This window comes from Rhinichthys klamathensis, unplaced genomic scaffold (genome assembly GCF_029890125.1).
Source record: "Rhinichthys klamathensis goyatoka isolate OS25496 unplaced genomic scaffold, OSU_Roscu_1.1 h1tg000186l_1, whole genome shotgun sequence".
NCBI classification, from domain to species: Eukaryota; Metazoa; Chordata; class Actinopteri; order Cypriniformes; family Leuciscidae; genus Rhinichthys; species Rhinichthys klamathensis.
In genome coordinates, this window is record NW_026606714.1 from 772,271 (window position 1) to 1,022,796 (window position 250,526).

At 39.1% G+C, this 250,526-nt stretch overlaps 3 protein-coding genes across 10 annotated transcripts; all 3 read left to right on the plus strand.

The window, feature by feature from the left end:
• Positions 1–21,691: 21,691 nt before the first annotated feature.
• Positions 21,692–24,520, plus strand: il12ba (interleukin 12Ba). The gene is made up of 8 exons (XM_056261885.1): positions 21,692–21,726; positions 22,056–22,152; positions 22,331–22,600; positions 23,017–23,119; positions 23,206–23,384; positions 23,482–23,651; positions 23,983–24,092; positions 24,237–24,520. The coding sequence occupies exons 2-8, from the start codon at positions 22,056–22,058 to the stop codon at positions 24,295–24,297; spliced, it is 990 nt and encodes a 329-aa protein (XP_056117860.1). The 5' UTR covers positions 21,692–21,726; the 3' UTR covers positions 24,298–24,520.
• Positions 24,521–27,958: 3,438 nt separating this feature from the next.
• rnf145a (ring finger protein 145a) lies at positions 27,959–52,396 on the plus strand. Of its 2 annotated transcripts, none has more exons than XM_056261809.1 (11): positions 27,959–28,212; positions 30,965–31,208; positions 38,294–38,402; positions 42,750–42,841; positions 46,639–46,874; positions 46,980–47,155; positions 47,345–47,485; positions 48,152–48,334; positions 48,426–48,573; positions 49,896–50,252; positions 50,969–52,396. In XM_056261809.1, exons 2-11 carry the CDS (start codon positions 31,025–31,027, stop codon positions 51,278–51,280), a joined length of 1,938 nt encoding a protein of 645 aa, XP_056117784.1. In that variant the 5' UTR covers positions 27,959–28,212; positions 30,965–31,024; the 3' UTR covers positions 51,281–52,396. The 2 variants fall into 2 exon arrangements, with proteins under 2 accessions (XP_056117784.1, XP_056117785.1); XM_056261810.1 differs by having other exon boundaries at positions 30,970–31,208.
• A 5,949-nt stretch (positions 52,397–58,345) lies between these two features.
• ebf1a (EBF transcription factor 1a) lies at positions 58,346–226,726 on the plus strand. Of its 7 annotated transcripts, none has more exons than XM_056261814.1 (17): positions 58,352–59,085; positions 59,870–60,026; positions 60,754–60,817; positions 61,742–61,797; positions 72,475–72,548; positions 76,140–76,208; positions 150,918–150,999; positions 151,938–152,094; positions 161,276–161,406; positions 163,671–163,797; positions 178,168–178,256; positions 189,587–189,652; positions 190,920–191,097; positions 192,009–192,188; positions 193,380–193,574; positions 194,598–194,666; positions 197,955–201,099. In XM_056261814.1, exons 1-16 carry the CDS (start codon positions 58,952–58,954, stop codon positions 194,663–194,665), a joined length of 1,827 nt encoding a protein of 608 aa, XP_056117789.1. In that variant the 5' UTR covers positions 58,352–58,951; the 3' UTR covers position 194,666; positions 197,955–201,099. The 7 variants fall into 7 exon arrangements, with proteins under 7 accessions (XP_056117786.1, XP_056117789.1, XP_056117788.1 ...); XM_056261813.1 differs by having other exon boundaries at positions 58,356–59,085; positions 194,595–194,666; XM_056261815.1 differs by having other exon boundaries at positions 58,366–59,085; positions 151,938–152,079.
• Positions 226,727–250,526: the final 23,800 nt, after the last annotated feature.

The following is a 250,526-nucleotide window of genomic DNA, read 5'->3' on the forward strand; positions in this document are numbered from 1 at the left end:
AATTGTTCTAAAGTGACATTACTAAAAAAATTATAAATTAAGAAACATGACGTGAATTGCATAAAGCTTATGTAGGCTATCCATTGGCATGACATCAGGCGGCCAGGAAAGCACGTAACAGTAAGTTAATAATGAGACTTTACCGACCCCTGGTGTAGACACGACGCATGCGTTTTGTTTTTCCTCTGTTCTTGAAAAGTATATAATGTAAAAAATAATTTGACACGAAAGCCGTTGGGTGTATTAACATATAAAAAATAGCGACAATATTTTAAATGCCTAAAAAACAGAGGTGGGATGCACCAAATTAACGAGTGACTTAAACTCCCATTTCATGTAGCCTAGTCTGCACCATTTTGCACAAGACACGTGACCTATCCATAGGCGGAGCGTGTGTAAGGCTGGGGAAGCTAGACTTAAGGCTTGTTCGACTTCATGCAGCTCTGCGCAGACCGATCGGCGGCAGACTTGAAGCAGTGCATGCCGGTTAGAAATTTTGTCCGCCTTGATACAGCGCCGACGCCACGTGACTGTGACGTATGCCATCAAAGTACCGCGAGAGCGATTCGAGAGTAGCCGGAGAACTCAGCCAGCGCAGCTTCTGAAGAGCGGCTGCTCTGGGCTAAACGAGCTCTGATGACGACACAGCTGTTCCACGATTGGCCGGATTCACCGCATGACAACGATCACGTGCGTTTCGTGTTTATTCGGTTTATTCTCACACCTTTAGTTCCACTAAAGCTCACAAATCAGTTTTTTTTATAACAGTAAACACTCTTTTCATGTAGTCGCGATGTATTGTGTTATGTTTATCAAAATAAAACTGATTAAAAAACGTTGATTCCACTTCATTGATAGTAGCTGTAGGCTTATGTTGAACTTTATTCTTGTTCAAACAAACGCTGTATGAAGCAGTACATAAAGTATTGAATGAAAATGTCTCTGAAACATCTGTGTATTTGGCAAATATTGCATTTATTTCACTTCAGCTGTGCTGTGGTGTACAAACACCACGTGAGCGATCACTATGGGAACCAGAAAGTGTCCGACTTCACGTCTCCGTTTGCAGCTCCTCCCCGCCTGCACGCGGCTACTCTCGCCGATCAGTTACATCCAGCCGCAGCCGATGTCGAAGTGTGTTCGACATCGGCTGCGGCTGGATGTAACTGATCGGCGAGAGTAGCCGCGTGCAGGCGGGGAGGAGCTGCAAACGGAGACGTGAAGTCGGACACTTTCTGGTTCCTGTAGTGACCGCTCACGTGGTGTTTGTATACTTTAGCACAGCTGAAGTGAAATAAATGCAATATTTGCCAAATACACAGATGTTTCAGAGACATTTTCATTCAATACTTTATGATGTACTGCTTCATACAGCGTTTGTTTGAACAAGAATAAAGTTCAACATAAGCCTACAGCTACTATCAATGAAGTGGAATCAACGTTTTTTAATCAGTTTTATTTTGATAAACATAACACAATACATCGCGACTACATGAAAAGAGTGTTTACTGTTATAAAAAAAAACTGATTTGTGAGCTTTAGTGGAACTAAAGGTGTGAGAATAAACCGAATAAACACGAAACGTACGTGATCGTTGTCATGCGGTGAATCCGGCCAATCGTGGAACAGCTGTGTCGTCATCAGAGCTCGTGCAGCCCAGAGCAGCCGCTCTTCAGAAGCTGCGCTCATAGACATAATAAATTGTGATCACTTTAAATATAAATTCATTCATTTGCACGTTGCGTCCGAGCTCGGCCGATTCATTAACTGTATGAGCCCAAGCCCGATTTAAACCCGACCATTTTTTAATACGTGGGTCGTTATAACTGACGTTTCTCAACTACTTTCTATGTTACTTTCTCTCTCCCTCCCGCAACATTTATGTTTTGTCCCGCTTCCGCCCGCAAAAGCCTGCAATAGACTTTTTTCCTGTAGGCTACCTCCAAATACTTTCAAGTTAGCCTACGTGTCGCCACCATACACATCAGCATGCTCCTGATAAATTATTTGTTGTTAAAGCATTAACACACAAACCACTGTTATAACATAAAAGCAAGCAGGCTACTCACTGCGTGCATGGTTTAGCATGACTGATGCGCGCAAAGTGCGCTCCCTTAATAATTCCTAAAAAGCTGACAGTTCATCGCGATCTCACACAACTCTGTTATTATCAATGAAGCTGACCGCACAATGAATCTTTCATAATATAGGCTACACTTAGTTTGTTAATTTTTAGAGGATTTGCCAGCATACAGAATTCAGCACTGAACAAAAAGTCCGTTTTGAACGGTGAGTGGAGTCTATCTTAAATGCTTCTGATTGGCCATTGCGTTCAAGAAATCAACACATATGTCTGTGATTGGCTACATCGCTCAACGCTGCGAACATGTTAGCTAAATAGAATCTCTGGACTGTAGCCTAAATCGTTTCTATTTTGTTTTAGTTGTTCTTGTTGCTTTTCTGCAACAGATGAATAAAAATGTATTAGTTTTTATATGTTTTATTCATAGATATTTCTAGTTTGAATCGTAGCCTATCGTTTATTCTCCCGCGCAACCCGAACACACAGAGTGATTGCATATCGCCCGCGCCCGCGCTCGCACTCTATTGCGTTGGGAGTGCACGTCTCTAGATCAAGGGCCCGGCCCGCCCCGAGAATAGTGATGGGAAATATCGTCGGGTCGGGTCAAGTTCGGGCTCGGGCACAGAATCTAAGCTCTAATTGAGAGGACATCATCAACGCATATGATGCCAGGCAGGTCTAAACGCAGGATTTTGCTGCATAAGGTAAAGCAATGTTTATTTATATTGGCTGCCAGGCATACAGTAGCCTAGGCCTCTGCTTGTTTTTTTTGCTCAAATTAACAGTTTGTAAACGTTTGCGTTAATAAATTAGTTAACGGGAGCGTTTACTGGGACGCTTAAGTTGTTGCTAGGCGACACGTTGGTTAAAACTATATGGTTAGGTGGTAGGAAATCTATTTAAATGCTTCAAGGGGAAGCGCACATAATAGCCTTACCCTGGAGTTGGTTCACCCTCCGCCTATGGACCTATCCATATGTTCTACCAAGAGACAGATGATTTTGACAGGTGAAGTCAACGAACAAAATATGTGGTTAGCGATGAGCCTATTTATGTTGCTAATATCCTAAAGGCAATTAATTTTTTGATGGGTTTTTATTATTGGCATTTAGAGGTTTTTTGTGTGTGTGTTTTTTCCTGCTACGACCCTTTTTAATTCACAAGTTCACAACCCATCAGTTGAACCACTTTTCTAGAACATAAGGAACATAATGGATAGACAGATCTTCTCTCTGATGTTCTCTTTAATGCTCTTATTTGATTCACTCACTCTCAGAAAAAAAGCCTACAAAATAGCTACTGTCACTGGGACCTCGGTGGCAGCTTTGTACCTTCTTTTTTAGAGTGCACGCAGGAAAAACGAATCAGAAAAGCTGAACAGCCGACAACGTTCTACAGGGCCCTTTTTATGAAAAAAAAAAAAAGTGATTAAGTGTAGACTACACAAATTCGTGTTCGCTTCAGTCTTGTTATAATGAAATTCAGCGCGTTCTTCATCTTCAATCGGCAGCGGCGCCGAGCACGTCAAAACAGAGGACAGTGTGTGTGTGTGTGTGTGTGTGTGTGTCCCCATATCTGAGCCTCGTTGGTCTGTCACTGCTCGTCAATGTCAGAATATTTGAGATGACCAATCAAATCAAAGTAGGCGGGCTTTATGTTCACAGACGCTGCTGAGCGCGAATTTTAGCAGAGCGACTCGACGCTTCAGTTTATTACGGGCAAGTGCGAGATGTAAGTAGCTGAACTAAACATTTCATATTTGACCGTTTTTTAGGTCATAAATGTTAAACGAAGACAAAAATAATCAAGCAAACTAATAAACTGTTGTCTAATTTTGCCATTTTGAACTGAAAATGTTGTGAGCGGACGACACATTAACAAAGCCGTTTTCATCATGCTATGCACAAGACTAATAATGAATGTCTACATATTGAGAATTAATAAAATACAATTTTGTAGCCTTCAGTAGCCTAAATTAAAAAAGTTCAGCTTTAGGAGGGAAGAGACAGGGCAAGATGAGGAGACTGAGAGAAAAAGAAAGAGATAGAAATGAGAGAGCAGGTATTGACAAATAATCTACTGCCCGCTGGTTTTAAAGCTGTTTCTTATCCCTTTTTTGGGGGCCTTCCAACATCTTGAAATGCACATATAAGAGAAATAAAAATTTGAACCCCCTAACAACCTCAGATTTAGGACCTCTTTGATTATAAAGCCATGTCTACGTCCCATTAGGCATAAGATCAATAATGAATGTTTAACCTACATATTGTGAATTAATTTAATAAAGTTAGTTACCTAACTTTCCTAGTAGCTTTCAGTAAATTAACGTGTCTAAGAAAATTATTCATCATCATGTTTACTTTCTCCACTGACAGACTGCTCATTGACATGGTTTTAAAGCTGTTGTTATCAATTATTTTTTTTGGCCTTCAAAACATCCTAAAATGCACATATGTAGATCAGAGAAATCAAAGAAGGAAATGAAGACACAGACACATGTCTAGCGCCACCACAAATGAAATGCGACATCATGATCTAAGTATGATTTCTGTTTCTTTTGGCAGTCACAATGTTTGGCAGGTGACTTTGCTGATACACAATTAACATCTTGTGTCATCTGAGCCTCAGCGAAACATAATTTGCCATAGGACATGTGCCATTCACTAACACAAACACACATTTGGTTTTAGACTTGCGTTCTTGTGTTATTTTTATACTACGCTTATGATATTTTTTAGTTATTCAAACATTAATCCATTTTCCTCATTTTATCCCACAATGTAGTTCATTTCGGGTTTTCTATCATTTGGTCACCACAATGTAGACATAACTCAACCCCCCCACCCACACCCACACCCAGACCCACACCCACACACACACACACACACACACACCCACACCCAGACCCACACACACACACACACACACACACACACACACACACACACACACACACACACACACACACACACACACACACACACACACACACACACACAAAACCTCATTGTGTCAACGAACCTCAGATTGGTTGAGACTGTTTGTTAGATTCGTACATCCACAAAGGCAATGGAGAAAGTCCAAATGGGTGGTTTTGCTTTTCGTTTTTATGAAGTATGATGTACTCATGATCTAATAACCTTTCATTATGCAAAATATCTCATTTGAAATAGCCTGCAAGGGATCCCTATCCTAAAATTTAAAAGGCAGCTATGTATTTTCACGTATAAAGACCCAATATGAAAAATTTTTTATTATAAATATGTGTAAAAATGTATTTAAAAATGTATGTTATAAAAAACTATATTGAAACATTTAATTATAAATCTGTATATAAAAAAAAAGTTGTATAGGCCTAGTGTTATGTTGAAATTTGTTTTTATAAATTGTGAAAAATTGATATTATAATTATTTGTAAATTATTTAATTTCTGTTATGTTACATTTTTTTTCTACTCACTATAGTACTTTACTGTAATTACATTTCTTTCTTTCTTTAAATTTATTTAACTTAAGAATTTATTTTATTTTAATCTTTTTTTTTTTTTTTAGTTTTAATTGAAAATTTTCCACATATTATTTAGATTTTTTTTTTAGAAAAAGTTAGAAAACTTTTTTTCTACTTTCTATAGAACTATTTACATTATTTTATAATAGTAATTTATGTACTTAGTATAATGTTATTATATTTTTTTATATATAGTTTTACTCTAAATTTTTCCAAGGCCTCCTTACAATTCCCCAACTGCCACCTGGGGGTCCCCTGTCTCAAGTTTGAAAAACCCTGAGATAGCCTATTATTTGCTCTAGCTTATATCATCTCGATGGTCAAATAAGGAGACATTGATGTTTGTGTCCTGCCCTCTTTTCTGTCCAGTGGCTGTTGGGACAAACCCAAATGGAAGAGTGTCAACCCAGTGACGAATGGCCAGCTATGCAGCAAGAGCAAGCAGCAAACTTTAGCATCACATTGTCTCATGGTATAATACCTTTTACACAATCTGGGGTACTTTGCAGTATATTCTGCTTTTACTGTTGGTTTTGTTCTCACACCTCAAAATGTCTCACATCCTCACATTAATCAAACATTCAGATTCTCTCTTCTACTGAACTGCTTAAGCCAGGGGTTTACAACCATGTTATCAGCGAGAGCTGCTTGAAGGGATAAAATAATCTGAAGGGATACTTGTTGCAAATACCTGAAGAATATCTTGAGGTCTAGACCACATGAGATGGATTTTACTACATTAGCTCTGCTATATTCTTGTGTGATGGGTTCATAGTTTGATCCGTGTCTTGATGAGCCTCAAACACCTCCACATTAAATATGCATGATGTGGATTTTTCTGACCTGACCAATACTGTCAAGTCAAGTACCACTTCATTCTCATGTGAGTGTTCCTTGGGATTTATCTGCTGTCATCACTCTTGAAGGCTTTTGAAAGGTCTTTGCATAAGTTAGTGAGGGGATGAATATAGTAGCCTATGTATATATAGTAGTATGAGAGAAACATAACAGTCACACCATGAGTATTTTTTAAATGAGCATATTCAAAATTACAGTCTAATGTATTCAGTTATAAAGACGAATACCTCACATCTGCCGGTGGTGACATTTCTGTGACACTTTCAAATCACGTTCAGTTTTATGTCCAAACCCGATGAATCAGAATCTGAAAACATTTCCAAGTTGGTTTTTGTATCACTAAAAGTTGAATGCTCTATCACGTTTGAATATACTACTACACTTAATCCTACACTAAACCTAGGCGATAGTGTTAATAAAAGCAAACATGAGATAACACATTTGCTGAAACAGCCATGCCATTTTAACTTGCTTCTACAAGTCTTTGAGCCCTAATGTCATTACATGTGTTTCATGAGACTTGTACCTGATTGCTAGAGTAATGCAGTACCTGGTTATGTGATGCAAACATCAAAATGTATTAGTTTACAAATCATGCACTATAGTAAAAGTGTTTTGAGATCATAACAAAGTAGTATTAATAGACAATATGTCCCTGTAATAATAATTTGTGTGAAAATGAATGACATTTTTTGGTGTTTTACTACGACTAGTGATTTCAACTGGAAACTGCAGTAAATTCAATTTGTAGCTAGATAAACATTTCATCAATGAGCCTGATGGTTAAAAAACATCCACCCACAAACAGTGTCATGTATTGTATATGGTGTTGTAATTCCAGTACATTTTAACCATGAGTAACAACCATCCTGGTACCCATAGATCTTACACTTAAAGGTATAGCGGAGGATTTTCTTTTTCCGGGTGGGTAGTCTATACTATTGGTCCACCTAAGTGTCAATCATTCTGGTGATATGTTTACGTAAGGCCGTCGTACGTGCTCGTCCATGTAGTTTTCGCTTTCTGCGCATGCGCACTTTCAGGTGTATTATGTGTGATGAGTTACGGTTTCAGCCATTCCTTTGAAAATGGCTGAGGGTCGAAAGAGAAAAAATGTATACGAAGTGTATGATAAGAAGAGAAAGGCCGCAGAATATAGAAACAAGACCAGAGTGATTTTGGGTGAATATTTCACACGCTGGCGTGCGCTAAAAGCACAGGTTGGGCTTCCCACTGATGCCGCAGTCGCGAAGATTCTACTAGACAGGTAAAGTTTGTCATGCTATTTGGAGAAATCCATTTAAAATCACTGCTAGTAAAAGTTTAATAGGCGTTCCCTCTCGGGAGCAAATAGAGTGTTGCGCATGTGCATTTTAAAAAAAATTGGAGCGGGCGGGTCTTCTCTAAAATTCGGAAAGATCCTCCGCTGTACCTTTAAGAAGAGCCAGCTGGCTCACAGTGTCATGCCACTTTGTATTTTTCTTATTTCAGAACTTTCCCATGGGACAGCAAAGGGCCAATTGTTTGCATACTTTATACATTTTAGCAGATGTAGTAAGCAAATCAGGTATTGTTCATAACTTTATCAATAAACTTGACACATTTGACTTTTTGATAGTCAGTTTCTCTGGTTTTAATGGCATCTATTGTACCGCTTCTGAGAATAAAGCACTGACGGCTTTTATTATAGCTTTGATACACTTGTGATCAGTATCTGGGTGAGGGCTTGCTTCATTAGGATCTTTTCTGAGTCACCCTGATTTACCGCCTTTGACTCTGCCATGATAAGCTTACATTTATTGATCCATCTGTCAGCCATGGCACCAGACAGATGGTAAAGCACCACCTTTCCCAGAGCCTTTACCCTCCTCTTATTGAAGAGAGAGCTCCCTTGCATGGTAATGATGTTTCTGACTAGAAATCCTTGTGGATTTATTTTTACCCTTTGCTGTATGTTTAGATCCATCTTATGCTCTGCACAGTTAATGTCCTAAACCATCTCTTTAAATGTTAAATCATCTATTTAGTTCTCTTTAATTCAAAACATTGAACTCTGTTCAAGTCATTTAAATAAATAAAAAATCAGGATTTAAATTGCAACATAAAAAGGCTGCAAATTACTTTTGTTAAATGTCCCATCTGGATTTAACTTGTAAATAAATGTGCTGTTAGGTCTTTCTGTGATTGTGCCCAGAACTGTTAAAGCCGTAGTAGTGAAGTTGTGAAGTAGACTGAAGTAGTGACAGGTCTTTTCTTCCCTATTGTAACATATACATCCGAGTCGAGTAAAATGGATTACTGAAAAGAAAAAAGAAAAAGAATGTAAGGCAGAGACTTGGTTCTATCCACTGGTTCTTGGTTGGATGGAGGCAGATCTGAATGTGAGCTTGTAGTCAATTGTAAGAAAGGTCTGTGTTTAAGCGGACTGAATGATTGGAGTAGTCTGGCATACAGGTATGTCACTAGAGAAAAGTCTGTTATTTCAATGGAAGGTCAAGTTGTAATTAAAAATGATTCAAAATTACAAGGTCAAGACAAATAAAAAATGAAACATCAATGAATCGCTCACAATCAAAAATAACATGCCTTTACAAAATAGGTAGGGTGAATTTCCATTTCATGCTAACTTTAAAACCTATTTCTTCTTATTAAGCTAGCATAGGGAATACAGCACTTTTTGTATTTGTGTACAAATGTTAAGTCAGCACTTCGGCTGTTATACTTCCAGGCTGACATTTGACATCTTTTACGTAACTCTTTGTGTGTAGAGCAAGCGGGTGAGTGATAAAATGTTTTTTTTTGTTTTTTGTTTTTTTACATGCTTCCTGTTTCAGTTTGCTGTCTGGTTGTGGCTGCGGTTATCGTGTCGTGTCCCTGATGGATGAAGTATTGTGATAGCAGGACCTTTAAGGTTAGAAAGATTTCAAAAGCAGGTTCTGTGCTTTTCCCCGATCTTTCTCTTCCCCTGTTTCTCCCTACTGAATAAAAATTGATACTGATATATCGCTTGAGACATACCGATATACTTTATTTGAATGACTTTATTGCACAATCCACATTTCTTAATATTAAGCCTAACATGTGTTTTAATATCACTAGATGTAAATGCAAGATATTTAAAGTGTACCTAAAGTATCCTTGCAATAGTTTAGCATAAACAAATATACTTAAAGGAATAGTTCACTTAAAAATTAAAATTCTGTTAACATTTACTTACCCTTGAGTTTTTTCAAACCTGTATGAATTTCTTTCTTCTGCTGAACACAAAAGAAGATATTTTGAAGAATGTCAGTTACCAAACAGTTGACGGACCCCATTGACTTCCATAGTATTTGTTTTCCTACTATGGAAGCCAATGTTGGTCCATCAACTGTCTGGTAACCGACATTCTTCAAAATATCTTCATTTGTGTTCAGCAGAAGAAAGAAATTCATACAGGTTTGAAAAAACTCAAGGGTAAGTAAATTATTTTTAAGTGAACTATTCCTTTAAGTATATCTTTAGTTATACCTCAGCACTACGTGCAGATAACTAAATTGCATTCAGTACAAAATCCAGAACTCAGAAAGAAGCACTTGCTGAGTTCATAACCACATACTGCCATATTACCCTATCTATTTCTGCCATTTACATTACCGTTCAGAAGTTTTGGGTTGGTAAGATTTTCTAATCTTTTGGAAGTCTCATATACTCGCCAGGGCTGCGTTTATTTGATCAAAAAATATAGTAAAAACATAAATATTGTGAAATGTTATTATGATTTAAATAACTGTTTTTTTTTAAATATATTTTTAAATGTAATTTATTCCTGTGATGGTAAAGCAGAATTTTCAGCATCATTACTCCAATTTTCAGTGTCACATGATCCTTTAGAAATGCTGATTTGGTGATCAAAAACATTTCTTATTATTGTTGATAAAAGTTGTGCTGCTTAATATTTTTGTGGAAACAGTGATACTTTTCTTTTTTCTGGGTTTATTGATGAATAGAACGTTCAAAGACAACATTTATTTAAAATAGAAATCTTTTGTAGCATTATGATTTTTTGATACTGCCATTCAATCCATTTTATGAATCCTTGCTGAATAAAAGTATACATTTCTTTCAAAAACAAAATGTTACTGACCCCAAACTTTGCCATGGTAGTGTAAAGATACGGTAATAGAAGTACACTAGAATGCAGATCTGAATTCAGCTACTGACTACAGAAATAAGAAGGCCAGGTCTTCTTCTACACAGAACTGGTACACTACTACCCTCTTCTGGCTGTAATGTAGAACATCTACAAGGGAGACCTTTATGCTTTTAGTTAAAACATTCATGAGAGATGATTGTACAATAATTTTGAAAAAAATGCCTATCAAACCTATTAACTAAGTAATGCCAAATGTGTCAAATGTAAAGGAGATTCATAAAGGACAGTGTCACAGGACACTGTTGTCATCTGGTGAAGGTGACCGGAGAACTTCCCTTTCAGTGGTAAATGTGGGAAGTGAACTCACTCTCCCTTGTCTCTTCTCACTGCTTTGTATATGTGTGAAAGCTCAGTTTCACTAAATAAACTATTGTGGCAGAAACTTACAAAGGTTTAAAGGGTTTCAGGGTCAAGGGAAGTTATGTCAGCAACTCATAAAATAATGTATGGAACTATATATATAGTAGGCCATAAATATCAGGAGACAAGGGTAGTTGTCACACGGGGAAGGTGTATTACAATTGTTTCATAATTGTATAATTGTATTGACTGATGTTACATTGTGACAACTTACCCCATATAGGGCCCTGCTAATGAACTAAATCTTTTTCTTGGGCAGAGATGTTGGAAATGTAGAAATAGCTTTTGTGTAGCCAAAACTATCTTTTAAATTAACTTTCAAAAATAATTTTTTCACTGGAGTAAACAGTGTGACATCTAGCTGGGCTCGATACAGTACACGTATATTATTAAACAAACTGCTACAATATCATTCTCAACAAATACTTCATTATTTCTTCTATTTTACTATTGATACTTACTACTACTATTGTTATTCACCTTTATTACATCAGACAATAGTCAGAATAAACAGAAGACACTTTTTTATATCCCAAGTACAATATACTCAGTGCAGTAACTGTGATTCTGAGGTTCATCTGGTGGCATTTTCCACAAATTGTGTGTCATTGTCTTGTTCAAAGTGTTGTTGTTTTTCCTTAAACTTATTTTGGGCATCCATGCACAACCTGGTGAACTTCTGAAACTCCCTTAAATACAGGTGCTGTTGATGATTTGATTTGATTTGATTTAATGCTCTATTATTAAATCACAACTAAGTTACTATTTGATTAAACAACAATCCACATACTCTTATCTGAATCTTATATATTAACTCTCTCTGCAGACACATTGGACATAGTTGTCATTGGCCTAGTACATTTTTATTTCGCCTGCCAGACTTTTGATATAATGTTTACTAAATAATATTAACTTACAACTGATTTGTTGAAATCAAAACAAAATTAAGTCCTAGCCAATGGGATTGCTACTTACAAATACTCGGGAGGATTCTTGTATGAATGGATTTTATTTTGTAAAATGATTTTACAGACAAAATAAATAAGTAAACCCTTGACAAGCTCCTTCTCAAAGTGCTTTGGCTTAGGCCCCGTCCTTCATCCAGGTCTTGAAGTTAACTGGTAGGTCCTGACTGATGATGGAGGCAGGGGCGGAGCCTACCCCCAAAAATAAGGAAGATGAGATGTATTCTGTGCGTAACTGAGGATTCTGGAATGCATGCAGGAAAATTAGTCAAATAGGGAAGACAATCTATACAACTTCTTGTGTTAAAAAATTTACAAATTATGGATTAAAAGTAGGGTTATGCATCTAAGGTGCAGTATGTGAGAGACTAAAACAACGAGACAGCTTGAGTTAAGACCGTAAAAGACATATTTAGCGTGCTTCGAAATTTACGTAGAACGTGAGACAACCTAAGGGCTTAATCTGAGGTTGTTGCTGTGATAAAAGTATATTTGGTTAGAAGCTTTGAATCAAGATCGAGAATTTTAATGAAGATACTATGTGAATGTCGCTATAGACTATGTGAACTGAGCTAAGCTATGTTATCATCTTCTAAAGATGAACAGAAGGCCACGAAAGTTAAGGTGTAGATTTTGAACGAAGCCGCAATAGGCTGGAATGTTATTAAGCTGATATCCATGGTATGAAGATACGTGTAAAAAAAAAGAAGCAAAATTAAATGGCCGAAAAGGCGATTTGCACGAGCGCATGTCTGTCTTTGTAAAATAGGTCCGTGATTGACCTTACATTTTTAAATGATATGGGCTGTCACCAGGGCGACTTTCTGAGGAGGCCGAGATCAAGGTATTGGGATGGTGACGAGCAAGAAAGCTACCATAGGCGTTGATGAACGAAGGCCGCGATTGGCCATGAAATATTTGGCCTTTAGTGTGCAATCATGAAAGCTACTTTCAATAGTTTATGTATTGAAGATGATGTTAAGTCGAAAGCTACGATAGCATCAATGAACTAGGCCACGATTAGCCGTGAAACAATGACATTGTATGTGATCATGAAAGCTATATTTCAAAAGCCACGATAGGCTTGAAATTAATGAAGTGGAAGAGAAAGCCGCTATAGATAGGTTTCTGATGACGTCACATTTCTCCCGTAACTCCTTACGGCGCCATCTTGTGTCAAGTGGCTCAAGCGTTTGTGTTACGGAGCATGATAAGGTAACACTTTACAATAAGGTTCATTAGTTAACATTAGTTACATTAACTAACCATGAGCAATACATTTGTTACTGTATTTGTTCATCTTTGTTAACGTTAGACAAAGTCTATCCGATCATTTTATCTCAGGTAAATTGATAAACAGCTGAGTTCCTTTAATTCTACATTGTTTTATTTTCATGATTATCATGCACATTACGATGATTGTGTTAGCCTAGCCATTGATCACATGGCTCCTTGTCAGTGCAAAAACACACTAGCGACTACAGTACGCCTAGAGAAGAGTACACACAAATACATTAAATGCATGCAAGCCATACGCACATGTTGTCGATTTAAAACGTCTATATAGTTCTATATTTTATTACAGTGATAAATTGGCTTATTAATGAATGACTGCGTTTCTGTACATTATAATAAAATATGAAAAAAATGTGTATTGTATGTTAGTTATAGATGTGGCACAGACGTATTGTGAAGTTTTGTACATTTGGATTAAAAATATATCAAATTGGTACAGTGTATGCTCTAAAAAAACATTTCATACAATACATTTGATTCAAGTTTAAATATTAAGTTTAAGCCTAACTTTTCCACGAGGGAGTGAGAGCAAGACAGCGCTTAGTTTGGAGACGGTGAAGTCTTGTTTACACTTTCGCCTGGCTCCGAGGAGAGAGGGAGTGCGCGCGCGCTACCGGCTCTCTCTCTTTCTGCTCGTTCTTTCAGTTAAACATGCGTCCTGTCACAAGCGCAGCAGTTCATCTACATTACTCACCGATCAAATAAGACTTTGGCGGGACAAAATTTTTATTGAACGAATAACACACGGATTTAAAACATACAAAAAAATTACATGACCAGTCCTCTTCCGACATTGTGTAAGGATCCTTTCCATCGATATAACTCAATTTCTCATCATATCTTGCCTTGCAAACATCGTCTAATGTGTCCCTGTAAATAACCTTCACCTTGTCGCCAGGTTTGGAGGAATTTGTCATCGTTATCTCAACACAAAAGAGTCACAAATACTTGGGTAAATGAATAGGCGGTAAACATGAGCATGACAGCTTTGACACACAACATGGCGGCGCGCCGCAGAGGATAATGGGTAATTAGAGAAACGGAAACCCATATAATCGGGGGCTACGATTAACCTTGGAGCGTTGTAATTATGGTATACTCATCGAAGCTACTCTTCATGAATTCGCTATGGGCTGAGTTAACGGTAACGGAACAAAATTAAGAAGGAAAGCCACAATTGGCTGCGTGTAGAGCTAAATCAGGTAACGTTAAGCTGCGAAAAGCAGACGTATGGATCGTATTTAACCACCACCAGTAACGTTAGCTAGCGAAGAGATTTGCCTTGATTGTGGGTTGAGAGGACTTGTTGAGCATTTAGTAGAACATGCGTGTCGGATCTGATGTAGGTCTTGTATGCCGTGGACGACCATCTGCCGAGCATTTGGATAGTAGAGTCGGGAACGCCGCATTCAGTTGCTGTCGTTGCGGCTCCGATATCAAAAGGAATGCCCAGTGTATAGATGTGGAGAAAGGCCGCGGAGCATTAAGACAGAAGCTAGATGAGTTTTAAACCAGTAATTTGTCATTGGAAGTCCGTTCGGTAGTATGAATAAAGGGGAGTTTCTTGAAGTGCGAGGTCGTGCTTTGAGATATCTAACCATAGATGTAGCCTATAAGGGCAATAGGAATTATTGATTTTGGATATACACTCACCTAAAGGATTATTAGGAACACCTGTTCAATTTCTCATTAATGCAATTATCTAATCAGTTCAGTTCAATTTTATTTATATAGCACATTTAAAAACAATCGTAATTGACCAAAGTGCTTCACAAGATCCAACAAAGAAACAAAACAAATTATTAAACAGACAATTACACACAAAGTACAAACAGAAATAACCCACAGGTCAAGATATCAGAGCTCAGCTAGAATAATCAACAATAATTATGTGCATGGATAAATAATTTATAATAAATACTGCAACATGCCATAAAAAATAAGAATGGCCAATTTTGAGCATGGTGACTTTAAAGGCTTCATTTTATGTGAAGGGATACAATATTAAGGAATTTCAAAAGATCTGTAATTTTTACATAACAAGAAAACACCATTTATATATATCAGATAAAATATATCTGTGATAAACTTCTTCTTAGCGTCAACCTCGATCATTAGCGAGTCAAATGTGAAAATTTTAAGTCAGCAGCTAATGGCAGACATTTTTAGTCACCTAGTGCAAAATTTGGTCGCATATGAGTGGTTCCCTTGCATTAGAGGGTCCTAGAATGATGTTAAGCATTGTTAACAGTTAACCCTCATGTGGTGTTCAAAACCCTATAACACCTGTGGTGTTCCCGGTCAAAAATGACCGGGCCATAAAAAAAACCTTATAAATCACTCATTATACCATATTTTCACCCAATCTTGGATTCAATCTTTTTGTCAACATGTTCTCTTTCAATTAGGACTGGTTTTATATTTTGATTTGCATCTGAATAATCATAGGCCTCATTTATTTGAGAGTAGGCATTTCATTTTTTGAGTAATTAAAAAAAAAAAATTGAATAATTTTGGAAATATTAAATAAAATCTGAAGAAAATTGGTACTGTTGATCACACTAGTCAACTTAACATTTTCACCAGGAATTTTGTTTTGATACTTTTGTTTTGTAAAAAATATGGCACATAGTCACACTTGTGGTGTTCCCGGTCAAAAATGACCGGCCTATAAAAAATAGCTTATAAGTCACTCATTATACCATATTTTCACCCAATCTTGGATTCAATCTTTTTGTCAACTTGTTCTCTTTCAATTAGGACTGGTTTTATATTTCTGTTTGCATCTGATTAATCGGGGGCCTCATTTGTCTGAGAGTAGGCATCTCATTTTTTGAGTAAAAAACAAATAATTTATGAGTAAATTTGGAAATATGAAAAAAAAAATGAAAAAAATGGCTACTGTTGACCACACTAGTCTACTCTAATGTTTCACCAGGAATTTTGTTTTGAAACTTTTGTTTTGTAAAAAATATGGCTCATAGTCACACTTGTGGTGTTCCCGGTCAAAAATGACCGGCCTATAAAAAAAACCTTATAAGTCACTCATTATACCATATTTTCACCCAATCTTGGATTCAATCTTTTTGTCAACTTGTTCTCTTTCAATTAGGACTGGTTTTATATTTCTGTTTGCATCTGATTAATCGGGGGCCTCATTTGTCTGAGAGTAGGCATCTCATTTTTTGAGTAAAAAACAAATAATTTATGAGTAAATTTGGAAATATGAAAAAAAAAAATGGTTACTGTTGATCACACTAGTCTACTCTAATGTTTCACCAGGAATTTTGTTTTGAAACTTTTGTTTTGTAAAAAATATGGCTCATAGTCACACTTGTGGTGTTCCCAGTCAAAAATGACCGGCCTATAAAAAATAGCTTATAAGTCACTCATTATACCTTATTTTCACCCAATCTTGGATTCAATCTTTTTGTCAACTTGTTCTCTTTCAATTAGGACTGGTTTTATATTTCTGTTTGCATCTGATTAATCGTGGGCCTCATTTATCTGAGAGTAGGCATGGTCAAAAATGGTCACAATGGCCGACCATTGAAAGTGAATGGGAGAGACTGAAAATAACAGAACAATTTAGTTTTCAGGAGCATGTTCATTATTTTCATGTACACATATGAGCATGTGTGCTTGCAAACATCGAGCCCTTGGACCTGTGCATGTATCGATACATTTATACACACGCTATCCAGACACACACACGTTAAAACACACAAACTTTTTTAAATATTACACACATTCTTTTCCACAGAGAGAAATTTGATCCTACCCTAACCTGCATCTAATATACATTTATCCATCTGACATTACCACACACACACACACACAGGCCGTGATCAGATTTTTGACTCAGAAACTAGTGAGGAGGAGGAAATTCAGGATGCATCTTGCAGTGAAGATGTTTCTGAAGAGGAAGGCACCACTGAATCGGCTACGGAGCTTGAAACAACTGATGAGGAGCAGTCTTCCAGTGATGAGGGCCCAGCTGAGGTTACCGTTTCATTCTGGTCAAAAGATGGAACTTTGTCCTGGCCTTCATCCCCACCTATGAGGCAAGGCAGGTTTTCTTCTGAAGGCCTTCCTCTTCAGAAACATCTTCACTGCAAGATGCATCCTGCATTTCCTCCTCCTCACTAGTTTCTGAGTAAAAAATCTGATGAATAACATCATGTGCAGAGCTGTTTTGCCATTGTGCTGCCACAAATGAATGACAAGCAAGGTGCTGTGAGGCATTTTATATATGCCTGTGCTATCACATGATGTATATTTGTAAATATTGTCTAGTTCTGTGTGAGAACCTCACAGTTCCAAAACAAAATGTCATAATATTTTGTCTGGAAGCTGTGATGAAACAAGACCATGAAAGAAAGATTCTTTTGAAGCCGGGTCACTGCAGTCACGGCCAGTTTGTGTGTGTGTGTGTGTGTGTGTGCGTGTGTGTGCGTGTGTGTGTGTGTGTGTGTGTGTGTGTGTGGTAATGTCAGATGGATAAATGTATATTAGATGCAGGTTAGGGTAGAATCAAATTTCTCTCTGTGGAAAAGAATGTGTGTAATACTCAAAAAAGTTTGTGTGTTTTAACGTGTGTGTCTGGGTAGCGTGTGTATAAATGTATCGATACATGCACAGGTCCAAGGGCTCGATGTTTGCAAGCACACATGCTCATATGTGTACATGAAAATAATGAACATGCTCCTGAAAACTAAATTGTTCTGTTATTTTCAGTCTCTCCCATTCACTTTCAATGGTCGGCCATTGTGACCATTTTTGACCATGCCTACTCTCAGATAAATGAGGCCCACGATTAATCAGATGCAAACAGAAATATAAAACCAGTCCTAATTGAAAGAGAACAAGTTGACAAAAAGATTGAATCCAAGATTGGGTGAAAATATGGTATTATAAGTGATTTATAAGCTATTTTTTATAGGCCGGTCATTTTTGACCGGGAACATCTCAAGTGTGACTATGTGCCATATTTTTTACAAAACAAAAGTTTCAAAACAAAATTCCCGGTGAAACATTAGAGTAGACTAGTGTGATTAACAGTAGCCATTTTTTTCATATTTTTTTTTAATATTTCCAAATTTACTCATAAATTATTTGTTTTTTACTAAAAAAATTAGATGCTCACTCTCAGATAAATGAGGCCCACGATTAATCAGATGCAAACAGAAATATAAAACCAGTCCTAATTGAAAGAGAACAAGTTGACAAAAAGATTGAATCCAAGATTGGGTGAAAATATGGTATAATGAGTGATTTATAAGCTATTTTTTATAGGCCGGTCATTTTTGACCGGGAACACCACAAGTGTGACTATGTGCCATATTTTTTACAAAACAAAAGTTTCAAAACAAAATTCCTGGTGAAACATTAGAGTAGACTAGTGTGATCAACAGTAGCCATTTTTTTTCATTTTTTTTTTTCATATTTCCAAATTTACTCATAAATTATTTGTTGTTTACTCAAAAAATGAGATGCCTACTTTCAGATAAATGAGGCCCCCGATTAATCAGATGCAAACAGAAATATAAAACCAGTCCTAATTGAAAGAGAACAAGTTCACAAAAAGATTGAATCCAAGATTGGGTGAAAATATGGTATAATGAGTGACTTATAAGCTATTTTCTATAGGCCGGTCATTTTTGACCGGGAACACCACAAGTGTAACAATGTAACAAAACTCCCACAAAAAAATAAGAAAATTTTCAAAAAAAACCTGAGATTTAGTTAAACCGTTTGGGAACAAAGTCACTAAGTTTCAGTCCAAAGCGATAACATTAACTAGTATTTTCGGGAAAAAGAAAATCTTCTCCGGGTCAAATTGACCCGAACACCACATGAGGGTTAAATATTTAAGGAGCACTTGTAGCTGTAAAATCTACCTCATCCTTATTGATGTCAAACTGGTGAAAAGTTTTTTGAGCTCTGAACTCTTGAGGTTAAAAAGGAATTCGAAGTGGAATCCGAAAGCCTGAATTTTTTTGAGGTGATGGTTTTGCTACACTGTAAAAAGTGATTAGTTGACTAAATTAAAAAAAATTTAGGAAACCTGTTGCCTTAAAATGATTAAGTAAATAAACTTGCTAAATGGAAAAAAATGAAGTATGTGGAATTATCAAATGTGACATTGATCACAGCATAGCTTTTCTTGATCTCATAAACCAATATCAATGATAAAGACAGAGGGAATTTGGCCGTAAATGGGGGTTTTCCTGCTGGGGAAGTGGCTTTTTGCTCAGATATTGTAGGTCTTGTTGTTGTGGTAAGTGTGGAGGGGCTGTTTTTGATGTGCTCATGTTTTGTAAGAGAATGTCTTACTTCACTACTGAGCATAATGCAGACCATCAGATAAAACTCTCCAAAATCAATTTCTCTATCTGCATCCCAATCCAGCATGTTGAAGGTCAGCATTATGTGTTTCTTCCCCATTGTAGTCATATGCTTCATGAAAAGGTAGAACTGAATGTCTGAGGAAAGGAAAAGAAAAGCACAACAGTTATTCAAAACATTGAAATTCCACCATATAGCCACTTATTAGAGATTCATAAAAATTACATAAAACGATTCATAAAAATTACATAAAACGATTCATAAAAATTACAGATTCATGACTTCCCTAGTGAAAAATAAATATACTAAATAATTTTTTAATACATTTATTTATGCTAAGTATACTACAAAGACATTTACATATTACGTCTTAATATATAAATACTCTGCAATTTTACTTTTGATATACTAAATTGATATGATTCTCATGACTTATTATGTGAGGTTTATTGTATTTGGTCTGTCTATAGTCTGTGGAGTAGCATTCAAGTAAGATTTACATTGTACTTGGTAACTTGCGCACATGACAATAATAAATGACTTGATTTGACTTGTCTGCTAAATTGGAACAACTAATTGTGAACTTTATCTACTATATTTATCCAGAAATAGTACTGAGATCCAACTAAAGATAGGTACACTTTAAATGTCTTGCATTTAAAGACTGATGTCATACAGTGATATTAAACACATATATATATATATATATACATATATATATAAACACATTTTAGGCTTAATATAAAAAAAATTGTATTTTGCAATAAAGTAGTACTCCAAATAAAGTCTAATTATAATTTATATATCAGACAAGTCTCAAGCGATATGTCAGTAAATATGCTAATGGGTTTGTTGTATACTTAGTATGAAATAAATGTATTTTAAATACATTTTGGAATAAGTTTTTTTCACTAGGGTTGTCCTCTTGTTAAAGATGAAATATCCATTAACAAGTAATTATTCTTACCGTTCAGTGTTTTTTTTCTCTCTCCTGACTATCCAGAAGGCAGAAATAATCATAAATTTTTTAGTGTTTCTCAGTTAGGGAATGCAATAAAATTTGTTTAAATTCAAATAATGGATAAAAAGACCTGCTTCTTTTAACTTAATTTTTCTCTTTGGGTTGAAATAACGTCACCCTTCAATTAATACTTTTACCATGGTAATTATGTTTCTACAAACGATTCATCTACAACAAAATAGACCTTATATTTATTTACTACAATAATTTCTCACTAATAATGACATTAAAAGTGGAAAAATTTGGTTAAAACGTACATTTACACACAAACTGACCACCAACTGCAACTTTCAAACACCATATTTATTTTTTAACGCAACTGACACAGAATGGAACGCGCAGAATTATGGGGCAGCATTTTTCAGCTTTCGGGCACGACCACTGAGCTGAGAGTTCTTTATTTTCTTTTCTTTTTTAAACGTTATCTATATACTAGGCATCTTATAGAACACTTTTCCTGTGTCATGCTGAATAGTGTCATCAGTGTTTCATGTGTAATTTCTAATCAGAACCCTTAATGCACAAATCACTAAATGACATAATCTGAGTGAAAAGGGGAATTTTTGAATTGGAAAAAACAGCAGAGCAGGGTATAGGGACAAGCAAATCAAACACAGTAACGCAACCAGGTAAATCATCCTCTGGCTTTCAGATGAGAACTTGTGGCAGAAATTCCCAAGGTTTTGGAAAACAAATATTTGACTAAATTTCTTTCCCACCCTTTAGGCTCAGTAGTCCACACTGGAAACCAATTAGCAATTTCATGTCCTATCTTTTCCTTCCAAATGTAATACAGTCCAATAAAAGCGCCATACTTTCCTGAACGGGCTTCGTTATTGTATATAAATAGACCATTATTAGAGAAGAGATAGGACTCAGTGACAGTAAGAAGGTTCAGTGGAAGTGAGAGGAAGTCAGAGGAAAGCTCAGGTTCTGGAGTTGCTCATTCTGTGTTTGGTTCCTCTATAACCTGCACTGGACTTTTCCTGGCCAGGGAAATTCTGCCCTCCTGACATGTTACTTATAAGCTTGCACACTAAAACACAACAAAGCAAAGCGAGGTCAATCTGGTTGGATTTTTGAGTGATCAAAGGTAAGTCTCTTTTATAATCTCATTAAAAGTACCACTTAATTATTTTACTGAAATACTGTAAATTCTAAATATTATTTAATTATAAAATGTATCAAATATTTGTTCAGTTGTTATTATTATTATTTATGGTAGCCTAAGAGTTCACCACGAGCAATAGTTTTGCTTAAGGAGAAAGATTTTATATTTAAACTGACAATTTTAGAAATGTATAACAATAGCAGAAGTAGGATTAACAATTTAACACGCATAGCAAACAATAGGCCAAATATTCTATTACAAAATGACAGGCAAATGACCATAGAGTAAACCTTTTCTTTTTCTACCAACAGATGTTTTTCCTCTTGCTAGGTACATTGATGTTTCTCCAGTCCTCTACTGCAGGATCCATCAAAACAACTGAGAGTCACTGGACACTTAAACCGAATGGTTTGTATCTCTGAATCATGTCTGAAGAATTTTTATTGTGTTAGTTTCTCCTAGATATTTACTTGACCCTGAAATACTCCTACTTGAGCTCTGCTTATTAACTGGATTTTATTTGTATTTGGGCTTGTTTTTATGCAGTCGCACCTCTAATTTTTATTTTCCAATTGTCTGTCATCAGTGCTTGTAGTGAATGTAGATGCTGGTAAAGATGTGAACACGGTACAAGTGCCACTTATCTGTGGAGAAGCCTACGAAGGGCAAAATGTTAAATGGACCAAAAACAAAGATGAAAATCTGGAGGCTCAAGAAAACAGGATCATGGTCACAGTGGAGGGGTGGAAGGGGGCCAATTACTCCTGTTTCAACAAGGAGGGCTCCTACCTAAACCACACACTGGTGCTGGCTCAGTGGACCTTCAAGAAGATTATCAAGAACACTCCTGAGAAAGGTAGACCCATCATTTACATTGTGTACTGTAGCATTTTCATAATATTGAAATGATTTCAAACCTTCCAGAAAATCCAGTTTTCAGTGTCACATGATCCTTCAGAAATCATTCCAATATGCTGATTTGGTGTTTAAGAAACATTTCTGATTATTATCAATGTTGAAAATAGTTGTGCTGCTTAATATTTTTGTTGAAACCGTGATAAAAACAATTCAGGATTCTTTGATGAATAGTCCAAAAGAATAGCATTTATTTGAAATGGAAATCTTTTAACATTATAAATGGCTTTACTGTTACTTTTGATCAATTTAATGAGTCTTTGCTCTACATATAAGGATTAATTTAAAACACTTGATTGCAAACGATTTTTATGTTTATAATGTGTATTTATTTGATTTATTTAATTACCAAACAAGGTTACATCCATTGTTCAACAAATAACTATGGAGGTTCCTTCCAATGTTCCTGGACATGGGATAAGAACAGGCATGGCCATGTTGCTCATATCAAAGCCACACGGTAAGTTTCCCAAACTTGCTCTGCCATCTGCAATGATGTGAGAAATGTGGAGAGAAAAAATGTTTGACTGTGTGATTCTGATCCAGGCCTCACGGTGGAAGCAACATCAGCTGCAGTCTGGATTCCGAAGGACAGAGTATCACATGCTTAGATCAAGACTACTGTGCTTATTCAGAGGAGGTGGACCGCATCAACCTGACCATATACTTCAGAAGTAGCTTTGTTGTAGAAACCTACAACAAAAAGTTCTACATCATGGATATTGGTGAGTGCTTAAAAATTGATAAGATGGGGCTTATAGAATTTTGTCACTTATCTGAATATGAAACAGTGTTGCTGACATCTTTTTCTCCACTTTTAAGTGAGGCCTGATGTGGTGGCTATTAGCAGGATCAATAAAACATCTGTAGAAGTTGGCTATCCACTCTCCTGGAACACACCATCTTCCTACTTCCCTCTCATCTTCCAAGTGAAAGAGATTCGCTGTCGGAAAGGCGAAAAATGTGACTGCTCCAAACCAAACTTGCCAAAGGTATTGTTAACTGATTTTACATATAATAATTACCGGTTAAAAGTTTGGAATAATTACGATTTCTAATGTCTCTTATGCTCACCATTCATTTGATCAAAAATAAGAGTAAAAACAGAAATATTGAAATATTATTACAATTTAAAAAAATGCCTGTTTTAATATATTTTAAAATGGAATTTATTCCTATATGTGGGAATATTTGTTCTCACTATATATATATATATATATATATATATATATATATATATATATATATATATATATATATATATATATAAATAATTAAAACTATTATTATTATATGTATTTATATTGTTCTCATTGTGCTCAGACTTACCTCACACAAAGCCACCAGGTGCCGGTGAAAAAAGGGATGGCGGTGTGTGTGAGAGCGAGGGATGAATTCTGTAATTCTTCTTGGAGTGAATGGAGCATGTACAAGTACGTGTATTTAAGATTTGTTCTATTTTTTAGCTGGAGATTAATTTGCTTTATCCCTAAAATAATATCCTTATTGCTTTATTAATTCATGTTTTTGTTTTTCTGCACACACTGTAATACAAACTTTCTCTGTTTATTTTTTAGATTCAGAAACAAAAAAAACAAGAAGCACTGGAACCAAGAACCAAAGTTAATGATGCTATAATTTATTATGTATAATTAAATAAAACTTTATATATTTTTAAATGTTTTTAACCATTATGAACAAAGATTGACTCCTATTAGACCTACTTTGGTCATATACTGTATAATTAAATACAAACACATTGTATGTGTTCTTTTAATAGTTTATCTATTTTATAATAGAATGAATAACACTATCATGCCCTTAAATGAATTATTTATAACTGTAATACATTTCAATTGCGTTACATGTATTTATTATGATTGCAATGTTTCTGATGTCTTTACATGATTATATCAGACATAAAACATCAATATGCATCGATATGTTTGTGTTGCATGTTTAAATTAAAAAAAACATTTCATGTCATGTCTCACCAGTTGTGAACTATTATGTAGTGTGTAGGTTGCTAAAAATGACACACATTTGAAAGGTATGGACTTTGTTAGGGTCCTAATTATGTGCAAATGTCTTTCTTTTTCTGTAGATCACACACAAGACAGCTCAAGACAGAAATTACTGTCACAGCTCAATGTGGAGCAAAACAAAGTGCCATTCCCCCCAGTTCAACAGAGTTACAACATCAAAGCAGAAGCACTGCTTAAATCACTGATTGTTCAAATGTTGTGTAAAAAACAAACCCTCTATCGAAGCCTGGAAAAAACACGTGTGAGTGATACTTAACCACCATGAATTGTCTCTTGCGCTGGGTTTTTGGAAATGGTACAATTTGTGATTCATTTTGAGGAACTTACCCAAACAATTTTGCCATTCATTCTCAGAGCAGATCAGCCGTGACTGAAACTCTGCTAATTACCAAAATTAGCAATCGGTTTTAAAGGAGGTGAATGAAAATAAACGAATCATTAAAATTATTACAGACAATATTTGAAAAAGATACATTATACATTTTAAAAAGAGACGAAACCTTGTCTGTATTTATTCTTGATTTATACAGGTTGGTTTCTTAACATCTTGAGAAAGCCACAGTCCCTCCTTATCAGAGGCCCGTATAAAAACCATTTCCTCAACTGAGACATTATGAGAGTGAAGAGGGTACAGATTGCTGACCTACTTATGAAGTATAGAGACTAAAAGAGAATATTGGCTCACTTCCTCTGGGACATGTGCTCTTGCTAATAGGCTGATAGAAACATTCACATGCTCACAATGAAATGATTTACAGTTGATATGCAGCAGACTCACTGTCTGTGGCTATAATAAAAGGTAATAAAATGTTTTCTTATTTTGTCTTATAATGGATAGACTGTCCACTAAAAATAGTGTATGTTAACAGGTCTGAAATATCTATAGTCATCTCTCTCTTTCTCTGAATCTTAGTCAGCAGTCATTTTGCAAATGAGCTTTCACTAAACATAAAAATAGAAGTAATTATGGGACTGTGTTTTTGATGTGGTTCAGGACCTGTACAGTTTTTGAGACTCTTGTCAGTTGAAACTATTGTTTTTGGTTATCTTAACACAAGGCTGCTTTAGGGACTGCTGTTGTGGGTGAACATGTGATTGTATTTCATAATTGAATGGACATTTACTGTATATTCCATGTGTGCTACATCATACTCTGTAGATGATGCTTAATCATATGTTTATACAGAAGGGAAGTACATGTCAACATGAGTAAATAGCTGAGCCAGATGTGGTTTCACCACAAGAGGAGAAATTACTAGGGGTTTGGAGATGATAATTCCCCATTAAGCGTGATTAAGGTCATCAGTTTTTAACCACATTCTTTTTTTGTGTCTGAGTGTGAAAGCAGAGGCTGTCACACACTGGATAGACGTGATAATCCACAAAGAATACTTGATGCAGAGGAACGATGAAAACACATTTATTACACACATGGAAAATACAGGTAAACACCAGAATGAAACATTAACACGAGACAATGATCAGGCGATGACAGAGGGTTTAATTACATAAAGGTAACATGAGACTAAGTGAATGAAAGGTGTATGTGATCAGTTGGTAACGAAAAAGGGTTTCTATGGAAACTAACAAGATTACAATGGAGATAGTGTAACAGGAACTGAACAAAGGCACAACAAGGAAATATAAAAAAAGGAATAAAAAAAAAGTCATTAACACAGAGACACGGAGCGGATTTCAGATGCCCCTGAAACTGACAAAAAATCCAGGAGGGTGGTGGAGCAAAGGTGGAACAGGGGAAAGGATGGAGGGCCAGGGAGCCAAAGCGGAGCTGGCAGTGACCAGGCTGGAACCGGTAAAGTAGGAGACCCGGCTGTGACAGAGCTCATATTCGGCCTCCTTGGATGTAACACGGCAGACAGAGAGTTAATATTTGGCCGCCTCTGCCTCAGTTGGAGCTGTAGCGGTAGCCGCTGTCTCTGGAGGACCTGTAGGGGTGTATGCGAGCCAAACATACAAGATAGCGGTAGCCAGCACAGACGACAGTGGCAGTAACTCTGCAACCATCTGACCTGGATATGCTGAGAGTGAGACCACCAGATTTGAGGGCACTGAGACCACTGGACTTGAGGGTGCTGAGACCAGGATTTGAGGGCCCTGAAACCAACGGACTTTAGACCCCTGAAACCACCGGACTTGAGGGTGCTGAGACCACTGGGCTTGCTACAATGACCTCAGTTGTGAATCCATCACACTACCGGTCAGTTTCCTTCATCCCTGGACTGATCCAGTGATCAAGAAGATCCACGACAAACCAAGCTCCATGGCGACCAAGTTGGAGAAACTTGAGGTGTGTTGATCATGAGTCATGACATGCGGAGACTCTGGCGTGGCGGCCCTGACTTGACGAGACTCTGGCCTGGCGGCCATGACGTTACGAGACTCTGGTGTGGCGGCCATGACATGATGAGACTCTGACGTGGTGGCCATGACTAAATAAATACTAAATAAACAGGAACTGAACAAAGGCACAGCAAGACAAAAAGATAAAAGTCCTTGAAACAGAGATACAGGGAATCGTGACAGAGACAATACGAGACAATACTACACTTTTTTAAATCTTATTGTAATTATCCATAAATTGGGGACACTTTATTTCCATACTTCACAACCCACCACAAAGACATTTGAAATTAAACATACTCATGTAATTGTTTTAATTATTTTATTATAAATAAATAATATCTAGTAAAGTAAGTAAACTTAATTTATAAAGCACATTTACACACAGCATAAAACTGACCAAAGTGCTGTACAGTGAATAACTAAAAAGACAATATACAAAAAAAAACACATATGGGATCAATTGTGGTAATTATACAAAACAAGAATAAAAAGGAAACCTTCAAGGCACACAACACAGAAATATAAAGAAATTATCAGGAGTACAGGGTTATGGAAGGAAGCCCAGGGAAAGTGGGTTTTTAGCCTGGATTTAAGGCAGTTGGAGGGGGCAGATCTAAGGTTCCACAGACGTGAAAGTATAAAATAAATGAAAATATTATTTTTAACTACATGAAAATTATTATAATTAATCTAATCAAGTGAGAGATATTAATGTGAAGAGGCAGCGATAAAGTCCAATATTTTTTTATTATTCACAGCCCGTGATCTGGTTAGCGCTCAATCTTTATCACAGTTGGCATTGTGAATGCTGAGTCGCCTGGCCTGACTCCTTATCATTTCACCTATCCACCCCCTCTCTTTTGTTTTTTATTTCGGTCTTCAACGTGTGCCCTCATGATGCCACGGCGCTCGCTAATCCGCTCTCCACAGCGCACATGCTCAGTACCGATCACTGTGGCAATCTGTAATGGCTGCGGGATGATGTGATACGAGTCTCGGTACCGCGCCGCGTCTCTTCGGTAGGAATGCTATTCTCTGAGACCGCCAACCACTCCATTCATTCCTCCGTCAACATGGTTGACATCCGACAGAAGAATAAAGGTCGGACATCGTAGGCGCGAGCACTTGCGAGATTCATATTCGTGTGAGTTAAATGTTTATTTTGTCTCTGTAAATTGTGGTTCAATGAGCTGGGGTCTGTCAGTGTTTGTTATCTGAGGTCACAACAGTTCAGCAGCATCTCTAGAGAGAAGGCACATAAATAGCCGCGTGCTGCATAGCTGCATTCAAATATTATACATAACGTGTGATTAAGGCATCGATAGAGGTAGGCTATGTCTAACTTATATCCTTTTATTAAAAAACGTTTAACACCGGTTATCACAACGTGCTAAAGCAGCAGCATTGAGCCTTTGTACAAATAACATCAACACATAAGATCCTCACGGTAGTTGTTCTTATTTAGGACTATTTCGATAAGTAATTTTTGCAGAGGAGTTTATTTAATCCTGCAACAGGCTCGTTGTGCATCAGCCAGTTGCATACAATGAATTTTCAATGAGCTCGGGGTTACTATAGTTCATTTCGAGTTAACACTGGTTCTAACACTAGAATAGCCTATACATTAGCAGGGTTTGGGGTCTTCTAAAATCAGAGTCTTATAAAAAGTTACTTTTGATTGACCCCACCCAAAGGAAATCCAAACAACAAGTTCTTCCAAGTATATTATTTTTACAGACAAGTAACGTTAGGCCTATACATTTGACATGTCTCAGTAATCACAAAGGTCATAGATATGACAAAAGTTAGACTACTGAATGTAACACTTGTTAACAGACATGCATTCAGCTACAAGGTAACCATAATAACAGTAGGCTGCCAGTGATTCATTAATTTTCCGTCTACACAAAACAAACATATAGCCTATTTATCACTTTATATATATTTACATAGGCTATATTGCATATGTGTATCTCAAAAAGACGTTTTATTTGTGACCATTTTTAGCGCAAAAACACAACAGATTGCGAAACGATGTCCTACAGAAGTTACTTTACTAAAGAAGTTACAAAAATTTACTCCTCCCCCAAAAGTCTGCATACTGGTACTTAGCACACTGAGTGCAAAACAGATGCATTGCATTTGCCATTATGCAACTATTTCCCTATATGGACAAGTTTACTGCATAGTGTTATGGGAACTTTGACAATCAAGTTATTTGCAAACACATTATTTGCTTGGTTATGGTATACAACAGGGGCGGTTTCTTCATTAGGGCGATTGGGCGACGCACCACCAAAGTGCGAAAGTGACTTTTTCAATCACATTCACAATCTCATTCAACCACAGAGTTACGCTAGCCGTCACTATAGTGCTATCCTCCAATCAGCGTCATGTCGCGTTCTGTGGAGTACCGCCTCTTTTTGGGCGATTTCACTCTGGCTGAGAATCGCCCCGAGTGTTCCCATAGACTTTCATTCAAAGATGTTTTTTTTTCGAACTGGAGGCACTGCAATGCATTCTCTATGGGTTCCGGGAGGGCTCGCACTAACGTGCTTACGTCATCATACGTACCCTTAACTTGTGCAGCGATTGGTGGGAGCCTACACTATTAAATATCTTTAAGATTAAGTGACAAATAATATTTAAAAACAATTTTGAATTTGAATAACAAGAAAAAATGAAACACTACTATATAATATATTTATCAAATGTGATTAAAAAAATAAAAATAAAAATGAGCGAGAGCGAGAGCGAGAGAGACTGTTGGGACATCTCGCGAGTCGCGACTCGCGAGTTGAGGCCAGCTGAACTTGAACAACGTCATGGCGAACGCAGTCATAATCGTGTCATTAAAATAAATACCAGCCAGCCCGTCGTAGTAATCAGCATACATTGAGCAGGAGCAAGTAGCAACAGGAACAGGAACAACAAGATCTAGGAGGGCCTTGGGAGAAGAAGACAAGCAGAGGCTGTCTAAAGAGGTATTGCTGAACATTTTAATACTCGAGTGTTGGAAAATCTCACTTTGTTTTTACAATCAGTTTAGGAAAGGATGGTAGCAGTCTTTTTTACTCCTAGCATTGTACTTTGAAATTTGTACATTTCCATTCGAACACCCACACAATCGTGTATGTCCAAAACTGTTACTTTTCAGGAAATAATAAAATAACTTTTCCCAAAATAATTTCCAAGATCTTTTAATGCTTTCCGTTGGTAAAATATTTGTAAAACACATTGACAGATGTAAAGGGTGACCAATAGCATTAATTTTTTTTTTTTTTTAAATGGGAGATAATACAATATGGATTCTGCCTGATACATTGTTGCTGTCGGGATGGAAACCTTGTATCTCTATATTTATATTATAATAAATAAATTATTTTATAACTAAAATAAATGTATTTATTTTGTCAGGTCTGCGACACAATCTTAAAGTAGTGAAGTTGCCTTTACATGCTTAAGCTGTTAATTTATCCATTGCATGGGTGGACCTTATCCTTATCAATCATCCAAACATTTGCCCCCCCCTGAGAGATTTTGCAGGAGCCGCCACTGGTATACAATGCAGCATATTAGATTGTTTAAGGCTCCTGCTTGTAATGTGTTTGTGTGAATTGTAATAGCAGGCAGCCCAAAGGAAACAAACAGGTTATGTAATAACCTGTGTTTGACTCTGTCCATTTTATATTTAGTCTGTCTAATTATAGCCTGCATACAATCTTTTTGTATTTTTGCTGTATTTGGTTGATACACGGAAGAAATAATTTTGGTCTTGTTTTCAGAGCTTCTCTTGTGCTAGAGCTTGTCTTGAGACAGAAAACACCTTTTGTTACTGACTGACACTCATGAACGTTTCTTTCTCTGTCTGTTTCTGTCTACCTCTCTTGTATCAGTGCAGTGCTGGTGTGTGATAGTGCCAGTGAATTGCGTGTGGTTGGCGGTAGTCAGGAGTGATGGCTGTGAAGGAGCGGGTGGAGGCGGTGCTGAATGTGGGCCTGCGGGTCCCCAGTATCATGTTGCTAGAGGTGCTGTACCGCTGGGATGTCAGCTCCTTCTTCCAGAAGATCCAGAGAAGCAGCCTCAACAACAACCCCCTCTTCCAGTACAAATACCTGGCCCTCTACCTTCACTATGTGGGTTAGTAACAAGCCTATTTTTATGTGATTATATTTGGGTTATACCATGGTATATTAATAAGGAGTATTCAGTGTCGTGATGATATAGTAACATATGGTATACTATTACCATCTCTGCACCATGGTTCTTTTTCTGTGAGGGAATAAATGGCTTTCATCAATAGATCAATTTTCTTGTTTCTCTGTACCCTTCCTACTACCTGACAAAGCTAAATCCAACACACTTTCATGGCAATTCATAATTTTACGTTTTGGCGAGTTAGTGGCTAATTTGTATGAATGTGTGCGATAACATTTAGGCCTCGTTCAGACTGTCAGTCCAAATCGGATTATTTGTGTATCTGATTGGAACTGATCTATGGCAATGACGTTGCATTGGTAGGCATATGCCAAAAACAACAATAGCAACAACTGCAACATTATGTTGTCTTATTTAAATTTTACTATGCCGTCGCGCTGGACTACTGCGTCTTCTGAGGCAGCGTCAGAACGCAGAAGCTTTTTTCCACGCTGTCGTCTCCGGTTTCAAAATATGTCTCCGTTAATGTCATTTTCTGCTCGTCCGGCACTTTGCAACAACAGCATTGTTTCAGCAGCGACTTTCAACATGTTTCCCATTACAACGTCTGACATTTACGTTTTACGTGCCGTGAGAAAGTCACATAAACCACGTGAAATCCGATCAGATCGTTCAGACTGAGAAGGATTTACAGAAATACGATTTAAATAGGATTTCAAAGCACATATGGATGTAGCTTGAAACGGATTTGTAAAGATTGGATTTCATGTGATTTTTAACCGTTCACACTATCTAAATCTGATCGGATTAAAAATCTGATTTGGACTGACTTTAGATGTTTTTGTTCGATCTGCTTACGGCCCACCAGGGTTAGGTTAATTTTTTTGTCCCAAAATCGTACGTTTCACTACAAATTCATATAAAATTAAATTACCACCTTGTAAAATAGTTTTTTTTTCTCATGAGTTTGGGTTGGCTAAAGCATAACTATGCTGTGATGGAAGATAAAGTGTGGTTTGTTATAGTTAAGGACAGTCAAGCAGTCTATGAAGATTCTTTGCAATTGGAAAAGGAGAGAAACAAATTGTTCTAGAGGTCAGACAGGTGGTCTGTTCATCGCATTGAGAGATTTTGCTCCAGATTTCCACTTATTTGAATAATGGTGGCACAAGCAGCAAGATGCTTGAGTGGAGAGGGGGAAAGACTGAAATGTACTGTCCAAAAGCCTCGCATGCAAAAGAAAAATCACCAGAAAATAAATAAATTCAATCTATTCAAACCTATTTCTCAATGTTAATGTAAATGTTATTTACCCTGTGGTCCTAGTGCTGACAATGGTGGAGTCAAAGGTGACTGGTTCAGGCCACAGGTCTCTCAGACAGCCCTCTGTACTGAGCTTTAAAAAGACTCAGTGGAGCGTGGCATCATCTGCTGCACATCCCAACAGACACAGATCATGAGTTATTCACAGGGCTTGTGCTGTGTTGATGTGTGTGATTTAAAACCGTGTTTGTTGTGAATGACTTCATTTTCCCCTCTTTCTCAATTGTTTGTTTGTTTTTCTATCTGAATCAATGGGTTTCTGACTTCTGGAGCATGTTTTTATTTTATTTTATTTTTAGGTTTCAGCTCATTTGGTCTTGTTGTAAGAGACTTTAGTACAACTTCACCCAAGTAACCCCATGTTTAAATGGTTTATAAACTTTAATTAAAGCTGCAGACTCCAGGAAAGCTGGCTTTTGGAGCAGATGTTTGTATAGTACCCAAAGGAACAAACCCTAATGATCCTGATTTCTCTCGTATGTGTGGTCATGCGCTTTGTCCATGTGGCTGTTATTTACCCTGGAGAGGAGGCTTTTGAGGTTACATGTGGATATGTTCGTACAATAAGCTTCTGGTAATAGCTTTAGAACACAGACCACCACCCAGCAAATTGCAAAGCACAAAACAATGCGCCATACTGTACATCCAGTTTACAGAATGAAAAGTAATTGTTTGAATGAATGCACAGTGAAATTTGGGTATATACTATATATACTGACATACTGATATAAAATATATATATATTTTTTTAAACATAATTCTACATATAATATTTGTTTTACATATGACATTTTATCAAAACTGCATTTTGCTTATTGATGTTAGAAATATTTTGTCCTTCATATCAGTCATTTGGTCCAAAACAACATTATTAATATGTATAAATTACATATTACTTAACAATTAGTTAAAAAGTCATGTGCCTCAACAAGTAAAGTCATAACATAATGATACCTTTGCAAATCATTAGCTAATGATTAATTAAAGCAGACAACTGGAACTTGATGTGCATAGCTTTGACTAATTGTGGTAATTAACACATTCATTTACACTTAGTTAATAAATATGTTATTAAGGAATTAATACACAATGACGCATTGAATTAATAGCAATTTATGTATTACTTAATCTAGTATTAATCATATAGACTCTTTATTAGTTGCTGATGCATTGATCATTTTAGTTCTTCATGAGTCATAGATTAACTCATGACTATCTGTGCATTAGTTAAGTATGAATTAATGCATATTAGTGTCCCATATCCAAAAAAATTCATTATGTCTGCAAAAACATAATATTTATTAATTATTCATGATATCTGTAAAAAATATATATACTTTTTAATTTGTTAAAAGAAAATGTATATTTAAAATTGAAACCTTTCTTAAAAACAGTATACCATTTTTGGTAGCCCTTTACAATAAGGTCTCATTTGTTAACATTAGTTAATGCATTAACTAATATATTAACAAACAATGAGCAATATATTCTTACATTGTTAGTTAATAAAAATGTTTGGGTTCTTGTTAGATAACAGTGCATTAAAGGTGCAGTGTGTAACATTTTTGAGTATTTATTAACAGAAATGCAATATGACATCCATAACTATGTGTTCAGTGGTGTATAAAAAACTTACTTAATAAACCGTAATGTTTTTATTACCTTAGAATGAGGCATTTATATCTACATAGGCGCGGGAATCCCCTTCTATGAAGGTCGCCATATTGTGACGTCATGTTTCTACAGTAGCCGAACGCGAACAAACAACGTTACAGACCGCGTTTCGTCACTATCTTGAGAGAGAAGCCGCAGGAAGCTAGAAGGAGCTAGTCATAAACACCGTGAGTAGTGACTTTTCCCTTGTCAGTGGTGTAAATATGTAGTTGGATTGTTTCATGTAACTTAATTCTTCTCCCTCGCTGTGTTATGGCTTTGCTATGTGGGGATAAATGTGCTGGTTAAGTTCGTGAGACAGCTGATTAGTAGCAGCTAGGCTACTCTTGTCATTGACCGTAAAACAGTTACAGGAATCACCAACCCGTCGATCTTGGAAGCATTTTAAGTCGATCGAGTTTCCAAAATCAGAGTTAAAAGCCTATTGTGTGTAGTAAGTGTGTCTAGGGGATGCGGAGGCGCGCGCGCTGTTACAATCACGTCATTTTTGCCGCACGCACCTTTGGGCTCATGCGGACGCGTCGAGTTTAAACAAGGCTTTACGCTTTAACCAGCTCAGCCACAGTAACAGCTCATATTAGCCAGCTAAACTTTTACTACCCTGTTAGAAAAAATATATAGTTGCATAGTTTCATGTGGTTCTTCTCCCTTGCTGTATTATGGGTTTGCTATGTGGGGAGAATGTGCTGGTTACGTTCGTGAGACAATCAGCTGATTACTATTATTATATTATGTATTAAGACCCTTGATCCTCTCCTGAAACTTTATCCATGATGTGGTTTATAATGGACTGTGGTACAGAAACTTGGTTTACGCTGGCTATTCTCTGCTGTCTCAGACGACGATGTTTGTCCCGTTTTAGCCACCGTAGCTTCTTCGAAAGGGAGGGGTGAGCGGTGGGCTGAGCCCTTAGTGTAAACTCGCAACCGAACCGCTAGATGTCGCTAAAAATCACACACTGGACCTTTAACTAACGTTAATAGATTTTGTATGTAAATGTATTAGTAATTGTTGAAATGAACTAAGATTGTTAAATTGTGTTAGTTCATATTAACAAATTAAACCTTACTGTAAAGTGTTACCACATGTTTTTAAACATTTTATAACATATGAAGCCAAAATAAATACAGAGTACATTTCTAAAAATGTTGCACATTTTAATCTTGATTTGCAAAAATGTTTTCGTTCAAACAATTTTCCCTTTTTTCCTCTTATAAATGTCATTCACTCTTTTATTAAACACAACAAGTCAGTGTGATGCTCTTTCCACAATAACTGACTGAGAATACCCACGTATAAAGTAGGTTGAATGTATTCTCAACAATAAATGTATAATTTAAAACGAACAGACATTATTCGTTTTTCTGTTATAATGCTCACAAAGTGGCAGAAAACAAATGACTTCATTTTGCACATTTCTGCAGTGCGCTATATTAGCGTATTGATGCTCTGACATTAGCCATTGTTTAGAAGCAATGATGACATCCTGGCTGAAAAATCCAGCATAAACCAGCATGAATTCCAGCTGGTATAGTACTGGTGGACTAGTCATGCTCTTCTCAATCAAAATTGAGCTGGTGCTGATCCACCAGTACTCCTGCTTCCCATGCTGGGGACGAGCAAACCAGCAACCAGCATCCCATGCTGGTCCCTGCATGCGAAACATAACTTATGCTGGTGACCAGCAATGCTGGATTTTTCAGCAGGGATTTCAAAGCTACCACTAGCAGAGCCCTCACTGGTGTTCTGTTTAATAGAAATTCAGCAGCTTTTGTTCTTGGCTGCAGCTTTGTTCTGCAGGTGCAACTTGTCCAATATCGATGGTGCTATGTTACCCTCAGGACCCCCTGCTGAATGTCGGACAGAGTCCAAGTACAGAAGCTCCCACAGGTGAAAAGTACTGTTGTTCGGGAGAAACTTTGGACTTCTTTAATCTCAGGCTTGCTGGTTTTGTATTAGTGTTGAGAAAAACCACCTGGCCCTGAGAAGCTCCTGTAAATTTTACACTATAATGAAGCAGAAAAAATTGTCCTGTCTGTTGGAACACTTCAATTTTAAAATATGACACTGCAGGCACATTAAAACTAATAGAGATGGCCTTGCCTAACACCAGGAGCTGACATTTCTGCAGAACAGCTCTATTCTTTCTTCAAACCGTTAATATCTATACATTCTATCATTATATTGAGGAAATATAATGTACTTGTGGCCTCCCTGCTTTTGTTTTATTTTAGCTATACACACACACAGGTTTGGTCTGGCTGAAGGCACTATAGCAAAGAGGTTAAATTAAGACATGGAGAACATCTACTGTCAGCAAGATCACAGGCACTTTCCATCTTTACTACCTATGGATAATATGAGCTGTCTTTCAACATTTTATCCAGCCACAAAGCTGGCCAATTCCTCTGCTCGCTGACCTGGAGATAGCTTCCTCATATTTCAGCGTTACATTTTTTTTCCCCAGGTAATTGCATTGGTCCAAGCTAGTGTGCCAGCATACTCCACATTAATACTGAGATAAACTTTGTGCCTTCCTGCCAGTGAGTAGAATGTTTCCACTGTTTTGTATTTCTCCTGTGTTCTAGACAGTGGGGTATGGCAAATGTTTTCATATTTGTGAATGGCAGAAGTAAACTGGAGGAGCGGTTGAGAGGATGAGTGAATGTCAGATAAACGGTTACGCAACAGGAGGGATCAAGAGGGTTTGGCAGTGGAGTAATGAAGGCCTAATCTGTGCATGGCAAAAGCCTTAATCTCCTGCCTCATCCTGTCTACACACACTCGTTTGAACACACACACTGACGTCAGCGTAAGCCAGTTAATGTCAGATTGGAGGTTGAATCATGTACTACAGTACTCGTGTTCATTATGACATGATACTAAATGTATTTACATTTAAAGCACCTTTTTTTTTTTTTTTTTCATATTGCATCGTCAGAGGCGTTTTATAAGTTAAATGTCTAATGGAAACATTCCAATAACCTAAATTTGATGTTGAATTTGTATTAGCCAATTATTATTCTCACTGATGGCCATAACATACTGTAGGCTGATATAGCTAAACAAACTAGATTTTTAAGATAAAGCCTTAGGATTGTTGATTTTATTTATTTATTTATTTATTTATTTTTCTCCATTCTTCTAGTTTGCTGGTTGGCTGCTTTTTGTGATAAACTACCTAATTAAAGTTTGAATAACATTGCCATTTCATTTGTTTAACACTCATAACTCATAAGTATAATTTCTGTTCACATCCATAGTGAATGAATTTGTAACTCAACCGATTAATTTGAAAACAAAACAATTAATTCATTTAGGAATTAAACATGTAACTGTCTGTGTTAGTGTGTCCTCTAATCATTCACTCAAATTATTTGTTCCAACACACTGATTCATACATGAATGGTAATAATGTTGCTTGGAAACAGCTATTTTTGTTGGCGGTCCAAAAATAGACAACGGAGTTGTCAATATTGTGATTACAATGTAAGTTACTAAGTATTAACTTTTTATTTATTGAACTATTGTATAAAAGCTAAATCACTCTCGAAATGGTGTTGGTCAGAATGGCAGCATTAATGATTGCCTATATATTAATATGGGCGGCTACATATGCTAGACTCATCATGTCCATCAGACTGCGAAAAAATCCGACTTGAATTATTAAAATTCAGCATAACTGTGTTTATTTTTGAAACTGCTAACTGAATGCCATTTGCTAAAAAACTTTTTATATTTTAATATTGCATGCTATTTCACATGCCATTTAAAAAATAGCAGGTAGTATATACAGTAGTGTATTCTGCTCACGAACCAGTATGCTAGTATTCTGAACATAGCCAGAGACTCTTTATGCAGGTGTGACTATCAATGAGCTGGATATCCAGATTCGGTCAGTGTGCTCTAGTTGTGCGAGTTCCTTTGACAGTCTGAATGAATGGACTCTCTCTCTGCTGGTCTGAGGGATATTGAGAGAGATGTGCCCTCAAATGCCCTTCTGTGTGTTTGACAGCATCCTCATATAGCGGTCTAACAGCACTCTCATTCTTTATCCCTCTCTCTTTCAGGTTACATTCTGAGTCTGGTTCTGCTCACGCTGCCCCGACAGCACCTGGTGCAGCTCTACCTGTATGTGCTCACTGCTCTGCTGCTGTTCGCAGGTCATCAGATCTCAAGGTGAGAGTTTAGGACTTCAATATAGACAGATAGACAGAAAAAGCTGCCTTCTACCAAAACAACCCCGCTTTCCAGAAAGATTCTGTTTTGTATGGTCAATAATGGTCATACTGGGATCAATGAAAATGAATATTTTAATTTTGGTGTTACCATTGCCAATTGCATTGGGGACCAGGACCAAGTCCAAGCCTATTCAAGTCTACCCCCCAAGACCATACCAAATGAACCTTCAAAGGTTTTGGGAGTTGGTAAGATTTTTTTATGTCTTTTATGCTGGCCATTACTGTATTTATTTGATCAAATACAGTGAAAACAGTAATATTGTGTAATATGTTTTCTGTCACTTTTGATTAATTATATGCGTTTAATGTGTCCCTGGTAAATAAAAGTATTATAAAATCTTACTGACCCCAAACTTTTGAACAGTTTTACACTTATTTACTCCCCTCTGTCAAACCCTGTTTCCCCATGGAACACAAATGTAGATTAGTAGTATTCACACAGAGAAAAAAGGTGTAAAAATGGTACCTTTCGGGGTACAATAGCTTGTCACTCACTGGGGCAGTACTCTTAAAAGGACACATTTGTATGTTTTTTTACTCCTAAAAGTTGCATATTAGTGCCTTAGAGTACAAATACGTACCTTAAGGTAGTACTATTAACCTTTTTGTGGTAAAAAAAGGTTTAAAGATGTCCTTTTAAGGGTACTGCCCCTGTGACAAGCTGTTGTACCCCGAAAGGTACCATTTTTACACCTTTTTTCTCAGCGTTCCTTTAAAACAATTTTAACGATACTTGGATTAAATAATGAACAAACAGGATTTTTTTTTATTTTAATTGTACTTAGAGTTTGTATTTGGATATTTAAATAATGTTGCACAAAGAGATTTGTATTTAGGCTTGTATTTAGGCTCCTCTGCCATACTCATGTGTCTGCGATTATAGTGTTGTGCTTTGCTCTTGACAGGTGGCTGTTTAGTGTCAGATTAAGAGAGAGCTTTTAGCACATTTCTCAGCATAATGTGTGTCTATGGAAAAAGCAGTGGCTGCTCAAATTAAGATCACCCAAGTGTGGCAAAGCCATTACTGCCAGCTCATAACTTACCTGGCTCACTCCATTTCCTCTCTGCCTCATTCTGAGCAAAGCCAAGCTCAGTAAAGGATTGAAACAGGCTTTGTAAATGTTTATTCAGGTACGTGTGTCTCGTGTGTGATATCCATTCTGTCCACATCTCCCCAAATAACATGTCTGGGTCCTATTTCACTCCCAGAAAGAAATTTGTTTTGATGTTATATGGAAAGCCATTTTGATAATCAAATTTCTAACCGAAAGCTATTGTCTTCTGAAGACTTGAGGTGCGTCCTATTCTACTGTGTTTTGTAGTATAAATAGTGCGAGTACACTGATGAGTTCAAAAAGAGAGTACACTTTAAATACCCAGATGATGCACGTAATTAACCGAAAAACAGTGTTGTTGAATGTAAGGGCCCTTTCACACCTACCTTGTTTGGTCCGGACTTTCGGACTTTTCAGTTTGGTCCGAATCAAAATTACAGGCGTGAAACCTCCCCCGGACCACGGTCCGGACCAAACAGATGAAATTTGGTCCGACGAAAAGAGGTAGTCTCGGTCCGGATCAAACTGAACAAAGGTTTGGTTCGTTTCTAGAGTGAAAGCATTTCTGTATGGTTCGGACTTTCAGACCTTTTACAGGAAGTTCCGGTGGTTCCCGCATAGGCGAAAAAACAGAAGGTGGCAGGAAAAATGAGCCGTGGTGGTAGCACATGGGGAGAGGAGGAGACGAGGTTTTTAATTGAAGTATGGTCTGATGACATAAGAAGTCAACTCGATAAAATGTTCGCACGAAGAGGACGTTCATTTGGTGAATTTGAACTAGCCTTGTGTATAGTTGGTGCTGCAGGTAATTATTTCATAAAAATAACAATATAGTTCCTACAATATGCATCTGTTCATTCATGTTGTCAAAGTTACCCGCCGAATTGACAACACGCTGACGTCATACGCACGTCCATTTACAAAACCAATCAATGTCAAGATGCAGCCCACATAGATGATGACGACAGGACGCAAGTATGTCACGTAAAGTTCTTTAGTGCGCTCGCATAATTGCAGTGTGAAACCAAACCAAAACTTTCTGAAAGTATAAAATGTATCAAAACGTGATCTTTGGTTCGAACCTTGGTGCGGACTTTCAGGTGTGAAAACGCCCTTAGACACTTCATGCACTAAACTGTCACAGCTTTATTTACGTAGCAGAGGGGGAGGGGCTATCAAACTCTAGTGTTAAAATGGATGCAAAATAACCAAATAAAATTCATACACTACACGGTTGAGTACATGGTGTATAAGTGATTAGATTATAGTGCATCATTTGGGACACAACTTTGGAATATAGCTTATAGACCACTTTTATGCTTTTTATGATTAGAATATTTTAAGCTTGAAAACTCCAGTTTCATTATAATTGTTTAAATAAGAGCAACCATTATATTATTCAGAAACTCTCCCTATGTATTCCATGAAAGAAAGAAGGTTATACGGTATACCTATATACTTATATATTTTTTCCTATAGACTAAATTAATTCATTCATTTATTTACCAGTAAGATAAAAAAATGCAGAAGCCCCTGCAGTAGCGCTGCAGAGCCCCTAGGGTTTGCGGACTAGGGATGAGTCACGATTTTCGAATATTCGATTAGTGGATTTTATTATAGAATATCGAATAGGTTGTGAGATTATTGTCTTTTAAAAAATCGCCATGTTTTTCGGTTCTGATGCGGTGGTGACACGTTCATGTAACCAGAGGTGGCGCTGCCAATAACGCATCCAAAAGCTGTCAATCAACTCTTAGACAACAGAAGAAGAAACATTCTCACACCAGAGCATGTGAGCGGAGTGGTAATATGAGCGTCTTTATGAAGATTTCGCTCCGCTCGCTCAGTCCACTCAGCGCCGCTCGCTCAACCCAGAATAATGCCCTTTGTGACATGCTTGTTCAAAATATGTAAAAAAAAAACAAGTAGGGCTGCCCGTACACGATTAAAGTTTTTTTTTCTAGTCGACTAGTAGTTGTTCATTTAAGCCATTAGTCTAATCGCATATTTATATTAATTTAATTACTTAAATATATATGGGAGAAAATAAACCATAATGAGCGTTTTCGTAATATATTGCCTATTCCGCATCTCAAGCGCACGCATAAATGTTGCCACAAAGAACCGGCAAAAGTATTTTAAAAAGTATTTTTAATTTATTAATAAACTAGTGTTTTCTGTCTCAGTGTTGGCTGCAAAGAAAAAGTTGATGATGCTGACTCGCCATCTTCGCAGCAGTGAATGCGCCTTTAGAGAGAAATGCACATTTCATACGAATTAGCCTACTTAATCAAAGAGCAGCCCATTTCTTTTCGTTTTGAATTGTTTTGTTTAAAAGTAGACATTTCAAGCTTTCTCATATTGTTTTGTTTAAAAGTAGACATTTCAAGCTTTCTCATATATGTCTCAGGTCTGTGAGGCAAGTAGCCTATATGAGTTTCAGTTAATTTATGAGACGAGCTCCAGTTCACGAGCAACACAAGTGATCGCGCCAGCGCCTCCGTGTCCTGATTATATTGTCTGCTATATTTGCTTCTTATTTATTAAATCCAGGCAATTGGTTGATGAAACATTTATTAAAATTAAGATACAATTTATACAAAACAAAACTTAATTAAGTGGTCAAAATCATGTCTGACCCACTCCGAATGTCTCCCGATATATTGGGCATCTTATGATCCTATCTTACTCATCTCATGCGGTTCCCTTTTCATATAATCAACATAGATTAAATAAAAATAAAAATAAAGTATTATTTAAATATAAATATGAAACTTAAGTTTAAGTTACATTTAAGCGTCACACCGCTCCACTTCGCTCACATGCTCTGGTGTACCCTATACATGCATGTATGCGTGCATGTGGGGGACGGGTGCGATTTTCGAATAATAATCGAATAATACCCAGCGATCTTCGAATATTATTTTTGCTTGAAATGCCAATCCCTATTGCGGACCCCCTATTAAAATCCCTTAGCTAAAGGTAAAGGATTATTTTCGACTTCTGAATGTCAGTGGTGGTTGTTTTTGTGCTCAGTGGGACTCAGCTGAGGGTTATACAAGTGAATGTTCTCTCAGGAATTCTAGTCTGATAAAAACAGACGGACTGATGGTTCCACCGCTCTGCTCTGTCTGACTCGGGCTGTAAGTATAGATCCTCCACTGGCTGTGATGACTCGGGGAATGTCACGCTGTGAGAGGTTAGAATAAGGTCTCTGTTCTGTGTTTCAGGGACTATGTGCGCAGTGAGCTGGAGTCTGGCTACGAGGGCCCGCTATACCTGGAGCCTCTGTCCATCAACCGCTTCACGACTGCACTCATCTGTAAGTGCCTGACAAAGTCCCCAAAGACTATATCACACTTTTAAAGTCAATGTGAAATGGTGCTCGTATCCCATTTTTTACTTCCGTATAATGTGAAGGATTTCTGGGGGAAGATATTCAGTGATGAAAATCAATTGACTGGATTATGAAAAGCGGTTGTTGCATATACCAGTTGAAAAAAGTTGTTTCAGAGAAAGTTTTTATGTTTTGATAATAGATTACAAAGAAATAATTTTTTTCAAATAATGTGCACTGTTGAAATAGGGCTATTAGGGCTGGGCAAAATAATACCAAAAATGATGATAACACTTTAGTTTAGGGTCCAATTCTCACTATTAACTACACTCTCAGAATAAAAGGTTCAAAAGCTGTCACTGGGGTGGTATCTTTTCAAAATGTAAACTTTTGTACCTAAAGGGTGCATATTGGTACCTTAACAGTACCTAAAATGTACATATTAGTACCTAAAAGGAAAAAAAGTTTACCTTTTGTAAAGGTACTGCCCCAGTGACAGCTTTTGTACCTTTTTCTTTCTGAGAGTGGAGTTGCTTATTAGCATGCATATTAGGATAGGCTAGGAAATTGGCTGTTTTTTAGTACTTATAAAGCACATTAATTATACATATAAAGCCTTATTCTGCATGACCATATTCTACCCAATACCTAAACTTAACAACTACCTTACTAACTATTATGCAGTAATTATATATATATTGAGGCAAACATTGAAGTTAATAGTAAGAGTGTGACCAAAATAATATATCAGTTTTTAATATTTTATTAGCACAAGTAATTAATTAATATTAATAAATATTAAAATAGTTCATATCAATATAATTAAATTCATAATATAAATATTAATGTCACACTATATATATTTATAATGATAATAATATATTAGATCATATAAAATATTATATATATACTATATAATTTTTATTTATTTGACCCAGTATAACAATACATTTTAATAAACAGCAATATTTTATACATATTTTTTACTTAAAAATGTAATACATGAAAAATGCAGCAACTGAAATGCTTGTAATACACTTGCAACCTCTCTTCTTCCTCCTTCAAAGTTGTCAGATAGGAAACAGCTTAAAATGTACATTCTTGCTACTGTCTCTGTCTTTGCCTCATTGCTAGTAGATTGCAATGTTCATGTGTCAAATTGATATCACTTAAAAAGAGGAAGAGCAAGTTATTAAATTCTGATTAAAAATTCCATACACCAACTGTTTTTTATCTAAAATAACGTACACCAATAAATCGTTCACAATATGACCGAAGTTGCATTAATAAAGTAAACAGGATCATTTCTGATTTCATGTTGACTTCAAATGGGTGTTCCAAGTCATTCACAAGAGAAGCACTCTGTGTTAATATTCCTGTCATGTGTGAGTCTCACACCGACTCATTACTGCTCTCATTCAGCCTCTGCAGCCTATTCTTTCTTGAACGTGTGCTCATGTAGTGTCATTGTCACTGTGGAGAGTTAGGTAGTTTTGCATGTCTTGGGATGTGATGTCAGAGATCAAGCCATTTCTCGCTCTTGTTTTCCTCTCATAAGCCGCATGCCCTCAAACATGCTGCACGAGTGCCAAAGATGCAGATTTCATATTTTCCCTTGTCATCACTTTTGCTATAAGTACCATCGTTTGCCAGCATAAAGTCAAAACCACTCCTGCTCACTTCCTTTATTTGATTTTATTTTCTCACTCCACAAATACTGTCAGCCCTTCCCCTTGTTTATAATGTCATACTCTCTCTCACACACACACACACACACACACACACACACACACACACACACACACACACACACACACACACACACACACACACACTCTCACACTCTCTCTCACTTTCTCTTTCACTGCATTTCATAAGTCGGTCCCTTCCTTTGACTCATGCTTTCTCATCAACTGTTTTTCTGACTTCTTTCTCACTCTTTTTGTTTCTCTTGACTTTTATACTGTTTAAGGGGTGAATCTCAACATCAAGAACATGTCAAGGTCATATTTCACCCTAAAATACAATATATATATATATATATATATATATATATATATATATATATATATATATATATATATATATATATATATATATATATATATATAAATAAATTACACCATTTATTTTACATGTGGAAAGTTAGCTCAGGTTCATGTTCTAGTTCATGTTAGCTCTGGTCCATTTAATATTAAGGTAACACTTTACAATAAGGTGTCATTTGTTAACATTATTTAATGCATTTGCTAACATGAACTAACAAGGAGCAATACATTTTTAAAGCTTTTATTAATCTTTGTTAATAGTAGATAGTACAAATATATTTGTTCATTTTATGGTCATGCTAGTTCACAGTGCGTTAACTGATTTTAACAAATATAACTTTGGATGTTAAAAATGTATTAGTAAATGTTAAAATTACTGTTGACTACGATTAAAAATTACTGTTGACTACAATTAATAAATGCTGTACAAGTATTGTTTATTGTTAGTTCATGTTAACTAATATAGTTATCTAATGTTAACAAATGTATTGTAAAGTGTTACCAATAATTTTAACTGAAACAACTTTTGATTTTAATAATGTATTGGTAAGTGTTGAAATTAACATTAAGATTAATATGCTTTTTCATTGTTAGTTCATGTTAATCTGTTTTCAGATCATTATGATTTTTGCGTTATGATGTTATTTACATTACAATTAAACAGATTATACCTTCCTTAACCTGTCCTCAAATTTTCTCTACAGTATAAAAAGTGAAACGACATTCATTTTAAAGTGCATTTTATAATTGGCTTAAATGAAAATCATTACCAGTGCAAACCTGTTTTGTTCAGTTATTTATTTAGGTTTTTTTCTGTTTGCACATAACAAAAGATGAAGCATATTTTTAAAAGACATTAAAATATACATTTAAGGTATTTCAAAGAGAATATTCCTGTCTTTATTTATTCTGTCTTAACTGAATTAAACATTGACTAACAAATCTTCAGTGAAAATTCTACTTTCATGTTATAGCTAATTTAGCTTAAATATTTTAAATAATATTAAAATTTAAAGTTTGAATTCCAAACCATGAATATAATTTGAGAACAACGTCATTTTATAAGTTGGTCCAAAGTGACTTTTTTTTTTTCTTCAGTGTAGCCTACTGTCATGTTAAAAAAAGATAATTATAAAGTACATCTTCTTTAATCCTAGGTATACATTATTATGGGTGAGGTACTAGGAATATATTATTCCATTGCTGTACTGAATTTAAATTTAGCTGATTTGTCTAGAAATAAATATTATGTACAGAATCAGACAGACAGGGTGATTTCCGTACTGCATTACAGTAATTAGAGTGGGATTTAATAGGTATTTAATAGGCTTAATTTTCTTTATGCAATCAAAAAAAAAATCTCACTATCCATTTTTTTCCCTTTTCATTTTGTGGTGATATACAAGCCTAGCATTTGTTGGTGAGATTCACCCTTGAGTTTACTGCTTGCTCTTTCACTAGTGTGTTCATTGAGTTCTTGAGTGCTACTGATTCCTTCAGCCATTCCTCTGAATTCTGTAGGGCCTAATTAACTCCAGCAAGAACAGATGCATTCATTAACGTCAGTGAGAGTACAGTAGGGAACACACAGCTCAGATTCAGGTGCTTTGCTTTGCTTTAATGTACCATATTGCAGTTTGGTATCATTAGTAATCTTATTATTACTAAAATGCCTATATCTTCAATTCTATTATGAAAACGATGATTTTTCTTTCTCTGTGTATGTTTGAATAGGCCAGCTGGTGGTGTGTACCTTATGCTCCTGTGTGATGCAGACCAAGCGCATTTGGCTGTTCTCAGCGCACTTGCTTCCTCTGGTGGCCAGGCTGTGCCTGGTCCCTTTGGAGACCATTGTTTTCGTCAATCGCTTTGCCATGATTTTCACAGGCCTGGAAGTCATCTACTTCTTGGCCTCCAACCTGCTGGTGCCATTTAACCTGGCCAAGACAGCATACCGGGAGCTTGCACAGGTTAGACGGTGCCTTTCTAGGCTTAAAGTGTGAGTTTTAGGGCAGACTTGAGAGTGTCAAATCAAAGAATCAAGAATTAAGATCTTCTCTGCCTCATTCTGTTAGGTGGTGGAGGTTTATGGGTTGCTGGCTCTTGGGATGTCTCTGTGGAATCAGTTGGTTCTGCCTGTGTTGTTCATGTGTTTCTGGCTGGTTCTGTTTGCTCTGCAAATCTACACATATTTTAGCACACGAGACCAGCCCACGTCTAGAGAGAGGCTGCTCTTCCTTTTTCTCACCAGGTGAGTGGAAGTTCAGGCTGCTCTGCTCATAAATCCTGAGCATACCATAATTAGATGAATAAGATGTATATGAGAGTCCCTGATTTTTTTCCATGTAAAGTTTTGATTTGATAAAGTGTTAGTAAATGTAAATGTTTGATTTTGGTCTCATGAAGGTACACAGCAACTTAAATTGTAAATGCTCTCCAGTATTGCAGAGTGCTGTTGTACTCCGTACTCTCTGCTGGGCCTGGTCTTCACCGTGTCCTTTGTTGCTTTGGGAGTGCTCACTCTTTGCAAGTTCTACCTGCAGGGCTACAGGGCTTTCATGAATGACAACACCATGCACAGGTATCATGTACCCTTCATACTGTATACCCTCTTGTTCCTGAAAACTTTTTTCTCATGAAAAAAGAAAAGAAAACTAAGCAAGTTGTTCTAAAAAGAGTGAAGGTTTTCTTTTCCATGTAAGGAATGTGCATGATGAGCATTGACTGTCAGTTGCCATTTTGTTTGGTTTAATAATACAATTATATTATTATTAATAATAATAATATTATTGTTATTATTTAATAATTATAATTTTTGTTTTTGAAGGATGTCTCTTATGAAATCATTCTAATATGCTGATTTGGTGTTCAAGAAACATTTCTTATTATTATCAATGTTGAAAACAGTTATGCTGCGTAATATTTTTGTGGAAAACGTGATACTTCTTGGATAAATAGAACGTTCAAATGAACAGCACTTATTTGAAATAGAAATATTTTGCATCTTTACTATCAAAAATGTCATTTGATTAATAAATCTTACTGATCCCAAAATTCAGGATTTGAACTTTGAACTTTTCTTCACGCTTTGCACCTCTAATTAAGCTGCCACTCTGTCCTCCAATTAAACTACACCTTTATGATAACCCTGCTAAACAGTCTATATTTGATTCATTATGGCACCTTTTTATCACTTAATTGATCATTGAGCTCACAGAAGTCCATAAATTCCTCATCTCTCTATTAGGGGCATGACGGAGGGAATCACTCTTTTGATCCTTGCTGTTCAGACTGGACTGATCGAGCTAAAGGTCATCCACAGAGCCTTCCTCCTCAGCATCATCCTCTTCATTGTAGTGGCCTCCATCCTGCAGTCCATGCTGGAGATAGCTGATCCCATAGTGCTGGCACTGGGAGCCTCCAGAGACAAGTACATAACAATGAAGGTTGAAGTCATGTATTATGCGAGTGGACTTTGTAATTTAGTATTCTGATTATTTTATAATCATCATTGCCAACAGGAGTTTATGGAAGCATTTCCGTGCGGTTAGCCTGTGCTTGTTCCTGCTGGTGTTCCCGGCCTACATGTCCTACATGATATGTCAGTTCTTTCACATGGACTTTTGGCTGCTTATCATCATCTCCTCCAGCATTCTGACCTCACTACAGGTACTCAAAAACACACCATCAGAAAGCTTTTTCCACGGCATTGCTTTTCCATTGTTTTTCTACGTTTGGCCATTGCGCTTGCATCTGGTGTCTTTTGCAGTATCACTGACACTGCATTCTAAAAGCATGGCGCTCAAGTTAAAAGAGTTCTTTTTTTTGTTCCACTGACCTGCTACTCGCGTTTTTTTAACCTTAAAAACCTGTGTCAGAAACACTCCGAAAATTATATGGGAGTAATTGTAACACGCAATATGGCGCTGTAGGAAGTTCTGCCAGTCACATGTGCGCATTAGCAAGACAACTTTTTCTTTTTTCTTTTATTCTAGTTGGAATAGCAACATTTATGATGCCATTGTTTTCAAAGTTTATTCCTGATTTGACATGTTATTTCAATATAATCTTGACAAACAATTTTGAAGATTTCAAAGGATTTTGGTAACCTTAGCAGTTCTAATAGAAGACACTACACTACACCATGAAGAGTATAATATGATTTCTTTTCAGCTTTCTAATGATGTTTTCTAATATTCCTTATATAAAGTAAACCTTCCAGTTTCTTTTGGATGATGTTCTTGTTTTCCGCTAACCTTATCATAGTATAGAGATCAAACTGGTTCTATGAGCCCCTGTAATTCATAAAAAAATGAAATATACATCGTTTATTCTGAAAGAAAGGAGAAATGAAACTCTGGTTTACGAGAATCTTTGCATCCTATATGTGGGGGGACGAATGTAAAAGAATGTTTGACAACTTCATTTTGAAAAAAAAAAAAAGAACCAACAGTGATAAAATGCTAAATTATATTAAAGGAATCTCTGCAAGTGAAGTCATAAGTTGTGTTAGAATGATATAACAGCAAGGCTAATAAACAGAATTATGGTATCTTTTTTTTTTTATACGTATTTTTATTTGTATTCATTTTATTTACATTATTCCTTTATTTATATAATTTTAGTCAACCAATTGCTATTTTGTGTGCATTTAATAATAATGTATAATTATAAAAAATAGAATATTTAGTGTTATTTAAATATTTAATTTAGTAATATTTGATAAGATAATAATAATTTGGCATTTGCATTTTTACTGATAATAACATTTCCAATAACATTTATAAATAACAAATATTAATAAATAAATAAATTATTTTATTTGTATATTAAGTATTTGTTTAATTGGAGCGCCATCGTCGGCCATCCAGTACCCTGCTCTCTGGTCATTAACCCTGAAAAGCCTATTACAGTTGACCATTATGGGAGTTTTATTTGTGTAATGTGAAATTCATCTGTTGTGCCTCTATTTTGAACTCTTTCACTGCCAGGTGCTGGGAACACTGCTGATCTACATCCTCTTCATGGTGGAGGAGATCCGCAAAGCTCCGGTGGAGAACATGGATGATGTCATCTACTGGGTGAACGGCACCTACAGGCTGCTGGAGTTCCTGGTTGCTCTGTGCGTGGTCGCGTACGGTGTGTCCGAGACTGTGTTTGGGGAGTGGACCGTGATGGGTTCTACCATCGTGCTCATCCATTCTTACTATAACGTGTGGCTGAGGGCCCAGCTGGGCTGGCAGAGTTTCCTGCTCCGCAGAGATGCTGTCAACAAGATCAAGAGCCTGCCAACAGCTTCTCACCAACAACTCCAACAGCACAATGACATCTGTTCCATCTGCTACCAGGTGTGTGTGCATGTGACGATTTGTGTTTGTGATGGATGTCCAGGTACATTCCTTGTCTATTTCTGATGGTGGGTTCAGTTAGGGTGCATCACTCTTGTTCATACAGTCCTCTAAGTATTAAACGTATGTGCATAGTTTGTGCCACACCATTTTTAGGATGGACATGAATGATATCTAATTTTGTGATAGGATTTGAAGACTAAAGCAATAAGCCTTGTGAAGTCGTGGTTTACTGTAAATTTAGAACAGCTAAGGGCCGTTGTGGAGCGAAGGTGATAATGTGATGATACTTCTACTAATAATAATAATATAATTTTCCATTATTATAAAAATAAAAGTGATGATGATAAGAATAAATAGTAATGTTTATAATTTGTTTTAATATAGATCTCAAAATTAATATACATTTTTCATATTGTACATTATAATATTGCTATTTAACAAAAATGATTATCAGTATATTTTTAGTGCTGTCAATTCAATTAATCGCGATTAATTATATACTGTATATATATGCACATATACTATATATATGTATGTACACAGACACACACACACACACACACAGACATGTATATTAAATATATATAAATTTAATAATATATACGCACACATAGCCTATATAATGTAAACAAACTTTTATATTAGATGCGATTAATCGATTTGGCAGCAAAACCTTTTTTTTTAGACCTAACCTTTTCTGTCCTTGAATCTAGGACATGACGTCAGCTGTGATCACCCCCTGCAGTCACCTCTTCCATGCCAGCTGCTTGAAGAAGTGGTTGTATGTGCAGGAGAGATGCCCTCTTTGCCACAACCAGCTGAAAGGCTCATCACAGTCCGCCTCTTCCACACAGGACACCCCGCCACAAGAGACCCTGGATCTGGATCCTCCACAGCATCCAGAGTCAGATTCAAGCCTCCAGGTTCCCCAGCAAGAAGACTCCACTCACACTCCAGCGTCAGACCTTGCAGCTGGGCTAAAAGAATACGCTGCCTCACCTGCCTGCTCCTCCTCCCAGCCCTAAACCTGCATCGAGCCAAACCTAACTCACACACTGCTGGCCTAAAGTGTTGCAGCAGAATGTCCAAAGGGAAACTGTCGGCTTTCTGTGACGGTTCCGCACACTGAATGCTCATTAGACATCTATACAATCAAAAAAAACCTACAGTCCCCCTCTCATCCAAACCATCACAGAATCAAGAGGTGAAAAGAATCATTTCACCCATCACACATCTTGATCTACCCAAACACCAGCTCTTCCCCACCCTTTTTTTATGAAACTACAATCTCCAGCAAACATCAAACCTGAATGTGATCGCGTGACCCTTGAATATAGGGCTGTGATGCTCTGTTGGCACTAGCATGCTCTCAGCATCCAATAGCAGTAGCCCATCTCTTTTCTGTTCTCTATTTGTTTTCTTGAGAGAGAAAAAAAAAAAAATATATATATATATATATATATATATATATATACACAGTATATGCCACTGCATTTGCACTAATGTAACATAAAGCAATCCTCCAAAGTTTGTCTTGTCTGATACCAAATATTTTGGTGTGTATGCATTGGATCAAGTTATATATGAAATATATACCCATGTACAAATATATATGTAGAGGAGTTTTGATATGAAAAAGTACAGTTAAGTAGCACCGGGTGTCATGAAGTGGCCTCAGGCTCATATGATCGCTAACGCCTCTAGTGGTGACAGTGGGAAGTGCCTTTGGCTGTGGATCAGCACTGGTGACGGTTTTAGAGTCAAATTCATTCTCGTCAGTATTTGGCATTTAGCGCATTTGTGAACATGAATACATTAGAGAATGTATGAGCACACTTTGCGAATGCCGTTTAAGTTAATATGTTTAATATAGTTTGTTAAATGAGTGACGTTTGGCTTTAAATCTGGAAAAAAATTACTTTTATGTGGAACAGTTTTTAAATCTGTTACAGATATTTTTTCTTTAAAACAAAAACTAATCTGAATGAGAATGGAGAGTATATTCGTATACAGCATAAACGTGGAATGATGTTATGTGAAGGCTATACTTTTGTTTGAATTGCAGCTGAATTCCGTAAAATATGCCTGAAGTCTGAACGTGAACTTGAATGTCAGAATAAATCCAACCCTAATGTATGAAACATTTGTTCTGGCTTTCTTTCACTGTGCCTTTCTGAGCTGTAAAAAGACATTCACCTTGATTTTGCCAAGCAAGACATGCTCCTGGATCAATATATTTTGTTGATCCTTGAACATCATTCCTGTCTGAAAATGTAGTGCTAATCCTATCCCTTCCCATAACTTCTCCCTAAAATCAGAGGGAAATAATAGGGGAACAAGAATTGTGCAGAAGCCCCTAACCCTTGTTGTAAGCCTAAACTTGACATAAACTAAACTTCAAAATTAAGATTGTAAGATTTCCCTCAAATCTGATTGGTTGATTGGAATGTTGTTCCAGGATCAACATCTTTGTTGATTCTGGAACATACTTAGTGAAATCACGTTCACCGTAAAAGACTGGGATCTCACCTGTGGTGATGGTGATGATGATAATTTATTGACTGATACTTATGTTTAATGTTACCTTTAGCAAATCTTTAAAAATATATATATGAATATCGATTTTCGTAATTTACATAAAAAAATGTTGTGATGCCTATTGACTCAGGATTTGTAGTGTTTCGTTTAGATAAAATAAAAATATATATTTTTTAATTTTGGTTATTTAACGGTTATTGGCCATAACATAACTAACAGCTTTGTATATTATTTTGACCACTTCTGTTTTTGAATATAGGACATGTCAGCTTTGATCACCTGTTTTTTGTTTGTTTGTGTGTGGTTGTTAACAAGCTGTTACATTTATTTTTTTCCATTTAAAAGCAAATCTAAATGAAATCGGTGAGAATAATAGTCCTATTAGCAGCATTCTCAATGTATCCTCCTTTGTTTTCATCCTGCATGGAAATTATGTTTCGTTTCAATTGCAGCTGAATTCAGTAAAATATGCCTGAAGCCTGAATGTGAACCTGAATGTCCGAATAAATCCAAACCTAACGTATGAAACATTTGTCCATGGCTTTCTTTCACAGTGCCTTTCTGAAGTGTAATAAGTCCTACAGGGCTCTTAAACCCACCTGTGATGAATCAAACAGACCCACACCTGAGTACTGAGGTAATGCCAGACTGCTGAAACCATCAAAACATCTGATGAAGAGACACAGACAGGATATGCACTCATTTCCTGACCACTCACCATCTTTCAGAGGTCTGAAGACTTGTCTTTTCCCCCTATAGAGTTACTGTACGACCCTAATCTGTACAGTCATCATAGTCATAGCCAGAGGTGGACAGTTATAACAAAGTTACTTGAGTACTGTATAAGTACATTTTTTGACTATCTGTACTTTACTTTAGTATTATTGTTTTCTGTAAACTTTTTACTTCAACTTCACTACATTTGAAAGACAAATAGCGTACTTTTTACTCCACAACATTTCTGTCAAGGTCCTTGAGTAGAAAGTAGTAACTAACGTCAGGCAGGGGATGATTTTGGTTGGAAATGAAAGTCGGTTTGACATCAACATCCGACGTCGGACAGACGTTGGATTTTGGTTGGAAATGAAAGTCGGGTTGACGTCAGAAAGCCAAAAAACTTTAAATAGGGCACTATTTGAGGGAACCATTTGGGTGTCCGAAACAATTGTGGACGTTATTGAGTGCACTTATTCAATCTTATTCACATTTAATCCCACTACTGGAACTGTGTTCTAGAAATAAATTTGATATTGAAATGAGGGTAGGCAGGCAGGCATAGATTCAGAGGCATAAGTACTGTAAGTATTACATACAACAATGCAACAATAATAAAACAATGCATTGACATTTACTTTTTACTTTTGATACTTAAGTAGGCTACTTTTAAAAAAGAGTACTTCTGTACTTCTACTTAAGTATAAATCGGTCTTTACAACTTTTACTTGTAACGGAGTAATATTTGACCAGTATCTTCACTCAAGTAAGGAAGTTGTGTACTTTGTCCAGCTCTGGTCATTCTTTTGACATAACTCCTTGACTGTATATTAAACATGACTGTATGTCACACATTTAACTGCAGTGTGAGGTGTCTAGTGCAGGCAGATGAGAGCGTTTATCCGCTTTTCCTGTGTGAGCACTTTAACTCCCTTTAGCGTGAGGAGTAGGAAGAGAGAATGGAGGAAACATTAGCAAATCAAAGAGCGCTACCCTTTAACCCGTCTCCATATTTCTGATCAAAGTTAGCCTTGAACTCTGACCTTTGTGTATAATGGAGAAAAAAAAGTACAAAAAAAAAAATACATGTGAAAAGCAGGAACAAAGCACTCGGTCATTTTGGAAAGGCCAGATATTCCCTAGGTACTTTTTCTCACGGAACAAGAATATAAATTATGTTGTCTTCACGGGTCCACACCAGTGTGAGTTTCTCATCCTCTCATTTTGGTTTGTGCATGTGTGTGGCCTGGTAAACCCTACGATATGGGGACGAAATGTCCCCACAAAGATGGCAATATCCAAAATCCTTGTCCTTGTGGGACATTTTTTTTGTTCCCCATGAGGAGAACAGCTTGTTACAACATCTTGATGAAAATGTTTTCTGTGATGGGTAGGGTTAGTGTAAGGGGATAGAAAATACAGTGTACAGTATAAAAATCATTATTTCAAGTAGAATATGGAAACCCAACGTGTGTGTGTGTGTGTGTGTGTGTGTGTGTGTGCGTGCGTGCGTGCGTGCGTGCGTGCGTGTGTGAAGGCATTCAGCAGGAAAGCCATGTTAAGGTCAAGTGTCACAAAGTAACTTTTTTTTTCTCTTCAAACCTATATCTTGATAAGGATTTTGGGTAGGCTACTTTCCTGTTATCCGGACCCCACCATATACAATTTCAAATACGCGCCAAAATCACTGTTTTCAACTCCCGCCTAATTAAAATCACTGTTTTCAACTCCCGCCAAATTACTACCAACTAGCCATTCAACATCATGATGAATCTTTGGAGCCTGCCGAACGATGAAGAGGACGCCATCAAATTTCTGCAAGAACGAGGACTTCTTCCGGCGGATTTACGGACATGCCGCCAGAAGATCCTGGAAGAAGTGAAGATCCATTGGCCACCACAAGTATTGTCATGATCTTATATTGCTTTGTTGATAATAAACTACTACTACTTGAATAAACTATTGCAAAAGGTTATAGGCTAATATGCATTTATTCAAAATTAATCATAATTGAGATATGTCTAATTAAATATCTAATACGTTAAAAGGACAGTTTAGCCAAAAATGAAAAATCTGTTACTTTATGATTTTTTTCAGTCACCATTCACCATTAAAAAAAAAGCAATACAAATGATGAATAGTGACTGATCGAGGCTCTCGGTCCCTCGCATTCTGCCTCACGTCTCTTTTTGTGTTTCAATGAAGGAAGAAAGAAAGTCATACTGGTTTGGAATGACACGAGCGAGTAGTAAATCATTTTAGATTAATATCTTTACTTCACTCATTTTTTTCTTCCAAACGTGTTTCCCCGTGTGGCCACAAGATGGCAATGTTGGGCTGTCAACGATTAATCGCCCGCCTCCTGAGAAGTCCGAAACTCTGGACTCGATTTATTTTATTTTCCACAAACAACAGACTGTTTTTGTCGTTATTGTATGTACAAAATATGCACACATTTTAGTTGTCATAATCACCACCAACTGAGACTCTTATTTGTCAATTAGTCTAAATGCCTAGCATAGGCGTAATGTTGAGCTGAGATGGATCACAACAAGGTAGGCTAATCGATAGCTAATCAAAGCAGGTAATAGGTAATCCTAACTATTTCATATAGCTAAATGGTACATTAATGAGCACAATTATTATCGAGCTGCTTTCTTGCGCTCTGACCTTGACGCGAAAAAAAGCCTATATAGCTTTAGTCTATTTTTTTAAGTTGTAGCCCTCTGATTTAGGCAACTGCATTCTATCAAAACTGACAGAGTTAGGCTTTTCTTTTTCTTTTCTTTTTAAAAATGTTGACGTGACAAGAACTTTGTTTTACATTATGGTTTATTTTATGGTTATTGAATTCAATTAGGCTATATGGTTAGGCTATCAACGACAGCGTGATTTATGTGGACATCTGTTTTTTTTTATCAAATCGAATTTGCCGCTGTCAGTAATAGAATTAGTTAATCCTGCATTAGCCTATATAAAAGTTAATTTGAGCATTTTTATAAGATTATATAAATAGCCTACGTTAAAAAAGAGTGTAGGCTATTTTGTCCACGCATTCACACATAGGCTACACAACTATAGCCTATATGCACAAAAACAAATGTAGAATGTGTTTTAATAGACTTAATAACAGGTCTGTTTCTTATTTGGACATATGAAAATACACCGTTTCCACCGGCCGGGACTCCTTGTGTAGGCTAGTTGTTCCCTTCTGCCGGACCGTGTGTAGCCTAGATTCCCTTCTGCCGGTGTGGTGCCGAATTCTGACCCCCGCCAAAGGACCAGCACTGGATTGGACGGACTCTGTTATATTTCCTCCGTCCTCTGTGGAGGATTTCATTTAGCCTATAGTTGAAGTTCTATTCAGTCTCCATTTCCAACACGCACATGCTCATTTTTGAACATAAGAGGCTAAAGCTTTATAGTTGTATTCTAAGCCTATACAGTTATAAACACTGTTGTGAACAATGAAAAACACAACGTGCTTTTAAAGGATTCTGCACTCCCAGCATTTAGGCTTTTATATATTATTGTCGTTTTATATAGTAGCCTAGGTTATCTGAGAAAGCAGCTGTTAAATTGTTTGCGTCTTTCCAGTTTTGTTTGATGCTCTTATATGTCTACTGTCTGAACAGATGTGTATGGAATAACTATACTGACTTCGGTATCTGCAATGACGTTTTTTTTCTCCCAAATAGCCTACATTGCATGCGTCAAACTTATTATTTTTTGTAGTAGGCCTAAATAATTTTGTCATGTTAGTAATAATTGTATTATTTATTTTTAGTTGATGACAATTGATCTGCTGAAATTATGAAAAAGACAAATCTTTAATAATTATGACACTAATTATTCATCACCTTACATTATTTGTCAAGCACACGGGATGTCTCTAGCCTAAATTTAATAAAAACTCTGGTCTCATTATTTCGATGACAGGTAATCTCTGTTTAGCCTATATAGCAGCTACTCCATCATGGTATTGATTAATTTTATTTGACAAACGTGTTTTTTTTTTTAAATAAATAAAACAATACACTAACATGACTTTGGTTCCTTGCGGTTCTTTCACTAACCACAAAAGTTAGATTACAAAAGTTAGAAAGAGTTCATATTTTTCCCCCTGGATGTAAACAGACGTTGACGAACAGAAAAAAAATCGCGTTTGCCTAGCAGGTAACCATAGCAACAGTAGGTGACTTGAGCACTTTGCGTCAGGACAATTATCGGTATAAAAAACAAAAACAAAAAAAACAAAACAAAAAAAAACAATGCTATTATTTATCACTTTATCAGGTCTATTCACATTTCTCAAACAAAACAAAAACAAAAAAACGTGTGTTTTGTTTAAAAAGTCTTTATGATAGATAGTTGACATTTGCTTAAATGTGCCAGGGGCGCCAAAAGACTCGTAGCCTACAAACCGAGACAAACCTCAACAGACTGCGCCCCGAAATTTCCTAGATAAATTCCTTTTAAAATCCAACCCTTGAAAGAAAGTTATTGAACAATCCACACACTAGCTCATCCCTAAACTATTTAAACAAACTTACTGTGCTGTTTCTGAAATAAAAACACCATTATAAAAAATAACTCGGCGTTCATGTGAACTGCATCAAATAGGCTTCAATCGCGCGCTCCGGTAGGCAGTTACCCTCGTGACATAAACTCGCGGCGCGCGCATAACTTCTTTCTGGTTTTCGCTCTAAACTCGCTGCTCGCTAAGTGGGCAGGGCGAGCTGTGATATCTAATTAGGCGACGGGCTTCGTGGTTGGATGGACAGCTAATGGTAGTTCGGCTTTACTTATGTTTGGGGGGCGGCCCTGTGTGCTCAGTCACTCCCTCCTCCTCCTCCTCACCCTCCTCCTCCCTTTGGGGTTAGTTTGCTTGTGTTTAGTTCCCAGAGACAGTCAAATCGGATTCCTTTGGGAAAGGACACAAATCACTCCCGTTTGAACAAGGGGAACAGCGAGGGAGCTGTCTCCACAAGGGTCCACCTCTCCTGCTTGATTTCATATTGCTCATTCATGTGATTTGATCAGAGAATACTCATTGTGGAGAAAGACAGGAAGGAGAAAATAAAGGGGGAAAAAAGTCTCTGGATGATGACATTTGATCTAACCCTCAGCGAAGCCCGTTCTTGATCCTATTGTTTCTTAAAGTGACATTAGACTTTTTGCGCACGCTAGACCAAAGGGACCTCCAGTCTAATCTTACAGTTTTTGTTTGTTTGTTTGTCTATTGTTGCATGGTGTTCCCAAACCTGGATGTTGACATCTCGCGTTTCTTTTGGCACGTCGCTCTATTTTCTGTTTCAGAGAGGAAGCGCTAATAGAGACAAACGCGGTGACACCTGCTCACCCATACACTTCTCCTTGTCTTTTTTAACGGAGCGATCAAAAGAAGCCAGCACCGATTGAGACGGTGACAGGAGTCTGTTTTCATGTTCGGGATTCAAGACAGCATTCAAAGGAGCGGGAGTAGTATGAAAGAGGAGCCCATCGGTGCCGGGATGAACGCTGTCCGGACATGGATGCAGGGCGCCGGAGTGTTGGATGCGAACACAGCCGCTCAGAGGTAAGCCGGCGGCGCTACGGGAACAACCACGCAGACGGAATATTGTGCGCTTATCATCTTGGGACGACACAAAACGGTCATGTAGCCTATATCATCCTAATCAGTGCGCGATATCTGCTTATTAATAACCAGCTGACAAATAGATTGATTTATAGCTGCGATAAGTTTCGGATAGCATCCTCTCCGGCGTGCTGTCGACACCAACAGATAAAATGCTTGAGTTACAAGTCACATTAAAACCGTTTTTTATTATTTCTAACATTATTATTTCTAAAGTTAAAATAGCCACAAACGTTTGCTTTTACATGACTTCGCCAACAACTATTATGCATTGATTCTGTGGCTTCAAATAAATTTGAAAGAAAATCCAGACCAGTAGTCATGAACAATTGAACATAGTTGTCAGATCTAATTAGATTTATATTCATTTATTTTTTGATTTACCACAATTAAATCCAATATTTTAAGTAGCCTATTTGTTGCTAAAAACAATTGTCTGCTTCGGGGAAAAAAAATCCTGTCTACAATCTTAATGATACAAAAGACTAGATAGATTATATTAATATAGGCTACTTCTAAATATTTGTTTAAGCTATTTAAATTGTTAAAATTAGATTTTAAGACTGTTGCGCTCCATTTTGGAAACTAAAACAAATAATTGTTTTAACCCTTTTTAGAAAAGTATAGCCTAGGCTATTATTAAATAATTACAAAGAGTGTTGTTTTTATTTTTTATATATAGGCCTACATATATAAATATATAACTCTGTCTCTCTCTGTGCAGTGGAGTGGGTCTTGCTCGAGCTCACTTTGAGAAGCAGCCTCCTTCAAATCTTCGCAAATCCAACTTCTTCCACTTCGTTTTAGCGCTATACGACAGACAAGGACAACCCGTGGAAATTGAAAGAACTTCTTTTGTTGGATTTGTTGAAAAAGAAAAGGCAAGTGTAACGTCCTCTTTTGCATATTGGTTTTGCAAATTTGAATGAAAATTCTGATCATTTTTAAAAGTCTAGGCTAAGAGAGAAAATGTCACTTGATGCTGGTGTAAAGTTGAAATCTTTATTCTTGCATTAAATTACTGATCTATCAAATCTCAGCTCGTAAACATCCTTTAATTAATATTTTTAATTATTATTATTATTATTTTATTTATTTTTACATATTCATCCCTAATAATTTAAGAGTATTCTGTATTTTGCAGAAAGTTACGGTGTATACTGGTCATTTTCCCTTTCAAAACACTAATAAAACAGTTTTTTTTTTTTTTTTTTGTGAAGGACCGTAGGCTATGTTTTGTTTAAATCAGTGAAAACATTAGGAAATAAAGTGACTGACTGCTGATTTCATTAAAATATGTGACTATTGATGCTTACTGTAGCCAATAGTCACACGTCTATACCCCGGGTACCTTGTTATTGATCATATCACGTTGTAAAAATACACTAAACTTTATTTTTTAAGAACGCTATTTGATTTTAAACTTGTTCTTACTCACTGAAAATAACGTACAGTTCAGATTTAGTTTCGGCTGACTAGCCTACCCTAGCGTTTTTGTTTTGTTTTTTTGGCCTCCTGGTCTGCTGGGAAATAGCGGTCTGACTCACAGGGCTCGTCAGGAATAATCAAATGGGTTTTTCTTGCTAACCATCAAATTTATTTTCGCAGGAATCTAGCGGAGAAAAGACAAACAATGGGATCCATTACAGATTGCAGCTTCTTTACAGCAACGGTAAGACGGAACGCATTAGGCCTATCTAAGATTCACTGAACTTTGCATAAACTCATCAGATAGCTATTTACTTCAGTATCTAAATAAAGATATATAAAAAAAAACAGCGAGAAGGGGTGACAAGAAATACATAATTCCCTAGCCCATGTAACTATATAAAACAGATTGAAAAGGAATGCAATGTCCATAATAATAATAATAATAATAATAATAATAGGCTAATAATAATTGGCCTATAGCTAGTCTACTGTCATAATAATTCGTATAATTGTTCAAACAAAAGATATTAAAATGCGCTGCAAATTCGTTGCGTTTTAACTAGGCTATGAATATTATTGAAACGCAAAACGATCACCATTAGTGCACTTTTCCGGTTACGCGTTTTCCAGAAATGTGCACTTCATTTTTGATGGAAGCTAATGGCCTGGCCATAATGAAAGTAGCCTACACTCTTTTCTGTCTACTAATGTGGCAAATTACAACCAGGCGTTTGCCAATTAGTTGCGCCAGTTCTTCATGTTCCTAAACCTGTACCAGACATTTTGAACATTTTAGTTAGTTGAAAATCATGTTTTCTGTGATTGTTATTTTGATTATTTCTATTTGACATTATTTTATTCGTTTTATTTTACCACAGTTTTCTTGTTTATTTTCCTCTGTAAAAGCTATTTTTATTTTAGTTTGTGTATATGTGGGTGTATGTCAGTTTGTTTGATCCAAAACCAATTTCATAATCTTTTAACACTGTCTGCAGACTATGTTGGGTTGGGTTGTCTAGACATTTAAAAAACATCTATGTTGTATTAAACCCATGTTATTGTGAATGGCAAATATATACCTGCCAGATTCATTTCTAATCCATGTGCGTGGTATGACCTGCATTGTACTGTGAGTTAAAGAGGAGTTATTTTCTCTCCTCTACAGGCATCAGAACAGAACAGGACTTTTACGTACGCCTGATTGACTCCATGACCAAACAGGTAAGACATTATTTCAAAATCCCTACGGTCTGCTGGTGAATATTATCAGATTTGCAGTGAGAGTGAACGTGTGTGTGTGTGTGTGTGTGTGTGTGTGTGTGTGTGTGTGCCATGCACCCTGGTGAGTTTGGGGTTACACTCTAGCATGCCTCAGGGGCACGAGGATCGGTGAGTGTCTAAATATGACATACTCTCTCTGGGACATCATTTAAGATGACTGAGCGTATGCATGTATTTATGTGCATACGTGTGACAGCGAGATTGATAGCTAGAGAGAGAAAGAAAGAAAGAGACTTTCAGTTGTATTCATTGTCTGTCACGGGAGATTATCCAGTGGTGCCTTTCAATGTTTAAACAGCATACTTCCAGTTTTTGAGTGTGTGTGTGTGTGTGTGTGTGTGTGTGTCTGTGTGTGACTCTTTTGCAACGCCTATAGACTTATCTGTGTGTATTCAAATGTGTTGTGGGAACAGATGTTTATTATGAACAGGCATGCATGAAGATTGTTATAGCTTGTCGTATTAACTGTGCAGGTTGTGAGCTTTAATCTTGGAGAAAAACCCACAGGGCAGCGAGAGTGACCTCACATTCTCATATGTGGCGCTCTTCTTTTTCACCCTAAAACAGAAACACCCTCTCCCCCTCTCTCTCACTCGTCCCTTCACTTCCTCTCTCATGATCTCTATAAATGTTGTGTTAAAGACACTTTAGGGAAAGTGTATCCAACAACGCTAACAGCTGCAAGTCAAGAAGTGTGACAATAAATCTTAGTTCAAAGTTTCATCATTTCAAACAAGAGAGAACAAATATTGAATGCATTTGTAATCAAATAAATATGCAAAGCTTATAAGCTAATTCGACTAATAACTAAAATAATTGTATTTCTCATAAGCTGTTTTGCCGTAGTCGTTTTGTATGACAAGTAATATGTGCGTATGTGTGTGACCCCAGGCAGGGTGAAGTGTGTATACTAGGTAATTAGCAGGCGCTGTGAGAGACGCACTTAGTACATCATGTGATTTAAACATGCCAGCTCGATTACCCTGTTGTTGAATGTATGCTTATTGAGAAGCTGTAACGAAGTGGAGAAAGAGAGAAATACTAAAACATCTTATCTGAGAATTATTTTAATTTAGTCTAAAATTTGGTATAAAACATTTAGTGTTCTTTAAATTTTCTTTAGGTGTTCTTTTATAATAATGTTTAATATTTATTTTACAATTATTATTACCCCCCCCCCCCCCCCTTAAATTTTCACTATATATTTAATTTCTATTCAGATATTCCTACTACAAAATCCCTGGATGTTACATTTGGTTCAAACAGCTCTGCAGCTCCCATTTCTGTATTGTGTGATTTGTTTGTGGTTTTTAATTTCCTTTTGCATGAATGTTTATGTGCGGGAAGCTAGGTGCTGTTACTGATGCTAGGTCTTGCCCGCTCTCTGCTGAGCGGTTTGGCCGGCGTGTAGCGGGACAGATTTATGTGTGTGGGTGAAAGGCAGGAGCGTTGTGCTGAGGGAGAGAGACTGTTCTCTGACACCCCTGAGGTAAATACAGTGGCCAGGGGGACTGGCCCCGGCTCAGCCTTTCACTAAATGTCTCAATAAAAAGCCGTTTATCTCCCCAGGGTTGTCTCCCACGTGCACATATATTACCGACTGATTTATTGGCTATTTCTGTGGCAAACAGCCCTGACATAGGCCTACCTGTTAATGATGTGGTGCCACTGAGTGAACGAGAAAGAGAGATAGTGTGTGTGAAAGAGAGTTTGGCAGCCTAGTCAACATGCTAGCTGAATATACTGGTACTTTACAAAAAGTTATCAGATGGTATACCAAGGTACCTTGGTATTTAAATAAAAAAAAATTGCAAAATGTTTTACCTTTAGGGGTACATTAGCTTGTCTCTGCAGCAGTACACGTACATGGACAAATTGGTACCTTATTTACCCCTTAAAGGTTACTTATTATTACTTGTATTATAAATGTTGTCCCTTTAAGGGTACTGCCCCGGTGAAAGGTGCAATTTTTGCACTTATTTAATGGTATTACCATGATGGTATCAAGTCCAAAAAATGTGGTAAATACTATCTGTTCTCAGACTCAGGTCTTTCAGCAACAAAACACTCTTTCTTTAGATTTCCCAAAATCCTTTTCTCAAATGCTCCTATATTTACATTCAATTCCTCTTTTAAAGTATGGTCACGTTTACCGTTGTTTGGGAAATATTTGTGTGTGACTGTCACACTTTGGCTGAGCGTGGTGAGGCAGGACGCGAAGACAAAGATAAACGTGAGCAGAGTTTATTGACAGAAAGATAACCAAACTGGACTGAAGCATTAAAAAGAACCGACAAATGAGAAGTATAACACAGGCATATATATACTAAGTGTAAACAAAGATGATTGGATTAACACAGGTGAAACAAATGAGGGAACTGATGAGTAACCATAGAAACAAACTAGAACACAATGAGTATTCTAGGATACAAACAAATGGTGGGAAACTGAGAACAAAGGAGACTGAAGGATACAAACTAAAAGTCCATGAGGGTGAAACTAAGAATAATCATGACAGTGACGTCCAGTCGTTTCAATAGGATTCAATGCGTTCTGGATTTTCGTGTGGGGGCGAAACATGTACTAACGCAGATTTCGCAACAGGTTTGAGTTGGTCACACAGATTTGCTGTGTTGACCAATAGAAAGCTGCTTGGTTTGAATGTGTGTTTCACAGCTACATTATTTACAATACAAATGGACCTTTTGTTGCCCACGAAATTTCCTGAAAAAATGTGTAACCACATATTTATTCGTGTCAAAGACAAACTTGCGCAAGGCCTATTGACTGGCTCCTCTTCCGATTTCTGATCTTGTTGTCATTTGACTGTGGCGTTTTTTTCTCTCTCATCCATGTCAGCTTGAAACACAGCTTAGGTTATGATGGAGTGTTAGCTGGTATTTAAATGCCTTTTGAAAAACCTGGTCCAAAACCACTCTGCGGTGAGCAGTCAGCCTACATATGCTGAGGAGTGCTCGCAATGTGTTTAAGATTTCCCATTAAAGCCCCATAACTCTGTACAGAGAGGCTATACAGAGCGCCTCTCCACTCAGCATGTGCTGGCTTTGGCAGTGTCGGACGGAAGGGCTGATGAGCAGGTTTATAGAGCTGTTCAACACACACTTCTCTTTAGCACTTAGCAAGGCAGTGAAGTCCAGTCGCCTGACCACACAGTTAGCTAGTGAGAGCTTACATATACAGCTATTAGAGACAATCAAACAATCCGGGCTAGAGCTGCAAGGATCAAGTTTGCTTCAAAATAAAGAAACGGTTCACACTAAGCATGAAAATAGACACAATCAGTGCCTTTTTTATGCTCACACTCACAATAAAACCACATTCGCTCTCTTGGTTTGCCTGTGGGAACGGTTGGAGCGGGCGAGGAGAGATAGAGCGGGTGTCAAGCTGACAGGCCGTATCTGTGATCAACGCATGAGCTCATGACAGATCTGATGAAGACAATGCAGTAAAAGACTCTCCGTCTCTCGCTCTTTATCCTTCCATCCAACTGTTTCCCTCCACAGCTGAAGCACAGAACAAAAGCGAATCACATACGCAGGCTTAATGCGCACACACACTGTTCTGACACGCTAGCGTGATGGTAACAAAGAGGGAAATGTGTTTTCATGTATTTACAGTGAATTGTTTACATGCCTCAGATGCGGCTGTCAGTTCAAGGCTGCACTGCCGGCTCTCAAACGAGATTTGAGGAGCAGTTTGTGCAATATAAAATATGCATTAAAAGCAGCATCAGGGCCTAATGAAAGCTTCACACACACCTCGGCGCACCGCGCCATGCATGTTTCATGCGCTTCACGGCCCTCCTTAAGGAGAGCTTTGTTCAGAAAAGTGCTGGGCTGGAAACGGTAGGCAACTCAGAGCTGTAGCTCGCCTGTTGCTGTGTGTGTGTTTTTTAGAGCTAAGCTTCGGGCAGATTCCTAAATAAATTTGCACGGGAGAGAGGAAGGTCTTGGCCGTTCTTTCGCTTTGGTGCTGCTTGTGAGCATATTTTTCCTGTTAATTGCGAAATAGGGTGTGTTTACATGCAAGAAACACTTCCCCAAAGTATACGCTGATTTCACGCAGCCGCCATTTTGAAATCGAAAGCGAGACTCCGGTGGGAAGAACCCCGGAAGTACAGATAGACAACAGTGCCTTGGACTACCAACCTGAAGCTGCTGCCGCGATTTACACTATTGGATGTTAATATCCAATATAGGATATGTAGGCTATATAGTTCGTTCCTGCTTCTTCTTTTTTTACGTTCTGAATTATATATAAAAAAATTATTTGATTTATAAATGAATTTCACTGTATATAGTCTAAAATATGAAAGCGATGTATGTACATTTTTAGAATAACTAATTTCTACATTAAACACAACAATATGCCATCGCAATCGCGACTCTCCTATGATTAAAGTCGACATTTCCGGTTTTCTTCCCACCGGAGCCATTTCAAAATGGCAGCTGCGTGAATAAGACCCCTTTTACTTCATAGTCATAGCGACCCCATAGACTTCAACGGAGAAAAGTGAAGTCAATTAGAAGCACTCACTTCCTGATTGCCAAGCGTACTGCGCAGGCTCAAACTGAGCTTGACGACGTAGATGTGACGTGAGCAACTTGTACGTCTTCTAGTAGCTGTGCCAAGAGGAATCTGAATCATTCCCTTCCGAATCTTGCAGAGCCGGAGATCGTGAGTATTAGCTGTCCATGAGCTAGCAGCAGGAGCAACTTTATGACACTCTATGGGCTTCTCCCTTGACTTTATGCCTCCACGTCCCGCCGATTCCGCGAGACCTTCTACTTCTGTCTATATGGTAATTTCTCCACTGTGCGACAGAGAGTCGCGTGTTATGACGCAATCGTTAGCCTATTTTTACAAAAACGGCTTCTACGTAAGATACAAGGTAATGGAGCCTTTTATACATTGTCGTGTTTCTTTAGAAATAAACAATGGACAAATGGAGTCTTTAAACGCCTCAGATGTAAAGTTATTCGCTGTCAAAGTGACACAAAAATGAATGGGAGTCTATGGGATGCTAACAGCAGGTGAAGGCTTGTTAGCCAATGGCGGCCCCCGCGGGGAGACTTCAGTTTCCGGCTGGTGGATTACCCCCTTGCTTTTGCGCCGACGTCACAGTTACTTCCGCAGAGACTTCACGGCGCTAGCTGGAGACAAAACAAACGGACAACTGTTTGCTAATACAAACCAGCACAGATTCGGCTACATAATAAGGAGCTTAAATTATTATTATTATTATTAAATGTCATCTTGTTGTGTTGTTGGGTGCAAGAATCAATGAAAAATGAATATGCTGTATCTGGAATTTTTATTTCTAGAAAATATTTACATCATTAAAATTGCACCATAATGTCACTCTTTACATTGTCGTCTTCTCGGCGCTGGCTAGACAGAACTGCGGATCGTAACGTACACACAAGTCTTGTACTGTCTGTATATGACCATTCAGCACATAGTTATAGGCATCTAAAGATTTATATGCCCTCAGTTTCTCTTTACGCTCGGTTTCTCTATCGGATGACTAACTTAGGTGTAGAAGTCAGGCCACTCAACCGGAGGTAGCGTTAACGTTAATCGTCAGGTCGTCCATGCATTGAGTGAGCGTGTACGGGTCAGCCAATCTGGTTCCGTGCGTTAAAATTAACTTTTGCAAAAAACAATCGCGGTCCTGGACACTGAGTGACCTTGCACATTAAGATAAAATCGGATTTTCTCCAGTCATTGTTAAAAAACAAGCTAACAAAACTTGCAAACTAACGTTAGTGAAGCGGCCAGAGGGATCGTTCACCTAAGCTCCGCCCACAAAAAAGTCACCATGTTTACTAACTGAAAGGGGTCTATATGACATGCAACAAAGTGACACAAATCTCCTATATTAGATCTTTCCTGTAATCATTAGCTGTTTGGAGATTCTGATGATGTCAGATGTGAATGGCCGCTCTGTGCCAAGCCACATAAAGGCTTAATGGCAATGCTACTCATTTGCAAATATTTACACAAGTTTTGAGGTTCTAAAGATCCCAGTGATTAAGTCTGCTCATCTACATTGAAAATGTGTGTGTGCTTGTGTGAAATTTGTAGCATTCAAAGCTACTATAGACCATGACCTTAAAGACTTTTTGTGTTGCAAGTTGGTGATGAAAAGTGAGGATTTGGGTAAAATAGGATCTGCCCCACAAAGGCAAAACACAGTAACTACAACTGAAAAATTGTAGTCTTGGACAGAGGTTTTCAAGTTTTGGTTCCCGACCCTCAATATATAATTTCTAAACATATTTATATGCATAAAGGCAAATTTTTACTGAAAAAAAAAACAAGATATGAAGACAACATTATTGCTTGTAAAAATTAATTAATAATATTTTTTTTAATAACTAATACCGAATTATCTGCAAAATATGTACTTTAATTATATTTGATAGTGAATGAATTATATTCTACATACAATTAGAGTAGTGTTAGATGTAACTTAATTTTTTAATTAAAAAACAGTCCTAGAAATACATTTTGTATATACCGGTACATACACAAAACCCCTAGAGCAAGAAAGTTCAGTCTTAACTCAACATAGACTAAATCTGTATTTTAACTGTTTTTTAAGCACGATAAGGTGTGACGCCAGGCGCTATCTTGAATCCAGAGGAGTATGCACTACCATTGTTGTGTTTGCCTCTGAGGAGAAATTGACAAACTGTTTTCAGACTTTTTCCAGGCACTTATGTACTGTTCTCTGCATGAAGTTATTCTGAGTCTGTTTGCAGGGGCTTTGTGTGATAAATAGCCAGTCTTATATATGAAATGAATGTGTGGAGGTGTAGAGGACGTCTTTGTGTGGCCTGAACTGCTCTCTCTGCCTCCCTCTTTCTCTCAGAAAGCATGCAGGGTCGAGGCTCTAGGCTCAGACAGTGATGCATGCTTGGTTGCTTTTAGAGGACCTTGACCCTCATTTCCGCAATGTGAAACCTTACAAACAAATGTCCCCGGATCACCTATGTCCTCTAACCACAGCAATGACAGGAAATAATAATACAAATATATGAATATGGCCGAAACGATTAGTCGACTAAATTGTCGATAAATATTTTTGATGTTGGAAAGTCCTCTGATCGCATATGATTTTGCTCTATTTTAAGGGCCTGCGATAACGCGGTTTGACCAGTGAGGCGCTGTAGCCGAATACTGTAATGCTGCTCCCGGATGAAATCCGATAGGAGAAGACACGGCCGGCGTTTCGGAGTGCAAACAAACAAAGCCGAACCAGTAGAGTTTGGGAAAGTTTAACATTACTAAAATTATAATAATAATAATAAAAAAATCGCTCATATGCAGGGCTGCCAACTCTCACGCATTCAGAGACTCACGTCAACACTGTTCTCACGCCACACGTCCATTTTCTCATGCAGTGGAAATACATCGCAGAGCAAAGAGGACACTCACAACGCGCCGACAGACCAGACAGAACAGGTTACTTTTGATATGAATTAAAGTCTCAGCGTTTAAATTCTGTCAATTTTACTACGACGTTCAAACAATGAATGTGGTTTTGGCGCTTTTTAATGTGTCGTGACTCGTGAGATTCCTGAAGCGCGGTTCAAGCAGCACGTGAACCGACCATCTCTTCCTCTTTAACGTTACTAGTTATAGCACGAAATTAACACGAATGAACGTCAGAAGGTATGTTGGAAGAATCTACAACTTAATGAAATGTATCATGTCTCATGTGATAGCTCAATCAATGTTTCAACTGCAGAAAGACGTCAATAAAACAGCTTGCCTGTAACAAATATATCTTAACTTTATATTTACCTCAGGAAAACCATTCAATTACCATAAACTCGATAATCAGATAGAAAAATTAACTCTAGAGACAATAAACTCGATAATAGCTAGAATTCATATCCATATTTTTATTAAAGTTATTCTTATAATGTTATTATTTAAAAAAAATGTGTTGAATGCAATTGTATTTAAATCAGTTGTTAATTTGAACCTTTAATATTATAGTTTTCAAACAAGTGTTTCATGTAATTGAAAAAGCATTGTGCACTTGTGAGGGAAACAGTTCCTCATTAGAACCATCAGCTGTTTTTCTGTGTCTTCGGTTGCCATAAGTGGCATGTATGTGTGTTCAGAGAGAAAGAGAGAGTGATTCATGGCAAACGGGTTTAAGTGTGTGTGTGAGACAGAGAGCAGCCTGTTAATAGTCTGCAGTGTGTGTATGTTTTGAGTAGAGTCACTGATTCACGGCTGTGGGGGACATCTTGTGTGGAATTGAAGGATGGAAACAAAGCTGAGGTTTTTGGATGAAGTGTTTGCTGGGCCAGATGGCTCGCTATGCTCCAGTCTGGCAGCCCAACTGCTTGCCGCACGCATAAACACACACATGCTAATGCACAAATACATGCGTGAATGCATACACATGCACAGAGTCTTACAGATGCAGGCTTATGGAAGCTCACGCGCACACATCTTTCCAAGAGGGCTATTTCACACTAGCTGGAGTACGACACTTATTTAGAGGGACCTGTAATTATGCAGTTTATCGGATCGCCCTCCTTTATCTCTTTTCACATCGCAAATGTCTTTTCTCATGTAGTAAATTAATAATAGGAGTGCTTTGCTGAACAATAATGTTTTGCATTGTATCATTAGCCAATCTGTGAGCCCCAGATGCCTGTGGAGGGTGGGCACTGTGGCAAGGGTGGTCCTCTATGACATAAGAGGACAGTAATCTGCACAGTCCAACAAACACTACACACATAGTTTTTTTGATTCCCTACATCTGCTTTTAATTAAACCAAAGAGCAACAAATGATGAAACTGGATGTTGCCAAGAGAAAACAATGCAGGATTGTGCAAAATTCAAAATTGAAGAATTGGCCTCCTCTCAATTCATGGGAGCGATTCAGAATTTAATTTTCCACACCCCACAGGAAGTTGAAATTCTGGGAAATGAAGCGTTCTTTCACAAAAGTCTGTCCATCTATCGGCTTTTTAATTCCCCCCCCAAAAAATTTCAAACAAGTTCAGAGTTTGTGTTGACAAACTTTGCTTTTAAGTTAAATGACAGTTACATGAATGTTCTTACATTCAACTTTTTTAAAATTCAATTCAAATTTCCTTCAGATTTAAGGCAAGGCAAGTTTATTTATATAGCACATTTCATACACTATGGCAATTCAAAGTGCTTTACATAGAAAGGAATAAAAATAATCACAAAATAAAAGCAAGGAAAATTAAAACAGTTATTCAAAATGCTTTACTTAGAAAATAATTAAAATATCACACTGTGGCAATTCAAAGTGCTTTGCATAGAAAATAAGCACAAAATAATAGCAAGGGAATTTAAAACAGTTATAAAAGGAATTAAAGGAGATATATGAGACAGTTATAAAATGAATTAAAGTAAAATGAATTGAAGTAGTAAAAAGATGATACATAGAATAAACTTCTCATCTGGCAAAACACAGGTGTATCTTATTTTGCATAAAGTTTTACTCTTACACTATGTCTGTGGTGTTTATTCGGCCTAAGAATTCCATTGGACGTCTCCGATTTAGGATTTGAATTGTAATTTAAAAGACATTCTTCTATGAACATATAGTGTTGTTCATTGGTGTCAAATCTGAAACAAAAGAAGATAAAATCAGTTGTCAGTTACCACTGCACTGACAGTGATGTTATAGATTTGACGTTAAAGGAAAAGTTCATCCAAACATAAACTCTGTCATCATTTATTCACCATTATGCGGCTCCTAACCTGTGTGACTTTCTTTCTTCTGTGGAACACAAATAGAGATGACAGAATGATCATGCTGCTCTTTCCCATATAGCTCCAAAAAGTACCATAGAAGTAATCCATTTGACTTCAGCAATAGCTTTTTTTATTAACAGAGAATTAAGTTATTATTCATTGATTCGAAGATTTTCATATTCAAAACTATGGATGTCTCCATGTTTGATGTCAATGACACCACACACCATTGATTCTCACAACCGAACGTGACGCACCAAGTTTAAGCTCTTAGAGAGGTGGTTGAGGATTGTTTTCCATTGCAGCAGGTAAGTGGGCATTAAATTGCCCACTTTAAGCCTGCCTCGGCCAGAGACAGACCACACTGCACACGAAGGCGCTCTGTTCAAGCCGTCCCACGGTGCACTAGGCGATTTTTATTGATTGATTTGCAGAAACAAAATGACATGAACGAAATTCAGCACCCAGTGTGTAGAGTGAGAAACACGGGACCAAATGAACAAAACATTTGGAAACAAAGATACTAAAACTGAACTGATCATTCCCATGCTGCATGAGATCTTTCAACGACAGCCTCTGCCAGATGGAAGAAGGGTCACATTCACCGCATATAAGCTCTGCAGTGTGTGTATGGAGAAATGATGTGATGTCATAATGTTTTTGTTTCAGTGAAACGATACAACCAGATATCAGATACTTTTCATGGAAGAATTTAAAACACCCTGAGAGTTAGTCATGGAAATTCGTGCACGCTCCGAGAGTTTACACTACAAGGAGAAAATGCTGTTTGTCAATTTTCTCTAACCACAATTTTTCCACCTTCTCTTGTCCATCAGGCAATTATCTATGAAGGGCAAGACAAAAACCCAGAGATGTGCCGGGTGCTGCTGACGCACGAGATCATGTGCAGGTGAGAAACACACACACACATGCAATACACCACATTCCCTCCTTCACTATTACACAATCAAGCTCTTGAATCTTCCCTACCAAGCTCTGCCCGCTGACTGTGAGAGCTTTACTTTGGCTTCATTCTTGTCTTGGCAAGGCTGCAGACCTCTGGATCTAGCATTAGTGTGACAGGGCTGAGCTTTCTGCTCACACACACACACACACACACACAAACACACACACACACACACACACACACACACACACACACACACAGCTGTGTGTAAGCCTTGTTGTAAAATTAGACGTAAGAGGGAGGATAGATTAACATTATTATAAATTTGCTGAAAGGTCAGATCATTATTTTTTTATTTATCAAAATGTCCGTCAAAACTAGAATAAACAGTTTACTTCTATTTAAGAGGGATGCAGTACGTTTATATCCAGCCGGTTTCCTATCAGAGTTAGAACTGTTCTTTTCCCAGACTCTGGCTCAGCCTTAGAAATCAAAGCTTGAGTTTGTTCAAAATAGATGCCAGCTAACATTTCTATTTTTGGAGGCACATTTATCGGTGGTTGGTGGCTCTTATTTTAATTATTGTTTAAATAAACACTCAAAAGCCAAGTCGAGTAATACACTTTTGGACAGCACATTTTATAGTCATATAGTTGTCACCATTCAGAATTGAAATTTCTGAATTTGAATTGAATCAGCAAGCAGGATGCAGAATTGCTATTTAAATGACTAGGAATTCATTTTAACTAAAAAGCAAAGTTTGTCAAGACAAATGTGAAAGTTTTGTAAAAAGCCTTGAAGTTTGAAGGTTTACATGGATAGATAGTAGTGCTGTCAAATCTATTAATCACGATTAAGCTCATCATATGTGTGTGTGTGTGTGTATACACACACACATGATATAAACACAAACTTTTATGTTAGATGTGATTAATCGATTTGACAGCACTAATAGATAGATAGATACATTCATGAATTTAAAGGGAGCCGGATTTTCAATTCTGAATTTTGCACATCCCTGTTTGTTGTGACCGTATAAAAAATGGAGTTTCATGGCATGAGAAATGGAGTAAGACAGACCTTAAGTTCAGAGCAGCCCTCGTCTCTCTGCCTTCTTGAATCTCTATCCAGGTCATCCACTTCTTGCTCTGAAAGAAAAAAAAGAGAGAGAGCGAGAGAAAGCCATGCACCTTTAATTAAAATCAAAAGATAAATTCCTTGCACTTAAAACTGGGTTGTGGAGATGAGTCCTCATCTATTTTTGGTTGAAATGGAGAGCATTTGAACAGTTTTCTACTAAAAATATACCACTCATGCTTGCTTAATTAGGACAAGGAAAAACTCATTACTCAATAAGAATCCTCTTGTTATTCCACAGCTAATGAATGCAGCTTGCTTTGAGTTTTGACAATGAAATATGTGCAGGCGAGCCAAGGCTCTCTCCTCTTTCAATCTTTCACTCCCCCTCACTACCTTTCTCTCTCTCACACACACACACACACACACGCAAGCACGCACACAACCTTCTGTTATCGCTCTTTCAAAATACTTGCTGATTTAAAGATGTGTATTGACACAAACACTTAGTAACATACGTGCCTACAAAGGCTCACCGTGTCAGCTTTGATCTGCCACTGTAGGATTACACGGATCACATCTGAAGTACATATCGCTACTGGAACCCATAAGGTCCCACCAATGCAAATGTCTGTACTTTGTTGCAGACCAAAGAGCTTTCTAAAAGCAGCAGAAAAGGAAAAAGTGTCTATTTCAAATGAGTAAACAACTACATCTTGTCTCTATCTTCCTCCTTTTTTCCCTTCTTCATCTGTATATGGTGTTTCGATACAGAGCCTGTGCTGAGAGAAAGGCACAATTACCAGTCTGCAATTAGACTGCTCTCCATTAATCAGGGCTGTTAATTGCTGTACGCCTTGCCATTAGCCATATGGTGCCACATGGGCCTGCAAGCATGAGACACAAACGCGTTTTCCCAAACAACTCGCTCACAGGCAAGGTTAGAGACAATCGCTCAAACGCAACTCTGGGCTCTTTATGATGGAGTTCCACTTCCTTATACGCACGGATTGATGAGATTTAGTTTGGTTTGTGTGGTGCAGATGAAACATCACAAACTTGGCCAGATTATTAAAGGCTGGGTGGTCACAGTTGGAGAAACGCTGCTTTGTTTGGTTTTGGGGGCTATTTTAGAGCCGCTGTCTGTAAAGAAGCTGGACTAAGGGCAGTTCTGCTTTAATGGCATCAGCAAGGGCCACATCCTGGTAATTACGTGCAGCAATTTGGATTTAATTTCTTCAAATGCTGCAGCAGGAGGAAACGCTTGAGATTAAAGATTATGGTTCCCCTGCATGTCCGCTGGGACAGAGCAAAATGAGCCAGAATGGGCGAAAAATCCCCCTGAACGAAGCCAGAGCATGCGTGGAGTCATTAGCATATCGTTGATGGGGGGGCTTGGCGGTTCACCTATGGTGGTGGGGGGCCTTGTTGTGGATTCCCATGGGTTCTGGCTGGCTATTGGGTTATCGGAGTGTCACATCCCTCTGTGCCCACCCCTCACATCCCAGAAAGCCTTCCTTCTGTGTGACCCACTTCTGAGAGAACATTGCTAAAGACTTGACTGCTCTCAGAGGAGTGAGAGAAAATGAGAGCAGAGAGAGGAAGGAAGGTAAAAATACAACGGTAAACTGAGACCGAAGCACCACACTCTGTCCAAACTAACAACAACGCTTAGACCGCCAGCATGCGTGAATGAGGGGTCAAGCTCAATCCACTTTATCAAGCTCATCAGGTCTAAAGGAGCCAACTCACACACAGATCTGTTCTGCTCCTATCACATGATGTCTCATGCCCTATACTTTTTCTCATTCAAACCCCTCTGCCATCTGTGCAGGGAAACCTGAACTCACCGCCCCACCTGCTGTTTACCACCACAGCCTCCATCCGCCGAAGACACCATGTATACACCCCTTTTCCATCCCTCCTGTCTTCTTTCACTTGCTTATGCTCTAGTATCCATCTTGTTCTCTGTTGCTGGAATACAATTTAGCACACGCGCACAGTCGCACACAGACATTTCTATACTTTTTTCTAATTATGTAAAATATCAAATAAAATAATACTATGTAACATACATTTACATTTACATTTATTCTAAATCATAAATGTATTTAGATTGGGGGAACACATTAGCAACACTCTGTCTTTATGAAATTCTTCCAGGATATATGCCTAAAATACTCCCACTTTAAGTGTCCTCTTTACTTTTGCCTCTCCTCCCGTAACCTCATCTCTTCTCTCCATCGCTCTTTAACTGCCCAGTTATCAGTCACACTTCTTATCCTTCAGTTACCGTCTCTGAGCCAGCCAGTCTGTTAGCCGCAATTACTAATACACTGGCCGAGAAGCAGCATATTGTGTGCTGTGTGTACAGTAGTGAATGCCTGCCTTGAAGGAGTGAAAGAAAGACTGCTTTATATTTGCTACCTCTTCCTTTTCCACTGTGTTTGAGTTCAGTGCTTGCATACCCAGATTAACTGCCCTCTTTCTCTCTTTCTCCCCCTCCATCTCTATTAGCCGCTGCTGTGACAAAAAAAGTTGTGGCAACCGTAACGAGACGCCCTCTGACCCAGTCATCATCGACAGGTAAGAGCTGGTTATTAGATGTTTGTATGTGTGTTGCAATGTATCTGATCATCACACTGGAAAGGAAGTCCAGTGGAAGTGTTGCAAGTGGCTTCATTGAAATTTGAAGCCAAATTTGAGTTGTAAAGGATAGATTCCATATTTAATTTGACACGAAAGGAAATGAGGCGGTAAGGCAACTTGGCCTCAGTATTTTTTTTTTTCAATTTATGTTTCTTTTCTACGTTCCGCATCCTTAAAAAATATTCAAAAGTTTGGGGTCAGTTAGATTTTTTCCCATTAAAAAAAAGTATACTTTAATTTAGCAAGAATGCATTAAATTAAACAAAAGTTAGAGTAAATATCTTGGAAAAATGCATCATGGTTTCCAGAAAAATATTAAGCTGTTCAGTTATTTTCAATAAGAAATGTTTCACCAAATATAGGAATACATTTCATTTTAATTTAAATATATTTAAAAATCGAAAACAGTTATTGACCCCAAACTTTTGATTGGTAGTGTACAAGGAAATAACAGCCTGTTTTAATTTTTAATTTAGTATCTGAATCACTGCAGAGATAATGCTGTAAATGAATTAAAATCGCATTCAATCAAGTCAAAAGTGTTGCTCTATAACAGCTTTGTGAACACATGTCTGTGGGTGCTCTATATTACTATATACGCTCTGCTGCTCAGAATAAAACATTGCAAATCAAAGGCAGCAGTTCAAAGAATTCACCATCAGTGGGAAAAACAACCTGACAACAAGCATAAAAAAGCCTTCCTGGAACCAGAAACCATTTGTTTGCAAAAGAGTAATTGTTAAGTGATCGAGCTGGGCTGTTTTGAGGCCCTGTCGGGGTTGTTGAGTATGTAGTGTGCTCTGAAGTGTGCGTGTATGAATAATCAGCAGTGAAGATGTGCAAGACTTCTGGAGAGAGCCGCATGTGCAGCGAAGCACGTCTCCTACCCTTTTTGTTTAAAAAGATCATACAACCGTGTCACGTTATTATTGAGGGCGCGACTATTTCATTTCTGACTCGATCGTGCCGTGGTTCGATGAAACTAAGCATGGGTTTCTGCAGATTAAAGTGTGTTTAAGTGTCAAAGGTGTGTTCTGATCTGTGTGTTAATAAGTCAGTGGCCTGTGCTATCAGATGAACACAGCTGTAGGATCACCGCGACTTTGCCAGCATTGGGGTGTGTGTGTGTGTTTGTCAGAGAGTAAGAGAGGCTTCTACCTGGCTCCTGTGTCTGTGAGGCTGGCCCATTTCTGCTCCACTGGGCTAGAACGCTTCACAGCTCTCAAAGACAGCTGCAGCCCCTCGACGCCACGTGGCATCACCTCCACCCAACACATGCTCACACAAACACACTGCCCATCATTTACTCTTCTTGATTGTTTTTCTATATAAAGTTTGTCTGAAATGCTTCCTCAGATCCTCCTGTTGCAGCTCCGCTGTGGCTGTTTGCGGTCTGAGCGATTGTGTTTCGGGTCTGGCTGAAGTCGGCAGCTGTGCTCGAGGTCACCACAGACCCCTTTAGGCTCAGGTGCGAGGGCATCGCTAGTTGCCCGTGAATAAAAAAGGAATTAGTAACAGTTTACTTTTAGTCATGAGTCTCTCCCCAAGATGGGAAAATAGGTCATTTGAAATGAGACCGGGAAATATGGAAGAGTTTACTGGAACTTTCAATATTTTCTTGGCCACATTCACATACTGGGGTTCCCAACAAACAAGGCGCAAGATGGAACAGAATCAATTACGGCAAGCGTAGACGAGCGCGCACACGCTCCCAAATTCATCAAAAATATGATTTTGAGCTTCTTCCTTCCCTTGAAGTTATTTAGCTGAATAAATAAGAGCTCATTAGTGTGGTCTTGTTTCAAAGAGCTGATTAGGTTTTACAGCAGTAATTAGCAAGGCTAGTGCTAATTCCTCTGGAAGAGTAATGAAAGTGATTTCCTAATTAGGTTCCTCTCATAAGACGGCACAACAGGCCACTTCAGCGAAACCAGAGGAATGTCAGAGAAATAAAGCCAACTAACAATGCCTTATTAGATTGTTAAAAGAACAAATCTTACTCGCAGTAGATCTGCGCTCACGGGACCGTCGGCTCACGGTTCAAGTTCCCAGACTCATCGAGAAGCTTTTGAAAATGTGATTGGGGTAAATTGAATTACTCACGTGAAATTAAAACTGGTTCGCTAGCTGTCTTTCTTCTCAGAGGGGTGTGTTTAGTTTACGTTGGATGGCTGTATCTAAACTCATTTCATGTGTAAATGTATGTGTGTCTCGATTGACTCCTCGTCTTCTCCTTTTCTTCTTCTTTTACCTTCTGAGCTCTGTTAATGCCCCAGTAAGATGATTTCAAATACTTTAATCTGCTCTCATTGACACGGACACAAAAGGCCAGTGACATCTAATAGCAGCCCTTTTCACTGCCTCCTGTTTCATCTCTTTCACATCCCTTAGAAGCTCTCTCTCTTATTCTCTTTCTCGATTTCTTTCTCTCTTATCATTGTGTGTGTTAGGAGTAATTGAAGCTCAATAAGCCGTACAGTAATGGGGAAAGGTGTTGTTCTATCTCCCTGGGAACATTGCAGTTGATGCCTCCATCGCCATGGATACTCTTAAACACTGATAGTGATTTTAGAGTGCAGAAAGTTCAGAGTTCCCGCGCGAACCGTGGGAGTTCTGTGGCTTTGCGCTCGGTCGCGAGCCCTGACCCCGCTGGAAGGCTTTATTTGTGATGTAATCTTCAACATCTGGATATCCACTTCATGAAGAAATAACACAGTGAAGGATGGAAAACGCCACGGAACGGGCTTGATGTGCCCTTTCTCTGAATGTTTAATGGAGGTCTTTGGCTCGCAACTATACTGCTGGCCAGATTTGACCTTCTAGAAGAAGACCTTCAGGTCTCATGAAAGCAGAACAGGAAGTAATGTTTCACAGAACCATTTTCGCTCCTGCATGCTCTCACACAGGATGTGCTATTTTATTCAAAACAGCATGAGAATGCATGAGTTCTTCTAAAGTGATATAGCGTAATATTAAGAGAGCGCTTATGAACTTAGATGCTAAAAAAAAAAAAAAAGAACATCCATCTGTCTGTCTGTATCTAGTCTGCTGAGCTATGAAGGAGCATCTGAGTAGTAAAATTGCTCCTCAATATTGGATGTTTGGCAAAGAGACAGTGACAGCGAGCAGCGCTATATTCCTGCAGTATGTTTGCATTAGTGGATTAGCGGGCTCTATTTCACAGAGCTGTTCTCTGAATCGGTGGCCAGAGAGTGATCCTCACAGGCTGGGGCTCCCATTGTTAACGTAATCCTGTCCGGTCTGTAGCCCTATTGTGTGGCAATTAAGACTGAGAGACTGTGGAGAGCTCAGCGTGAGTGTCTGTGTGTGCGTCTGTGCGAGCCATGAAAACAACAGCAATACAGTGAAGGAAAGTATTTGCAGTTTACATGTTTCTGTCTTCTCTACAAAAATTAACTGGTCAGTCTTTCCCTGACCAGGAATAAGAAGAATGCATAAGAAGTGCTAGTGAAGGAAAATGTGGGCATCAGCTTTAAAAAGTGTGCGTGACTCCAGGCTGGGCTGTCACATCTGCTGAAAGGTGATGTGCTCCTATGCAGTGACAATGTCTCTTCTTAGAGAGGGAGAGAGAGAGAGAGAGAGAGAGAGAGAGAGAGAGAGAGAGAGAGAGAGAGAGAGAGAGAGAGAGAGAGAGAGAGAGAGAGAGAGAGAGAGAGAGAGAGAGAGAGAGAGAGAGAGAGAGAGAGAGAGAGAGAGAGAGAGAGAGAGAGAGAGAGAGAGAGAGAGAGAGAGAGAGTGTGTGTGTGTGTGCTTGCTTGTGTTTGTGAGTCTGTGCGCATAGGTGTATATGTGTGGCCTACTTAAGCCCAAACAGTGCAGGAATAATAAAAGGCCAAGCTCTGCTGTTCAGAGTTAATACAGGGTTAAAGATATGCAGCTCACTGTCAACAATCCCATCATCCGCCTGGATGGTTCCCAAAGAAGAGCATGCACTCCTCTCCACTCGCCCGTGCCTGTGTGTGTGGCCCTGTGTGTGGTGTTCTCCCCTGACAACTTTACCATTCTGTCTTCTTTACTCTCTCTCTATACCGAGCCCCCACTTTCCTTCTCTGTTGCTTTCTCACTCGCACAATTATAAATGTCACATTGACATTTTTTTTTAATTAAGCTAATTAATTAACCTGATTAATAATATATTATTTAAACAAATTAATTATAACTCCAGCCCATTTACGATTGTAAGACTGTAGCTACCACTGTCATAAAAAAATAAATAAGAAAAAAGACCATTATGAAATTTTCTTATCCTGTAAGAACGTATTTCATGTTTAAAATATATTCCATACACAAAGAAGCCTAAGGCAAAGCTTTTATTTTCCCAGATTTATGCTACAGGTACATTTTCAAGTATACTCAGGTCTCCATAAACATACTTTTAAGCGAATTGTATAATATTGCATTAAAAAATGCTTGATGAAACACAAAGGTGCAAATAAAATTTCCAAATAAAAATCCATTTTCCAAATGTTAATAAAAACGTTTGAGGTTGGTAAGATTTTCTAATGTTTTTGAAATAAGTCTCTTATGCCCACCAAAGCTGCATTAATTTGATCAACACAGTGAAAACAGACATATTGTGAAATATGATCACATTTTAAAATAACTGTTTTCTATTTGAATGTTTTAAAATGTTATTTATTCCTGTGAAGGCAAATCTGAATTTTCAGCATCATTACTCCAGTCTTCAGTGTCACATGATCCTTGAGAAATCCTTATAATATGCTGATTCGATGCTCAAGCAACATTTCTTCTTCGTATTATTATTGTCAATGTTGAAGAATTTTTTTTTATATATCTATATATTATTTATTTTATTTTTTTGATAGAAAGTTCAAAAGAACACTGCTTTATTCACAAACTGTTTTTGTGATTTTCTGAATTTTTGCAAAAATTACATTGGCAACATTGGTTAATTTTGTCCCAAATGCATAAGTCATAAACACACACATACAAGCACACAGCTATTCTCTCTGCTCTATCTCTCTGCTTGTCCAGCCTGTTGTTCACGAACAGGGCATGAGGTTGTGATCTCTGGGAAGACTGATCGGCCCTTCAGGCTAGTGCTAGAAACCCTGGCAGTCAGAGTCTCCTCCTCTGCTCTCACAGATAAGAGCCCTGGATCAGCCAGATCACTGATCCACTTCATACGCTTTAGACACAGATCTGACCCACTCACGGCTATTGACAACACTTACTGATGAGAAAGAGTGTTTATGAGCAAGACAGAAAACTTAATTTTACTCCAAGAAAAACAACCAAACCGTCTCATTTTCACACACTAGTAGTGACACAGATTAGACTAGTGTTGTTTTAAGAAGCATGTGTGCGGATGAGACCGTGTGTTTGTGTGTGTTCATATCGAGGGTATTGTTGATGTATGCCATTTCCTCACGAGTGTGTGTGTGTTGATTGAGGAATGTCAGACAGGAAGTACTCCTCCCGGGGAAGGTGATGTCACCGCAGCTTCAGGGCGGCTTCCTGTCTACTTCTGCAGCAACAGATGCACTCTCCCAATTGCAAACTTTTTTCTGTCTTAAGCCCACACATACAACTTATTAACGGTAAACCTGATGTTTTTTTCAGTCTACTCTAAGCAACCTCAGATTCCCCTCTAAAGGGCATGCTGGGAAAACCTCTCTCCACTGGATGCTCTCACGCAGGGACATCAGGGTAATCCTGTTATTTCTGTCAACACACACACAGTCACACACAGACACACAGTCACAGACACACACATATTTCGAACAAGTGATCAAATATATCTAAACAAGAAATGATTACAAAATACAAATAAAAACTTGATGCAAAAGTTGCGTAAGTCGTTTATTAGAATATTTATTGATTTTATTTTTGAGTTTATTTTCTTATGATTGGCAAAAAAAAAGTAATGCGTTAAGCAAAAAAAAAAAGCACTAAAAAGATGTATACTCACACATATTTTGTCCAATGTATCTTTCTCTAGAAAAATCAGATGAAGAATGATTTTTTTGCAGTGAACACATTTTCTATTGGCTTCTCTCATCCATATGGTCAGGCCAATCAAGATTTCATAGATCTATATTTAGCATTGTGTACCGCTCAGTGGGTGTGCGTATTTGCGTGCGTACTGCACAGAGGGAACCCCCGTGTCTGAAGTCCATTGTTGTGGTTTGTTGTGTTTGGGATGCACTTCCTGTGGTGAGAGGTCAGCAGCGCGCAGCCTCGGCTGGCTGCTGAATAATTCATGCCATTGACTTTGTGTCAGCTTTCACAGGCGTGCCCAGGGATGTTTTATTCATTTATCTCATTTAGGGGCCCTGCCTGCACCTGTTCCACCATTAAGCACCCCGCTCATTTGCATTAGATGCTAATTTAGTTTACCGGCAGGCCTGGGCTCCCCTATTTTCATTATTTTTTCTTAGAAACAAATATTGTACTTAACACAATACATCGATTTTTACATGAACTATGAGTATATGCATTGTCAGTCTTTTAAAGTCAGCATGAAAGACAGAAAGAAAGAGATTTTGTAACTGTTAAGCACGCATTGGTAATTTACTGATAGTTTATTGTAAAAAAAATAATAAAAAAAAATGGCCCAATTACTGAAACTTATAACATTGGAAGAGTGTGAACATACGTGTGTGTGTGTTTAGAAGGTGTCAGAGGGAACAGACTTGCCCTGGAGCAAGTTAAGCACAGATGTGCCTCTTTATATCCCTTCTCTTAGCTCTCGCCCTATTCCCTCACTCCGCATGAAGATCACCTTTCTTTTAAACACACACACTCTGTCATTTTCCCTGTCATCCATCTGTCTCTCTCTTTCCCTCTTTGTTCTATTTTTATCGCCACAATCATGTCATCATAGGTCAATACTTTGCTATACATTCTCATTCAATTCAGGTAAAGAGAACAGAATTTATTCTGTTAAGTGAACGTAAATTGGCATTCACAATGCATTTTACTTCCGCAAAGTAATGCTAATAGGACTAGATTTGATTTTATATATCGGGAATTAATTGGATTGTAAAAAGTGGTCATTACGTACATGCCAGAAAGAATTACATGAATGTAAGTTTGGCATAGTAATGCTTTAGTAGCTATTTGGCTACTGAAAATAAATTATGGCTTTCACATTATTTAAAGTCGTGTTTAAACGGAAGTATTGACAGATCTTTTGTACTGTGTTCTGACACATCTGAATAACATCTGAAAAATTTAATAGCCTGCACAGCCTAAATAATGTCAACTTAAAAAGAAAGTAATTTCAGAGGACGAACAAGTGATATTTTGATTAAAGATTACAGAGATGGCAAGTTTGTTAGCCTGACTTCGTCATACTCATATTCTAGTCAGAATGTGAGTCTGATACTGCTCCATAGGGCTTTGATTATGAGGCATGTCTTAACCGAACCAGGAAAAAAATAAAACTCTGCACTCAATTGGATAGACCTACAACCAATCAGAGCAACGCTACGCAGTAAGTGTGTTTTTTTTTTATAAGCTACGCAAATTGTCAACAGAACTCAACTGCACGCACGCTGGAAGTAGAAGTAAAATAATGAGTGTTGATTCTTTTACTTGGTCCTCCATGAGTGCGACCAAAGGAGAAACCACAACGACCACAGGGTTTTCATTGCATCCCATCTTCTTAGCGACCATTGGAGCCAGCTGATAAAATAAACTTTTGCCGAATCCCGTAGGAAGGACGGCAAACACATCTTTCCGACCGACAAATGCCTTGATTGCAGTTCTCTGTTCGTCTTTTAAAGTGAATGCGCTGTCGATTTCTTTTACAACAGACCCAATAGCGGAATCTATACATCTCAATTCTCCAGCTGCAGTCATCTTTGAGGGAAACCAGTTCAACCCAAGCGCTCTTTGATAACGTGATGATTACGTAACTGCAGATCATCTGTCCATCATCGTATAAAGCCTGCCCTGGCAATTTGATTGGCCCGACTAATTCTGAACCGATCATAATTACTCCTCAATGTATCGAGTCCAGACCGAACTTCCCGACCAAAAAATGTTGTGGGCGGGGTTCGGGCTGGCATCCAGGCTACAAGTTTGTAATAACGCACAGATGAATCAGTCACAATAAGACTAGATATGTAGCTACAGTAAGAACTTGAATAGGATGAATTTTTAAGACCTCATTTTTTAAGGAAGCACACCTCCCACGTTGCTACCGTGAGGGTAAGATGTTTAGACCTCTCACAGCAAATGTATTCAATGGACGACTCTGTATGTCTTTCCAGATCAGTGTTAGTTTGTGTACGTGTATGTTTCATTAGTATCACACAGAATACAGAGCCTTTTCAGTGGCTGACCTGACACTACTCAAATATGTTTTTACCACTGAACGTGCTTTTCGCTGTTGGACCCGAGCGTGTTGGCTGTATGTGTGTTGTGTGTGCCACACATTGCGCCCATCTGGAAATTAATCTTGTTTGTACTGTCTGAGACTGACTACATTATGCCTTATGTATACTCCTCTAATTGCTAAACTCATCAGCTCTGCCTAATAAAAATATCTGTCTGAACTCCATGCCATGCCTTGACAATTTAATCTACATTGGGTACCATGAGGAACAGTTCACCCAAGAAAGAGAGTTCTGTCATCACCGTCATGATAGCTGATATGACTTTCTTGCTTCCGTGGAAGACGTTTGGCATCCTGTGGTCTGGGAAGCGATGATTTCAAACATCATAAAAGTATCATGACGATCCACATGACTCATGCATTACATTCCAAGCATACTAAAACCTAAAATTGATTAAAAACTGAACAAGTGACATCACTGCTGATCGGTCATAAAACTAAAGCTGTTGTTGTATGTATATGCTAGTTTGACTCCTCTTAAGTCGCCTTATTAAAATATATGTACGTAAATGTGTTGGATTAAGATTTCAGTCTGGTCTTCTGAATAATGCATAATTGGAAAATAGTACACTATTTTCACACACTATTATAAAATATAGTACTTTTATGTCTTTTTTTTTTGGAGACTGGTGATGTTATAAATCCGTTATATGGAAAAGAGCAACAAGTACATTCTGCTAAACATCTCTTTTTATATCCCATTGAAGAAAGAAACAGGTCAAACATTTAAAATAACACAAAGGTGAGTAAATGATGACAGAATTGTAATGTTTGGGTGAACTATCCCTTTACACATCTGTTGCTTACATTTGTTCACCATTTGGAAATATAGGTCTTAAAATCATTAACAAAGACTTAAGGTTTTGGCAATAAATACAGGAGGTGCAGTAGCTGCATAGGTCAGTTAGGTGTATGAGAGGTCTATCACTAACACTAATCATTATCTTTCTCCGTCAATATGCTGTACATCAGGGTTTCGATCACCAGCCTGTACAAACATGAATGCAAGGATGACATGCAGCTATTGGATTGTCGTATCTCAAAGTACACCATCAGTACTCAATTATTTGATTGACAACCTGTATATTTGGGCCTTAGGGCAGAGGATTGTGGGAACTGTAGTGCACAGTGAATCTGTGTTGGAGGCCAGCAGAGTTGCTGAATAGCGGATGATTATGCAGCCCTAAGGTGTTGATGGCTTCACTGGGCTGGCCTGGAGCTCCCTCCCTGTTGTGTTCCTGATGTTTCTTTCTATCTCTCTCTCTTTCACCGTCTTATTTTTTTCTTCCTGGGGCCGGGCAAAACTGCCTCAGGGGACTGTGGGTAACTGTGATTGACAGCCAGATGCAGGCAGAGGTCGAAGCTGCTTTAAAACGTCAATGGGCTTTCATCTTGTAGCGGACATCAGCTCTCTTTATACACACACTCTCGCTCTTTCACTCTCTTTATGTGCTGAAACACACGTACACAATCAACGCAAAGTATGGTGCTAATGCTATCGTAATACATTTTGCACTGATTTAGCCACTTACAGCTACGAGTGCACACGATAAATTCATGACTTGAGAGATTTCTTCTGCCTTGCTGAAAGTAAAACAATCTAGACCAACATAAACTTCTATGGTACAAAATTTGTTGATCAACCAGCATGGTGCTTTTCATGAAGCTGGTTCACTGGAGAAATGCTGGTTAAGCTAGTTAAAGTCAACATTAAATTTAAAATTGACGATTCTAATTTTTTTAACTGAATATTGCAGTGTTTATTATAAATAATCTATCGCAGTGTTTATTATAAATAATCTATCTGTGCACATTATGTGCCCTTGTAATCCCGAATCAAAATAACTTCCCTTCACTTGAAGCGTAGCCTCTCCTCTCCTCTCCTCTCCTCTCCTCTCCTCTCCTCTCCTCTCCTCTCCTCTCCTCTCCTCTCCTCTCCTCTCCTCTCCTCTCCTCTCCTCTCCTCTCCTCTCCTCTCCTCTCCTCTCCTCTCCTCTCCTCTCCTCTCGAGGACGGGACAACCTGTCACCCACATGAGATTGCAGCAATAGCTAACCACAACGATCCAATCAATTCCCGATAGACAAAATCAAGTCCCATCCTACATTTTTTTTTCCTTGTTTGAGAAGCCGAAGCCGTTTCACGTGGACATGCGTCACAAAAGGAAAGAAAAGACTATCACAACTTCTCTTTCATGTCAACTTGAGAAGCCTAACATGCTGGAAAAAGTAAAATTCTGACACTTAGATTTCGAGACTTTTCAAAATAATCAAATCGTGCTCTTATATGTGTGACTGAAGAATATCACATTTTTGGCGTCACAATTGGGGGTTGGGAAAGAAAGTGTACACACACACACACACACACACACACACAGACAGATCTGTCTAGCAGGAGCTGGTGGAGGCATCTCTCATTTCTCATCTGTTTCATCCTCCATGCGTAATCAGATTTCAGTGTTTGCTGAGGAAAGAGGACCACTCACTCTCAGAAAGACACGCCTCAGCCTCCCTGTCTCTGTGTCTGTCTGTGCCACCCCGGTCTGGGGGTGTTAGCATCGTCTGAATTACAAACATGTCTTACCTGCTGACTTACACGTTTTGGTAAGTGTAGTGCATGCTCTTGGTACGTGAGTGATGTAGTGCCGGAGAGGTAATGCAAATCTTTATTATTAATGTGCATGTAGAAATAAAAATGCTAATCTTGTCCTTATTAATAGCTTGAACGCTTCCCAGGTTGCCTTGAAGTCTTGCGTCCTCCTGAAGGGATGTCAGGGTCCACTTCTACACACAAGTGCACATGTTATGATTCACTGTTCACGTACACTTACAAACAGACAATGAGAGAGAGAGAAAGCTGTGGCCCCTGGCAGGGTAAATGGATGGCTCAGGTTACAGCTCTGTGAGTGCTGGATGAAGAGAGAGAAAATGAGAGAGTGAGAGGGCTGTGAAGGATATTCTGGATCACAAAAGGGTCAGAGGATGAAAAATAGATGGACGTGTTAGTTCAGCTCTGGGTGAATTCAGAACTGGTTCCTCACCTTCCCTCAGAGCTCACCTGACCTCCTGTCCACCAATCTTTTTAGGGATACACTGCGGAAGAGTTTGGAGGAGTGTGCCCTTTTTATGTGTACTGTTCAAAAGCACACATCTAAGGTCTGTTCCAAAAATCTAGTGAGGCATCATTTTCATGATTTCTGAAGGATCATGTGACACTAAAGACTGGAGTAATGACTGCTGACAATTCAGCTTTGCATCACAGGGAGTAATCACGATTTAAAATAAATCAAAACAGAAAACACTTATTTTAGATTGTAATAATATTACACAGTATTACTGTTTTTGCTGTGTTTTTGATCAAATAAATACACCCTTGGTGAGCGTATGCAACATCTTTCAGAAACGTTTTACTAACCCTAGACTTGGTGGTAAAGATATATATTCAGAGTAAAATATAAAACAGGTAATTGTGGGAAGTTAAATAATAATAAATAAAGTCACAATTGTGAGAAAGTCAGAATTTTCCTTAGTGGAAGAACCTGGATACAAAAGTATCTATATATTAACATATACATTAGCATTATATATAACATATATTAATGTTTTGGAAGAAACATATATGAATTTTTTGGAAGAAAATAATAAAATTCGTGTATATTTACCGTATGCAATCAGTCGCAAAGTTAGGAAGCCACTGTAGAAGTCAGGTTTTAAACCAGCAGTAGTCACCTAAATCTGACTCCCTGCCTGCTCGTGTTTCTATCTGCTTTTGTTCAGATGTTTGTGAAGGGGTTTGTGAAGAGCCACACTGACCCAAATGAATTATGTCCCAGTTCTCCAGAGGCAGTGCGTCAACTATTTAGGGGATTCTGTGCAAGAGATTTTAGACCAAAGAGAAAGGGTGAGTGAGAAAGAGAAACACAGTGGAAAGAAGAGAAAATATGTTGTACTAGTTAGGATGCTTCCACCTCATATGAAAACACATCATGGCCAGATTTACACTCAGGTCCTTTCGAGCTAAGCTATTTTTACACAGACTGTACTCTACGACACAGCTGTCAGTCACAGATGTTTAAGAATTATAGGTAGTGTTGTTTTGTTTAGGATGGTCGTGTCTGTGCATTTGATACTTCCCAGTGTGCACTCTGCACAGGAAGTGGACTACAGCCTCCCACTGTGGTCTGCATTGTTTTTTTTAGCACTCCCCTCTACCCTGAGCCCTGACAGCACGGCACCAGCACCCAAAAACAACAAACATGTCCGGTAGACTTCAATCTGCACTTATAACACGCTACTGTCTGGAAAGACCATTTGCATTCATTAATTGTTTTCTCAATTAGAGGATTCAGCATTCAGGACTTTAATCAGGGCATTTAAACTATTTGGGTCGGAACGATTTTTAATGTTTTTGAAAGAAGTTTCTTATTCTCACCGAGGCTCAGAGGCTGCATTTTTATTATTTGATCCAAAATACAGTACAACTTAACGAAATCTGAAATACAATAATATATATATTCTTTTTTTATTCACACTTTTATTTCAAAATTAAAAGGATAATACACTCAAAAATGAAAATTCTGTCATCATCTACTTACCCTCATGTCACTTGAACCCTGATTTCTCGCATCTATGGAGGACAAAACTCTTTTCCATGCAATCACTGTGTAACAGGTTTACAGTTACAGTTTGTCCCATTAGCTTTCTGTAAAACTGTTACAACTTTAATAAAGATTTTTTTGAAAACACATATTAATACGTTACAAGGAAATGCTATTTCAGTTTTTCGTTATTCTGTAACTTGCCATTTCTTTGTGTATGTTTTTGGAGTTTATTGGCAATTTCTGAGTGAAAATTGTTTAAAAAAAAATTCTGTGGTGAATCGGTTTAAAGATAAGGTATAGAGGCTTGGCTTTAGAAGCCACGGAGGGCTAATTTGGCAAAATTACTGTTTGCTGTTTAACTCTAGTGAAAAGCCGAACAGCTGGCCGTATACCACCCAATTACCTCATTCTTCTGTTCTGACAGGTTGAGTTTTATCTCCTGAGCAGATTACATATTGAAAGTTTACAGTAAGTGACTGAGAGCAAGACGATGCCACTGAAAACAGATAAAAACAGCTAAACTAATGTATAGAGTTTAGAGGAAGGCAGTGATCCAAACGCCAGCACCAGCGCTTGCATAACTTCCTGTCTCTCATGGCCTGATTTCTACTGTATGTTTGTATTTGTTTTTAAACTGACAATCATCCTCTGTACCTCCCGCTTCTGTCTTTGTCTTTTCCTCTCTCTATTTGTCTGTCCATGAGGCGAAATGGAATGATGCAATTTTCTAATTCAGTCAAATAAAGCTCTCCTTTTGTCAGCTGTCAGAAGCCGGGCTTACAGAGGTCAGAGGTCGCAATGCTGCTCTTAGGAGAGCGCTCATCGATTAGCCGTCAAGCCGCTGCCGCCTCGTCTATTCCGAGTGGGAGCGATGGAGGGATGCTGAGCTCCATTTCCATAATTGCTCAGCGCCTTAAGTGCTGGTACCTTTAGAACAGAGGAGGTTGGAGGGAAAAAACAGATGCAGAAATTATAAGGCAAATACAGTTATTGAATATCAGTGTATGTACGAACTGGGCAATATTGATTTGTAATTGAGTAGGAATAATTCTTCCAGGCATTAAAGCTTCACCTCTGTAGCATGGCCACTCTCTTTCAATAGACTTTCATCATGAGAAATGAAACTTAATATCTGCAATCTAGTTTACCTTAGTTTATCTTATTCTTTTCTGTTAATGTGGTGCAATGTAATCTCAGATAGTGATAATGTTAGCAAATCAAAATTTCTCTTCATTTACTCTTTGGACTTTTTTGCTCTACAAACAGGAAATTACTTAACACCAACACCAATTCATCAACAAAAGTCAAATTGAAGAATCTCATTGAGAAATCATATTGATCGAGCAATTTAAATACTCAATGACTCAATATTGATTTCCAGGCCTGGAAAAGCCATGGAAATGAATTAAAGTCATGGGAATATTTAGTAAATTAGTGTTTTTTCTTCTAGTTAAGCTTTAGAGTTTGGGAATTCTGTATTAAAAAGCAAACAATCTGTTTGTTCGACCAATGGCAGGTGGAGGTCTTCTGGGAAACCTGTTTGAAAACAAACATTTTTGTTGGTAAATATATTTCATAGTATTATATTAATGTTATAATAACAATATTATTATAAATATATTTAAAAAACAAATTCAATATAAATATTTTGCATATATCTATGCATATTATATATATTTAAAGCTTGTGAAAAGGTGGTGCTATCTGTTTGTTCAACCAATACCAGAGAAAGTGTTCCTGGGAAACATGCTTGTAAACAGTTGTTATTTTTGCAATTTAGCTTTAAAATGTATCATTTTACAATACATCTCCCTGATTGGCCTTTTGATTGACCAACAGCCATCTTCAGCATCATAATGCCAAAGAGATGGAGCAAACTAAGCAGAGCAGAGCCTGGGAGACAGCTCATCTGTTTACGATTTGAGTCCAGCCAGGAAGAGAGGTCACAGGTCAGAAGCGTGTTCTGAAAAGGTGTATGCTGAGAGAGAAAGAGAGAGAGATACAGAACAGAAGGGATAAAGGGTGGTCCTGTCACAACATGGCTGCTTCCTTCCACATGAAGACCACTAAACCACAGCATTTCCTCTGCCAGAGCGGCTTCTATCATTAGAATGTGGAATAACACTAAATTGACTGATGACGGTTGGCTCACGAGCCCGTCTTAAACCGTAAAGGGCCCCAGATAGCTGTGGACATGGCTTTTATCGACCCCGCACTTGTGCGTATTAATAAGGTCTGCTGCTCACATTCACTCCTCTCAGATCTCCTTATCTGTGTTTCCTCCCACATGACAGATGAGTGTGTCTGGGGCGCAGCATGGTCAGACAATGGCTGTGTGTGTATGTGTGTAATGAGGAGTCCAGACCAGCAGCGCTGTGATTGCTGCTGATTTAGGGCTGTGCTCCGTGCTGTTAATGGTCTCACACTTTGATAGAGAGGTGGCTCTGGGTCCAGGGCCATATTTAACGGCCCCTGACTGTTATTACTGGATGTCACTGATCACCCACATTCCACGTCTTATCGTTTAAGGTTGGTGGCTGAAATGTTTGAGGATAAAAACAATTAGACGTGAGATTTACGTCTGCATAGTCATTTTTACAATAATGAGAGCAACGAGGACTGAAACGTGGAGGATAAACATTCACTGATGTAGCGGAGAGAGAGCCTCAGCGTGTGCTGTTTTATTGAAGCTCGCGTTCCCTGACCTCTACATTACTACATCATCAAATTACAAATTCCATTACAATGAAATGTTTACAGCGCTGCTGCTCTGCCCGATCCACACATCTTCATGTGACCCGTCCGCGTGTCCGTGCGTATGGGAGGAGATGACTATTTGCCAAGCGCAGGGCCGTGCATGTGCATGAATACCGAGATTACACTCGAAATAGCAGATGAGAGTCTTTGGAGCAACCTGAATGAATATCTGGAGGTTTACATATAGAGAAAGAGACACCTGTCTTGCTGTCACTGCATGCCTTATGCAGCTGCACAGCCATTAAGGCGAATGTGCACACATTTGGTACAAACTTGCAGCTTTGAACCACCTTCATTCAATCTGCCTGTGGGTTATAAAGGTACCGGGTAACTAATCAGCACTCACATGGCGAGATCAACCTTTTTATTGTTGTGTTTAAGGTCTTAAAGGGATAGTTCACACAAAAAAGAAAACATGTTGTTCCTAATCAGTTTGCTATTATTTGGACAGTGGAAAAACAACAGAAGAATACAAAAAAAAATCACTTAGATCTTTACCGTACAAAGACAATTCAATGGGCTGTCAAGAATAAAAAAGCATCCTAAAATTAGTCTATATGGCTTACTCCAAATTATTTTATTCACCAAGGATGCATTGAATTGATCAATGACAGTAAATACTTTTATAAAATAAATGTGCATCAATCTGTGCATCAAAGAATCATGAAAAAAAAGGTATAACAAAAATATTAAGCTGCATAACTTTTCAGCATTGATAATAATACGACATTATTCTTGAGCAGCAAATCAGCATATTAGAATGATTTCTGATGGATCATGTCACACTAAAGACTGGAGTAATGGTAATTTCATCACAGAAATTAAGTAGATTTAAAAATATAATAAAATAGAAAACAGTTTTTTTTAAACTGTAATAATATTTCACAAAATTACTGTTTTTACTGTATTTTTTAAAAAGCAGTAATATATGATATACCGTAGCCTACTCAAACTTTTGAGTGTGTGTGTGTGTATATATATATATATATATATATATATATACTGTATAATTGACTTGCTCATTGTAGCTGCATAATAAACAGGAATGGGAGAAAGTTTATCCGAAACGATTACATACAACACATAATATAACAAGTGCATCATACAGAGTTTGTTCTTTGTAGTATCCAGGTCAAAGTCATGAACTGTATTAAGAAGAAACATAAAAAATGCATGAAGAAGGATTGCTGTTTGATTATGGGCCTGCTTGGGTTGAATTTACTGTGTGAGATTGGTTTTGCCTGTTTTGATGTTGAATTGTAAATGAGTGCTTGTAAATTAGCTGCCTTATTTGTCTATTTAATGCATCATGGTATAAGTGTTCATGAATAGTGGGATGTTAATTAGTAAAAATGCTCTAAAAGGACCCAGGATTTATGTGGCCATCACATGGCCGCTTCCTGAGAGATGCAGAAAAAAGCAAAGGAAATGCGGGTGCACGGAGAGCGCTGGCTGGGTAAATAAATTCATAAAAGGTCCATGTGATATATGGTGCTGAGATCCTCACGGACAAATGCAGGAAATTTTTGTGACCTGAATTCACAGGAAGAATACCATAAATTTGATGGTGTTTGGTGCTCTTTCTTTCTCTCTTGTTCTCTTGCTCCTGGTTTGCATGATAAGTGGTTTAGCACAGATTCAGGAACAAGTTAGATTATAGATTATTGTAGGAGGAGTGAAGGAGTACTTGACTCAATCCAGTATTCCTTGATCCAACAGTGAATCTGGAAAGATTCATTCAATTTGTTTTTCAAATGAGGTGTGAAATTGGGCTCTGCCACTCCGTTGCCTATTTGTTTTGTTCCTACACCTCTGATTTGTTTGGACACCCTCAACGAGGAGTCGTCTGTTAAGTGCCACGCTCAAGCTGTGTAGGCAGATTAGCCTCGCTCTAAACACTTCGTAATTAAGCACAGAGGCAAACGGGGCCACACAAGTGCATTTCATCTATCTTGTACACTTCTCTAGGTTCCTTTAATTTCCTCACCTTCCTTTCTTTTTCACTTCTTGTTTCACTCATTTGCACTGAGCTAAAAATTAAAAGACTCATGCAGCTCATGCAAGAGTACATGTTTGAGTGCGAATACTCCCTCAACCCAACCAACTAACATTGTGATTTCTGACAAAGTCAGTGTAGAAAAAAGATAAGCAAAATAAGAAGTCCATACTCCCCAACCCCCAAATGCCTTCCACTTCAAAAACACAACCTTGTCTCGTTGGAAAACTGTGCCTTCACCTACCTACTATTCACTGTAGTTTCCAGCTGTAAAGAACATTAGTGGCAGTAAAACACCAGTGACCTTTATTTCTTTTCACACAACTTTTGATTACAGGCTAGGGTCAGATTATCTATTAATAAAAACTTATTTTCACACAGGTCCTTGCACAATACTATGTTTTGACCTCAAATCATTTTTATCATACATGATTTGTAAACTAATACATATTGCCATTTGCATCACTTAATCCGCTATGGATCTATGGATTTTCTAATGTAGTAAACTTATGCTCAGTATCTCAGCTGGTTCAGCGTTGCCCTTGCAATGGTTTTGTGAACACTATTGGCTAGGATTAGAGTAGGGTTTAAACACATTAACCTTTTACCTGCCACGAACAACAATTAACAATTAAACGTTGCCAGTTACAATGTTGCCAAAATGCACTTTTAGTGCCATTCACTTGACATGTCACGTTGAAAGTGTGCAAAACGTGCATAAAGCAACATAATATTTTGCAGAAATGTCGCCACAGGTTTTTTATAATGAACCTGAGTTGCAAAAACAACACCAGACTCATCAACTCTTGTCTTCGCCTCTTCAGGAAGCTGGGAGGGAGACCCCAAAACACAGGCTGACAGAGATGGTCTGTTGACAGAAAGATGCTTGAGATGCAGAAAATAACAGCGTGTGTGTGTGACTGCAGGAAGGAGAGCTTTGCTACGCCGTGACCTTTAAACTAGGTCTCACATCTGGCTTAAACCCCCTCTTGCACTCCCTGCTTCTGAAATCATCCCCCCTACAAGGGACAGGAAGCTGCTTTTCCCTCATCCTTCCAAAAACAGACCAGACAGACCACCACACAGCAGCCAACCCCCTTCCACTGTCACAAAAACATACACTCGACACAACCCAACAAGGCACATAAGAAATCGGGCACAAAATTCAAATGGAAGGGTATCCCTTGGTAGTTTAAAAATAATAATGTTTAATAATATAGTTTAAAGACTCTGTGTATATTGGTGCGAGGGGGGTTAGTGAGAGTATGGCAAGTGGACGTTCCCCCATGTTGCTCCAGGCAGCAGCTTCAGCTCTGGGTGATGTATAGCCAGGCAGGCTGTTTCCACGGGAACCAATCCATCACACCACCGTCAGCCGTCAACAGGCCTGCCCCGTGCAGCACGGCCCGACCTCCAGTCACCACAGGCACTGAGCCAGGAGAGAGAGAGAAAAATAAGAGCAGACCTCACTGCTTTACAATGGCTGTTATCGGTGCTTCACTGATTGTGATCTGTTACACGCGCCCGGGCGACAAAACGGCCTGATTGACACATCTGCTGTCCTCTGGGATCAACGCATGCTGAGCTACAGCTCACCTGTAACAGGCAGGTTAGCGTGTCTTAGGGTTGTGGACTATGGCCGTCACCATTCATTTAAATTGACACATGGCCCACCCACAAACAGTGATGTCATGCATGAATAAATCTGTAATTTTGGGCCATCTCCTCCATAGTTTCTGTTTATCTTGACTTTCTATGTGCTGGTAGAATGTTTTCTTTTCTTTTTAGAATTCTAAAAAAAATTGACTGTATAAACAGTTGTACATGATTTTGTATTATGGGAACTGAACTGAGCTGGACGATGACATCACTGTTTTCTCCAGAGCTGATGTATCGATACATGAATTAAGGGTATGTTTACACAACAACGATGTGCTAATAACGTAAAAGTTCCTCTATACAGATGATAACGTTATCAAAATGATTCCCATTCACACGGATCCACGAAAACAACTAAAAACGCTGTATTATGCATGTCAGATAAGTAGTTAGCAATGTCACTACGCGTCTGCGCACATACACATTCAAACGCGAATGCCTAAACACGTAATACGCATGTGCATGCCCTCACCGTTTTCTCAGATTTACGTTTTTTAAGTAAACACTTGCTCTTTGAATCCTATTTCAAAGTTTGCCTTCTCGGGCAAACCAAAACGCCGTTGTCATTTAAATTAATGGCCAGAACGTTTAAAAGTTTTCTGTTTTCAGTTGAAAACGGTGTCGTGTAAGCGGCCCCTAAATTAATAACTAATGATTTTTACAACGTAAATGAATCAATGCTGAAATTACTTACACTGGACAATGACTTTCTTCTAGAGCTGCTGTACAGCCAAAACAGTTATTAATTATTTTTTTGTTAATTAATTTCTTGTTATCACTGTGAAGCTGCTTTGAAACAATCTATATTGGTACAAGCACTATATAAATAAAGTTGACTTGACTTGACTATTGTATCATTTTTATTTAATATTTTATAATTTTTTCTTAAGTTACTCAATATTATCTTGCTGCATAAGACTGGCACAAAAGCAATTTTATACTTAACACTTGCTAGTCTTATTCTGAAAAAAAAGCTTGTGAAATTGTGAAAGCTGTTGTGAAATAGAAATTTTGTCCAGGTCACATTTATAAAAATTGTATATTATATACTGTAGCCTATTAAATTATATAATACAAATATATATATGAAACATCTCACATTTTTGCGCCTGCAGAAATCAAAATTTAGTTCTGTTAGGAAAATGTTGGTACAAAACGCACAAACAATGTAATCAGCTTAATCACACCCACAACCCACATTCAGTAAAACAGAAATCTTGCTTTCTGAAATTGCTTAATTTTGTCACATTGAAAAGTCTATGTGAATTAACCTTTTAATGACATGCATTCCATATAGCCTATGTATTATAGAGATGCACCGATTACAATTTTCTAGGCCGATTCCAATTTCCGATTTTTCTTGAGTTTGACCTGCCGATACCGATTTTAGCCGATTCCGATTTCATTTTTTCTAACCACTTTACAGCACACACAAATGTTTATTTTCTATCATCTCTTTAATAGAACATTTTGCATAGAACATTTTTTGAACAGATAATCGCTGTAAAATAGAACTATATAAATTACTCCTGGTGTGGGAAATTCACACACATCTAAAGTGCAGTGTTATAGAAGAACCATTTCCTTCTTTTCACATTCAATATCCAACTAAAACAAATTGATATATTTAGCAAACTAAACTTCTGTATGAAAACAGGTAATGGCAATAAAATAATATAATATATATATATATATATATATATATATATATATATATATATATATATATATATATATATATATATAGCCTTGCAGTATAAAGATATTTCTCAAAACACACACACACACACACACACACACACACACACACACACACACACACACACACACACACACACACACACACACACACACACACACACACACACACACACACACACACACACACACACACACACACACACACACACACACACCTAATGCAATCACTTGTACATCAATGGCAAGTTTTATTTCACAAAAAGTTCTTCTCTCATCTGACACATGTCCAGCCAGGCTAAACAAGCGCTAAGCTCGGGCAATGGAGCAAGTGGGGAAACAATTGGGAAATAATAAAAACAAGTTTAAATGGGTACATTTTCTATAAATATTTTTGAGTATTCATTTTCTTTTTTAACATAGCTCCAGTTCTTTTTAAAACACACCAGACATGCAAATTCTGTGCATTTTGGGCACTTTTGGTGTGAAATCATATTTATTTTGTCCATCAAAAGTGTGCTTTAAACGTGAGCAGCGCAGCAAATAGACTGCTCCGAAACCCGCGCTTCACTGCTGCTCACGCGACACTCCTGCTCGACGCTCACGCGCTGCTCCTGCTCCCGGTGTGAATGCACTCATTGATTAACATGCACGCCGAACAAAAAAACGCGCTGCTCACGTTTGCTGTGTGAAACGGCCGTAATTCACGAGGTTTCCTACACGTGCGTTCCGTGTGCACGTGTGATGCTGATGTTGCGCGATGTTAATCATGTGGTGCCCGAGTGCATTTGACCGGCATAAAATCGGAATATGTCAGACTGACCGGCCAGTCGCCGATCATGGCCGGTCACGTGAAAATCGTCCGATTCCGGTCACCAGCCGATCAATTGGTGCATCTCTAATATATTCAAACCTGAATTTTGACCTGAAAGTCTGATAACCCTGTGCCCTCATCACAGGGCCTACAGGGATGTCCACTAAGCCAATGTATCTGGCTGAAGCATTAGTGATCAGCACCTAAAGAGAGAAGGAGACAGAGAGAGAGAATGAGATAGATGAGAGGGGTAGACAAAGAGATATCCAACAGCCTGTCGTACGCCTCATTACAGCCTAAACGAGTGAGGCTGCGAGAGGAGGAAAGCACGCGGATCTCCCTTCCTCACCTCATCCATCTCTTCATCTGTCCCTCCAGTCAGCCATCAGTCTGCTCTGACCTCCCCTGCTCTTCTGTAATCTAGCAGAACTGGCGGGGAACCCCTGTCTGTTCTGAGAGCTGTGTTTGACAAGGACTGAATTTCACTGGCTGGTGTTTACCGGTCAAAAAGAGAAAGAGTGTGAACACAAGCAGAGTGACTTCAGAGAGAAGCTGAAAGATTCAGCTGCTGTCAGAGAGATCAGAACAAAAGTAAACACTGTGACTGGCTGGCGTGTTTCTTTTTTAATCCGCTTCCATCTATCCATTTCTGTCTTTTTTTCTGTACCGTACCGACATTCCAGGTGACTCCCCCAGTACCCCTGCTGGCTTGAGGTGCCAGGCCGCTGATGGCAGGGCGTGTGGATTTCTGCTGTTGCTTTTTATAATTTGGCCCGGAAATGTCGACAATCGGCCCAGAGTAATGAGCGGCACTTGCGGTCTTAGTCCTGACAATAGTAGGAAGACCTGTGTTGTGTGTTGGAGAGTGAGAGGGGGTGTTGGCCTGATCTATCTATCTAATATTATAGAAATTGCATATAATAATTAATAACAATATTAATTGTACTCAACATAGTACAATTAATTTATTTGAGATAAATGAATATTAGAAATTATAATTATTAAACATTGATTTCTGCAGGTGCAAAAATGAGACTCTAAAACAGTAAAAAAAAAAAAAAAAAAATCACATGTGTGACAAAAATGTGCTTAATTGTCATGAAAGTGATGCATTAAAATTATTGTGACAACTTTCTTGAAAATTAACACATTTCCTCCCTATACATTCCCATAAAGTGTATTTAGTTTGTATCTCCAAATACACAGACACACTCACTTCTAGAACTAGGTACTTTTATTTCCAATTCTATCTCATCTCTAGTTCTCTGCCTGCCTCCTCAGACAGCACAAACCATGAGTCAATAAGTGTTTGCTAGAGCAGTGTTTAAAAGTGTGCCAGGATGTTGTTAATGATGAAGAGAATGACGACTGTTTGAGGTGTCTGTCAGGAGCGTGTGTGTGGCATCTCGAGCGACTCGTCAGGCTGAGAGGTGTGAATGCTGGATGACTGTGCTGTGACAGCGAGTGTCAGGGGCGGTGACGGCAGTTCCCATTGCTGCTTCCTGTACCCTGGCGAAAAACACAGAGAGAGCTCCATTCCACACTGTATAACAATGATGATGGATAGTAGAGCTGATATCAATCACATGAGAAAGAGGAACAGCAACGGGACATTTATCAGCTGATACAGTTTATCTGCACTTGATATAGTTATCAGCCGTACAGTATAATCAAATCACTAAGATAAACTTCTAGTCTTCATAGCACTACTTAATTATATACTCATTTCACATACTTCTTCTGGCAGCATATATAGTAGAGACGTAGCCATATTCAGACATATGTCTTGTTTAAAAGCATTCTGCAGAATTCCCCAGATGTTCCTCCAAAATCTGTGAAGACAAAATGGAAAAAGTACACATTTCATGTCAATCTACTGGGATTCTTCTTCATTGTGAGCATCAAACCAGCAAACTTCTGGTTATCATCCTTTAGCCTTAACCACTACCGGGCAACTGCCAAAAGAATAGGAAGAGAGGAAACTCATAATAAACACAAGCTCAAATTTATTACAGATGCACAATATACTAACTGTCATACTGCCATGACATCTGTTTGTGCATGAACAGTAAACATGAATGCCTGCACTGGCACAAAGCGCCGCCCCGTACAGCTTTGTTTTTCTAACAGTGCATCTTCCTGCTCCTTTAATCTCTCTTTTTTTATTTACTTGACTTTCACAAAGTCTGAGTTATTATCAGACTTTGACAATCAATCCCACTCATCTGAGATACAAAAATAGCAGAACAAAGTATGGCTGTGAGCTGAACGAGCTCAAGTAATTAATTAAAAGAGAAGCCGTCAATATACAGGAAATTACGGTCAACAGCAGTCCGGGATCAAAGCCGCCCATGACTGCATACCCTCCTCAAAATACACTCCGTTTTTATTAACAAATAACTTGTAAACATGTCTTCTCTATCATTTTAAATACACAAGTCTTTTGATGATACTGCTGGTCTTAATATAAGAACACGCAGGCATTAATCTAGGCACGTTCTGTTCTCCGTCTTCAAACACAGGCCGTCACGCAGCCGTTTGCGTGTTTTATTATTTCTTTACTTGTCAGGATTTTGAATACTTTTTAGTGCAGATGCTAGCTTATGAACCCTCCTCATTAATTTAAATACTCTTTGTTTATGTCTGTCAAACTGTTTCTTGAACCTCGTAATACTATAATGTAAATAACATAAAGCTAATTCGTCGAGGCAGCTTATTTTTTATTATTTAAACAACCTTCACAAATCAAAAAGGAAAATACAGGACTATTTAGAAGCTTACTTACAATGGAATGTGATGTGACATCCTGTAATAGGACAAACTTTGTTTGCTTTCTTTTTTCAGTGTAAGAGTTAAATAAAATTAATAAAAATAAAAAATCATATTTTATGCATGGCATGAAGTAAGAATGCGTTAAATGAAGTGACAGTAAAGACTCAGATTCAAAGATATAATGTTAAAAAATGTATCATGGTTTTCACAAACACTTTAGGCAGCACAACTGTTTTCAACACTGATAATAATAATAATAAATGTTTCTAGAGCACCTAATCAGCATATTGAGACTAGTGTAATGGCTGCTGCAAATGCAGCTTTTCCATCACCTGAATTAAAATACATTTTAAAAGAAATGAATATATAGAAATAAATAGTAATAATACATAGTAATATATTTGACAATATTCATATTTTAGTCTATTTTTGAATCAAATTACAATAATGCAGCCTTTGTGTGCATTAGATAATTATTTTTAAAAACATTAAACATCTTCATTCTTAATTTCTTTCTTCTCAGGCAAATGTATGTTATTTTAAAGATATTTAGATAATGTTAGTTGGAAAACAAGACTGGGAACAAATAAGGTGGGTGGGGGAATCACACATCTTGTATCTTTTGTAGCTTATATAGTTTAGTTTATAGTTTAGTAAAGTTTATAGTTTGTGTTTCAGAACCTGTGTGTGTGTTTGTTTCTGCCGGGGATGATGGGTCGAGCTGCTCTCTGCTGTTTCCTGGACAGAAACATTCCACATTTGCTTTCCATTAGCAGTGGCCTGTAAAGCACAAACTCACACCAGTTCCCACAATTTCCTCAGAACGACTGAAACAATCTCTGCAAGGAAAAAACAGAAAACAGCAGAGACAACTTATGATGGCTTCTCAACACCCCTCGTATCTCTGTTCTGGAGATCCTTTACCGTGACAACATGTTTACCTAGATATATGCTTACTAGTTCAGATGTCCTCTGGGACTTTGGAGACAGAGACAAATATGTGAAGAAGATAAAAAGAACAACAGATCTCTCTTCATCCAGAACTACTCTTGCTTTTTTTTTTTTAAATGTGGCTGTCATGATTACGAACAGCTTAAAAATACAGTGCAATACCTTTATGGTGGAGTTGACAAAGATGGGTTGGTAATTACAGTGTGTGTGTGTGTGTGTGTGTGGTATTTTGAGACTTAAAAAGAGATCTTGTGTGACTGAAAGGTGTCGTGAAGGGGTGTGGGAGGTGAGGAGTTGTCATTCAGCCCCTGAGGAATCGAGAAAAAAGATTGTGGGAAGGAAACAGAGAGAGAAAGATGGAGAGAGGGGTTCAAGGAAAGTTAGGTGGTGTGTTTGCTCCGGTGTGTAATGAGAGCTCAGAACCCAGTGCGTGCTCCTCCTACGAATATTCACTGAGCCTTTCATCAAAGCGCCATCCATTCGCCATCTTTCACAACCTCCTCCACAGTGCGCAAACACAATCCGTACAGAGAGGTGCAAAAGTTGGAAATCACTGGTGAAAATGCTTCTCAATGTAACACAATCGGTTCTTTTTAGTGAATCAAAAGCACAACTGGTTCTTTCTAGTAAATCTAGGAATCATCTAGCTAAATCAATGCCATTAAAAATAGAGAAGTCATTAAATGTGTGTGCATTTATTGTTAATTGAAATTCTCATAATTTGTATATCTCATAATTTAAACACTACCGTTTGGGGTTGGTGATTTATTTGTATTTTTTTACGATTTCGAAAAGTAATTTTTACAATACAGTAAAAACTGCAATATTGTGAAATGTTATGATATCATTTAACTGTTTCCTATTTGAATATATTTTAAAATGTAATTTATTCCTGTGATGACAGCTGAATTTTCAGAATTTATTTTACTTCAGTCTTCAGTGTCACATGATACTTCAGAAATCAGTCTAATATGCTGATTTGGTGCTCAAGAAACATTTGTAATTGTTATAAACGTTGAAAACAATTGTGCTGCTTAATCAGTTTAATGCATCCTTGCTGAATTTTTATTTTTAATCCTTATAATACTAAAAGACACATTAATGAAACCGTAAAACAACCAAAATCATTAAGACTAATCTGAGACGAAACAGGTATATTTTTACAATTCCTGTCACATTTGTATATCACAAGCACACATGCACTCAACTCCCAAACTGACATTTTAAGGTCTGGGGTGCACATGCTCACACCAACAATGGTCGTCTGAAGAAGGGGTCACTATGTGTCAAGGAGGCATGCGTGGCATGGTGCCTCTTATTTATTCTCCCTGCTTGCCACAAAAGTCATCACAAAGCATCCCATAATGGTGGCTGTGGGGCTGCATTTTAATGAGCCGTTATATGAGAGGTCTGCCTCACAACGAGCTTGTCTTACACAGGTCAGAGGTCGTGACCCCTAACACGCCGTGTGTTTACCAGCAGGCAGTAGTGCGAGCTTTTGAGAGGAACCCAGATTAACGCACAATATCATTGCCTGTGGTTGATTTAAAGGCACAGTCACAGATTTCCCCCCTCACAGTTATTCCATATGGTGACTTCGCCGTTTAAGGGCAACAGTCAAGACCTGCATGTCATGCCACAGAGAAAACACATTGGAGAAAGAAACACACATTTGCAGTTACAGAGTTGTCACATTTTGTTTCTTACTGGAATTGTTTTTTTATGCTATGATATATATATATATATATATATATATATATATATATATATATATATATACAATATTTTTTTAAATATTCTATTTTAGTTAATGTTTTCTTTATTTGAGGTATTGACATTTTTTATGGTTTTAGTTTAAGTTAACAATAACAAACCTGATTTGCCAAAAAAATGACCATATTTACTTTCTTAAAAATCAAAATTGTCATCATTTAGATAAATTCCTGATCTTATTGTACACGAGTTACATGAACATTGATCCAAAGAAAAAGGATTTTCTTGAACGTTTGATGAAAAAACTCTGTAACGACTTTCCTTTTCTGCTGATGTCACTTAGGCCACACAAGCATGTGGATAATATTAACAAATACCCAAAACAGCATTTTAGGTGTTATTTTAGCAAACACAAACTAAAGTCTGGCTCAATGTTGGGACGTACCCTGTCCCCTTTTCATGCTAAAATCAATTCCCGACTAAATAAAGTTCTCAATATTAATTTTCTTCCTCTATAAGTATCCTGTTTCACCCAGGAAAATCACTTTACACAAGCAAAATATGTTGGTATGCTGTTTCTTTGACTTGAAATCTTCATGTTGACATCCCAGCCCAGTGGTTTTAAGCTTGCCTCCTATAAAAGTGCTGTAGCGGAATCACAGTATCTGATTAGGCTTTTACAGCTCTCTGGCTCTATATCACCTGCACCCAGCATGCATCGCTCCAGCTTTACTGAGGCTGTTTGCATAAAGCAGCACAGATCAATAGCAAGAAATCAAAATCCTTGCTGCTATACAGCTCCATGAAGGGTCTTGTAAGTGTGTGTGCATGTGTCTAGAGCTTCTTTACGGCGTATAATGTGTCCTCCGTGTAACTCCTCCCTTTCTCGTACAAACAACACACACTTAATCAGAGGAGACGATTTTCTTTTGGTTCTGCAGTGTGGTCCGTGTGTGTGTGTGTGTGTATATGTTTACCAGTGCATTGTTGTGCCCACATGATAATTGAATGTGCGCTCAGGCAGCATCCGTGCTAGCGTTCCAGCTCACACTTTAATTAGTTTAGCTTTGTGTCTGCCGGCTCGGCCATCAGTCGCCAATCAATAGCACTCCGGAGAACAGAAAGACTCTATTGGAAACAGATACGTAAGCTTTGTAGATAGCACTGCTCATGCACCCGCTCCACATACCTCAGACGGCTTTAAATGTGTCCGATGTTAAGAGTGAACATGCTTAATTGTACAGATAAATGAGGCCCCTGAACCTGGTTTTATGTATGTGAGTGTGTTTGCATGAGTAAGAGAGATGTGCTTGGTTATTGCTGTTCAGTTATTGCTTGGCTAAAAAAAAAAATGAGCGGTGAGACAGGGCTCTATCGGAATTCAATGGCTGCTTTGTTTAAACCTGCTCATTCTCCATTTTTCACCTTTATGAGTTTTCCCTTCCTCTAATACCATTCACTTTCACTATGGCTCACTTTGCCCCAAACTTACTTAAACGCAGGCCTAAATATCAACAAATTAGATTTCCACCAGCAGCATTTAAAACAAATTGTTGAAATAAGTTCAGTCCTTTTCGCTGCGAGAGCCATTCCGGCTGTTATTGAATAAAAACGCATTGTGCGGGCAAAACAATTATGCACTTTACTGTCGAATCGCAGAAACGATTTCAGAGTGCTCGGCCATTCATCATATTTACGCAATTTAATAATTTCAGATTTTTACAGTGTATTATGGGTGCAGTTAAAAGCAAGAGAGGAGGAGGTAATTGTAAAGCCTGTCAGCATTAGTTAAGTGTGTGTAATGGCTGGGTATCACACACTAAATGGCAGTTGTAATATTTAGATCCTCTGCTCATTACCTCCCGATCTGCCTCCTGTGACCCGCAGCACCGGGCCTCCGCTCTCTCTAATGAGGGATGGAAATTACCGCTTCAAGAAATGAAACACAATTTATTTAGGGGAAGATGCAGCGCACAATGAAATTAGCACAAATAGCTCTGAAAAATCGGCCCAATAACGCAGGCTTGTGTTTATTACGTCGGAAAAGCCCAAAAAGTTCTTATTAGAAGTTAATGGAGATAAAAGGAAAGCGAATTTTAGAGTGTTATTGCATTAGCACGTTTAAAATCTAGCACATGTTTGTGCACAATATCTCAGAGCTATTTTATATTAAAACTCTCTCAACAGAGAGTGTGGACGATACGGAGTGGTGAAGTGCTTCCTGTGAGCCGGCCTGCTCATTGGCTCTCTCCAAGACTGAAGGGATGTCAGGGGTCACTTCACAAGTCTGTTCAGTCTTTCTTTGGCCTTAAAGATGACTTGAAATCTAAATGTTTTGAGGTTTTAGATCATGTCTGTTGGCTTTGAGACCCTCTATGTGATTGTGTACTTGACAAAATTCATATTTAAAATTTCTGTTCTGGGAAAACAGACCATTTCTTGATTGCTCTTTTTGCCCATTTCTTTTGTCCAATAAAATGCTGTCTACCACGAGAACATGTTGTCTTGGCAACTGAAATACTCTACTTAAAAGTAAAATAAAAAAAATTAAGCTAGAAATATATATATATATAAAGAAAATAACAAAAATTACAAAAGTTCTTAACAATATTACTAAAAAAACAATAGAAAACCCTGAAAATATAGAAAAAAAATAGCTAATTCAAAATCATAAAAAAAATCATAAAATGTAATATATTAAATCAATAATACTAAAATAACATTGTTTTAACAAATCTAGCTTGACAACAAGTAGCAAATAATGATACGTAAGTGTGTTTTTTCAGTTGAGCTTACTGTTTCAATTGAAAACATGGCGGAAGACTGTGTTTGCGAAACCATTTCATTGGGTCTTTAATCAGTGATCACTGTGATAAAGTCCTTATTAACACATGTAATTTCTCCATATGGTCAGGTAGAATCACAATCCTGCTTGAAAATCCAGCTTAAGCTGCTAGCTGTGTTTTTCATTAGACCATCTTGCACCAGCAACAAACCATCTACCAGTAGTCATACCTGCTAAAAGTGGTCATGCTGGTTTTTGGAACATGGTACCCGTTTCAGCTAGTTAATTACCATTTTAGCCATGCTGCCGTTCTAAAACAGATCCACCCCACCACCCAAACATAAACACACACACGCTTCTCCTAGCACAAGTGCCACTTGAGATTTCTATAGAGAAATCTGACTTCTAACAACAAGGCGGGAGGGAGGTATGGGAGGAGGAGGAGGAAAAAAGGCCCGAAAAACAAAAGGAGAGGGTGTGTTAGTGCTGAAAATGGCCCTGAGTATTTGCATGGAGAATTCCAGCAGCCACTCATTTCAACACAATGCTAAAACAGACTATAAAAGATGGAAATGGCGCTTACGAGAAAATAAGCGGAGGAATAAGGTATTATCTTCTTTTCCTGAAGCGAATATAATATCAACACTCCCGTGCCTTTGTGTGCGTGCTTCAAGGATCTAAGTTAAGCCATGTCTCTTCACCCCGATGCTCTCCACACCCTAATGTTGGAAATAAGCGGAGCCTCAGAGATTCATTAGAAAATTGAATGGAATCAAGAGAGTCTGAGGGCTGAAAAACATCCCCTTAATAAGACGGCTGGTAACATAAAAGCAGCTCACAGCCAAGGTCCTTTATTTTCAAAAACCGGTGGAGCCTTTGAAGAGGGCTTAAGAACAGAGCGAAGGAAGAGATGAAGAGAGTGCAACGGAGGGATATCCTTGGAGAACTATTCCTGTCCCACGAGGGAAGTGATGGAGGCATGGATGTGCGCATGTTTGTAGCAGTCTCAGCAAGCTTGTCAGCCCGTGTGTGTTTGTGTGTGTGTGTGTGTGTGAACATCTACAGCATGCTGGAGCATGTGCACCTGTCACACTAGATGGCACACATGTAGCTGCGAGTGCTAAAGGTGAGGTGTGTTCAACGCTTATGTGTGCAGGTACTGTACGTGTGTGTGTGTGTGTGTGTGTGTGTGTGTGTGTGTGTGTGTGTGTGTGTGTGTGTGTGTGTGTGTGTGTGTGTGTGTGTGTGTGTGTGTGTGTGTGTGATTAACCTTGTACTTGCTCTTTTGCCTGTCTGGCTCATGGCTCAGCTCAGCTGAAGTCTCTCGTCTCATTCATATTTGATAGACAGCCCCAGACCTAATCTGATAAAGTGCACTTCAGCCTTGGTGTCTTCTGATGAACTTCTAAGTGGGAAGTGCAAAAGTGTGTGCGTGCATGTGTGTTTATGACGAGTGTATGTGTGTGTGGGAGAGAGAGGGGTAGGGGTGGGGGTGGGGGTGGGGGGGTTGTGGTAGTAGAGGATGGATTGGGGCTAAATCGATGTTGATTTATAATTTACTATTGCAAGAACCTATCACTGTATGTGAAGCCTGTATCCAGCCTCATCTATATTACATTAGGACAGAAGCTCTCGCTCTGCACTGGACAACAGACCTTGTGGTGTGGAAGGGGGGCTGGTCGATCCACACACACACAAACACACAGAGACAGATACACTTTCGCTTTCAGAAGCTGACTGGGCCCCTTAGATTTTTGAGCCAAGTGTATTTTGAATGCAACACCCCATAACACTGTTTGTACTTTGAAAACTGAGCAATCATTGTGGGGACAAAAAGCAAAAATCGATAATTATTTCTAAATTTGGTCTGTCCAATAAAATCACACCTTTCATAGATCATTTGCTTTTAAATGAATAAAATAATCTCACCCTCATTTTGCTCCAAACTCTTGTGATTTTTTTCCCCCTTTGAAACAAAAGTTACTTAGCAAAATGCCAAACCTGCTCTTTTAAAAACAATAAAAATGTATAGTATAACTGGCTGTCAAGATCCGTTGCAATTTTGCTTCGTGTGTTAAAAAGAAATACCAAGTTCTGGCATGGAACTCTAGATGGCGCTGTCTGATAGGTCCTTAACTCATTTGATAGCGATAGTTGTCTACATTGCACAGCTGATTGTTTTTTGTTGCATTAGCGGCCAATGACAGCGGCTCAACATTCAAACAAATACCGGTTGTGTTACTGTTAGGAGTCTGCAGCGCGCTTTCAGAAAGCATCTGAAAAAGTGCTGGGCGGTGTACCGGTTCATACCGAATACCGGTGTTTATTTTTGTTATGATATGAATTTTTAATATACCGCAATCCGGTTGTTAAGTCGTGACGTAACCACTCTCCGATAATACTGTTTCCGGGTGCAAAGGCCGGGTCCTCTCTACCTACCTACCGCTTTCGCCCGAGTTTTAACGTGTTCCCGTGTTGTTTAAATAGATCGGAGTTAAAAAACAAGTGACATTCAACTGTCATTCTACCGCTTTCCCTGTGACGAGAAAGATAAGAGAAAATGGCTGCAGTTGATAAGGTAAGTTACAAATCTTAAACGAATGAAGAAACTTTGGCGCCAGTGGGTGCTATCCCTTAATCCCTAGTAACACCCACTGGCACTGAAGCGAAAAAAGCCCTTAAGAAAAGGGTTTATTTAGTCTAGGATCTGGAGTGGACGAGCGGAGCGCTTGGGCCCGGAAGAGGCTAAACGTCACGCGTGACTCCAGACTTAACAACCGAATACCGGTGGATGATGCTTTAATAACGATCGGAATGTGGCGCGACACTGTTTGAGAGGGTCCCTTTTCACTCTTGCACTCTGTGGTGATGCATGTGTTACTTAGCGGGACTGTGAAGATGGATAGGTTAAACTATAATTGATAGCTTTCAAATTATATTACAGTGTTTCCCATACATTGGTTCACAATATCAACACAGCCTTTTGGAAAATCTATTTGTGGTTGGCATTGACATCGTTGAATAAACATGAGCACTGCACGTTTCAAAGTCAAAACGCGGCACGGGTGTTTTATATGAGTGTATCTGAAGTGAACTAACGGTCTTTAGAAAAGTTTCTTTGTTATTACGATTGAATCTTTCTTTATCTTTCCTGATAAAGCAGCGTTTATGTGCCTTGCGCTGCTTTGTGTACAGGCGTTACCGGGGAAACCGCTATTTCTGCCACTCCTAAAGCGCCTCCTGCGGGCACCTATTTGTAAATAGCCTTGCAAACCTGTATTAATACTAGTGTGGATTTTTTTCTACAATATTTACTCATGACAGTAAAATAGGGCATTCCAAGTCAATCTACTGCAGTATTTCCTCTCTCACTCAGCAGAAAATGTGGTTAACCCAGTCATCCTTAGGAAAAAAAAATACCGTCATATTGAGAATGAGAAGGTGACGTCACGCGTATCACTCCGTGTTGCATTGTGGGAAGGATTCGCCATCTTGGTAGGATACGCTATCCGTTGTCATGGTTACTTCGACCGTGAGACCGAGAGAAATAGCGACAGAGAGAGAGAGCAGCTTGATATATTTCTTTGCATTTTTGCGATACGGCACAGTTTCTTGGGAATAAATGAAGAAGGGGGAAGCAAAAGGAAAGGGGCTCTATCGGGAGAGACTAAATAACAACACAAAGCAGCGTTATTTAGAGAAACTACTTGACATCAACATGGACCCGGACGACCTGCTACAGAATGGACGAAAGACCAAAGCACTACCACCTTTCACATACGCCGACAAAGTTAATTACCTGGTTTGTTTATGGTATCAGTGACTAACGTTACTGCCTACACAATGCAAGAGTTCAGAAGCTTTAAGTCATTAGAAGCTGAACAAGTCTGTTGCGGCTGCGGGTGCAAGACTTAGAAACCCCCAAACCTGTAACGTTAAACTGCGAGAGTTCAGTCATACTTAATGTTTCATTCAGGCCTCATTCATATGTGGAAATAAATCTGATATGAATCAGATACGTGCATTTGCCCCTGCCGTGCAACGTCCAGCGGACAGACCGGACATTCCCCTGTCAATGCGAATCGTACGTCATTAAAAAAAGTGTATTTTTAAAACATTTCACGGTACAGATATATCTATAACAAATGAAACAACTCTTGTTGAATAAAAGAGTATTAATTTCGTTCGTTTGTGTTAAATAAAAGGCGAACTGTGCTGAAATGTGTTGCTTTTGAAATCATGCCTTGCTCGCTGTTGCTGCTGTCAGTTTATTGACAAGCAGTTTCTCTTAGCTGGCTGCATTGTTATTTAGTCTCTCCCGATAGAACCCCTTTCATTTCTCTTCCTTCTCCATATCTTCCAAAGAAACTGCGGCGTATCGGTAAAATGTAAACAAATACTAAGCTGCGCTGTCTCTCTTTCGCTATTTCTGGATGAATGTTTATTCGCGCCTCTGTGAAGTTCTGAAGGCGTTGCCCCTGGCAACCGATAGCGTCTCCTACCATCATGGCCGACCGACTCAGACCCCGCCCAAATCGGCACGTGACTCCTCACTCTCAATACCGTAAAACCGGTATAATTTTGAAAAATACCGTGATATGGATTTTTGGTCATACCGCCCAGCACTAATCTGAAATCTAACATCTAAGATAAGTCCACACTCTTTTACTACATATTGCGTGGTTTGTTTGGTTTATTAATTCCTAAATGAGCGATCATAACAGTTTAATCGAAGCGTTATGTTAACAGTCTTGTATGTAGAGTGATTTACTAAGCATATAAGCTGCAGCGTTTAAGCAATTGTGTTCATGCCGCAGCAAGTGGTCTATTCTATGTAATTGCTGTTAGGATATGCTGTCTAAGCCATGGATATGAGAAAAGGTTCATGTGAAATAAGCACCATGTTTGCATACTCTAATAACGTGTTCATTTATTTCCCAGGGCAATGTTTTATTTTGGTATGCATGTGTGTGGTTGATTTCAGCTCCACACAGGCCATTATTGTTAAGCCATTCGGCAAGGTAGCCTAGGTACACATAGTCATAGGCCACTAGAGTTAAGCCATTCGGCAAGGTAGCCCAGGCACACAGAAACCCTCCATTCGGGATGTCATGAGAACTGATACTTCGTTACCAAGTCGGTATCAACATTTTAAATTCCTGACTTGTTTTTCCTGACTTGTACTTGCTTTTCTACAGTACCGTAAGTACCGATGCTACCGAACATTTATGCACTATAGCATGTAAGTTGAAGCCAAACAGATTATCAGAGCAAATCAGTAATTTTAAAACTTTCCGTGAGACGTAATTTCACAAACAGTGTCAGTAATCCAGCGGTACTGCGTCTTCTCTCTCTCTTAGTATCATCTTCATATTATCCACATTAATTTTGCTCTGCAAGCGAGCTGCATGGTGCAATATAAGACTTTAGCGCACATCATTTTATATCATGCCAATTTATAAATTCAAGCGATTTTAAACTATAAAGTGCTCGTGCGCTCTCTGAGAGACGGTCTTCTGTCACTGTGTGCGCTCAACCAAAGCGCACACATATAGCCGCCTCTCACGAGTGTCAGATTTGCATGGCTTATTACACATAAACGTTCAAATACACACACAGTTAAGTCAAAATGCCCATCTTGGCGAATATTCGCGTCGGTTATGTCGGTTACGTTTATTCATTCTTGTTTTATTACTGACTATCGCAACAAATAATCTCATAAAAACACAAATACATTGAGTGAGCAAACATTTTGGTGAGATAATTGTAATCCAATGACCTTCCATCTTCCCTAGCTCCACCTGTATAGATCTGCTACTGGGAGTCATTTCATGTATGTTACATGTGCAGCAGCAGCATGTCTTACATGCTCACAGCAATGTCTGTGAATGTATTGGCAGCAGCAAGTCTCGGTACTTGCTCTGCAGCAGCATAGCAGATCTATTTTGCCAAGACCATATACAGTTACATTGCCATATCCACTACACTTACCATTACCATGCCAATCTCTCATAGTTGTCATGACGGAATTACCTTATCTTACAGAGGAAAAATGTGAGCCCTAAAATAAAAAATAAAATAAAATTACCATGGTACGTTCAAATAAAATAAGTTATCTAATCATCTAAATCACACTTCTTCTCCTATATTTTGTGTTGTTTGCCTTTAATGGGTATTAGCAAGGCTTTGAAGTCTTTATGCTGCTTAATAATGCATAATAATTTATATTTAGAAATAAGGTTCAGCTACACATCTCATCTTACTATCAAATTCATTAAAAAAGTAAATTAAAGAAGAAACAAAGCATTTAATTTTGAAACTATTTCATTTTTTCATTAAAAAGGAAAAAACCGTGTTCTATTGCTGTCATATTTTTTGACAGGATGAGTTTGTATATTGTGTTTATGAGAAAATGCTGTCATCTCTCTGCTTTATTAACAATCATAGATTACTCCCTTGGCACACAACAAAGACCTTTTCTCTGTCTCCCTCTCTCTCTTTCATACTGTCTTTCTCTTCTCTCGGTGTAGTATTGATGAGGGAGGAGGCAGTGGCTATGTCAGTACTATGTTGACTGGGTGAACAGCAGGCATATGGAGAGGTCAGGCAGGGCACCACAAGACCCCTCTGTCTGCTCTGGCCAAACCGCTACACCCCACTGAAAGAAAATCAATCCCATCATACCACAGACACATATTCCCCTCCCCTTCTCCTCTCTTCCTTGTGTTCCTCACCTCTGTTTTATCCACACACACACACACACACACAAAATCTTTATAAGATGTTATTACTGGGCTCCTCTACATTAAGTCTACACCCTTCACCTTATCGCATGCTTTCCTTTTTAAAAGCTCTGACTCACTTTATGAAATGAGTGTCTGTTTTTAAAGGGGTCATATAATGCCATTTTTGTACAAGCTAATATGATTCTTTAGGGTCTAAATTAAAAGTTTGTAATATACTTTAATTAAAAATTCTCATTAGTATTGTAAGAAAACACTTATTTTACCTGGTCAAAAACAGCTCTGTTTTCAGCACGCCGTTTCAGTGCATATGCCTTTAAATGATCATGAGCTGCGCTCACTCCGCCCCTCTGTTCTGTGCGTACACCGTTTGTAACACAATAACACAACAACCATAACGCGTTGTTCAGTATAAACGTGGAATTATGAATTATATTGAGAACGTCATACATAGAAAACATGCCGTAATGTACCCTGACTGAGTGTAAACCTTAGACGCATTCATTGTGAAGCGTGCAGCTAGCGATTTGCAAAGATTAATATATTAATATAAAGTTTAATAAAACGTTTCACTCACTTCCGTTCTTCTGGAGGTTCAGCAGGAACACGAATATCTGGTACCGATCCTTTTTAGCAAAGCTTCTTAGCAAATCCAGCTTTATACTGACCCTCGTTTATAAAGCAGTCTGGTGTGTGAAATGATTCGCGCAAACATGAGAGCATTGACGTTGATCGTGGGGAATATTCCCTTCGAAAACAAAACTCAGCCACTGCGTCTTCAGCGGTTCGGATTCAGGAACATTAAAATGACTGTGTTCGTTATTACACCCAAGAACAGAACACCACAATCGCTTAGACGCCATTCTGCTCATAGACAGTGCTCCGGCACATCAACAATGACCGCGCCGGTCCGGTCCGCGCCGCGCAGACTATGATTGACAGCTACCTCATGTGCGAGGGCGGGTCTGTGTTGAAACGCTCCCGTCAATCAACAATCGTGGGAGGGGCGTCCGTTTTATTGACGTCACAAAAACGAACGGCTCGATTTGAGGCAGGGGAAAACATATAAGGAGATTAAAACAAAACCACTGGATGGATTTTTATCATTATATGATGTTTGTGTACAGGCACTGCCAACACACATTTCAGTACAATCAACTTGTAAAAGTGCATGTACCATTATATGACCCCTTTAAAAGCTGTATGAATGAAACCTGAGTTTTTCTGTCCTTTCTTGTTCTCTTTGATTAAGTCTTTTTTCAATATAAACACCATGGTTTTATGTACTAAAGTTGAATTCAAGTACATACTGAGCCGGGCACAGAATTTCTGTTTCCTACGTAAATATTTTGATGTTTATAGTGTGGTTTTATATGAAACACATGCAAACTTGCTCTTCGGTGTGACTATCGGCCCCTGAGGTTATACGTGTTGTCATGGCGACTTGCAGTCAGACAAAAAATGGGTTAATTAGCGTCGGAACAGTTGATTGGTTTGCGGCAGTAATTAACACAGGTGAGGTTAATTAGTTCCCATGAAACCAGTCAGTCTCTGCAGCACACACAAGGGAAAACAGCAGAGGAAAAAAAAACATACACATTTACACGCCTTTACTTTATTACTTCTGAAAGTTGGGAAGAATTTTAATATGCATGGTAAGGTCCCCTGTGAGAGGACGCAAGGAGAAATTCAGCCTCATTAATGGAAGCGGGACAAACCTGAGCGAGATGCTGTCTCTATCAATAACATATAGCTAATTCCACACATACACTGTGCCTCTCTCTGACCAAGGCACACGTGAACATGCAAAGTGCCAAACAAGATATCATTCTTTTTGTGTCCAGCACATCTGCTTCATGCATCTATCTGTCTTTCTGCCTATTGTAAAGTGTGTGGCTGTACTAAGCGCATATAGTAAGATTCAGAACAGTAAACAATCTTTTAATAAATCCAACAGAAACACGTAGGAAAACTCAGCATCTAGAATAATCTACAACCATGTAAAGCAAATATGAAACGGAACACTGAACAAAGGAAGCTGAAGACTTAAGTACAAGGCAGAGCTAATGAACCAAACTGAAACAGGTGCATAATTAATTAGGAGCTATGAAAACTAATAAACACAGGGAACACAGAATACAATGACAGTAAAACAGAACTATACAGAACAGAAAATACCAGCAGGAGAAACCAGAGAGGCAATGACGGTGGGAGGAACCAGGAGCAGGAAGAGCCAGAGAGGGACCAAGACCACAGCCAGAAGACGGAGGCAGAGCTGCAGCAACAAGCGACCGAGGTGGCAACATGACATCATGACTTTGCGTAAACATACACGCCACTTACAAGTCAAGTGGCGTGTTATCTATACGCATTTTGAGCTATCCGCGTGTATGTCCACGCCGAAACGAACCGTCATCTTTTGCGTGTATGTCAACGCCGTTAAACGTCCGAGTGATTCCGCGTGTATGTGTACGCCGTTAAATGTCCGAGCGAAACGAAGCAAAATTCATATCTACATCTGTGGAGCAATATTTTTTTTCCTAGGATGGTAGGGGAAGACTAATAAATAGTATTAACCCCAGTGACGGGTAGGTTTAGGGACGGGGTTGGGGTAGGTCATATATATATACACAGTAATGTAACGTTAAGTCAACGGCGTTGATAAACACGCTGAAAAGCGATAATGCGTGTTGATAGCACGCCAAAAATGGAAATACGAATTGGCGTGTCATATATACGCCATTTCATGAGATCAGTCTGGAGGTGGAGAGAACTGAGGCGAAGCTGGTGGGACTGAGGACCAAGGCAGAACCGGATGAAAGGTGGAGCCCGATGGAGCTGAAGGGGTGGAGGGACGAAGCGCAGCTGAAGGCCTGGAAGTCTGTGGCATAGACGGAGCGACAACTGACCAAGGCAGAGCCAGAGGGACATGGGAACCCAGTGGAGTGGTAAGGACGATGGCCCCAGGCGGTGCCGAGGGAGGAAGGAGCCAAGGTGGAGCCGACTGGTTGACTAGCCGAGGTGGAGTGACAGGCTTGGCAGCTGGAGGCTGAGGCAGGGGATCCCCTTGCCAAGGCGAAGCTGGAGATTGGAAATCCTGAGGCAGATCCACATAGAGGGTTAGCCGAGGGACTGAAGGGAGCCTGCGGAGGTGGGGCTGAAAGACTGGCTGTCTTTGGTAGAGGAGGCTGGTTGGGACCAGTGGATACACAGGAGTCTTGGAGCTGGTTGAGACCAGTGGAGACACAGGAGACTTGGAGCTGGGTGGGACCAGGGGGGACGGGAGGCACAGGGAAATATCCTCTTCAATTTTCTCATAATACACTACAAAGGCCAGCTGCAGCTCACCTTCAGTGGCATAAGTGTGCTCACCCACTGGAATGCACAATGTTGCTGGCTAGCACACCTCTCAGTCCTCTTTACTGGCTCGTTCATCACAGCATGGTCTGGCTCCACGTCTGCTGTGGGGTCTGGCATTAGTTCCAGGCAGGTGTGCTCGCTCACTAAAGGTGGTGTAAAAGAAGACGCAAAGCAAGTGATCAGGGAAGTTAGTGATGCACAGCAGATGTAAAAAGTCTCTCGTGTGGCCCTTCAGTGTGCGTTGTTTCTGCTCTTAACAGAGCAGTTGGACTGCTGGTAAGTCTTAATTACGGTGCATTTTATTATCGCTTTCGAATTAGCGGCAATCCAGGGGTGACATTTGCTTTTATGGTGGGTTAATTATTAATCTTAATGAAAAACACAACAACAAAACAGTACAATGACAAACTCACTTATATTAAACACAGAACTTTTATTAACAAAACAAATAAGCACGGCATACACCATACTGATAAATGATATCTGACTCTTGCTGGGGATCTGTGCTGCGACTCTCGTTTGGCTCTCGCTGAATTGAGCAGACACACTCATTTTTTAATTGTAGTGTCTGTTCTCTAACCGAACAAAATGATTTTTATTACTATAAAAAATCAAAACGTCGATGGGAGGGCGGTGATGTAACCGGTGTTGTGGCTGACCGGTGTTATCTATCTTTATATATACAGTACCATCTATCTCTCTACCCTTCTATCACTCTATCTGTCTGTCTGTCTGTCTGACTAACTGTCTGTCTGTCTGTCCCACCTGTACATTTACTCACACAAAAACACTGTAACAGAGCTGCATACTACTAACAGCTGCAACAAACCTGGATGAAATGATATGGAAAACATATACAGTTAACTCACATTGTTCCTTTCTAGCTCTTGCTCACATTCTTAGAGGGTGGAAGGGATCGGGCAGTCCAGTATGTGTCATTATAAAGCCGTGATGTCAATTCCCTCTGGTGCACAGTAGATCTGAGCGACAGGAACCAGGCGGTGAAATGGAAACATATCCAGTCGTTGTCTACTCTTCCTTCCCATGTTCTTATATATCCTGAAGCAAATGGTGTACAGTTAGAATGACACTGGTCAAAGCTGAATAACAAAATTTCCAACATCCTGTGTCCACCTCTCATTTCCTATTGTATACAAACTTCTACCAGTTTTAAATACGCCACAGATACTCTAGCTTTATATAATGGCGTGTTTATTTAGAGAACAATGAGGTGGATGTGTGAGAATTGATTTTTTTGGACAGACAGTATTTTGACATGTTTACATTGTTCATTAGCAATAGTACTGCACTTTGTTCCTAATGTGCATTTGTAAGGTGACATACTGTATGTATATGATGATGCTATACGTACATTTATAATCCAGAATGGCTAAAAACATACACTCACCCAGGCTGCCCCTTACCCTTTGCACACTGTTTGGATCACTCTAATGATTTGGACAGAGTTTAATGTAAACGCATTGACTGTAAGGGGGAACAGCGTGGCGTCTGGATATCTCCCTTGAGCTGTAATCTATACTGAAGTGCTGCATCTTTGATCAGCACAACTTCATAAAGTCTTTAGAGGTACTCTATTTTGGCAAGGCGGCTTTTCAGGAAGACAGCGGGATGAAAGATTATCTCTCGCTTTTCCCTTCATCTCCAAATGTTTTTATTGGAAAGTATTGACACTCTTTCACCTTCCTGTTTTGCAGGCCTCACCGTAAAGCACTTCAGTAATGGCTCACTGCTTAAAACAAAATGTATAAATTAGTAAATAAACAATGTGAAATCATCAGATGCATTTCTAAGAAAAGAAAATCAGCAGCAGAGTGCTGTTTCTGATCAGTATGATGTATGTTTCATGTTCCAGACATCAGAAAAAGTTGTAGTGATGCAACCAACCTGAAGCAAACATCTCTCCCTTTTGCATCTTTGAGGACACTTATATCATAGGACAGTCATATCATAGCAAAAGACAAGGCTCTTAGGATTGTTTACTGTATCTTAATGCAAAACAATGTATAAAAATGCACACACAATGTTCATTAATTGTACCTGTATATAACAGCAATTGACCTGGGTGAGTTGTTGTGGGTGAAATAACGCTGTAGGCAGCAGTGTGTGTCCCTGTGGTGTGTGTCCACTGACCCCCCCCCCCCCCCCCCCCCCCCCCCCCCATCCCCCCACACACACACACCTCAGGCACGCATGTCTGCCAAAACACCTGCCTCAAGGTATTCACACTGCTTATAAATCAGGGTTCAGGCTACGGCCAGAACAATAGCAGATGTGAGAACAATAGGACCTGTTAATTCATAATGATGCAGGCTTCCTCCAAAACAAAAACAACCAGACAAACACTAATTATCATGAAAAAAGTGTGAAAAACAACTAATTTGTTCTCAGAGGCTTAAAGGCTCCTTCAAAGTGCCCTAAGATACAAATATCAGATGAGAATGAAATTTTAGCTTGAGTAATTGTCACATTGTTGGGTATCAATGTACTCTTTGTCTTGACAAAAATATTCTTTGGCATCGTAGCATGTGGATCTAAATAGTGGATTAGTTTAGGAAGAATCACAAAACAAGAAAAGTATAGAATGACAATTCTAACATCCCACCTTATGCTTTGAAGCATTAAACCATTATGCTTCATTAAGCATTACATTGGGATGTACTGCACCTCTTTTACTAGCTCAGCTAAATCATTTAGTTGTATGAATATACAATATGAGAGCACAACATACACCAGACCAGGGGTTTTCAAACTTTTTGATGCCAAGGACCCCCCAAAGTATGATGAAACCTTTTGAGGGAGCACCTTCATGAAAAGCTATATATTTGTATACATGTATAAAGACTTTTGGTTAAACTTATTTCATCAATACCTTACATCTCTTCTTATATTTTAAATATCTTAAAAACAAATTTGCAGACCCCCTATAGTACCCTACCCACTTTTGTGGTCCTCAGACACCAATTTGAAAACCCCTACACTGGACAATGCATTACCTTTTTAAATGTTGGCTGTTTTCTTTACAACTGAAGATGCATCCACTATTTTAGTAATTGAATACTGGCAGGAAGGATTTCACCATCAGCGAATGTATTAGTGCCCGTATGGTGTATTTTACTGTTACACTGAATCTTTGATTTGTATAAAATAGGACAAATTTAATGCTACAACCAAAGAGATCTTACTATACTTCCAACAAAACAAAAGCATGCTTCCTTTGAAGTGTAAAAAACACTCTTGACAAACGGATACATGAGCCTTATGGCAGCCTTGTAAAGATCCTCTCCTCTTGGAAATAAAAATATGGACTAATTTCTGCCGCATGCAAACAAGAAAGCAGTTATATAATCAGCTCCAGGTCTTTAGTGGTGGGCGTCTGTTGGCTATGTTTAATTGATGTTGAGTGGCCTTTTGAAGTTGAAGTATGGAGAGAACTGCTGATCTGAGGAAGTGAACAGAACCTTCTCTGCTTCTCCACGATGCTAATCTTGCCTAGACTGCCGCGCCCTGTGCTAACTCGCCGCCTGTCGCCAGCATCTCGATGCCCAGAGACAAAGATAAGTTTTGTGGTACTGCACAAATGCCCTCCCCCATCCCGTATCTCTCTGCAATGTGTGGCTTAGAGCTCATGAGAACTTTAAGGTTACTATTAAACAAGGTCATTGATGAAGTAGCCTTGCATCCAAGAGAAGCAATTAGCTTAATGCTAATGAAGCAAGCAGATATGGAGATCTGGATTGAGAGGGCAACTGGTGGTCCAAACTGCAGTAATGAAGGCAAATGGCTGGTCATTTAGTCAGTCAATCGAGCATGAGGAGCATGTGTAGCTCTACCGAGATACTTATCTACAATCATTGAGTGTTCTGGGAGCAAAGTTACGCGGTGATGTGATGCTGACGCTACACTCTGTTATATGGCAACTCATATGGCAAAATCAAATGAAACGCCATCCAGCTTCACATGGAACAATGTTTTTTGATTACTAGCCTTGCATGGTGTGAAATGAAGGAGTAATACGCTATACTTAGAAAGGGAAAACAAAGGCTATATGTTTGCTTTTTATTTCTTTTCAAATGAGACACAGGTGAGGTGTTAGCCAAACAGAGGAATATAAATAGACTCTGTAGCAGTAGCAGGACTTTGATTCCATACATTCTGATGTGCAGCTTGTTACTGGTTTATGGAAGGGCAGACCTGCACTTGCAAATGAAAACGCAAGTAAGCGGAGGCTGAAGGAATCAGCAGCACAGTGGAAATGAGCCCATTTTAGCAGCATAAAGAGCTCCATTACCGCTGCTGAATGCATAAACCGCACACCGTCCACCCAGCACCGCTACTGCAAATACACTCTAGCCTCCAGCAATATTAAACACACATACACACATTAAATTAAACCACTGCTGAGTTGGTTCAGGGATTTTGGTGAGCTAATGATGTCTATTTTGACTCATGGTGTCATGGTTTGAATGCTCTACCTTTCTCTGTATCTGTGGTACTAAGATTTTCTAAATTATAATTGTAAATGGTTTCATATTATTTTAGCACTGAAAATTCATGACATCTGAATACTGCATATAAATCAATAATTCATTAGCAGTATAATTGCATCCTAAATGCTGCATGTATAACAAAATGCTGAGGTTAATAGTAAAGATGTACTAAACATATATATGCAATCTACGAGCAACTGAGTCTTATTCTATAGTCTTATATATTGTTCTCCTTAGTGAATCAAAAGCTTACAGCACAACCAGTGTAGTCCGATTCACAAACAGATGACTCTTATGATCATATCTTTTTAGTGGATAACTAAAATAACCTGATTCACAAACAAAGAATTCTTGTGAACTGTTTCATTTTAGTGAATCAAAAACATTCAACGCAACCCTATTCCTGAAATCTTAAGTCTTATGTGCCTTAAGAGTCTTATGAACCTGTCCTTTTAAAGGGGTCATATAATGCCATTTTTGTACAAGCTAATATGATTCTTTAGGGTCTAAATTAAAAGTTTGTAATATACTTTAATTAAAATTTCTCATTAGTATTGTAAGAAAACACTTATTTTACTTGGTCAAAAACAGCTCTGTTTTCAGCACGCCGTTTCAGTGCATATGCCTTTAAATGATAATGAGCTTTGCTGACTCCGCCCCTCTGTTCTGTGCGTACACCGTTTGTAACACAATAACCATAACGCGTTGTTCATTATAAACGTGGGATTATTAATTATATTGAGAACGTCGTACATAGAAAACATGCCGTAATGTACCCTGAGTGTAAACCTTAGCCGCATTCATCGTGAAGCGTGCAAGCGATTTGCAAAGATTAATATAAATATTAATATAAAGGTTAATAAAATTTTACACTCACTTCAGTTCTTCTGCCGGTTCAGCAGGAACACGAATAGTTGGTACCGATCCTTTATTCTGAAGCAGCTTCTTAGCAAAACCAGCTTTATACTGACCCTCGTTTATAAAGCAGTCTGGTGAGAAATGATTCGCGCAAACATGAAAGCAGACGTTGCTCGTGGGGAATATTCCCTTCGAAACCCAAACTCAGCCACTGCGTCTTCAGCGGTTCGGATTTAGGAACATTAAAATGACTGCTGTGTTCCTTATTGCACCCAAGAACAGAACACCACAATCATTGTGGTGTTCAATCGCTTAGACGCTATTCTGCTCATAGACAGTGCTCCAGCATATCAACAATGACCGCTCCGGTCCGCGCAGACTATGATTGACAGCTGGCTCACGAGCGAGGGCGGGTCTGTGTTGAAACGCTGCTGTCAATCAACAATCGTGGGAGGGGTGTCTGACCGTGTGACGTCACACGGTCGAACGGCTTGATTTGAGGCAGGGGAAAACATATAAGGAGATAAAAAAAAAAACACTGGATGGATTTTTATCATTATATGATGGTTGTGTACAGGCACTGCCAACACACATTTCAGTACAATCAACTTGTAAAAGTGCATGTACCATTATATGACCCCTTTAATGAATGGTTAAAAAGCACGAATTACTGGTTTAAATCAAAGCAGTGCCCTATATTATTTAGATGTAATAAAAATTGACATTATAACTGAAAATTATGAAAATTAATCTGTATTTAATCAAATTGAATCAAGCTCATCAGCTTGTGAATTGGAAACTAATCGTATAATCTGTATCAAACCCAGTCTTACTTTGCATAAAAGAAACCTTTCCATAACAACCAAATGAAATGGATAGATTGCATAGACTAGTGCACACAGTGAAGGTGTGATGTGGCTCTAATAAGAGTGAGTAAGAGTGTCCTGTCTAAGTACAGCATGCTGTGAATGAATGATCATAGACACTTGCGGCTGCAGTAAATGGCAACCCTGTGGTTGGGACTCAGTTTGGTGGGGTCAGCTGATCCAGGCTTTGTGCTGCCATTCACTGCTCCTCTATCACTGTAACCCTAATCGCTTAATCTCTGTCTACTGTTGCCGTCAACATATACAAAGAGTCCAGACTCCTTTGTGTGCCAAAACCTTTGTGTGTGTGCGTGTGTGTCACCAGGCTTGATATCTCTGTGTGGTGTATTTCAGCTGTGAGTGTGTTTCATGATAGATATATGTAACTTTCTCGAATAGAAGACTGTAACCTCATTAAATCAGCACTGTTGCTGCACTTGTGCCTATGTGATGCTTCCTCCAACCCGAACCATGCAGTAACTCTTAGAAAGCCCAAAAACTGCTTTAAAGATTGGCTCAAAAAAAAAAAAAAAAAAGCGACACTAGAGGAGAGAGAGAAAAGGGCGGGTGAAGGACAGACTCTGACAGCGTCTGTACTCTGACATTTCTCTGCTTGGATAACCATCGCACCCACTGTCCTTCCAGCCATGAAGGGAGGGGGGGGTAATGTCAGTTGTCAATCAAGTTAGTCCCAATGCAGCTCTGGTTCCTGTGCTGCTGTGCATGGCCTATCTGAGAGACAGACAAAGAGGCCACCTTTCACCCCTAACACCCCCCTCAGTACCATCTCTTACCCCATTTGCAGCCTGAGGCTGGGCCAGAGGAGCTGAAGCATCAGTTTTGTGGAGGGGAAATAGAGCACTGGTGGTTCACTACATCTCTCATACTCTCTAAGATAGGATGGCTTTACTAATGTGACATTTAAACACCTGCTCTGTTCTTTACACGTGTGTGTATCGTAGTGTTTGTAGCCTTTCAGTGTAGATGTAGAAAATTTTCTGTGGTTATTTATGCCAGTGTTTGCATGTGCTCTCAGCTTCCTCTTTCACTTTTGAGCTTCTTATTTAGGCCAGAAATATAAGTACACAAACACAAATTCTTGGACAATGCAGTACAAGCGTCCATAGTAAATATGATGGTAATAATACTCTGAACTCAAGGAGGGGGCGATAGTTACCTTCATCTGACATCTGTGCCATATAGCTAGCTATAAATATGCAGACAGTTTTACTAACTTTAACTTACTTGATCTGCATGATTCTCTTCAAACTGTTGATTCATCATGACAGACACCTGAAAGCAAAACACATGAAAGAAGACTGAAACAACGCAGACAATGCTACATGTCTTTGTGTTGCATTATGTGAGATTTCATGCATTGTAATAAAAAACAATGCATGAAATTTAGTTACTAAGACTTACTAAGCTTTTACTTATTGAGAGCTTATTTGATCAACACTGCAAAAAAAGATGTATTGGTGATTTATTTTTATTTTTTAAATTAACAATTTACTTTTTAAGATGAAATACCTTAATATCTTTAAAACAATATACATTATTATTTGAGAATCAACGCTGCGTATGATAATTGAGAAAAAAGCAAGCCAGTGTTGTAAGAAAAAAATATACTTGTATTAAAGATTATTTAACTGAGCCTGTATTTGATATTCGACGTGTTAGCAAAAGAGAACAGGAGGGCCTGGCTTCTCAGAGGGTGGGTGGTTGCAAATCAGCAGCCCCTAAAATCCTCACTGCTGGGTAAAGATGTGTCCTATTGAAGTGAGGTTGGGAAGGGCAGATCTTTGGACATGGTCAGAGCTGGAGTGACAGATGGAGACAAAGAAGAAAGAGAATATAGATAGAAGGATGAGGTGGAGGAAGGTGTCCTGCTGTGCCCTTCTGTCCACGCTGCAAACAGCAGGACTTTAATCTGATGGGTTGTGTGTATGCCTAGCAGTAAGTACAAGTGTGTGTTACTCTCGTCTAGGTCAAAGCGGTGAGGCCCAGAGCGGGTTGGATGTCATGCGGCCCACGGGGGTGGCGGGGTCAAGGGGTAGGGCTCCTGCTTGCTGGGGAGCTTTGATGGGTGGCACACTCTCCCAGCGAAGCCTTCCTGCTGGCTCTGCTGTCTTTTGTTTTGACCTTAGGCATGTCGGAGCTGTTTCCAATTACGCCCTTGGATCGGGTGGCGTGTATTTCTATGTGTTATATTGGATCATAATTGACTATAACTGCACCCTCTTAACTTTAACCAGGTGCGCTGGCCAAACCAGAGATATTAGGCTTGTGCTCTTACAGGCACAGTGTGTTTTGAGCAAGTCATGCCTGGTTTGACACCAGAGTCTGATTTGGCCCTGAAGGAATAGTAGGGAGATCGGCCGTGACTTATTGCCAGGTCTTACTGCTATCGGGCTGAGCGAGTGCGTGATGTGGCTGTGTGCAATTCAGGAGTCGTGTTTGTGGGTAGTGTAGTGCTTTACGAGCTGTGTTAACTTGTTGTTGTATATTTGTGTTAGTCATGCTCTCCTGAGGCACAGCGTTGCTTAGCGCAGCGCAGCAGCCGTAACCGCAACCATTTTTCCAAACCAGCACGTAAGGTCTCGACGGAATCGTTGCACATGAAACAGCGAAATAACAACATGTGGATCTGCAGCCACCTGCGACGGGTGTTTTATGAGTGGCCCCCCACCCTCTCAGATTAAAATAGCCCCATTTACTGGCCTGACAAAGAGGACGAAGCCCGGAATACACCAGAACCCAGAACCTTACACCGGGAGAGGAACGAGAGTGGGGATTGATGGCTCATTGATGTGCCACTCATAGAGAGAGAGCAGTTATGTCAATCCAGTCTAGTGTTTCAGAGTTCACCTCGGGCTAAAGCCAAGATAAGTGCACACAGAGCGAGGGCGGCCCGGGTCAGCCTGCAACCAAAGACAACCATCCAACCTGAGAGGGAGGTTTCCATCAGTCTAACAAATCTTACTTAATGGACAGGAAAACAAAGGAAAATGGTGAAAACAATGAGCCCAACGTGAAACCAGAGAAGAAGCCGACGCATCCATATATTTAGTTACACAATCGGACCGAATGCATGAGGTGGTCGGGACAGAGAGATGCTTTGGCTCTGAACGGCCTTGTGTGGGATACTGTGTAGGTGACTGAGGTCTAACAAAGAGAAGAGAAGAGAGAATGAGGACATTGTGTTAGGCAGGCTGGTGTTGAGCAGGGAAAGAGAAAGGCTGGGTTAAGAGTCGCCATCATTGATGACTCTATAGAAGAAACACGGCTCCTGAACACCGATGAGCTGAGCTGCCGCTTTCAACAAGCTCATTACTGTCACTTCTTTACATGTCCTGCGCTCATCTTTGATGCTGGAGAATGGAGTGGCAAGCAAACAGGAAGAGAGTGAAATAATGTGAACGATACAGCATGGTCACAACTACAATTAATACAATTCTGAGAAATAATGTCCCAATCGTGATATATGAAGTAGCATTTATGTGAAATAAAGTTACAATTATGATAAAGTAGCAATTGTAGGATATAAAAAACAATTTTGAGAAATAAAGTTCCAATTTTGGAATATGTAGCTGCAATTATGGGAAAAGTTGGATTTTGGAGATATAAGGCACAATTATGAGAAATAAAAATCACAATTGAGATATGACTGCAATTATGTGAAGTAAAGTTACATTTCTGAGATATATTTTGCAATCATGAAAAAGTCATGACTATGAAAACTAGTTTAATTTCTTTAATATAAATTTGCAATATATTTAGAGATATAAAGTCACAGTTATAAGAAATAAAAATCACAGTGTGAAATATATAGTTGCAATTACAAGAAATAAAGCCACAATTATCAGACATATAGTCACATTTACCAAAATAGACAAATACAATTAGTGTATATATATATTTATTTATTAATTTTTTACTCTGAATTGGGATTCCACAATAATGGGGACAATCTGTGACTCTTTCAGAGAAGCAAAACAAATGTTTTTTGTTGTTGCTCCAAAATGCCAAATGAGTCACATTCAATTGTTTGTGTCATTCAATGATCCAGCCCTCACATAGATTATTTGTTCTAATGCGCTTTTTGGACATCTGACAGGTAGGAGGAGATGTGGAGCTTGATGAGAGGAAGCGTGTATGTGTGTGTGTTGGGGGGGAGGAGTGTGTTTTTAATTACACGATATGTGTTATACGGATGGTTAAAAAGCCAGTTACACAGAGGAGAGCGAGTGTAACTCTGCCAGCATTGAAATGCATGCTCCGATTCCTCACTAATTAAAGCAGCAACTTCAGAAATGCCATAATAACCATTAATTAGGGGGCTGCTATTTTCAACATAATTTGCTAATTAGTCGGAGACACAGCGCTATGGAGGTGACTAATTATTGGTGGGCTGGAGCAATAGACACTTGTGACTTGGGTGGAAATCACACTCTTATGGGGTCAGACAATTATGGGTGTGACTCAGGACCTGACAGGTCCATTATGGCTTGTAGTCTGCTACCCTCCCCCTTTAATAAAGAAATTTACTACATTGAACACTAAACCCTGTTTATTTACTAAGGCTTGAAGATGCTGCATCCACACACTAATTAGTATGTTATCGGCTTTAACTCTTGACCCCACTGACCTGTCTGTGATATTGGACTGAGGGTGAAAATACATCTCAGCCCACAACGTGTCACTTACTGCTGTGTGACCTAATCTCCTCACAACCCTTTGAAGCCCATACTCCTCACACGCTCCACATAGGCCTGTACACACACATCTACTAGTGTGCTGTTGTGTATGTAAAGTTGTGTTGTGCTGTGCATTTTACAGAAGAAAATCTGTTGAAGATGCAGTTATCTTGTTTTATAGTCTTTAAAAATCCGGTCAAGGCCTCTGAATAATTCATGTCTGAAATCTTTAGGGCTGTTACTGGAGCTCTAGCTGGTTGTTAGTTTGTTGCTATTGACTATGTTTAAATGAATTTCCTTTAGATTGCCTGAGGGAAAATCCTCTAATATCCTCCACAATGAAGAGCAGTTAAACACTATCCAATGTCATGGAGATACAGTGAAATCATTTTTAATCATTAGTATGTCCAATACCTTCTTACTAAAATACATGCTGCTTTACTAAGAGAGCTGCTTTTCTACCTACTTAGGGAGCTTCCTCATAAAGCTGCATCTTAAATATCATGAAACGTCAAACGCGACTGATTTGAATCACTGACCCTCTTGCCTACAAACCTGTATTACTTTCTGTGGAACATAGAAGATATTTTGCGATTTTATTTTTTTCATACAATGAAAGTCAATGGGCTTCAGTGTTGTTTGGAACGACATAAATGACGACTTAGGGTGTATTCACACCTGCCTTGTTTGGTTCGATTGAATCGAACTCTAGTTCGTTTCCCCCCTTGGTGCGGACTTTTGGGCAGGTGTGAATACAGCAATCGAACTCGGGTGCGGACCAAACAACCGAACCGAGACCCAGCTGAAGAGGTGGTCTCGGTACGGTTCCAAACGAACCCTGGTACGGTTCGTTACGGTGTGAACATGAACCGACCCAATTGCAAGAAAGCACTGCGCCTTTGAGTTAACAGGCTTCCGTAGTCGGAGTTGCGTTATGGGAAAGTGATCTGTTGTAGCCTACTACATTACATCTATTGCGTGTCGTGTGTGCATCATTGGAATGGAATGAATGAATGAGTGTGTGCATCAGGACATTCACATACAGAGCGTTCTCTTAGTCTAATCGCGCATAGATGCAAAAAAAAAGCATTTGCAGTTCATATAATGTAACGATAGTTACAATACAAGGATGATGCTGCGTTAATTTACGTTAACCCTTTTTAGCACTTCCTGATTTCCCTACTGGAGAGTCCTTGTCCAATAAATGGACGACCTTAGCACACGTGTGGTTTTGTTTACAAATTTTGGTTCACTTGCAAAAAGAGCAGTGTGAAAGCGAACCGTACCAAAAAAAACAAAAACAAAAATAATTTATTTGGTCCGGACCAAAGCAAGTGAACTATCGGACTTTTTCTGGTCTGAATACACCCAAAATTTTGGGTGATCTATCCCAGTAATGGTCACTCACCCACACTAATAAAGCTAATGACACAATACTCAGATAAGCACTGTTCAAATATACATGATGGTACACTCAAATATTTGGACTGCTTCTGGTGTGTGTTTGGTTGTCTTCAGCATTGGTGTTTCCTGAGAGGATGAGTTCTAGAGGAAGTAGGTTTCCTTCTGTCAGTGTGTGTGTGTGTCACCGGACTACCCCATATCAGCGGCAGGGCCCTGGGGCCATTCAAACTTTACTCTTCTCTAGATACTATTCACTACTGTCAGTGTATCACTGACTCACTGTATGAGTCTTCAGTGTAGAGAAATGTGTTGAGAGGGGTGATCTCAATCAAAATGATTTTACATGCATGGTCTTACACTGATTATGATTAATACGCATAATGGAAACACGACAATTTTGCAAAATCTCCATATATCGCAAAAAAAGTTTTTACGCTTGCATGAGGTGGTTTTTCAGGCAATTTAAAAAGGGAATATATTGCAAATCTGTTATGGAAACCAGGCTAGTGAGTGTAAATATGTAGAGGCTTTCCTCTAAATACAGTGTTTCATAAAACAATGGTAGTAGGTCATTTTGCAGTGATCTGTATTATTGACCTTCAAACACAATTATGTATGTTTATTTCTGCATTCATATTTTGTATATACATGCTTGAATATTTCCTGACATTTTCTTTCTGTCTCTTTTTCTCTGATGATGCTGCTGCTTCTCTGTATGGTCTTGAAACAGGTAAGAAATTTTTTTTCCTTTTTTTTATTCAACAGCAATAAAATACAATTTGTGTCACAGAATATATGGAAGTGTGTGTTTAGATGCTGTAGTGTGCACTAATTTAGACCATTTAACATATCACACATTCTCCATCTACCCCAGAACTTAACTGATTTTACCCGGTCCAGATCTAATTTAATCCCTATTACTTTTCTTTTTCCCTTTTGCTCTCTCTCTCTCTCTCTCTCTCTCTCTCTCTCTCTCTCTCTCTCTCTCTCTCTCTCTCTCTCTCTCTCTCTCTCTCTCTCTCTTTCTCTCTCTCTCTCTCTCTCTCTCTCTCTCTCTCTCTCTCTCTCTCTCTCTCTCTCTTTCTCTCTCTCTCTTTCTCTCTCTCTTTCTCTTTCTCTCTCTCTCTCTCTCTCTCTCTCTCTCCTCTCTCTCTCTCTCTCTCTCTCTCTCTCTCTCTCTCTCTCTCTCTCTCTCTCTCTCTCTCTCTCTCTCTCTCTCTCTCTATCTATCTTGCACGCACTGTTTTGGAGAGACCTTTACTCATCATGGCTAATGACTTCCAAATACTTCATCAGCATGTAGCCTTAACCTTGCTGTTGTTTCCAAACACCATAACGGATCTAATTAACTGCGTCCCCCTTCTGTTTCACCTACCTCAACACACACACGCACACACACACACACACACACACACACACACACACACACACACACACACACACACACACACACACACACACACACACACACACACACACACACACACACACAGACACACACACACACACACAGCATAAGCCAGTTTCATTCTGCTGAGTTCTTCGCCCAGTGCTCTGTACAGTTTTAGTGCTACAAGGGGAATATATATTTTTAAGAGCTTTGTGTGGATGGATGATGTTTAGAATCACTGGCTCTCACCCCACCGGCCATAAGAACAGCATCTCTTGTTTATTATAGTGCTTACGGCAGTTGTTTAGTCAAGGACTCAACATACGTACACATACTGAATCCAGAGCAATAAGGAGAGTTCAGTTTGCATCAGCAGATTCATTTCACACTGAGGCAGCATTAACCCAAAACACTGGTCTGGATATGTGCACCCTGATTAGAAGGAAAACAGTTACACAGTCTGTGGCATTTATTTACATATTTAACTTTTGATCTTTTACCCGGTACTTGGCCCTCAAGTCGACAGAGAGAGGTGTGAACTGAAGGAAAGAATTTGAATTTGTCACTCAAAATCAAGGATTCTCTCGCTTCGCTTGATAAACAGATCTCAAGACTCAGGCTTTAAAATCCAGGAGCCCTGCTGGGGAGCAACCTGACCTCATAAGTTTATTAATTACTTTTGTTATTAACTATTCATCATGGTTTCTGATGTCCGTCCCAGTGCTGTGCTGAAACGAGGCCTATATTCTTTCCTTTAGCCGCCGTATGAAAATCTAACAGTCCACTGAACTTGATAAGTGTGCCATCATCTCGTTAATCAAATTACTTATGAACTGAAATTGACAGTTTTCATTAATTATAAAGGATTATTCTAATTGCGATTCAAATTTATTCATTTAGAACAGACGGCATTCAGTAATATTTCAGTGAATTTGCATATTAAATGGAGAGGGTGGTTGATTAAGTATGGTAATGTATGCGCAATGCCTTATTTTGTTTCTGGTGGGCCATATGCGGCATGGTGGCTGGGGCAGGTGAAGACTCCAGAACGTGTTTAATTTGTTTGACAAACACGGAAGGGGACACAACACGTCCTCTGGCACCCCACGCTCCACTCGCCCCTGTGACCCTCACCTCCCTCTGCACCCACCTTTACCTTTAGCTTCTGCTTCATGTTGTTTCAAACCCTTCTGACTTACTTTCTTCTGTGGAATACAAATGGAGATATTTTGAAGAATGTTCACGCTACACTTTTACTTTTCCCATCTCCATCATCTACTTTACACAAAAGAAAGGAAGTCATACAAGTTTGGAACAACATTAGGGTGAGTTAGTGCTTGTAATTTTTTGGTTGATCTATCCTTTTAAAATTCTGAAGGATATGTGTGATAACATTATTTCTTAAGTTTTGTCAAATCATAGAGATGACTGAAATCTACTGAACTGGTCACACTTAAGTAGTTTATACGCTGGCAGGCTGGGGCGGTATGGATTTTTTCTAACCGCGGTTGAAAAGCAAGATATTCCCATGGTATAGCGGTAAACCGCTTGGTATAGCGGTAAACCCCCCCCCCCCCCCCCCCTTTGCTTTTTTTTATTTTCGAAAAATAATATATATTCCTGTTTGCGCACAGCTTCCCTGTCAAACAAATATATTTATTGAATAGTGTATCTAAATATCAGGTCAGGAGTTCTGAAGCGCCGATCGTAAACGCGTCTGCTCTAGTGAGCTCGCGCTGCGCTGCCGTTTGGACTTTGAGCCGAGCGGATAAACAGTCCGTGAGCCGCGTGCGGTTCAAATGAGTTTCGTTCCGCTTTTGGCACATTATCGAACATTCGAACTCGATATTGATATTGAGTATTGACTCGTACTTGATATCGTTTTATCGAGAAAAATTATATCGCGATAATGAATGAATGAGCATATCAATTTAAGACGTGGCTAAATGTAATTTATGACCTTGGAAAATCCGGTCGTTTTTATGTCTTTTTATGGCCTAAAATTCTTATTACATCAAGAGTCTTTCTCCCTGAAATGTAGAAATCTAAATTGGTGAATTTAGAAGAAATCTACAGATGCAAACAGATGGAGGATAGTGTAGGTTTAAAACAAACTCCATCTAAATGTGGATTTTGAAGGTTTTATTTGATGATTATACAGTCCTACCTCAAATGTGAAACTAAGTCCATGTCACCATCAGGTGTATCAAAATACTTGATTGAAACTAGTAGCATAGAAAACATGCACATTGTGGCATGGTTTCCTTTGCTGCTCTAAACTACTAAGGAGACCATGGTTTCTGTGAGAACTGATTATTTTGTAGACATCTTTTGAAAATGAAACAATTGCATGAGTTTGAGGAAGATAAAATTAATTAACTTTTTTAATAATTTTTTTAAAAGTCAGAGTTGTGTTATAGACTTTTTTGTTTAAAAAAAAGTAAAAAAAAAAAAAAAAAAAACGTATGAGAAGTGCCCTTTTTTTCACTTGAGCCCCTGCCCCTCAGAATGTCTGTGCACGTCCCTGCGTCCCAGCCCTACTTCAAATTGATTTTAATACTTTTTTACACTGCAGTTGTGTCCCATTTGTCCTTTGTTCCCATTCTTAAGGTTAAATCAAACCCATTATTTCTGGAGTTTCTTCGCAACCAAATTTGTAATATTTTTAATGGATTATGAATACACAGCAAGAGTAGAAGTGGAATTACTGCTCCAAAAACTCATGCAAAGGGCATTACTTTAGTGTGATTTAATACAATAGTTATGGCAAATGAAAAAAGAGGAATAAAATGAGGACATCTATCAACACCGTACGCATTTACACAATGTGCCCTTGCTTACACAGGAACTCTTTATCAAGTTAAATATAGCTTGCATACTATACTTTAAATTTAGTTTGTGGATACTACATTTTAGACCATTTGTGTGTTTATACATCATCTTCAAGTGAAGAAAAACTACACGCCCAAACTGCCGTCGTCCAATATGAATGCATTAGTGCAAATTTCAGTCTAGTAGCGCAGTCCAATGGCAATAAAGCATTATTAGATTCCTTAGCAGAGGTCAAGTCCCTCTGACAGGTCAATGGTTAACCCTATAGCTTTACTCGGTTCCTGGACTGTTGTTCTGGCTGGGCGCCTGGGTGTCCCTGGGTGCTGGGCCACTTAAAAAGAAATAACGTAGCGCAGCTGCTGGTGTGTTTAATTAGCAGGGGTGCTGATTTTATGTGTGTGTGCGCCTGTAATGCTGAAACGGATCCTGCCCTTAGACAGCAGAGTATTGACAGTCTTCGGTGGCCCGGTGACAAGGCCATTCTTCATTACTCATGGCCTCAGGGAGAGAAGGGACTTGGGGTGGGGTATTGGGTGGTAATGGGGTTCAGGGATTTGGCAGCAGTCCAGCAGTGGCACACCCATTTGGGAGAGGCTTGGTGTGATTGCCATCACTTTGCCTGTCTCAGATTTATGAGGTCTGCTTTAGAAAGGAAATGTTTCAATCAGCCGTGCCTGCCAAGCATGTCCATCACTCTGACAGGCATTTATTTACGGCATCATCGAATTAAATCCACACACACACACACACACACACATCCACAGATCTTTCTTTCAGCAGTACTTATCTCATTCATTCTGCTCACCAGTCATATAGTTTCATGTACTTTGGCCGTTGCCTGGTTGAAGTCCAGTCATGTCAGGGAAGCCCTTTTCCAACTCTCCAACTAACTGGAAGAAACCTTCCAGAAACATGTTCTACACAAGTACAGTACATAAACACAGACTCGAATGCTTAACCAACGCATTGCTACTGTGGCGGGAAAAAACCCGTAGTACTCATGAGGGCGATAGATTAGATTACCTTCACATGCATGTGCCTTTAAACTGGATGTGCTGCTTTTCACACAGCTAGCTATAAACATGTTGACAGTTTAGATCAATTGCAACTAATTCTTCAAACTGTTGCTCTGGAATGACGACCATTGACCTAAAAGTGAAAACTGACAGAATGAGGCAGTTTATGCTAATACTGGCTATAGCACCCCCTTGCATTAATGCAGAGAATGCATCTTTTGCAGCTAAAAGCGTTTATGTTCACATATTTGTTTTTGACATAAGTCCTATCCTTAAGTTCACTGAATGGGGATGTGAAAGAGATTATAGAATGGCAATGATAGACTGCACATTTGAGGTTTCAATCAAACAGAATCTTAGCTTAGTCTCTTCTTAAAGTTACTATGGTCAGTAACTAAATACACTACTGGCCCTACACTACTGTTCAAAAGTTTGGGGTCAGTCATATTTTTTTGTTCTTTTATTCAGTATTAAATTGATTAACACGACAGTAAAAGTATACAAGAGATTTCTATTTCAAATCAATTTTAGACTTTATAATTATAAAATAATCCCGGGGAAAAAAATATCAGTTTCCACAAAAATACAACATTGATAATGTTAAAAATGTTTCTTTAGCATCAAATCATCATATTAGAATGATTTTTGTAGGATCATGTGACACTGAAGACTGGAAAAACGACAATTCAGTTTGACGTCACAGAAATAAATTAAATTTTAAAATAGAAATGGAATAATAAAAAATAAATAATATAAAAGTTATTTTTAATTGTAATAATATTTCACATTATTAAGTGTATTTTTGATCAAATAAATGCAGCCTTGGTGAGCATAAGAAACTTCTTTTAAAAATATATGCAATTATTTTCATGACAAGCTTTCGCTCTTTTCTAATGTAAATCTAAAGGATCTGTGTTTGAGTAGTTTTAAACACAATTCAACTGCTTCTGTGTCACTTATAATAATGACGCAAGAGTGCATTTTACAGAAAATCATGCCGGAAATCTACAGTGTGTGCCTATGGGACATTCTCAAAAGCTGAGTTGGCTACAGTAACCAAGCTGGGCGGAGCTTAGAAAAGCACTAATTGAAGTTGAATTAACAAAACAGCACCAATACTTAAGGGTGTAACTCTTATCAAATAGGCCATTATAACCAAAACTAGCATAAAAAGGGTTTTAGGGCTTCCACTGTTAGGACTGCGCTCTAAATCCAGGAGTCCGAGACTCCCACTATCTGTGGCTCCATCAATGTGACATGATGAGTCCAGCACCCCTCCACTTTGTCCTGAGAAATATTTAAAGAAAGACAGAGTGGAATTACCTGACACGGGACAGGATTAGACAGAGCACAGACTGATAAATTTTTCAGTGCAATGAGATGTTGTGGCTGAATAAAACATTGCTTTTTAAATAGACATGGGCTAACATGGAAGGTGTTTCCTGCCAGTCTCTCCGGAGCCGTTGACAGCTACACGCTCATGTCACATGCAGCCACACTGACTTACTATACAGTTCAGCATACTCTCTCTCAGTGCACTCTTTCTTACCACTTTCACATCAGATTTGGTGTCATCCTCCCGTATTTCATCCGATACTGAATGGCAGCCTGTCTGAGCATGTGTGTGTGGCATGAAGAAATGTGTGTGTGTGTCTCTTGGTGTCCTCTGTGACAAAGTACATAGCACCCTCTTTGTGAGTACAGAGACCTAGCCTGACTCTCTCACACAGCATTAGCATGCCAACATGCCCTCTCGCACCTTCCGCCCGGTACACGTGCCTAACGTGATCCTACACACTAGGACGGCTCGCCCCTTTTTCTCTCTCCCGCGCTGTCTGTCGGTGACCCCACTGTTACTCTGAGTTCTTACAGATGGCCTGAGCTCAGATAGCATCTGCCTCCTCCCATCCATCACAAGCGGCTGCTCTGTGGAGCTCCTCGGCAGGGGCCCGCGTGCTTGCCAGATCCGTTACCCCACCTCTGTGTGTGGGACTCAGGTACCGAACGCTGCCTGCTAGCCTACGGTCACTCAAAAGGGGGAGGAACCCGAGTCTCCACGGTCCAGACTGGGAGCGAAGGCCTGGCTGTGGGTTATTAATGGGCCCCCTTCGTTGTGCCTCGGCCCCCGAGGCATCTGCCTCCGTAGCTCCTGGCACGGGACACTGCCTCATAAATCTCCTTAAATAATACCGCGAGGCAGCTAGGGGAAAGGGGTCACTACGGAAACAAGGCAGTCAGACTGAGATGAAGTGTCAGTGATGCATGGCCTGTGCCCCCGAATGCAGGTAACATTCCCCCCCAAACACACACATAGAAAAAAAGTGGAGGAGGGTATCAAGATGCAAAGCACGAGCTGGAACTATGAAAGAGATTTTATCAGGAAAACGAGGTATATATTTTGTGTGCGAAACTCCTCAAGAGACCCCCGAGATGCCGATGAGTCCCCCAAAATCACAGCTCCAGCAGCAGATGAAGGAGTTGTAGGTCGCAACTAGTGGAGTGGCAGCTGAAAGCCGAACATGTGGTTTGAATTAACACCCTCCCCAGGGTTCAGCCCAACAGCGGGGGGAGGCAGGATCTGAGACTACCTTGTGATGATAGACACATCCGTCTGATTATTGTTCTTCTCTTGACACACATCACTTTCACATGCACTGTAGAGTTCCCACGCTTTTTTTCTCTGTGTGCTTCAGAAGGTTTAGTGTACTCAAAATGTGGATATGATAATATTTCTCAGAAGATTATAGACCGAGGTCAGAATCTAACCAGGTCTCAGGGCAACAATGTCACCAAAAGTGATAAAAATGCCTCCAAAATGATTTTATCTGTTATAAAATAGCTGTTGTGTTGTGATATATTTCAGAATATTCAGTTTGATTCTATTCAAATGGATTATATCTGTTCAAGTGAACATTTATATATATGCACCTATACTTTATTTAAATATCTTGCTTCCTATGTTTCTTCACCTACTTAAAGGTCTTTAGGAGTTTTTTTTTTTTTTTTTTTTTTTTTACAGCCGCCTTTGATTTGAGGATTCTGCTATTCTTTAAAGTTGCTTTGGAAAAATTAATTATTATCATATAAAAAAAAAGAATGGAATATTCCAGAATATTATGTAGTGTTTAAAATTCTAATATTATGTATTTTTGTGCTTTCATAATTGTAAAATGTCAAATAATAATAATAATATTTTTTGTCTCGTACACCAGCTTATATTTACACTAGTGTTCAAAAGTTTGGAGACTAAGAGAATGCTTTTCTTGAGCAAGGATGCATTAAATTAATCAAAGATTAAGAGACTTTTACATTGTTAAAAAATATATATTTGAAATAAATAGTGTTCTTTTGAACTTAATATTCATCAAAGAATCCTAAAAAGATATTTAGCAGCACTTCTATTCTAAATGTTGATAATAATAAGAAATGTTCCATGAGCACTAAATCATCATATTAGAGCACTGAAGACTGGAGTAATGATGCTGAAAATTCAGCTTTGCAATTATAGGAATAAACTTCATTTTTAAATGTATCGAAATACAAAATTGTAAGACTATTTCACAATATTACTATTTTACTGTAGTTTTGATCAAATTCAGCACTGGCACTTCTTTCAAAGACATTAAACTTTTAAACAGTATGTATTTACTGTTTATGTCACAATTCAATTTAGTTTTTAAAATTCTGAAGAATAAATAAACCTGATAAAACCAAACCGGGCAACACCAATGCTATAGATGAATAGCAATGTTTTGACATGTATCGTCGGTTTTGATTCGAGAGTTTATTATCAGTACCTAACTTCTTCCTATAGCAGTTCTATTCTGAAACAGCCTTCAGTGTTGCGCTCTGCTCAGGTAACGCAGCCCGTGTGCCGGAGCTTTGAGCACGAAGAAGATTGTTATATATTAGTTTAATAAAGTCAGAGACAAATGAAGCCCCCCTGCCAAAGAGGACTGTGTTACACACTTCATGAACCAAATTAGTGTGGCAGCGCAACACGCCGGTGCGTCGCTTTTGTTCTGGAGATGATCTGCATAGCGGAGCTCATTTCTCAGACAGATAAATCTGACGGCAAGCCGTGACTTCCCCCCTGAAGTAAATATTGTAAATAATGAAAGGGCATGCCAGCAGTGCTTGAGGAATGACTTCATCCCAAGCTATTTATAAAGACTGTCAGAGGGGAACAAAAAAGGAACTGGGCAGGGAAGAGAGGAGAATGGAAACTCCATCTGATTGGATAAAGAAACAGACTGGCTAATGCCTTCTGGGTAATAGAGATGGAGCACCACTTGAGCGTTGTGTATGTGTGGTTGGGAGGGAGGGAAGCTTTTAATTGAGAGGTGAGAAGGATGGATCCCACAGGTTAACTCCATTCTTCAAGGGCCATTAATATGGATCAGATAAGGTTTTTAGTGCACTGCACCTTCAGTGACACACAACATGCTCTATTAATCCTATTGATGTTGTGGATTTGCTGGATGATCATATTCTGTTGTTAATACGCCTATGATTAATATGTAAAATAGATGCAAGTTATCAAGAACCTTTGTTCTCGGGTCACAGCTGAGAGTCAAATACTAAAGGGCACGAGGGCCACTTAAGGGACGGCCTGAAACTTCCACCTCTCCCTAGAGGAGCCTATTGTAAGTCTAAAGCCCCTTTCACACAGCAATCCTGGTATATTACCTTAAAATTGCCAGAATGACTTTACCGGTTAATGCACAAATATGCTATTCACACACGCAATGCCGTTCTGGCTTTTTACCGGTAAGAGACCATTCACACATCAGCTCCAAAATACCGGTAAATTCTGTGATGTCAGTCATCTGTAGTTATCTTTAAACGCCACGCCGTTTTCTTCAGCCGTCCACATGAGGAGAAGCGCTTTAGTTTCACTGTCTGTTCAATTTGACAAAAAATTTTGACATCTGAGTGAAAGGCACAAGGGGATCAAACAGAACACGTTTTTGCTCTTAAAAACACGAGATGCGCATAATAGTATCCAACTGCAGAGCCGCAACACTGATGAATGGAAAAGAAGGTGAAACAGTATGTAATATTGCAATATAAAAATGCAGTGAAACAGTATGTAATATTGCAATATAAAAATGCAGTGAAACAGTATGTAATATTGCAATATAAAAATGACTCGTAACATGAAATGTAACTTATTCCTGTGATCCAAAGCTGAAGTTCCAGCAGCCATTACTCCAGTCTTCAGAGTCACATGAACTTTCAGAAATCATTCTAATAAGCTGATCAAGAAACTTTTCTTATGTTTTTTTCCTGGAGACCGTGATAAAAATATTTTTTATCAGGATAAAAAATAGGATTCTTTGAGGAATAGAAAGTTCAATGGTTCAACTTTAATGCATCTTTGCTGAATAAAAACAATACATTTCGTTGAAAAAAAATCCCTGCAGTTACCTATAAGTGTGCTTTTGAATGCTTTATGAAAGCTGCAACTTTCTCACAATTGTGACTGTATATCTCACAAAATGACTTCATATCTCACAATTGTGCCTTCATTTCTTATTTTAAACCTTATCTCACAATTACCTTATTTATTTTTTATATTTTTTACTCCAAGGCTGAAACAGGCTTCCATCTGCTTATCCCAAACTTGTAGCTTTCTTAAATATCATTGTAAACCCAGAAATCCCATTATTTTCATTATTCCTACATTATTTCCCAATCTAACATTTTTTTTTTACAGCTGATTATAGTTGCATTTGTGTCTTTTGAAAGTTTCTTTTAACCAGGGCAACTTGTCTAAAGTGTATTTTAAACTGTAATATCACCAGACTCATTTGGTTTCCTCATTTAGTAGCTATTTAGGAAGTGTTTCATGTTCTTATAATTAGAGCTCTTGTCTCTCGGCTCCTTCTGGCCCCTCCTCTCTCCGCTCTGTAGTTTTATCTTGACGCGGCTTATACCGCAGATCAAAAAATTGTCCCACTGAGGATGCCATACTTCTGCAATTACCAAGATGTTTATTATATCTAGTGTAATAATTTTGGTCGCTACAGGGATTATTTTAAAGTTATTACCACTTTGATATTAGCGCTTTTCTCAGGTTGTGATTGTGTGTTTAATTGTACCAAAGTGACATATAAACCCCATTTTAATTTAATGAAAGTGAGAAAGTGAGATTATTAAAATATGACTGCATCGGCAGCCCGGCTGTGTAATTATTTTGGTAAATTTGTGCTGGGAGGCATGATAGGGCAAACTGTACTCATTTGCAGGAGGCTAATTTAATAAAGCTCAACCCTCTTTATATGAAGGTTTCCCTGTTTAACCCAATTGAAAACCACACCAATTTGCTGTACTAATATTTCCAGCACTATCGGGCTAATGATGCTAACTCCAAACAGCCCGGAACCAGTAATTAACGGAGATGCTAATGAAAAGGTGGCGGCACCTTCAGCACGCTACTGCGGCGGACACTATCTATCTCGGACTAGTGAAAAATGTATCCTCTTATCTTGCAGCCCATAATCCTCCTCTTCTAATTAGCCACTTCGTTCAAGCAGAATGGAGAATCACAACTTTCATCCCTCCTTTTCCAGAGAGATTGAGAGAGCAGGGTTCAACCCAAAGAGACTAGCGAGAAGAAGAGAAACACTGCCGGTAGGAGGAGGAGGGGGAGGAGGGGAGAGACAGCAGTGTATGTTACACTCTGCTGGTCACCTGTCAGCTGTCAGAGCAATTACAGCACCTCCTAGTGTTAAATGTTTAAAGTGCGCATTAGCATGTAGCACAGTGGCATCCTGTCCCTGTGATCCTGCGAGGCTGGCACTCGGCGACAGCCCCTATGCCGCCACAAATCGCAGCAGACAGTGCGCTGTTAAAATCAATATGCTGCAGTTTTGTAGTGCTTCTGTCTGACTGCGCGCCGTTGTCTAATATAATGTAAATAATAAATTATCAGGAGCAGATTACCAGGCGGCGGAGACACTCCACCTCGCAGTCACTCGCTCAAGAGCACTAATAGAGTCACACATCCCACTTTTGCACATCTTTTTCTCCTGCTCAGGCTTTTGAATACACTACACGCTTAAAAATAAAGGTCCCAAAAGGTTGTTTTTTTTGCAGCAATACCATAGTAAAACCATTTTGGGTTCCCCAGTTCATGTTAACCATTCTTTTCAGAACCATTTTTTTCTTAGTATGAAGAACATTTTAATAATCAGAAGTTTTCTTTTCCACTCTAAAGAACCTTTTGTGCAATGTAAAGGTTCTAATAAAGAATCTTTGTTTTTAAGAGGGTATACAACACCTACGATCAAGCAAACAGAATAGATTTGTGCTGGTATGATGTCAGAAGACTAATTCGTCGCTGGTTCTTTCGAGATTTTCCTATGGAGTTTTATCATTTATATATATTTTTCGATTTATGTTTAAAATAAAGCCTGTGGTAAACATAACTTGACTATACTTTGACATTTTATTCTACAACGTAAATTTAAAACTCCATAGGAAAATCTCGAAGGAACCAGCGGCGAATTAGACCAAGTTCTCCCGTCATACCATGATTAATTAGCGATACATTGAATAAACTGGCATAATTAACAGTTAAATACATTTATTTTGAAAGCAGAGAGTCTGAGTTTGTCTTTAAATTTTCCCCGTGGCATTTTACATCTGCACCTGGACCCCCTTTGTTGTGGGTTAAAAGAGCGATTAGGTTTTAGCGGGACACGCCGGATGAGAGAAGACGTAGGCAGGGAGCGAGTGAGTTCTAATTAGGTCAGTGGAGGAGAAAGGCAGCACACTCGTTCTCCGTGAAAAGGTCCCTCTGTCCTTTGCGTCCTATCTGCGGGTGACTGGATAAGACAGGTGAAGGCAAGTAGAAGTGGTAGCTGTCAATACACCTCCCTCGCTCCCCTTCCCTCTGATGCCATGAATTATTTGTGAGAGCAGGCGATGACAAAAGGATGCCTCACCTGCCGTCCCGTCACACCCACAGAGAGTTGATTCCATCAGATGTGCGAGGGGGAACAGAGTCCCTCCTTTACATTTCTCTCTGCTCTGCTCTTTTCTCTAACCTCATCATTTCTAAATCAAAGCACTGTAAACGAGTGCCGTCCCGGTCTAGCTGGACCCTCAGAGCCTCTCCTCTTCCATGCTATACATTTCCATTTTTCATAGACTAGTCCCATGCTTTTTGCAAAGTCATTCTATTTTTTTATACCAGTATGGGCCAAATAATCTTAAAAATGAAATCATGCCAAAGCCTTAATTAGCTAGTTTCTATTGTCAGTCAGAGGCAATAGCGTAAATCTTAAATACAAAAAAAAAAAAGTGTCAATTTTTAGAGATGCACTACTGTATAGATGGCTACACATGCAGTAAAAGCCACAGACCTATAATGATTTCATGGGGTAGGCTATATCTTGGCTATAGCTGGTAAGAAATGATCTTTTTTCCACAGTCATTCAACAAGTATTTAGATGGTAACACTTACCATACAAAGCAGTGTATTACAATTATTTAATCGCAATAGCTTGAAATAACTTAAAATAACAATAAATAATACAATGAATAATAATAATACCCATCTATTAATCTAGGTTAATGTTAATTTATACATGTAGTGATACATTTTGAATAAAATGAATCAACAATAAAACAATAATCAAAAATACTACATTCATAAATTAATTTAACCTAAATGCTGTTAAAAATATATTGAAAATTTCATTCTTTGTTCATGATACCTACTGCAATAACTAATTATAATTACGAATTGCACCGTATTATTGTAAAGTGTTCTCATTACATAAGGCCATGCCTGTGTAAAATTATAATAAATAATTTATGGCTAAAAAGTAAGCTTTACTTACACAAAGATATCAGAAAGGAATGTGATGTACTGTATCTATCCATATAGCACTGTTTTGAATCGAAAATCAATATTTTTGTAAAAATCAGATTCATAGCATTATAGGTCAAAAAACAATATTCCTTTGAGGTTAATCTGACCGCATCCTTCTGTTCCGGTGTTTTTTTTAGGGAATATAGGGATGTGTGAGTAGCTAAGTATTACTCAGGCCAGTTTGTTGGAGCCCTTTGGCAGTGAGTAACAGTGTGCTGTAAAGCTCCAGTCTTCACACAGAAAGCAGGCGGTCTAATGATCCCACTGGCTGCTGACCCTCAGGCCTGCGCTGTCCCTCCACTACCCCTCCATTACACTCCCTTCCTCCCTCCCTTCCTTCATCCCTGCCACATCTGCTGCCTCTCGCCAAAGGAAAAAAAATCAATCTCTCCATCATGAATTATTGAGGTGTTTGCCTACAGCCTCTGAAATATACAGGAGGGTGGTCTCTCTCTCTCTCTCTCTCTCTCTCTCTCTCTCTCTCTCTCTCTCTCTCTCTCTCTCTCTGTGTGTGTGTCTCTTTCCCGCTCTCCCTTTCTCTCTTTTCTTGTAAATTTAGTTTAAGATTTGTAAATTATGCACAACAGAATGATTTTAATATACTTTTTTACTTTCCACCTTAGATGCTTTATTTCTGCAGTTCACATTGCGTTGAATCTATCGTGTGGGATCTTTTTTTCCCCCTCTGAGCGGTGCAATTAATTTGTGCCTTATGTACACTACACTGCCAAAGGACAGAGGCTGTTTACAGAAAATATATCTATTTGTCCATAGCTTTCTGTATGATTAGCTAAAACTAGGGTCATTTGTGCTGAATTAGTCAATTATATCCATTAAGCCAGAGAGACGGAAGGGTTTAATGTGTAAATCTCAGCATAAAATATATGAAACAGCTGCAAACTGGGAGTAGGAGCAGTTATTTCCACTTCGACTCTCAAAACCCTCCCCTAATGAACTGAAGTTTTTACACCATCTCGTGCTGTACTACTGCTGGTCTGCTCTCTCACACACCTCCACTGGCACTTGTAAACAATAGCTTTAGCTGTAATGATTACATTAAATCAGGCAGTTGTCATATGACAATCATTATCCCTCCTCCAGTGGCAGCACTTGATTGACAGCTCCCCAAAACCCATGTGTGGTGGCTGCACATCGTTGCCTGGCTTCAGCTATCAATTACAGGCTTGGATTTGAAGCATTTATTATGTAAAATAATTCTCCCATCTACACTGCACTCGTCTCTTGGGTCTGGTCCCGCTGTCTGATGTGAAATTTCTCTCCTCGCTCTCCTCTTTCACGTTCATTGTCTCTCGCTCACTCTTTCTGTCTCACTCAACTCTTTATTGTTATTTGGTAAAGGGTGCGTCTTCCATTCATTGCTCTTAAATCGACACAGCCCAGGTAGTAATGGTATATGACTCCAATGGATTGTCAAAGGGAGGAAATGCAGCAATTCAAAACAGTTAATGCTCAAGAGCTTCAGCATAGTGAGAAGAACAGGCCTCATTAATTGAACCCTTCTTGAAGGGTTCCCCAACTGAATTGACCCCAATTGAAGAATTGAATGAATTCTTTTTTAATGTTTACCTGACCAATACAGAGTCATCTTGGACTTGTACTGACAACTAGTGGCATGGATACAGCATAATATAAACGCGATGCCATGTGATGCCATTGTAGAAATTGCTTTTCTCAGTCAGCCGTGACTCATTTATTCCACCAGAGGAGGGTTGACATGCTATTTGGTTGGTCACGCTATCTCAAAACCCAACTTTTTTTGTGTCTTCATCTTATATAATCATATTATATACACTACCTTTCAAACGTTTGGGGTCGGTAAGACTTTTTTTTTAAATGTTTTTGAAAGAAGTATCAAAAATTCAACAGTAATATTGCAAAGTATTATTACAATTTAATATAAATGTTATCTATTCCTGTGACGCAAAGCTGAATTTCCAGTATTATTACGCCAGTCTTCAGTGTCAAATGATCCTTCAGAAATCATTCTAATATGCTGATTTCTTGCTCAAGAAACATTTCATATTATTATCAATGTGCTGCTTAATATTTTTGTTGAAACTGATCATTTTTTTTCAGGATTACTTTATGAATAGAACGTTTAAAAGAAACAGTATTGTTTTAAAGCAGTTTTTTTGTAACTTTAAAAATGTCTTTACTGTCAATTTCAATTAATTTAGTGCATCCTTGCTCAATAAAATATTACAAAAATCTATCTGACCCCGAAGTTATGAAGAGTAGTGTATATGAAAGGTAGAAAAATGTGCACCTTTAATATAGAACATGATGGATTAGAGTTTTTTAAAATAGATAAATACATTTTGCGTACCAAAACAGTCCACACACATTCACCAAAATAGGACTAAAAATAAATAATGCTACAAAAAAAAAAAAAAAACACTCGAGACTGATTCACTCTGAGGAAACATTTGTAGACAATGGAAGACAGAGAGTGCAAATTCTTCTGCTATGATGTTATGATAAGAGAATTATCTTTGCTCGCTCGCAGTTTCTTCTTTCTCTCTCTCTCTTTCTGAAATAGTTCTTCGGTTGCATTTGGCACCAAACTCGCAGGCCAGTGCAGAAATCCAGCCATAATAAATGGAGGGAGGAGGGAAAAATAAGACATCTGAAAGACCAGCTAAGCAAGCCGGTGATATTTCTTCTTCTTGTTTTTTTCTCCTTTTTTTTTTTTTTTTTTTTTTGCCTGGGACAGATCTTTTGGAGATGTGTATTGTAAGCAATTTTAGAGCTGTCAGCACAACATGCCTACTGGTCTCAGCTTGCCTGAAGGCGGAGAAAGAGGAAGGTTAGACTTCTTGTAGCTGTCAGATTGTTCTACTCTGCGTTATTATTATTTTATTTGCAGTATCTGGTCTTGAAGGAATTACGAGAAAATTCAGAGTACATTAAGTTGGGAGGTTAACCGATGCACGTGTATATTTTCAAAGCATGAGCAATATGTTTTTCTAGAGGGGGAGCTAAAAGAGAGATCGAGTGAATGACAAACAGAGGCTGAAACGGACAGCGAGTTACAGGGCCGTCTGGCTTTAGCGCTGCCGCTCAGAAGATTAGCCTATCACTCGTCAACATGGTGTCGCCTTACTCAATTAGCCACAACTCAAACTCTGTGTTTTAAACAACTGCAACATTCCTATCGTGCCCACATAGTAGAGGTAATGGAGAGCTGCCTTGAGAAGACATCTGCCCCTGGTCCCATTAAGACAGCCCATGCTGCTGTCTCACCGAGGCTTTCTGGGAGACTTGAATGAAGATAAGATGGTGTAAGGTGAGGAGAGAGCGGATGAAGAGAGATATCATGCCACACCGAATGGCACTTTGAGTGTTGCTCTATGGCAAGAACGGGCATTGACTGTGTCTCCCAGAAATGGGCACATTTATATTCTCTTTCTCTGAGTCTCCCCCTCTCACACTCTTATGGTCTGCGTTAGCCTTCATAAAATATTCATGTTGGTTGTGCTCAGTGCCATAATTGCCATCTCAGCCTCTGAATAATTGATGGCTGGTGCCGTTGACTTGGTCTCATTTACTGAGAGTGTGGGTAATACCATACTCGCACATGCCACATGCTTTTATGCCATGCTGCCGCAGTTAGTGCTGACTCCAGATCGGCCGTTCTCTCCGCACACCACTATCATTCATTTGAAACCACCCTCACAGCTACAGTCAAATGCATTTAAATCAATAGTGCTAGTGACTTGGGCTACAAGTATCATTGCAAACACGGGGGGCAATTTGATTTCATTTGATGTGCTTTTTAGGAGCAAATCAAACTCGATAAGGGGCAGCAGAAATTTTGACAAATGCTTTTCTGTTTATTAAAGTGCATTTTTCTCTGATCGTCGCACTTTGAGTGGGTGTCTGATTGTAAAGACCACTTTCTGTGTGGATGTTTTGTAACGTTTTAATTTGACGACTAGCAAAACCGGCTTCGTTTTTGTGAATCGTTCCTGTGCTGAGATTTGAGGAGAACAACACAGAAGGTTCAACGCAGTCAGGCGAATCTGCAGGAGAGTTAATTAATGGGCCAGAGCTGAGCGGACAGATGTGACCCCTTGTTAGACTGAGGTCAAAGGTCAATTTGTTGAGGATTACATTAACCCTGCCTACACCAACCCCATCAGTCCTCGACTTCTGCTTTAATTCATTGCTCTCCTTCTTTTTCGCCCTGACATTCCCTCTTACCTCCTCTCTTTAAGTCAACTTCATAGGGTATTCGACCATCTCTGTTCAGTCTAAAGGGCACTACAAAATGCATAGGGAACAATATTACATCAATACATCACGTCACAGGAAGTGGAGACATAAAATTTCAGTGACATAAAAGTCACTGCACATCAACTGAATACCACAAAAAATATTTTATAAAAAATAAACAGGGAAAAGCTAATTCCTTGCAGCTGCTCATGGGTATAAAACAAATAAGTGATCATTGCCATTATCATGGCCATGGGCCAAGAAACAAATAATTATTATTTTCATATTAAACAGCACAGCCATCATTTATCATTGAATTTTGTCTTTTTGATTATGAGGAATGATATGCATTTAAATAAATAAAAATGGAATTTTTTAATTTTAAAAGAATATTAAGTAAAAAAAAGGACGTTTTCTTGAGCAGCAAATCAGCATATTAGAAAGATTTCTGAAGTTTCATGTGACATTGAAGACTGGAATAATGACGCTAAAAATTCAGCTTTACCATCACATAAATAAGTATTAAAATCCCTGTGTAGTTGAGCAATAAACACTGCATGGGATTTTGTGAATCACTCTCTCATTCTTCCACACCATCATCTGTATTCTTTCCATCTCAGTTACACTTTCATTAGCATCCGCTCTGATGTGTCTAAAAGTACAATGTAAGAGTTATTAAGCAGAGCAGTGAGTATGACAGGTGAGGCTCTGACTCAAACTCGTCCTACCCATCAGACACTTGGAGCGTTGCCCTCTTCCTCACGCTGACTGTGGTAATAGCCCTCTCTAATTGAAGTGCTCTTAGTCGTGCCATTTGCAATGCACCGTCCAATCTCTTCTAAAAGCATAAGGTCCCTGTCCGAAGTGCCCTACAGAGGGGACAGTAAGCACTTTATTAAACATTACACGTGTGATTACATGTACCCTCCCTGTTCGGCAGACATCGTAGTACTCTTGCTAATGCTAATGGAGCTATGGTGTCAACAAAGTCAAACTACACATTACACATGTGGATGAGGGCTCTAAAAACTATGAGTGAGTGTTTATGTGAACGTGGCGTGCGGTTAGGAGACCAGAAGGACAAATCTGTGGAGTGGAGGGAAAGAAAGACAAAGGATGTCTTCCTAAAGTGAGGGCACCCAGGGTTTTGCAGGGGATTTAGGAGGACTATGAGAGCGTGATGTCAGCGATGAGGTTAAGCCCAGACTTATCTCCACACAAAGCAGGAAAGAGAAAGAAAGCGAGAGCGTGGAAGAATAAGGGACAGGTCAGGAGTGCTCAGACAGGGTCAGTGGCAGAGGGAATCAGCGGGGAAGAAGCCACGGCTTAGAGTTCTTAAATGATATTATAGACGAGGTCTGTAGCGCTAATCTGCTTACCCAAACAACACCGTGGATAACACACACACAAACATGTTTTTATCAATGCACCCACTGAGCTGCAAATGCTAGATCTGATATTCATATGCACTGCGCACTATCATATATAGCATATTTTTGTTCCATATATTTACAAATTACATACAAACCCATATACAGTAGTCAACATTTGAAGTGGATCTTTCATCAAAGTTATACATGAATTTTGAACAATACCCATTCTTGTCTTAGGACAACTTTGATGAACTTTTTTGATCCACTTCAAATGTCGACTACTGTATATATATATATATATATATATATATACAGTAGTCAACATTTGAAGTGAATCAAAAAAGTTCATCAAAGTTGTCCTCTTCCTATACAGTATATACAGTATGTGATCATATGTATACACATTTTCCATCTGACATGCTACTAGGCACAACGGCTTGAAAGTTGGATGAATGGCCTGACACACATTGATGTGTAATGTTGTAGATGTTAGAAGGGTGGCACAAACAGTAGATTAAAGAGTAAAGGATGAGACCTGGGCCGCTTATCCTAGACAAATCCCAGCCAGTGCACACAGACTATGCATCTTACATTCCTTCATTGCTAAGTCAGCTGCACTCACGCACTCACTCACTCACTCACTCACTCACTCTCTCACACACACACACACACACTAAGTCACACGTACATTGGTTTTTCTGTCATTGTGGGGCTTTCCACTGACTTCTATTGTTTTTATATAAGCTACTACTGACTAGCCTTAACCTAAAGTCTAACCACACCCCTAAAAGAATCAAACTTTATGAAAAAAAGTTTATATGTATACGTATGCATTTATTTAAAAAGAAACAAAATAATACGTATTATTATTATAGCCTAAGAAGAGAAGAACGGATGAGTACACATACATATTTAGCTATACTTCGCAGAAAAATAGTAACTAGAAGTAAGCTAAATCTGACAACCTCCATTGGGAGACATTGATTGTAAAAATTATATTTAAATAAAGATTTTTTTTTTTTTTTACACTTTTTATTATAAAAAAATCAATGGCTAGACTGTACGTTTGGGTTAGTCTGTAGTATTTATAATTAGCTATATATATTTATAATTACACTAGCGTTCAAAAGTTTGGGGTCTGTTTTTGGTATGATTTTTTTATTTCTTTGAAAGAAGTCTCTTATGCTCACCATTTTATTTTAATTATTATTTATTTTTTATTATTTTTTTAGTTTTGTAACAATGTAAAAAATTTACTGTCACTTTTGATCAATATAATGCATCCTTTTTGAGTAAAAGTATTCAGTTGAACAGTAGTGTCTATAAAATTAATAGGAGTCCATGGTATTGTTAGTAAAAGTGTGTTGTTAAGTTTAAGATGATGGATATGTAGATCCAATAGTCACTACCCAAACAGGTTGTGGCACACAACTGTACCATAACTTTGTGACCAGCAGGCAGGCTACTGAAAGTAAGCGAAGGATTTCTGTTTGTGTGGGAGTGTCAATGCATTTGTGTAAGTATAGTGACAGGCAGCAAATATAATAGTGTATAGATGCTGCAGAGAGAAGTGGGTTCTCAACTATACCTGTGCAGTGAACCAGAAAACCATAAATGAAGAAAAAAGAGAGATACCCCACTGTGCTAATTAATATTGAGAGAGAAGGAGGGGAAACACGCTGAGTCACAGCCATACAATATCTGACAAGCCCACTGGATTCAACATTAAAACACTGTTATTAAAATGCATAAACAATAAACACTTAGAAATCATTTGAGACACATTATTAATTTAATTGATAAAGGGCACAGGAACATTCACAATATTGGATGTTCCCCTGTGAAGTTGAGCACAAGTACACAGTACATACAGTGAGTAGATGCGTCTAGCTTATTTATACATTTCTTAATAATAGTTCAGAAATCAATCTACTATTGTTACCTTACAACTGAACATCTCACTGGATCTGTGGCTATGGTGAATATGGGTGCTCTCTGGAATGACTTCGGTAACACATTTCAATCTCTCCTGATCTTTCTCTGGTTTTCTTCTTTTCACTCAGCTGACACTGACAGGCATGTTTCTGGCCTCATGACAGATGGTCTTCATATCCTAGACCAGTGTGTTACTCATTGTAACTGTGTGAATATGTATGTTGCTATCTACCTTAAGAATGCAGAGTAGGAGGATGCAGGTTAACTCCTCATAGCGGGGTGGCACATAACATAGCTCTTATGTGGTCAATGTCAATACCACACAACCCTGCCATCTTTACCTCAGTCTCTGCGCCAGAGTCTTGAACAAAATGGCCTTACCTCATAAATCCTCTTATTCTGTGTTTTTCCAGGTTCTTCCTGAAATTCTTTCTCAAATGCAACCAGAACTGCCTAAAGAATGCAGGGAACCCACGAGACATGCGGCGCTTTCAGGTAAGACCACGTCCTTTCTGCTCACACTTCCAAACTAAAGTGACAAAATTGCAATTTTAGTCATGTATGTGACTGGATTAATTACTGGATCGTTTAACATTACAATCATTATTATAATAATGATTAATTTATTTATATATTAATTTAATGTTTAACAGATAAGTAGTTCATGAAAATTCGTATAGGAAATAGGAAAATATATTTGAAATATTTTATTTTACTATTAATCTACATTCTTAATTGAATTAAATACATGCTATACTATACATAATCAAATAATCAGAATAAATCACATTTATCAATATTTGCTAAAACAAATCTTTCAAAGACATTACATTAGAAAATTATTACATTACAAAAAGTATAAATATTTGATTATAGTTATATTTATTATATCATTACATACACTGAATTAACACATTCTATTGACCACCCACTATTTCACTAAAAATGTAGTTTTATGTAATTTGAGGCCAAAGAATGGTTTCTTAACCGATAAAATGTGAGTACTTGAGAACATATAAAGAAATACTGATGGAGAGTAGAGAGAGAAAAAAGAAGCTTTGAGCGAATGAAGTGGCTGCCCAGAACAGGGATAATGTAAGCGGTGTTTGCCAAGTCTCATCAAGCCTCTTCCTCTCTTGAGATTGAGAGACCTCTCAAAGCCTGAGAGCCATTTAAATCAAGAGGCTCCTCAGTTGCTGTGAGACACCTCTAGTCTATGACTTCAGCTCCTTGAGAGCTGTTAGCTGCTGTCATGGTTCCAGGCTCTCTGGTGAAATGTGCCTGTATGTCAATTTATCAGTCAGCGGTTACACGTGTGTTTGTGCTGCTCCAACACTTCAGCTGTTTGTTTGAGCTGCGTATTCATTTGTATACAAGGACAGAGTGTGTCTTTGTGGGTCAAGTGAAGTGCAGTCATTATTCGTCTTCTGCAGGTGGTGGTGTCTACGACGGTCAACGTGGACGGACACGTCCTGGCTGTGTCTGATAACATGTTTGTACACAATAACTCTAAACATGGACGTAGAGCTCGCAGGCTGGACCCGTCTGAAGGAACTCCGTCATACCTGGAACACGGTGAGTGTACATACTGTATGTGTCTACCTGTTTACATGCGTTTTGTTGAGAAATAAAAACACGAGTTTGTCATTTTTCACATTGAGAAAAATAGGGGGAAACAGAAGGAATAAAAGACAAAAGAGTTACACCTTGCAATGTCTGTGTAATTGCTGTTGTAAAATCCTTCATTGTACTTTTCCCCACAACAAACTATTTTATTTGCACACAGCTAACGTTCCTAGCACATCCAGCAAAACTAAGCCACTTTGTCCCACTCCATGTAGTTTAATGTTTGCACAGATGGTTGCCAATCATGGCTAGCACTGCCTTCTTCTTTTACATCAACTTAGACAGTTTAAAGCTGAATTATTCAATTTCTACCCAACAAGTGTAAGCGAATGGTATTGCAAAAATAGTGATTTCACTTTTTCTGAACCCTCCCCCATATTCGATTGGTCAGAAGAAAAGATCGTTCTGTCTGATCGGGACAAAAGAAGGATTTGAGCCTCACAGATCCATAATGTTTACACTTTCCAGGGAAATCAACCTAGCAATGGCTTACTTACAGTTGTCTCTAAAAGGTTTAAATATTGAACAAAATAATCACTCTTAAAAATAAGTTAAACATCATTGGAGATATGGCCTAGTGGCGAACATGTTGAACAGTGGTGCTTATGTGCGGTCGAGTTCAAATGCAAAAAAACTAACAAATGCAACCGGGTCAGTCCCACTGAAGAATCCTTGAGTTTAATACTTTGCTAATGGGAAAAATGGTAATACACTGCAAGAGATATTATTTAAATAAAAAATGTTCGTGTTATCTATTGAAAGTATGTAAATATCCTTAACCCCTTTGCTGTCACCCCCCTTTTTGAGAATGGGGGTTAAAATGCACTATTCAAACTTAAATGGTTGTAATTCAAGAATGCTTTGGAATATAGACCTAAGTTTGGTCTTGTTTTAAAGGAAACACTCAGCAGATTATTGCTGAAGTGAAAACACTTCAAAAATGAAAGTATGAAAAAGTTATGGAAGTTTAAATTTACAGTAAATCAAAAAATACTGTACTATATATTTTTTATTTTATAAAAAATATATATTTTACTAAATATTTTTTACTATAAAATTACTATAAAATCAAAGCTATATATCTAACCAAGTTATGTTCCAAATTTGAAGTTGATATCACCAAAATTGAAGTTCCCATAAGATTTTGTTTTGGCGTAGTACCAAAAATAGCCACCGGGAGACGTACATTCCATTGAATTTAGTTGTATACATTCTGCCTCAACAAATTAATAAATTTTTGACCAAATATCAATTCTGTCACAAAATTTGGAACCTTGAGACTTAGACCTTTCTGACAATGTGTTTTGTCAAGATTAGAAAAGGTTTTGATCTTAAATTATGAAATATAAAAAAGCCCAAAAGGGGAGGAGCCTGATAAAATAATTTAGAGTACTATTTCTATGGTAACGCAACGTTCAATTTCAAAATGGTTTTCACAGGATGAATTCTGAGTTTGTAAGCTTTCAAATGATACCCAATTTATGATAACTACTAAAATATATGATGTAATAAAAAAGGCGATAAAAAAAGATATTATTATATTTTAGAGGATAATATATATATTATACTTTTTAGAGGATAATATTATATTATAATTTTTTATTGAAAAATTGTAGATTATATGTATTATTAGGAATTTTTAGCATGAAAACCAAAGTTTCAATTATTAAAGTTGTGTGCGTCAACTTTTTGTGACAAAGGTCAGAACTCCTGTTATGACACAGATTTTTTGAGGTGCACTCTTGTCAAAAAATCATCCGTTACTCTTCCTACATAATTTTTAGCAAAAAACAGCAGTCAAATATCTATTTAGGAGTCTTAGATCTTTCCAACCATATATAGTTTGTCATAATTAGATTAGGATTTAATAGTAATATAGCGAGGTCAATTTAGGCGTCCCGTATACGGTACAGTGACAGTTAAGGGGTGAAAGGTTTCTTTCTAAAAAAGTGGGTACGGTACAGTAAGACAATGAATATGTTCTAGCCCATTGGAAAATTGCATCTTTTGTTTTCAGAATAAACGTCACTAATATTTGTGCGATTTAGGCTTAAAACAAGAAAAGTTCAATGGGGTAAGACAAAAATATTTTGTAGATTTTACATTGAGGTCAGCTGTGTTTCAAACATTACTAAACTATTGACAATGGATCTTTTTCCTGAAATATTGCACTAATGTGTCCGCACTTTAAGGATTTCTTTTGCGGTATAACTGCAACCTTTTGTTGCAGATATTGTTTATATCTTTGGATTTTTCCATTGGATTTCATTGGTTTACTGGATGATTGGTGAATTCACTGATTGACTATACCAGGTGTGATTGCTCATCATGTTGATATAAAAGTTGTTGATATTTGTTATTTGCTTTGCCTGACGAAGACCGCTTGTGGTCGAAAAGTTTTTTATTAAACTTCTTTGGGAGCTCAGATAGCAGTGTGCCGGTTCTTTTGCATTTCAGCTCAGTTTTCTTTTGATCGAGCACCTGCTGAAGTGATGATTGGATGTGCACATACTTTGAATTGAAAGACAACTGTGACATTCAATCAGATCATAGTGACTCTGATCTAACACCTCTGTGTCCCGCAGTCATGTTAATGCCACTAATAAGTCATGCTGATGCCAGATACTGCTGGTGGTTTGAGCTAACCAGACATTCATTTGACCAACACACCAACAGTAGCAGTGCAGCAAAGCACCCACAATCCACTATGGTTTGTGCAGGCTAAGAAAAGAGCAGTGAACGCAGCATTCCCCAAGTGGCCTGTTCTCTTTAGGTTTGAATATGTGTCTTACGAGATCTCTAAGTCTTAAGCACTGAGCATTTATTTTCTGAGCGACATGTGGCCTTATCTGCTGTCCTCTATCTCTTGCAGGTTATAGTGCGGCCCTCATAAATCCGTCTAATAACATGTGGACATGATTTGAGCAATAATTTGATCCTCAGTCGCAATCAAATCCAATCATTTTCTCATTTATGTTTGGGATGACTCTAGAGAAGAACACATTTTTCACTTGGACTGTTAACCTCCGTCTATGATGAAAAAAAAAAAGGATTTGAATGATGATGATTTGATAATGATGATGCTGATGATTAAGTTCTCTCTATTCTCCTGGGGATGTCTTCAGTCTTTAAGCATAGTTTCCACTGCACTGAGAAAATGAAAAAAGTCAGTTTTCTAAAGCCTCAACATATTTGAAAAATTGTGGGAATTTTTTTCTCTTTCCTTCTCTTTTTTTCCAAAAGAAAGGATAGGATAAATCCTGAGACAGACAGGCTTATACTGTAATTCTGCATTAGTCTAATATAACACCCTGACGTGCACATATAGACATATTTTTCTTGCAGGGCAATTGCAGAAACTCACAGTCATAGCTTCAAAATTCAATACAGAGTTCCTGTAATAACTAGATTCCACTTGAAATTGGAACACTTGTCATTCACTGCAGTTCTACACATTCCCAACCCTTGTGTATGATCTTAAGTACTTAGGCTAATTTTATAATACATTTTGCTCCCAATAATAGCGTATTTTACCACATTTAACACATTTTACCATATTTAAATCCCTTCCACCAAATTCTGTTGATTTTTTCCACAGAAATCAGCACCAAATATGCAAAAATGGCCTTCTTACATCCCTTCACTCACCTCTGCTTAGCCACTCTTGTCTATTATTGTGTCAGTTTCAGACCATTTCCACTCCCCTCCAGCTAATGAGCCTGTTCTGTCAGACATGGTGTGCATGTGTGTTGATTGCTCTGGGCTGGGGAGACGAGGGTAAAGTGAGGGCACCAATACGTGAGGTCATGTCACAAATGCACTGTGGTGGAAATAGATGTCTGCAGGGCTTGAAAATGTAAGTTTGTAGAAGAGAAAGCTATTGTGCTTGTATCTGAGATGTGTGTAAAAGTGAGCGCGCATACGCATGCATGTAGCGTAAGGGAACAGATGGCGGCAGAGGAGGCACCAAAGTTTAATCCTATCAGATGGATTCACATACCACCATCTGCTTAATCCATGCACAATTTCAGCACCCTGCAAAAGAGTCGTCTTAGGCCAAGATTACCATCACAGATTGCTTCAACATTCCTCTTCATCTCTCCTGGTTTATCACGCCGCCAAATTGCATTATGCCCAGCAGTCACCCACAACACAGCTCATACAAAAAAAAAGACTAGCTGGGGAAGTCCTTAAGGCCACAAAGTGGATTACTTCACTTATGAAAATTACAACATGGCTGGAACACAGAATATTTGTGACATTTCGGTTAGTCTAAGGAGCTTTGATTTGTATATTCGGGGTTATTGAAATGCTTTAAAATCATGTTCCTTAATCTAAAACATGTAATTCCCTATTTAAATTGCAATATACCTTCAGGAAAACATTTAATATCACAAGGACTCTGTAAATCTGAATCCTGGAAGATAATCAAGTATTCCACAGATGCATCACTTATACTGGACGTATGTTGCTGTTTTAAATATTATTATTACTTCACATTTCTATATTTAACATGGATATAAAAAGTCTTTAACTTACACAAAAAGTGATTACACACTCATAACACAGACATTCTGCTGTTGCTGTATAATACACAGATAAAATGCAGAGATGAAAAAGAGGAAATATTCTTTATCCAGTAGTATTACACAATAATCTTACATACTATATGTGCTATTTAGTGCAAATTGATGTTCAAAACGCTGTTTAATGCTATTTGAGATCCTCATTGGTTTTGTACCAGATAAATACAGCTGTGTTTGCATAAATAAATAAATAAATATAAAGCTTCAATGTACAGTATTGTTCAAAAGTTTGGGGTCAGTAACATTGTATTCAGCAAGGATGTATCAAAGTGACAGTAAAGACATTGATAGTTACAATATATATATATATATATATATATATATATATATCAAATAAATGTTGTTGCTTTCAACTTTCTATTTATCAAAGAATCCTGAAAAAAAATGTTTGTTAACAAGAAATGTTTCTTGAGCATCAAATCAGCATATTAGAATGATTTCTAAAGGATCATGTGACACTGAAGACTGGAGTAATGATGCTGACTATGTAAATAAAATTTTTAATATTTTACAATATATCTGTTTTCACTGTATTTTGATCAAATAAATGCAGGCTTGGTGTTCATAAGAGACTTCTTTCAAAAATATTTTAAAAATCTTAACGACCCCAAACTTTTGAACGGTAGTGTGCCTAGCTTCTTTTTATTAACAGCTTGTAGTGGAGCTAACTACTTTTTCAAAAGGGTAGCATGACTGTACAGTGTTTCCCCTAGGATTTTTTTCAGGGGGGGGGGGGGAGACTGCTAGTGTTGCGGAGCGGGCGTGTTACGGATACGTGGTGTAATTTTTTTTGCAATCAAAAAGCATGTCTAATTAATTGAAATAATGTATTATGAATCATTAAACAATACTTTTTTTTTAAATATATGAAAAAAAATGTCACACTAATTCTGTGTTGTGTTTTTTCTGGTAATAAAATGAAGACATAAACACAAGTTGTATCATTTATCATCAATTTTAATCATATGAAATTAAATAAACTTTTTGTCAAATAACTTGCTGCACAATGAGCTTCACTGTTAAAATTAAAACATGGATTATTCCTTAAAAATGTCAGTTTTGATGATAATTTATTTGGATTAGTGTTAGTGTATTATTACATTGGGACATATCTAAATTCTAATGTACAACAGTAATATATTTCTGTCAAGTTAAACCGAACTTTTATTTTGACGGGTTGCCGTTAAGTACCTTTTGAGTTTCTGTGTGTTTATGTCATGATGATAGTTTTTCTCAAATGAAGCGGTGAAATGATCACGAAGTGACTTTCCTACTGTCTATGTGACTTTCAGAGTGGATCTAGAGCCTGAGAGGAAGTTCATGCATTTGTGTCTTCATATAGGCCAAAAAACAGCGCAAGCGTCACACGTGCTTCAGTGTGTGAGTGTGTGTGTGTGTGGTAAATGAAACTGCGCGTCGGCGGCACCATTCATTCACACAGAACATGCAGGATTCGCATTTAAATAGTCTTTGTGTTTTAATATTCACACACACTAGTCTACATCGCAATTTGATTTCAAGTGTACTGAACTGCTTTCTATTTTTTCCTCAAATTTACAAATTCCGTGAAATTCCACGTTATACACTAAATTCCTTTTTTATGACGGGATTTCGTCAGCATTTTAGGGGGGGCGGGGGGTCGTTTTGGGGGGGCGGGCCGCCCCCCCAAAACAATGGTAGGGGAAACACTGCTGTAGTTTAAATTAGATTTCATTTTTCTTGTAGCTTGATAGTTGAAACCTGCTTCCCCAACACAGTTCCCCAGACCATTTTCCCCTGCAGGTTCTCAATTTCCCCTGCAATTATCTATGCTAGCTCTTCCCAAGGCATCGCCGATGGCTGACACACACCAGTTTAAGCTGTGCGAGTGAGGTCTACAGCCTCGTTTCATCTCAGTTCAGGTCCTATCAGCGGAACCGAGCGCCTCCTATACGCAGGCCATCTGCCTCCACCGTTCGTCTGCCTCACTTAGGTACACTATCACACGTGCGTTGAGTGTAGACCCCTACCCTCTCCCAGGGGTCCTGCCTGCAGTCAGAGCCGTGTGTAACGCTTGTTAAAGGATGTGTGCTTAGTCCCCCTATCAGAGACACAGAGGACAACAGAGCCGCCCGTGACAGACTCTCCCGTTCTCTGCCTCCGACAGCTGCCTCAGAGGACCCTTACTTTTCCTTTTTTCCCTCCCTCATGTCTTTTCCTTCTATTTAAATTCAGCAGCAAATTGGAACAGCAGTAATTAGTCGGTTAAAGCGTCTTCAGTGAGATACCAAGCTTTAGAATCCGGTGCCAAAGTTCAACATGCTGAAATGAAATTTAAACTCATTAAGGTGTTGAATTTTTATGGCTGGCTGCTGTTTTCTCAGAGTGTCCCAGGGCGCCTGGCCTTTTGATCGACTGCTGTAAGGACTCCGGATTTCTCTGTGCCTGGCGAACTCCGGCGCTCATGACATTTGCACGAGTGTCATAAAACAAGCACTCGCACCTGGCCCCCTCCCTCCCTGGGCACACATGGGGTCAGTGTAATATTTAATAAAGGTGTGTGTATAATCAAGCGGAATTAGCATTCTTGTTCTCCTACCACCGCCAGAGGGGAAGGAAGGAGGGGTTGGAGGGAGGAGTGCTGCTATTGTACACTCATCACTGATCTTTTCCAGTCTGACCCTCAGATTTCATTAATTATGTCCATGACTAAAACAAAGGCGGAGGGGAATTACGCCTTTCATAAGCAGAGCACCAGGGGGTCGGGTGTCCTGTCGCCCTGTTTTTTTCCTGCACTCAGTTTGGTCAACTGATTCTGAGTGTCTTTGGACCAGAATGCATAAGTTGTGCGGAGTGAAAGTGGAGTCACACGGTTTTGCCAGGAGTAAGGCGCAGGGTTTTCTCTTTCTCCAAACTTGCTCCCATGACACTCCATCATTAGCATACCATGTAAGAAAATTGTATTTTCTTTCTGAAATTTGTGTTATGATATTGTAGAAACAATGTCAAAATGACAAAACAACAACAGAGATTTGAGAATCACAACCTGGGTCAAACTGAATTTTAATACAATGAACATTTTATTAAAAATGCACCTTTTTGTCTACACTATGCAACTTAATTAATGTGTAATATTATTGTAGAAACAATGTTAAAGGGACAGTTTACCCCAAAAGGACATTTTTGTCATCACTTACTCACCCCCAATGTTTCTTTCTTCTGCTGAACACAAAAGAAGATATTTTAAAGAATGTTGGTGACCAGACAGTTGACGGTAGCCATTGACTTCCATAGTAGGAAAAAAAGTACCGTACTATGGAAGTCAATGGCTACCATGAACTGTCTGGTCACCAACATTCTTTAAAATATCTTCTTCTATGTCTGATAAATCAATGGTATTAAAATGTAACACTATTCTGACTAAATAAATTCAAAATAAAACATTCAAATTAAACACAATCATTTTAGATTGCTAAAAGTAAATTTAGGCGTTACAAATTTATAATGTACGTAATAATTTTGAGACTTACTAAAGATTACATTTAACAATTTAATTTAATTTCAATAATAAATGAATTAAATTTAAATTATTAAACAAGTTTTTTAACAATATGTAATAGCAAAGGCAATCAAAATATAATAATTGGGGGAAATGGGCATGCACAATTAAATATCCAACATTATACATAAAACATAATTATATCAAATTATATTAATGTATAATACGAATGATATAAATTTATATAATCTCTAATATCAATATCAGTATGGGAAACAGAGAAGAGAGTAAAGCGATGGTAAAGAGAGACTTTACGGCTGAGCTGTAACAGTGCAGTTTTAAGCTATGGAGTGGATTCGGAGTGGACTTTCACTCACCAGTGAGTGGGGAATAGAAGCGGAGTGGTTACAAAACACTGAGCGGGGTGGAGAAATTGCTGTCGCTCCACTCCACTCTCTGATTTCCAGTTGTGTTCCTCCATGTGACAATCTAAAGATCCCAAAACACAACTAGAGATGATCATGGTTAGGTTGCAGGAGATTTCCAGGCAACCACAGCAGTGAATCATGCTACTATACAGGGTAGATTGAGATAAATGATCGGTGAGCGAGCGTCATCTCTCATGCTCGCACCGCTGTCAGGAAGCATATGGGGACTGCGCAGAGGAATGGCCACAGTCTAATCATATGTGACGACTCTAATGAGTCAGTCACTTGTCATTAAGCTGTGCCTAAAGCTTCCTAATAGAGTGTGGCTCATAAATCTATTTGCCGGAATCAGGAAGAAATCAGTTGCACGGCTTTACATTTATTTCCTAAGAATTTAGTCTGTGCATGAAATGATGTCACAGGTGATGCACACGAGTGACGATGTGCTAGCTGCTTCCAGATGTTTATTCTGATGCATCTTGACATTATTTTCATATAATCACTTTACAGGTGTCTTGATGTGTACACAGGCAAATACATATAGCCATAATTCATCTATATTTCATATGCCTTTTCAAGAAAACAAGCTGTTTACTGTATACGGTGAGCCACTGTTTCACTCATTTGTTCCTATTCTTCTTTCTCTAAAACAGCTACTCCTTGCATTAAGGCCATCAGTCCCAGTGAAGGCTGGACAACAGGGGGTGCCACAGTCATCATCATTGGTGATAACTTTTTTGACGGCCTACAGGTCATCTTTGGCACCATGCTGGTCTGGAGTGAGGTTGGTTTTTTTTTCTTTCTTTTTTTTTTTTTTTCTGCAATTCATGCTCAACAGACAACAACAGAGATTTAAGAATCACAACTGAATTTGAATATGAAAGAAAATTATATTTAAAATGCACCTTTTTACCTACAATAGTTATGCAACTTAATTATATAAAATATCTACGATATGGAAGATGGATTCAAAATCCACTTGGCTAACAAATCTGAGAAGGCACCAACCAGTCTGAAAGGACATAATGCCTCTGTTCTCAGCGCAGGCTCATTTTTGGTCAGCCAGTCTGTCTGTTTTCCTGTCTGTCCATCTGTTTTGGTCTTTCACTCAGTTTCTGTGCTGCTTATGTTGAGAAGAGCTAGATAAAAGAGGTAATTCTATAAAAAGCCTCTCATTGACAATGCCATATTTATCTGAGAGGTGAGAAGAGCACTGCCTGGCATATGAAAGCCCAGCTAAGTGAGCAATGAAAGGGACAGTTTAAAGCCATGTAAAGCAGCACCAGTGCTGCTGGCTTTGAATATGACAGAGTATTTGCAGGGAAACTGAGCGCTCATGGCTTCTTTGTAGTGGCATGGCTCCTCTTCAAAGGGATTGAGCACAGCTTCACAAACATTGTAAGCAGTCAAATCATAGTCTAATCAGAGAAAAAAAACAATACTGTTTAATAGCTCAGCTAGTATGGTTGCAGGTAAACAGGGGTACCTTAAATGCACGTTTCAAACATTGTGAAGTTATACAGTGTCAGAAAATGCAGATGCAAAAAAGGTGGACAGAATGTTGATTATGTAAGGACTTGGACGGTCTGCACCTCCAGCTGACAAAAGCTTTAATCTCATTGGCTGGCGAGATTTGCGTCACCATATGGAACTAACAGAAAAGGTCATCTCTGATTAGTACTGACCAATGACCTCTCATAACTGTCCTTCAGGATGGCATCAATATTTTTCATATATTAAAATGAGGAACAGAATGAGAGGGAGAAAAAAAAAAAACACTCCATGAAGCTCTCAACATCCCAGAGGCTAAATATGTATATTCTATGGTCAGAATAGAATACTTACTTACTATATTTACTGTATAATGCACAGCATGTACTGCATGCTGCCTACTGACCTCATTATTTTGCATGTGTATATATATATATATATACATACTGCCAGTCAAAAGTTTGTTTTTAAAAGTAGTCTCTTCTGCTCACCAAGGCTGTATTTTTTTATCCCAAAACAGTAAAATCTGTAATATTGTGAAATATTATAAAACGTTTAATTAGCTGTTTTCTATTTGAATATATTTTAAAATGTACATTTTGCTTGTTATGGCTGAATTTTCAGCATCATTACTCCAGTCTTCAGTGTCACATGATTCTTCAGAAATCATTATAATATGTTGATTTGGTGCTCAAGAAACATTTCGGATAATTATCAATGTTGAAAAACGTTTCGTTCAAATATTTTTTTATTTTTTTATTATTATTATCAATGTTATAAACAGTCATCTGCACTTTTTTTTTAGGATTGTTTGATGGATAGATGGTTCAAAAGAACAGCATTTATCTGAAATAAAAAACGTTTGTAACATTATACACTACCGTTCAAAAGTTTGAATGTTTTTTTCAACATTGATAATTATCAGAAATGTTTCTTGAGCAGCAAATCAGCATATTAGAATGATTTTTGAAGGATCATGTGACACTGAAGACTGGAGTAATGATGCTGAAAATTCAGCTTTACCATCAGAGAAATAACTTGCATTTTAAAATATATTCAAATAGAAAACAATTATTTTAAATTGTAATAATATTTCACAATATTACTGTTTTTACTGTATTTTTGATTAAATAAATACAGCCTGGGTAAACAGAAGAGACTTCTTTCAAAAACATAAAAAAATCGTACAGATCCCAAACTTTTGAACGGCAGTGTGCAGCATACATGCATAAATACATATATACACTAAAAATGTGGCATATTAAGAATAGAGAATATACCTCTATAAGAATAAGATGGTTGTATGCTATTCTGAAAATAGTCAGTATCCTAGTATTAGGTCAGAGTTCATTTTTTCCTATTAAGCCTCAGTGTGGGCCTGATTAATGAGACGATCCAATTCCAGAGATAGAATTTACCTTATCCTCTCATTGTTGCGGTTCATAAACTCTGAAGAGTAAAAATAGTTCAATATTTTGTTGTCTTATTTCAACCTATGTATTCTACTTGTTTTATTTTGACAGCAACAAAAAAACATTTTTTAATTTTCTCTTTCAGCTCATAACCCCTCACGCCATTCGAGTTCAGACTCCTCCCAGACACATTCCCGGGGTTGTGGAGGTCACTCTGTCCTACAAGTCAAAGCAGTTTTGCAAAGGTACACCGGGCAGATTTATCTACACAGGTAAGGACAACATTAAGCACCTTTATATTAACCGTACTCAGCCAGCAACGTACAACCATCATTTCTTAACTGTTCTTGATTTCACATGTGGGTTGACTAACGGTCAGCCAGTGTTTCCTGTAGTGAGGAACCTATGCCATAGAGGAATCCTACTTATTTCCTGAGCACACATCTTAATACGAACGGCTGTGCCTAGAACTCCAGGAACATCCTGCAGCCTTCACAGATAAGGGAAATGTAGGACTTATCTTATGGAGGAAAGAGAGGTCACCTGTGATATCTGCTGGCTCGAAAATGAGTTTACTGTACTCTCTACATATTGGGAGTTCAGCCAACAAGAAGTAATTAACTTCAGAGTTCCAGAAGTAAAGGAAGCGCATGATGGAAGTATATGATGGAATCAAATGGTAAAACAATGTGAAATCAGCAGAGGAAGAGGTGAAGAGTTTGTTTGCTGATCTTGCAGCTTTTTTAGTTTAAATTTAGAGTTTGCAGTCAAAGTACAAGCGCAGCCTTTCTGAACAGTGTTAAAACGCTGAAGGGAGCGATGTTAAAGGCCTGTCTCATCAATAGGTTTAAACAGTGCACAGCTGTGGGTATTGTTGGCTCAGTTGGTGTCTATGTATATGCCTGTGCATTCGTGGGTGTGAATGAGTATGCTTGTTGGGTTTATGGCACTGGACTTGGCTTCTTTTCATGGCCCATTCAGCGAGCACATGGGTAGGAATGGAGGGAGGGATTTAGACATTCGCACACAACCACACAAACACACGTACAGCCACACACGTCTCCGAAACAGAGGGCAGATGGTCAGCCCCTTTTATGGCTACACTTTTAGATGTGCCCCTTTTGCTAAAGCTTCAAGCTCAATAACCATCTAGAATGCTTTTGATTAGATGTGCAGGTTTTAATTCTCTCAGCGCTCAAATTCAGTTTGAAACTCAATGCTGTTAATGACAAGAGACCAAATGCATATCTGCCTATCTCACTGCAGACCTTTAATGTTGGCATGAAACGGAAATTGCCATAGTCGTTTCTTCTATATTGTGACATGTATCCAAGTGAAACGGCTTCTGGAATATGAAAAAAATGTAGGACTGAACTTGATTTTGTTCATCAGAGATTGATTGGATGATTGGATGATTGTCATTTGCTATTGCTGAGATCTCATGTGAGTGACAGGTTGTCCTGCCCTCACAGCAGTAAACGTGTCATCAGAGAAGACATTGCATGCATTGTAGTAGGGAGAAGTTATTTTGATTAAAGATTAAGAGGGCACATTAATAAATAAAAAATAATAATAATGTGCACGGATGAATCATTTATAGTAAATACAATATTCCATACAATATAAATTACATTTTGATTTTAAAATGGCTGGTACTGATCTGACGCCCACCTCAAGTTGGGCCCACCGCGCGATTCTCCTCAGTTTAAAACATTTTGAACCGTCCCTCTTCCCCTTGTCCCCCCATCCCAGCTACTGCAGTGGGAAGTCAGCCTGTGTATATCTCTCTCTCTCCTGGCTCCAGTTGGCACCTGTGCCTTGCCCAGTTGCCAGTGGGTACTAATCATAGAGTATTGGCAAAGCTATGTGGCAGCTGGCAGTGGAATTACACATGGGGCATCTGGCACCTCTAATCAACTTCTGTCAGGCAGAGGAGATGGAGACCTAATTAAATCAATGGTGCACTGATGCTGCTGTGCTCAAACACCACACAGCCATGCGGAAAGCCTGAGCCGTACCTGGAGAACATCCCTTACAGCCATGGCGGAGAGAAAAAAACAATCCTTTCAGGGAAAAACTCATTTTATGTTGCCTTTTACATTCAGTGCGTGTTTCTCACAAGTATGTACTATGCATGATTTTAGAGTATTGCCTTTACGTTTACATTATGATGCTAACTATATTTGACACTGTTCCGTCTGTAGTTATAGAGCTGTGTTTTGGCTGTGGCATCGCTCTGATTATGAACCTAGCAGCCACACAGTTAATGGATTCCTCAAAGGCCTCCCTTTTCAGAAGTATCAGATTCTCTAGGATTCTTGGCACATGCTCGTGTGAACAGTGCCTCTGGCTGGCCAACGGTTTGTAGTTAAAGGGATGGTTCACCCAAAAAAGAAAATTCTGTCATCATTTACTCACCATCATGTCGCTCCAAACTCATATGGCTCATATTGCAAAACAAAAAGAGAGAATTTTGAGAAATGTGATGGAAGTTTTTATTTTTCCCATGTAATTACAATTAATGGGGACTGAAGCTAAAATAATAAAAGTATTGTAAAATGAAAGTATTATAATTCAACATATGTATGAATTATATAAATACTATAAATTAAAGTGAAAATGTTTGTAAGCGTTTTAGATTTTCTGTGTGACAAATAGATTGACAGAGTATCTTGTGTTACATGTATAGATATAGACACTAATGATCGATCATGAAGTATCAAATATCAACAAATTTGCTTCTGTGATGGGTGAGGTGTCATTTGCGGTAGTACCTGCGTTCGGATTAATCTGCAGTTTGCTCCAAAACTAAACGATGACAGATACAGCATTCACTACTCAATACTCAAGAGAAGAAAAGCCAGAACAAAGGACGTGTTCACACTAGAGAGGCGTGCACGTGAATTAAGCAGGGTGCAGAAACTTTTAGACAAGGAAATTCAAATTAGTTTAAAAAAAAAAAAAAGCGATGCAATTACCAAATCCATCACTTCAATGAGATTTATGGATTAGCCTACTGAATGAGTCAAACTTGCGAAAAGACCCCGGAAAAACAAGTTGAAAAGATTTGACTCAAAATAATTATTCGTTCACAACTGTGAAGTAAATGTAAGGTATATAACAACCTAACTTTCGGTCTGTTCCTCGTATAAAGATATCATATTAAAGGTACAGTTAGTAGGTATACTGTATATAAAACACGATTTGCATGGACTATCTTTTGTGGTGCTTAATCCGTTCTGAAGCTTTACAGCTCTAGTCCCCATTCATTGAGTTAAACTGAATGGAAATATGACCACTACGTTCTTCAGAGTTTCTCCTTTTGTGCTACACAAAAGAAAGAAAGCTTTATGGTTTATAACCACACAAAGGTGAGTAAATGATAACATAATTTTTTTTTTTTAGTGTATCTGTAACATTTTTACTGGTGTAATAGTACAGTAGCTCAGTTGTACTTTCTCAAACCCAAGCATTAATGAGGAAGACCCAAAGACATCTCAGCTCACCCACAGTTTCTAGGCCTCTGCAATTAAACATCCAGAAGCTCTCTGCAATTATATTTATCATCAGAAACAATTAAACACTCACCGCCTGGGACATTACCCATCCTGCATGGCACTCCACAGATAAGAGGGATGAATCATGCCTCCCTACTTTCTCTCCCTCTTCCTCCCTTTCAATTCATCTGCAACAAATGCATTTCCATGTTTGGTTGTGTATTACTTCTCACCAGATTGCCATGTTTGCATCATTCGTCAAAGGGGTTTCCCGTCTCTTTTGGGGGGAAAGGGGCAGAGATATAATGCTATCTGCCAGTGAGCGTATGTGAAGTCTTGTGCAGCCGATAGATTGGAGGTGTTGATGAATCACTTGAAATGTTCAGCAGGCAATTGGTTGCTGCTCAGTATGCAGGCCAGTGGGCTGAACTGCACCCATCAGGCCTGATATTAAAAGACTCTGCTCGATCACATTAGAGGGAGCTCTCTACGCCTGCCCAATGATTAAGTCTATGGGAAGCATTTGTCACTTTAGTTGAGCAAAAGCCAGACTTCAGATCATATATGCATACTTGCATTAACTCTTTTAATGCAAATATACGTTAATCCGTTGGTCTGTCCAATTAAAATCGAGGTTAGGACGTTTGGTGCACATGCCCTTTAAAATTATAGGCGGTGAGGAGAGATTATCACCTCAAGAGTTGTTTGATGCTTCAATTTTAAACCATGCCTAGAAAATTGTTGGAGATGATACTCATATCCTGAATCCCCACTTTAAATTATTACCATCAGGAAGGAGGTATAGGGTCTTGATGTGCAGGTCTAATCGACTGAAGAATTCCTTTGTTCCTACTGCAATCAAAGCGTTAAATAGAGATAAAACACTGTGAATTGCCATCGTGTCTCCATTGTATTAACCTTCAATTATTTTCTATTTTGTTTAATTTATGTTGTAATGTATGTATCGATTCGCTTTTAATGTATGTTGTTCTGTATGCACAGACTTTGCACGTTGTCCGAGACAAATTTCCCAGCGATGGGACTAATAAAGTATAAACTAAACTAAATCTACAAGGAAAAATGCTTCTATTTGGCATTTTCTAAATTAATACAAAAATACCATCAGCTTAACAATTTGAGTGAAAACTTAAAGGACCATGGATTTCAGAATGTTTTAATATTTTTGTTTGCCTGTCCTCTTACTTTAATGCACTCAAGCTGTATGAACTACACAAGTTTGTGTAAAACCTAAAGATCATATTATCTAGTATTATTTCATGAATGATCCAAAGAGATTATTGTGCTTGAACACAAACAAGAACATCTAACCTTTGCTCATTAAAACCCTAGAAATATGTCTTAAATATTGTTGGTTTTACTGTTATTGTTTCTTATTTTTCAAAATGTGTACATACACACATTGTTGTGGCAAGAAGATGTTTTTGAAAGAAGTTTCTTATGTTTACCAAGGCTGCATTTATTTGATTAAACACGTTCAGTTAGATTAAGTTCAAAAGAACAGCACTTATTTGAAATATAAATCTTCTTTAACATTATAAATGTCGTTACTGTCACTTTTGATCAATTGATTAATTTCTTTAAAAAAAAAAAAACGGTAAAAAAATCCTAATCCTTTGAACAGTAGTGTAATTTCTACACAGTCTCCGACTTTTGGACTCTACTGTAAATGTAAATCATTCATTTATTTCAAAGTAAAATGTTACAAATTCCATATAAAATATGCAGACTGAAAAATGTAGATCAGAACAAATTATATACTGTAGTCACCTATGTATTTTTTTTCCTACCACTAGATTTGAAGAAAGCTTTCTTCTTGAGTGGGTTGAGTGATCGTTCGATTTTGATAATGAGTCTCTTTAATTCTATTGACAAATGGGGTCACACTAGGTGATCAATGATAACCGTTCCAATTAAATTGCTAAACCTCTGCATGGTGGAGATTGTAACCATAAAGATATAGAGCAATTGGTTTGCTCAACAGCGGGGCGTCTTCAGTGGGCCATTTCACACAGATGTCTGTCTTTTAGAAGCTGCTGCTCACGATCGAGAAAAACAAGTCATCCATTTTACGGCCACAGGTTCCAAGATCCCCCCCACCCATGTCTTAAAGTGATGCCTTATTTAGCTTGTCGGATTTTCCAAATAAACGCTATCACTGGGTTTATGGAAAAATGGATAAAAATGAGATTGTAAGGTATTGATCCCAACGTGGGTAGGGCTGAGGAAAAACAGGCCTCATCTATATAGGGAGAGAAATGAAGCAATAATTCAGGCAGGCATCGAACACCCTGCCACTGAGCCTATCGATTCCTATCCACAGAATATGAGATCACACCTGAATGAAAGAGAGCTCTGGGGAAAACAGAGAGAGAGAATGAGAGAGAGAGAGTGTAAAACGGAGTCTGCCTTTCCTTAACATGTACAGAACATTGCCACCCTGACATTAACAGCTCTGTACAAAGCCCACAAGTGCCTGTTAAAAGGTTCTGCTAAAGACCAATTACCCAGCATGCCTTTCTGCTCCGTCAGTCAGAGTTGCTGTTCTAGCCCTGCAGGTCTATGTGTGGTCAGCTGATTCAATTTACCACCAGCAGCTCAGTGCTAGCATCTGGTCTCAAAAACAGGAAAGCCACAAATATCGTGTTCTCGCCAGTCTAAAAACTGCCGCCCACATTGTGCCCTCGGGCTCTGTGAGATATTAAGTGTGGGATTTTTTTTGGTGGTGTAAGGTATTTTAAAATGTACTGTTTTGACTGGCTCCATCTGCTTTTGACAGCGCTCATAGTATTGTCTTTTAGTAGTGTCTCACTCCTCTCCTCTCTTCACCCCCACGGGCCTGTAGTTATTATTGTGAAATATGAAGCGATCCGGCTGTGCCTTCATGAAATTTCAATGAGCATTGATCTGTGTGATTGCAAGGAATCCGTCAAGCAATGGTTGTTGTTCATTTATTTATTTATTGCTGATATGTTTTACTCATTTTGATCCCATCTTCTGGAGAAAGAGGGGAGCTGTCGATTGTTAATGTATTTGTAGCTTTCCTTTTTTGAAAAATCAGGTCTGTTCCTCGATAGTTTCTTTGTTCACAAGGCTGAAAATTTAATTTGCTCCTCCAGGAGGTCCGTTTAGATTCGTAACAGCTCTATATTTGCCTATATCGATTATATTCATTAAACGTAACAAGATGGCATGGTATACGGCTGATATTCTGCTCTTTTCAATATTGATTTTGTAGATTTTATTTCAGCTCATGACATCACACATAACCTTTTCGTTCTCCTTTGCGTATGAAATTGGAGAGCTACAATGAATCCGTGATGACACGAGACTGACTCTATCATATATGTTGGATGACTGGCTGGTGTTATTTCTGTCGTGAAACCGTTCTGTGAGCCCAGAAAGAAATGGAAACCACAGCTTGCCAGTTTCTGGAACTGTAAAAGTAGACAAGTGCATGGACAGTTGAAAGGTGTTTCCCTATAAATATACAGGTCTGCTGTGCATGGTTTGGTAAGCAACATTACACACAAAGTACCGGTAGGACATATAGAGTCCGGAAATGAAGAAGCTCATGGGATTTTACTTCCCTGTTTGGTGTGTATCTCTGAAAATACAGTTTTGTTAGAATTTCAGACAAAGTTCACCCCATGACCCAGCACAGGAGGTGTTTTTTCTTTCTTTTCTGTGTGGTCTCAAGGGTTTGAGTTTGTTTTTGCGATAACGTATATGCTGTCACTGGTCAATGTCAGTTTGATTTGTGACATATACCAGAAGTACATGGATTTGTGTCCATGAAATGTTTGCATCATTGTTTTCAGTGGGTGTTCAGCGACTCTATAAAATTAGCAGCACTTTTCCGGTAACTGTTCAGTACACAGTCACTCTCTCAGCAAGTGTGCATTATCGAGTCGACTGGTGAGAGGATTGTACAGTATGTGAAAATCAATAGCAATGAAGGAGAGTAAACACGTGCAGATGTCTTTAAGTGTGGCAGAGTACTGTTTAGCCTGAGATCTTGCCCATCCATCTCTGTATCAGCACATTAACTCGGGTTCCTTCTCAGAGGTGCTTTGCATCTAGACCTGTGCCTCATTATGCTAGCACATGGGTCTGCTTTAAAGAGAGATTCTTTAAATGTTCCCTGTCCAGGCCCTCACTAAAGTTCTGTTCCAGCAGCCACTTCATTATTCACTCTTAAATGAGTTTAGTTGTGATTTACTCAGGACCAGCTGTTTTACAGCTTTTATTGCATGTGTATTCTTGAAGACAAATTAAGTATAATGAGATCGAACATCTTTACTAATAAATGTCCCTAAACTACTCACAAACTATCAGTGATTCATTATTATTTTAAATTAAGAAGATTTGTTTTTATACTTTTCAAAATACATTCAAATCCTGGGGGATACAATCAAACCAATTATTTTATCAAATGTATTAATATTAATTTTGGTTGAATATTCTGTTTGTTTATTTAATAGTTTTTATAGATTTTACACTAATGTTAAAAAGTTTGGGGTTAGTACACTTTTTTTAGTGATGCTCCTATCGACGCAGTGTTTTCCAACGTCATTTGAAAGTTCAACCGATGGAAACTAGATGGTGGGTAGGAACGATGTGTAGAGACCAATCAGACACTGTTTTACAGCTGGAGCGTGCTTGGTTGACATTGATCGCTCATATTTACAGGTCTTGATTTACCGTGCATCATAGAAATATATATATATATATACTGTAATAGAATATAAATATAAAGCTTGAATGATCGGGATCGGTATCGGCAGATCATGATGACAGAAACCGATAGTCAGTATCTGCTGCGAAAATCCTGATCTGAGCATCCCTTTTTTAAAAGAAATTAATACTTTTATTTAACAAGGATGCATTAAATTGATCAGAAGTGACAGTAAAGACATCTATACTGTTACAAAAGATTTATTAATATTAATAAAAATCTATTCTAGAATCTATTAATAAAAAAATCTTGAAAAAATCCATCACAGTTTTCACAAAAATATTAAGTAGCACAACTTCTTTCAAAATTTATAAGAAATGTTTCTTAAGCAGAAAATCAGCATAAGAATGATTTCTGAAGGATAATGATGCTGAAAATTCAGCTTTGCATGATCACAGAAATAATCTATATATATCAGGGATGTGATTCTTCCGGATTAATCTGGAATTCCGGTTATTTCAGCCTAAAATCATGACCCACGTGAATCATACAGATCAGTAAAAAAAAAAAAAAACGCGGGTGGTGGGGGGTGTTTGGAAGTTTTGGGAAAGTCATTGTAATTTGTTTCAAAAAATATTTATATAATAGAATATGTTTAAGTGATAATATTAGTTAAACAAACTACAATACTTATCGTTCATTCGATCCATCCGACTACGGCATTTCCATCAGATTTCGTTTTGCAGCGTTGAGCATTTTAACCAATCACACACGTTTCCGTTGAGTTTATGAGCGTGATGACCAATCAGAGGCGTTCAGATTAGTCATCGCTGAAACGAATAGTTTTGTTCAGTGCGCTGACTGAATTCTTCTGCTTCCATCATAAACAACAAAGTGCAGATTCGATGTAAGAGATTCATGTTGCACGTTTCTGTGATTTTTAACGGGAGTTTTGTGCGTGCTTAAACTCGCGCTAGACCCAAGTTATGGACAGCCTCACGATCGTTCCTGGCACTGCGTATCTAGGCCTAGCACGAGTGCTTTTATTAGGCTTGCTCTTTATACGCAAAACTAATACGTGCATCTGGTAGGCAAAAAAAGTGCGTATCATATGTAGCCTACGCATAGACAGTAAAAGGCGCTAAATTGCTTATTGGATGCGCGTAAAAGGTCATTTATACGTAAAAGGTCATTTATACGTAAAATGTCATTTATGCGTATAAAGAGCACGCAAAGCTCGATCGGTCACATTCTCTGCTCCCTTTTTGTGTACAGTTTATTTCAGTTAATATAATTTATTCATCATGCTGATGAGATTGTGTAGTCTTCATTTTCTGATGTGTAAAAAGCATTAATATAATTCATAAATGGTTCTTAGGTTGTTTTATCTGTGTAGCCAGAATATGATGTGCAGTTTACCAAAAAACATTTTATGTTGCCTATTCCTATTGTAGAAGTTTGAGTGGAATTTTATTTACTGAATGAGATTGATTGGTATTGGAAACACAGTTGTTTTCTTTACAGAACTACAGAACAGTTATCACCCTTACATTTTCCCCAAAGATAAGTTAAGACGTCCTGTTTTGTATTACTAGAAATAAATTATAGCTGTTGAATATATTTCCATGTGTGTCACACATCACAGTTCCTGGTAGTTCATGCAGTAAATGGCTGATTCAGGTGTTTAAAAAGTAAAAAGTGCTTTACGCTGGGTCTTAAAAAAATGTCCTGCTTTTTTTCACTCGCACAATCACATCCCTGATATATTCAAATAGAAAACATTTACTTTAAATCGTAATAATATTTTGCAATATTACTGTTTTTTCTGTGTTTTTGAGTAAAATAAATGTAGCCTTGGTGAGCAAAAATTATTATCAACCCTAAACTTTTGGATTGTAATGTATCTCTGTTAAAATGTATAGTTTCACCTAGAAATACGTCATATTACCGTAGTTAAATGTGTTGTGAAAATTGCGTCATGTTGTCTTCAAGCCACAGAACCTGGTGGCTGTCCAGACATAACAGCTACAGCTTTCTTTTCACATAGTTCAGGCTACCCCCGCTCTTTTACTCTTCCATTCAATCTCTCCTACCTCCATGTCAAACCTGCTGTAATACTGCACAACACAATCTCTCATTCAGCCTCCATCTATTTCTTTGCCATTACGATATCCTGCAATCAGCTTCTCTCCAACCCCCATTCGTACGCCACTCGGGCCGCTTCTGTGCTCTGCACTGGTCCGCACTTCCATATCCATGTCTCCAAACCACCAACAGACCTGATTACAGGAAGCCTATTTAGATATGATGTATTGTCAGCCGCAGGGCGGCTTTGAATCATTCTGTCACATTCGACTGTTTTTGTTGTTCTTTCCTTCGCCGATAGCTGCGTCTGTTCTCCATCATGCTCCGGGATTGTTTTAACTTTTTTTTTCTCTCGTCTTGCTCTTTAAGTAAACAGCCAGTCAATCACTGTGCTGCTTGAGCGACTGTGCATCCAGGCGGTCATGGCGGCCGAGAAAGTCGAGGTTAATGCTGCCTCTCAAACAGTGAGCCGTTGAGCCCTACTGTGTCTCGACGCATGAAGTCTGCTGTTATTATCCAATGTCAACCGCTTTTTAATGAAGTTGTGGCTTATTGTAAAAGTAAACAAGAAGAGTTATTTTAGATACCTTCTTTCTTGGGGGCAGTCATGACCTAATGGTTAGAGAGTCAGGCTGGTTACCCGAAGGTTGCGGGTTCGATTCTCAGTATGGGCAGGAAACGACTAAACAAGCACGCCGCCTAACCCAGGCGCCACAGCAAAAATGGCTGCCCACTGCACCTGGTGTTTGTGTCCACCGTTTGCAGTGTGTGTGTGTGTGTGTTCACTACTCACTACTCATAATGTGTGTGCACTAGGGGTGGAACGGTACATGTATTCGTATTGAACCGAAACGGTACGGGCGTCACGGTTCGGTGCACGAATTTACACGGAGAATACACGGTATAAAAATAAATAAAACTCGTGTGCAAATTAATTAATGTAATGCGGAACTACTGTTAGATACGCGGGTTCTTTAGGGACACATAATTCTGTACCATCGGCTTATCTCTGAACGCGCGTTCACTTCAAACGTTGGCTTTATACGCACGTACTATTTGCTTTGGACTAGCGTCGAACAAGACGCGATAGACGCGAATTTGACGCTCTATTCGCGTTTGGTGTGACCGCATAATGAACAGGCTGCGATGTCAAGATTGCAATGCTGGAGTGTGTGTGTGTGTGTGTGTGTGAGAGAGAGAGAGAGAGAGAGGTGCGGGCGCGATCGAACAGTGGAAACAAAAAACATACTCCGTCATTTTGTTCATACAGATCATTAAACCTGCAAAGTGTTTACTTATATTTGTGTACACTCGCAATAAAACACAACATTGTGCTTTTGTCACACTGTAAACTCTTGTCAAACTGTAACCTACAACTGTCACCCAACCAAAATCACACACACACACACACACTGTTTTAAAAGCAAAACATATTTATCCAACTCCATTTCAAAACAGTCTGTGGTCCCATCTTTTGGACATTCATCATATTGCATTGGTTTTCATTTCTTGTCCTCGGAGCACTAATCTTACACATTCTACATTGATTAAAAAAGAAAATCGAATGTGTTTTTAATGGTAGTATTATTATACAGAAATCAATTATTTATAATTCAGATGAGAATAATGTTCTGAAATTTCAGATCTGAAATATAGCTAAATAATTTTAAATTAATTCAGGTACAATTACCAAACATATCGCAAGGTCTTTTTGTCTTTGTATTAATTTAATTAATAAACGAATTATATAAAACTATTGTCAGTGCACTACAAATAAACTGGTTATATGCCTTTATTAATAAAACTTATTTAAAAAATACAATGTCTTCTGCATTTTTGTTTTGCTTTTCCCTCCATTGTACCGAAATCGTACCGAACCGTGATGTCTGAACCGAGGTATGAACCGAACCGTGACTTCTGTGTACCGTTCCACCCCTAGTGTGCACTAACTTGGATGGGTTAAATGCAGAGGACAAATTCTGAGTATGGTTTACCATACTTGGCCTTCATATGTTATGTTCACATTCACTTTTCAATGTATGTTTCAGGCTTCATGTCAAAACTAGATACCTGACCAGCATTTGCTTGTACTTATAAAGCCATAGATCCCACCTGCCGTTGGATGTTGTATCGAGAGGCATTAATGTACAGTCAGAGCTGCCCGTTCCCCAGTGGAGGATGGCCAGGCTGGGCACAGCTTGTGTTCTGGGCTCCAGGGGTCTGGTTCTGTCTGGGCCCTTGGCCATCTGAATCCACTCCACTGCACTCAGAGGCTGCCCACAGTCTGTCCTCTCAGCTGTGGAGCTGAGGGGAGCTGGGCGAACTCCCTCAGGAAATGTCCAGGCTGCGGCCTACAGGGCAAACAGAAGGGAGGCTGGAAGAGCCCCCATCTTTAGCAGGACAATTAACTTAGGGCCAGAGGACTCTAGTCCTCAGTTGCTATTTTTCTTCTGCTCTTCTGTTTTGTTTGAGATTTGCCACTTCAGGCAAAAGAAAGGCGGTCAGTCTATCATGAAAGAAAAAGTGTGTGTGTGTGTGTGAAGAGTGAACAACTGTTAGAATGACTCTTGGGTATCTTATGTCACATACCCAAATCATTTTATTACAGTATTAAAGTCAGGTTTTGGCCTCTTCACTGACTTTATTCTAATTTGGAAAAATGTATAATCAACTTGTTCTTCGTTGTATTTGCTAATATCAAGCTGATTATTAATCAGTTGAGGGCAAATTAAAGGCATTTTGACATATCAATCTCTAAATTATCTGAAAAATTATTAGCAAATTTAAAGCAAAAGTAATTTGTGCTCCAGATATAGCATAAAGCCAGCTTAAAACCAGTATACAGTGGCTCCAAAAAAATAAACAATTTGGATAGTTAAGCCATTGTATAAATATATTTGCATTACACAACAAAATATAGGCTAAAACTAAGTGCCATTTGTTTTAAAGTAGTATAGCATAAGCATTCATCAAAAATCGCCTTGACATTAGAGACAAACCAGCTTTGAGGAAATGTCTTAATTTGTTTGATACTTCTTGGTTTGATATTTGTCATCTAATGCAGTGAGATTCATACATTTTTAAGTATAGCTTAAATGACCAAATACTTTTGGGGCCATTGTTCTGCATGCTGCATATCAAATATCAAGTATCTCTGCTGACATATATCTCACTGTACATCTCTTACTCTGTCTCAGTGAATCACAGAAGGGCTCTGTGTGAATGTGCCCCTGAGGGCTGGAGTTTAGCACCACAACAGATAAACACACAAACAAGCTCTCTGGGCCGGTGCTGGAGAAAGACCCATTGTCTCAGTGTGAAAGTCCCACTCAATCCAGGGAGGTTAGAAAAACATCAGGCCAAGCACCATGTGGTCCACCCCTTGCAGGATGTTTGGGCCTATCACACAGATCGGGTTCCTTTTTCAATATTATCTTATTGCTCTGTCCTCAGCGAGCATTCGTGAAGCTGTCTGTGGGCCTCTGAGGAGTGGGAGGTGCTGCTACACAGAAATGAAAACTTTAATTGAATTATTTGCTCATAATGGTGGTCTATAGATTTGTTTTGCAGATTAGTGGTGCTTATGTAAACAAAACAAAAGAATCCAGCATTATTTGTTATTGGAGTTTTTTTAAGGACATTTAAAAAGTTGCATTGTAGTTGATCTTAATCTTGCTTATGGATTAAATGATCTGGCTGCTTCTGGTCATCATAAGATCTCTGTTAGTCGTTAGTAAAAAACAAAAAAACGTCCATGATATCAGCTGTAAATATGTATGTTTAAATTAATATTACGAGTTCAATAGAAGTTAAGTTCAGTCAACTGCTTTTGTGGCATAATGTAGATTTACAACAAATAATAATTTAAACAATACATTTTTTTGTTTTTAGGTCTAGGTTACAGTGAGATATTCAAAGTTTAGTACATGTAAGAATACCGGTAGTTGCATGGCTGTTAATCTGTAGCATTTGCATTGCAGTTGAATCTGTCACAAATCTTATTGCTCATCATGACCAGTTTGTGAAGCTGTCAGTGATGGTTACGCCTTTGCACCGGCTGAAAAAATAGGATCCATTCACACAAACTGCTCAAGTGTTTTTTTATTCATAAAGTGGTGCCTTGTGGTTGCAAACGGCTAACGCATAGTGGGAATTGATACAGATATTTTGGCAGCTAGTTAGGAAACATAATATCTGATACTTTAGTTATCCTTTTATTGCTTATACTTTGTGTTTTTTGGAACTGTATTGAGGTCTGAAGGAAATGACACTTATGTTTTATTTACATTTCTTTGTAATGGTAATTGCAGATAGGTGTTTAATTTCACTGCAGTAAAATGGTTGAATTTTCTCTTTTCCTGCAGCACTGAATGAACCCACTATTGACTACGGTTTCCAGCGGCTACAGAAGGTGATCCCTAGACACCCAGGCGACCCTGAGCGCTTACCAAAGGTCAGTTTTCTTACATGACATAACGGTTGTGCTTTCTTTGCTTTAAAGTCAACATGAAGTCCCTATTTACTTTGTGAATATTTACCATGTGTTATTGTGAACAATTCATTAGTGCGTTATTTAAAAGATCATCCTTTGAAACAACTTTTGTTTTAGCAAATACTAACATAAACACACGGGTCCTGATTTCCATTTAACACGGTAGCCTTAGCTGAAACATGGTCTTGTTATTTAATCCATTCATTACAGACTCCTTCAGTTCAGAGATTATATGCTGTACATTCAATCCCACGCATTTGTGTTCAGTATTCTCGGTTAAAGGAGCCCAGTTGTGGACCCGGTTGGGTGTTTATTTCTCTCTCCATGCACGGTTCTTAAAGAGAGGCTGACCAAGTAAATGGATCCTTTGGGAGGGATAAATAAACATTACTTTATCTTGTTGTGCGTGTCCTATACCCCAGAGCCCCGCTCCAGCAGCACCACTTAATAGTGTAAAAAAAGAAACGAAAAAAAGAGTAATTATAGCTGGCTGCTGGCTGGGCCTGCTCACGCTCAGAACTGACCTTGTGCTGTTAGCAGCCCTCTGTATCAAAGCTGGGCCATCAGTATTCACGTCCCATGAGCCACCTCCCAATCCATTACACCTTAAACACATCAAATTAGACCATGGGGTCACCAAATGCGGCATCAAACCAAAGCCAATCTAGAGGAATCAGGCAAATGTAGAGTTGGTGGCCAAGTAGTTACAGTTGGCTGCTAATCTCATGTGACCTGCACCACACAGCAGACTATTAGCAACTAGCTTTTTAATATTTTATTTCAGTTAACATTTTATTTTATTTCAATTAACGAAAATGTTTTTTATGCTTTTAGTTTTAGCTAAATATTATAACCCTCCCACAGCCTTTTTTATTTTTGGTCTTAATTTAGTGATTTAGTGGAGTGTTTGACAGGAAGTGATATCATAGCTGTTCCATTTGTGATGTCAGAGTTAACATTTTGCAGGCAGTCTAGGAATAAATGGGTCATGGTGTATACCACAAATTCATTGGGTGTCTTGGGTGCTGAACTGCCATTATCAACTAATCAGGCAAGGTTTTAAATTATACACTACAAATAAAAAGTGTAATTATTATTATTATGATCCAGATTTTATAATAATAATAATAGTCATCAAAATGATAAGCTTTTCATTCACTATCCATTTGGGGGGGAAATCATTTCAATCATTATTCATAAACACAATTTATATTTGTCTAGATACTAAATAATAAATGAATAAATAAATATATTATATATTTTTTTTTTTAAGAATAATATATATTTGAATGCAAACTACTTTTTGATCTAAAGGATCAAAGTGTGTGACTGGTAGTGTGTAGTGATCAGTGTTTGGGTGTAACGCGTTACTGTAGCCTAATTAAAATACTTGAAAAGGTAAAGGATTACTGTTCATTTTTAGGTAATTTAATTACAGTTACTTATAATGTACTTGCGTTACCTACTGTAAATTAGTTCAACAGTTCTGCATAAATCAATATTGAATTTAAAATCTAAATGTATCGCCTAAAGGTATAAGTGAACGCTACCTCTTTAAAATCGTTAGCTGTAGTGCAGTTGCGCGTGACGAGTTCGCGCCAGTTAGTTACGTTGTCTGAAGTGGAAGATATCAAAGATGAAATATGTTGCTCATTGCTTTGAATTTTTTTTAATTTACAGCTTGATTTTTGCAGAGTAATTATATTTTTTGTTATTCAGATATTTGTCAGAGGAATTCTGACCGTAACTAAAGGTTACAGTGAATTAGAAATTAGTTAATTTCGTTGAAACACATGACTACATAGGCTACATTATGTATGAAATATAATATGGTACTCGTTGCTTTGAAAGCGAGTTTCATGTTTACAGCTTGATACATGTCATTTAACTTCTCTTAAGTTAAGCTTTTTTGTTATTCAGATATGTAGCAGAATAATTCTATTTTTTGTTATTCAGATATGTAGCAGAATAATTCTATTTTTTGTTATTCAGATATGTAGCAGAGGAATTCTATTTAACTAAAGGTTACATTTGTTACTACAATGTTTAATTATTATAGTATGTTTTAATAAAGCTAAAATGCTTTAAAAGGATAAACTATTCCATGTTTGACTCATATTTAATTATTAAAAGAGTTTCATTTCTATTGTCTATCCGGTCAAGGTTTATAGGGATTTTAAGAAGTAATTTGTTTAATTACTTTTCAGACAGTGTAATTAAAAAAATATTTTAAATACAATATTGATGATGTAATTAATTACTTTTTTGAAGTAACTTACCCAACACTGGTAGTGATATTTGCTATATATAATCTGTAGCTGAACAAATAAACATGTCATGAACAAATTTGGGAAATATTCCATTAAATTTTTTTCTTTGCCGCTAATAGATTTAGGTTTTATCCAACTTCTGGAGATTGCACGCTCAGGCTTTCTCATATAGTAGTCCTCCTCCTTCCTCTATCTCTCAATTTCTTCTTTCATTTCCTTAATCACTCCCTCAATCATCCCTTGTGTTAGTGTCCATTCCCCAGCTGGTTAGGAGAGGACAGATCTTCTGTCTCCTGTCAGTGGGGCTAAAGAGGGCAATGGCGTTTGATCTCAGTCCCTAATGAACCACATGGACATTGTTTGAATACCTTCCTCTGCAGTCCCACAGTCTGAACCCTGTTACCACACACACATGCACACACACTCACCCGCCATCGTGTACTGGAGCACTGTGCTGACCCACTAAAGGCCCCTGTAAAAATCACCAGCTGACATGTGTTGCTGCTTGTCCCTCCTAATGCTGATGGGGACTATTACATTACTGGCTCATTGATGTCACTAATGAAGATAGAAATATCCCCTTATAATGACAGATTACATACATGCATACATACATACGTACATACTGTACATACGCACACACACACACACACATATATTGATGAAAATATAAATTGCTTTAAAATAGCATGTTGAGGGTTCCCGTGGTCATCTGTTAATATCAGGATATTTTAAAATTTCCATTTCCAAATTCATAAAATTATAATCCTGAAAAAAATGCATTTAATTCATTTTAAATTTTAATTTAAGTTTGTTTTATTACTTTTTTTATTGCTCAACTTTAAACATTTTAATTGCTTAAATTTTTGTGTGTGTGTGTAATCTCTATGAAATTATTGTTAAAATCAGAAATTAATTAATTGGTTAAGAGGTTTGAGAACCCTGTTTTTTGTCATTTGCCTGTCAGAGAAATGAGCTTCTCTGCAGAAAGAGGAAAAGTTAAGTCTGCCTCATGATGGTTATTTTTCTCTGTCTTTCATAATGGAACTATCTGGTATTTTTCATTGAAACTGGGGCAACATGTTGCTCTCATATGCTCTCTGTGGTCTTAACCTTGGCTTGATTTGGACTCATTTTCCTGGGCTGATGATGAAGCTGAATGCATTAGGTGGGTCATGGCCAGGGTCACCTGTCACATCTTTTCCACTGTTTTCAGCATAAGGGAGGCAAACCAGAATACACTCGTGGCTGCTCTCCCCAGAGAATCCGCTTAACAGCCGCCCATATTTTTAACTGATTCCTTACCATTTTAATTAATAGGTTGGAATTGAGCACAAGTGAGCAACCTCACCCTATTAGAGGTGCTGAATAAAACAGGTAGGCAAAACTACTCGGCAAGATAGCTTCAGGGTCAGGTATAGGGGAAGTCCCAGAGGAAGCAGTTAGATGTTTGTTATATTAAGATTCTCAAGTACATGCTCACCTTTTCAGCAGCCCATGTACCAGTTTTTTTTTTTTTTCACTTGAAAAGCAAAATGATAGTCTTGTTTTTAGAAAAATCTAACAACATTTATTGTGGTTTCTACTTAAAGGTATTGTAGGTAGGAATTTTTTTAAAAACTTTTTGCCAAATTTGTTTAAACTTTCTATATATATCAATGCATAATTAAAATATAAGTACTCTGGAAAAGAGAGTATAAAAATCGAGTGTCTGTAGTCCTCTCAGGGCTCTAATAAACACAGCTACTTATCTCCATTCACTTCCACCCCCTCCATTCTGGGCTCCTTCCAAAACCACGCCCCCAAAACACATGAACGCGCGATGCCGACAGCTCACAGCTGGAGGACGCGCTTACTAGCGCCGAGCGGAGAGGAGCAGTGCATGTAGTGGCATCATGTCAGACTCACATGTAATAAAATACCTAACTTTATCATTATGAATATAAACAACTAACATGGCTGTTAGTACTCACTATCAAGCTAGCATATCGATACTGGTAAAGTTTAAAATATATTGAGTTTGATTCGTTAACGAGCTAGTAACATAAAGCAAAGCTAAAAACAGGTTGCATTGATACACGTTTTCCCATTACAATCAGTTACACTGTGATGAAGGTGAATTTCGTGTAAGATTCATAACATATACGCCGTGTTTTGCATGTAATTGTGTCTCTTACTAGTCTCTTACCTTCCTCGAGTCAAACGAGTGCGCGCATGTAGCAGCGGGGGTGTTGCCATGGTTGCGAGAGAGTGACAGTCGCCTAAGCCAATCCATTGTTTCGTCCCGGAAGGAAATAATGAGCTGTGTTTAGTGCAGATTAAACGGTCTAGAGTCACTCGATTTTTATACTCTTTTTATCAGAGTACTTACATTTTAATTATGCATTGATATATATAGAAAGTTTAAACAAATTTGGGAAAAAGTTTTTTTATAAAATTTCTACCTACAATACCTTTAAAACAAGAAAACAACATTTACAATGAGGCAAGAAAAATAGCCATTATTTAAAGGAAAAATAATTAATGCAACTTACTGTCATGGTTCTGTTCTGTTTTTTTTTTTTTAGTGCTACGTCCCTATTAGCATATTATCTGTCCTAAATAGTATTCTAAATTAGAATTAGTGTGTCCCAAATCGTAGTATATTGAAATTAGTATTTCAGAGATACCCGGATGGTCTACTTTTTCCGGTTAGAATCTGAAGTGCAGATTCGTGCGTTGGACAAGGATTCGATTAGAACTACAAACACGAGTAAAAAGTGTTTAAAAACTACAAACATGGCGGAGGTGTGAGTCCAACGGTTATATAGAGAGGTTTAGATAAAGGGTTTGAGTTATTATCAGTATCAAACCTGACGAAAAGATCCACATTATATTTAATCTTCAACCGCATTGTGAACTTTTGTAATAATACGTTTGGTCATTAACTTTTAAATGCATAATTATCCAAATTGCAAGCACATGAGGAGAGTTCTCTGCATGAAAGACCCATGACTGGCAGTTCAACGTGTTACTACATTTCTGTCTGAAACGGTAGGAAATTAAATTAAATTGAATGTAGAGGATTTGAACAAGATGATAGACAGGGCAGTTTAAACAGTGACAGGATGCACCTAACAAAGCGACAGAGCTGTCTGTTAAAGATGTTCACTTTTCATTGTTTGTTGCTATGATTTCTGATTCAGATTAGTTACACACCTGTTCCTTGTTTCATTGATCATCATCCCTGTGTTTATAAGCCCTCAGTTTTTTCAGTTCTCAGTTCGGTGTTGTTAATGGTAAATGTGGTGTGTTTCTAGTTGTCAGTATTTATTAAAGTCTTTGCTATTTTGTTCATCCTCATAGCTCATGGTTGGTCTTTCCTCTCTATGGAGAAAATAATTGGCTGATGAATGGAAAATTACTCATTGTATGCCTAACTAGTTCGTGTTTATCCTCAAAGAATGCAGATCACATGAAAACAATAGCACTAACATTTACAGCTTTACTCCTGGGCCTTGACAGAGAAAGAGAGTGAGAGACATAGAACAAAAGGAACAGAGGCAGGAAGGGAGAGAGAGAGTTGGGTGATCCATCATGGTGAAGTCAGCTGTCCGGTGCTGCCTTCTCACAGGTCAGCCGATCGAAGGCACCACAGCCCTCACTTTATTACTGCTCACCCAACAATAATTGAGTCACCACAAGGGGGAAGAGGCAGGCAAGGCAAAATGAGGAAAGAGGGCATAGAGATAGTGAACATGGGAAGAGTAAATGAGAAAAAATTTCTCGCCGGTGTACCTATACATGTCCGGTTGGTTGTCGAGACAAGGTTGGTGTTAGCAGATAGATTTTACCCTGATTTCCTCAAGTACTTGAGGTTGTAAGCATCTCTCTCTCTCTCTCTCTCTCTCTCTCTCTCTCTCTCTCTCTCTCTCTCTCTGTCTTCCCCTCCCTCTTCTGTCCCTCCTCCTCTCGTTCGAACACTCGCAGCGAGATATTAACAGCGTCGGCTACTGCGCCCAGCCTCTCATTTCAGCACTATTGATTTTGCCCTTTATTGAGGCAATAACAGTTTGTTGACGGCACTTCTCTAAACTGCTGGACTCAATCACAGGTGAGGGCCAAGTGTGGAACACGGCAGGTTAACTTGTTTCTCTCAGTACTTGAACAAGCATGCTACTATGTTATCCAGCCCAGAAAATGTATTACTTTACAAATTGTTGAACCATCGCTGCGATGGTTCAACAACGAGATATTTTTTTCTGTTATTTTTTGGAAAAATGGTCCATCTAATGTCTCATAATAACAGGGTTTTTTTGCATTTGTGGTACTGGTGATATTGAAGATATTTGATTTCAAACCAAGAGCGTGTGCCTCCAGAGGTCAAGCATGAGCCTCCTGTTTGCCTAAATATAGTATAAAACAGTGTTGCATTTTATGCAAGACTGGCCAATAATATCATAGTTAGATACCATATTAATGTATTTGCACACTTTCATGATTAATTTAAATATACTTGAGCTGTACATGTAAAGTATATATATGCAAGTATATAATTAAAGTAAGTTTATGTACAAATATATATACATATACATGTATGTATTTTTATGTGTACAAATGTATATATATATATATATATATATATTTATATTATTGTCTTTTTTTATAGTAGATAGATATATTTATAGTGTTTGTAGGGAATCATTTGAAGTAGAATGTGCATCCCACAGTGCACCTGGCCCATATTTAGCACATCGGCCTAGGCTGCGGCCTTGTTTGGTCTCTCTCCATCTCCTCTGTCAGTGTTGTTTCCCACATTTTCCCTGTCACTTCACACCCACCTGATCCCACTTGGCTACCTCTACAGGGTCCAGCATTCAATCTGTGCCTCCAGGAAAAATCTCTTGTTTCTGGGTAACAGTGTAGTGTGTTCTTTATATACTGGTGGGTTAGGGTACTATAAAATATCTGAATATGGATGTAGTTAAACTTAATCTGCACAAGTTTATCTAGACCAGTTTTCTCTTTTCCAACCCAAAGCAAGAAACGTTGGAGATCACTGATCTCAGAAACTTTTCTTTAAAAAATAGTATTTGTCAAGTCATTGAGTAGTATGTGATCCAGACCTTCAGTCTTTGCAAATGTTTGGTGGCTGCACTCCGCTGTCGTACTGTGCAGATGTGGACAGACAGGTTATTATTGACTTTCAGAGAGTAACCTTTGAGGCCCGGAGAGAATATGAATTATGCAATGAAGTCACATTAGTTAAAGAGCACAGTGACTGATATTTATGATAGGCAGATATTGATGGTGGAAAGACATGGAGGAGGAGGGAAAGATTGGAAAAGGAAGACTAAGAATATTAGATTTTGCATTAGATAAGCCCAATGGTTATGCCACTATTTTAAGCAATACATTTGACAGCAAGCAAACCCAAATCTGCGAAAGTCAAAGAACTGCACATCAGCTGTGCTCATACACATGGAATGGACATTCTGCTCTACTTCACACATGATTCACCGCGTCTACACAATGTGATGGCTACTTTCACTCAATGCACTCTTGCAGAAATCAGTTTACCTCACGCAAAGGTGATTAACACGCGTGTGACACCATACGCACCATAAAAACTGGCTGAACCTGCAGTTACTTAAAGTCAGGAAAATGCATGCAAACATATTAACTGTCATGCATCACAACACCACAAACCATATTTTTGATGAACCACCGTTCTCTTATGCTGCCCGTAACTAACTTTGTCATAAGGCTGTCATACAATTATGATTATTACGGTTAAGACACTTTTCTATCAGATTAACACCTAACACTTTGTTCTGGGAACCGTCGCAGTTGTATTGACTCATGGTTGGAGTATCTCATCTCTTACATCAGCGATAAATGGTGTGTTTGAAACTGAAGATTGGATTATTGTCAGGATAAGGAAAGGCTCACTCTATGATAGCCTTCATTCATCAAAATGGATTGCAGCATTGGCGGGTATAAACAGCATGACATTACACACCGGTGTGGTCACTGTTTGAGCCAAGCATTTGCAGTTATTGCAAACAGATTTAGGCATATGAGTTTGTGTGGTCAGTTTGCACAGATTATATGTACATCCCACTTGGATTGGTTTTGCATTTGGTGCACCCTAACACTATACTATGTGCTGTTCTTATATTCTACAAAAAAAAAAAATTGCAATATGGTTGTCAATTTAATGTTTATTTTGGCATGATTAATAATATTAATAATAATGATTAATATTATAAATAATATTTATAATCATCAATATTATTATTAGTTATTATATTTTTTTAAATATATAATAACATAAATTTATATTTCATTTTCCTACCTTATGAGTAATTCAAGGAAACTATTATATGGAAATACAATAAGCAGTATATTAACTCCAAAAATCTCATTTACTACTAGAACGCAATCTCTTCTGTTTTACCAGCAAACATTGCTATGCAATTAAATGCAATTAATTTTGATTAATCAATTTGCATATCGTGTAATTAATTTGATTAAAGTTTTTAGTCAGTTGACAGCTTTGGAAACAATTCTGAGATGCTGTGGACTAAAGGCTGTATTTCTATAAATATTATATATATAAATGAGTTTGTGACTGCACAGCACTACCTGTAAGGGACCTCAGTTAAGCTAATAAAATCCGAACCTCCACAAGACCAGCAGTCCATAAGGTCAGGGGAGCAGAGCAGGAAGTATGACATCATCACTCCGCTCCGTTTCCGCATGAGCGACGATGGTGACCCTGCTGGTATTACTGCTCTAATAGAACATTAGGAGATGATAAAATTGCAAATGAACAAGCACAGGAATAAATTTGTCATGTTTTTACAGGCCTGGCTTCCTTGTAAATGTGCAGACGCCATTGCCTTAACATTCCAGATGTGACCCGGGCCTTATTTCATTTTTTTTTCAGCAGTCCCCTTCCTAATGAATGTATATCATATTACCAGCCACCATAATTTACACACAGGAACAGATTCAATGTCCGGCGCACATTAATGTGGAGGCTGGCCCTTACGGTGCTGTGCTGTGCTGTGGCTATTTGATATTATTTTCTTCGAAACACTATGCCTGGGGTTGTTTGGTTGCACACATTCGCATTTATACGTGCTTATGTATTACTATGAGTGTATATATACATCTCAGCTTTCACTGTGATGGAAAACAAAGCAGGAAAACACCTGTCAGGGTGCTAAAGACACTCCAAATGGGTCTAAACGGAGATTGGCTCCTCATAGCTCATAGCCAAACTGAAGGAGTGGAGAGGGGGGAGGATAGAGCCCGGGTTATGATGGCTCTGACTGATAGACAGCTATACAGACGCACAGATCCAAGATCAGGTTTCTTTCCTGTTTACCGCTCCTGGCTCCCTGCTCGACCCTTACTGGAAGCCCTGCTACTCGCCCAGGAAATGGGCTCTGCTTCCAGACACAGGGCCACCGCACAAAGCCCTTGCTAATAGCATTTATTTGTTTATCTGGACAAACTTTTGGCCCTTTCCTTATTGGATTTGCCCTCTCAACAGATTTCTCCCCCACCCCCCAATATCGTAATGACGGGAGATCAATAGGTAGGGATGAGACCTTCTAACAAAGGAGAGCGAGTGTGAAAGGGAGAGAAGTAGAAGAGAGTACGAGGTGCGTGTAGAGGTGTACTGGATAAATGACACAGTGCCGGTGCAGCAGGGGACCGAGCCATGGACTAATGCTTCCCATCCCTTATGTTCTTCCTCCATCCCGCAAAGAAGAGGGTAAAGGAGAAGAGAGCCCATCGGAGTCACACATCCATACTAAAGCACCACTTTAGGCCTCCCCAGGCTCCCGCGCTTCTCTCAATCACCCAGCCCGAGCCCGGGCGAACGGAGACGGGCGCCTCCCCCGCGAAGCACCCCTAACGAGGGGTTAACGCAGTGCCAGAGCTCCCATTATTGAGTGAATTTAGCACCTTGGACAGCGCACTAAAAATCTTTATTGCTTTGCTGACCCCCTCGTCATGTTCGTGTCTGTGTGTTGCGTCTGGGACTGCCGGGGGGAGGTGGAGGGGGCTGATTGAAAGGCAATATGTCGGCTGGCAGGCAGGCACACATGCTCGGGGGCTTGTTCGCAGCGAGGGTTACACGCCGAGGGTGAGAACAATTTTCTGGTTGTCGCACTGCAAGCTTATTTCCTCAGCACCAGCACATTAACTTTTAAAAAGGGTTCCACTGGAGCTTCAGGGTTTAAAAAAAAAACGAAGAGAAGAGAAGCAAGGAAATGAATACACAGTGTAAAGAACACTGTAAATAAATGTTTAATGTGTGAAAAGGTTGGTAATAAATAGGTTTTTGTTTATGGAAGTGAAAGTCGATTACCTGGAAGGAAAATAGCATTACTGTAGCCCATGCTTCCTGCGGAGCGGTCGTTTACATGTACTAACATGCACGTAGTTGCTTTAAATGTGTTTGTATTCATGTATTATACATGGAATCGGTGGCAGTACTGTTGGTAGGAAGTGCTAGATGAAGTACTGGGGCTGTAAGGTGTTTTCTAAGACATTTTCCTTTTGCAAATGGTAGTGAAGGGGAGTTGTGGTCAGGACTATTGGCTAGCAATCCAAAGGTCACGTTCAAACCCTGTCAGGGGCGATCTATGAACTGAAGGTCCCCTGTTAGCATGTGCCCTTTAGCAAAGCACTTAACCTGATATTGTTCTTAAGGGAATGATCTAGTAATTGTACTGTAGGTCTCTTTGTGTCGGTTGAGTAACCAAATAGACTAGACAAATTGAATGTTTTGGTAATTCATGCCTAAAAAATCTTTCTTTAAAAATCCTTAACATGCTCAATTTCATAAAATAAATGGCATGTTTTTAAAGACTTGTTTTCAGATAATGTCTTGAGATGTGTTTTTATTATTATTATTGTTTTAACCTAGATATTGTCTGTGGTCTTTATCATGTTTTGTGCGTTTGATATCATTAGAAATGGAAAGCTTAAGTGCCAACTTCTAAACTTTCTGTCTTATAGGAGGTGATTCTGAAGAGGGCAGCAGACTTGGTGGAAGCTCTGTATGGGATGCCACACAATAATCAGGTAAGATTCAAGTGAACACGACTACAAACCATAAACACTCTTGATGCACAGGGCCTCATTGAGAAATCATGATTCATAAATAATTTGGGGCTGAAATCTATACGAAATTTACTATTACATTTTAGAAATGACTAGAAACTAAAAATATGTTTTTAACTCTACAAGTGTATAAATTACATATAAGGGAAAAAAAATTAAATGCTGCGCATCCTTTTAGGCAAGAGTGCAAACACAGGAGAGGGTAAAAATTGTATTATTATGTTTAAGATTGTGATATAGGATCAGTGTAAATAATACCATCCTCCACATGTAAATGATTTAATAGAGCATTACAGATAGGCATTTGTTCCCAGTTAAGTCCATTTCAGCGCTTTAAGGCCGTAGACCCGTTCTCTAATATTCCCTAACATATTTCCAACATAAATCCCCCAACTCAATTCCTCCAGAGCTCTCTCTCATTGGTTTGAAGGACCACAAGGGCATCTTCAATGTTAGATCAGTTATGAACTGCGAGTGAGGGCATATGCTCATCGATTGCTGAGCTGAGCATGAGTGCAGTGATGCTGAATTATTTAGGCTGGGCAGTGGATGGAGCATGACTCCAGTCATCAACCCTATCTCTCTCAGGAACCCCTATCCCCCCAACCTCCACACGGTCCTGTCAACTTTATGAGGGTGAATTATGAGACCAAAATGTTCAGCCCCACTCCCCTCCATCCCAAACTTCTGTGCTTTGCTCTCTATCTAGACTGACTGGCAGATAAACTAACCTCTTTGAAATTTTTAACGATTCTACTTCTATATTTTGTTATTTAGTATTAACAATATATTGACCCTCTAATTCACTGATTCATTTGATCCTATTTGAACAGGTGGCAACACATAGTTTGCCTGTGCATATGTGTAATTGTTTAAACTATGTACAGGCAACCTATGTGAACTTTTAAAATACTAAATAATAAGGTGCAGTGGTAAAATTGATATATTTGGGGATTTTAAATTGTTTCTTAATATATTATTAGGTATTATTTTCGCTATTTATTAGTATACTTTAAAAATAGCATGTATTCATTGGGTTATTATATATTATTTTTAATGCATTTTATTGTGCACATCGTATTATTATTTATTTAGTCAAACCTTTATTTATACTGTATGATTATTTGAAGGAGAGTGTGTGGGGGGGGGGGGGGGGTTCAGGCAGTTGTTGGCTAACTAATATCCTTCTAATCGTGGCATTGGTTCATTTCTTTGTTGATCCTGACAGGAGATCATTCTGAAAAGAGCAGCAGATATCGCAGAGGCGCTTTACAACGTCCCACGTGGTCACAACCAGCTGCCAGGCCTGGCTAACAGCTCAGTCCACACTGGCATGATGGGTGTCAACTCCTTCCACAGCCAGCTCGCTGTCAATGTGTCTGATTCCACACAAGCAGCCAATCAGGGTGAGCAGAGATGACATCAATCTGACAACCTCAAGATATTTTGGCCATTCACAAAAAAGGCAGAGATTAATATGATTAACCAGTTAACCAGTGAATTCACTTTTACATGTGTTAATTTAGCACAAACATCTGTTTTATTCACTTAACACCCTCAAACCAGTTTAACAATGTGCTGAAATATTGTATTTAATAAGTCATTGTCAATCTTTCCATCGCAAACACGCCTCCTTTCTATGTAAGAGTGATTCTGTACAGTCCCAGTAAAGTGTGCCACAGTAGTCTGTAGTCTACTGCATGGGGAAGTGGGTAAGAACTACCGAGATAGACAGCATGCAGACAGATACAACCGTTCAGCAATGCGCCCTGAACCTCCAGGCTCCTTTACCTCAGCATTCCTTGGCCTCTGTGACAGTGAATGATTTGTGTTAAGTCAGCAGTAATGTATCAGTCGTGTGATGAGAGGGAGAATGAATAGTAAGCAGAGCAGAGATGAGCGCTGCCTTTGTACCAGACAGCGGGGACTCCTGGAGCGAGAACTTCCTGCTGCTTTCACCCATGTCAGCGTTTAATGTCCTGATGTATATTTATAGTCCATATCCTCCTTCTGTCCTCTCTGCCTCCATATGCTACTGACACACAAATCTTTTTTTAAGGAATAGTTCACCCCAAAAATGAAATTTGTCATCATTTATTTACCCTCATGTCATTCCAAACCTGTATGACTTTCTTCCTACTGTATAACAAAAAAGGAAATGTTTAGCAGAATGCTCACAGTGTTCGTTCTTTTCCCATACACTGAAAGTCAGTGGTGATCAGGAGCTGATTCTGTTTGTCTCTTTATTTATCCTGTCTTTGTATATTCTATGTCATGTGTGGCTCCTCTCATTCCGGTGTGTGTTTTCCGGTTTCAGGTTTCAGTCGAAACACAAGCAGTGTATCTCCTCACGGTTACGTACCCAGCACAACACCCCAGCAGAGTAGCTACAGTACCGTCTCTACCAGTATGAATGGATACGGAAACACAGGCATGACCACGCTGGGAGGATCGCCCAACTTCCTCAACGGCTCTGCTGCCAACTCTCCTTATGCCAGTGAGTACTGACCCACTCGCACCCTTTTGACCCTTTTGAATCATTTGCACATAAATATGAGCATTCACATAAGTGATTAATGTGTGTGTATATAAATACATATATATATAATTTCTGATTTACTGTATTTTGTATCAAATAAATGCTGCCTTGGTGAGCATAAGATGAACATAAAATGTTTGAACTGTAGTGTATTTATGTATAATATCCAAACGGGTCCTTGCATGCTAAGCATAAACTGCAGTAACATTATCACATCTTATGCCTGTATAATATTTCACTCAGACCACCAAGTGAGCCAGTCCTGCCACAGGAGCCCCCACTAAAAAAAATGAAGTGCCCCTTGGCTAGAGACATAAGTTAGATCAACAGTCATAGCTATTATTGTGTGCGTCTCTTTAAGAGCAGGAAAATAATCCCAGCCTCTCTTTTCTTCAGCCATGATCAGATGCTGTCTATAATGCTTAGCCATTCGTATAACACCAATCTTCTCGCACGGCTTCTAAATTAAAGCGTCTTAATTAAATCAATAAACTAATTGCAGGAGAAGCAATTCAACTTCGGTACTTTGATTCCGAGATGTTAACAAGTATTTTAACAGGCTCACTGACTCCACGCTGACACTTTCAATCAATGCGAGAGAGCAGGCTTTGTGGGCTCCAATTTTCATTAATTGATTAGTTAGGCCTTCATAAATGGATTATGACACTATCAGGAGAATTTACTTGGAAAAGTGCCATAAAATTTAAGTGTAGAATAATAACAACAATAAAAGTAGAGCAGGATATAAGAGAGCAGCTGAAATACGACAGGAGTAATTGTAAAATCGTTGAGGGGAAAAATGCTCTTAGGGTATTAATAGACAAAAGGAGAGGCGGTAGAGACGGGGCAGGGGAGGGACCAGCGCTAATGTTGTTCTGAGAGGAGAAGATGTTCATCTGTGGAGCTTGTGCAGTCAAAGAATACTATAAAAAAATATACAATTTGACATTACATATAAATCCCCCCCCCCCCAAAAAAAATCTTCTAACATTTTCATCAGTGCCCATTATATAAAAATTGCCCTATACTACACGAATATTTCATGGGTCTGTGTTCGGTCCCTATCCGTTGTGTACACTGTAGGACTATGAGGTTTGCTCTGACCTATCCTAAACCCATTTCCCTCTTTCGTTCATTCCTGTCCCTCAGTTGTTCCTTCCAGTCCCACCATGGCCTCCTCCACCAGTCTTCCCTCCAACTGCAGCAGTTCCTCAGGCATCTTCTCTTTCTCTCCGGCCAACATGGTGTCTGCAGTCAAACAGAAGAGCGCTTTTGCTCCCGTCGTGCGGCCTCAGACCTCGCCGCCCCCCACCTGCACCAGTGCCAACGGAAACGGCCTCCAAGGTGAGTGGAGCAGCAGAATATAAAGCTTGACCTATCCAAGAAAGCGCAAGCACAAATATCAAAAATTAGGTTTAAATCTTAAAATACACGAATGTGATGAAGAGAAGGGTGCATATTTAGGTTTTGTGTATATAAAGTTTTGGGTCAGTAAGATGTTTTAAAAAAAAATTCTGGGGGGGGGGGGATTCTTATGCTCACCAAGGCTGCATTCATTTGATTAAAAATACAGGAAAAGTACTGTGAAATATTAATAGTTTTAAATAGTTCATTTTAAAAATAATTTTTTTTCTATTATTATATATTGTAAAATGTATATTCCTGTGATGCAAAGCTGAATTTTCAGCATCATTATTCCAGTCTTCAGTGTCACGTGATTCTTCAGAAATCATTCTGATATGCTGATTTGCTGCTCAAGAAATATTTCTTATTATCAGTTTTGTTGCTTAATATTTTTGTGGAAACTGATATATATTTTTTTTATATATTTATTTGAAATATAAATCTTTTGCTTGAAGTCTGTCACTTTTGATCAATTTAATGTTTTCATGCTGAATAAAAGGAATAATTTCTTCAAAATGTACAAAATCTTACTGACCCCAAACTTTTGAATGGTACTATCTATATATGTACTGTTTTCATAGTCTTTTTAAATGGTGTGCTGTGCTGTGCAGTATTATTTCTAAATGCTCTGTTCCATATACTTTTTTTCAAAAGTCTTCCATGTTTATATGACGCAAGGAATCTGTGCCTATGTTAAGCTTTCCAAATAGTCACTTATGAGGTTCCATTCCAGTTAAAAGGCAGCTGCCTATGTAGGCAGTGATGAAATAGCACTCAAGTGTCTGATCTACAACCTTCGAACACTTAGACAGCTGTCAGTTTGCCCTAACTTGTGGTAATCTGTTTTTATATTTGCTTCTCTGACCCAATTCCGCTCGTTGTACTTAAAAATAATAACTCTCTCTCTCTGTTTCCTTCATCTTCCTTCCCCTTCCCCCTGGTTCCTCATTCTGCTTCCAGTAGATCAATCTTTTGTGGACTCTAGCAAGTACTCCACCTCCAGCTCCCTGCAGGGACTGGCCTTCTCCTGAAGTATGTTACACCTGTCTCACACTCTTTCTTCATCATCCTCTCTTTCTATCCATTAAGCCATCCATCAGCATGACTGTCAGAACATCCTCTCCCTTCATCCTCCCTCATTCTCCTCACTTCTGCTCGGTCAACAGGGGCCTGCTGCATGTCTCGAAGGGCATGCCATATGTGTTTTGTTTCCTGCCTGACTTCCTGTTTCCTGTGTCAAGTCCTCCTTAGAGTTTGCTTGTGGCTGTGGAGTGTGGAATACAAGGGTTAGTCAGTTAACTAACCATAAGTTCATCAGTTTTAAAATATATAAAAATCCAAAAGTCAAATCTCAAGAAGAAATGTGCAGATGTTATTAATACCCCACATTTTTATTAAGATATTTTGCTTTGTGACATTATTTTGAAGAATTAAGCACATTTCCCCATAAAATGCAACACTGCAATCATTATCTTCACTGGAATATAAAAAACAAAAATTAACACAGTAATACAGTTAACCTGGGCATTTGGTTAAATAAAATAAACGAATGTGTATACAGTGTACTATTTATACCCTAAGGTGAAAATGTACTCATTAAAATGTGCAGTTCAAACAAAATCTTAGTGATCCTAAAAATAATATATTTATTTAAAATATATATATATATTTATTTTTATGAAGATTCACTTTTCTTTTCTTTTTTGAAGGTGAAAATACTTGGGACATTTCTTTAGTTTTCAGCCTGCTACATAAAAACACTCATGTGACATCTATAAAGACATATGTTAACTGTTATCTGAAACAAAGCCACAATCAGCTTCCTCTGATTTATGACAATTACTCTGCGTAGCATTTGGCCCTGGGTGTTGAGCTGAAATATTTAGACATCCACAGTGAGACAATATTAAAGTAATTGAGCGTTTGCGGCAGACATCTCTTATCTGCAAGCGTGGAGTGCTTCCTCTCCGTATGTTGATATGCACTCAGCACTCTGACCCGATGACCGATTGTCGGTCACCACTCATTTCTTTTCCATTTCAAATGAGGCAGAGACACTCAGGAAATAACCCAGGAATTAGAGATGAGGGACCAGGGAGAGGAAATCAATAGGAAGCCAATATGTTACATGAAAAATCTGGTGCGGTGACGTGGCCTGCTGAATGTGGAGAGCGATGGAGAGAGAAACCCGGCTCGGTGCTCATGGGACCTCCTTCCTCTTGGCCAATAATGAATAGAACTGATACTAATGTTTGACTGAACATTGTTTAGTGTTTGAGAACAAAAAATATTTATCCAAACTCATGCTATTTTTGTTTAAGTGTTGGCAAGCACGTTAATTTGGGTCAGACTATGTATACTCTGCATGCACTTTTTATTAGCATAGCTGTTTGTTTGTAATTTGTCTCGAAAAAATGATGTCTGCATAAATGTGCGTCGGTCCCCATAGGCACATGGAATAAACACTCAGTCGCTCATCGAAACACACAGTCGATTGAAAACAGCTTTAAATGACCTGTTTTTATTCAAGTCAAATATATTATTTAAAATGACTGGATTGGATTACACCAATGAAAGTCATTTTTAAGAGTATAAATAGATAACAACAGCATGCATACTCCTTTTATCGCTCTGAGTTTGTCCTCTACGCTCTTGATGTAAATGAAAAGTCTGTAAGAATATCCTGAACGTCTCCTCCGAACCCGTGGATCTTTGTCCTCATGGGAGAGAAGCATTAGCTAATGCGTTGCAAAGCCGTCCTATAGTGTTATCACTAATTGGATTGATGAATTGTTCATATAATGGCTCCCTGATGGGGAGACTGATATACAGCCTGTAAAGCAAGTCACTATTTATCCTGACAATGACTCCAATTAAACACGGACGACCTGCAACCTTAGGTGGATCATACAGAATAAAGATTATCCTCACCCACTCGCAGGGAATTGTACATCCTTCTGATTAATGTACAGCTTCAGTGTGATCGAAAGCACAGTGAATTATAGGATATACTTCTGCATTCGTTTAGTCTCTCTGTCCCTCCTTCAGCTGATTGAAGCCATATTTCTACCCGGTTGTTTAGATGTGATCCTTGTGCTTTGTCTTCTCCATTTCTTAGCATAGATTTACTTTAAAACTGTTCCACATCAACATCTCAGTAACCGTATCGTGGTTATAATTGTTAACTAAAACTATTTCAATCACAGAGTTATTTCAAACTGTCGGAGTGAATTATTTAACCAGCAATTATTGGCTTGGGGATATGGAATGTACATATGCTTGATTTTGGCAGACGAGATCTGCTACGCTGCTGCTGATCAAATACAAGAATTAAAATAACATGCATAAAAGACATGCTGCTGCAAGAATATATGAAAAAAAACAAAGCAGATCTTTACAGGTGGTGCTGGGGAGGAGGAGGGTTAAACAGAACATTTTTATAATGGCGCAGCAGGGCGATCGCAAGCTAAGGTATGAATGTATATGGAAGTACGTCTGGTTGGCTAATGCCACAGTGGACCAATCAGCGCATGGTTAGAGTTTCATGACTGAACTATTTATTTAACCCTTAAACATGTATCATGTTGTGCACATTGCATACTCTTTAGTCCTCTTGTAGGAGGTATGAGAAAGAATTTTTCATCCAATAGCGTTACGTTATCATAGTTGAGTCAGTTTGCAGTATGTGGGTCACATGACTTGGTTCAAATTTTTTGTGCTAGTTTTGTCAGTTTGACCAAAAGCCAACATGTTCGCCCATGGTGCTGGACATTCTGACTTTGTAGAAAGTAGGCATATATTTATCTTACTTTAACTAAACAAAACTAGATGGAAATTTGACATTTTCTACAAGTAACTGAAATAAGTTTGATAAGTTGAAACACTAAAATTACTAGAAACAAAAGTAAAACTGAACAAATGAAAACCGAATTTAAAAAACAAACAATAACGCTCTTCAAAATTAATCTAAAATTAAAATGAAACTCAAACTATAATTGTGAATAAAAATAACACTGAACTTATTGTAATTTTCAGACATATATTGTGAAGTCAGCACAAAGCAGTACAGTATTTCAAACTCTTTCTTTCTGTCTGTGTGCCAGGTTGACTGTAACACAAGAAAACAGTCTTATTTGTTCATATCGTTTGAATAAGACATGCTCTCCAGATGCTTTCCTTTTGGGATTGTTGCATGACATATGAAACCAAACAATCCCATGTCTTACCCTTCTCTCTCTCTCTCTCTCTCTCTCTCTCTCTCTCTCTCTCTCTCTCTCTCTCTCTCTCTCTCTCTCTCTCTCTCTCTCTTCTCATGACTAGTGATCCCAGGGATGATTGTTCCTCCCATGTAGGGGCTCCTGGGCTGCTGAAGAGGCACATTTGATTTCAGCTCTCAACAGAGAATCTACGGTCTGAGCTGAAGGCAATTTCTGGTGGAGGAGACATGAAAACTGAACTTTTAAAACTCAGGCCTTTTGACAAAGGAATCTCATTTTATGGGAAGAAAGTGTTTGTTTGCTTTTGTTTTTAAGCTAATTTCTGGACTGCTCTATCGAAGGACTTTCCCCCCTGTGTTTTACCCATGCATAAAGGAGGGATGGATTTCTTTTTCATTTTATTCATATTCAATTTGATGAATTCAATGATCACATGCCTTTTTTACAGACTGTATCACACAAACATGACACTTTAGGAGCGGGTGAATCCGTAATGTTCCTGAGAACAGTGACTGGCAACGGCACAGATCTCTGTTAATACTGACCAGTTTTTATACAAACAGGCACATTAGTGCAAAATCCAAATGAGAACATTTAGGCCAACTGCTTGAACACAGAAAAGAAGAGGGGAGGGGTTTTTTTTTTGTCCCAGAGAGAAGCCAACAAATAGTTTGCCATAATCTTGTTTGTTTTCTTACTAAATGAAATAGTAGCGCCATACTCACTTCCCTGTTGTAATTTTTTGTGAAGAGTCATATGAAGCATCTGGGTACCAGCCGGTTTGGATGGCTATGATGTAGGAAAGTTATTTAAGAGTTATTAAATGCTGTCATGCTGTAATGTTTCAATGTCCAGATCCGTCCTCAAAGAGAAGAAAAAGCAACCTAATTACCACAATAAATCAGTATTTATGTCCATGCAAAATATTTGCTGCTAAATAGAGCAGAGATATGCAGTAAACAGATGGACTGAAGGAAAACGCCCTCAGTTGCCATGCCATTTAATAAAAACAACTTTGAATTTTATGTGCTCAAAAAATGTGATGATTTGTTTTCTTTTCTTTTTGTTTTTGCTTCGTCTATGAATGAAATGAAACTGTGATTATATAAATTTTACCGTGTTTGGTTTGCTGTGTTCACGAGTGAAGGATATAGGTTAAATGAAGTGTAAGAGGAATACTATTTCAGAGCCGACTGTTAGAACAACCCGTTTTTTGTTTTTGTGTGTGTGTTTCTTTGGCTTGTTTTGGGGGACATGACTTGAATTAGCAAAGTATTTTCATGTTTAGACAGCACTGTATGAAGAATGCTTTCCAAATGTGTCAAACACCCAACATACAGCAGTTTGATTGGCTAACTTTGCTAGTCGTCTATTTTTGTACATATACTTTCTTTTGCCAAAGTCTTTGTTTTATTTGTATTTATCTCAGAATGGCTTAAGGCAGCTCATAATAACACTGATGATCGGTTCATTTCACAAGTTACACAAAATCCGTCAAACTTCAGCAAATACAAATCAAGGATTCTGGACAAAAAAGAGGGGAGTCTCTGTAAAATATGCATATAAATAATGTATGTATATCCAGATTTTGTATATTCTTTTCTCCCCAACGTTACTTTGATCGTGGAAGGTTTTTAGTGATTATTTGTCCATATGTTCGCTTTCAACACCGGCCTTGTCTTTATTGTCAATGTTTTTGTCTGCATTTAGGTCCATGTTTGTATCATGTAAAGCTTCCAATTTTTTAAGTTCCATTCATAAAAAAGCCATTGTCTATTTTTGTATAATTTGTAAGTTAAAAAGCAATTGTTTTCCTTTTGGAATTTTTAATGTATGGCAAAAAAGTAGCATCTCACATCATTTTTTTTTTTTTTTTTGATTTTTTTTTTTACAAATGATATATATATATATAAATATATAAATGATGAATATATAAATCTATATCTTTTTCTTTAAAGGCTTACAGATCCTGTACTATTGTAATAATATGCATGGGCTCTTCTCTGAGAGTGATGGTTTTATTTTGCGTGTCAAACCTTGGAGGACGTTTTTGATGAAGTTTTAATCTACGTTCTTTTTCTTTCGTCTTTTCTTTATCTGATTATTTATGCCTGCTTATAAATCTGTCTATTCCATTTTCTCTCTCTCACGCTTATCAGTACCAGCAGTATAGATGCCTTAACAATGCAAACCCATAAGCGTACAAGCACTTGTACAGACTTCACAACCACCATCACCAATAACAGTAGCCACAGAGTTCCTTGAGGGATTTCTTTCCGGAAAAAAAGCACAAATCGGTCTGTTTTACCTAAAGCGAGGAGGGTTAAATTAATTATTTGTCCTTTTTCTGTTGTTTGTTTATGAAGGGAAATGAAAGGGAACTTGAAGGAATATAAAGAGAGATTATATGATTCATATTTTATGTGTTGCTGGTGGGATGGGTTGCACTTTCTCATTAATTTAAAGCGAAAGTCTGCCTTTTTTTCATTTGTTTATGTCTGCTGCGTTCACGAGAGGGAGAGAGGCTCAAAGCCATCTTCTACAGTTTCACCGTTCGCTCGGAGGGGACGTTCACTTTAGCTGGAGGTGCATGTGAACCTGCATGTCCTGGGTCGTGGTATGTTGTTCGTGCTGCAGCACTCTGTAAGGTACCGTTCACGTATTTCTCACCCTGAGCAAAGTGACTCAATATCAGAGCACAACGCCTTTCCCCCAGAGCTGACGTGCTGCTGACTCCCAGTCTGTAACGCTGTGTCTAAATCTACTGTCAGCCCAATCGGCCCTCGATGATCGGTCTTCAGGGCTCTTTTATGAATGGTTTAAGTGCTGTCTCCTGTAATGTGTGTCTGCACTCTGCCATCCAACAGAAAATGGCTTTTAATATGCTGATTTGGGGTTTGTGTTGAGGACTTTTTATCAGAAATGACTGAAGATTGAGCTTTCATGATGTTTTTCTTTCCATATGTGGCTGTTACACATTGGTTACTTTGTCAGCAGCTCCATCGCAATGATTAAGAGGACGCAAGACTCGAACCAAAAAGATGGTCTCCTTTTTTTCTGCCTCCTATTCTTTTGTTTGTTTGTTTCTTTTCTTTCTTTTTTTTTGACTGGATACACACTGAACCGTTCTGTTGATAGGAAAACTCAAGACAAAAACTACTGTATAGATTGTTATCATTTTTGATGAAAGCTGTAAAATAACTTTTCAAAGTTCACAATATTAAATTAAAGTTACTTCTTGTCTGTGATTTTTTTTTTGTCTTACTTGAGCTTTTCTTCCAGAAGCAGGTGTTTTGGGGGCATGTTAGGATCATAGACGTAATAAACATAACCCAGCATGTTATTTTTGTGCCATCTTATCGCCAACAGATGTCTGATTGTTTGTTATCTCCGGGGAGCGATCTCTCCTTGGGCCCAGCCCACTTTCCTTCTACCCCAACCCGCCAATTCCCCTTAAAGTAGCACATTTTAATTAGCCCCATTCATTAAATTATTATATACCTGAAAGCATAATGAATGTAGGAAAACATGTTAATGATGGGCTCCTCAATTTATTAATTGAACTGTGCATTGCATTTAATTGACTCATCATTTGCATTTACAGTCATCAGCAAAAATTAATCTCTTTTTTTTTTTACTTTGCATATTTAATTTAAGATGCTCTTGATCTGATTAGCTTGTAAAAGTCACTGACAGGATTCTGCTGACCCGACTGCATGAGGGCAAACTCCACCTCAGCACAGGGCTTGAAAGAGAGCTTCGCATGACCCTGAAACATTAGTGAAATGCAAGTTTGAATCGTTAATATCATTAGCCATTAAATCAAAACACGACCTGTTGTTTCAGTGGGAATCGCTGGTGTTTTAAGGCCTGAATCGTCAGTTGTCTGTTTGTTAAAATAAAGAGAAGACCACAAATGAGCTAAAAGAGTATATTATAATTCTGTAGATTATAATTTATGATGCATCATAAAAATGTTTTGTCATGTAAAAATGTGATTTGTGTGAGGGCATTTAAATTAACTGTTTTATTAATCAAAGCTTTTATATAATGTGAGTGAATAAACCACATTATATTATGCAAAGATTAATTTTGAAATACGTTAGATCAAGTAGGAATAGCTCCTTGAAGTAAAACTAAAAGACTGGCAAAAAAAAAAACTTAAATCATGACAAACTCTCTGAATAGTTTTAACATGTTATTGAATATAGCAATGTTAAAGCTGCAGTCCGTAACTTTTTTGGGTTAAATATTATCCAAAATAATTTTTTTAGCAAGTACATAACCAGCCAGTATACAAAACTATCTGCTTGCCTTAGCTCGATTCAAAGCGGTAAGCTTGTAATAATGTTTTTAATTCCAGTGGTACTGGTGGATTTCCGGGAGATTCGAGCTTGTCTTTGCGTCATTACGTCACATCTGTACACATAAAGAAGAGTCTCGGCTAGTCGGCTATATTGCGTGTGAGGATGTTGGAGGTGGAGATTTATAGCCTTTTCTCACAGCACTTGATATAATTAAACTTATCAATTTGATGGCGGATCCAGAAAGGTTCAATTAAATGTAGTCAATCAATGCTGATGTTGTTAACATTAACAATTTGAGAACAAAGTATAATTTGCACGGTTTGACGTGATATGATAAGCGATCGTTATATGTAATCAGCGCGATTTACTGCAATGCTTTTTTTCCCTTAGTTGGTCAGAACAAAGGTGGATGTTACTTAATTGTTCAGATGACAATTTAGGGTGAACATTTTTATGTTGGTCGTATTTCCAAAAAGTAGAATCTGTGATTCTGAATGACAGTATCCACACCGGCGCGGTGACTGACAGCCTCACAGTCTCCTCAAAACATTGGATTCATCCGCGCTGTGCCGTGCCGAGGTACAACTCAAGTAAAGTTTATAATTCCGCGAATAACTGCAATTAAAGATTTCGAACAGAGATGGCAACAAAGAGGAAAAACTGCGGACTGCAGCTTTAATGTATTTGGTATTTTGGAAGTACACTTGATCTTACGATCATGTCTCAAATGTGCTCATGTGTGATTTTAGAGAACCAACGTACGCACAAAATTGTGCATACGCCTCTCTTCCAGAAGTGAAATTTATAAATCTCAAATGATCTTGAAACTGTGCGCTGCTAAATTGTTTGTCATCAATGCCATTAACATATAACAACGTCCAAATCCTTTACTTGATAATGTTGAGCGGCAAGAATTGCTTAGATTTTCAAATACCTTCAGTACTTCAACTCTCTGCCACAAGTAAAAGTGTGTACTTCTGCTTAGACCCTGAAGTGGCGCTTTAAGCACTTTTCCATGTCAAAGACCATTTTTTATAAATATGAACTTTGCCGTGGATTTTAGCTTTATAAATAAGGCCTTAAATCTGCTACGCTGCTACTGCTTCTGCGGAGTAAGTATGAACTTGCTACTGCTAACAGATATACCAACGCATTCTCATCCTTTGGCGTCATATAGGTGACGCCATATGACATTTCGTCGAAATCTTACGCACATGGCATCCTTTAGCGTCAATATAACACGCACTGTTATGGGTAGGTTTAGGTCTGGGGTATAGGGTACAGTTATGACGCCTTGGGATCTGCGTCTCATATTGACGCTAAACGATGGCATGTGCGTTGGATTTAGACGCGCGTCACCTGTATGACGCCTTGGGTTCTGCGTCTCATATTGATACTAAAGAATGCCATGTGCGTAAGATTTCAACGAAATGTCCAAAGCGTCCAAAGGATGAGAACGGGCTGGATATACAGACACACTGTTGTGAGCATGTAAGACATGTTTCTGCTGCTGCATAAATAGACATACGTAAATTCCATAGCAGATCTAGGCAGGTGGAGCTGGGGAAGGTGGATGGTTTCAGAAGAATTTTGATAGTACATCGCAGGAATATCTTACAGCAATCAATTTAAATGTTGAGGAACCAATCTCATTGGCTGCAGGAGTCCAATCAGCTTGTGACATGCGATAATGATAATTTATAATGATAATAGAGGCCTATAAGTCTGATCTTTGAATTCATTGAATTGTCACCTGGCTCCTAATGTCTCTGTGTTTTAGAGCCGCTAATGATCAGTTTTATGTCAGTATTTTTGTTCAGCCAGTTGCCATATGGAAGTAAGATGGCAGAGCTTTGGATAGCCATTAGCTAATGGATTATTGAGAGACATGGCCACCCCCCTCGCCCCAAACCTTCAGTCCACACCCTGCAGTGAGGCACTTAGCAAACAAAGCCCTCTTTGAACATTAAACATCACAAGTGAAGGATTACTTATGTCCCCTTCTCTCTCTCTCTTTCTCTCTTACTGTGTCTTTTTCTCTCTTTCTGCCACTCTTCTCACTCTCTCTTCGTCACAGATCCCAGGGGAAGACTGTCTGGAAGCTAATGCACAGGAATGAGTGATAGATGACAATTTGAACAGAGGTGTGTGCGCATATCTCTCCACTTGTCATTGTTGACATTCGCTGACAGAAACTCTATAGAGCAAAACAGCCTCTTCCAGTGTTAATGAGTGAGCTGATTATTTTTATATGGCACTTATAAAGCTGACACATCAGAGCATGAGTATTAAGCACCAGAGGAACATTTATATTTCTCAGTGGTTGCCCTTTCAGTTCGCAGTTTCGTGTCATTTAAGTAGCGCCTTGTTTCTCTTAAAATTCATTGGAAGAAATATAAATGGTCACAAATAAAAAAATTGTGCATGGGTGTACAATAAGAGCAATAAAAACAATTTGGATACCAAAGATCAGATAATGTGGAGAGTTTAAATAAAAAAAATTAAAATCATCCATCTATCTATCCATCAATATAATACTACTTTATAATATGAATATTAGTTTGCATATTAATACAAACTACTATATAATACTACTATTATCTAAATCGTATATTAGTAAATAATGTATATAATAATATGAATATATTTAATATATAATATTGTAAACATAGTTTATAAGCATTAGTGCATGCAATTATTAGTCATGCAGGGAATGTTCTTTACTGCACAGATACCTGCTCAAAAACATTTCAGATTATACCTTAAGATAAAGACTAATACATGCAGGATCTACCTCAGCCAAAACCAAATAAATAAATTAATAAATAAAGCAGATCGTCTCCAGCTCTTCCCATGAGCAGGGATAGAGAGGGAGAGGAGAGCTGAAAGGCATCTTTGAGAGGGAAAACAGGGGGTCCCACTGGGGAGTTTGGGGAGAACGGAGAAAAGGAGAAAACAAGGAAAGAGCAAGACAAAGACGGCGAACTGAAAAGAGGAAAAAATTTGAATGAATAAAAAGCCACAAGAGAGAAGGAGAGGACACAATACAGAGAGAAACGGAGAGCGAGCGAGTGAGAGTGTCCTCATAGTCCACAGAGAGACGAGAGAGATGCCAGAGATCAGAGAGGGATGTTCGAACCGATGCGGGAAGACGCCAAAAGAGAGAAGGAAATGCTGCCTGGTACCTGAGCGTGGGGGTACAGGTTGGGGGGGGTGGCCCTCCTGGGAGACGCAGGCCTGTCATCGCAACACAAAAACACTGCAGGCCGAGCCATGGGGATAGTGGGATGTGGGGAATAAGGGGTAGGAGGGGTTGGGACTGTGTTTCAGCCCAGGGGCCTCTTCAGGCACAGAGACACTTCACACACAAGAGGGACACAATAATGCAGCCAATGCAAACTCAAATGTCCTTTACATGACTCCACTGTTGACTCATAAAGGACATGCATTGTCAAAACATTTGGCCCCAAATGATGAGGGACAATTCCCTTTTGGAGGTAGAATTGAATTGGATGCATGGGATTATTATGGTTGTAAAATAGACAGCTTGAAATCATTGTTCACATGTTTTTCAATATGAAGTTTCAGTTTCAAGCATAGGCTACATTACAAAGTCAGTGTTTGTTGTATTTTATTAGCCTATATATTGTTATATACTCTTTTAATAATATCACGTTTATGTTCAAATATTTAATAACAGATCAATCGTTCAAAAAAACACCAGAAGAAGAAGAAGACGTCCGTAACACTGGCAAATCTTATCACAGTTGAGACAACGCAAGTTCATCCGTCAAATCTGAATTAACCGACAGTGTTTTGCGTGCGGACCACACAACTGACCGAGACTCACTGAAAAAACGTAGCCTACTTGTGGCAAAATTTTGGCAAAACGCAAAATACGTACCAATATGTATATCACTGCAGTTTCTAAGAGGCAGTAAAACCGCAAGCACTTTATCATTTTTATACACAATTATGATTACAGGGGCAGATTATGGATTTATAGAGATTGTTTTACACAAATGCGTTCACAGAATGCAATTTTGCAGTTAAAAAACCTAGACACAAGTCAGTGGAATAAAAAAAAAACACAAGGTCTATATATTGAGGTCTATAGAGATGCATTTTTTAAACCTTGAACTTGATACGCTGAAATAGATGCCAGACAAGAACGCAAAAGTCAAACGTGTCTGTCTAGATCACATTTATATTGGAAAAGCAACCCAGTAGAATTAAAAAACACTTTCTCTGAGAATGGCACCTGCTGCGAGAGCCTACAATAGGCCTACGTTCGTTGCCATTCCATTTTTAAACACAAAAATGACCTATGTTGCACTGAATGACATGACAACTAGTTGTTTAGTATGGTTCTTCTATTCACAGTACATTAACAAAAAAAAAAAGACTGTTAAATTATTGAATTCTGTTGTCACTCTCGTAAATAACTGAACTGTGTGAACGGAACCATACAGGACTGTCAACAGTAGCTATTCTGCTGCTGTGTGAACGTGGTTATAGACTATGACTGTTTACATCATTTTAGAGTGTTTATTGCCATTTTCATTTAAGGCTTTCTATGTAAGTCCTAATATAACAATGACTAGAGAGAGGTTATAAAATGTATTTTTCTCTAGGTTAATATTTTAAAGTCATATTCGTATTGATGCATGTTTGTCTATAATGGCCAATTCTGATATAGGCTTGATTTGCAAAAGCCTTTCAGATTTTTTTGCATTGTAGACAGTTCCCTCTAGACATGACAGGAGATTTACTACTATTAACATGCTCTCGGATAAAGGGCAAAAGCATAAATCAGGATTTACTTCATATTCTGCACATCAGAGAGTCCATCTTTAGCAGTTTGAAGTCTGAGTCGCATGCTCCACTGCATCACCTATGGGCGTATAGGTGCAGGACATGTTGCAAGAATTTGTGATGTAATCTGTGTAGTTTTATACATTTTAAGAAATAATCCACCCAATAAGGAAAATGATGTCATCATGTAGGCTACTCACCGACTTTTAAAGAATGTACTGGTCTCGCTTCTGCATATTATTGCAATAAATGCAGGCAGAAGCTTTCAAGCTCTTCTGAAGTCATATGATAGATTTGTTTGAGAAATAAACCGAAATGTACAGATTAACTTCCCCTAAACTTCTGCTCCTCCACTGCAACAAGATCATTGAGTAACCCAAGAGCTGGATCAGTCTAATTTGCAAAAGAAACTTGAAGGGGCCATTCACACAGAACGCTGCTTTTCCATTCTTTTCAACGCAAGTATGCGCTAGACGTGTTTGATCCTTGTGCTCACGTTGACGATCATCTACGGTCAACTATCACGATTTTTACATGTTTTTGAAAGAAGTCTCTTATGCTCACCAACAGTCATTTTGTGAATTAGCCTATTGTTACAATTTTAAATAACTTTTTAACATTGTAATTGAAAAATATAAATAATTCCTGTGATGGCAAATCTAAATCTCCAGTCTTCAGTGTTGATCCATCAAAAATCATTCTAATCTGCTGATTTGCTGCCCAAGAAACATTTCTTTTCAATGTTGAAGAAAGTTGAGTTGCTTTTAATTTTTTTTTGTTTTGTTTTTTTAAAGAAATGAAAGATGTTAAATTAAAGAAGTTAAACCCAAATTTTGAACAGTAGTGTATGTCTTATGGTCTTACGAAAGACTTAAACAAGTATATTGAAGCACCAAAATATTCAATGATTAGGCCTATATAACCAACCAAGACTTGCAATCTAATTTGCTTATGTTCTGATTCAGGCATTTAATGAGAGCTTTTCCAGTCTTTTATCTTTACTTTTCATATTCTTTAACATTTACTGATCTGGTACTGGCTAGTAAAGGGCAGTCTATGGCTAATGCTATAGTGATTGTAACTCTACCGCTTTAATTTTACTCACAGTCTCTGTGTCATACAATGCAAAAGGTGCAATCCTACTGCACAGAAATGCATTGGTGGCACTGTCCATTTAACACTGTTTTACCTAAGCTGCACTGCAGGGCTTTGATGTAAGTTTCACCTTAATCAGAACACCCACAGTAGGTGAACCCGAATGTGCTGTGGCCGGGGCTCGCGGTGGCGCTTGTTGTGTTTGATATTTATTCTAATTGCTGCGGGTAATTTGCTGTGAGTAGGACTAATGAGAGGGTCGGAGGGACCTAATGGATGACGGAGGCTGCATTTAGCCGTTTAGATATCACAGGTGGCACCACAGAGAATGAGGCAACGTGAACTCTGTTAGACAAACCTGCATATATTACTGTTCGTTTGATTGCTCTGGCTATTCTCACCTCCTGCTGCGGCTGCCAATTGGCTGTGATTCAGTAAATTGACTGCAGAGTGGCAGAGGAGTGAGATAGCTGAATTATGAATGTGGAGCCATTAGTACAGGTATCGGTGTGTTTAGCTGTTTATTCCACGACGGTAATTATTTATCACAATGTGTGGTTATGATTACAACTTCATAAAGGAGATAAATGGACAGGGACACCACGATAAATCCACAAAGCTAACAGAGCATGTGCATTTACAGGAGTGCATTACACATTGGCGATCTTTGGCTTTTCTGATAACTGATCGATCTAAGTGACCTCTTATAACCCTCATCAACTAAACATATTCCATAACAGCTACATGTGATGACAGAACTCTTAAAGGGACAGGTCACCCAAAAATAAAAAAAAATGTCATCGTTTTCTCTGACTTTCTTTTTTTGCATAACACAAAAGCAGGTATTTTGAAGAATGTTTTTAACCACAATGAAAGTCAATGGGGTCCAAAACTTCACTAAATCCCATTGGCTAATTGAAAACCAGTGGTTCCCAAACTGAAGGCCACGGCAAGGCTAAGGGATAGTGTGCAGTCAGCAGATTTATGCAAAAGAAACCTCTCCGGGGTGATTCAAAACCCCACTTCAAAATGATCCCGCTACTTTCCAAATAAGTAGATAACTGAACACAAAATATTAATTTGACATATTTTATACCTAGAAGAATCAGAATTGAGGATTGCAGGGAGCCGTAAAAAAATAAATAAATGAATGATGCATAGTTCTGCACTAAGCATGGACAAGTTTGTGAAAGGACTGCCAGTGCCAGGTAAATGTAAAGCAGGCGATGAATCTGCTTTAAACGTCACACCAAACACCTGTAGCAAATAGAACCCATTATAATCAGTGAGGCTGCCTACCCCGGGAGCGGCGCTGTGCGATACCACATAATTTCTGACAGTAAACTGATGCCCGTTATATTTCTGACGTACGTACTCCAAGCGCTCACTCAACTTCTGACACCCAGGACAAATGGATTTGCAACATTCGCTTTGTCACGTCCAGTGTAGACAACCCCCATACAAGAAAATATATGACTGAAGCGTATCTCGCCCTCATATACACCAGTACAACAGTGGGTAATGAAGAGAGACCAGTGTATGTGCTTCTGAGAGAATGAACTGTTGTCGCACTGTATTAATTATAATGCTTTAAATAAATCTTATAGGATTTTGCTAACAAAGTCATGTCTGAGAGCGTCTTTATGTGGGTGCATGGAGGCGAGGGGCTTCAAAATATGTTTCTCTTCAAAAGGGAACCACTGTATAAACCAATAAAACACAGAGACATCCATAATGACTGAATTCTCATGAGAGAACTATCCTTTTAAACTTAGACAAAAATTTTTTACTTGTGTCCTGTCCGATCCTTATGCTTGAGCGTCCCAATTGAGTACTATTTTGGCAAAAGTAATTATCACTGTCGTGTATAGCACTGATTCTGTGTGACATTTGGACATGGAGCAAATCAGCTCTTGATTTGTTCTTAATGGGGTCAGAATGGAAGCTTGTTCATTTGACAGGGTTCTCCATTGACAGAGACACATTGATTGATGCTTTGTAGTGATTTCCCGTGTTATATATTCTTTTATTTTAATTACGTTTCCCAAGCATCATTAAGTGCCATTATACTATAATGACAGAACTGCAGAGTCACAAGACAAGCTAATTGGTGATTAATGTTGTGTATCAGTGATGGAAGATTTGCAATTTAATGAAACAGTTCTGTATTTAAATGCTGAATTCGTGATTCTGTCTATCTATCTACGAACCATGACATCAAGACAAAACATGCCCCAGCTGTTCTTGTATCAATATACAAAACTTTGCAAAAGGAATTATGGTTTATTAAAGCGGGCCGGTTTTCGTTGTTTTATAAATATGGTGAGAGGAAAATAAATGTGCGCGTTTGTTTTCTCTTCCTCGTTGCCCCTGTTTCTCTCTGTCTCTCTGTCTTTTTTGCATCTTTACACAGGCCTCATAGTTTACATGTCCGTCCATCCATCTCCGCTTCATGTATGTGTGTGTATGTGATTGTGAAATATCTATCTTTCCATCCACACATCCATCCTCGCCACCACCCCCGTGCTCCTTCTTGGCGCGTTCATACCCCGCTCCTGGCTCATCTCCTCTGGGCTGGAGGGCTTGTGAAAGCCTCCTGTTTACAGGCCCTGTTGCCCACTAAAATCAGCTACAGATTCCCATTAATTTCTGCTTGTTGCTGTTGTACCCCAGCCAATGAAACGGTGTGTGACCACCGCACAGCCCTATCCACTTTGGAGCGGAGGCTGCCAAGGCGCCGTTTAACCCTGTGTGCTGGAGAGGGCAGGCACATATAACTCTTCCTAATGTATTGTCCCTCGTATGGGCTTCGACAGCCCCTTCTACTTGTGCGGCGCTATTCATTACCGCTAATTTGACGTGTTTACGGCCTGCCTTCCTTATATTAGATACTTAAAGGAATCGATTGGGCTTAAATCGAAACACCTACAGCCGCACAAACATGTCAATACGGAGATGAGTGCTTAATCTCAAGGACCAAGGAACTTATGTCCGGGGGGAGGAAACTCTGCAGATCTAATTTATGTACGTATCCCAATTACGATCAAGTGTGTGTTAGTGTGTTGAAGAAGCTCTTGCTCGTGTCCTCAGGGCATATACAGTTCTGTACTGTTTCGAGGTAATGCCTTCCAGTTTGTCCGCATGCACAGTGTGATATGGACCTTTTTGTGAATGAGTTCATCTGCGGGGAGGGAGATAGGATAATGGGGATTCTCCATGACTTTGGAGCTCTGGGAATCATTATATGAGGACATGAATTTGGCACTTCGTAACCTCAGTAAACAGCGAGGTGCGATATAGTCGCTGTGTGCTTGTTTATTTGTGTGTCCGTGTGTATATGTGTGCATAACGGAGAGAAGGTGAGAATAATACAACTGTTATTATCACACACTAGAGCTATTATCTGTTAGGTCACTGACAGATTTTAAACACACATGCAGGTAACCCTGACACAAAGAAGGGCCTAAAATATAATGAAAAAGGTGGGAAAATATGATATGGAACACCCACGGCTATTATGGAGGAATAGCAGTCTGTGTGTGGTGTAGTGTTGCCTCAAACTTGTCTAATGGCTTCCAGACCTGCAGGTCAACTGCGTGTTTCTCCATCATTCTGACGTCTTGGCTGTACTATTGGGCTCAATCTAATCATGGTGCCCAAATGCCCTGCGGGCTTTACAGTGTGCTGTTGATGCCCTTCACCTTTATTCTGAGTTCCAATGAGCAGGAAGCCAGGTTCGAGTCTCACAGGCACTAGTACAGTTGTAAAACTACATACTCGTCGCCACGCTGCTGTTTGGCACTTTTTTGTGGACCGTTCGTTGGATTTTTTCGTCTTGGAGTAAATGGTGAGGGAAAATGGTGCCAAAATGAGCCGATTTTACATGGTTTATGGATTTATTTTCATCAAAATGATGATAAACGTTAGATTCTTTCCACCACCGATTCACAGCATGAGGAAACTGCTCAGAAAGGCAAACACTCTGAGCTGAGTTTTATAATGAACTCGAGGGCAGTAACTCTTCCACCTACCCCCACCCCCGAGGCCAAGCTCTCTGTAGCCCACTTCCATTCTGTGTTTTTCTTCTTCATTCTTTCTTTTTTGGCTGGGTGGGGGGCATCCAGAGGAAGCAAAAAAATGGAGAGCGCAGCACATATTTCAGATTAATGAAGTTTGGACACTCCTCGCGTTCCAACATGAGAAAGAGAGAGAGAGAGAGAGAGAGAGAGAGAGAGAGAGAGAGAGAGAGAGAGAGAGAGAGAGAGAGAGAGAGAGAGAGAGAGAAATCCTCATCTGTAAATAATTAGACCTTTTTTTTTTGTCGTCCTCTTAGTATTAACGCAACATGACAGCTTGTAAGCATTTTTGTGCCATATTTCAAAGTTATGGTTTATAAACATCTGGTGAAGCTCTCTCTTGCGCACTCTTGGGAAAAGGGGATCTTTTTTCCACATTGCGCTCTGTTTGTATTGGGCTCAGGAAGGTGAGAAAGTCCAGCGATGTAAGAGGCCGTTGTTCTGCTCTGGATAGAGAGATGGAGCAGGGGGCATTGGGTGGGAGGCAGGTATGAAACACTCTGGCCTCTCTCAGACCTACAGCTTCCTCAAAGAGCCTGTAACAAGCTGCCACACGCACATTAACAGCCACGCTAAATGCCCCCAGCAATCCTGAGCTTAGCCAAGCCACTGTGTCGTATGAAGCAGTCATCTGTCATTCTGCCTCTCTATCTTTCCTCACTTTTTTTGGATTCATTAAAAATAAATAGATTGCGTAACAGTTCACGCAGATGCATTGTTGCGCCAATACAGATGGAATATCGTACTCTCTGATTGAGTTTCCTTCAGTAAAGAATGGATGAACAGTTATTTTTACTGACTCAAAAGTGCAACCAGTGTAGTTTGATTCCTGAACAAATGGCTCTTATGAGCTGGTTCTTATGGTACATCAAAACACTGTAGTCCGTGTCCCGTACGAATAACTCTAACAAGTCAGTTCTCTTACGAGAGGTTCTCTCGTATTGCGTAAGTTTAGCTTATGCTACGAGAAATATTCATCTTCTTGAGATATTGAAGCCAAAAAATTATCCTTAATTTTGTATTCATTGTCAACGCAGTGCAGCAGCTAGCAGACCTAGAGCAGGCAGTCTTGCGTGCTCATTGGCTGCCCTGCGGGCATCTGCTGCAGCCTACCAGTGAGCCCCGCGTGACGTCACGCCCAATGAAGGGCGCCCGCGCCTTCATAGCGTCATAGCCCGCCAGAATGGGCGTGGCTTAGCGGATAAAAGAAGGGGCTGTAGGCTGAATTCCCTGATTTTCGTCTCTTCAGCGAAGCCCTTCGCATCGCTGGATCTGAAAGAAGCCGCCGCCGCTGTCGAACAGCGAACAGCCAGCTTAGGACAGCGCTGAGGAAGCCGGCCGCGTCGCCACCTTCAGCCATCCGTGCGAGCTACGCTATCCGGCGAGGTATCCTTTTTACTCTGTTTGTATTCTCTTTTAGCACATTACTCCTAAAAGAGCAGCGAGCGTCTTTTTCAAGATGCCTCGCACTTCCTGTGGCTTGTGCAGGGCCCCGCTCAGCGTCGGAGACCGCCACGTGATCTGCGCTCTCTGCCTGGGTCAGGAACACGCAGAGCTCGCCCTCGCATCCGGGGGCTGTGAGTTCTGTGAAGCGCTTCCGCTGTCGACCCTGCCGGCTCGACTCGAAGCCTTCAACCCGGAAGCAGTCACTCCGCCCTTTGTGGGACCGCGCAAAAAGATGCGCCGTTCCCAGAGACAGCCGGAACCCGTGGCCACAGAGACACGCTCGCCGGAGAACCTCCCTCGAGCCTCGCTCTCGCCTTCCCCGCCTCCCTTCACCGTCGCGCAGCTGCCGCTCACGAGCCTCACTGCCGTCGCGTCTGAGGAGGAGGCCGAAGGACACGCCACGAGAGACTGCTGCTCCATCCTGGCATCGGATAGCGAGGAATGGTCGCTAAACTCCGCCTCCTCGACGATCCAGGAATCCGGCCGTACCCGCGCTGGAGCTGATGCAGAGCTGATGCGTCTGCTGACGCAGGCGGTTGACCGACTCGGGCTCGAGTGGTCGCTGCCGAAGGAACCCGCGCCGAACAGGCACGACGGATGTTTCCTGCAAAGTCGCCGCCGTTCAGCCCCACCAAGCAGGCCCGCTCCGTTCCTCCCAGAGCTTCACACGGAGTTGACAAAGTCGTGGAACACACCCTTCTCTTCGAGGCTTCAGTCTCAGACCTCCGCGTCGCTCTCCCAAGTGGACGGCGCCCGAGAGAGGATACACGGCTATTCCTCCTGTGGAAGAGACGGTCGCAGCGCACCTTTGTCCGCCCTCCGCGAGATGGCGGTCAAGGTCAGCCCTCCCGTCCAAAGCATGCAGAGCCACGTCCGCCTTGGTCGGCCGCGCATACGCCGCCTCCGGCCAGGCCGCGTCTGCTCTCCACTCCATGACTGTTTTACAAATCCTGCAAGCCGACCTCCTCCGTGAATGGGACGAGAAGGGCCAGGACCCAGCTGCGGTTACAGATCTGAGAGGCGCGATGGATCTCTCTCTCCGCGCCACCAAGACCGCAGCTCAAGCCATCGGACGAGCCATGGCCGCGTTGACTGTGACAGAGAGGCACCTCTGGTTAACGCTCGCGGATATGAGGAAGGCTGAGCGCGCCACCTTCCTGATCGCGTCGCTCTCCCCTATTGGTCTCTTCAGCCCAGCGGTGAACGGAATCGTTGACCGTTTTTCTGAGGTACAGAAGACCACGCAGGCCATGAACCTCTTCCTGCCGCGACGCTCAAGCTCCGCCGCAGGCCGCTCTCGCGAGGGACAGAGCCAGCCTCCGGTGCGAACCAGCACCCAGCGTCCAGCACAGCCTCAGCCTTCGCAGCGACGCCAGGGCGGCCGCCCTAGGTCGCGCTCTGACAGCCGTCACAGACCGCCGCCCCCCAGAGGGCCTCGGCAAAAGATCACGCTGAAGTCTGAGCACGCGAAGCCGTCCTAACCAAGAGAGAGAAAAGACGCGCGCGTCCCGCTGCGGCTGGACCGCCGTCAAAGGTTATTTCCCTGACAGTGCCCTTCAAACAGGCTACTGCAGTGGTTCATTCGGCAGCCAACGAGCCGGTTCATTTACCCTCTCGCCTGCACACAAACACCGTTTTCACGGCGACCCAGAGAAATCTCAAAAAGAGTATAATGTCTGGTCCGGCTCACGCCGTTGGTGTTTTAAGTGTAGTGAAAGTGCCCACGCCCCAGTGTTCACCCCTACACACAAGCACATCAAATCTCGTGTCACTCACAGAGCACACTCTAACAAAGCGCAGAAAAGCCGCTCGAGTGTTGAATATAAGAAATGTGTCCACAGGTCTGTGCCCACTATCTGTCCGCTCTGTTACACGGTCAATAAAACAGGTTATGAATGTAAGTCTCGTGCCCGCCGGAGAGCGTTCACGCTTACTAACACACACCTCCCCCCGGGCGCCGCCCGCGCGTTCAAATGTTATCACAAACGCAGGGCATTGATAAGACGCTCCCCATCCGTTATGATCGGGGCATCAAATACACTTGTAAGTCTCATGCCCGCGCACACGCGCTCACGCTTACAGAAAGCTTTTCCGCCCAAAGCACTGCTCTCGCGTCAAAAAGTGAGAATAAAATGCTCCCCATCCCTTATGATTGAGACACCTCACATAAATCAGACGGTCTCGGCTTTCAGTGAGCAGCCATTGCCCAGAACCGAGAGCGCGCGGCGGCGATGGCGGCGATCTGAACCCGGAGGCCATTCGCCCCCTAGCAGCTCACATAGCTGCGTGGGAAACTATCCCAGGGATTTCAGAATGGGTTCTGAGCACAATAAAGCAGGGCTATACACTTCAATTCATTCGCCGTCCCCCGCGCTTTCGAGCCCGTACCGCGACGATAGTGAATGCGGAAGTAGCACAGCTACTTCACGCAGAAATAGCAAAACTGCTGTGCAAAGGGGCTATAGAAAAAGTACCGCCTTCTCTGAGCGAGTCAGGCTTTTACAGCCGATATTTTCTCGTACCCAAGAAGGACGGAGCTTTCAGACCTAGATCTGAGACATTTGAACAAAGTGCTTGCAAAAAGACCGTTCAAAATGCTTACGACCAGAAAAATCCTCGCGCACGTTCGCCCGAGGGACTGGTTTATTTCTTTAGATCTGAAGGATGCCTATTTTCAGATTCAGATATTACCCCGTCACAGGCAATTTTTGAGATTCGCCTTCGACGGTCAGATATATCAATACACCGTCCTGCCGTTCGGCCTGTCTCTAGCACCCCGTACATTTACGAAGTGACGATTGGCTGATATTGGCACAGTCAGAGACGGAGCTGTTATCTCACAGAACAGTGCTTCTCAGTCACCTGGAAAGCTTGGGTCTCACGGTCAACTGGACCAAGAGCTCATTAATGCCCAGTCAGTCAATTTCCTTTTTAGGAATAGAACTGAATTCTGTGGCCATGACGGCTCGTTTGTCGACACAGCGCCACGCCGTGTTCGCCGCCTAGCCGCGTCTTTCCAGAAGAGCAGCTTTCTCCCTTTGAAAACGTTTCAAAGGATGCTGGGCTGTATGGCTTCAGCGGCAGCGGTGCTCCAGTTGGGCCTACTGCGCATGTGCCCGCTCCAACGCTGGTTGAATGCTTGCGCGTCTCGCCGAGCCTGGGTTTCTGGCGGCCAGAAAATCAGAGTGACTCAGACCTGCATAGCGGCTCTGCAGCCCTGGTTAGTAGCCGACTGGTACCAGCAGGGGGTGATGATGGGAACCATCATCACCATCATCGTCCAACTCGGGTTGGGGCGTGCTGTTCGAGGGCAGACCGGCCTTTGGCCAGTGGTCAGACCAAGAGAAGTGTTTTCACATAAACTGTCTGGAAATGATAGCGGTCGAGAACGCGCTGAAGCGCTTCCTCCCGTTCATACAGAACCAACATGTTCTCGTCCGCTCGGACAACATGTCTGTGGTTTCCTATGTAAACCGTCAGGGCGGTGTCAGATCCAAAAACCTCTGCAATCTGACGGAACGCATCCTTATTTGGTCCCAGATGCACCTGCGCTCGCTGAGGGCGGCGCATGTGCCTGGCCATTTGAACGACGGCCCAGACAAACTGTCCAGGGACAACGTTTCCCCAGGGGAATGGTCCCTGCACCCCCAAACAGTCCAGAAACTGTGGCGCCTATTCGGCAGAGCGGAAGTCGACCTATTTGCGTCAAAAGACAATGCTCATTGCCCGATGTTCTTTTCGAAGAACAAGGATGTGCTGGCCCAGGTCTGGCCCAGCCTCCCACTGTATGCTTTCCCTCCGGTCTCCCTGTTACCACAGGTGATCAAGAGAATCAGGGAAACGCGCCACTCGGTGCTCCTCATAGCTCCGCACTGGGAGAATCAGAATTGGTTCACGGAACTAGCACGGCTGTCACATGCAGCTCCGTGGCCTATTCCGGTGAGGGCAGATCTCCTCTCTCAGGCTCGCGGCTCGATCTGGCATCCCCATCCAGAGCGCTGGTCTCTGCACGCATGGTTGATCAACGGGTACTCGTTGCCCTGCCAGAAAGAGTGATGAACACGATCATGCAGTCTAGAGCTCCTTCCACGAGAAGGCTCTACGCGTCTAAATGGTCGGTGTTCTCCAAGTGGTGCACCGATAGAGATCTGGACCCGCGGACGTGCGAGGTTGCGCATCTGCTCACTTTCCTACAAGAGCTGATGGATAAAGGGAGGTCCCCATCCACGCTCAAAGTTTATGTGGCGGCCGTGGCGGCGTTCGCAGAATCGACGCACGGCCAGTCACTGGGAAGACATGAGCTGGTCATCCGCTTCCTTAGGGGAGCTAGAAGGATGAATCCGCCGCACCCCCCGTCGGTTCCTATGTGGGATCTTTCCTTGGTCCTCGAGGCCCTGAAAGCCTTCCCATTTGAGCCACTAGACTCCGTGGAGTTAAAATACCTATCACTAAAAAACGTTTTTTCTGACCACGCTGTCATCAGTCAAACGTGTGGGGGACCTGCACGCGCTGTCAATCAGCGCGACATGTCTTGAGTTCGGGCCGAATGACTCTAAAGTCATCCTCAAACCTAGACATGGCTATGTTCCAAAAGTGATGGGCACTCCTTTGAGAGCGCAAGTCATTTCACTGTCGGCTCTGCCAGCGTCAGACAGTGAGACAGACGTGAATCTCCTTTGCCCGGTCAGGGCGCTGAGGTTTTACACTACGCGCTCCGCCTCTTTCAGGCGCACGGAGCAGCTGTTTGTTTCGTTTGGTGGGCGCACCAAAGGTCTCGCTGCCTCGAAACAGACTCTGTCCAGATGGATAGTGGACGCTATAGCGGCCGCTTACGCGTCAAAAGGTCTGCAATGCCCTCTGGGCATCAGGGCTCATTCCACTAGAGGCATGGCCTCATCGTGGGCGTGGTCCGGCGGGATTTCTATCCACGACATATGTGTAGCGGCGGGCTGGAGTTGTGCGTTCTGCCCAGATATATCATGCTCAGACCACTCTCACGTGACTCAGCTCTCCTGGTTGAGCTGCACTAGTAGGGATGTGCTATATGCTTCTACAGACCAGTGCTCCGCTCTGTATTCCCTATGTGTGCTTATGTACGAGTGATGGCCCGCGTGGCTGGCCACCTTATTTTTTCCACTTATTGGGTTCCCCGAGAAACCTCGGCGACTCATGGGTGGTTGCTTGGCGCGCACGGCGTTGACAAAAAGTTCCCGTAGCGTAAGCAAAACTTACGCAATACGAGAGAACCTCTCGTAAGAGAACGTACTCGGTTACTAACGTAACCTCGGTTCTCTCTAGAGAGGGAACGAGTATTGCGTAACCGGCCGTGCTCGCGCCATGAGCGACTTCGCTTCAGTCGACGAAAACCAGGGAATTCAGCCTACAGCCCCTTCTTTTATACGCTAAGCCACGCCCATTCTGGCGGGCTATGACGCTATGAAGGCGCGGGCGCCCTTCATTGGGCGTGACGTCACGCGGGGCTCACTGGTAGGCTGCAGCAGATGCCCGCAGATGCCCGCCCCAATGAGCACGCAAGACTGCCTGCTCTAGGTCTGCTAGCTGCTCTACTGCGTTGACAATGAATAAAAAATTAAGGATAATTTTTTGGCTTCAATATCTCGAGAAGATGAATCTTTCCCGTAGCGTAAGCTAAACTTACGCAATACGAGAGAACCTCTCTAGAGGGAACCGAGGTTACGTTAGTAACCGAGTACGTTTTCTTTTTAGTGAATCAAAAATATAATGCACAGCCAGTGTCGTTCAATTCCAGAATGTATGACTCTAATGAGTTGGTTCTTTTTAATGAATCAAACACATATCATAATCAGAATCGAATTCCAATATTCATTCCTAAAATAACTAAAATAATCGTTAATGGAAATGTTACAGATCCAGAATCGTTAAACACGTTACAATTCTCTATTTCACACAACACTGGGTTCAGGTTCTCATGTATGTCATAGTACTCTGAGTATCATTTTCTTGCTTCTCACATAAAAATGCGACCCCTAGATTGACCGCTTCAGTTTCACATTTTCTTGTGCAATACGAAGGTTTGTGTTTCATATGCATGATTTTGCCAGATGCTCCGGTGGTCCTTGCCTGTGAAGTAGTACTCGGTCTATTTTTGAACCTCCATCTTGTAAAGTGCTCATGGGAATATTTTAAAAGTCATGCTTCTTGTAAAAAAAGACCCTATATGTATTTGACAATGCTCTCTTTCCTTTCACCAGCAACAAAGGATACATTGATTATCATTCTAAAAGAAATTCTGTCCCGCCGCGGACCAGTGTCTGATGTGTTTTTCTTGGCTTGCTCAAGTTAAACTTTTGTCATTCACTCAGCATATTTGAACAAATTAGAAACATTAGAAACCCAAGCCATAGTGATGTTTTGGTTTCGACATTTCAGTTCCACAATTACATTTTAAAACACAACCAAATTGTTTGACAGCAGAATTGAAAAACTTAAAACAACTATCTATATTTGAAACACATGCTTTTGTAATAGAAACTCACCATTAAGGTCATGTGAATACTTGTTGCTTTGTCATATGACCGGTGTTAGACTGTATTTTTCCCTCTGTAATAAAGATAGCTGTTACAGTGCATACTAACAGAGGGGAATCAGGCTCCTATTTCTATGCACTTTTGCTGAACTAACTTAAATGTACTTCCTTTATGAAAGCTGCCTATATCACTGACACACCCACTCGCAGACTCAACTCACAGTCTGATCACATAGAAATCGCGTGAAACAAAGCATTGCAGTCTCTATTGAGGAACAACATCCTAACAGCAGTGGAGCGCAATGAGAACGCTCTTTGTCAGTGCTGTTTTCTCATCAGGAGTGACCTGTTTTTCCTGGCCCTTCTATGAAGTTTGTCTTGTATTTCAGCCAGATGGACAGAGTTGCCCATGGCCAGCGTACACACAATGGCCAATAGGATCAATTTCTTGCTGCATATTTAGCCTTTTGTCTATCGATAACGCTCTCCATAAAATCTCTCTTTAAATCCATAAAGTCCATAAGTTAGACTTTCATTTGATATGGATGTGGAAGTGTTTGTTTTTATTTTTTGTTCTTCCTCAGGATGCTTGTCCTAGTGTTGATGTGCATGGAGACAGTCTTTGTTTTTGTTATAGACTGTTGAGAAATTGTATCTGAATGGGGTATTAAGATAACAGCAAATACATAAAACTTAGAGATGGACTTACAGTGAGTGGCCCCAGAAAGTATTTAGGACACTTAAGTCACTCGTGAAATGTTTGAATTTCATTGCAATAGATAATCACTTTTCTGAACTTTTCCTTTTTTTTGTAAATGGCACATTTAAGAACCGATGAGTGTCAAATACCTTATATATTTTGAAAGCATACAAACGTATTAATATTTATTTATTTATTTGAAATACGTTGCATGGGTTTTCTATTTTGTTGTATATGTCTACTGCAATAATATTTAGATACTTTTTGGGCCACTGTACCTACATTTTTGGAAAATTATAGTTTTCTGTTGCGAACAGTGATTTAAATGTGCACAATTTGATCTAGTGCTGCTGAGTGAGAGTCCTAGTGTGCTAGAAACTGTGTTTACAGACAGGGGGCGCTCAGCCAAATCCCCTTCTAAAACACATTTCAGTACTATATTTGATATTTACAGATTTTTCCAACACTACATAAATCTGTGAGCTATAATTATGATAGTAACACGCTATATTAGTCTGTCACTCAGTATGTTCTCCATACACCTCACCCTCCTTTTCTCTCTCTCTCTCTCTCTCTCTCTCTCTCTCTCTCTCTCTCTCTCTCTCTCTCTCTCTCTCTCTCTCTCTCTCTCTCTACTGAATGCCAAACAAAAGCACCTTAATGTGCTGGGAGAGAGAGGTTATAGCGTTTTTATTGAAAACATGTGGAAATAATTCTCTTGTAATCTCCTGTAATTGTAAATCTGATATTAGGACGGGCTGGAGTTCATTTTCACTAACATCTCGACTGACTGAGTTATTATTTCACATTTGTGGTCCAAGCAAATGATGTGGCCATTTGTATGAAAGGTCCATTAAAGTGTTTGTAGGAACTGGCTAAGATATTCGTGTTGAACAAGTTAACATGTGTTGCAAACAATATTGTCAATGTACTTTCAGTCAACTCGCTGTGCTTTTCTTACTGATTCAGTGAACTGGACTAAACAGTCATTAATTGACAACAACTCATTCACAAACAGGGCATTGCTAGATTAACATGCAGAAGAAAGCTAGGAGGGTCATCAAGATTTTCAGTGATAAACATATTTTATTTAGAAAAAAAAATTAATCTATGTTCATCAAACATGCACTGCTACGATGACTTACTCTCGCTGATATTGCGTGATCTTAATGGTGCATGAAAATTGCCCTTAGTTTGCCTCTCCTTACCGGTCAATTTGAAATAAATGCATTGGAACACTTTACTATGAGTATAATATAGACAGATAATTACACAATATCAGCCCTTCATTACTCCACCTTAACCAGGACTTAATGAGAAATTCATTACCCATTTCCACATTTCCCTGCTGCCCATGTCTTCAAGGCATACACTCAGCATACATTATCTCTTCTTTTGCTATCTACAGCAAAATCCTCAACCTCTCTCTTTCCTCAGTAAAGATCAGAGGATTATTTGCCAGCATGAATACTAAACACGAGAACAGAGAGTTCAACTTTATCCAAAGCAAAGATATCACACAAATTCTGATGAGCTATCAAGGAATAATCTACCAATCCAGACTCCTAAGCTAAACTACTGCGTGCAGAACAGTTTTGTATTTGAAATCAGCATATTGTCATATTGATGAGAATGGACAATGAACAGAACAAAACACAGGGCTTAAATACCAGAGCAAACGAATTAATGAAACAAGCCACAGGTGCACTGAAACACAGGAACTAAAGCACGTGTCAAACCCAGCCAGAACATAAACAGACACAGATTACCTGTAACATCAAGAAGGTGCAACCTTGTGCCATATTGATAGCAGACATCAAAAATACAAAGAGTCCAACAGAGGAGAGGGGTGGGGGCTTAAGAGGTGGGCGCAGGACTGGACGACTGAGTAACCATAGGAACCAGGGCGTAGACAACAGTGGGGAGCCAATAGTTTTGGAGACCCAGGCGGAGTCGAGGAGCCAAAGAGACCGGGCGACACAGAAGGTCCTGGAGATGGAAACGAGTGGCCGAGGCGAAGCCAAGCCACAGGTGTACTGATGCTCCGGCACAGAGGACTGAGACGGAGCTGGTGTGCCCAAGGACTGAGGTAGATCCGGAGGGAAGGTGGAGCCCGACAGAGCCAAAGAAGTGGAGGGACGAGTCACAGACGAAGCCCGTAAGTCCATCGCAACGGCAGAATGACAGCTGACCAAGGCAGAGCCGGAGGGACGAGGAAGCCTGGTGGAGCTGTAGGAACGATGGTCCCAGGTGTGGGACTGTGTTCTTTTGTTTGTTTGTTTGTTTGTTTTATCAAATAAATGCAGCATTGGTAAACATAGGAAACTTCTTTCAAAAACAATAAGAAATCTTACTGACCCCATATATCAAAACAGTTTAGACCTAGGATAATAGTGCCTATGTAGTTGCAGGAAAAATATGCAAAGCTTTTCTGGATGTCTGCTGGGTCATAAAACTACATTTGAACTAAATCACAACAATTGACAAACAGTCTGCTTAAGATTAAAAATTGCTGATTTGCATAAAGCAAGAAAGAGTTACAGAAATATCTGAGCCTTTATGTCTATGGTAAGAGAAACTATTCATAAGTGGAGAAAGTTCAGCATTGTTGCTGCTCTCCATAGGAGTGGGTGTCCTGCAAAGTTGACTGATAGATCATAGTGCAGAACAAACAGAATGTTTTTTATATTTAAAGTATTCTGTGGACAGATGAAACCAAAGGTTGTTTTATAAAAGAAAAAGGCTCAGCACACAAACATCTCATCCCAACTATAAAGTACTACAGTAGGAGGGACTATGATGGTTTGTGGCTGCATGTTGCCTCAGGCCCTGGACAGCTTGCTATCATCGACAGAACAAGTTTATCAGGATATTTTGCAGGAAAATGTAAGGCCATCTGTCCACCAATTGACGCTCAGCCTCAACAGAAGTTGGGTGATGCAACAAGACAGTTACCCAAAGCACAGGAATAAACCAAGTTTTTAAAAAAGAAATGGTGCAGAAAACCCTCTTAAATGATGTGCAAGTCTGACCTGCAATTACAGGAAAGGTTTGGTAAATGTTATTGTCGCCTAAAGAGCGCCAACCAGTTATTAGATCAAAGGGTTCACATATTTTTGCACTGTGAATTTTTACATGGTGTGTTCAATAAAGAAATTAAAATGTCATTGTTTGTTATTTGTTTAAGCAGACTTTGATGAAGATTAAATCAAATTTGTGAACTAATTCACAAATTTCAGAATGGTTTTGTAAACAAACAAGTGATTCAATGTAAAGATTGGACAAATGATTCTTTCATGAAATCAGACACTGCTACTTTTCTCTCGCAAATGTTTTCAGTGAATATCTTTGAATCTCTTAGATTTTTTAAAGCCTATTACTACGGTGGCCGAGATAACCGCTGTAACTGAAGAAAACACATGATAATAGAAAAAAACACCAGTAAATTAAGAAATAATCTTCATCAGTTTGACAACACGTGTGCTGCAAAAGCTCACAACGCAACCAAATGCAGAAACAAGCTGCACACAGTGCACAGACCACACAGACCACAATGGAAATGTTTCAAGGGGACCCCAAAAAGTGACGAATCTGGCTGGGACATGCTTATTGTTCAATGTCTACTCATCAGTGGTGTTGTCGATCACCTGAAAGGTGAGTTTTTTGCTTACTTTAACATCCTGATCGTATGTGCGCTGTGAGTATCTGCAACGTGTTTCTGTATTTGGTTGCGTTGTGAGCATATATACACTCACCTAAAGGATTATTAGGAACACCATACTAATACTGTGTTTGACCCCCTTTCGCCTTCAGAACTGCCTTAATTCTACGTGGCATTGATTCAACAAGGTGCTGAAAGCATTCTTTAGAAATGTTGGCCCATATTGATAGGATAGCATCTTGCAGTTGATGGAGATTTGTGGGATGCACATCCAGGACACGAAGCTCCCGTTCCACCACATCCCAAAGATGCTCTATTGGGTTGAGATATGCTGACTGTGGGGGCCGTTTTAGTACAGTGAACTCATTGTCATGTTCAAGAAACCAATTTGAAATGATTCGAGATTTGACATGGTGCATTATCCTGCTGGAAGTAGCCATCAGAGGATGGGTACATGGTGGCCATAAAGGGATGGACATGGTCAGAAACAATGCTCAGGTAGGTCGTGGCATTTAAACGATGCCCAATTGGCACTAAGGGGCCTAAAGTGTGCCAAGAAAACATCCCCCACACCATTACACCACCACCACCAGCCTGCACAGTGGTAACAAGGCATGATGGATCCATGTTCTCATTCTGTTTACGCCAAATTCTGACTCTACCATCTGAATGTCTCAGCAGAAATCGAGACTCATCAGACCAGGCAACATTTTTCCAGTCTTCAACTGTCCAATTTTGGTGAGCTCTTGCAAATTGTAGCCTCTTTTTCCTATTTGTAGTGGAGAAGAGTGGTACCCAGTGGGGACTTCTGCTGTTGTAGCCCATCCGCCTCAAGGTTGTGCGTGTTGTGGCTTCACAAATACTTTGCTGCATACCTCGTTGTAACGAGTGGTTATTTCAGTCAAAGTTGCTCTTCTATCAGCTTGAATCAGTCGGCCCATTCTCCTCTGACCTCTAGCATCAACAAGGCATTTTCGCCCACAGGACTGCCGCATACTGGATGTTTTTCCCTTTTCACACCATTCTTTGTAAACCCTAGAAATGGTTGTGCGTGAAAATCCCAGTAACTGAGCAGATTGTGAAATACTCAAACCGGCCCGTCTGGCACCAACAACCATGCCACACTCAAAATTGCTTAAATCACCTTTCTTTCCCATTCTGACATTCAGTTTGGAGTTGAGGAGATTGTCTTGACCAGGACCACACCCCTAAATGCATTGAAGCAACTGCCATGCGATTGGTTGATTAGATAATTGCATTAATGAGAAATTCAACAGGTGTTCCTAATAATCCTTTAGGTGAGTGTAATGATATACAGGTGAAACTCGAAAAATTTGAATATTGTGCAAAAGTTCATTTATTTCAGTATTTCAACTTAAAGGGTGAAACTAATATATTATATAGACCCATTACATGCAAAGTGAGACATTTCAAGCCTTTATTTGTTATAATTCTGATGATTATGGCTTACAGATATGAAAACCCCAAAGTCAAAATTAGAATATTGTGAAAAGGTTTTCATAGCTGTAAGCCATAATCATCAAAATTAAGTTGAATTACTGAAATAAATTAACTTTTGCACAATTTTCAAATTTTTCGAGTTTCACATATCATATATCAGCTCTCTCTGCCACCGTATATTACACCGTATTTGCATTCCTTTTGAAATCCTTTTTATCCAATTTACATAGAAATGCAGGTAAATCTAAAGGTGCACATACTTTGTCATGCAACTGTAGCAGGAAAACCAGCCAAACCAGGCGCAGTCAATCCTCAACCTTGGCCAAAACTTCTGCTCATTACAGTAGGACTCCAATGCAAACCACATGTTTCATATTTTTTCATTCGGTCTTCTCTTTATCAATTTCCATCTGACTGATTGGATCAAAAGTAAAGAAGAGTAAAACCCTGATCTTGGATTTTGAACCGTTAGCCTGTGAATGATAGGCCAAACACCTTCCTTAATTGCATTTTTTTTTCTTTCTTGTAGTGTCTCAATTTATTTCTGAAAATCCAAAGCACATACTCTGCTTTTTTATGATGGATGGTGCCGCAGAAGAGGTTCAGCTCCAGGAATGCACGAGGTGCTGTGATTAACGATGCTGCATGGAGTCCCACCGGAGCCCAAGAGGATGATACAGTTGTGTGAAAACAGCTGCTTCTGTGAGGAGATAGAGGGCTCCAGGCAGGAGGCACAACCCTCCGACTCACACCACGGACCTGTCAAGATGGAAACACAAGCAACGAGGGGTGGGCTGCAGCGTTAGAGAACATGAGGAGGCTGAAGGTCACAGAAGAGGAAGAGGCACGATTTGATCCAATATTAGACTAAGGGCGATTACAGTGAGAGAAGCAGAGGGATCTCAACACAAAAAGCGTATGCAACAAACTCGGTAATGACTCTTCAAAAGAGTGCCCTGCAGTGCACTGGCCAGATATAACTACGGTTTATACTTTATTGTCAAGGTGTTTTGTGCAACCCCGTTATATTTTTCCGATTATATCCAATCATCCGTCACAGAGACAGGGCAAGTGTTATTTATGTCAGACCTGTATGTGCTGCAGAAGTGGGGTGACTTTGGCAAGAAAACTTTTCATACGCTTCTTCATCTTAAAGTTCAAATATACCTCTAATAGGCACTAAGATTTCATTAACCAAACACATCCTGAATGACACCTACATTAGCCAGATATACTAACACACTTAAGGTGCGTTCACACTACGATATGATAACTATAACTATATTAGCATCCACAGCAATGCACAATAATGCTCTGTTTATTTCTGCTGCAATTATGTCATCTGCTGCTTTAAATACTCAAGCTCTTTAAAGCCAGGTAGATTCTGATTGGCTGTCAGTGTTTTTATTTTTCATCAGCTGGAGAAAAATCATTCTGAGAGTCATTCCAACAATATCGTTCCTCTGTGCCATTATCGTAATATTGGTATGGACTTTCCTATTCTCATAGAATTTGAAGGATTATTAAAACATTAGAGTAGTTCGTCCTTGTGGTGAACGGGCCTTTGCTCCATCTTGATGCCCTCATCCACAGCCAAAAAGATTAGTCAATGCATGATGCATTATCAAGGTTTTGCTCATTAGACACTATGATCTATTACTACAGATTCCAGCAGTGAATATTTGATCAAAGTTAGCAGTCAATATTATTGCAGAACAGTCTTGGCCTTTAAAAAAATGAAGGTCACGTAAAATATTTCTTTCAAATAATCTATCTTTCTCTCCAACTCTTTTGCTCAAACTCCTAATGAGAAATGTATTGAAATGAATTTCTCATACTCATATTATTAAAATACGGTATATATAATTGTGCAGTTTCATAAGATTGTATTATATTATATTATATTATATTAATTATATTATACACACTAATGAAAGTCCTCTGTTGTTTGACTGTGTTTAATGTCTTGAATTGCATATCAGTAAATTCACTTCTGTTTATTCTTGTTCAGTATCCTGTGGGGTGTGGCATATTCAATTCCCACTAAAGAAAATTGGCACCATTTCAGTTCATAAATTCTGTATTTTACTCATCCCTCATAGACACATAGACATGATCTCTTGTTACCAAGCACTGAGAAAGTAGCAAATAATTGGAGCAAGAGGGAAAGGTGTAGTTTATTAAAGAAGGTGCTTCGGAGTTGTGAGTCTTCCTGATGGAGCATGCTTAGAGACATGTAAATGAGAGGGTAATGGTTGTCAGGTCCTGACAGCTTTAAACAGCCTTTTAGTTCACTGCACTTATCTGTCATAAAAAAATAAAAAACATTTAGAGAGCAGGCACAGACAGCTGAGAAAGCACAGCACATCATTATCAGAAAATGGTGGGATTCTCTCTCTGCTTTAGCAGGCTTGTCTGAGTCGGGAAGCCCATCTGAGTCTCACCCCCGGCCGTGCAAACAGTGCTCTGGCTGTCAGGAGAACAAGACATCCACTGCCACAACCACGTTTCTTTATTGCCAATCACATACTCGCTACATCACCTCCACCCGGGGAGCATGTATTAGACCAAGGTTGATTTGTACTTATGCAACACACAGCCATACAAATGCCTTATCAAGATGTGATGTTTGTCAGTGGTGTTTTATCTCCTCCTTTATGTGATTAACATGTTCATTCCTTTTTTGCTCTCTCACATCTGTTTCCCGTTTTCCTCCCTCTGTCTTGTAACTTTATTGGAAATGTGGTGTATGTGTGGGGAGGAGTGTTAAACTAAATGAAAATGTAAAAAGACTATGATAGACAGACAGACAGACAGACAGACAGACAGATAGATAGACAGATAGATAGATAGATAGATAGATAGATAGATAGATAGATAGATAGATAGATAGATAGATAGATAGATAGATAGATAGATAGATAGATAGATAGATAGATAGATAGATAGATAAAACAAAGAATTGATTTAAAAAAATGTGGGGGGGGGGGGGCTATTCAGTTTAATATTCTGAAAATGCAAAACATTTTTCTTTTATGGGTATGAATCTATGGTATGCACTCGTTTAGATAAAAATACGTCAATTTTTGTGCGTGCGTGTGTGTGTGTGTGTGTGTGTGTGTGAGTGTGTACATTAGATAAACCAATGCGTGCTAGTGATGCTCACAGACAAGGAATAAACAAGCAAGATGTGACATTTTCCCATATTCTTTACTTTGTTGAACTATTACACACAGACCAGATACTAACTGACTAAAGTTCAAAATGAGTTTAATGTGTTTACAATTGTGCCTTAAGCATATTGTGATCAGTCCTATCTAATAGTCTGCATCACTCCAGTCCCACGGCACGACGACTTCAATACCAGAGGCACATAAAACTCCCACAGGTCCCTGAGGTCCAACTCTGTAAGATGCAGGTTGTTGTGCCCTCTAAGGTCACTGCAGTTAACCTCTGTTCAGTGTCTAGTCTGCAGAATCCAGCTGTCCTCATGGGAAAAACAGGAAAGGCAGGAGAGACAGAAGTTGCTTGCGACACCTGTCCATAACTCCACTGGCACTGGCCGAATGCCCGGCCAATGAAAACACAGTGTGAACGTCCCACATAAATGAGAAGCGGGCTGATGTTAGCGAATGGGAGTGAATGACATGGAGGCACCTGAATGAACTTTGTCAGGTCATTTAAACTGCTTTGTTTCCCAAAAAAGTCCCAATTTACAGCAATCGCGGCCATAGTAGCTGCAAATCAAACACGGGGATTGAGAGATTTGGAAACAAAGAGTTAGTGGAAACAAAGAAAGGGGGAGGGGCGAGAGAAAAACAGAGAAGGGGAGCAAAAGACAGATTTGACTTTAATGGAAGGAATTCAACTGGGGCATTTTCTCGCTTTGTATTCGTTTCAGTTCATCATACATCCACTTTGTTTTACAGAATACATCCAGTGTTTTAATGAAAGACATTGCGTCTAATTTTGTCCGTCAGAGTTTCATCTCCCTCTTCAGAATGCTGATTGGAGTTTGATGAATGTTTAAACTGTTTAAAGGGCCCCGAGTTAAGGGCTTTAGAATAATAGAAGCACTCTGGTGGGTTTTGCGAGGTCCTCCATTAAATAAACATCTGGCTCTTCCATTCAGCAGCATTATTCATACCATAGGACGGAATTGAGATCTTCCTCTGCTCTCGTTCCGTTGCTGTTCTGCCACGGGCAGCTCACTGTATCACCGCACAATGAAGTCATGTATGTTTCTACCATTCAAACACAACGCAGTGTATGCCAGAGGCTCACTGCCACGGTAACAAGAGAAATAGGCATTACTCCAGATTGCGAAGGAACCATAAATTGGCTGCTTAAGAGCTTTGTTTTTACAGGAAGCTCTTGCCTGAGATGTTGTAAAATCCACTACTGGCCCTGTCAACACATTCTAGTGTAGGCCTCACCTTAACAATACATCACTGTATCGGCACTGTCAGGTAGAGTTACATAACTCTCTGCCAACAGAGACAAACATATATTGAGAGATTCATACCATAAGCTTGGAATGTTATTGTGTTACGTCAAATGTGCATGCAAGTAGCAAACCAGAAGTAGACCAGGGTTGTGCGAAATTCAGAAGAGTGTGATTTTGAATTGAATTGGGCACACCCCACAGGAAGTTGTATGTGAATGACAGAGGAATTTTCTATCTTGCAATTAAAAAAAATCAAGACAGGTAATACATTCTGATTTAAATTTTAAATTTTATTTGAATAAACTAAATTGAAATGGATATATAGGTGGCCGTTCAAACTATTCATTCATCTAAGTATATCTTGAGAAACTTTGCTTTTCCAGTTATGAATTTCTTTGAATCTCAGTTTATTTGTATTTTACTTAGATTCAAAGTGAATTGCAATTCTCATTCCTGCTACCTCAATTCAAATCATGTTCACCAGTCAACAAATGTTTCTAATTTTAGTGTTGTGTGCCATTCAGAATTGAATTGAGAATGCCTTTTAAATTCAAATTCAATCCTGTATGGCGCACAACCCTAAAACTAGCAACATTTGTTAATTGGTGAACTTGAATGAAGGCTGTGCTTGTCATTTACAATGAAATTCTTCAAGGCCTGTGAACCAAAATATGTTGGTTTAAAATAAAGTTTAAGTTCTCCAATAAACAAGTCTTCCATGTTTACCTTCTAGAATCATGCCAGTAATAAGAACCTTATGATATTGGGTTTTTTTCCAGTGCCAAAGAGTAAACATTGGCACAAGAACGAAACAGAGAGAAAGAGGCAAATCTGTTATTGCTATATATGCTATATGTTATTTAGTTGTTGTTTTTTTAGAAATGTTGACGCCACCGTCCAAAATTAACGCTTGCCAAGCAGCAAATGCAAGTATTAAAAAAAGTAAAATAAGTTTCATTGAGTAAATAAAACATTGCATGATCTGAGTCAAATATGCTACAGTGATTGCCAATATTACTTGAAAATGGAAACTCATGATAATGGATTAAATCCAATCCCAGGGTGCCATGTTCAGCATGTTTTTCTCTTCCCACTTTTTTTACCCTATAGTCATTGCAGTGGTATTAAAGAGACAGCTGCTTTGAAACACGTCATGATGACATTGGCTGTCGGATATAAAGTATGGGGGCTTTTGGGTAATGTCTTTGTCATGATAGCTCAGTCACCACTTGCACATAGTTTGTCAGTGGCGCAGAGACACATGTGGCCTCACTACTCCAAACAAAGTTTTAAAAAGAGCGGTTCTTGATAGCTGGCTCGCCGTGAGGGCACAAATGAAGGGGGAGCAAAGCTAAATCCTGCTCTGACTGACAGGTGAATAGCTGGCCTGTCAAACATGGCGAAACCCTGTACCAAGGGACATCTACTGGCAGCATGAAAACACACAACTGTTGAGCAAATACGTCTCAATTAGCCTGATAGGGGTGTTAGGGCTGCCTGCATATACATGGGTTGGACAATGAAACTGAAACACTGGCCAATAATGTTGGAGGTTTCATATGCACGTCCCGGTGGCCAATCTTCCCTGATTTTACATTCCATTAGAAAGAGCAGAGTGTGAAGGTTGAATTAACAGAGCAATAGCACAGCTGTACATAAAATATTGAAATTCACACAACATGAGTTGGTGACATATCCGTCTCGAGTTCGAAAAGAGGACAAATTGTTGGTGCACATCTTGCTGTCTCATCTGTGACCAGGACAGCAAGTCTTTGTGGTGTATCGAGAGCCACGGTAGTAATGTCAGCATACCAGCACATAGGACGAACAACATCCAACAGGAGTAACTGTCAACACAAGAGGAAGCTGCCTGTCTGAAAGGGATATCTAACCCAGATTGAATCCAAATAACAACAACAACAAAAAAACACAGCTGCCCAAATCACTGCAGAACTAAATGTGCACCTTGACTCGCCTGTTTCCACCAAAACTCTTAAGTCGGGAGCTCCACGGAGTCAGTCTTCATGATCAGGCTGCTATAGCCAAACCTTTGGTCACTCGTGCCAATGCCAAAAGTTTATTTCAATGGTACCAACAGAGGAAATCTTGGACAGTGTAAAAAGGAAGGAATTAAAATATAAACGATTCATTGTCCTCTCATGAGTCCACCTTCACTGTCTTTCCCACATCCGTGGGTGTTACGGTTTGGAGAAGCCCCAAAGAAGCTTACCACCCCAACTGTTGCTAACCAGAGTGAAGAACAAGGGTCAAATGTAAATATATATTTAATGTGCATCTATCATTTTGCTGTGATATAGACTTTAAAACCATTTAAATAAAAATGTTATAAAATTAAATTATTATTATATAATATAGTGATTATGTACATGTGTGTGTATATATATGCGTGATTATTGATAAATGTTAAATGTTCATACTGTGAAACTTATTCTGTGACATGCATCTCTTCAAAACCATTTTAATTCTTTAAACCACACAACATGCTTATATGCATTGTTACCACACAAGTAAATGCAGGTGGGCTTCAGGGACAGACTTGTAAGGGCATATCAAATGAATTAGTAAGCATTAATACATTATGAGCACTGTTCTGGCTCGCTACAGCATGTTGGGGCAGGGAGTTAATGGGCGTAAATGATTTCCATGTCTCACCGAGGGTACACAAGCACTCCTCCTTGTCAACTGGGAGCGATTTTGTAACCCATACTGTTGCAGAGCCGTAATGGAAGATGGCTGGGTGAAACCTTGGGGTCCACATTAACCTTTAAAGTGTTGGCCCAAAAGTGTTGAGGAGAGGCCGTGCAGGACCAGAGTTAATGTACCAGCCCCTATGTCCTGGCCCGGGAGGGGTCTGCTGAAAGACTGCACACACCAGCTGCCCCCTGCTATTTTTGAAGGGGCATTTGTCCCATCCTTATCCATTGCTGGCTGACTCAACTGAAAAACATCCATAACCGTGCTGAGTCCAGCCATTACCTGTGCTTGTAGCACAGCACCTGAACCTGTTGACCTTGTTAGCCTTCACTCATATGAGAGAAATACAGCACTTAGAAAGAGTTTTGCAGTTTTTTTGGCTTTGTGTTCATCTCAGAGGACAACACCTGCTAGTTCTAGTTTATATCTGTCTTAAACTAAAATATATGCACATATGCTTGTGTTTTTAAAAAGATTATCTTCAAGAATATGAAAAGATAAGATCAACTATACTGTAACAAATTATTGTTGGTTTAACTTTAAAAAAGCAAGTAACCTGGTTGCCTTAAAATTTTGAGTTCATTGAAATAAAAAAAAATACAACGAGTTAATACAACGAAGGAGATTGGCTAATCAACAGAAACTCAAAATGTTATGTGATCTGAACCATGCATGAATTATCTAAATTGGTTTGACAAAAGAAAAAATGTTGTTATAACAAATCATGAATATATATATATATTTATGGTGTATAGGTTTTAAATTAACCAATGTTTTGGATAGGCCTATATATATACAGTGCATGCAGTATTTATTCAAACACAATATTTTTATGTTAAGCTACTTGACATTATGTGGCATTAGGAGGTCATATGAGGCTGAGTACAGATATTTTGGCATAATCTTGAAGAAAATAACAACTGAACCTCTGAATGCATAATTTTTGCATTTTGCTAAATGTTAGGATGTACCGAAAACAAACAAACCACAATTTGCATTACACAGAGCTCTGGTGGCGCATGGGCACTTAAAATCTGTCAGCGTTCTGAAATGCCAGCGATTATGCCGTGGCATGATTGCGCCATTTTTCAACTAAAAAAGGTCCAGTGCACGTAAATAAATAGCAGAGCCCTGGCTGGAATTATAAAAATGTCACCACAAACCAACAAGTGCCGCTGATGCATATAAAGCCGTTTCGTTTTGAAAAGAATGGGGAGGAAAATGTGATACTTAAGAGTCATTAAAATTGTATGATGTTGTGCTGCACGCAAGTCAAATATGACTTCTCTGTTCGCTACAGAGGGAGAACATAAACAATGCCGACTGCCACACAGCACGGTCCATAAATGTCTCCAGAATAATGTTTACATCTCGACTGATCTGTCATCTGCAGGAGCTCCTGCCCCATCATGCCCTCACCCAGACGTGCCATAACTAAGATGCTGACAGGCGATGCTTTGTCTATGCACCAAATATTTCCCTGTTTTTATTAAAGTGCTGAACAAAACATCAGGAGTAGATTTATTTCTCCATTTGAATAACAACATATTTTAGACCTGTAATTCACATTATTGCGGTAACAAATAAATACTTTTCTCAAATGATACATAAATGATCGTTTGTTTTGGTTTATTTCAGTGTTTGTTTGTAATAAGCTCTCAACTTCACTTAGTTTAGTGGAAAATAATGGAAATGCAATGCTAGGAATATTGTTTATTGCCAATACACTTGTATTTGTATTGGCTGTTATGTGACAATAATATTCAACTCAAAAAAGTGCATATTATATTTTGGATGTTGTAAATGTAGACTATCAAAAAGCAACATGCTGCATTGCAAAGGCTGATCTACTCTTAAAGGTAGCCTAATCTGAAATGATGTCCATTGTGCAATAGGCTATATCACAAAAAAAAGTGTTTTTGTTTTGTTTTTTGTTTTAGTTTTTTGAGTTGATCTGAAACATCGTTTTACACCATCGTTGGCAGAATATGTTGTAACGTGTTAGGACATTTATTAACATTGTTTCATTATATTATATTTGATTCTTCATATTTGTTTATTTTGATTATTCATGTCATTGAGTAGGCTATTAGCAATATGCACAGTTTTGTTGCAGTAGGCTGTCAAGTGTCCGATACACTGACAATTCACCTCAGCGTGTAGTAAAATCCATTGATGAACTACCACAATTTTATTCAAGCGCTCAATTTAAGAAAAACAGTCTGATCAGACGATGACGTTTCCCAGTGGCTCTATGCTGCCCTCTTTTGGCTTGATGTGATCATGTCATCCAAGGGTCAAAGAAAAATAAAAGATAGTGGACAGTAAGCATTATTTATTTATTTATTTATTTATAATGTAGGCTATTTAAATTATTTTCAATTATTATTTATTAATAAATAAATAAACTATGTTAACTTTTAATTTTTGGATGACATGATACATTTATTATAAATATTACACATAATTATTTGTTAAATAAATAAACAAATAGATAGTGCTCTCTGCTCAACATTTATTTATTTATGTATTTAAGAATAGTTTGTTTACTTCAAAATATTTCATTTATATAGCAATATAATATTATTTATATTGCTATAATATTATTTATATGTTAACTTTTAATTTTTGGATGACATGATACATTTATTATAAATATTACACATAATTATTTGTTAAATAAATAAACAAATAGATAGTGCTCTCTGCTCAACATTTATTTATTTATGTATTTAAGAATAGTTTGTTTACTTCAAAATGTTTCATTTATATAGCAACATAATATTATTTTTTTATAATACAATTTTATTAATTTTGTATAATTTTATATATAATTTTATTTTATATGTTATTATCTACTCACTTTTCAGCAATGCTGAAAAATGTAAAATGCTGATGTTTAACATCTTTCTGAAACCCCTCCAAAATGATTTCAGTTTTGTATAGGAAAAAAATAACATTTATATAAGACTGAAGAAAAAAATACTTAGGAGTGATAACTATATGTAATAAATTGTCTTGTCACATGGAAGATTGTAGGACCCCAGGAAGAATAGCTTTAGCTTATGCTGAAGCTAATGGGGATCCAAATAAAACAAACAAACAAACAAACTATATAGTGCTTTGCACATTGTCCAGTTTTGGACATTTGAGTTTGTGTGGGCCTTTCAAATTCTGATTTAATCATATACATTACCCTCACTTATCTAAGCCATCTATAGCCTACTTTGGTATTTCTATAGTTGTGTTCCCTCTTCAATGGGGCTAATCTGTGCTGCTTTGTGAAACAGTGGGAATTTATTCCCTCTCGGGGGCTGGAGCCTGTCCCAGTCAACCTTCTTTGAGTGGTGACAACCACTGAGCCCTTTGCCACCAACTGCCACCGGGGACGACACTTGTTTAGAGGCCCCGAGTCCCGTTGAGGACATAAGGAGAAACGAAAGAGAGAGAGAGAGAGAGAGAGAGAGTGTATGTGTGTGTGTGTGTGTGTGTGTGTGTGTGTGTGTGTGTGTGTGTGTGTGTGTGTGTGTGTGTGTGTGTGTGTGTGTGTGTGTGTGTGTGTGTGCGTGTGTGTGTGTGTGTGTGTTTGTGCGTGTGTGCGCGTGCGTGCGTGTGTGTGTGTGTGTGTATGTGAGAGAGAGAGAGAGAGAGAGAGAGAGAGAGAGAGAGAGAGAGAGAGAGAGAGAGAGAGAGAGAGAGAGAGAGTTGCTGATCCGATTTTGCACTTGTATACTTATCAGTGGCATTTAGGGGCCAGTTCCTCCTTGGTAATACAGATGGACAAAAACAGCATTAGCTGGGTTGCTGTTTGGGAGGAGTAGCAGAATAGCTAATCATGACCCGGCAGCCTCTCCCTGTGTGTTCTCCAAAGACTGGAACACAGAAGGAGTGTTCAGACGGCCCTCACAGGAACAATGGCGTTTGTCCTGCTAGCATATGGGTGCAATGGGTAAATTATGTAAATAGATATGGAGCAGCTTGTGGGGCTGTATTCAACGTGCTTTCAGACATGCATGCATGGCAGGTCACCACCTCTTCCTCACGTTCTCAATCTCTCCATTAGTGCCACAACAAAGGCTTGACACAATTAACAATGGATGTCGACTGATCTTTGATGTCCATATCAGTTATTTGAGTACATTAGATGTTTCAGAAAATCTTCAGAAGAATTTTGCAGGAAGAAATAGGAATCTTTAAAGGTAGAAAAGTATATTGAGTCAGTCAGCATGCAAGCATTATACACACTATCGTTGAAAAGTTAGGGGTCAGTAATGTTTTTGAAAGAAATATCTTTTATGTGCACTTATGTGCTGCATTTATTTGATCAAAAATACAGTACAAAGAGTAATATTGCGAAATATTATTGCAATAGAACTGTTTTCTGTTTAAATATATATTTTTAAATGCATCATTACTCCAGTCTCCACTCACATGATCCCTCAGAAATCATTCTAATATGCTGATTTGGTGCTCAATAAACATTTATTATTACTATCAATGTTGAAAACAGTTGTGCTGCTTAATATTTTAAACAGTGATACATTTTTTTCAAGATTCTTCGATGAATAGAAAATTCAATTATTTTAAAGAAATCTTTTTTTCTAACAATGTAAAAGTCTTTATTTTTATTTTGATCAATTTAATGTATTCTTGATTAATATTAATTTATTTTTAAATGGTAATGTATATGTCAGCACGTTTCCTCAGACACCTTTGTTTATTCCAACCCTCCAAAATGAAAAAAATAAATAAAAAATGCTTATGTATATAATCTTTAGGGCTTCCTAAAACAATAAAAAGAAAATCTAGTCCTATCATAAATATTCACGCTCAGTGGTCATTCAGGCGTGGACGTCTCTCAGAGGTCTTTTCAATTGCTAAGTAAATCCCCAGAAGAAAGATGACTTGATTGAATTTCCCATGCTCACAACATGACTGGTTGTTGATGCGGAATGTGTTCACGTAATTGTTTGTGATGGTTTTTGTACTAATTACCACTATGCCAGATAATCTCCCAAGATTACTGCAACCTGTCACAAGCATCTTTCAGTCTGTGCAGAGTCATGGGAGAGAGTTTTGTCATTTTCAGTTTTTTTGTGACAATGATTAAATATGAGGTTAAATGCCCCTCACATTTCATTATGTCCCTATTAATTCACCTCTTCTCTTCCTAATTGAAATCATATTTGTTTAATTCACAGAGCAGATTGCTCTGATCATTGAAAACCAAATAGTCTAAGCAGCACTTTTGGTCTGAGCTTTTGTTGCTGATAATTTAGTCCAGTAGCTTTAGTTGCTTCTATATGTAAGAACACCATCATCAGTCACAGTCAGCATGCATGCTTTCATCTGTTACTTTATTAGTGTTTAGGGTTTTTCTCCATCTTACTGTTGGCTGAAAGAGTGGAGCTATAGAAGTAAACAAATAGACAAGTTGAAGACAAATGTAGAGGGTATTTGTTTTATTAAAGTCATTCAGAGATAGCAGAAAACCTAACAAACAAATCCATTCACTAGTCTAATGAGAAGTGAATTGAAGCCAATTTTTCCCCACAGTTTAGAGACTACTGATATAAAGTGAAGTCTGGAGTTAAAACATAACTTTCTGATGCTCTTATAATGATGTGTATTATAATAGCTGTGATAGGATCAAGCTGGGAGATGAGGAGAATACTTACGTGGATTGATAAAGAAAATATTGGAAAAGGTTTAACTGAAAAAAAGTCCACAATAGTAGACTTAAAACGTTTTTAATACACCACATATTCATATAAAGATGTCACTCTTTAAATACATACTGCATATATGTTTAATTAACCAAAATAAAAATAAAAAGTTTTATGCATAAATCTCACGAAATGTAGTTAGATTTGTGCTTAAAACAAGAAATTTGCAATGGAGTAAGAAGACATTCTTTAAAAATATTTTTACTGAAAAACAAGGCAAAAATAGGCTATAGAACATAATTATTTCTGCAGTGTATAGGAAATACGCTTCGTTACGTATGTAACCCTCATTCCCTGAAGGAGGGAACGGAGACGTTACGTCAGTGACTGACAAAATGGGGGTTTCGCTAGAGAGCCCTATCACCTTCGAGTTATTAGTAAACGAGCCAATGGTATGAAAATATGGGTCTGCGGAATTTGCATCACGAACTCCGCCCCACCACGTGGTTATAAAAGGAGCCTCGAGTGCAATCTCACATTATAGCCGCGTTTCCACCGCAGGAACTTTCCCCAGGAACTAGGAACTTTGGGGTGGTACTCCGTGTGTTTACACCGCAGGAACCAGGGTCTAAATGAAGTTCCGGGTAAAAATTCCCCCCCCCCAGAAAGTCCCTGCTGGCGAGGTAGTACTTTTTCAGAGTTCAGGAACTTTCGGGGTGGGACTTGTGCGCTGAACATGCTGATTGGTTCTTTTACCTTGTTCTCTCTGCCGGATGGCGCGCGTTCGTCCCATCCATCTCACGGTCATGTCCGCCATAGCTGATAACAAACGGTTGTCTATCTAGCATTACGAGCTTTCTGAAATGAATACGCTTTGGTATTAGTGTTCGTCTCTTTTCTGCCGTTTTGTTAATTACCTCGTTAGTAAACCAATAGATCGCACACAAAAACAGCACAGCTTGAATCTCCTCAATACTTAAAACTCAAAACAAGTACGCGCAGACTGGGAGGAGCAGTCGCACGCAGTTCAACGTCACCAGACTAATCTTCCCGGTACTTTAGTCCACGGTGTAAACGCAGTGAGCAACCGTTCTGGGGCAAAAAAAGTTCCTATGAAAAAAGTTCCTGGGACAAATAGTTCCTGGTAATTGCGGTGGAAACGCGGCTTATGTTACCTGCTAAGGAGCCGAGACTGTGCGCCCCGGCTGTTTCAGCGGTACAGTGGTAGTGGCAGGCGGACGTAATGTCTCCTTTCCCTCCGTCAGGAAACGAGGGTTACATACGTAACCGAGACGTTCCCTTTCAGTCAGTCACTACAAGTAAAGTCAGTTACGAAATGGGGGTCCCAATCTAATCTCGCTGCACTGCGGCTGTCTTCCAGTGCACTGCGCAAGGGGAACCATGCATATGGAAGCACCCAGCCAATCACGAGGGCTGACCAACAGGGCATGCACTCTGGTGATGGCGTCAACAGTAGGGATGTGCACGAATATTCGAATTTTCGAATATTCGATCTGTAATTATTATTCGAAAAATAAAATACTATTCGTAAATGCAGTAAATCCATAATAAATCCCAAGCACTAACTCGCAATTATAATTAAATGCACAGGGTGGCGCTGTGGAGTGTGTTAACAAGTTGTGTGTGTTTGATCACATAATGTTGTCGTCTGCCTCGCGAAGTTTGGAATTACTTGAAAATGATCTTACTAAATGGAATTACTTTTGATCAAATTAATTAATTAATCTGAGTTATAATATCATCACCACAATGAGAAATCACATGAAATTCAAACAGTCGAATGAGGCAAGACAGCTGTCCATCACTGCATTCACGACTGCAGGTAAGCGCAGCTGGACCCCGCGTGATCCGAAATGATAAATTATCTTCTAGCAAAATGATTTTGAGACATATACTTCCTTTAAGTTTCGTTGAGGGAGACCGGTTTAAGAACAGAAAACGCAAAGTGCTGTTAGAAACTTATGCTGCGTTCCAGGCAGGTTTTTGAGCACGTAAATCACGACTTCAAACCACGACTCACGAGTTTGTAGCATTCCAGGCCAGTCATGCCAAACTACCTGAGCGCAATATACATACTTATTTTTTCAGACACATAACATTGTAATACATAATCCTGTGTGTATATACATACTTATTGTTTCAGACACATAACATTGTAATACATAATCTTGTGTGTATTATATCATTATTAGTATATTATTATTAATTTGACTGCAACATTATATTGTCCTAAAGTGTATTCTCACTGTGTACCGCCTGCAGAAACACTGCATCCGTAGGGGCTGCCATTGTTGTTTTGTATGGTTTTGCGGGCTATGTGACGTCAGAACTCGTAACTGGGAGTACATCGATCTAGTACGAGTTCACGGGTGGGAAGTCACGGGTTTGACTGCCGTTCCAGTGTACTTTCACGGGTATAAGGTTGGAAAAACACGGGTTACAGGTTGCCTGGAACGCAGCATAAGAACACCGTTATCTTTGTGTCTGAAGCGTCTGTCAGCAAAGCGCCTTTTCTCCCTCAGCATAAATTGCTGGTGCATCCCCCTGCATGTGGATATCGTTTTTCTCAATATAAACGTGAAACAATATAAACACGATAATCATATGCTGACTCGAGTGTGTGTGTGCGTTCTGTACGATATCTGGCGCAATCTGCTTTATTAGGCGTTTTTTTCCCGTTCGCGCTGTTTGAGCATGCTTTTATTAATGCTTTTGTTTTTTATATTTTTTGTTTACACATAGGCCTACTGTTTAATGTTTTCAACTAAAAGAAAACTTTAACATATATTGTAAGCTTGTTGTGTATATTGCCTAATTGTAAGCGTGTTCAGAAATGGTGACAAAAACGTAAAAAAAAACAAAAAAAAAAAACGTCTTTTTCGTTAAACGTCATTTAAATAAACGAATATTCGAATATTCGATTTTTATGAGCCCGAATATTCGAATGCAATATTTTAGAAAAATGCCCATCCCTAGTCAACAGTGCAGGAGGGACTCAAGGTCTAAGGAGAACTCATCTGAGTAAATAGCGTACGTATCCAGTCCGTGGAGTGGAATGGCGCAGCAAGCGATGACACCGAGCAGGTCCTACTTTGGCTCTACACGGAGATTGTAGAATCTCGTGAATGTGTTAGGTGTCGCCCAGCCTGCAGCTCTACAGATGTCTGTTAGCGAGGTGCCATGCGCTAGTGCCATGCGCATGGCACTCCACACTCCGAGTGGAGTGTGCCTTCACCCCTAGGGGGCATGGCAGGCCCTGCACCTGGTAAGCCAAGACAATGGTGTCCACTATCCAGTGAGACAACCTCTGTTTGGAGAGAGCCTTTCCCTTCAGCTTTCCACCGAAACAGACAAAGAGCTGGTCTGAGGTCCTGAAACACTGCGTTCTGTCTACATAAGCATGAAGGGCACATACTGAACAGAGCAGTGCCAAGGCTGGGTCTGCCTCCTCCAAGGGCAGCGCTTGCAGGTTCACCACCTGATCCCTAAAGGGAGTGGTGGGAACCTTGGGCACATATCCAGGAGAGTTACCCTGCCCGAATTCCAGGCATGCTTCGTCAATGGAAAATGCTTGCAGGTCCACTACCCTCTTTATGGAGGCCAAAGCAATCAGGAGCACCGTCTTTATAGAGAGGAACTTAAGCTCGACTGAGTGCAAATGCTTGAAGGGAGCTCTCTGCAGTGCGGATAGTACCACTGCGAGGTCCCAAGAGGGCATGTGTGGAGGGAAACCTGATGACCAGACATGCTGTCCTACCGTCTTAGACTCAAAAAGGTCATTGTACGCAGAGATCGCAGCCACATAAACCTTCAGGGCGGATGGAGACTGCCTTCATTCCAACCCTTCTTGGAGGAAGGAGAGCACAGACCTGATCGGGCATTTTCTGGGATATTTTCGGCGAGAAGAACACCAGGTGACGAAGAGGTTCCACTTCAGAGCGTAGGCGTGTCTCGTGGACAAGGCTCTGGCTGAACTGATGGTAGCCACCACCTGAGGTGATAGGGTACTCAAAACTTCCCTGTCCAGTCCAGGACCCACACGTGCAGGTTCCAAAGATCGGGGCGTGGGAGAGGGTGCCCTGTCTCTGAGAAAGGAGGTCCTTCCTCAGAGGGATATGCCAGGGAGGGGCTGTCACGAGGAGCTCCAGTTCGGAGAACCAAGTCCGGCTGGGCCAATGAGGCGCAACCAAAAGGACCTGCTCCTCGTCCTCCCTGATCTTGCACAGGATCTGCGCAAAGAAGGCTCACTGGGGGAAACGCATAGTTGCGGAGGCCCCGCGGCCAGCTGTGTGGTAGTGCATCTGTGCCGAGGGTTGCCTCGGTCAGGAAGTAAAACCAGCGGCAATGGGAAGTGTCTGGGGATGCAAACAGATCTACCTGTGCGTCGCCGAACTGTTCCCAAATCAGCTGAAACGTCTGGGGATGGAGTCTCCATTCCCCGGGATATGGCCGTAGACGTGAGAGCATGTCGGCTGCACGATTCAGGTCTCCCGGGATGTGAATGGCTCAAAGGGACCTCAGATGCTTCTGACTCCATAAGAGGAGATGGCGTGCGAGTTGCGACGTACGATGGGAGCGCAGACCACCCAAACGGTGCAGAGCTAGATGTACGGCCAGCAACTCGAGGCAATTGACATGCCATAGGCGCTGGGTTCCTGTCCAGGAGCCCGAGGCAGCATGCCCATTGCACATGGCAGCCCAGCCCGTGGTGGAGGCATCTGTTGACACAACAACATGCCTGGAAACTCAGTCTAAGGGCACTCCGGCCCGTAGAAAAGAGATGTTCGACCACGGGGTGAAGTTTGATGGCAGGCCCTAGTGACTGCCACCCGGAACGTGCCCTGTTGCCATGTCCATCTCGGGACTGCGAAGCCAGTGCTGAAGCGGTCTCATATGAAGCAGCCCGAGCGGCGTGACTGCCGCTGCGGATGCCATATGCCCCAGGAGCCTCTGAAACAGTTTCAGTGGGACCGCACTCTTCCCCTTGAATTGACTCAGGCAATTCAGCAGTGACTGTGCACGCTTTGCTCGTAAGCTGCGCGTACATGGCGACCGAGTCGATTTCCCAGACGGGAGAGGTGGCTGAGCACCAGGTCCCTGTGTTCGCATGACTGAACTCGAGAGTGAGCTAGAATCAGAATTAGCTAGAAGAAGCTAGAATTAGTCATCGAGATAATTCAGAATGCGAACCTTGTGCTGCCTGAGGGGTGCAAGGGCTGCATCCACGACCTTTGTGAAGACACGAGGCGACAGGGACAACTCCAAAGGGAGAACCGTGTACTGGTATGCCTGCGCCTCGAAAGCAAGCCGAAGAAACAGTCTGTGCCGAGGAAGAATGGAGACATGAAAGTAAGCTTCCTTCAGGTCGATCGCTGCTAACCAATCCGAAGGACGAATGCATTCGAAAATGCGTTTGGCTGTCAACATCTTGAATGGAAGCCTGTGAAGAGTTCGATTGAAGATGCGCAGATCCAGGATTGGTCGTAACCCACCGCTCTTCTTGGGTACAATGAAGTAGGGGCTTTAGAAGCCAGACTTCATTTCGGCTGGAGGGACCAGCTCGACCGCACCCTTCGCCAGTAGGGTCGCGACCTCTGCACGCATGACAGGGGCATTGCCACCCACTATGGTAAAGCGGACCCTCGAAATCCGGGAGGAGACCGTGCGAACTGAATCACATAGCCGAGCCTGATCGTTCGAGCGAGCCAGCGGGACAGGTTGGGAAGCTCTATTCTAGTAGCAGTGTGCAGCTCTTGCATGAGCCCTGGGTCAGCCCTGCCCTCATGCATGTACGGTGGCTGAGAGAGCTCAACGCGCTGGAACTGAAGAAAACACATGCAAATAGAAAAAAACGCGTACAAATAGAAAAAAACACATGCAAATAAAATTAAACGCATGCAAATAGAAAAAAACGCGTGCAAATAAAAAAACACCCGCAAATTAAGAAAACATCTTCATCAGTTTCACAACACACGTGTGCTCCAAATACTCACAACACCACCAAATACAGAAACGCGCTGCAAATAACACAGACCACAACGGAAATGTTTCCAGGGGAACCAAATAAGTGACGAACCCGGCTGGGACGTGCTGGCATAGATATCCATAAATCTATGCATGCTGGTGCTTACAGCTTAAAATTATACTTTATTTATTTATTTACAGTATTTATTTATTTGTGCAAAAGATACAGAGATTAAATTTTTTTATGACATACAACTTGTATACAATGTACAAAATGTATTAACAATATGTTAAATGTCATCAGAATACAAATGAGAAAAGAACAATGAGCTGGAAACTAAAATAAATAAATAAAAAAGATAAAGAAGAAAAACATGAAGGAAAGATATTTATCTATGCATCAGTTACACTGTACAAATTGTTTCATGTTATTACATTTTCATAAAGAAAAGTTTCGTAAGAAATGTTTTAAAGTTTTTAAAGTTGAGACACACAGATATATAACGCATATTTTAAAAGCTTTTTTGTAAAATAAAAATAAAAATGTATTTGCATCCGTTATGTTAACAGCATTATATTTCTGTCGTAAGACCAGCTGATGGACACCGTGCTGCGTTGTCATGGGAACATCCCAGGTGAAAATAATGAGGAAATTACGTTGTCTTTCGTTGCTCCCTTCATCAAGTGCGTTCCACACGGCTGCCTAACAGCACACTAGAGCCCTGCTCACTCCAAAGTCCCACTTTAAGGGCTCTGCAATCTGCCCTTCGAAGGGAGTAGGGCATAAGGAAGCTCACGAGCAATAAGCACGTCCCAGCCGGGTTCGTCACTTATTTGGTTCCCCTGGAAACATTCCCGTTGTGGTCTGTGTTATTTGCAGCGCGTTTCTGTATTTGGAGCACACGTGTGTTGTGAAACTGATGAAGATGTTTTTTTTAATTTGCAGGTGTTTTTTTTTATTTGCACGCGTGTTTTTCTATTTGCACGCATGTTTTTCTATTTGCATGTGTTTTTTTTCTATTTGCATGCGTTTTTTTCTATTTGCACGCTTTTTTTTTCTATTTGCATGACTGTAAGGGGGATGGATCATGCACCCTCAACCAGAAACGCACGGGCGAGACATCTTGAAAAATACGTGCCCATGCAGCTCTTTTAGAAAGAAAAGCTCTCTTAATAGTGCTGAAGCGCCCAGGAGAGAACACGAGCCGCGTGCAAAGTCACTGCACACACGAGCAGCAGGACCGTGAACTCGCTGAAACGCACCGTCACACCAACACCGACGAAGAGAGAAGCTCATTGCTCTGAAGGCGAAGAGAAGCACATTAAACACCTCGGCTCCGAATCAGAAACATAATGCGAGATTGCACTTGCGGCTCCTTTTATACCCACGCTGTGGGGCGGAGATCGCGATGCAAATGCCGCAGACCCATGGTATTTTCATACCATTGGCTCGTTTTCTGATAACTCGAAGGTGAAGGGCTGTCTAGCGAAACCCCCATTTCGTCAGTCACTGACGTAACGTCTCCGTTCCCTCCTTCAGGGAATGAGAGTTACATACGTAACGAAGCGTATTTTCTATACACTGCAGAAATAATTATGTTCTTTAGGTAGCCTATATTTCTACCCTAGAAGACTCTTTAAAAGTTTCTTTTAAAAAATGCATATTGCATTCTGCATTAAATATGTTGGTGCCAGAAGTCAAGAGCGCAAACATGAATCAGCCAGCAAATGTGTGTCATTGTAAATGAGTGAAAATGTATTTGCAGACACAAAGGCCTGGACCTTTACCTTTACATACACCACAGGATCATGATATGTTGTCATGCGACATACAGTACATAATTACATAGCTTTTTACCTTCCACCTGGGACAGCTTTACGTTTCTACACTCTCCCCATCTGTGCTTGAGAGAGACAGTACAGTGTGTTTAAAATGAGGGCGTTTAACATCGCTGTGCCCCTAGAGCCCTGCCTCTCCACAGGTCTGACCTTGGCTTTGACTGCCAGACTGACTCACAGCTTCACTGTGACTACAGAAAAACAATGAGTGCATAGTGACAATGTAGCTCTCCTGTCCCATGTGTGCCTCCACAAAGACTCCCCCTGTTTACCACCTCGCCAATAGGCCCTTAATTCCTCTTTTGTTTGGAAAATGGGAAATGTGCAAGGATCTTCTTAACGAAAGGCATAGGATGAATGCATTCATGGGATGGGGTCTCTTGTGGAATACAGGCGAGCTCTCTCTGTCTTTGGCCATGACACTTCTCTTTAATACACAAAAAGCAATTACAGCCCAGTTTCCCAAATGTCAGCCTTCTGTAAGCTGTAGTCCCAAAGGCAGGCAGAATGAGAGCTGTAACTTATTTCCCACATCTCCCCTGTATCTTTTCCTGCAAATCAGACGGGATGGGATTAACGGAATGACTGCCAAATGGGGCCTGTGAATTTAGGATTATGGTTTGTGGAGGACTAGTTGTTTGAATACTTCAGTAGTCAAAAACACTTTGGATCGAGATTCTTTACACTTTCTTCTCTTAGACAATGCATTTAAGTTATATTAATTATTATCTCTTGAAGAATTTGTACATGGATTTGTGGCGTTTTTGTGAGTGTGTGTGCATGTATGTATACAGCTGTCACTCCTCCATGCTACTCGGGTCTATTAAGAGGAGCAATTAAATGGAGAATATCTTTCTGTAAGCAGTTAATGAGGTTTGGTCCCTGGAGGAGGCGGCTGATTGGCTGAGACTGTGGACTGGGGGAAGTCAAGGGCACCGTACTAAGCAATGCATTGTGGGAGACTGTGACATTATGCACCAAGGGACCAGAGAACTTAAATAATATTAGTGTCTTGCCTTTTTTCCCAGACACAGATTTTACATTAAAATGACAGAAGACACTGGAAGGATGATGTTAGACATCTAAGATTGAAATTAAAATTTCTACAGTTTTTGTGAGCTCATAACAATACATATCACTTTAGTACATGAAAAGAAGTTTTAGTGTCATACTGAATTCCTCCGGCCTTATTTTACATTGATCCAAATAGACCTATAAGACATTCCAGTTTTATTGTAAATAAATGTAACACATTACTTTCCATAAAATGTAACTTAGCAATACAATATTGTAATGCATTACTTTTAAAAGTAACTTTTCCCAACGCTGACTGTATCTATGTCTTCAAACACATACATATATATATATATACTATTTATTTGGGTTTAATTGGCTTGCAGTTATTCTATGAAGATTTATATGATTAAGTGAATTTGCAAAAGGTTCACACCCCTGTCTAATGTCAAAATAAATAGGTCTATCTATCATTCTATTAACTTCATTCACATACTTTTAATAGTTGTACCAAATAAAATCAACTTATTGATTTTCAATTCACAATACACATTGTTTCAAAGCAGCATTATAGAAAATCATGATGGTTATAATATCTTAATATCTGCATGCCTTATTTGCATTTAGCATTACATTTTGTGATGATACAAGCAAGCAAGCAAGCAAGCAAGCAAATGAGATATGCTATAAACTAAATAAACTATCTATCTGCTGATCCTAACATCTTTGAGTTTCTCAAAGAGCTGTTTTTATGTGGCAAAAACAGTGAATTATTTCTGCATCACATATTGAAACACTTTTCTGCAGTGTTTTTTTTTTCTTACATTTTTTGGTTTTAGGTATTTGACCTTGCCTATAGGCAGACTTTTGACCCCCAGCATTTATTCTCTTTTGATGTCTCGGGATGCTTGCAGTGTTTGGGGGTCTCCACCAATCTATATCTCCATGTTCGAGTTTAATTGCCCCTGTAATTGCCCTGCACTATATGTTTGGCCTGTAATAGTAGTAGATCTTGGATATTGGCAGGGGCTGCTCACTGTAGCATGGTTAAAACAACCTTAATGTCTCCTCGTTCTGGAACTGAGATGGTCTACTTACAATGGGAACAGTATTACATGTTTGAATGTAATCATACGCTTTCCCATTCACCTGTTAGCACCTTCCACCATTTAACATTGTCATTTACAAAGAGTAAACGAGTATCCACATTACAGAACTACATTAAACTGAATTAATGTTTTTTGTTTTTTTTTTAATCACAGGCATAAATGGAACGATAGTGTGCCTCATTATCTAATTTTTCAAGCTTTGTAATTTTGGCCCAAGTCCAACAAATTACAGTTTTTACTTTTCATTCCCACTTCTTCCATGCACTCGGAATTCCCAAATCCCTTCCCTCTCTGATTACCATATCATCTTAGCCCCTTCTCACCCACCCACCCCCTCCCTCTCTTCTTCCCCTTCCTCTTCTCTGTCAGTAAAGCTGCCCCATTAGCCCCTTTGCAGGAGTGTTAAGAGTAATGGCCCTGCCAATGTGAGAGCCAACACAGGGGAAATAACGCTTCCCTCGCCTGGCCTGGAAATCTCAGAGCAGGGTAATGAATCCTTATGAGAGCAAGGCAGGGGTATATTGTTCCCTTATATGGGGGAGGGAGGTGGGCAACGGCAAATTGAAGAAACTCACGAGCCGCTGTTGTTTTAGCAGGTCATTAAGTCTGTGTTAATCATCTCGGAGCATTTTCATAAGTTTGCAGAGGGAAATGAAGACCAATGAAGGGATGTGCTGATAACAGGATAAAAAAAAATTAGAGAGGGATGGTCAAATTCAATGTGGCCTAAGCTAACTCTTGAACCTTCACGATCAGGTCAACATTATTGAGGTGGTGCTACTTTGTGCATCCATCATGCAGTATGACTTCAAACTTGACGTCAAATTTGCTTATTCTTGATGATGAAGGCAGAATGCTATTTCTCACACTGTTTCTGACACCTTTTCAAGTCAAATCCACTGCTTAAGTGTGGTCTTCTTAGAAAAATACATAGATGTAGGACATGTGGATGTGTATATTATAGCAATTTTCAGATTTATCAGAAGCAGAGAGGTCAATGCAGAGAATTACTCCGAGTTCTGTTTTATATACTTATTAGCAGCTGCATTACAAATTGAAGGCCTATTTTACGGTGCCAACATTGAGGAAAGTGGATACGGTATTCAGAATTAACGAAGCCTTCCAACAACACTTTTTATGTGCGAATTCATACTAAATAAACATAAACTATTCATGAATAAAGGCATCCCCCCCCCATGTTCTTCGCATTCGCGTTTAAATATTTTCCGTGTAGAGAACATGTCTAATTGTAGCCTGGCACAGCGTCTCCAGTAAACCTAGCTCAGTGAACCCGTATTTCCTAACTGCAACTGACTATCTTTATTTCTCTGGCTCAATAAAACCCTGCCGTTTATGTGAAACCAACAAGATTCGAGTGACATCATTCACACTTTTCCCATGTGTTTTTAACTCTGTACTCAATGTTTGCCACAAAGCATTGCACGAAATCTTCATAACATGATGGAGTTCTTATGTGTGGTGCATTTCCCTTTTGTTCTGCGATTCATTTGTTTAATGCTCAAGGATGATAGAGATTATGCATTCATTGTTGGATAGGTGTAATATCACTTTATGGACTAATGGTTGTGGGTGTAGATGAATCTCTCCCCATCCTCTCTGGAGCCTTGCCAACAGTACCTTTCCACAGCTGGGTCTTGTTTGCTTGTCTTATCTCAATTCCCCTTAGTTTTTCTACTATGAAATCTTTCCTTCTCCTCACGCCAACAATACCACAGTCCGTTGGGTTTTCTTTTTTTCTTTTTTTAGTGAATGGGGGTGTGAGAATGAAAGTGATTTCACATCCAAACCCCATACACCAGTTTTCTTAAAA

Bases quoted from the DNA above. Each gene is read 5' to 3' on its own strand.
- ebf1a (XM_056261811.1), top strand. From the start codon at position 58,952: ATGTTCGGGATTCAAGACAGCATTCAAAGGAGCGGGAGTAGTATGAAA. The intron at 60,027-60,753 runs GCAAGTGTAACG...TTATTTTCGCAG, and splicing joins GATTTGTTGAAAAAGAAAAG to GAATCTAGCGGAGAAAAGAC. The intron at 152,095-161,275 runs GTATGTGTCTAC...TCTCTAAAACAG, and splicing joins ACACGGTGAGTGTACATACT to CTACTCCTTGCATTAAGGCC.
- rnf145a (XM_056261809.1), top strand. From the start codon at position 31,025: ATGGCTGTGAAGGAGCGGGTGGAGGCGGTGCTGAATGTGGGCCTGCGG. The intron at 42,842-46,638 runs GTAAGTGCCTGA...ATGTTTGAATAG, and splicing joins CTTCACGACTGCACTCATCT to GCCAGCTGGTGGTGTGTACC. The intron at 48,574-49,895 runs GTACTCAAAAAC...TTTCACTGCCAG, and splicing joins GCATTCTGACCTCACTACAG to GTGCTGGGAACACTGCTGAT.
- il12ba (XM_056261885.1), top strand. From the start codon at position 22,056: ATGTTTTTCCTCTTGCTAGGTACATTGATGTTTCTCCAGTCCTCTACT. The intron at 22,153-22,330 runs GTTTGTATCTCT...GTCTGTCATCAG, and splicing joins CTGGACACTTAAACCGAATG to TGCTTGTAGTGAATGTAGAT. The intron at 23,652-23,982 runs GTATTGTTAACT...CATTGTGCTCAG, and splicing joins CCAAACCAAACTTGCCAAAG to ACTTACCTCACACAAAGCCA.